This window comes from Ranitomeya imitator, chromosome 8 (genome assembly GCF_032444005.1).
Source record: "Ranitomeya imitator isolate aRanImi1 chromosome 8, aRanImi1.pri, whole genome shotgun sequence".
Classification (NCBI taxonomy): Eukaryota; Metazoa; Chordata; class Amphibia; order Anura; family Dendrobatidae; genus Ranitomeya; species Ranitomeya imitator.
In genome coordinates this window covers 44,267,714-44,472,400 of record NC_091289.1, presented here as the reverse complement: position 1 = coordinate 44,472,400, position 204,687 = coordinate 44,267,714, and the positions used below count along the sequence as shown (strand labels likewise).

The 204,687-nt window shown below is 45.2% G+C and overlaps 1 protein-coding gene across 1 annotated transcript; it reads left to right on the top strand.

The window, feature by feature from the left end:
- The first annotated feature begins 56,901 nt into the window (after positions 1-56,901).
- Positions 56,902-189,906, top strand: LOC138647651 (inter-alpha-trypsin inhibitor heavy chain H3-like). The gene is made up of 19 exons (XM_069736817.1): positions 56,902-57,009; positions 86,705-86,722; positions 90,736-90,902; positions 101,086-101,190; positions 103,503-103,665; positions 105,765-105,875; positions 106,821-106,946; positions 107,949-108,065; positions 110,228-110,396; positions 111,153-111,278; positions 112,808-112,989; positions 121,752-121,937; positions 126,881-127,020; positions 127,886-128,046; positions 158,876-158,989; positions 161,111-161,315; positions 162,037-162,209; positions 162,382-162,493; positions 189,293-189,906. Exons 1-19 carry the CDS (start codon positions 56,917-56,919, stop codon positions 189,432-189,434), a joined length of 2,610 nt encoding a protein of 869 aa, XP_069592918.1. The 5' UTR covers positions 56,902-56,916; the 3' UTR covers positions 189,435-189,906.
- The last annotated feature ends 14,781 nt before the right edge of the window (positions 189,907-204,687 follow it).

Here is a 204,687-nt window from a genome sequence, read left to right as displayed (position 1 = left end):
CATATATTATGACACTGCAGTAAGGATTTGGAGCGCCCTCTAGGACCGTGGGGTACTTGGGCCGGGTCCAACGGTTCTTCAGGGGATTGTCACGGCAGCAGTGACCTGGTCCGTGGCCTTGGGCATCCGAAAAAAGTCAATTAAAGGGGAAATAAAGTTTATAGGGAGTTAGTTTGTGACGCCATCCGTGGTATTCGGCAATAAGAAGGTGGCTGACGCTGCTGTTCAGGTCCTCTAGGGCAGGTGGTGATGCAGCAGAGATGTTACAGCTCTCCACGGTAGAGCTAGGCCCCAGGGCAGTTAAGGTGTTAAAGTCAATGGTGAATGTTGTGATGAAGGGCAGGTGACGCAGTAATAATTCAGAGGACACAGCAGGGTGCAGTTTCCACACTTTTGTTCACAGTTCTTAAATGCAGTCCCAGCCGGGTGCTTTGTCCTCGGGTCTGTGGTCCAGCCAGCTCTCAGGTAATTTGGGGTCCACTTTGCCAGAACCCCCATCTTATGTTGCTTCCCTGGCCGTCTCTCTGCGCTGGCTACCACCTCTCCTGCCCTGCACCTTCACACACAGTGTCCCAAGCCAGCAGCCTCGGATCCTGCCGGGCGATGTCCTCCTGGTCCCCTGGATCCTATGTGGCTGCCTTTTCAGTGTGTGTGGTTGTGGCTGTGGCACGTACAGATACCACAGCCTCCGGCTGGCTAGCTAAGCCTTGTAGTTCTCCACTAGTCAGGGGGCCAGTTCCCCCACTCTGACCTGGTCCCTCCACCCAACTACAGCCGGCGTGGATATGGGCCCCACAGGTGGATTCCTCACTACCCATGCCCCTAGGACCCCTTCTCTCTCTTCTTTCTGTCAGGAGCTTCTCTCTATGTTCCTTGTTCTTTCTTTCTGTCCTCTCGTGCTGGGACAAGCTCCTCACTGCTCAAGTCCCCAGCTCCAACTCCCTCTCACTGTTCACTCCTCTAGTCACTTACTGCCTTTCCAGAATCTTCCTCACTGCTCCCTCCTGTTTCCATGACAACCCCTCTCTACTTCCTCCACCCACACCCTATACCTAGTTCCCTTCAGGCCTATAGAGGTCTAGCGTTGGATGCTAGTGTATGGGTCATGGATAGTGTCCCCTCCTTACCTGAGAGTAGAGTACACACCTCTGGCTGAGGTGCAGTACTTCTGTGGCGATTGGACCCTCAGGGGCACCACAGATTGGCTTTATGAAAGAGACCTCTCTTAGTTTTCTCGAGTATACCTCTTGCACGGATAAGAGTATATACTGTATACACTTGCTGGGTCATTTCACCTGTGTTTGGTATATCTGGCTATATTAACCCCTTCATGACCAGGGGAATTTTTGTTTTTCCGTGTTCGTTTTTCGCTCCCCTCCTTCCCAGAGCCATAACTTTTTTATTTTTCTGTCAATTTGGCCATGTGAGGGCTTATTTTTTGCGGGACGAGTTGTACTTTTGAACGACATCATTGGTTTTAGCATGTCGTGTACTAGAAAACGGGAAAAAAATTCCAAGTGCGGTGAAATTGCAAAAAAAGTGCAATCCCACACTTGTTTTTTGTTTGGCTTTTTTGCTAGCTTCACTAAATGCTAAAACTGACCTGCCATTATGATTCTCCAGGTCATTACGAGTTCATAGACACCAAACATGACTAGGTTACTTTTTATCTAAGTGGTGAAAAAAAATTCCAAACTTTGCTAAAAAAAAAAAAAAAAAATTGCGCCATATTCCGATACTCGTAGCGTCTCCATTTTTCGTGATCTGGGGTCGGTTGAGGGCTTATTTTTTGCGTGCCGAGATGACGTTTTTAATGATAGCATTTCGGTGCAGATACGTTCTTTTGATCGCCCGTTATTGCATTTTAATGCAATGTCGCGGCGACCAAAAAAACGTAATTCTGGCGTTTCGAATTTTTTTCCCGCTACGCTGTTTAGCGATCAGGTTAATACTTTTTTTTAATTGATAGATCGGGCGATTCTGAGCGCGGCGATACCAAATATGCGTAGATTTGATATTTTTTTTATTGATTTATTTTGATTGGGGCGAAAGGGGGGTGATTTAAACTTTTATGTTTTTTTTATTTTTTTCACATTTTTTTAAACTTTTTTTTTTTACTTTTGCCATGCTTCAATAGCCTCCATGAGAGGCTAGAAGCAGGCATAGCACGATCGGCTCTGCTACATAGCAGCGATCTGCTGATCGCTGCTATGTAGCAGAATTGCACGTGTGCTGTGAGCGCCGACCACAGGGTGGCGCTCACAGCGACGGGCAATCAGTAACCATAGAGGTCTCAAGGACCTCTATGGTTACCATTCACAAGCATCGCCGACCCCCGATCATGTGACGGGGGTCGGCGATGACGTCATTTCCGGCCGCCCGGCCGGAAGCGGTAGTTAAATGCCGCTGTCTGCGTTTGGCAGCGGCATTTAACTAGTTAATAGGTGCGGGCAGATCGCGATTCTGCCCGCGCCTATAACGGGCACATGTCAGCTGTTCAAAACAGCTGACATGTCCCGGCTTTGGTGCGGGCTCACCGCGGAGCCCTGCATCAAAGCAGGGGAGCCGGCATCGGAAGGTATAGTACGTCCGATGCCGGTAAGGGGTTAAGAACTACTTTGCCTGCACCATGCATTTTCCCATATTATAGCTTCATGAATTACCATAACAATTTTCTACTGACTAAGTCCATTTTCTACTTGAACCATTATTTATTTATATTATTATATTGTTATCTTATTGGTGGAAATAATTGGTGCAACATTGAGTCTGTTACACATTTTTGGAGATAGATATGCAGCGCCCCAGAGACTGTACCTCGCACCATAGCCACCTACACCACTGGGAAGCCCTGGGGACATACTTCACCTGTGGGAAGGTATACCATCCAGCTGCCATTCCATCACCCCAGCAGACCCCATAGCAGCGTCGGTCACCCTGCCCGAATACCACAGGTGGCGTCACGAACCCCTGACAGACTGTTTCACCACTTTCATTGGACGCCCCTTAGCAGGGTCGCGGACCGGGTCTAGCCACCGTGACAGCCTCAGAACCGAACCAGAGAGGCCCGGTACCGAAACGCGTGGCCCTGTGTCTGGGGGCGCTCCAACTATATTTATATATTTTGGTCTTGGTAGATTAATTGGTGGTATAATGATGTGCCTTTATCTCCTCTTTTTGGAGGTTTTATTTGCCCTGTCTTTTTAAACCTTTATTTATGATGGATTTTACTATGAATTAATAAAATGTACTTTTAAACGTATTTCTTCAGTTGGAATCGCTTCCTGTCTAGTGGGAACATCACAATAGACCTATAAGTGTCTAACAATTATTGTATCTTTGGACACATAGAATTTATTATAAAAAAACAGCCATTTGATCATTTTGACCCTTCGGAGAAAGCGAAATCAAGCGAAAGATTCATTGGCATTCCTTCTATCAATCTCATCCAGTCTCGCTTTTCTCGCATAACCTCTAAGACACAAGAGGAGATACAGTAGCTCTACTGTCTCCCTGATGACAATCCATTAGTGATGAGCGAATATACTCGGTACTCGAGATTTCCCGAGCACGCTCGAGTGTCCTCCGAGTATTTGTAAGTACTCGGAGATTTAGTTTACAGCGCCGCAGCTGAATGATTTACATCTGTTAGCCAGCATAAGTACATGTGGGGGTTACCTGGTTGCTAGGGAATCCCCACATGTTATCAAGCTGACTAACAGATGTAAATCATTCAGCTGCGGCGCTGAAAACTAAATCTCCGAGTACTTACAAACACTCGGAGGACACCCGAGCGTGCTCGGGAAATCACGAGTACCGATTATACTCGCTCATCACTACAATCCATCATATGTCTTGCAATTGGATTATTCCTGTCCTATGTCTCCTATATGTTCACGGATACGTCTTCAGAACTTGCGTTTAGTTTTTCTTTATAATTAAGAGTACAGGGACATGCAGCCATTGTAGCAAAACCAGGTAGGCTAGGGTTAAGTGATGAGCAAGTATACTCAGTACTCGAGATTTCCCGAGCACGCTCGGGTGTCCTCCGAGTATTTGTAAGTACTCGGAGATTTAGTTTTCTGCACCGCAACTGAATAATTTACATCTGTTAGCCAGCATAAGTACATGTGGGGGTTGCCTGGTTGCTAGGGAATCCCCACATGTACTTATGCTGGCTAACAGATGTAAATCATTCAGCTGTGGAGCAGAAAACTAAATCTCTGAGTACTTACAAATACTCGGAGGACACCGGAGCGCGTCCGGGAAATCTCGAGTACCGAGTATACTCACTCATGATTACTAGGGTTAAATCCTTGCTCTACATGTTCTGATTAGATCTAGCCCTCTTTATAACCAGGCTAGTTGTTCTCTTTGGTTCTGGGAAGCTGACCAAACTGGATTTGTGTTGAAGCTAAAGACAGACAAGCCAGAATCTCCCTGAGAAGAGTCTGCACAGGCCATGTGCGGTGAAATGCAAGTATAACTGGTTGCTATGGATAATAAATGTTTTGTTTGACTGGATTGAGGCTAGCTCAGTTGTATGTGATTGTCCAGGGCCTGTTCTGTTTAGTTTTCGCCTGGACAAGGCTAGGAATTTATGTTTATGATTTTGTTTTGGTTCTGTGCAACCTGTGGAAGGTAATAAAAACTACATGTGTTTGGAGCAAAACCACATTGCCTGTGTGAACACTACCTAAGGCCTAATGCCTACCCTAGACAGTGAATCCCTACACCATGCTCACAACGCCAACAGTTTTGCAGTTACCAAAATATCTGATGTAGAATTGTTTTCCTGAGGATGCACTTGCGATACACTTACATGGTCTGATCCAATTTCAAAACTCACAATCACCATGTCTAAATGTTCCACAGATCTTACGATCCAACCATGTTAATTATTAACTTTTTCTTCTCCTGTGATGCCACCTACAATATAATCACAGCAACCATCAATGTTAACTACAGGGTGGGCCATTTATATGGATACACCTAAATAAAATGGGAATGGTTAGTGATACCAACTTCCTGTTTGTGGCACATTAGTATATGGGAGGGGAAATATTTTCAAGATGGGTGGTGACCATGGCGGCCATTTTGAAGTTGGCCATTTTAGATCCAACTTTATTTTTTTCAATGGGAAGAGCGTCATGTGACACATTACACTTATTGAGAATTCACAACAAAAACAATAGTGTGATTGGTTTTATCATAACTTGATTCTTTCATGAGTTATGTACAAGTTTATGACCACTTATAAAATGTGTTCAAACTCCTGCCCATTGTGTTGGATTGTCAATGCAACCCTCTTCTCCCACTCTTGACACACTGATAGTAATACCGTAGAAGAAATGCTAGCACAGGCTTCCAGTATCCATTGTTTCAGATGCTTCACATCTCGTATTGTAAGACAATTATTTATGCTGTGGAGATACGAGATGTTTATGCTGTGGAGATACGAGATGTGCAGCACCTGAAACAACGGATACTGGAAGCCTGTCTCACCATTTGCCAAGTAGCGATACTGCTTCATGTTCCAAGGCTTGCTCATTCTTTGGCAGATGACCTTTTGTCCTCAACTGTTCAAAAGCCCGCGATCATGATTCCTGACCTCTGGTTCACCACCTTTACTTTATTTTTTTCTAAGGAAGTTATATTTATTTTATATCTACTGTATTCCTATTATTCATAAATATTAAGATTTATAAATTTCTCATATCTGCCTGAAATTCCAATAATTATCTTTAGGGATTTTAACAAGGTAAAGGTACCTTCACACTCAGCAACTTTACAACAAGAACGACAGCGATCCGTGACGTTGCAGCGTCCTGGATAGCGATCTCATTGTGTTTGACACGCAGCAGCGATCTGGATCCCGCTGTGACATCGCTGGTTGGATCTAGAAGTCCAGAACTTTATTTGGTCGTCAGGTCGGCGTGTATCGTCATGTTTGACAGCAAAAGCAACGATGCCAGCAACGTTTTACATGGAGCTAACAACCAGCGAGAACGATAAGTGAGTCGCCGTTACGTCACTGGATCGCTCCTGCATCGTTCTGGAGTTGCTGTGTTTGACGTCTCTACAGCGACCTAAACAGCGACGCTGCAGCGATCGGCTCGTTGTCTATATCGCTGCAGCGTCGCTGAGTGTGACTGTACCTTAAGGTGCAAAAAGTAAGTGGGAAGGGTAAACCACAAGGTCGGTAATAAGAAACTTGATGCAGGCACTTCAATGGAATGATATGTGTCATATAATGTATCCTGACAAACATAAGTATTGTTTTTTAACAAGATGCAACTCCATCATTGGACTGTTCTGGTCGATCTATTTGTTCCTTGAGTTCCTTTAAGGATTCACTTTTCACACTACATGCTATTAGTTTGCAACCAATCCACCGCGTACAGAACACTGGGACTGTCAACATTAATTGAAAAGACCTTTACATGGCATCTCAATCGGTGTCCATTTCACTGCTACAACTGGTTATCAACCCAGTGCCCACTAATACCCTGAAAGTCCCAGAATCACCGACATCTCACAGTTTTTTTAGTTACAGAACCTGAAAGCCAAAAAAAGAAAAATGCAGATCCATGCTGTTTTAGATGCATAAAAAAGCATTTGACAACATGGAGTGATGATACCTTTGGGAAATGATGGAAAGATTTGGATTTGGGTAAAATTAATGGACTTTGATCCTGGGCCCACTGACAGAGCCATGCAATTATGTGCCAATGAAAGCAGAGAAGAAGAGAGGAAAATCTTCTACAGTGTGCGCTCGATACTGGGCTGTGACCTGCGCTAAAGCACTGCCAACAGCCTAGTCACTCCGTGTGTGGCCACAATCTGCCTGAGACTTGGTGACGCCTTGGTAATGCAACCTCAACTTCCAGAGTACGGAAGTTGATGTGACATACCTGGATATCAGCGGCGGCCTCAGCCGAGTGTCACGTGATCCCTACTGAGCCGAGCAGAGGAGCAGAGATAGCGCCACTCACAGGCAAATATAAAAATAGAATGAGTTTGAAAAAACACTTTTCAATGGTTTAAATTGATGTGCACAACAAAGATTGTAGTGGACCAGTCTTTAACTCTTTGGTGGAGATGGTATAGAGACCTATAATATTGATCCTTGGCTTGCATCCAAAGGTATTTGATACCTTTCCCCAGCTAATAGGCAAGGATGGGTATTTAAAATACATCAGGATAAAGATCTCAGCTGGTCACACACAGTACTTCAATACAATTGTAAGTTCCCTATTGGTGGAGATAAAAAAAATATTTTGGAGCAAACTATGGTAGATCAATTAGATTTAACAAAAATGATCATATTGCCACATTTAAAAAGATTGTCCCATGCACAAAATATATTTTAATCAATAGATCTTTGAATAAACTTAAGTTACCAAATTGGATGGGTTAAACAAAATGTTCCTGCTTTGAGCTCATCTTATAAATGTGCCCTTGCTGTGTACTGTGTAAATGGCTGTTTCTAACCATGTAGAGTTGCTCAAGTTCATGGTCAGCACATACCACAGCTCCCGGCCAGGGGAGAAAGGTTCGTCACTTATGATAAAAGAGCATTCAAACAAAACTGCAGGGGCTCTGAGCTGCTACAACACATTTTCCTGCCTGATGTAACATATTAGTAAAACTAAAAGTTAGTCCACCGCGCTACCTATCTCCTAGATAATAAATATAATGAACTAAAAAGTACCCACAAAAGGGTTAACATAAAGCACTTACTGAGTGGTTAAAGTGCCAGGACTTGGACTGCGGAAGCTTGATGGAGCGCTGAAGTGATGAAGACAGACGCTCCTCCGTGAGTCCGAGGTACGGAGGTCCGGACGGCAGCGTGAAGCGACAGGCCCGAGGGGAGCGTCCTCCCTATTGGCGCCTGGCTGCCACGCGCACGCCGAGAAAGTAGACAAGCGGCGTCCTGGCCAGGGGCGCCGCTACACTGCGACAGGGAATAGGGGGGCGGGGTCTGGGTGACGTCACCCGGAGCTACAAGAAAATGGAGCAGGAGACAAGTGCCGACACTTGTCTCCTGCTCCATTTTCTTGTAGCTCCGGGTGACGTCACCCAGACCACGCCCCCCTATTCCCTGTCGCAGTGTAGCGGCGCCCCTGGCCAGGACGCCGCTTGTCTACTTTCTCGGCGTGCGCGTGGCAGCCAGGCGCCAATAGGGAGGACGCTCCCCTCGGGCCTGTCGCTTCACGCTGCCGTCCGGACCTCCGTACCTCGGACTCACCTCGGACTCACGGAGGAGTGTCTGTCTTCATCACTTCAGCGCTCCATCAAGCTTCCGCAGTCCAAGTCCTGGCACTTTAACCACTCAGTAAGTGCTTTATGTTAACCCTTTTGTGGGTACTTTTTAGTTCATTATATTTATTATCTAGGAGATAGGTAGCGCGGTGGCCTAACTTTTAGTTTTACTCCTCTGCATATACATGACAGGCTTGGCGCAGTAGCCGTCTAGGCACCTGCAGCTTCCCTTTACTCCTACACCCACTATCATTCGGAGCGCCGGTGTATTTATTATATTATTGATGTAACATATTGTTTTAGGACAGGAGCAAGGGTTTTTGTTGCATCTCCAGCCCACTGAGCTCATTATAAATCATGTTAGTGGCATATGAGCGACTTATGCTTACCCCCCCCTGGCCAGAAGCTGTGGTATGTGCTGACCATGAACTGGAGCAACTCTGCATGGTCGGACACAACCATTACACAGCATAAAACAGAAGCAGCTTTATAAGATGATCTCAGCATAGGAACATTTTATTTTTTAATATATCCAATTGTAGAACGTATTATTATTCCAAGATCTGTTAATTAAAATGCACTTTGTTCATGCAACAACCCCTTTAATATATTGAATACGCTTCCAGAATGACGAAGCAAAATATTTTTAATGCTTTCACACCACTTGATGTAATAGTCAGAGTGCGTGTATATGGAGTGAACTCAGGATCTGATCCCACTCCATACCAAGCTGGTGTCTTCTGTGTTATTCAGCTGGCATCTGCCTGTAAAAGCAGTGTCCAAGGCTTGCACCAATTGCAGCTGATAATTTTTTTTGTAATTCTTCATTAACTTTTCAAAACAAACACACATACTTTTGCAAATCTCGAGGTACAGACTGATGAAGGTTATTTCATAGAGTAAAGTGTACTGTTAAGATATTTGCAAGGAGAAGAACAAACAAGTTCACATCAACAACAATTAACAGATTCAGGCAAAAAGTTAACTATTAGTCCAGCGCAGTTGTTCCACGAAAAACCGGCTGGGAGACTGAGGTGATGAGACGGTAGGACTTCTTAAAATAGAGAATTGGCTGGTAAAGAATCACATATGGAAGTTCAGAGTCAGTGAAATGGACTGATTGGGGACTTCCAGTCAGGGCGGCCGGCCCGACCACTGTGGCGTAAGGAAAGGGGGGGAAACTTGGTTATGACTGCAGGATGGACCAGGTTGGGAGCTCTCTGAGGTGAGGACGAGGAGATGGAGTTCACCATAAATTTCTATGAGGGAGTGTGAGAGTTTCTAGTCCAAGGGAGCCAAATATTTAGACATTTCTCATGTGTGCGGGTTTCCCAGCTGGTTACTTCCTCTAGACAGTGTATGTCATGGACCTTAGCGATCCAGTCGCTCGGCATAGGAGGGGATGGCTGTCTCCAGTGTGTTGATATCAGGTGTTTTGCTGCAGTCAGCAGAAGAGGGATTAACCCCTTCATGACCTTGGGATTTTTCGTTTTTCCGTGTTCATTTTTCACTCCCCTCCATCCCAGAGCCATAACTTTTTTATTTTTCCGTCAATTTGGCCATGTAAGGGCTTATTTTTTACGGGACGAGTTGTACTTTTGAACGACATCATTGGTTTTAGCATGTCGTGTACTAGAAAACGGGAAAAAATTTCCAAGTGCGGTGAAATTGCAAAAAAAGTGCAGTCCCACACTTGTTTTTTGTTTGGCTTTTTTGCTAGGTTCATTAAATGCTAAAACTGACCTGCCATTATGATTCTCCAGGTCATTACGAGTTCATAGACACCTAACATGATAAGGTTATTTTTTACCTAAGTGGTGAAAAAAAATTCCAAACTTTGCTAAAAAAAAAAAAAAATTTGCGCCATTTTCCGATACTCGTAGCGTCTCCATTTTTCATGATCTTGGGTCGGTTGAGGGCTTATTTTTTGCGTGCCGAGATGACGTTTTTAGTGATAGCATTTTGGTGCAGATACGTTCTTTTGATCACCCGTTATTGCATTTTAATGCAATGTCGCTGCGACCAAAAAAACGTAATTCTGGCGTTTAGAATTTTTTTCTCGCTATGCCGTTTAGCGATCAGGTTAATGCTTTTTTTTAATTGATAGATCAGGCGATTCTGAACGCGGCGATACCAAATATGTGTAGATTTGATTTTTTTTTAAATTGATTTATTTTTATTGGGGCGAAAGGGGGGTGATTTAAACTTTTATTTATTTTTTTTCTTTTTCACTTTTTTTTCCACTTTTGCCATGCTTCAATAGCCTCCATAGGAGGCTAGAAGCAGGCACAGCACGATCGCCTCTGCTACATAGCAGCGATCTGCTGTTCGCTGCTATGTAGCAGAAAATCAGGTGTGCGCTCACAGCTACCGGCGATCAGTAACCATAGAGGTGTCAAGGACCTCTATGGTTACAAGGTACAAGCATCGCCGACCTCCGATCATGTGACGGGGGTCGGCGATGCCGTCATTTCCGTCTGCCCGGCCGGATGCGGTAGTTAAATGCCGCTGTCTGCGTTTGACAACGGCATTTAACTAGTTAATAGGTGTGGGCAGATCTCGATTCTGCTCGCGCCTATTACAGGCACATGTCAGCTGTTCAAAACAGCTGACATGTCCCGGCTTTGATGCGGGCTCACCGCCGGAGCCCGCATCAAAGCAGGGGATCTGACCTCAGACGTACTATCCCGTCCGAGGTCAGAAAGGAGTTAAGTCATGTTTCTTTGGGGTATAGTTTTTTGAAGGAAGTGAGAGTAAAATTTCTTGTGGAGTTAAATCCCGCTTAGTTAATCCCAAGCATATTTCCCATCAGGGATGGGGGCAGTGTTCTGGATCACCGCGTTGAGAAACACGTGATGGTGTCTCCGCAGTGTTGGATGTTTTGATCTCCCCGAGGTCATTCACCCTCATGTTTATAGTTAATCCCAAGTGACGGAGGTAGTTATTTATGTCTGTCCAGAATTTGGATATCTCTGGGCACTCAATACCTACAAATATGATACACAAACCAAATAATTTTTCTAAAAAGTATATAGTTTATTGTTTACATAATAATCACAACATTAAAATTAGGGAACAGACCACCAGGTAACAATAGAGTGCAAGGTTCCATCAGAGGGTATGGATAATATATGTATCAAATTGATGATACATTTTTAATAAATACAAAGATGATCACTATTATTATTTAATTCCATGCAAAGAACCAAATATTGGCTAAATATATATAAAAAGGTTAAAGTGCACTCACTACTCACATTTCTAACTTAAAGTGCATATATCAGGTAAGTACCCAGAATAAAGTGAACGCTGTGCATAAGTATTATATTACCCCAGACAATTATAAATAAATAAAGTAATAATAATTATAGAAATGGGGAATATCAAATGGAGTATAGCCTAATTACTAAGGAATGCACCAAATTGGTGCATCAAACATGATCGTAATATAATATTATGTTGCCATGATCTTACATACCCTGGTAATAGACCCGCACGGCCCAACGCGCGTTTCGCTTCAGCTTTGAGTCTCCCTCATCATATTCCCCATTTCTATAATTATTATTACTTTATTTATTTATAATTGTCTGGGGTAATATAATGTGATTATTATGTAAACAAACTACATACTTTTTAGAAAAATTCTTTGGTTTGTGTATCATATTTGTAGGTATTGAGCGTTTTGATAGATACACGACTGTTGTGAATTCTGTGGCTGAATTCACTCCTGTGGTCACAAGTGGTACTGCAGCTTCTGAGTTTCCTCCCTCAGGTGTTCTGGTGAGCTCGTTAACTGCTTCATTACTTAACTCCGCCTGATGCTGCTATCCTTGCTCCTTGTCAATGTTTCAGTGTTGGATCTGAGCTTCTCCTGATTGTTCCTGTGACCTGCTGCTCTGTATAGCTAAGTGCTTTTTGCTATTTTGTTGCTTTTTTTCTGTCCAGCTTGTCTTTTGTTTTGCTGGAAGCTCTGAGACGCAAAGGGTGTACCGCCGTGCCGTTAGTTCGGCACGGTGGGTCTTTTTTTGGCCCCCTTTGCGTGGTTTTTGCTTTAGGGTTTTTTGTAGACTGCAAAGTTCGCTTTACTGTCCTCGCTCTGTCCTAGAATATCGGGCCCCACTTTGCTGAATCTATTTCATCCCTACGTTTTGTCTTTTCATCTTACTCACAGTCATTATATGTGGGGGGCTGCCTTTTCCTTTGGGGAATTTCTCTGGGGCAAGTCAGGCCTATTTTTCTATCTTCAGGCTAGCTAGTTTCTTAGGCTGTGCCGAGTTGCCTAGGTAGTTGTTAGGCGCAATCCACAGCCGCTTTTAGTTGTGTTTAGGATAGGATCAGGTGTGCAGTCTACAGAGTTTCCACGTCTCAGAGCTCGTTCTTTTGTTTTTGGGTATTTGTCAGATCACTGTGTGCGCTCTGATCGCTAGGCACACTGTGTCTCTGGATTGCCTTCATAACACCTTTCATTAGCAAACATAACACACGACCCTATACATATATCTGTTTGGGTTTATTAACTATCTCTGGGCACTGCCAAAAAATGTGAGCTAGGGAGCCTATGGAGTTAGAGCATCTCCAACATAATGGTGAATCGATTAAACCTAGATGAAACAGTTGATCCGGGGTTCTATGCCACTGGGAGAGGATTTTAAAAGCATTTTCCTGTAATAGGATGCATTTGAAAACCCGTGTGAATTATGAAGGATTTGTTGTGTTTCTTGAGAAGATAAGGAAAATTTTAGTTATACTTCCCAAGAGAGGAGGTAAAGCGGTTTGAATCGGGTTGGAGGCTTAACGAGATTTGATTATCATGTAGAGACAATTTTAGGAATTGGAGAGCTTAGCTTGACCAAGAACTCCAGCCAAAGCCAGTCAGTATTGTATTTCAGCTTAGTCTTAAATTTATACCATATAGAAGAAAGAATGCGGCAGCACTCACCGAAGATGCGTGGTCCAAATCCTTTATTGAGAACACTTACAGTGCAAATAGCATGCTGACGGCACGGGGGAGCAGGAAAGACGAGGAGGTGAGCAGGGAAAGACGACGGCCGTTTCGCGCCAACTGTAGCGCTTCAACGGGTCACAATATTGCGTACATGATGGCTTTGGAGGAAATCAGAAAGATGTTTTTTTGGCTGTAATCAGCAGATTATCTATGCAAGGGATCTGATTAGAGAAGATGTGAAATTGGGGGGTTCAGCAGGGCATCCCAAAGCCCATAGGCTGTTGTGAATTCTGTGGCAGAGCTCCCTCCTGTGGTCACAAGTGGTACTTCGGCTGATTCTCTCTGTGAGCTTCTGTTGGTGGAGGGAAGTGGTACTGCGGCTTCTGAGTTTCCTCCCTCAGGTGATCTGGTGAGGTCGTTAGGTGCTTCTCTACTTAACTCCACCTAATGCTTTGATCCTGGCTTCCTGTCAATGTTCCAGTGTTGGACTTGCTTTTCCCTGGATCATTCCTGTGGCCTGCTGCTCTGCATAGCTAAGTTCTTCTTTGCTATTTGTTTGCTATTTTTTCTGTCCAGCTTGTCTATTTTGTTGCTGGAAGCTCTGGGACGCAAAGGGTGTACCTCCGTGCCGTTAGTTCGGTACGGAGGGTCTTTTTGCCCCCTTTGCGTGGTTTTCTTTAGGGTTTTGTGTAGACCGCAAAGTTACCTTTTCTATCCTCGCTCTGTTAAGAAAGTCGGGCCTCACTTTGCTGAATCTATTTCATCTCTACGTTTGTCTTTTCATCTTAACTCACAGTCATTATATGTGGGGGGCTGCCTTTTCCTTTGGGGTATTTCTCTGAGGCAAGGTAGGCTTATTTTCTATCTTCAGGCTAGTTAGTTTCTCAGGCTGTGCCGAGTTGCTTAGGCAGAGTTAGGCAAAATCCACGGCTGCCTCTACTGTTGTTTGGAGAGGATTAGGGATTGCGGTCTGCAGAGTTCCCACGTCTCAGAGCTCGTTCTATGATTTTGGGTTATTGTCAGATCACTGTATGTGCTCTGACCGCTATGTCCATTGTGGTACTGAATTGCCTTTCATAACAGTACAGGAAGCCAAAAGTACTAATGATTCTCAATAGAGGGAAAAAAGAAGTTCTGAGACCATTTTTTTTTCTTTGCACTGTGTTTTGCCTTTTTTTTCCCCTAGACATTTGGGTGGTTCAGTACACAGGTGTGGTGATGGACATTAGAAGTCTGTCTTCATTTGTGGATCAGCTCTCAGCAAGTGTACAAAAGATTCAAGACACTATTGATCAGAAATCTATGTTAGAACCAAGAATTCCTATTCCTGATTTGTTTTTTGGAGATAGAACTAAGTTTCTGAGTTTCAAAAATAATTGTAAATTATTTCTGGCCTTGAAACCTCGCTCCTCTGGTGATCCAGTTCAACAGGTTTTGATTGTTATTTCTTTTTTGCGCGGCGACCCTCAGGACTGGGCGTTTTCTCTTGCGCCATGAGATCCTGCATTGAGTAATATCGATGCGTTTTTCCTGGCGCTCGGATTGCTGTACGATGAACCTAATTCAGTGGATCAGGCAGAGAAAAATTTGCTGGCTCTTTGTCAGGGTCAGGATGAGATAGAGGTATATTGTCAGAAATTTAGAAAGTGGTTCGTGCTCACTCAATGGAATGAATCTGCGCTGGCAGCTATGTTCAGAAAGGGTCTCTCTGAAGCCCTTAAGGATGTCATGGTGGGATTTCCTATGCCTGCTGGTTTGAATGAGTCTATGTCTTTGGCCATTCAGATCGGTCGACGCTTGCGTGAGCGTAAATCTGTGCACCATTTGGCGGTATTACCTGAGCTTAAACCTGAGCCTATGCAGTGCGATAGGACTATGACCAGAGTTGAACGGCAAGAACACAGACGTCTGAATGGGCTGTGTTTCTACTGTGGTGATTCCACTCATGCTATCTCTGATTGTCCTAAGCGCACTAAGCGGTTCGCTAGGTCTGCCACCATTGGTACAGTACAGTCAAAATTTCTTCTGTCCGTTACCTTGATCTGTTCTTTGTCATCGTATTCTGTCATGGCATTTGTGGATTCAGGCGCTGCCCTGAATTTGATGGACATGGAGTATGCTAAGCGTTGTGGGTTTCTCTTAGAGCCCTTGCAGTGTCCTATTCCATTGAGAGGAATTGATGCCACGCCTTTGGCCAAGAATAAGCTTCAATACTGGACCCAGCTGACCATGTGCATGGCTCCTGCACATCAGGAGGTTATTCGCTTTCTGGTGTTGCATAATCTGCATGATGTGGTCGTGTTGGGGTTGCCATGGCTACAAGCCCATAATCCAGTATTAGATTGGAAATCCATGTCGGTGTCCAGCTGGGGTTGTCAGGGGGTACATGGTGATGTTCCATTTCTGTCAATTTTGTCATCCACCCCTTCTGAGGTTCCAGAGTTCTTGTCTGATTACCGGGATGTATTTGATGAGCCCAAGTCCGATGCCCTACCTCCGCATAGGGATTGTGATTGTGCTATCAATTTGATTCCTGGTAGTAAATTCCCAAAAGGTCGACTGTTTAATTTATCCGTGCCTGAGCACGCCGCTATGCGCAGTTATGTGAAGGAATCCCTGGAGAAGGGGCATATTCGCCCGTCATCGTCACCATTAGGAGCAGGGTTCTTTTTTGTAGCCAAGAAGGATGGTTCGCTGAGACCTTGTATAGATTTCCGCCTTCTAAATAAGATCACGGTTAAATTTCAGTACCCCTTGCCATTGTTATCTGATTTGTTTGCTCGGATTAAGGGGGCTAGTTGGTTCACCAAGATAGATCTTCGTGGTGCGTATAATCTGGTGCGAATCAGGCGAGGAGATGAATGGAAAACTGCATTTAATACGCCCGAGGGTCATTTTGAGTATCTAGTGATGCCATTCGGACTTGCCAATGCTCCATCAGTGTTTCAGTCCTTTATGCATGACATCTTCCGAGAGTACCTGGATAAATTCCTGATTGTGTACTTGGATGACATTTTGATCTTCTCGGATGATTGGGAGTCTCATGTGAAGCAGGTCAGAACAGTTTTTCAGGTCCTGCGTGCTAATTCTTTGTTTGTGAAGGGATCAAAGTGTCTCTTTAGTGTGCAGAAGGTTTCATTTTTGGGGTTCATCTTTTCCCCTTCTACTATCGAGATGGATCCTGTTAAGGTCCAAGCCATCCATGATTGGACTCAGCCGACATCTCTGAAAAGTCTGCAAAAGTTCCTGGGCTTTGCTAATTTTTATCGTCGCTTCATCTGCAATTTTTCTAGTATTGCCAAACCATTGACCGATTTGACCAAGAAGGGTGCTGATTTGGTCAATTGGTGTTCTGCTGCTGTGGAAGCTTTTCAAGAGTTGAAGCGTTGTTTTTCTTCTGCCCCTGTGTTGTGTCAACCAGATGTTTCTCTTCCGTTCCAGGTCGAGGTTGATGCTTCTGAGATTGGAGCTGGGGCTGTTTTGTCGCAGAGAGCTTCTGATTGCTCAGTGATGAAACCATGCGCTTTTTTTTCCAGGAAGTTTTCGCCTGCTGAGCGAAATTATGATGTGGGCAACCGAGAGTTGCTGGCCATGAAGTGGGCATTCGAGGAGTGGCGTCATTGGCTTGAAGGAGCTAAGCATCGCGTGGTGGTATTGACTGATCATAAGAACTTGTCTTATCTTGAGTCTGCTAAGCGGTTGAATCCTAGACAGGCTCGTTGGTCGCTGTTTTTTGCCCGTTTTGACTTTGTGATTTCGTACCTTCCGGGCTCTAAAAATGTGAAGGCGGTTGCTCTGTCTAGGAGTTTTGTGCCCGACTCTCCGGGTTTGTCTGAGCCGGCGGGTATCCTCAAGGAAGGAGTAATTGTGTCTGCCATCTCCCCTGATTTGCGGCGGGTGCTGCAAAAATTTCAGGCTAATAAACCTGATCGTTGTCCAGCGGAGAGACTGTTTGTCCCTGATAGGTGGACCAATAAAGTTATCTCTGAGGTTCATTGTTCGGTGTTGGCTGGTAATCCTGGAATCTTTGGTACCAGAAAGTTAGTGGCTAGATCCTTTTGGTGGCCGTCTCTGTCGCGGGATGTGCGTGCTTTTGTGCAGTCCTGTGGGATTTGTGCTCGGGCTAAGCCCTGCTGTTCTCGTGCCAGTGGGTTGCTTTTGCCCTTGCCGGTCCCAAAGAGGCCTTGGACACATATCTCTATGGATTTTATTTCTGATCTTCCCGTTTCTCAAAAGATGTCAGTCATTTGGGTGGTCTGTGATCGCTTTTCTAAGATGGTCCATCTGGTACCCTTGTCTAAATTGCCTTCCTCCTCTGATTTGGTGCCATTGTTCTTCCAGCATGTGGTTCGTTTACATGGCATTCCAGAGAATATCGTTTCTGACAGAGGTTCCCAGTTTGTTTCAAGGTTTTGGCGAGCCTTTTGTGGTAGGATGGGCATTGACTTGTCTTTTTCCTCGGCTTTCCATCCTCAGACTAATGGCCAGACCGAACGAACCAATCAGACCTTGGAAACATATCTGAGATGCTTTGTTTCTGCCGATCAGGATGACTGGGTGTCCTTTTTGCCTTTGGCTGAGTTCGCCCTTAATAATCGGGCCAGCTCGGCTACCTTGGTTTCGCCATTTTTCTGCAATTCTGGGTTCCATCCTCGTTTCTCTTCAGGACAGGTTGAGTCTTCGGACTGTCCTGGTGTGGATACTGTGGTGGACAGGTTGCAGCAGATTTGGACTCATGTAGTGGACAATTTGACCTTGTCCCAGGAGAAGGCTCAACGTTTCGCTAATCGCAGACGCCGTGTGGGTCCCCGACTTCGTGTTGGGGATCTGGTTTGGTTATCTTCTCGTCATATTCCTATGAAGGTTTCCTCTCCTAAGTTTAAACCTCGTTTCATTGGTCCGTATAGGATTTCTGAGGTTCTTAATCCTGTGTCTTTTCGTCTGACCCTTCCAGATTCTTTTTCCATACATAACGTATTCCATAGGTCATTGTTGCGGAGATACGTGGCACCTATGGTTCCATCTGTTGATCCTCCTGCCCCGGTTTTGGTGGAGGGGGAATTGGAGTATATTGTGGAGAAGATTTTGGATTCTCGTGTTTCTAGACGGAAACTCCAGTATCTGGTTAAATGGAAGGGTTATGCTCAGGAAGATAATTCCTGGGTTTTTGCCTCTGATGTCCATGCTCCCTATCTTGTTCGTGCCTTTCATGTGGCTCATCCTGGTCGGCCTGGGGGCTCTGGTGAGGGTTCGGTGACCCCTCCTCAAGGGGGGGGTACTGTTGTGAATTCTGTGGCAGAGCTCCCTCCTGTGGTCACAAGTGGTACTTCGGCTGATTCTCTCTGTGAGCTTCTGTTGGTGGAGGGAAGTGGTACTGCGGCTTCTGAGTTACCGTTAGTTCGGTACGGAGGGTCTTTTTGCCCCCTTTGCGTGGTTTTCTTTAGGGTTTTGTGTAGACCGCAAAGTTACCTTTTCTATCCTCGCTCTGTTAAGAAAGTCGGGCCTCACTTTGCTGAATCTATTTCATCTCTACGTTTGTCTTTTCATCTTAACTCACAGTCATTATATGTGGGGGGCTGCCTTTTCCTTTGGGGTATTTCTCTGAGGCAAGGTAGGCTTATTTTCTATCTTCAGGCTAGTTAGTTTCTCAGGCTGTGCCGAGTTGCTTAGGCAGAGTTAGGCGCAATCCACGGCTGCCTCTAGTGTTGTTTGGAGAGGATTAGGGATTGCGGTCTGCAGAGTTCCCACGTCTCAGAGCTCGTTCTATGATTTTGGGTTATTGTCAGATCACTGTATGTGCTCTGACCGCTATGTCCATTGTGGTACTGAATTGCCTTTCATAACAATAGGCGTCCTTGTAGCCTGGATCCATTAGCCACGGGATAATTTTGAGTGGGAAATTGTCCAGAAATAAGCAATGGGGAAGATGATTTGGGATGAGGGAGCGCCTTAATAGCTAGGGTATTTAAGGTTATATCATCAAACTTTTGGGGTGGGAGAATAATAGGTGACCAAAGATATAGTTTGGCGTTTTTCCCCATCAAGGTAAGTTCCAAATCTGCACACAAATTTTCTGCGCTAAGTTTGGTCAGTTTTATCCAGCGAGCAAGGTGTATAGCATTGTAATACGCTTTGAAGTCAGGAAGGCCACGTCCGCCAGCCCCTTTTTGGAGGGATAGGATTTTTAGCGGGAGTCTAGCCATTTTGTGTTTCCAGAGGAAATTACCAACAAGCTGATTTACAGAAAGGAAAAATTAGTTGGGGAGAGATATGGAAACCATGTTCATGGTGTAAAAGATTTTTGGGAGGATATAGGATTTTATGACATTAATCCTTCCTATCCAGGATAAGTATGGAAGGTTGTACAGTTTAAGTAAAGTGTATAACCTGTACAACAGAGGTAAAAAGTTATATTTGTACATGGAGGAGGGGTCTGCAGTTAAGAAATTCCAGAGGTATTTTAGTTTTTCTGGAGGCCATTTGAAGGGGGTGTCTTGTTTGAGTGCCGAAATTTCTGCGAGACATTCAGAACCTTCGACTTGCTCATATTTACGTTGAAGTTGGAAACAACTCCAAACTCAGCAAACAAGTCCAAGAGTCTAGGGAATGTTATTTTGGGGTTTGAAGTCAGGAGTAGAAGGTCGTCGGCAAAGACCGCTGCTTTGATTTCTAGTTGACCTACGGCCAGGCCTTTAATGGCTTCATCCTGTCTAACGTTCTGTATTAGGGTTTCCATTACAAAGACGAAGAGGGTTGGGGAAAGGACAGCCCTGCCTGGTCCCGTTCCTTAGCTCAAAAGGGTCCAAGAATATCCCATTCACCCCGACCTTGGCAGTTGGATTTACATAGTCATGATGGAGTCTATAAAGGGGGGGCACATTTCTGCAGAGTACATACCATATAATTGCAGCTAATTCCATCGAACACCTTCTCGGTGTCAGTCGACAGAATAGTAAGAGGTAGCCCAAAGCGTCTTGCATGATAAATAGCATGAAGAATCTTGGTGGAGTTATCTTTGCCCTCCTTCCCTTTAACAAATCCAACTTGGTCGGGGTGAACTAACCCCTCCAAGACTCCATTTATTCTGCAGGCCAGAGTCTTTGCCCACAATTTTATATCGGTATTGAGTAGTGAGATAGGTCGATAGCTACTGCAAAGGCTGTCATCTCTCCCTTCCTTCGAGATAATGGCAATGAAGACCTGTAAAGCCTCTTGGGGTGGAGTTTTCCCCTCAAGGAAAGAATTAAAGAGGTTAATTAAGTGGGTGAGAAGAATTTGATTTTTTTTTTTTATAGTATCCCATCAATAACCCGTCCGGGCCCGGCATTTTGCCGCTAGGAATAGTGTGCAGAATGTCCTTGATTTCTTTGAGTATAACTTTGGAAAGAAGAGCTTCGCAAACATTGGGAGGGACCATCGGGATGGAGAGAGGAGCTAGGAAGTTTTATATTCTTGTTGATGCAACTGAGCAGTCTTTCATGGGTTTGGGAAGGTCTATATTCGTAATATTGTTGGAAGGTCTCGGGAATCTTACTGGACCCAACAACCCTATCATTTGTTTTAGTGTAGATGCTTAAAGAACAGAAGGAAAAAAAAGTATATAAAATGCATTTGTGAGGTGAGCTTACTGCTCTTATTCCCGTGCATGTAGAATTGATATCTGCAAAGCATAATGTAATAATTATAGGGGATAACTCAGGAGACTCTTTGCGTGGAACAAGACAACTACAGGACACAGTTTTATAAGTGGTAAAGTCTATATTATCACACGGTGATTCAAACAGGTGCAGAGAGAAACTCAAGTCCACAACACTTGGTGCAAATATTAAACGCAGCTTAGCAGTCTATAGGAAACTTCAGAGGAAAATGCAATCACGCAGAAAGTCTATGAAGCACAATTATTCTTGAGGATACTTGACACGAAAAAGTCCTTGTTTAGTCCAAAACACAGATAGATATGCTTATAAGGCAGTTCAAATAATATCTTAGCTCAACCAGGGAGGTCTGGTTAATAGTCTCAGGTTCTTGCAGAGCAGCAACAGCTTACATGTCCAGCAAATGCAGATGGAAGTAAACACGAGCAGCAGATGAAGGAGGATTACTGGAACTGGTGTATGCAGCAGGAACTCAGAGCAGAGTAGCAGGATAACCCCACAGGAGCAGGTACAGTGGGGCAAAAAAGTATTTAGTCAGTCAGCAATAGTGCAAGTTCCACCACTTAAAAAGATGAGAGGCGTCTGTAATTTACATCATAGGTAGACCTCAACTATGGGAGACAAACTGAGAAAAAAAAATCCAGAAAATCACATTGTCTGTTTTTTTAACATTTTATTTGCATATTATGGTTGAAAATAAGTATTTGGTCAGAAACAAAATTTCATCTCAATACTTTGTAATATATCCTTTGTTGGCAATGACAGAGGTCAAACGTTTTCTGTAAGTCTTCACAAGGTTGCCACACACTGTTGTTGGTATGTTGGCCCATTCCTCCATGCAGATCTCCTCTAGAGCAGTGATGTTTTTGGCTTTTCGCTTGGCAACACGGACTTTCAACTCCCTCCAAAGGTTTTCTATAGGGTTGAGATCTGGAGACTGGCTAGGCCACTCCAGGACCTTGAAATGCTTCTTACGAAGCCACTCCTTCGTTGCCCTGGCGGTGTGCTTTGGATCATTGTCATGTTGAAAGACCCAGCCACGTTTCATCTTCAATGCCCTTGCTGATGGAAGGAGGTTTGCACTCAAAATCTCACGATACATGGCCCCATTCATTCTTTCATGTACCCAGATCAGTCGTCCTGGCCCCTTTGCAGAGAAACAGCCCCAAAGCATGATGTTTCCACCACCATGCTTTACAGTAGGTATGGTGTTTGATGGATGCAACTCAGTATTCTTTTTCCTCCAAACACGACAAGTTGTGTTTCTATCAAACAGTTCCAGTTTGGTTTCATCAGACCATAGGACATTCTCCCAAAACTCCTCTGGATCATCCAAATGCTCTCTAGCAAACTTCAGACGGGCCCGGACATGTACTGGCTTAAGCAGTGGGACACGTCTGGCACTGCAGGATCTGAGTCCATGGTGGCGTAGTGTGTTACTTATGGTAGGCCTTGTTACATTGGTCCCAGCTCTCTGCAGTTCATTCACTAGGTCCCCCCGCGTGGTTCTGGGATTTTTGCTCACCGTTCTTGTGATCATTCTGACCCCACGGGGTGGGATTTTGCGTGGAGCCCCAGATCGAGGGAGATTATCAGTGGTCTTGTATGTCTTCCATTTTCTAATTATTGCTCCCACTGTTGATTTCTTCACTCCAAGCTGGTTGGCTATTGCAGATTCAGTCTTCCCAGCCTGGTGCAGGGCTACAATTTTGTTTCTGGTGTCCTTTGACAGCTCTTTGGTCTTCACCATAGTGGAGTTTGGAGTCAGACTGTTTGAGGGTGTGCACAGGTGTCTTTTTATACTGATAACAAGTTTAAACAGGTGCCATTACTACAGGTAATGAGTGGAGGAAAGAGGAGATTCTTAAAGAAGAAGTTACAGGTCTGTGAGAGCCAGAAATCTTGATTGTTTGTTTCTGACCAAATACTTATTTTCCACCATAATATGCAAAAAAATAATAAAAAAACAGACAATGTGATTTTCTGTATTTTTTTTTCTCAGTTTGTCTCCCATAGTTGAGGTCTACCTATGATGTAAATTACAGACGCCTCTCATCTTTTTAAGTGGTGGAACTTGCACTATTGCTGACTGACTAAATACTTTTTTGCCCCACTGTATATAGCCAGGGAGTCACCAGAGGTCAGGAGCTGGGTGCAAGGCAGAATACTCTAGCACAGACTGAAGGCTGGGGTGGAGTTTTATAGCAGGAAGACACAGTGCACATGAGACCAAAGACGCCATCTTGGAAAAGGGCAGTAATGCACAAAAAGGTAATAAAAAATGCTCAGAGTCCTAAAATTACTCCCTCCTTAGAAGAGGCCTCAGGACGATCCTGGACCTGGTTTCTCAGGGAATCTGATGAAAACGAGAAATCTTCTGTTGGGCATTGATGTTTTCCACAGGTTCCCAAGAGTCTTGCTCAGGGGGATATCCCTGCCATCTTATCAGATATTTGAGCCGATTCCTGGAATCAATTTCCTCCACCACAAATTGTTCTTGCCCATCAATCACCACAGGCTGCGGAGGTGGCACAACACGTCCCTGAAAGATTCTTAGTCGCTAACCACATGGAATCTCCTACCTTGAACATGGGTGCAGGTTTACGGAATCTATCAGCCGATCTCTTATAACGTTCTTGAGCTGTGGTCAGGGATTCCTTCAGAACCTCCAGATTTTGCCTCATCGCAGTCAGCCTTTCCTCCACTGCCGGAACCAGAGAATTAATTGGAGACCTAGGTAAGATACAAGGATGATAACCCAGATTAGCAAAGACAGGTGTAAATTTAGAGGAGGCGCTCTGAGAATTGTTATATGAAAATTCGGCTAACGGCAGCAACTCCAACCAATCATCCTGGAGATGGCTGACATAGCATCTTAGATATTGTTTCAGAGTGTGGTTGGTACGCTCAGTCTGACCATTTGTCTGGGGATGGTAAGCGGAAGAGAGACAAACATTAATATTGAGTGCAGAGCAAAACCCCTTCCAGAATCTTGAAGTGAACTGCACTCCACGGTCAAAGGTGATCTCATCCGGAACCCCCATGCAACCGAAAGACATTCTGTATAACCAAGTTCACTGTATCTTTAGCTGAGGGGAGGCTGGTGCACGGAACAAGATGAGCAGCTTTAGTTAGGCGATCAACTACCACCATGATTGTATTAATGCCCCCCGATGTAGGCAGCTTCACAATAAAGTCCATTGATATAGACCCCCAAGGGCGGGACAGAACAGGTAATGGTTGTAGAAGACCCATAGGTGCCACATGAGGAGTCTTGTAACGAGCACATACCTCGCAAGCGAGAACATAGTCCTTGGTATCCTTCAGGCAAGTTGGTCACCAGAAGAATCGGCTCAGGAACTCTTGTGTCTTCTGTACCCCCCTGTGACCAGCCAACTTGGAGTCATGTACCAACTTGAGGATCTGCAGACGGACAACCTCAGGGACATAGATATGTCGATCTCTGAACCACATGCCACCCTTAAAGACAAGATTAATATCCACAGGTGGGTTGGCCAGAAATACATTACCGTCATAGGCCTCCCTGCACTCCTTCCACAAGTCCTGATCGTGGATAACTCCGATGAAATTGGCATCAGATAGAATGGTCTTGGACGGGGCTCCAGGTACGGAATCCGCAGCATGGATTCGGGATAAAGCATCAGCCTTCCTATTAAGAGAACCTGGACGGTACGAGATAAAGGTAAATTGATTTAAAAATAAGTTCCAATGAGCCTGACGAGGAGAAAGACATCTAGCGGATCTAAGGAACTCTAAATTGCGATGGTCAGTTAGCACGATGATCTGTTGTGCAGCTCCTTGCAGATGATGCCTCCATTCTTTGAAGGCCGCAATAATAGCCAGCAATTCCTTGTCTCCCACGTCGTAATTCTTCTCTGCTGAGGTTAGTCTACGGGAAAAGAAAGCACAAGGATGTAGCAGACCCTTCTCTCCAGTTCTTTGGGAGAGAATAGCCCCCAAAGCATTATCAGAAGCGTCCACCTCCACAATGAAAGAAAGTGTTGGATCTGGGTGTATCAAAAGCGGTGCTGATGTGAAACAGATTTAAGCCGATCAAAAGCTTCTTGAGCCTGTGATGACCACTTAAAGGGCTTTTCCTTCTTTGTCAAGGAAGTAATGGGACGGACAATATCAGAAAAATTTCGAATGAAGCGTCTGTAGAAATTTGCAAAACCAATAAAACGTTGGACCTCCTTAACGTTCTTGGGTACCGGCCAGTCAAGGATAGCCTGAATCTTACCAGATTCCATGTTCAGCCCCTGGGGAGAGATGATATAACCTAAGAACTATGGAACTCACATTTCTCCAGCTTAATATACAGATGGTTCTCTTTCAGATGTCTTAAAACAGTTTTGACATGTTCTTCATGTTCCTGTAGAGAGTCAGAAAAGATTAGTATATCGTCCAAATAGATCACTACAAACTGGTCCAACAAATCTCTGAAAATGTCATTAGCAAGGTGTTGAAACGTTGCAGGGGCATTACAAAGCCCGAAGGGCATCACAAGAGATTCAAAGTGTCCATATCGGCATCTGAATGCCGTCTTCCACTCATCCCCTAGACGAATACGCACCAAATTATAAGCCAGACGAAGATACAGTTTAGAGAACACCTTAGCATGGCCGACTCTTTCCAGTAATTCGGGAATCAGAGGCAAAGGGTAACGGTTTCGTACAGTTACCTTATTGAGTTCCCGATAGTCAACACAGGGTCTCACAGCAGAACTCACAAAAGTGCCACTTACAACCACCGGAGGGAGCCCAAGAGCGGAATTCACAACAGTACCCCCCCCTTGAGGAGGGGTCACCGAACCCTCACCAGAGCCCCCAGGCCGATCAGGACGAGCCAAGTGAAAAGCACGAACCAAATCGGCAGCATGGACATCGGCAGCAAGAACCCAAGAATTATCCTCCTGGCCATAACCCTTCCACTTGACAAGATACTGAAGCCTCCGCCTCAAAAAACGAGAATCCAAAATTTTCTCAACCTTATATTCCAACTCTCCCTCAACCAACACCGGGGCAGGAGGATCAACCGAGGGAACAACGGGCACCACATATCTCCGTAACAAAGATCTATGGAAAACATTATGAATGGCAAAAGAGGCTGGAAGAGCCAAACGAAAAGACACCGGATTGATAATTTCAGAAATCTTATAAGGACCAATAAACCGAGGCTTAAACTTAGGGGAAGAAACCTTCATAGGAACATGACGAGAAGACAACTGTTGTGAATTCTGTGGCAGAGTTCACTCCTGTGGTCACAAGTGGTACTTCGGCTGATTCTCTCTGGGAGCTTCCGTTTGTGGAGGAAAGTGGTACTGCAGCTTCTGAGTTTCCTCCCTCAGGTGATCTGGTGAGGTTGTTAGCTGCTTCTCTACTTAACTCCACCTGATGCTTTGATCCATGCTTCCTGTCAATGTTCCAGTGTTGGACTTGTGTTTCTCTGGATCATTCCTGTGGCCTGCTGCTCTGCATAGCTAAGTGCTTCTTTGCTATTTGTTGCTATTTTTTCTGTCCAGCTTGTCTATTTGTTTTGCTGGAAGCTCTGGGACGCAAAGGGTGTACCTCCGTGCCGTTAGTTCGGTACGGAGGGTCTTTTTGCCCCCTTTGCGTGGTTTTGTTTAGGGTTTTGTGTAGACCGCAAAGTTATCTTTCCTATCCTCGTTCTGTCTAGAATATCGGGCCTCACTTTGCTGAATCTATTTCATCCCTACGTTTGTCTTTTCATCTTACTCACAGTCATTATATGTGGGGGGCTGCCTTTTCCTTTGGGGTATTTCTCTGAGGCTAGGTAGGCTTATTTTTCTATCTTCAGGCTAGTTAGTTTCTCAGGCTGTGCCGAGTTGCATAGGGAGCGTTAGGCGCAATCCACAGCTGCCTCTAGTTGTGTTTGGAGAGGATCAGGAATTGCGGTCTACAGAGTTTCCACGTCTCAGAGCTCGTTCTATTATTTTGGGTTATTGTCAGATCACTGTATGTGCTCTGATCGCTATGTACATTGCGTTACTGAATTGCCTATCATAACAGTACAGGAAGCCCAAAGTACTAATGATTCTCAATAGAGGGAAAAAAGAAGTTCTGAGACCATTTTTTTTCCTTTGCACTGTGATTTGTCTTTTTTTTCCCCTAGACATTTGGGTGGTTCAGGACACAGGTGTTACAATGGACATTAAAGGTCTGTCTTCATGTGTAGATCAGCTCACGGCAAGAGTTCAAGATATTCAAAATTTTGTGGTTCAGAATTCTTTGTTAGAACCGAGAATTCCTATTCCAGATTTGTTTTTTGGAGATAGAACTAAATTTCTGAGTTTCAAGAATAATTGTAAACTGTTTCTGGCTTTGAAACCTCGCTCCTCTGGTGACCCAGCGCAACAGGTTAGGATCGTCATTTCTTTTTTGCGTGGCGACCCTCAGGACTGGGCATTTTCTCTTGCGTCAGGAGATCCTGCATTGAGTGATATCGATGCGTTTTTCCTGGCGCTTGGATTGCTGTACGATGAGCCTAATTCAGTAGATCAGGCAGAAAAAAATTTGCTGGCTCTTTGTCAGGGTCAGGATGAGATAGAGCTTTATTGCCAGAAATTTAGAAAATGGTCCGTGCTCACTCAATGGAATGAATCTGCGCTTGCAGCCATTTTCAGAAAGGGTCTCTCTGAAGCCATTAAGGATGTCATGGTGGGATTTCCTATGCCCGCTGGTTTGAATGAGTCTATGTCTTTGGCCATTCAGATCGGTCGACGCTTGCGTGAGCGTAAATCTGTGTACCATTTGGCGGTATTACCTGAGATTAAACCTGAGCCTATGCAGTGCGATAGGACTATGACCAGAGTTGAACGGCAAGAACACAGACGTCTGAATGGGCTGTGTTTCTACTGTGGTGATTCCACTCATGCTATCTCTGATTGTCCTAAGCGCACTAAGCGGTTCGCTAGGTCTGCCGCCATTGGTACTGTACAGTCAAAATTTCTTCTGTCCGTTACCTTGATATGCTCCTTGTCGTCGTATCCTGTCATGGCGTTTGTGGATTCAGGCGCTGCCCTGAATTTGATGGACTTGGATTATGCTAAACGTTGTGGGTTTTTATTGGAGCCCTTGCAGTGTCCTATTCCATTGAGAGGAATTGATGCTACACCTTTGGCCAAGAATAAGCCTCAATACTGGACCCAGCTGACCATGTGCATGACTCCTGCACATCAGGAGGTTATTCGCTTTCTGGTGTTGCATAATCTGCATGATGTGGTCGTGTTAGGGTTGCCATGGCTACAAGCCCATAATCCAGTATTGGATTGGAATTCCATGTTGGTGTCCAGCTGGGGTTGTCAGGGGGTACATGGTGATGTTCCATTTCTGTCAATTTCGTCATCCACCCCTTCTGAGGTTCCAGAGTTCTTGTCTGATTACCGGGATGTATTTGATGAGCCCAAGTCCGATGCCATGCCTCCGCATAGGGATTGTGATTGTGCTATCAATTTGATTCCTGGTAGTAAATTCCCAAAAAGTCGACTGTTTAATTTATCCGTGCCTGAGCACACCGCTATGCGCAGTTATGTGAAGGAATCCCTGGAGAAGGGGCATATTTGCCCGTCGTCGTCGCCATTGGGAGCAGGGTTCTTTTTTGTGGCCAAGAAGGATGGTTCGCTGAGACCGTGTATAGATTACCGCCTTCTTAATAAGATCACTGTTAAATTTCAGTACCCCTTGCCATTGTTATCTGATTTGTTTGCTCGGATTAAGGGGGCTAGTTGGTTCACTAAGATAGATCTTCGTGGTGCGTATAATCTGGTGAGAATCAGGCAAGGCGATGAATGGAAAACTGCATTTAATACGCCCGAGGGTCATTTTGAGTATCTAGTGATGCCGTTCGGACTTGCCAATGCTCCATCAGTGTTTCAATCCTTTATGCATGACATCTTCCGTGAGTACCTGGATAAATTCCTGATTGTGTACTTGGATGACATTTTGATCTTCTCGGATGATTGGGAGTCTCATGTGAAGCAGGTCAGAACAGTTTTTCAGGTCCTGCGTGCTAATTCTTTGTTTGTGAAGGGATCAAAGTGTCTCTTTGGTGTTCAGAAGGTTTCATTTTTGGGGTTCATCTTTTCCCCTTCTACTATCGAGATGGATCCGGTTAAGGTCCAAGCCATCCATGATTGGACTCAGCCGACATCTCTGAAAAGTCTGCAAAAGTTCCTGGGCTTTGCTAATTTTTATCGTCGCTTCATCTGCAATTTTTCTAGTGTTGCCAAACCATTGACCGATTTGACCAAGAAGGGTGCTGATTTGGTCAATTGGTCTTCTGCTGCTGTGGAAGCTTTTCAAGAGTTGAAGCGTCGTTTTTCTTTTGCCCCTGTGTTGTGTCAACCAGATGTTTCTCTTCCGTTCCAGGTCGAGGTTGATGCTTCTGAGATTGGAGCAGGGGCTGTTTTGTCACAGAGAGGTTCTGATTGCTCAGTGATGAAACCATGCGCTTTCTTTTCCAGGAAGTTTTCGCCTGCTGAGCGAAATTATGATGTGGGCAACCGAGAGTTGCTGGCCATGAAGTGGGCATTCGAGGAGTGGCGTCATTGGCTTGAAGGAGCTAAGCATCGCGTGGTGGTATTGACTGATCATAAGAACTTGACTTATCTCGAGTCTGCCAAGCGCTTGAATCCTAGACAAGCTCGTTGGTCGTTGTTTTTTTGCCCGTTTTGACTTTGTGATTTCGTACCTTCCGGGCTCTAAAAATGTGAAGGCGGATGCTCTGTCTAGGAGTTTTGTGCCCGACTCTCCTGGTTTATCTGAGCCGGCGGGTATCCTCAAGGAAGGAGTAATTGTGTCTGCCATCTCCCCTGATTTGCGGCGGGTGCTGCAAAAATTTCAGGCTAATAAACCTGATCGTTGCCCAGCGGAGAAACTGTTTGTCCCTGATAGGTGGACGAATAGAGTTATCTCTGAACTTCATTGTTCGGTGTTGGCTGGTCATCCTGGAATCTTTGGTACCAGAGAGTTAGTGGCTAGATCCTTTTGGTGGCCCTCTCTGTCGCGGGATGTGCGTACTTTTGTGCAGTCCTGTGGGATTTGTGCTCGGGCTAAGCCCTGCTGTTCTCGTGCCAGTGGGTTGCTGTTGCCCTTGCCGGCCCCGAAGAGGCCTTGGACACATATCTCTATGGATTTTATTTCTGATCTTCCCGTTTCTCAAAAGATGTCAGTCATTTGGGTGGTCTGTAATCGCTTTTCTAAGATGGTCCATCTGGTACCCTTGACTAAATTGCCTTCCTCTTCTGATTTGGTGCCTTTGTTCTTCCTGCATGTGGTTCGTTTGCATGGCATTCCAGAGAATATTGTTTCTGACAGAGGTTCCCAGTTTGTTTCGAGGTTTTGGCGAGCCTTTTGTGGTAGGATGGGCATTGACTTGTCTTTTTCCTCGGCTTTCCATCCTCAGACTAATGGCCAGACCGAACGAACCAATCAGACCTTGGAAACATATCTGAGATGCTTTGTTTCTGCTGATCAGGATGACTGGGTGTCCTTTTTGCCTTTGGCTGAGTTCGCCCTTAATAATCGGGCCAGCTCGGCTACCTTGGTTTCGCCGTTTTTCTGCAATTCTGGGTTCCATCCTCGTTTCTCTTCAGGACAGGTTGAGTCTTCGGACTGTCCTGGTGTGGATACTGTGGTGGACAGGTTGCAGCAGATTTGGACTCAGGTAGTGGACAATTTGACCTTGTCCCAGGAGAAGGCTCAACTTTTCGCTAATCGCAGACGCCGTGTAGGTCCCCGACTTCGTGTTGGGGATCTGGTTCGGTTATCTTCTCGTCATATTCCTATGAAGGTTTCCTCTCCTAAGTTTAAACCTTGTTTTATTGGTCCGCATAGGATTTCTGAGGTTCTTAATCCTGTGTCTTTTCGTCTGACCCTTCCAGATTCTTTTTCCATACATAACGTATTCCATAAGTCATTGTTGCGGAGATACGTGGCACCTATGGTCCCATCTGTTGAGCCTCCTGCCCCGGTTTTGGTGGAGGGGGAATTGGAGTATGTTGTGGAGAAGATTTTGGATTCTAGTGTTTCAAGACGGAAACTCCAGTTTCTGGTTAAATGGAAGGGTTATGCTCAGGAAGATAATTCCTGGGTTTTTGCCTCTGATGTCCATGCTCCCGATCTTGTTCGTGCCTTTCATGTGGCTCATCCTGGTCGGCCTGGGGGCTCTGGTGAGGGTTCGGTGACCCCTCCTCAAGGGAGGTTACTGTTGTGAATTCTGTGGCAGAGTTCACTCTTGTGGTCACAATTGGTACTTCGGCTGATTCTCTCTGGGAGCTTCCGTTTGTGGAGGAAAGTGGTACTGCAGCTTCTGAGTTTCCTCCCTCAGGTGATCTGGTGAGGTCGTTAGCTGCTTCTCTACTTAACTCCACCTGATGCTTTGATCCATGCTTCCTGTCAATGTTCCAGTGTTGGACTTGTGTTTCTCTGGATCATTCCTGTGGCCTGCTGCTCTGCATAGCTAAGTGCTTCTTTGCTATTTGTTGCTATTTTTTCTGTCCAGCTTGTCTATTTGTTTTGCTGGAAGCTCTGGGACGCAAAGGGTGTACCTCCGTGCCGTTAGTTCGGTACGGAGGGTCTTTTTGCCCCCTTTGCGTGGTTTTGTTTAGGGTTTTGTGTAGACCGCAAAGTTATCTTTCCTATCCTCGTTCGGTCTAGAATATCGGGCCTCACTTTGCTGAATCTATTTCATCCCTACGTTTGTCTTTTCATCTTACTCACAGTCATTATATGTGGGGGGCTGCTTTTTCCTTTGGGGTATTTCTCTGAGGCTAGGTAGGCTTATTTTTCTATCTTCAGGCTAGTCAGCTCCTCAGGCTGTGCCAAGTTGCATAGGGAGCGTTAGGCGCAATCCACAGCTGCCTCTAGTTGTGTTTGGAGAGGATCAGGAATTGCGGTCTACAGAGTTTCCACGTCTCAGAGCTCGTTCTATTATTTTGGGTTATTGTCAGATCACTGTATGTGCTCTGATCGCTATGTACATTGTGTTACTGAATTGCCTATCATAACAGACAACCAAACCAAATCCCCCACACGAAGCCGGGGACCAACACACCAACGGCGGTTAGCAAAACGTTGAGCCTTTTCCTGAGACAACGTCAAATTGTCCACCACATGAGTCCAAATCTGCTGCAGCCTGTCAACCACAGAATCCACACCAGGACAATCAGAAGGCTCAACCTGCCCCTAAGAAAAACGAGGATGAAAACCAAAATTACAAAAGAAAGGTGAGACCAAAGTAGCCGAACTAGCCCTATTATTAAGGGCAAACTCGGCCAACGGCAAGAAAGCCACCCAATCATCCTGATCAGCAGACACAAAGCATCTCAAATAGGTTTCCAAGGTCTGATTAGTTCGCTCAGTTTGGCCATTAGTCTGAGGATGAAACGCCGAAGAAAAAGACAAATCAATGCCCATCCTAGCACAAAAGGCCCGCCAAAACCTAGAAACAAACTGAGAACCTCTGTCAGACACAATATTCTCCGGAATGCCATGCAAACGAACCACATGCTGAAAAAACAATGGAACCAAATCTGAGTAGGAAGGCAACTTGGGCAAAGGCACCAGATGGACCATTTTAGAGAACCGGTCACAAACCACCCAGATAACAGACATCTTCTGGGAAACGGGAAGATCCGAAATAAAATCCATGGAAATATGCGTCCAGGGCCTCTCAGGGACCGGCAAAGGCAAAAGCAACCCACTAGCGCGGGAACAGCAAGGCTTGGCCCGGGCGCAAGTCCCACAGGACTGCACAAAAGTACGCACATCCCGCGACAAGGAAGGCCACCAAAAGGACCTAGCAACCAAATCTCTGGTACCAAAAATCCCAGGATGACCGGCCAACACTGAACAATGAACCTCAGAAATTACCTTACTTGTCCATCTATCAGGAACAAACAGCTTCCCCACAGGACAGCGGTCAGGTTAATCAGCCTGAAATTCCTGAAGCACCCGCCGCAAATCAGGGGAGATGGCAGAAAGAATCACCCCTTCCTTAAGAATGCCAACCGGCTCAAGGACTCCAGGAGAGTTAGGCAAAAAACTCCTAGAGAGGGCATCAGCCTTAACATTCTTAGATCCCGGAAGATACGAGACCACAAAATCAAAACGGGAGAAAAACAGGGACCATCGAGCCTGTTTAGAGTTCAGCCGCTTGGCCGACTCGAGGTAAATCAGATTCTTATGATCAGTCAAGACCACAACGCGGTGCTTGGCTCCCTCAAGCCAATGTCGCCACTCCTCAAATGCCCACTTCATAGCCAACAACTCACGATTGCCGACGTCATAATTGCGCTCCGCAGGCGAAAACTTTCTGGAAAAAAAACACACGGTTTCATCAAAGAACCATCAGAATTCCTCTGAGACAAAACGGCCCCTGCCCCAATCTCAGAAGCGTCAACCTCAACCTGAAAAGGAAGAGAAACATCCGGCTGACGCAACACAGGGACAGAAGTAAATCGGCGTTTAAGCTCCTGAAAGGCCTCAACAGCCGCAGAGGACCAATTCGTCACATCACCGCCTTTCTTCGTCAAATCAGTAAGGGGCTTAACCACACTGGAAAAGTTGGAAATGAAACGTCGATAGAAATTAGCAAAGCCCAAAAATTTCTGAAGGCTCTTCACAGATGTGGGTTGAATCCAGTCATGAATGGCTTGGACCTTAACAGGATCCATTTCCATAGACGAGGGGGAAAAAATAAAACCCAATAAAGAGACCTTCTGAACTCCGAATAGGCACTTAGACCCCTTCACAAACAAAGCATTATCACGAAGGATCTGGAATACCATCCTGACCTGCTTCACATGAGACTCCCAATCATCGGAAAAAATCAAAATATCATCCAAATATACAACCATGAATTTATCAAGATAATTGCGGAAAATATCATGCATGAAGGATTGGAACACAGATGGAGCATTAGAGAGCCCGAATGGCATCACAAGGTATTCAAAATGGCCTTCGGGCGTATTAAATGCAGTTTTCCATTCGTCACCCTGTTTAATACGAACAAGATTATATGCCCCTCGAAGGTCAATCTTAGTAAACCAACTAGCCCCCTTAATCCGAGCAAACAAATCAGAAAGCAAAGGCAAGGGGTATTGGAATTTGACCGTGATCTTATTAAGAAGACGATAATCTATACAGGGTCTCAAGGAGCCATCCTTCTTAGCAACAAAAAAGAAACCCGCTCCCACTGGTGACGAAGACGGCCGAATATGCCCCTTCTCCAAAGACTCCTTAACATAACTCCGCATGGCGGCATGCTCTGGCACAGACAGATTGAAAAGTCGGCCCTTAGGGAACTTGCAGCCAGGAATCAAGTCAATAGCACAATCACAGTCCCTGTGTGGTGGAAGGGAACTGGACTTGGGCTCATCAAATACATCCTGGAAATCCGACAAAAACCCAGGGACCTCAGAAGAGGGGGAAGAGGAAATTGACATCAAAGGAACGTCACTATGCACCCCTTGACAACCCCAACTAGTCACAGACATAGTTTTCCAATCCTGCACCGGATAATGTTCCTGTAACCACGGAAAACCCAGTACAACAACATAATGCAGGTTATGCAACACCAGAAAACGGCAATCTTCCTGATGTGCTGGAGTCATGTACATGGTCATCTGCGTCCAGTACTGAGGTTTATCCTTAGCCAAGGGTGTAGCATCAATGCCCCTCAAAGGAATAGGGCTCTGCAAAGGCTGCAAGGAAAAGCCACAGAGCCTGGCGAATTCTAAGTCCATTAAGTTCAGGGCAGCGCCTGAATCCACAAATGCCATGACAGAAAAGGACGATAATGAGCAAATCAGGGTCACAGATAAGAGAAATTTAGGCTGTACAGTACTGATGGTAACAGACCTAGCGACCCTCTTAGTACGCTTAGGGCAATCAGAAATAACATGAGCAGAATCACCACAGTAAAAACACAGCCTATTCTGACGTCTAAATTCCTGCCGTTCTGTTCTAGTCAAAATCCTATCACATTGCATAGGCTCAGGACTCTGCTCAGAGGACACTGCCATATGGTGCACAGCTTTGCGCTCGCGCAGACGCCGATCAATCTGAATGACTAGAGACATAGATTCGCTCAAACCAGCAGGCGTAGGGAAGCCCACCATAACATCTTTAAAGGCTTCAGAAAGACCTTTTCTGAAAATTGCAGCCAGAGCATCCTCATTCCATTTAGTGAGCACAGACCATTTTCTACATTTCTGGCAGTATAATTCTGCCGCTTCCTGACCTTGACACAGGGCCAACAGGGTTTTTTCTGCATGATCCACAGAATTAGGTTCGTCATACAATAATCCGAGCGCTTGAAAAAATGCGTCTACATTCAGCAATGCCGGATCCCCTGATTCAAGGGAAAATGCCCAGTCCTGAGGGTCACCACGCAGCAAGGATATGATGATTTTAACTTGCTGAATGGGATCACCAGAAGAATGGGGTTTCAAAGCAAAAAACAATTTGCAGTTATTTTTAAAGTTCAAAAACTTGGATCTGTCCCCAAAAAAACAAATCAGGAGTAGGAATTCTAGGCTCCAAAGCCGGAGTCTGGACAACATAATCTTGGATACTCTGTACTTGCAGCAAGTTGATCCACACGAGAAAACAAACCCTGAACATCCATGCCAGCGCCAAAATCCTGAACCACCCAGAAGTCAAGAGGAAAAAAAAGACAAAACAGAGTGCAAAAAAAAAATGGCTCAGAATTTCTTTTTCCTTCTTTTGAGATGCATTTAATTCATTTTTGGCCACTTGTACTGTTATGAACTGGAGGTTTAGGAGCAACATGGGACAAGCTCTGAAGGAGATGGTACCTGTACTGACCGCAGTTCCTAAGCTCAACACCACACTAGAAGCAGCCGTGGGATGTTCCTGTCACTCCCTAGACACCCCGTCACAGACTGGGAATTAACTACCCCTAAAGATAGAAACAGGAAAGCTATCTTGCCTCAGATCCCCAAAGAATAGATAGCCCCCTACAAATAATGACTGTGAGTGGAGAGGGAAAAGACATATGTAGAATGAAACCAGGATGTAGCAAAGGAGGCCAGTCTAGCTAGATAGATAGGACAGGACGGAATACTGTGTGGTCAGTATTAAAAACTAGAAAAATCCACCACAGAGTTTACAAAAATCTCCACACCTGACTAAAGGTGTGGAGGGTAAATCTGCTTCCCAGAGCTTCCAGCTTAACTGAATTAATCCATACTGACAAGCTGGACAAAAACATAGAATGTACCGAACAATGAAGTCCACAATATGTGGACAGAAAAGAGCAAAGCAAGGACTTATCTTTGCTGAACTGGTCAGGATATCAGGGAAATCCAAGCAGAGATGTGAATCCAACCAGGAACCATTGACAAGTGGCACAAGCTGAAGGGAAGAGCCAGGCTAAATAGCCGAGCAGAAAGACAATTAGTGGAAGCAGCTGCTGACTGCTAAATCCAAGGAGCAGCCATTCCACTTAAAACCACCGGAGGGAGCCCAAGAGCAGAACTCACAAAAGTGCCACTTACAACCACCGGAGGGAGCCCAAGAGCGGAATTCACAACAGACCGCGGTTCGCAGAGATGGACATGCGGCGTGTCTCTTCAGACCACAGCATGTCAATTTATATTGCCAATTTCCTCTGCTAACTCTTTCAGTACCCTAGGATATCATTCATCAGGACCAGGAGATTTAAATTGATTTAATTTAGCTAAGAGTTCCTCACCATCTCTCTGTTTATAGATAGTGTAGATTATTTTATTCTTTGAATAGCACCGTGAAGATCAGTTGATGTTACAATTGCTTTGTTACAGAACACAGAAGCAAAATAGGAATTTAAAAGTTGAACCTTCTCAACATCATTTCTAATCACTTCACCCTTTTCATACTGTAAAAATCTTATAGCATCTTTGACTTTTCTTTTGCTTTTGCCATACCTCCCAAATCATTTTTTATTGCTCTTGGTCTCCCTTTCAAGCCTCGCTTCATTACTTACTTTAGCTCTTCTAAGGCTTGCCCTGCATTCCCTGCAGACAGTATGGTATTCTTCTTTAGATACTGTATGTCCCCATCTTTCCAGTTAACATACATAATGAGATGATATTATGTAGTAAGGGACGGCACTATACTTAACAAGAGAAGAGACTATGTAATAAAGGACAGCACTATACAAAACAAGAAATTTTGCCATGTAATAAAGGGCAATGCTACATATAACAAGAGAGGACACTGTAATGAAAGATGGCGCTATAAATAACAAAAGATGATACAATGTAATAGGGAAAGTGTGATACATAACATGAAAGGTTGCTAGCCATGTAATAAGAAACTATGCTGTCATGCAGCTGCAGTGCAGTACAGCGCAACCTCCACCAGGGGGAGCTTGAGGGGAAAGTAAAGGCCCCGTCACACTTAGCGATGCTAAAGTGATCCCGACAACGATACGACCTGTCAGGGATCGTTGCTGCGTCGCTATGTGGTCGCTGGTGAGATGTCAAACAGTGAGATCTTCCCAACGACGCAGCAGCGATGCGGCGACCTGTACCGACCTGTACAACGATGTCGTTGGTCGTTGTGACCCTGTCACATGGCAGCTATTATGACGATTCAGACCTCGATGAGGGACGTCTTGTGTGACGTTGTAGTCATACAGGCGTACATTTGCGTTGCCTTTTCCACGCACATTCAGTTCCGATTGGTGGTCGCTACTGCGTTCTAATTGGTGGCGGCCTTGCCTTATGAGGCGACACAATAGCCCTTCGGTGGGAACGCATTTGAGACCCCAAACGATACCTACCGTGCACAAAAGGTGTCAGAAGAACCGTTGAAGACTAGATAAATCGAAGAGGAGTCGCAGGCCGGAGAACTCTACAACGATCTGCAAACCACCACGCGGTCAGGAACAATGCCTGTTGGCGGTCATGCCTTCTGTTGAAGGCATGACCGCCAATCAGAACGCAGTAGTAACCACCAATCGGAGCGGAGGGGTGCGGAAAAGGCAACGCAAATGCACGCCTATGTGTCGGTGTCTGAGTCGTCAACTAGGTCGTTGGTAAGGTGTCAAACACAGCGATGTGTGCTACCCAGCGGGACCTCAACGATCAAAAAAAGGTCCAGGCCATTCCGACACGACCAGCGATCTCACAGCAGGGGCCTGGTCGCTGCTACGTGTCAAACATAGCGAGATCACTACTGAGGTCGCTGTTGTGTCACAAAACTTGTGACTCAGCAGCGATCTCGCTAGCGACCTCGCTTAGTGTGAAGGTACCTTAAGACTGCACACACAGGACAGCAGAACAGATGCCACCAAGTGGCGAGAGAGTGGTCAGGCAAGCCAAGTCAAAAAACACGAGATAGCATGACAGTATTATAGGATAAGACAGATGGATAGTCAGAACATAGCCAGAGATCAATAAACCAGAACGGGCAATATACGGTACAAAAGGGACAAACAGCAACAACGTGAAAAGCCAAGCCAGGGAATCAGGACCGGAGAATCAAGCAGATAAACAGACAGAGAAACACTGGGAAAAAAGGGCAGACAGAGGGAGTTAACAGACACAGGACAAGTCAGGGTACACAGCAGGGCAAATCAAGAGCTACCAGCAGGGTAAGGTTAACACACCGAAGGCAGAACTATAACTGACACCACCCTCAGGATACCTGGGAGCTAAATAGCAAACCCGAGCCCAGAAGGAGGCAGATCAAAGTTAACCCTTGACATGATCCACCCAGAGAAAAAGCAGACAGGACTAAACTCCGGAACGGATCATGACAGATGCTATACGAAACAAAAGAGGGTACTATGTCATATGGGAAAACACTATACATAACAGGAAAGTACATTTTATATATATATATATATATATATATATATAGTGGTTGAAATAAGTATTTAACACGTCACCAATTTTCTAAGTATTGTCCAGAAAAAAATAAAAGTGATTTATTGGCCCATGTGCGACGTTTCAGGGACTGAAATGTTGCACATGGGCCAATAAATCACTTTTATTTTTTCTATTGGAGTGCTGCCTTCATTTTTCTGGACAATAGCATGAGGTTTGGTATATACCTGGAAGGATTTTTTGCACCCTTTGTTTTCTTTTGGTGCTGCTTTTTGTTTTCTTTTTCTACAATTTTCTAAGTAAATATATTTCTAAATGTGATATTGACATGAAATCTTCACCAGATGTCGATAACCCATCCAATGCACACAGTCAAAAAAATCAAACCAAAGATGCCCATAAATTAAGTTATGTGTAATTATGAAAAGTTACACTGGGGAAAAGTGTTGAACACGCTTACTGAAATTTATTTAGTGCTTCGCACAAAAGACGTCTTTAAGATGTCTCTTATATCTCTTATATGGAGAAACTAGTCACATGCATTGCTCAGGTGTGATTTTGGCCCTTTCTTTAGCTGGGCCATTCTAGCAGAATTATTTTGTTTATCTAAAAATAGACTTATGTGGTGGCTGTATAACATAACCAGTGGGTCATGGGTTTACCGCAACAAAGAGGTGCCAGATGACTGCAGTGTCTGATTTCACATTCTCCTGCACCGATTAGAAGCATTTCCCCATCGTATTAAATGGTGCAGGTTTCTTTTAGCAGTGCAGAGTTTAAACTGTCCAGCTCAGAGTCCCTGAACCTCCCTGTTCAGATTATCTCAGCTGTTCAGTATTAACCACTCCACTCTCCTATGTATAATTGCCTGTTGTTGGTAGAGGTGTTTGGGGAATTTGATCTGAGCTGTTGCTGTTACGGATCTGCAACTCAGGACTAAGGTAGAAGGGGGAAAACTGACCCTGCACTATGACTAGGCTGAAACCCTACGATGGGGTGGGCGACCCATTCCTTGCGAATAGACCCACCAACGATCTTAGGTTAATCTCAAGCGTAGACCTATAGATAAGGGGAAGGGGTTCCCTAAAAGAACTATGGACTGGGTACAAAAATAGAAAACAATAGAAAAAGAAAACAAAGAGAAGGCTGCAGAAACCAACAACAGAAACTAAGGCTAGCAGAACCAGAGGTCCCAGCACTGCACAAATAACACACACAGAAGACAAAGCAAAGCACCAAGCTAGAGCTCAAGCAGATTATTATTATTATTATTATCATTATTTATTATTATAGCGCCATGTATTCCATGGCACTTTACATGTGAGGAGAGGTATGCATAATAAAAACAAGTACAATAATCTTGAACATTACAAGTCACAGCTGGTACAGGAGGAGAGAGGACCCTGCCCGTGAGGGCTCACAATCTACAAGGGATGGGTGAGGATACAGTAGGTGATGATAGAACTGGTCGTGCAGTGGTTTGGTCAATCGGTGGTTACAGCAGGTTGTAGGCTTGCCGGAAGAGGTAGGTCTTCAGGTTATTTTTGAAGGTTTCGATGGTAGGTGAAAGTCTAATATGTTGCGGTAGAGCGTTCCAGAATAGGTGTGATGCGCAAGAGAAATCTTGTATGTGATTGTGGGAAGAGGATATAAGAGGGGAGTGTTGTGAATTCTGTGGCAGAGCTCCCTCCTGTGGTCACAAGTGGTACTTCGGCTGATTCTCTCTGTGAGCTCCTGTTGGTGGAGGGAAGTGGTATTGCGGCTTCTGAGTTTCCTCCCTCAGGTGATCTGGTGAGGTCGTTAGGTGCTTCTCTACTTAACTCCACCTAATGCTTTGATCCTGGCTTCCTGTCAATGTTCCAGTGTTGGACTTGCTTTTCCCTGGATCATTCCTGTGGCCTGCTGCTCTGCATAGCTAAGTTCTTCTTTGCTTTTTGTTTGCTATTTTTTCTGTCCAGCTTGTCTAATTTGTTGCTGGAAGCTCTGGGACGCAAAGGGTGTACCTCCGTGCCGTTAGTTCGGTACGGAGGGTCTTTTTGCCCCCTTTGCGTGGTTTTCTTTAGGGTTTTGTGTAGACCGCAAAGTTACCTTTTCTATCCTCTATCTGTTAAGAAAGTCGGGCCTCACTTTGCTGAATCTATTTCATCTCTACGTTTGTCTTTTCATCTTAACTCACAGTCATTATATGTGGGGGGCTGCCTTTTCCTTTGGGGTATTTCTCTGAGGCAAGCTAGGCTTATTTTCTATCTTCAGGCTAGTTAGTTTCTCAGGCTGTGCCGAGTTGCATAGGCAGAGTTAGGCGCAATCCACGGCTGCCTCTAGTGTTGTTTGGAGAGGATTAGGGATTGCGGTCTGCAGAGTTCCCACGTCTCAGAGCTCGTTCTATGATTTTGAGTTATTGTCAGATCACTGTATGTGCTCTGACCGCTATGTCCATTGTAGTACTGAATTGCCTTTCATAACAGTACAGGAAGCCAAAAGTACTAATGATTCTCAATAGAGGGAAAAAAAAAGTTCTGAGACCATTTTTTTTTCTTTGCACTGTGTTTTGCCTTTTTTTTCCCCTAGACATTTGGGTGGTTCAGTACACAGGTGTAGCGATGGACATTAGAAGTCTGTCTTTATTTGTGGATCAGCTCTCGGCAAGAGTACAAAAGATTCAAGACACTATTGATCAGAAAGCTATGTTGGAACCAAGAATTCCTATTCCTGATTTGTTTTTTGGAGATAGAACTAAGTTTCTGAGTTTCAAAAATAATTGTAAATTATTTCTGGCCTTGAAACTTCACTCCTCTGGTGATCCAGTTCAACAGGTTTTGATTGTTATTTCTTTTTTGCGCGGCGACCCTCAGGACTGGGCATTTTCTCTTGCGCCAGGAGATCCTGCATTGAGTAATATCGATGCGTTTTTCCTGGCGCTCGGATTGCTGTACGATGAACCTAATTCAGTGGATCAGGCAGAGAAAAATTTGCTGGCTCTTTGTCAGGGTCAGGATGAGATAGAGGTATATTGTCAGAAATTTAGAAAGTGGTCCGTGCTCACTCAATGGAATGAATCTGCGCTGGCAGCTATGTTCAGAAAGGGTCTCTCTGAAGCCCTTAAGGATGTCATGGTGGGATTTCCTATGCCTGCTGGTTTGAATGAGTCTATGTCTTTGGCCATTCAGATCGGTCGACGCTTGCGTGAGCGTAAATCTGTGCACCATTTGGCGGTATTACCTGAGCTTAAACCTGAGCCTATGCAGTGCGATAGGACTTTGACCAGAGTTAAACGGCAAGAACACAGACGTCTGAATGGGCTGTGTTTCTACTGTGGTGATTCCACTCATGCTATCTCTGATTGTCCTAAGCGCACTAAGCGGTTCGCTAGGTCTGCCACCATTGGTACGGTACAGTCAAAATTTCTTCTGTCCATTACCTTGATCTGCTCTTTGTCATCGTATTCTGTCATGGCATTTGTGGATTCAGGCGCTGCCCTGAATTTGATGGACTTGGAGTATGCTAAGCGTTGTGGGTTTCTCTTAGAGCCCTTGCAGTGTCCTATTCCATTGAGAGGAATTGATGCTACGCCTTTGGCCAAGAATAAGCCTCAATACTGGACCCAGCTGACCATGTGCATGGCTCCTGCACATCAGGAGGTTATTCGCTTTCTGGTGTTGCATAATCTGCATGATGTGGTCGTGTTGGGGTTGCCATGGCTACAAGCCCATAATCCAGTATTAGATTGGAAATCCATGTCGGTGTCCAGCTGGGGTTGTCAGGGGGTACATGGTGATGTTCCATTTCTGTCAATTTCGTCATCCACCCCTTCTGAGGTTCCAGAGTTCTTGTCTGATTACCGGGATGTATTTGATGAGCCCAAGTCCGATGCCCTACCTCCGCATAGGGATTGTGATTGTGCTATCAATTTGATTCCTGGTAGTAAATTCCCAAAAGGTCGACTGTTTAATTTATCCGTGCCTGAGCACGCCGCTATGCGCAGTTATGTAAAGGAATCCCTGGAGAAGGGGCATATTCGCCCATCATCGTCACCATTAGGAGCAGGGTTCTTTTTTGTAGCCAAGAAGGATGGTTCGCTGAGACCTTGTATAGATTACCGCCTTCTTAATAAGATCACGGTTAAATTTCAGTACCCCTTGCCATTGTTATCTGATTTGTTTGCTCGGATTAAGGGGGCTAGTTGGTTCACCAAGATAGATCTTCGTGGTGCGTATAATCTGGTGCGAATCAGGCGAGGAGATGAATGGAAAACTGCATTTAATACGCCCGAGGGTCATTTTGAGTATCTAGTGATGCCATTCGGACTTGCCAATGCTCCATCAGTGTTTCAGTCCTTTATGTATGACATCTTCCGAGAGTACCTGGATAAATTCCTGATTGTGTACTTGGATGACATTTTGATCTTCTCGGATGATTGGGAGTCTCATGTGAAGCAGGTCAGAGCAGTTTTTCAGGTCCTGCGTGCTAATTCTTTGTTTGTGAAGGGATCAAAGTGTCTCTTTGGTGTGCAGAAGGTTTCATTTTTGGGGTTCATCTTTTCCCCTTCTACTATCGAGATGGATCCTGTTAAGGTCCAAGCCATCCATGATTGGACTCAGCCGACATCTCTGAAAAGTCTGCAAAAGTTCCTGGGCTTTGCTAATTTTTTTTTTTATTCAAATAAATTTTTATTAAGAATAACAAGGCAATTAACATGTTACATTTACATTTTCAATATAGAGTATTTCCCCCCCCTCCCCCTTCAAACAGCCCCCTTCGATCCCAAAGCCCCCCACCCCCACAAAGCAGCTCATCTTGTTAATTACTACCATCATTAAAACAATAGAGTATCTAATCCCTCAACCACTCGTATAAGCCACACTTCACATTACTATCCCATAGCAATCCATGGAGACCACATTTTATTGAACGTTTCAGTTTTCCCTTTCTTCTTATAAATCCCTTTTTCTAGTGTCAGGCCCTGTTTCACTTACTGGAGGAACTCTCCTCTTGACGGCGGCTCTTCCTTAATCCAGGTTCTAGCTATCACCTTCCTAGCCATAGCTATAGCTATCTTTAGGTGTTTATCCACTCCAATCTCATCCACGCATCCCAACAAACAGACAACTGGATCCCTTGGCACCGTGCATCCATACGCACCTTCCATACGACTCAAAACTACCACCCAGAAGGCAGCCAACCTCGGACATGTCCACATCATATGGAAAATGTCTGCATCCGTAGACTTACACCTCGGACATTCAGAGTCATTACGCAATCCTGCCTTATATAGCACCATTGGAGACTTATAAACTCTGTGTATCACATAGAGCTGTGACAGTCTATACGGTTCACTCAGCGACAGTCTTGGGATCCATTCCAACACCGACTCCCAAGTCTCGTTATCTATTAGGTCCAAATCCCTTTCCCATTTAGCTCTTGCCATTATTGGAAACCCCAATAGAAAAGTGTGCAACAGATCCCTGTACAGAGTGGATATGACTCCTCCAGTCGTCCCATCATTACACACATACTCCAGTACTATATCCCTTTGAATCCTAATACCTCCGTTCCTACTCTGAGCTCCAAAGGCATGCCTCATCCGCAAATATTGATACTCCCCTGCAGACCCAAGACCAAATTCCGCCTGCAATTGGGAAAATGATTTCAGTTCACCTTGTTCAATTATTTGATACACATACTGAATCCCTTTGCCCAACCACTCTATCAGTACCCCCAATGCCTCAAATTCTTTCAGCGGCGAGTATCTAGTCAAGTCCGTGATCCCACGTATGTGCCTCAATCTACTCCACAGCTTGCGTATCAACAGCAAAGTCGGATATAGCTTCCCCAAACTCTCCAAGGATCCATCCTCCAAACATTGCACCACTGGCCTTCTTTTTGTCACCCCCTCCATCAACCGCTGTACTGCCCCAGATGACCCTTCATGCGCTCAGCCCCTTAAATGGTGACTCTGGGCTGCAAGAAAGTACAACTCAGGGTTAGGCAATGCCAGACCCCCATCATCCTTGGGTCGCTGAAGTGTCTCCAGTTTGATACGCGGATGCTGCCTCCGCCAAATCAAATTCCTAAACAGAGAGTTGATCTGTCTAAATTTCCCACGTGGTATCCAAACCGGCGCATTGTGAAGAATATACAATATTTTCGGCATCAGAATCATTTTGATAAGATTCACCCTGCCTACCACAGACAAATGTAGCTTAAGCCATGCATCCGCTTTTGCCTTGAGGGCACCCAAGATTGGAGTCAGATTCTCATGTATATAGTCAGTGACCGGCATAGATACCCATATTCCCAGGTACTTAAATTTACTCGTCACCTCCAGTCGCCCGTCCTCCAATGGCTCCCCATCCACATCGTCCACCTTAAACAAGATAGACTTACTCCAATTTATCCTAAGTCCCGACACTGATCCGAATCGTTCAATAATCCCAATGGCTCCCTCCAAGGATGCAACCGGGTCAGCCAGAAACAACAAAATATCATCCGCATACAACGCCACCCTTTCTTCAATCACCCCATATTTAAACCCCATCATCTCATCAGACTGTCGAAGCGTAGCGGCCAGTGGTTCCACCGCCAGAGCAAACAAAAGGGGGGAAAGCGGACACCCCTGTCTCGTCCCTCTAGCCAATTGTATGGTCCGTGACAACTCCCCGTTTACCCTAACCCTGGCCATCGGCATCGAGTACATTAATTGAATCCATGATATGAACTGCGGTCCAAACCCCATTCTTCGCAACACCTGCCAGAGATACCCCCACTCCACACTATCGAATGCCTTGTGAGCGTCTAAAGATGCAATAACTCTCTGGCCACAGTTATCGGCTTTGAGTTGCAAGTTCATATACAGCCTTCGTAGATTAATCGCAGTTGACCTATCAGGCATAAAGCCAGACTGGTCTGAGTGTATCAGGCCAGAAATAACACTTGTCAACCTCATCGCCAACACCTTAGCCAGGAGTTTAACGTCGATAGTAAGCACAGAAATTGGCCGATATGAATCCGGCTGTGTCGGGTCTTTCCCCTCCTTTGGAATCACCACTATTGTGGCCTCCCGCATAGATGCCGGTAGCCTTCCACCATTCGTAGCCTCTTCCAAGACCGCCTTCAATTTAGGGATCAACACTTCCCCCAAGCTTTTATAAATTTCGGCAGGAAATCCGTCTACGCCAGGCGCCTTCCCATTAGCCATCGACTGCAATGCCCGTCCCAGTTCCTCCTCCGTAATGGGAGCCTCCAAATCCTCCCTAGCTGTGTCACTCAGCCTCGGGAGCTCCAACTCCTCAAGGAACACCACCGTGTCCTCCATTGACCCATCTACCCGAGAGGAGATTAAGTCTGCGTAAAAATCTGCAAAAGTCTCCAAAATCTCTGAAGTCTCAGAAACAGCAACACCACTCCCAGTCACCAAAGAGTGAACAAAGGAAGTATTTCTCTGGGCAGATGCCACCAGCGACAGCAAATGACCCACTGATTCACCCTCCTGGTAATAGGCCAAATTCATGAATTCCCTCTTCCTTTCAGCCTTACTCAGCAAGACCGCCTCTAGCTGGCTTTGAGCTGCCTTTAACCTCCTCCCAGCCTCCAAAGTACCCATTATTACCATCTCATCTTCAGCCACCCTCAGCCCATCTATCGCCAGCCTCTCTGCTTCTCTCGATTTCCGCTTACACCTGCTAATATCCCTAAACAACAGCCCTCTCAAGTACGCTTTCATGGTTTCCCACACAGTAAGCACATCTACGCTACCCTCATTTATCTCAAAAAATTCCACCAATTCCTTCTTAATCTTCTCCAAGTCTATACTGTGTAGCCAATTAGGGTGAATTTTCCACTCCCTTCTGCTCCCGTTCCGTGTCCCCACTGATCGAAATTCCACTTCAACTGGACTATGGTCTGAGAGAGCCCTAGGTAAATATCTCACGTCCCTTACCATCATATCTAGTAATCGGTTACCCAGTGCCAGATCAATCCTAGACAGCGTACCATGAGCTGGTGAGTAGCATGAATACGCCCTTTCCCCGATATGCCTAACTCTCCATAAATCAACCATGCCCACTTCCCCGACATAAGTCCCAAACGTAGTGATATGTCCCGCCGTCCTATTCTGGGGGTTTTTGTTCTTATCCCAAAAGTCATCACATATATTATTAAGGTCGCCGATAATTAGTAATGGTAACGGTCCCCAGCGCTCTACCCTCTCCAGCACCTCTCTTATCTTCTTGCTTGAGTATGGGGGCGGAATATACATTGCCACTATACATACCAATACTCCATTCATTTTACATTTCACCACCACATACTGACCATCGACATCCTCTTTTACCATTACCTCCTCATACTGCACCCCCGCAGGTATTAACACAGACACACCCCTAGAATACGTCGAGAAAGTAGAATGATACGCCCTCTGTATCCAGCGCCTATTCAATATGTTCACCCTCTCCCGCACTAAATGTGTCTCCAGCAGGCATATCATTGAGACTTTCTGTTCTCGGACATACTGCAGACTTGCCGCCCGCCGTGTTTTATCCGCCAGACCTCTCACATTCCAACTCAATATTTTAATACAATCTCCCATCATGTGGCTCATCATTTCTCATAGTATCCAATTTCCCAAGTATGAGCTGCCCCAGTCCTCCCACCCCCCCTGCCCCCTCCCAACTTGCCCCCCTAACCCCCCCAATATAACGCATTCTTCCTCTCAGCAAGAGTGGGGCTCCACTGCCCACTGCGAACACTCTCTCTTACTTAACCCTCTCCATTCGTGTCCCGCTGCCATAGCAATCACAATTTCCCCCCCAACTTTCACTTTATTGTATCTTAACATTTCAACTTATATTAACATATAGAAAAAGTACCAAACCAGTTCACAGTACCCAGCATAACCCTCCTCCCCCGTACTTAGTAGTTGGTACTGTCCCCTCCGACCATTCCTTCAATATGGCCCAGCAAAACCCCCAACAGTTGCTCAACTCTTTAACCATTGCTAACGAGCGCAGAACTCTCCTCTATCGACAGAGAAAACAAATCCCAACTGGATCTCGCCGAAATGTCAGTCGCCCATTCCCTTAAGTTTTTTCTCATGAGTATCAAGCCACTGGGTAGCGTCCTCCGGTGTCAAGAAAAAGTGGGTCTTATTAAAAGCCACCAGTCTCAGCTTGGCGGGAAACATCACTGAGTACTGCACTCCCAGCTCCCTCAGTCACCGCTTGACTCCAGTAAACTTCATCCGCTGTTTCTGAACCGCAGCGGAATAATCCGGATAAATGGCGATTTTCTGACCTCCAGCCGTCAGATCCTCCATCTCTCTAGCCTTTCTAAGGATAATGTCTCTGTCTCTGTAATTGAGTATTTTAGCAAGCATGGTACGGGGATTCGCTCCTGGGGGAGGGGGCTGCGGCGGGACCCTATGAGCCCGTTCAACAGCAAAGACTTTTGTCAACACTGTGTTCCCAATCTTCTCCAGCAGCCAGTTTTCAACAAACTCAGTGGGATTTCTCCCCTCAGGCTTTGCTAATTTTTATCGTCGCTTCATCTGCAATTTTTCTAGTATTGCCAAACCATTGACCGATTTGACCAAGAAGGGTGCTGATTTGGTCAATTGGTCTTCTGCTGCTGTGGAAGCTTTTCAAGACTTGAAGCGTCGTTTTTCTTCTGCCCCTGTGTTGTGTCAACCAGATGTTTCTCTTCCATTCCAGGTCGAGGTTGATGCTTCTGAGATTGGAGCAGGGGCTGTTTTGTCGCAGAGAGGTTCTGATTGCTCAGTGATGAAACCATGCGCTTTTTTTTCCAGGAAGTTTTCGCCTGCTGAGCGAAATTATGATGTGGGCAACCGAGAGTTGCTGGCCATGAAGTGGGCATTTGAGGAGTGGCGTCATTGGCTTGAAGGAGCTAAGCATCGCGTGGTGGTATTGACTGATCATAAGAACTTGACTTATCTTGAGTCTGCTAAGCGGTTGAATCCTAGACAGGCTCGTTGGTCGCTGTTTTTTGCCCGTTTTGACTTTGTGATTTCGTACCTTCCGGGCTCTAAAAATGTGAAGGCGGATGCTCTGTCTAGGAGTTTTGTGCCCGACTCTCCGGGTTTGTCTGAGCCGGCGGGTATCCTCAAGGAAGGAGTAATTGTGTCTGCCATCTCCCCTGATTTGCGGCGGGTGCTGCAAAAATTTCAGGCTAATAAACCTGATCGTTGTCCAGCGGAGAGACTGTTTGTCCCTGATAGGTGGACCAATAAAGTTATCTCTGAGGTTCATTGTTCGGTGTTGGCTGGTCATCCTGGAATCTTTGGTACCAGAGAGTTGGTGGCTAGATCCTTTTGGTGGCCGTCTCTGTCGCGGGATGTGCGTGTTTTTGTGCAGTCCTGTGGGATTTGTGCTCGGGCTAAGCCCTGCTGTTCTCGTGCCAGTGGGTTGCTTTTGCCCTTGCCGGTCCCAAAGAGGCCTTGGACACATATCTCTATGGATTCTATTTCTGATCTTCCCGTTTCTCAAAAGATGTCAGTCATTTGGGTGGTCTGTGATCGCTTTTCTAAGATGGTCCATCTGGTACCTTTGTCTAAATTGCCTTCCTCCTCTGATTTGGTGCCATTGTTCTTCCAGCATGTGGTTCGTTTACATGGCATTCCAGAGAATATCGTTTCTGACAGAGGTTCCCAGTTTGTTTCAAGGTTTTGGCGAGCCTTTTGTGGTAGGATGGGCATTGACTTGTCTTTTTCCTCGGCTTTCCATCCTCAGACTAATGGCCAGACCGAACGAACCAATCAGACCTTGGAAACATATCTGAGATGCTTTGTTTCTGCCGATCAGGATGACTGGGTGTCCTTTTTGCCTTTGGCTGAGTTCGCCCTTAATAATCGGGCTAGCTCGGCTACCTTGGTTTCGCCATTTTTCTGCAATTCTGGGTTCCATCCTCGTTTCTCTTCAGGACAGGTTGAGTCTTCAGACTGTCCTGGTGTGGATACTGTGGTGGACAGGTTGCAGCAGATTTGGACTCATGTAGTGGACAATTTGACCTTGTCCCAGGAGAAGGCTCAACGTTTCGCTAATCGCAGACGCCGTGTGGGTCCCCGACTTCGTGTTGGGGATCTGGTTTGGTTATCTTCTCGTCATATTCCTATGAAGGTTTCCTCTCCTAGGTTTAAACCTCTTTTCATTGGTCCGTATAGGATTTCTGAGGTTCTTAATCCTGTGTCTTTTCGTCTGACCCTTCCAGATTCTTTTTCCATACATAACGTATTCCATAGGTCATTGTTGCGGAGATACGTGGCACCTATGGTTCCATCTGTTGATCCTCCTGCCCAGGTTTTGGTGGAGGGGGAATTGGAGTATATTGTGGAGAAGATTTTGGATTCTCGTGTTTCTAGACGGAAACTCCAGTATCTGGTTAAATGGAAGGGTTATGCTCAGGAAGATAATTCCTGGGTTTTTGCCTCTGATGTCCATGCTCCCGATCTTGTTCGTGCCTTTCATGTGGCTCATCCTGGTCGGCCTGGGGGCTCTGGTGAGGGTTCGGTGACCCCTCCTCAAGGGGGGGGGTACTGTTGTGAATTCTGTGGCAGAGCTCCCTCCTGTGGTCACAAGTGGTACTTCGGCTGATTCTCTCTGTGAGCTTCTGTTGGTGGAGGGAAGTGGTACTGCGGCTTCTGAGTTTCCTCCCTCAGGTGATCTGGTGAGGTCGTTAGGTGCTTCTCTACTTAACTCCACCTAATGCTTTGATCCTGGCTTCCTGTCAATGTTCCAGTGTTGGACTTGCTTTTCCCTGGATCATTCCTGTGGCCTGCTGCTCTGCATAGCTAAGTTCTTCTTTGCTTTTTGTTTGCTATTTTTTCTGTCCAGCTTGTCTAATTTGTTGCTGGAAGCTCTGGGACGCAAAGGGTGTACCTCCGTGCCGTTAGTTCGGTACGGAGGGTCTTTTTGCCCCCTTTGCGTGGTTTTCTTTAGGGTTTTGTGTAGACCGCAAAGTTACCTTTTCTATCCTCTATCTGTTAAGAAAGTCGGGCCTCACTTTGCTGAATCTATTTCATCTCTACGTTTGTCTTTTCATCTTAACTCACAGTCATTATATGTGGGGGGCTGCCTTTTCCTTTGGGGTATTTCTCTGAGGCAAGGTAGGCTTATTTTCTATCTTCAGGCTAGTTAGTTTCTCAGGCTGTGCCGAGTTGCATAGGCAGAGTTAGGCGCAATCCACGGCTGCCTCTAGTGTTGTTTGAAGAGGATTAGGGATTGCGGTCTGCAGAGTTCCCACGTCTCAGAGCTCGTTCTATGATTTTGGGTTATTGTCAGATCACTGTATGTGCTCTGACCGCTATGTCCATTGTAGTACTGAATTGCCTTTCATAACAGGGGAGTAGAGAAGAAGATCTTGTGAGGATCGGAGGTTGCGTGCAGGTAAGTACCGGGAGACGAGGTCACAGATGTATGGAGGAGACAGGTTGTGGATGGCTTTGTATGTCATGGTTAGGCTTTTGTACTAGAATCTCTGGGTAATGGGGAGCCAGTGAAGGGATTGACAGAGGGGAGAGGTCAGGGAATAGCGAGGGGACAGGTGGATTAGTCAGGCAGCTGAGTTTAGAATAGATTGGAGGGGTGCGAGAGTGTTAGAGGGGAGGCTACAGAGCAGGAGGTTACAGTAGTCGAGACGGGAGATGATGAGGGCATGGACTAGGATTTTTGCAGATTCTTGGTTGAGGAATGTATGGATCCGTGAAATATTTTTGAGTTGAAGGCCGCAGGAAATGTAAAGGGCTTGGATATGCGGTTTGAAGGGGAGATCATTGTCGAGGATTACCCCGAGGCATTGAGCTTGTGGGACTGGGGAGAGTGGGCAGCCGTTTACTGTAATGGATAGGTTCGTTGGGGGGGTCGCGTGAGATGGGGAAAGACAATGAATTCTGTTTTGTCCATGTTAAGTTTTAGAAATCTAGCGGAGAAGAAGTATGAAATAGCAGATAGACATTGGGGGATTCTGGTTAGTAGCGTGGTGATATCTGGTCCAGAGATGTAGATCTGTGTGTTATCAGCATAGAGATGATACTGAAAACCGTGAGATTCTATGAGCTGTCCCAGACCAAAAGTGTAAATGGGGAAGAGCAGGGACCCTAGAACTGAACCTTGCGGGACTCCGACAGATAGGGGGCGAGGTGAGGAGGTGGTGTGTGAATGGGAGACACTGAATGTTCAGTCAGTTAGGTATGACGAGATCCAGGATAGGGCCAAGTCTGTGATGCCAAGAGATGAGAGGGTGTGTAGTAATAGGGAATGGTCCACTGTGTCAAAGGCAGAGGACAGGTCCAGGAGGAGGAGGATAGAGTAGTGTCGCTTGCTCTTGGTGGATAATATGTCATTGGGGAACTTAGTTAGGGCAGTTTCAATGGAGTGGTGCGACCGGAAGCCTGATTGTAAGCAGTCAAAGAGGGAGCAGGAAGATAGATGGGAGGACATTTCAAGATGGATGTGTTGTTCCAGTAGTTTTGAGGCATGGGGAGAAGTGATATAGGGCGATAGCTAGATTCAGAGGATGGGTCAAGAGAGGGCTTTTTGGGGATAGGTGTGATTGAGGCATGTTTAAATCTTGAGGGGAAAACACCAGTTGTTAGTGATAGGTTGAAGAGATGGGTTAGAGTTGGGATGAAGACGGTGGCGAGGTTTGGGATCATATGGGAAGAGTCGGGTCAAGTGCACAGGTGGTGAGATGCGATCTTGAGAGTAGAGTGGAGAGTCGATCTTGTGTAATGGTGGAGAAGTTGGTTTTGGAGGTGGAGGGCTGGGTAGTTGGGAGGAAGGGCTCTGGGGTTGTCGACTAAAACTGTCTCTGATGTTCTCAATCTTCTGCTTGAAAAATGAGGTAAAGTCTTCAGCTGAGATGAGTGGGGAGGGAGGAGGTGCTGGGGGACAGAGGAGAGAGTTGAAGGTGTTGAATAACTGTTTAGGGTTGTGAGACAGGGAGGATATGAGAGATGAGAAGTAGGTTTGTTTTGCTGTGGCGAATGTGGTCTTGAAAGCAGTGAGGGACTGTTTGAATGCGATGAAGTGCTCGTTGGAGTGGGATCTTTTCCATCTCCGCTCAGCAGTCCTGGAAGCTCGCCTCAGTTCTTGGGTCAGGCTGGTGTGCCAGGGCTGTCTGTTGATTTTGCGAGCTTTGGTATGTGTGAGAGGGACAAGAGATTCCAAAGCTGCAGCTATTGTGGTGTTATATAGAGCGGCAGCGTCATCTGCATTGTGTAGGGAACTTATGTCTGTGAGAGGGAGGAGGGATTCACTGAGTTAGTGTAGATCAAGGTGTTTAAGATTTCTGCAAGGGTGTGCAAGTTTGTGGGGTGGGGATTGTAGACAAGGAGTGGAGAGGGAAGAGAATGTGAGTAGATTGTGGTCAGAAAGAGGAAGAGGTGAGTTAGAGAGGATAGGGAGCACAGGCGGGTGAAGATGAGGTCCAGTGTGTGACCATCTTTGTGAGTGGATGTGAGAGATAGAAGTTTAGTAGCAGCTGAGAGGGAAGTGTCAATGGGGATGTTGAAGTCACCCATGATGATAGTGGGGATGTCCGCAGAAAGGAAATGAAGTAGCCAGGTGGTGAAGTGGTCAAAGAAGGTGGTGGCTGGCCCTGGGGGGCGGTAAATGACAGCCAGTTGGAGGTTGGAGGGGGAATAGATGTGCACAGAGTGCAGCTCAAAGGAAGGGAGGGTAACAGATGGTGGCAGTGGGATTGGGGTGAAGGAGCAGTTATCTGACAGGAGAAAACCAACTCCTCCGATAAACACTGTTGTCCAGCAAGGACTGGGAGACAGGTGCTGGTTAATAAAGAGTGAAACAAACACCTGACCCAAGACAAACCAGCACCAGAGGAAAAAGACCAGCAGCCAGAACTCCGCAAGAAAATGGCGGATAGTCACAAACTAAACAGATTCTAACAGTTGCTTGGAGTTTCTACTATGTGCAATCCCTTATCCTCTCCCATTTAGTTTACCTACCTTTTCCCCCGATGTTCCTCGCTGTTTTCTGTGAATGCACATTTGTATGATTGGTATTCTCATTTATCCCTGTACATCTTCCCTTGTTTCTCTGGCTTGTGTATATAAGTTTACTGTTACTCTCCACTTCCCTTGGTAGAGGAGGTGGTTGGATATATGCCGGATTCAGTAGTTCCGCAAGGTACGTGGCTCCAGCATCTTAACTGCCTGAGGTTATCCGGGGAGCAAGGATAGCTGGGGCGCCCCTAGAGGTAGAGTAGGAGCCCCTTGCCCCAGGTATCCAACAAACAGAGTGGTGACATTGAGTACACATTGTATGGAGAAGGTTCAGATTCAGAGCTCAGTCCAGACAGCATACTTATCTGCTGTACATGCATGACAGATGCTGCAAATTTATACCTTGAAAAAGTGGACAAATTAATAAGGGAACTGAGACACAAAAAGCGTATCAGTGAATTTTCAGATCATGCCAAGCGGATTTTAAACTTTATTTCTATTATTTATTGATATCAATAATGTAGTGATTTTTTAAATACATTTTAAACTTAATTAGATTTAAAATGACAATTATGTTTTGACGCGGGTGGCAAAAATTTTGTTGGTGCACACATGGTAGTTTCAAAACGTGCCCACCCCATCTGTAAACTCCTGCATGATAATTGTTAGCTATAAGCAGAAATATTTCACATAAAATTCCTTTATCACCGCCTTAAAATACTGATAAATCTGAAAACTTCAGGAATGTGGAGGATGTTGAAAGCATGTTATCAATCAAGATAAGTAAAGTATCACATATTAACAATTCCTGCAATACCGGACATAAGTAGGACCTTTTGAGTCAGGGAAATGTTGTAGGTGGGACACAAAACAGAAGACACTGGATTACTGGAGGGGCAGAGGTCCTAATATCTATGTTTATTACATGTACCATCGCAGCAAAACGGTGAGTGTTGTTACAGTTATGCTTGTGTTATGTTAATATGTTTTATGCTTCAGATATTGTTTTTCTGTTGACACACAACTGCTTTTTTTAGTCATAGCCAAGGGAAGGGTTATCTTTATCTGTGGCAGTGCGGCATGCACATAATTATTATCTGTTAAATAAGACGAGCGTACATTCCTTCCTGAATCCCTACTGAAAAGCTGAAAAAAATGTAATGCTGGCTGCTTCCTGTTGGCTTTGTAGAAAGGAATTATTTTTCCTTCTGGTTGTTGCAAAAGTTTCTTTAACTTTCACAAAGGAAAACAGGATAAAGTCACCAATCCAATCAGTCCACCAATACAATCTCATTATTAACAATTCTAACAATTCCATCAGCTACTGACGAGAGTACATTTCTGGTGGTGGCACACGGCAGATGAAAGATGCGCCAAATTCATTCAGAAACATTGGTTGTAATGCACTTAAGAAAAAAATGCGTTGTAAAGATAAACAAATTTGCATGTGAATATTTTTGCAGTCAATAAATTAAAATGTGTAGTATTAAATATCCACAAATTTGAAAAGTAAATTTCCCGCTATTGAAGAAGCCGGAAAAATGTTGGATATATCGTACCAGGGGCAGATACAGACATCTGAGAGCCTCTTTGCAAGAACAGTAGATGTGCAGAGTATATCCTGGTATAATGTCCCCCAACCTGTGCTCATTTTAGTAATATATGTCCCCATCCTGGTATAATGTGCATCGTCCTGGCTTCTTCCAGTAATAATATCCTTGGGCTGCTGCTCTTCTCCAATAAATGGAAATAAATAGAAAAAACCTATTCTACTGTCCTTCCACAACTCCTATGACATGTTGTATCCTCTTCTATGGCCGGCGCAGAAGCCGGCAGCTGACTTCAGCATGCAATCGGTGAGCAGCACATGACTTAATTGTAATGCGCCACCAGTGACTTGCATGATGATGTCAGATGCGGACCTCTGATTGGCCGGTAGCATGTATTGTAGTGCAGAGACCCAGCGAGAATAGGGATTGAAATAGTTGCTGGTATCAGTTGACTTCCACCGGGGTCCGGATCACGGTTACACTCTTTGTGACCACAATCATTACACTCTTGCCCCTCTATAAGTGAAAGTACCCCCTTATCTACTAGGTCCTGTGAAACTACACCGGTTGCACACATGGGTTCACCTAGGAAAGTGAATTCTCTAAGCCATAGGTAAGATAGAACACAGAGCGCATGATTTGCCAGATGGCACATAGATCAGCAAGGACCATGACAATAAGGTATACAAGACTGCAGGCAAATAAGAAGACCAGGAACAATAGAATACATAAAGCCAGGAGTGTGGATATACACAAGAACTGTAGATGTATAGTCAGCACAGGATTTGGATCAAACAAATAGTTAATGGAAAAGTTGTACGCTATCAGCAGACAAATGGCCAATGGCAGGGACGTAGGCAATCCACAAACAAATAGTTAACTGCAGGCAGAAGTGATGATTCTGGATTCTTGCTTGCTGAAAATAATGCACACTGCTGCAGCAACATTGTATTGTGAACAGCACCAGTATAGCATGAACAGGCAACAGAATAGCTTACCGAATACTCAGACATCATAGAGCTGTCTGATTCTGCCTTAAAATCTTGGGTGATTATTTCAAAGGTAGTTGCCAGGTCACAGCAGTAACTCAGGGTGGAATTGCACAAAGTTAATTATGACTTGGGGAAGGAACTAAGAGCTAGCACCAAAGCCAGGACAGGTGAGTAATTCATGGTATGTTCACCCCTTCAATAATCCAAAGATTAGGTTATACGAAGCATATATAATACTTTTTGCTTTCAATATATTTGAAAGTCTTGGCACATCTCTAACATATTAACAACCAAAGGCTATTTCTCCACTAAAGCAAAATAGGAGCGGAAAAAATCCTCCTGAGGCGAAAATACTGAGAATGCTATCTGGCTACAAGAAACATGTGTGCAGAATTTAGGTACCCTTTGTCAAAATGTTAAAGTGGATATTCAAGTGATAAAGTGAGTCTAGCAGTTAGAAAACATTAATCTGTTTTAATTAATACATTTACAACAAGGAAATAACATTTCAAATTTAGAAATATCTCGATGTGGGGAATTAAGATTAAGACAGATTCAGTCCTCACAGGCAGAGATCCTGTTGATATTGAATCTTTAACTTCCTATTGCTTATTTACACCCTTTTTTATGCCTAAATGCCCAGGTAATAGCCAGGTTTCCAGGATGGATCAACTCCTGCTGCTTTTTACAGTATTCATGCATGTTCTGTCTCCAATAAATGGTGATCTACTGATTGAAGGATTAAGAACCATTCAGGTCAGTAAAATATTTAGTGGGCATAACTGTTATATGCAAACGTACTGAATATACAAATATCTATAAATATATGTATCAGCCATCTAAATCAGCTATAACATTAATGATCTTAATAATAATAAAGAACATTAATTATTTTGTTACAATGTCATATGTCAAGGTGCACTAAATTAAGCAGTAAGAATCCAGTCAGTCCTTGAAATTAATGTTAAGCAGGAGAAAATGAAGGATTAGGGATACTTTGAAAGGGTCAAATTGTGTTGATTAGATGAATGGGTCAAAGCAATTCCTTAGCAGTAGAGTATTCTTGATACTCCGTGAAGAAAAAATGGTTCATGGAAGGGCAACAGAAGAAGTATTGGTGGGATCATGGGTTTCAGGGCTCATTGATACACTTGGGAAGCAAAAGCTAGTCTGCGTAATCCGATCCCACAGTAGAACTACTGTAGCACAAATTTCTAAAAAAGATCAATTAATTTTTCTGATGCTTAAAAAAAAATAACAAATTATATCAAGTAACAAAAAATCTACTCACCTTTTTGATCCCATACTAACAGATGATGTAGCAGTCCCACCAATGGTTGCTGCCAGTAATAATGTGATCACTTACCAATACAGTTAGTCCTCGGGTTACAACGGTCTCGAGTTACATCGTTTCGTGGTTACAACGCTTTATACAACGCCTCATTCCGACTTACACGGTTTTGCATCTTAAGGCGAACTACGTGCAACTACGTGCAGCAGCGGAAGAATAGAGTCCAGTACTGCACACTGCACCCGGTTACACAAGGAAAACGAGTCTCCTGCACGCCATAACATCCTTATAATGTGTTAGGATAGGTGTTTGGATAGGCTAAGTGTTTGCAGTACTGTACTGTTATTATGGTACAGTACTGTATGAATGTATGGTCTGACTTACATCGAAATCGGTTTACAACGCCGCGTAAGAACGGATCAACGTCGTAAATCGAGGACTACCTGTACTGCTAATGAGTGGCCTCCACAGATGTGTTGTACTGACTTGCATGAACTATTGAGGAGTCACAAGTGCATCTGACCTAAATTAATGAAAAAATTAAGTGTTAGCGAGTGTTTTTTTCTTAAACATATTTGTCTTTTTTGATTTTTAAGCAAGACAATCTATTTGATTCTAGATATTGTAATGTCTGCTGGCGCCTCATCATGGTTCCCCTCCTTCCCTCATGCAGTGATGGCAGCTTACTCTACGCTCCGGCTGCAGCAACTTCCTTACTTTCCCACTCCTCCTTCCCTGTGCAAACCTCACTGTGCTCCGGCGGCGTGCCTCGTGCGTGCAGCGCCCCAGGGTCCTGATCGTTGCAGTAATGTCATTTTTCTCTAGGGGAGAGTGATATTACGTTTGGAGGCAAAGAAGGATAACTGCATCCAGGTATCACAAACATGCAACACATTTCACACTCCAGACCACCAGGGGGAGCTCCTGACCCTATTTATTAGGTCACTCCCCACATATATAGGTAACTGGTAGTCTGTAGGGAAAGTTAGTTCCTGGCAGAGCTCCAGACAGGAGTTCTGTTAGTTAGTTCCAGACCAGAGTCTGAGGAGGATGGAAGGTTAAATGAGCTGTGCATGCCCCCAGAGCTGCAGCTCCCAGAAAGAGACATTCAGAAGACTGAACTGTATTGCAGCGAGCATGAAGGAAAGCTTAGCGAAGGAGTGGATACCAAAAGGGGACCAGCCCCGAACAGGCTGGTCCCCTTCTGAGGCGCAGAATCCCGGTAGTCGGAATACCGAGGGAGTACGGACCTCTATGCTTTACTCCAGAGACCGGCAGGACAGCTAATTCCATATTACCTGCCCGCACTTATACCCAGGAGGCACGGAGGCAACTCTCAGAGGCTGGGGCATGCTAGAGTCCCTGTAAAACGCCTCGAGCCACCAGTCATACGGGTTTTGTCCTATCCGACCACTGGGAACAGAGAGAGAAAGACATTACATCTGTGAGACCCTTATGTGAAGCCTTAGGCAGTAAGGGACTACACCAATACAACGCAAAGGAAGGCTACTGATTTCCACCTGGACAAGGGGACTCTGGACTTGCCTCCAAACCGGCCGGACTCTGTCTGCCCTGTGATCTGGTGCTCCGGACTGTGGATGCTAAAGTCTTCAGTAAAGGTAAAGAGACTGCAACCTTGTGTCCTCGTTCTTCACCGCGCCTCTCACCATCCACATCTACATACTGGGAAGCCCTGGGTACATACTTCACCTGTGGGAAGGTATAGCATCTAGCTGCCATAACATCACCCCAGCAGACCCCTTAAAGCAGCATTGGTCACCCCGACCGAATACCACAGGTGGCGCCATAAACATTCCCCTTAAAGACCTTTCCCTTTTACACAGACTTCCCAGGGCCACGGACTGGGTGAGCCACCATGACATCCCCCTGTGAACTCAGGACCCGGTACTGAGTACCCCACGGCCCCATAGGGGCGATCCAACTTTGTCACCACGAACAGGATCTACTAAAGCCTGAAAATCGGGTCCTGTGTGCCTAAAGACCGTGCTAGAACTGTGTCTGAACCGTGATTTATTGAGAGACTGTGTATTGCAAAAGACCGCCGAAATTGCTGCAAAAACCGCCGCCATTACAGCTCCACGAGGAACGCTGAAGAAGAAGGGCGTGCCATCATGGGCGGGAACTGAGAAGCGCGAAAAATAATGGCAGCCCAGTCCAAATATCTTTATACCTTGAGGACGTGTCCGTCAGCAGCAGAAATCCGCCTCCTGATCCTAAATGGCGATAGGAGACCAAGAAAAAGGAACCGCCCCCAGTGGAGAAAGCGGGAAAGAGACCAGGACGGAGCAAGCAACATGGAGAATGCCATGGCCAGCAGCCCGGAACCAGAGCGTGGGGTGGAAGCGGAGGACTCCCCCAGCCACCTGGAAAGATACCACGGCCAGACATCACCAGTCAGCCCTGAATTCCTGCAGGCCGGAGTGGAGGAGCTCATCGACCAGCTCCTGCAAATGCAGCTGGGTGACAAGGCCACGTGTCGGGCGGCGTCTGCGGAAGACCCACCAGCTCCGCTTCCAGCACTGCTTCCTGCTAAACAGTCTCCGCCATCAGCAGGAGCAACCGGCACCGGGGACACCGCTGTGGCAGGTAAGGACGCTGACCCTGTCCCGGTGACCGAAGAACTGTTAGTAGGCCCCGTAGCAGCGCCACCTCCCCGAGGGTCCAGCTGGCTCCAAAATCTTGGACCATGGGACCAGGCCACGGGGATGGAGCATTTCTTAAAGGCCCCAATTCAACCTTCCAGGCCTGCCTGGAGAGGTGTATGCAGAAAAGACTATTTACCGCTGGGTGAACCCTGGGTCGAACCATATGTGGTTCCCCGAGACCGCTGAACAGAAAGGAGAAACTTTGGAGGTCCTGAGCTGGGACGAGTACCAGTGCCAACTCGCCCGTAAATGGGAGGCGCAGGAGGAAGAACACCAGGCCCAGCGCAGAGCCTTTGACGAGCGAGACCTGCGAATCAAGGCCCAGACCCAAAAGGACTACCAAGAAAACCAGGCCCCACTGAAGCAGGGAACTGTGGTGGCTTTTAGACTACAAAGAGGCTGGGGGTTTATTAAACAGTCAGGTCTCTATGTGGAGATCTTTGTCAAGAGGAGGGACGTGGAGTCCCACCTGTGGGAAGGACACCCGGATAGGGATCTGTTGTGAATTCTGTGGCTGAGTTCACTTCTGTGGTCACAAGTGGTATTGCAGTCTCTGGGCTTCCTCCCTCAGGTGTTTTGGTGAGCTCGTTGGCTGCCTTGCTATTTAGCTCCACCTGAGTCTGTCTTCCTTGCTCCTTGTCAATGTTCCAGTGTTGGATCTGAGCTACTGCATCTTTCCTTGGGCCTGCTGCTCTGCTAGATAAGTGCTTCTAGTTTGTTTTCTGTTTTTTCTGTCCAGCTTGCTATTAACTTTTGCTGGAAGCTCTGAGAAGCAAAGGGGTGCACCGCCGTGCTGTTAGTTCGGCACGGTGGGTCTTTTTGCCCCTTTGCGTGGTTTTCGTTTTAGGGTTTTTTGTAGACTGCATAGTTCTCTTTGCTATCCTCGCTCTGTCTAGAATATCGGGCCTCACTTTGCTGAATCTATTTCATTCCTACGTTTGTCTTTTCATCTTGCTAACAGTCATTATATGTGGGGGGCTGCCTATTCCTTTGGGGTATTTCTCTGAGGTAAGTCAGGCTTGTATTTCTATCTTCAGGCTAGTCAGCTCCTCAGGCAGTGCCGAGTTGCATAGGTAGTTGATAGGCGCAATCCACTGCTGCTTATAGTTGTGTGAGGATAGATCAGGTACTGCAGTCTACAGAGATTCCACGTCTCAGAGCTCGTCCTATTGTTTTTGGTTATTGCCAGATCTCTGTATGTGCGCTGATTACTGCACGCTGTGTTGCCTGATTGCCAGCCATAACAGTACAAGGAGCCCTTCAATGATTTCCAATAGAGGGAAAAAAGAAATCCTGACATCATTTTTTTTTCTTAGCTCTGTCTTCAGTCTTTTTTTTCCCCTAGACATTAGAGTGCTTCAGGACACAGCTGTGGACATGGATATTCAGGCTCTGTGCTCCTCAATGGATAATCTCGTTGTAAATGTACAAAAGATTCAAGATACTATTGATCAGAAATCGATGCTAGAACCAAGAATTCCGATTCCTGATTTGTTTTTTGGTGACAGAACTAAGTTCCTGAGCTTCAGAAATAATTGTAAGCTATTTTTGGCCTTGAAACCTCATTCTTCTGGTAATCCTATTCAACAGGTTTTGATTATTATTTCTTTTTTGCGCGGCGACCCACAGGACTGGGCGTTTTCTCTTGCACCAGGAGATTCTGCATTGAGTAATGTTGATGCATTTTTCCAGGCGCTGGGATTGCTTTACGATGAGCCTAATTCAGTGGATCAAGCTGAGAAAAATCTGCTGGCTTTATGCCAGGGTCAGGATGATGTAGAAGTATATTGTCAGAAATTTAGGAAATGGTCAGTACTCACTCTGTGGAATGAATCTGCACTAGCGGCTTTGTTCAGAAAGGGTCTCTCTGAAGCTCTTAAGGATGTAATGGTGGGATTTCCTATGCCTGCTGGTTTGAATGAGTCTATGTCCTTGGTCATTCAGATCGGTCGTCGCTTGCGCGAGCGTAAATCTGTGCACCATCTGGCGGTATTGTCTGAGAGTAAGCCTGAGCCTATGCAGTGCGACAGGACTATGACTAAAGTAGAACGGCACGAACACAGACGTCTGAACAGACTGTGTTTCTATTGTGGTGATTCTACTCATGCTATTTCTAATTGTCCTAAACGCACTAGGCGGTTCGATAGCTCTGCCGTTATTGGTACTGTACAGTCCAAATTCCTTTTGTCCATTACCTTAATGTGCTCTTTGTCATCATATTCTGTCATGGCGTTTGTGGATTCAGGCGCTGCCCTGAATCTGATGGATTTGGATTATGCTAAACGTTGTGGATTTTTCTTGGAGCCTTTGCGGTGTCCTATTCCGTTGAGAGGAATTGATGCTACACCTTTGGCCAAGAATAAGCCTCAGTACTGGGCCCAGCTGACCATGTGCATGGCTCCTGCACATCAGGAAGTTATTCGCTTTTTGGTACTGCATAATTTGCATGATGTGGTCGTGTTGGGGTTGCCATGACTACAAACCCATAATCCAGTATTGGATTGGAACTCTATGTCGGTAACCAGCTGGGGTTGTCAGGGAGTACATGGTGATGTTCCATTTTTGTCTATTTCGTCATCCATTCCTTCTGACATCCCAGAGTTCTTGTCGGACTTTCAGGATGTATTTGAAGAGTCCAAGTCTGATGCCCTACCTCCGCATAGGAATTGTGATTGTGCTATCGATTTGATTCCTGGTAGTAAATTCCCTAAGGGTCGTTTATTTAATTTGTCCGTACCTGAACACACCGCTATGCGCAGTTATGTGAAGGAGTCCCTGGAGAAGGGACATATTCGCCCATCGTCGTCACCATTGGGAGCAGGGTTCTTTTTTGTAGCCAAGAAGGATGGTTCGCTAAGACCGTGTATTGATTACCGCCTTCTTAATAAGATCACTGTTAAGTTTCAGTATCCCTTGCCATTGATTTCTGACTTGTTTGCTCGGATTAAGGGGGCTAGTTGGTTTACTAAGATTGATCTTCGTGGTGCGTATAATCTGGTGAGAATCAGGCAGGGAGATGAATGGAAAACGGCATTTAATACGCCCGAGGGTCATTTTGAGTATCTGGTGATGCCGTTCGGACTTGCCAATGCTCCATCTGTTTTTCAGTCTTTTATGCATGACATTTTCCGTGAGTATCTGGATAAATTCTTGATTGTTTACTTGGATGACATTTTGATCTTCTCAGATGATTGGGAGTCTCATGTGAAGCAAGTCAGAATGGTTTTCCAGGTACTGCGTGCTAATTCCTTGTTCGTGAAGGGATCAAAGTGTCTCTTCGGTGTGCAGAAAGTTTCATTTTTGGGGTTCATCTTTTCCCCTTCTACTATCGAGATGGATCCGGTTAAGGTTCAGGCCATCCAGGATTGGACTCAGCCGACATCTCTAAAAAGTCTGCAGAAATTCCTGGGCTTTGCTAATTTTTATCGTCGCTTCATCTGTAATTTTTCTAGCATTGCCAGACCATTGACCGATTTGACCAAGAAGGGTGCTGATTTGGTTAATTGGTCTTCTGCTGCCGTGGAAGCTTTTCAGGAGTTGAAGCGTCGTTTTTGCTGTGCCCCTGTGTTGTGTCAACCTGATGTTTCTCTTCCGTTCCAGGTCGAGGTTGATGCTTCTGAGATTGGTGCAGGGGCGGTTTTGTCACAGAGAGGTTCTGGTTGCTCAGTGTTCAAACCATGTGCTTTCTTTTCCAGGAAATTTTCTGCTGCTGAGCGTAATTATGATGTGGGCAACCGAGAGTTGCTGGCCATGAAGTGGGCATTCGAGGAGTGGCGTCATTGGCTTGAGGGTGCTAAGCATCGCGTGGTGGTTTTGACTGATCATAAGAACCTTACTTATCTTGAGTCTGCCAAGCGCTTGAATCCTAGACAGGCCCGTTGGTCGTTATTTTTTGCTCGTTTTGATTTTGTGATTTCATACCTTCCGGGCTCTAAAAATGTGAAGGCGGATGCTCTGTCTAGGAGTTTTGTGCCCGACTCTCCGGGGTTATCTGAGCCGGCGAGTATCCTCAAGGAAGGAGTCATTGTGTCTGCCATCTCCCCTGATTTGCGGAGAGTGTTGCAGAAATTTCAGGCTAATAAACCTGATCGTTGTCCGGCCGAGAAACTGTTCGTCCCTGATAGGTGGACTAGTAAAGTTATCTCTGAACTTCATTGTTCGGTGCTGGCCGGTCATCCAGGAATCTTTGGTACCAGGGAGTTGGTTGCTAGATCCTTCTGGTGGCCATCTCTGTCACGGGATGTGCGTGCTTTTGTGCAGTCCTGTGGAATTTGTGCTAGGGCTAAGCCCTGCTGTTCACGTGCCAGTGGGTTGCTTTTGCCCTTGCCGGTCCCGAAGAGGCCTTGGACACATATTTCGATGGATTTCATTTCTGACCTTCCCGTTTCTCAAAAAATGTCGGTCATTTGGGTGGTCTGTGATCGCTTTTCTAAAATGGTCCATCTGGTGCCCTTGGTTAAATTGCCTTCCTCCTCTGATTTGGTGCCTTTGTTCTTCCAGCATGTGGTTCGTTTACATGGCATTCCTGAGAATATTGTTTCTGACAGAGGTTCCCAGTTTGTCTCGAGGTTCTGGCGAGCCTTTTGTGGTAGGATGGGCATTGACCTATCTTTTTCCTCGGCCTTCCATCCTCAGACTAATGGCCAGACCGAACGAACCAATCAGACCTTGGAAACATATCTGAGATGTTTTGTTTCCGCTGACCAGGATGATTGGGTGTCATTTTTGCCGTTGGCTGAGTTCGCCCTTAATAATCGGGCCAGCTTGGCTACCTTGGTCTCTCCATTTTTCTGCAATTCTGGGTTCCATCCTCGTTTCTCTTCAGGACAGGTTGAGTCTTCGGACTGTCCTGGTGTGGATTATGTGGTGGACAGGTTGCAGCAGATCTGGACTCAGGTAGTGGACAATTTGACCTTGTCCCAGGAGAAGGCTCAGCTTTTCGCTAATCGCAGACGCCGTGTGGGACCCCGACTTCGTGTTGGGGATCTGGTTTGGTTATCTTCTCGTCATATACCTATGAAGGTTTCCTCTCCTAAATTTAAACCTCGTTTTATTGGTCCGTATAGGATTTCTGAGATTCTCAATCCGGTGTCTTTTCGTCTGACCCTCCCAGACTCCTTTTCCATACATAATGTATTCCATAGGTCGTTGTTGAGGAGATACGTGGCACCTATGGTTCCATCTGTGGAGCCTCCTGCCCCTGTTTTGGTGGAGGGGGAATTGGAGTATATTGTGGAGAAGATTTTGGATTCTCGTGTCTCTAGACGGAAACTCCAGTATCTGGTCAAATGGAAGGGTTATGCTCAGGAAGATAATTCCTGGGTTTTTGCCTCTGATGTCCATGCCCCAGATCTTGTTCGTGCCTTTCATGTGGCTCATCCTGGTCGGCCTGGGGGTTCTGGTGAGGGTTCGGTGACCCCTCCTCAAGGGGGGGGGTACTGTTGTGAATTCTGTGGCTGAGTTCACTTCTGTGGTCACAAGTGGTATTGCAGTCTCTGGGCTTCCTCCCTCAGGTGTTTTGGTGAGCTCGTTGGCTGCCTTGCTATTTAGCTCCACCTGAGTCTGTCTTCCTTGCTCCTTGTCAATGTTCCAGTGTTGGATCTGAGCTACTGCATCTTTCCTTGGGCCTGCTGCTCTGCTAGATAAGTGCTTCTAGTTTGTTTTCTGTTTTTTCTGTCCAGCTTGCTATTAACTTTTGCTGGAAGCTCTGAGAAGCAAAGGGGTGCACCGCCGTGCTGTTAGTTCGGCACGGTGGGTCTTTTTGCCCCTTTGCGTGGTTTTCGTTTTAGGGTTTTTTGTAGACTGCATAGTTCTCTTTGCTATCCTCGCTCTGTCTAGAATATCGGGCCTCACTTTGCTGAATCTATTTCATTCCTACGTTTGTCTTTTCATCTTGCTAACAGTCATTATATGTGGGGGGCTGCCTATTCCTTTGGGGTATTTCTCTGAGGTAAGTCATGCTTGTATTTCTATCTTCAGGCTAGTCAGCTCCTCAGGCAGTGCCGAGTTGCATAGGTAGTTGATAGGCGCAATCCACTGCTGCTTATAGTTGTGTGAGGATAGATCAGGTACTGCAGTCTACAGAGATTCCACGTCTCAGAGCTCGTCCTATTGTTTTTGGTTATTGCCAGATCTCTGTATGTGCGCTGATTACTGCACGCTGTGTTGCCTGATTGCCAGCCATAACAGGGATCTATACCCAGGGGATGGTGTCACGTACACCAGACACTTTGGCGAAAGGGGTTGGTATGCCTTAAATGTCCATAAGCACAGGGACTCCATGCCTAAGTCATCTAGCTCCAAAAAACTAGCTGTGCCTCCTCATGCAGTGACAGCGCCCCCTTGTGATAAAACCGCTGCAACTACCACTACTCCTACTGTCACCCCTGCCTGCACCACTACAAAGACTATGGTGTGCACCATTACTACTACAGTGACTGCAGTAGCCACAGGACCAGCCATCACCTACACCAAAACTGTTGTGGAACAGAGGTCAGTGGGCACTCAGACCCCTAACAGAAGTGAAGGGGCCCCATACGTAGCGCCCGTACCCTGAGGGACTGCCATTACCTGTGCTACCTCCAGAACTACTCAAATAGGTGAAATCTGACATGACTGTAAATAGTTCATCTTTTGCTGCAAGTTTACAATGACTGTTGCTGTTTGCAAGTTCACCGTTTAAAAGTTCACGAACCCAGCCAAGGTTATTCCTTAAAGGGGTCCTCAGTTTTAAGAGGATCCTAAGTTTCGCACATGTTTTTGCACAAGTTACCTTACTTAAAGAACATTGGAATCATGGACGGTGAATGATTCACAAACTGTCTTGTAAATAGTTTGCACCTTCTTAAAGGTGCTTCCTACTGGTTTTACAAAAAGAAGCTTTACAGAGACTGCTTCTATGGAGACTGTTCTAATGTTGCTAGAAAGTGTTTTGTCTTACAGAGACCTGAAGAAAAACCTGTTGGTGTGGCAGAATTCCGGGTCAGGATACATGCCATGTAGCCCGCCTAAGGCCAACAATGGGGGTTCGTAACGGGTCCCTCGCATCACGTCACTTTTGTTGCTAAACTGACTTGAATATTGATGTGATTGACACTACCTCAGACTTGAAAGATTTGAATATTAGTCAAACCCTTAAAGGGAATGTTGAATCGTTGCACTTTGGTAGAGTATATTAAGAGTTAATATAGCAAATCATCATGGAAGCCGAAATTTGAATTTAGTTAGCATGGTGTCTGATAATGTTCTAGAAGTTAGATAAAATTGTATCTCGCATAGCCATTAGGAAGCTAATATGATGAACATGACGCACTTTTGAATAAAACGGAGACTTTGATAACTGATGTACTTTAGATAAACTTAAAGAGGTACAGTAAACCCGTGGGGGTTAGAGAAAAGTTTTTGCACTTGAAGAGGAATAAAGAAAATGTTTAACTTTGCCCTTGAGAGATAGTATACCCACAGAGGGTACTTGCACCTGATAGTTAGTTAGTAGATATACTGTTTCTATTTTGATAGATGTATGCGTACAATGCAAATATGTTTTGTTATGCAACGTTCAAGAGTCCTCACCTCCCATAAAGGGAAGCACCAGTTTGCATTAACTTGTTTTATAGCATTTTAAAAATTGTATGCCTTTTTGCAAAATTTCTTTTCCCAGTCCGGGAGTACTGAATTTAACGTTGGAGGAGTGCAGCGCCTCAGGCTCCTGGTCATTGCAGTAATGTCATTTTCCTCTAGGGGAGAGTGATATTACGTTTGGAGGCAAAGAAGGATACTGTAACTGCATCCAGGTATCACAAACATGCAACACATTTCACACTCCAGACCACCAATGGGAGCACCTGACCCTATTTATTAGGTAACTCCCCACATACATAGGTAACTGGTAGTCTGTAGGGAAAGTTAGTTAGTTCCTGGCAGAGCTCCGGACAGGAGTTCTGTTAGTCAGTTCCAGACCAGAGTCTGAGGAGGATGGAAGGTTAAAGGAGCTGTGCATGCCCCCAGAGCTGCAGCTCCCAGAAAGAGACATTCAGAAGGCAGAACTGTATTGCAGCAAGCATGAAGGCAAGCTTAGCAAAGGAGTGGATACCAGAAGGGGACCAGCCCCGAACAGGCTGCCTCCTTCTGAGGCGCAGAATCCCAGTAGCCAGAATACCGAGGGAGTACGGACCTCTATGCTTTACTCCAGAGACTGGCAGGACAGCTAATTCCATATTACGTGCCTGCACTTATACCCAGGAGGCACGGAGGCAAAGCTCAGAGGCTGGGGCATGCTAGAGTCCCTGTAAAACGCCTTGAGCCACCAGTCATACGGGTTTTGTCCTATCCGACCACTGGGGACAGAGAGAGAAAGACATTACATCTGTGAGACCCTTATGTGAAGCCTTAGGCAGTAAGGGACTACACCAATACAGCGCAAAGGAAGGCTACTGATTTCCACCTGGACAAGGGGACTCTGGAATTTCCTCCAAACCGGCTGGACTTTGTCTGCCCTGTGATCTGGTGCTCTGGACTGTGGATGCTAAAGTCTTCAGTAAAGGTAAAGAGACTGCAACCTTGTGTCCTCGTTCTTCACCGCGCCTCTCACCATCCACATCTACATACTGGGAAGCCCTGGGTACATACTTCACCTGTGGGAAGGTATAGCATCTAGCTGCCATAACATCACCCCAGCAGACCCCTTAAAGCAGCATTGGTCACCCCGACCGAATACCACAGGTGGCGCCATAAACATTCCCCTTAAAGACCTTTCCCTTTTACACAGACTTCCCAGGGCCACGGACTGGGTGAGCCACCATGACATCCCCCTGTGAACTCAGGACCCGTTACTGAGTACCCCACGGCCCCATAGGGGCGATCCAACTTTGTCACCACGAACAGGATCTACTAAAGCCTGAAAATCGGGTCCTGTGTGCCTAAAGACCGTGCTAGAACTGTGTCTGAACCGTGATTTATTGAGAGACTGTGTATTGCAAAAGACCGCCGAAATTGCTGCAAAAACCGCCGCCATTACAGCTCCACGAGGAACGCTGAAGAAGAAGGGCGTGCCATCATGGTCGGGAACTGAGAAGCGCGAAAAATAATGGCAGCCCAGTCCAAATATCTTTATACCTTGAGGACGTGTCCGTCAGCAGCAGAAATCCGCCTCCTGATCCTAAATGGCGATAGGAGACCAAGAAAAAGGAACCGCCCCCAGTGGAGAAAGCGGGAAAGAGACCAGGACGGAGCAAGCAACATGGAGAATGCCATGGCCAGCAGCCCGGAACCAGAGCGTGGGGTGGAAGTGGAGGACTCCCCCAGCCACCTGGAAAGATACCACGGCCAGACATCACCAGTCAGCCCTGAATTCCTGCAGGCCGGAGTGGAGGAGCTCATCGACCAGCTCCTGCAAATGCAGCTGGGTGACAAGGCCACGTGTCGGGCGGCGTCTGCGGAAGACCCACCAGCTCCGCTTCCAGCACTGCTTCCTGCTAAACAGTCTCCGCCATCAGCAGGAGCAACCGGCACCGGGGACACCGCTGTGGCAGGTAAGGACGCTGACCCTGTCCCGGTGACCGAAGAACTGTTAGTAGGCCCCGTAGCAGCGCCACCTCCCCGAGGGTCCAGCTGGCTCCAAAATCTTGGACCATGGGACCAGGCCACGGGGATGGAGCATTTCTTAAAGGCCCCAATTCAACCTTCCAGGCCTGCCTGGAGAGGTGTATGCAGAAAAGACTATTTACCGCTGGGTGAACCCTGGGTCGAACCATATGTGGTTCCCCGAGACCGCTGAACAGAAAGGAGAAACTTTGGAGGTCCTGAGCTGGGACGAGTACCAGTGCCAACTCGCCCGTAAATGGGAGGCGCAGGAGGAAGAACACCAGGCCCAGCGCAGAGCCTTTGACGAGCGAGACCTGCGAATCAAGGCCCAGACCCAAAAGGACTACCAAGAAAACCAGGCCCCACTGAAGCAGGGAACTGTGGTGGCTTTTAGACTACAAAGAGGCTGGGGGTTTATTAAACAGTCAGGTCTCTATGTGGAGATCTTTGTCAAGAGGAGGGACGTGGAGTCCCACCTGTGGGAAGGACACCCGGATAGGGATCTATACCCAGGGGATGGTGTCACGTACACCAGACACTTTGGCGAAAGGGGTTGGTATGCCTTAAATGTCCATAAGCACAGGGACTCCATGCCTATGTCATCTAGCTCCAAAAAACTAGCTGTGCCTCCTCATGCAGTGACAGCGCCCCCTTGTGATAAAACCGCTGCAACTACCACTACTCCTACTGTCACCCCTGCCTGCACCACTACAAAGACTATGGTGTGCACCATTACTACTACAGTGACTGCAGTAGCCACAGGACCAGCCATCACCTACACCAAAACTGTTGTGGAACAGAGGTCAGTGGGCACTCAGACCCCCAACAGAAGTGAAGGGGCCCCATACGTAGCGCCCGTACCCTGAGGGACTGCCATTACCTGTGCCACCTCCAGAACTACTCAAATAGGTGAAATCTGACATGACTGTAAATAGTTCATCTTTTGCTGCAAGTTTACAATGACTGTTGCTGTTTGCAAGTTCACCGTTTAAAAGTTCACGAACCCAGCCAAGGTTATTCCTTAAAGGGGTCCTCAGTTTTAAGAGGATCCTAAGTTTCGCACATGTTTTTGCACAAGTTACCTTACTTAAAGAACATTGGAATCATGGACGGTGAATGATTCACAAACTGTCTTGTAAATAGTTTGCACCTTCTTAAAGGTGCTTCCTACTGGTTTTACAAAAAGAAGCTTTTACAGAGACTGCTTCTATGGAGACTGTTCTAATGTTGCTAGAAAGTGTTTTGTCTTACAGAGACCTGAAGAAAAACCTGTTGGTGTGGCAGAATTCCGGGTCAGGATACATGCCATGTAGCCCGCCTAAGGCCAACAATGGGGGTTCGTAACGGGTCCCTCGCATCACGTCACTTTTGTTGCTAAACTGACTTGAATATTGATGTGATTGACACTACCTCAGACTTGAAAGATTTGAATATTAGTCAAACCCTTAAAGGGAATGTTGAATCGTTGCACTTTGGCAGAGTATATTAAGAGTTAATATAGCAAATCATCATGGAAGCCGAAATTTGAATTTAGTTAGCATGGTGTCTGATAATGTTCTAGAAGTTAGATAAAATTGTATCTCGCATAGCCATTAGGAAGCTAATATGATGAACATGACGCACTTTTGAATAAAACGGAGACTTTGATAACTGATGTACTTTAGATAAACTTAAAGAGGTACAGTAAACCCGTGGGGGTTAGAGAAAAGTTTTTGCACTTGAAGAGGAATAAAGAAAATGTTTAACTTTGCCCTTGAGAGATAGTATACCCACAGAGGGTACTTGCACCTGATAGTTAGTTAGTAGATATACTGTTTCTATTTTGATAGATGTATGCGTACAATGCAAATATGTTTTGTTATGCAACGTTCAAGAGTCCTCACCTCCCATAAAGGGAAGCACCAGTTTGCATTAACTTGTTTTATAGCATTTTAAAAATTGTATGCCTTTTTGCAAAATTTCTTTTCCCAGTCCGGGAGTACTGAATTTAACGTTGGAGGAGTGCAGCGCCTCAGGCTCCTGGTCATTGCAGTAATGTCATTTTCCTCTAAGGGAGAGTGATATTACGTTTGGAGGCAAAGAAGGATACTGTAACTGCATCCAGGTATCACAAACATGCAACACATTTCACACTCCAGACCACCAATGGGAGCACCTGACCCTATTTATTAGGTAACTCCCCACATACATAGGTAACTGGTAGTCTGTAGGGAAAGTTAGTTAGTTCCTGGCAGAGCTCCGGACAGGAGTTCTGTTAGTCAGTTCCAGACCAGAGTCTGAGGAGGATGGAAGGTTAAAGGAGCTGTGCATGCCCCCAGAGCTGCAGCTCCCAGAAAGAGACATTCAGAAGGCAGAACTGTATTGCAGCAAGCATGAAGGCAAGCTTAGCAAAGGAGTGGATACCAGAAGGGGACCAGCCCCGAACAGGCTGCCTCCTTCTGAGGCGCAGAATCCCAGTAGCCAGAATACCGAGGGAGTACGGACCTCTATGCTTTACTCCAGAGACTGGCAGGACAGCTAATTCCATATTACTGGGCAGCACGGTGGCGCAGTGGTTAGCACTGCAGCCTTGCAGCGCTGGGGTCCTGGGTTCTAATCCCACTCAGGACAACATCTGCAAAGAGTTTGTATGTTCTCTCCGTGTTTGCGTGGGTTTCCTCCGGGCACTCCGGTTTCCTCCCACATTCCAAAGACATACTGATAGGAATTCTAGATTGTGAGCCCCATCGGGGACAGTGATGATAATGTGTGCAAACTGTAAAGCGCTGCGGAATATGTTAGCGCTATATAAAAATAAAGATTATTATTATTATTATTATATTACGTGCCTGCACTTATACCCAGGAGGCACGGAGGCAAAGCTCAGAGGCTGGGGCATGCTAGAGTCCCTGTAAAACGCCTTGAGCCACCAGTCATACGGGTTTTGTCCTATCCGACCACTGGGGACAGAGAGAGAAAGACATTACATCTGTGAGACCCTTATGTGAAGCCTTAGGCAGTAAGGGACTACACCAATACAGCGCAAAGGAAGGCTACTGATTTCCACCTGGACAAGGGGACTCTGGAATTTCCTCCAAACCGGCTGGACTTTGTCTGCCCTGTGATCTGGTGCTCTGGACTGTGGATGCTAAAGTCTTCAGTAAAGGTAAAGAGACTGCAACCTTGTGTCCTCGTTCTTCACCGCGCCTCTCACCATCCACATCTACATACTGGGAAGCCCTGGGGACATATTTCACCTGTGGGAAGGTATACCATCTAGCTGCCATAACATCACCCCAGCGGACCCCTTAAAGCAGCATTGGTCACCCTGACCAAATACCACAGGTGGCATCACGAACATTCCCCTTAAAGACCTTACCCTTTTACAGGGACGTCCCAGGGCCACGGACCAGGTCAGCCACCGTGACATCCCCCTGTGAACTCAGGACCCAGTACTGAGTACCCCACGGTCCCATAGGGGCGATCCATGCGCATATGCACACACTCACCTGCTCTTAAAGGGGCAGCATGCACATATGGTAAATGCCCCCTGCTAACAGCTGTGAGGCATTTAGTTAATGTGTTCACACCCAAGATGTCTCCCAGCCAATAGCTTGGAAGCGTCTTGTATAAAAGTCATCCTCCCCAGTAGGGAGGTGCTTGAGCAACCCCTAAAGTTACTGTTAGGTGGGTTGGTGTGTGCAACTGTATGTTGCCAGGCTCCCCATCCCAAGTCTGTTAAATCTGTCCTTGTTTCTTGTGACTGCTTCAGTGGTATCCATATCCTGAAACCGCATCCACAGTCTCTGTACCCCGTGGCCGCATCGGCGGTACCAGAACTGTTAACCGAGACCTGTGTGTCTGTACTTGTCCCAAATGGCTGTCCTGTCTGCACTCATCCCAAGTGGCCGTCCTGCCTACACAGTCTGAACCTGTCCCAAGTGGCCGTCCTGTCTGCACACTCTGCTGCATACATCATAATTAAGCACTAATTGAAAACTTTTTCAGACTTTTTCTGTGGCTGAATCACGTGGAGACCGTTGCTATTATAGGGATTGACAATGGAATATATCTAAGGATATTACAAACACTGTTATGGGGCTTGTTATATTTTGACTACTTCTTTATGTGTGATATATAAAAAATTTTGGAAGCTTCATTGCTCCATAAATTTATAAATATGTAATCTTCACTTTAATTCTAATAACAGCTCCAGCCTTAAAGGTGATTATTCACCTGTAATTTGTGTACCATTTTTTGGATGTTTTTTTGCACATTGCTGTCCCCATACTAACTGGTTTTATGTTGAATCTTTTAATATTGTATCAATAAAAATGTTTAAGTAATTTTATGGCATACAGCTTCCCATCTATTTTTTTTATTTATGTAATGTTTGGAAGTGTCATGGATCTAGGCATGGTATATACTCTTTGAGGTCTGAATTAATCCCAGTGGCCGTCCTGCCTTGTCTAGGAATTTGGATTAACTGCTTAGTCCTTTGGGGTCGGCTGCTGCCGGATGCCGCCTTGGAGTGGCACCTGGCAGCTGCCTGTTGCACAAGCCTGACCTCACCACTAGCGGCTCCAGTGAACATCAAGGTAGCTGCATAGTTATGCCCCTCCAAGGTAGGTCTTGTCCGTGGCACAGTGAGTCCATGAACCATGTGCGTCACCTGCAAGCGTAACAGATATCATAGAAAAGCATGAAATGCAGATATGCATTGAGAACAGCTCAGCAAGGAGGCAACAATCTTGGTGGTTACAAATGTTATTACAAAAGGCAACCACTTGAACAGAAATAGATGAATGGTACAAACATGAAAAGTGGGTTTGCACTGGTGTCAAATTTTCCAGCATCTTTTCTGGCACAGTCTCTGTGTCACTTCTATTATAGCATAGTTCTCTCACTCTCTGAGCTTAGAATGAGTGCTGCCACATGAGTTCCTCACAGTCAGGCATAAGTTTGTACAAGATTTGGGCTTTCCTGCTTTGCACCTCTGTTACCCTCACTGTAGCAATAATGTTGGGCAGCAAATATGCAAACCCCAGATATGACAAAAAAAGCTGAACAATCAAGGTTTGTAAAAATTCCACGAGTCAAATCATTTTATCAATTTTGGAACAAATCAAGCCAGACATGTTACTTCAAGCAAGGATCACTAAGCTATGTTTTGCCTACTTTGGACAGATCATATGAGAGAAATCACTGGAGAAAGACATCATGGTCGGAAGAATAGAAGGAACAATGCAAAGAGGAAGACCAGCAACTTGATGGCTTGATAGAATCAAGATAACGGGAGAGGAAACCCTGGTGGTCCTATCTAGGTTTGCACAAGATCAATCTTCCTACAGAGCATTTATAAAAATAGCTAGACACTAGGGTGTAACCAGATATGGAACCCCTATACGGTCCTCTAATAGAAAATATGTATAAAGCCAGGAGGAACCTAAATAAACCTAAAATATAACCTTTATTTATCTCGTTAAAAAAAACACTTTCTAATGGGTAAAACAAAACGAAGTGCATATAGTGCTCAAAAACAACCAGTGCTCAATTAAAAAATGGTTTGATCTCACCACATCAGCCGCTTCTTAAGGAGCATCTTCATGTACATTAGCAGGGAAGGGAAAAGTAGAAAATAACTATGCTACCCGGTCGTGCCCCTGTACTGCTCCCGTCCTGACAAGGACAGTACCCAAGTCATACTAAATTTTGTACCCACCATAAACAGATAGTTTTCCCTACGCGTTTCCTCTCCCATAGGGGAGATTCCTCAGGGGAACAGAAAAAATCGGGGGTATGTCTCTAATACGATGTGCTATTAAGAGATATAAAGCCCCTGCATTGGCAGGTGGCTCCTATGTGTCCAGTGCACCTGACTTTTAGTGTGGACTATGGTATGGTGAGATGCAGTCAGGGACCGCACCCCCTAATATAGTCTCACCCCCTCTCATTCCCAATTACATGGCGTCCTACCTCACTTCCGGCCCTAGATTATAGTCACTTCATTCACCGGGTGCTATCGGCGTTATGTTACCATAGAAACGCATCACCAGATCGTGCGCCGGTTTCTCCATTATCGCGCATGCGGACCGTACGCCACCAGATAGATCAATCTCCACTTCCGGTTTATGGTAAAAGTCATTTCCGCTATTGCGCAGAACCACCCCGGGATCAGTTTCATCCTCTGTCAGCGTCTCCGCTTCCATGACTACGACCTGTCATGGCTGTGCGCATGCGTCCTCTTACCCCGCGACTGCACACTTCTCCGGCAGGTACATTACATGCACACTGTTTGTTCTCTCAGTATCCGCTTCCATGACTACGATTTGTCATGCCTGTGCGCATGCGTCCTCTTACCCCGCAACTGCACATTTCTCCGGCCGGTACATTACGCGCACACTGTTTTTTCTCTCAGTATCCGCTTCCATGACTACGATCTGTCATGTCCGTGCGCATGCGTTCTCTTACCCCGCTATTGCGCAGTACCACCCCGGGATCAGTTTCATCCTCTGTTTGCGTCTCTGTTTCCATAACTACAGCCTGTCATTGCTGTGCGCATGCGTCCTCTTACCCTGCAACTGCACGCTTCTACGGCAGACTGTTTTTTCTCTCTTCCTACTGTTACCCCCTCCATCGATAGATTTTATGTCACTAATAATAAAAAATATATGTGTCAGTATCCTAATTAGGTAACTTCGGTCCCCATATCACCATATTGGTACCTTGATATTTGTCAACCACTATTTTTTGAGGGAGAGGAAAAGGAAAGAGCGCCGCTATACCGGAATCTACTAAGATATAATATAACCATGAGAGAGGGTCGCTAGTGAAAGGGAGAGCGGTCCCACTAAATATATCCATAGAAAATTAATATTATTAATAGTCATTACCTTTTATCCCCCCCTAAAGTTGGGTGGGAGAATAACCTTTATTTCTAGGATATGGCAGTGGCTCATAACCTAAATATCCCAGTGGATGACACACATCCTGTTTTAGTGACTTCAAACTCCCCAACGATCAAAGAATCAGACTCCAACCCATTGGCCCATTAACCACCAAAGAAGGGGATCAAATTCTACAAACTCCTAATACTTTCACAGAAAACAACTACAACTATAGTTCAATTGCTCATTTAGACCCTCCGGGTAACAGGTCTGGAGGCGAAAGATCCACCTAGACTCCTTTTGGAGCAAGAGCCTGTCAAAGTCACCCCCTCTTCTAGGTGGTCTTACTTTCTCGATACCCATAAATTGTATGGCCTTCATATCCCCATTATGCACAACATTGACATGTCTGGCCACTGACGTCTCTCTTTTATTCCGAATGTCCCCTAGGTGCTCACCTATCCTTCTCCTAAATTCTCTAAGGGTTTTACCCACATAGGCCTTACCGCATTTACATATAATACGATAGATGATCCCTTTTGTTCTGCAATTGATAAAATCCCTGATTTCAAACAATTCATCAATACCTTCAAACCTTTTTCCCACTGTTATGTGTTCACAGGCCACACAGTCACCACACCGATAACAGCCGCAGATCTTCCCCGGTAACCAGGTTTCTCTGGTAGTGGGTGTAACAAAGTGGCTACGTATCAATCGATTACCAATGGTCTTACTCTTTCTGTATGTGATGAGAGGTCTTTCACCTACAAACTCTCTGATGTCCTCATCCATCCGAAGGATGCCCCAGTGTTTTTGAACCACTTGTCTGACCATTTGGGCCCCATTATCATAGGTACAAATGAGTCTGGCCTTCTCATTCGAATGTTCAGTTCTTTTTTTGGGGATCATCAGTTCCCTCCTATCTTGTTCTTTTGCGTATTTGAATGCTTCCCTCAGTATTCGGTCAGGGTACCCTTTGGTCAAAAACCTTTGACGCAGGTCATCCGCCTTGATCTTAAAGTCCCTAGTGTTTGAACAATTTCTTTTTAGGCGTAGATATTGGCCCTTGGGTATGCCTTTTCTGAGGGAATACGGATGGTGACTTTCCCACCTCAAAAAGGAATTAGTGGAGGTAGGTTTCCGAAAGATGGTAGTCTCTAATGTGTCCCCATTTATGGGTTTAGTGATCAAAACATCAAGAAAAGCCAATCTAGTAGGGTCCACTTCATAGGTAAATCTAAGGCCTATCTCATTCTGGTTGAGTAGATCTATAAACTCCCTGAAATCAATAATATTAATTTTCTATGGATATATTTAGTGGGACCGCTCTCCCTTTCACTAGCGACCCTCTCTCATGGTTATATTATATCTTAGTAGATTCCGGTATAGCGGCGCTCTTTCCTTTTCCTCTCCCTCAAAAAATAGTGGTTGACAAATATCAAGGTACCAATATGGTGATATGGGGACCGAAGTTACCTAATTAGGATACTGACACATATATTTTTTATTATTAGTGACATAAAATCTATCGATGGAGGGGGTAACAGTAGGAAGAGAGAAAAAACAGTCTGCCGTAGAAGCGTGCAGTTGCGGGGTAAGAGGACGCATGCGCACAGCAATGACAGGCTGTAGTTATGGAAACAGAGACGCAAACAGAGGATGAAACTGATCCCGGGGTGGTACTGCGCAATAGCGGGGTAAGAGAACCCATGCGCACGGACATGACAGATCGCAGTCATGGAAGCGGATACTGAGAGAAAAAACAGTGTGCGCGTAATGTACCGGCCGGAGAAATGTGCAGTTGCGGGGTAAGAGGACGCATGCGCACAGGCATGACAAATCGTAGTCATGGAAGCGGATACTGAGAGAACAAACAGTGTGCATGTAATGTACCTGCCGGAGAAGTGTGCAGTCGCGGGGTAAGAGGACGCATGCGCACAGCCATGACAGGTCGTAGTCATGGAAGCGGAGACGCTGACAGAGGATGAAACTGATCCCGGGGTGGTTCTGCGCAATAGCGGAAATGACTTTTACCATAAACCGGAAGTGGAGATTGATCTATCTGGTGGCGTACGGTCCGCATGCGCGATAATGGAGAAACCGGCGCACGATCTGGTGATGCGTTTCTATGGTAACATAACGCCGATAGCACCCGGTGAATGAAGTGACTATAATCTAGGGCCGGAAGTGAGGTAGGATGCCATGTAATTGGGAATGAGAGGGGGTGAGACTATATTAGGGGGTGCGGTCCCTGAATGCATCTCACCATACCATAGTCCACACTAAAAGTCAGGTGCACTGGACACATAGGAGCCACCTGCCAATGCAGGGGCTTTATATCTCTTAATAGCACATCGTATTAGAGACATACCCCCGATTTTTTCTGTTCCCCTGAGGAATCTCCCCTATGGGAGAGGAAACGCGTAGGGAAAACTATCTGTTTATGGTGGGTACAAAATTTAGTCTGACTTGGGTACTGTCCTTGTCAGGACGGGAGCAGTACAGGGGCACGACTGGGTAGCATAGTTATTTTCTACTTTTCCCTTCCCTGCTAATGTACATGAAGATGCTCCTTAAGAAGCGGCTGATGTGGTGAGATCAAACCATTTTTTAATTGAGCACTGGTTGTTTTTGAGCACTATATGCACTTCGTTTTGTTTTATCCATTAGAAAGTGTTTTTTTTAAAGAGATAAATAAAGGTTATATTTTAGGTTTATTTAGGCTTTATACATATTTTCTATTAGAGGACCGTATAGGGGTTCCATATCTGGTTACACCCTAGTATCTAGCTATTTTTGTGCTATCGGTAGTTCTTCCCTGTTGTGGCTGGCTTCCTGGCGACGGGACCAGATACTGACCTATGGCTTAGTGAAGCCAAAATATTTTTTCTGAGAAAACTTTTGCCCAGAAAAAGTATACTCCAACATACACAGCAGCATTCAAAGATTTGAATAAAATATACAAAGAACATACTAGCTCATGGTGGGAAATTCAGAGCCTTGAGACATACATTAAGAATAATATAGTACCGAGGGGACTACGCATTACCCTACTGCCGGCCCCTCGTTGTCGGAACCCTCAATTATTAAATCTTTGGGAAAAGGAAGCAACTAATAGTTCCTTAAGATTTATGAACTTACTGGTCGCGGAGGAAAAAAACAACTTTGAGAAATTAAATACAAAAATTAAAAGAACAGATTGAGATAGTTACAAAATTTAAAAGTGAAAGTGATTTTGGTGTTAAGGAAACACAATTACAGAATTCAATTGAAAAATTCCAATACAAATTAAAGGAGAGGAAACATAAGCAATTTCTGAGGGATCTCCAGGATTTCTGGGAGAACAAAATCTATCAGTTTTTGGGAGACCGTGTAGAGAGAGGAGAAAGGGAAACGGATCTATCCTCAACAGAAACTGATATCTCAGATACAGAAACGAGACAAAGACCAACCCGTGGCCGGCAGAGGGGTAAAAATAGAGGTTACTCGAGAGGGGGCAACTTTCACCCAGTGTCTAGACCTGGTTTTTTAGACAATACATACTCCCTGAGAAGCAGGAACCCTTTCAACAGGGATTAGAGCTTCAGGTGGTTAACCTCTCGGATAAGAACATCAGTGAAGTAGAAATGACGGTACTAAGTAAGGGGCTATCATTTATTCCCACCACAGATTTCTCTACCTTCGAATGTGTTAAGGATATAAACCTATTTGTAAGGAAACTAAGATGGCACAAATTTTTTAAACAACAAAATAGGCGGATTTGCGCAGGGCTGGACATCCCAGTGGATATACTCCAGGATGTGCAGCTCTTGGCTAATCTTGACCATACATTGCCATCAACAAGTGGCCAAAGTCCTTTTTCGTCTCTGAAAAAAACGAGTACCAGGATGCCACCGGTCGGGGGGGATGTTTCCGCTATAGATGTGTTTCTCCAACAAACCACGGAGGAAATTAAACAAAATGAGAGTTTCCACATTAGGCATAATTTAACCAAAGATCAGATGGAGGCACTCCAGAGTTTGGAAAGAGACACATCTATAGTGGTTAAACCCTCCGATAAAGGGGGAAACATAGTTGTAATGAACATAGGGGGATATAGAGACATGTGTCTCTCCCTATTAAATGATACAGCTACGTATACTCAGACTAGGGGTTATCAGATGGATACCACAAAGGACAAATGAAAAAACATCCTGGATGGGGCTATAAACAAAAAACTAATTAGCCAGGAGGAATATGATTATCTCTTTCCTAAACACCCTGTGATTGCTACGTTCTATGCACTTCCAAAACTGCATAAGGGGCTTCACCCTTTAAAGGGAAGACCCATTGTATCAGGGATTGGGAGCATTAGCCAAAACGTGGGTATTTACCTGGATGAAATCCTTAGACCATTTGTGAGTGCATTGCCATCATATCTGAGAGATACGGCTGACCTCCTGAGTAAATTGGACAATATCGTTGTGGAACCAGAAGTACTTCTGGCAAGCATCGATATTGAAGCATTGTACTCGTCGATTCCACACAATTTTGGGATCTTGGGTGTGAAACACTTCTTGGGCACAAGGGGCTGTCAATGTGCCCCCCATAATGAATTGGTCACTTCTCTTCTTGAATTTGTTTTGCTGAACAACTACTTTACCTTTGATGGTAAAGTCCTCCACCAGCTCAGGGGCACCGCCATGGGTAATCCATGTGCGCCAAGTTACGCAAACCTGTTCCTGGGCTGGTGGGAGGACACCATCGTGTTCTCAGACAGACTTATGCACTTCACTAGCAAAGTGGATCTATGGGTCAGGTTTATAGACGATGTCTTTATCTTATGGCGGGGTACTATCTCTGACTTCAGGGAGTTTATAGATCTACTCAACCAGAATGAGATAGGCCTTAGATTTACCTATGAAGTGGACCCTACTAGATTGGCTTTTCTTGATGTTTTGATCACTAAACCCATAAATGGGGACACATTAGAGACTACCATCTTTCGGAAACCTACCTCCACTAATTCCTTTTTGAGGTGGGAAAGTCACCATCTGTATTCCCTCAGAAAAGGCATACCCAAGGGCCAATATCTACACCTAAAAAGAAATTGTTCAAACACTAGGGACTTTAAGATCAAGGCGGATGACCTGCGTCAAAGGTTTTTGACCAAAGGGTACCCTGACCGAATACTGAGGGAAGCATTCAAATACGCAAAAGAACAAGATAGGAGGGAACTGATGATCCCCAAAAAAAGAACTGAACATTCGAATGAGAAGGCCAGACTCATTTGTACCTATGATAATGGGGCCCAAATGGTCAGACAAGTGGTTCAAAAACACTGGGGCATCCTTCGGATGGATGAGGACATCAGAGAGTTTGTAGGTGAAAGACCTCTCATCACATACAGAAAGAGTAAGACCATTGGTAATCGATTGATACGTAGCCACTTTGTTACACCCACTACCAGAGAAACCTGGTTACCGGGGAAGATCTGCGGCTGTTATCGGTGTGGTGACTGTGTGGCCTGTGAACACATAACAGTGGGAAAAAGGTTTGAAGGTATTGATGAATCGTTTGAAATCAGGGATTTTATCAATTGCAGAACAAAAGGGATCATCTATCGTATTATATGTAAATGCGGTAAGGCCTATGTGGGTAAAACCCTTAGAGAATTTAGGAGAAGGATAGGTGAGCACCTAGGGGACATTCGGAATAAAAGAGAGACGTCAGTGGCCAGACATGTCAATGTTGTGCATAATGGGGATATGAAGGCCATACAATTTATGGGTATCAAGAAAGTAAGACCACCTAGAAGAGGGGGTGACTTTGACAGGCTCTTGCTCCAAAAGGAGTCTAGGTGGATCTTTCGCCTCCAGACCTGTTACCCGGAGGGTCTAAATGAGCAATTGAACTATAGTTGTTTTCTGTGAAAGTATTAGGAGTTTGTAGAATTTGATCCCCTTCTTTGGTGGTTAATGGGCCAATGGGTTGGAGTCTGATTCTTTGATCGTTGGGGAGTTTGAAGTCACTAAAACAGGATGTGTGTCATCCACTGGGATATTTAGGTTATGAGCCACTGCCATATCCTAGAAATAAAGGTTATTCTCCCACCCAACTTTAGGGGGGGATAAAAGGTAATGACTATTAATAATATTAATTTTCTATGGATATATTTAGTGGGACCGCTCTCCCTTTCACTAGCGACCCTCTCTCATGGTTATATTATATCTTAGTAGATTCCGGTATAGCGGCGCTCTTTCCTTTTCCTCTCCCTCAAAAAATAGTGGTTGACAAATATCAAGGTACCAATATGGTGATATGGGGACCGAAGTTACCTAATTAGGATACTGACACATATATTTTTTATTATTAGTGACATAAAATCTATCGATGGAGGGGGTAACAGTAGGAAGAGAGAAAAAACAGTCTGCCGTAGAAGCGTGCAGTTGCGGGGTAAGAGGACGCATGCGCACAGCAATGACAGGCTGTAGTTATGGAAACAGAGACGCAAACAGAGGATGAAACTGATCCCGGGGTGGTACTGCGCAATAGCGGGGTAAGAGAACGCATGCGCACGGACATGACAGATCGTAGTCATGGAAGCGGATACTGAGAGAAAAAACAGTGTGCGCGTAATGTACCGGCCGGAGAAATGTGCAGTTGCGGGGTAAGAGGACGCATGCGCACAGGCATGACAAATCGTAGTCATGGAAGCGGATACTGAGAGAACAAACAGTGTGCATGTAATGTACCTGCTGGAGAAGTGTGCAGTCACGGGGTAAGAGGACGCATGCGCACAGCCATGACAGGTCGTAGTCATGGAAGCGGAGACGCTGACAGAGGATGAAACTGATCCCGGGGTGGTTCTGCGCAATAGCGGAAATGACTTTTACCATAAACCGGAAGTGGAGATTGATCTATCTGGTGGCGTACGGTCCGCATGCGCGATAATGGAGAAACCGGCGCACGATCTGGTGATGCGTTTCTATGGTAACATAACGCCGATAGCACCCGGTGAATGAAGTGACTATAATCTAGGGCCGGAAGTGAGGTAGGACGCCATGTAATTGGGAATGAGAGGGGGTGAGACTATATTAGGGGGTGCGGTCCCTGAATGCATCTCACCATACCATAGTCCACACTATAAGTCAGGTGCACTGGACACATAGGAGCCACCTGCCAATGCAGGGGCTTTATATCTCTTAATAGCACATCGTATTAGAGACATACCCCCGATTTTTTCTGTTCCCCTGAGGAATCTCCCCTATGGGAGAGGAAACGCGTAGGGAAAACTATCTGTATATGGTGGGTACAAAATTTAGTCTGACTTGGGTACTGTCCTTGTCAGGACGGGAGCAGTACAGGGGCACGACTGGGTAGCATAGTTATTTTCTACTTTTCCCTTCCCTGCTAATGTACATGAAGATGCTCCTTAAGAAGCGGCTGATGTGGTGAGATCAAACCATTTTTTAATTGATCACTGGTTGTTTTTGAGCACTATATGCACTTTGTTTTGTTTTATCCATTAGAAAGTGTTTTTTTTAAAGAGATAAATAAAGGTTATATTTTAGGTTTATTTAGGTTCCTCCTGGCTTTATACATACAGAGCATTTATCCATCAAGTCTCCATGGCTCGAGATCGAGCAGAAGGCTGATAATAAATAATGAATAAATGGCATATTGGTTTCTAGAACAACTAGAGAAAAAGAACTATAAATTTAAGGAAATTAAATATGGAATTATCAACAAAAATCCCAACTAGTTCTCTGTAGCCTGAATTTGAGATTTGCATAAAAAAATAACACTGTGCTCCTTTTTGCAGTGAAAAAGATTACACTTATTATTGTGCAAATTGCCTCTTCTGGGAAAAAGAGGACTTAAACTCTATAGCGCCACCTGTTGGAAGTAGCGATCCTACAAGTCACAATCAACTCTTTAACGAGTCGTGCAATATGACTTAGGATTAAAGCCAAATCAGTATCTCAATTCGCAGACACGGTGTTTCGGGCTGTTGGCCCTCGTCAGTGCGAAGCATGAGAACTGATTTGGCTAGGTGAGAGGCTCTGGACTGGGATCTAAGGGGTATCGTTTCTCCTTATGGAGAGTGACATAACAGCTGGCTTGTCAAGGTAAGGAGGCTTATTCGCCGTGCAATGCTCCTCTGGGAAATTAAATATGCAAATTGCCTCTTAATTTCCTAGAGGAGCATTGCACGGCGAATAAGCCTCCATACCTTGACAAGCCAGAGATGGTATGTCACTCTCCATAAGGAGAAACGATACCCCTTAGACCCCAGTCCAGAGCCTCTCACCTAGCCAAATCAGTTCTCATGCTTCGCACTGACGAGGGCCAACAGCCCGAAACACCGTGTCTGCGAATTGAGATACTGATTTGACTTTAATCCTAAGTCATATCGCACGACTCGTTAAAGAGTTGATTATGACTTGTAGGATCGCTACTTCCAACAGGTGGCGCTATAGAGTTTACGTCCTCTTTTTCTCAGAAGAGGCAATCTGCATATTTAATTTCCCAGAGGAGCATTGCACGGGAAATAAGCCTCCTTACCTTGACAAGCCAGAGATGGTATGTCACTCTCCATAAGGAGAAATGATACCCCTTAGACTTATTATTGTGTCAGCATATCATGATCAAGGTAGATCACAAGTCAAATAATGGCAGTTTTCAACTTCTCCATTGACCAAAACGTTGGTCACCCTGTGATGTCTAATTTTCCTTGATCATCACATGCTGAGACGTCAATAAATCTAACCTTCACTGCAAAAAAGGAGTGTTGTGGTTTTTCCTATACCAGAATTAAGCAAAATGTCTTGCTGCTAAGCACCATCATCTATCTGGAATGTCGACCATAATCGTTCTGTATTCTGGACTGGCATCACTAACAATTTTTCTATATCGAGGTAATGTCAACTTTCTCCAAGACTATTTGACAGATTAACTTTAGGGTTCATTCACATGACCATAATAATCGAATGAGTGCTATGCATCGTTTTCACAGATAGCACTCGGCCCCCATGTTATTCTATGGGACTGTGCACATGTTCGACTTTTTCCTCTGACTGAGTCAGTCTGAGGAAAAAAATCGCAGCATGAACGATTTGCCTTTGAATCAGATGGCACTTGCCCATTCATGTCTATGAGTCCATGGGAAGGATCAGAAAGTACTTGGATGACATTCAAGTGCGGTCTGAATTTCACGGACACACTAAATGGACAAGATGGAAAAGATTTTTTTTAATTCTCCACATCTGAGAAAATTGGATCACAATCTGATCAGAGTGTAATTAGCATAATTGGATCAATTAAAGAAAATCGGTCGTATGACCCCAGCCTAAGATGATACAGCCTAGTCAATTTTTTCACTTCCACCATAAATATTCTATCATAGTGATCTAAACTGTTTTCTGGCCATGCCATTGAGTTCATATGTCTTTCCTGTACAAAAACTTCAGCACTCTTTGCTGTATGGCAAGTTGCATTATCCTCCTAAAAAATTACTTTAAAAAAATACTCATCATTTGCTGGAGAGCAAGGAACCATGTGCAGGCATTTTGCTCTGTTTTTCTTAATTTTTTGGATCTACAATTTTCCACAGATTGGACACAAGTGCTAAATATCTGAAGTGAAAAACATCTAAATTGAGAAGACACTATATAAAACAAAATAGCATTATTGTTTGACATAATTCAGTCATCATTTTTATAAATTTACTATGGCACTTTGATTTGGTATGTTTACTATATTGTGCTGGCCCAATTGTGCAGGCGGGACTTACCGGCACTCACTTATTTGGAATTTTTGTCATGTACCTCATATTGTTATAAATATTACTGATTGTTCCAAGAACTGTATGCACTGGCACACTAACAGTTCTAGTTTTATGTATATGGATATTTAATAAAAGTTTTGTGTACGTTTGTATATTATGAGCTTCTGACTCGTTTTTTTTCTCCTGTATTATTATAATTCAGTCATCGTTGTTAGGATGTGTTCCATTTTTTTTATATTTTTAATATGTAATTTTTTTTTTTTCATTTCTTCTACAGAAAATAAGCAATGATAAGGTAAGTACTGGGAAAGATACAACACAGCACATATACAGGTATAGAACAGAGACTGGTGCATTACATGGAGGTACAAAAGTTATCAATGCCAGACAGACTTTAAACATTTTAGTCTGTGTCTTTGTAGCATGGGTGAAAAAGCGAATGACACTTTATAAGTCCCCACTACACTATAGATGAGACAAGATGAGTTTACATAGACGGAACTTGATGCATTGTATCAAACTGTTTGTCTTAAGACCTCCATAAGTACTTGTCGATATTGATGGGTTCAGCCTTCAGTCTAATGTCTATCAAGGCTTCTGATTCTTCCCCAACAGATGATGTCGGTGGGGCTCAGGATCTATCATGTCCAAATTCAGTCTGTAGTTCCTTTTGTTCTTGAAAAGCTAACCCACTGCCAGAGAAGTTTGGCAGTGTCTCTCTAATAGAGAACACAGGAGCACTTGTCAGAGCACGTGCTCATGGGTATGGGTGAAAATCAAAAAAGGTCCAAAGCACCGGACGTTCTCCTGCAAGTAACCTCTTTATCGGTTACCACATACAAAAGGTAAAAAGTACATGCAATGTTTCACCCATACTGGGCATTTTTCAAGCCAAATGCCCACTTTTTACTACATTTGGCTCGAAAAAGACCCACTGTGGCCGATACATTGCATGTACTTTTTACATTTTGTATGCAGTAACCAATAAAGAGATTCCTTGGAGAAGAAGATCCAACGTCTTGGACTTTTCATGATAATTAATGATCTGGTAATACGCTGGGGAGTTGCACTTAGACAGCATAGATCATGGAGTGATGCAAGGGAATAGACATTCTTAAAACATGGGTAATTGGTGAGTCAGAGGAGATAATTGCTATCTAATGACATATGTGTACTTCATGGATCCTCGAGGCAAAGCACTCCATAACATTTACATCATGGAGCACCAAGGAGTTGCATGGGTTGGCCACTTAATATTTCGAAACGTGCTGGAATCAACATATAAAGATACTTAGACACAAAATCACTAATTTATTGTTATTAGGCTTGACTCACATTGCCGTGTGGAGTACCATTTTGCATTATATGAGACTTTGAATTAAAATGAAAATGTACCAAAGATCAACTGATCGCTAGTGTGTTGAGGACTCTCACAATCATGTGCTTGGATCTGCTTACTTCTCAATCCCAAACATAGAAAAAGTCCTGCAACCTAACAGTAACCAAACAGACACTATAGTAGTATATAGCAGCTTTTATGCACAACATGTCACAGGTGAAGATGTTACCTTTAGTAGCCATTCAAATCCATTTGTGTAAACTTCTGTTCATGTTATCAAGCCGCAATCACCAGGGTATGTAAACTTTTGATCAGGGTCATTTGGATGTTTTGAGTTGTCAATATGATTTAAAAAAAAAAAAACACAGTAGTTTGACAATAAATGGCTTCACCCAACCACTAACAATGAGTGGAGAAAAAGTTTTGGTGTTATCATTCATATTCTCTGAACAAAGGCCAAGATAGCAAAAATTCTGCCGGGGTATGTAAACTTTTGAGCACAACTGTATATAAAATGACATGTGATCAGACCTGTCCATTTCATCAGTGGTCTCCAATAAATAACTGTCACAACACAGCTGTTGGGTGACCTGGGAGCAGGGGCTCCTTCCCTGTCCCTAACAGTAGGGGGCACCCTAGATCGCCCTACTGCCCAAATAAGATACTTCTGAAGGTGGAGAAGCCAGGGCTTCCACCTTTGCCTTATCTGCTGAGTTGGCCCTCTGTCTGTTCTCTTCCCCCACCTAGGGAAGAGGGGTGGTACTGTGCACCGTAGTACACCAACCTGACAAACAAGGCAAGACAAACAAGGGTTAACAGAAAACTCCAGGCATACAAAATATTCACAGGAAAAAATACGATATATCCAGCAGGAAATTCAAGTAAAAATTCTTGTTTATTTCTTCGTATTAAAATACAGATAATGGTAAACCACTCAAAAAGCATTACACAGCAACACGCATAAAAAGTTAATGGAGTGGCAGCGTTATTCCGACGCGTTTCGACTTGATGTCTTAATCATGGCTTGATAATCATTACCTCATTAGTTGTGAAGTCTGACAAGGAGATGTCGGAGATAGTTGGACTTGGCAAATACTGAGATTTCGACAATGGGGACTTTTTGCTATGCTCGGTGAACCTGCACCATCTTATACTTTGCGGCTTTCTTCCTCCTATCTAGATACGAAGGTAAAAAAAAGTTCTGAATTATTATACGCACTATTACCCATGTATTTATTGAATAATTTGCAATATTGGTACTATGGTATTGGTAGAGGCTCATATAACAATTATTCTCTCTTATTTTCTTTTTAGCCACTAATTACTCTTCAATATAGGTTTCATTATTTATCCGTTACTGATTTCACCACTAGCCTCTTTATTAGTAGAGCCCGAATATCCTACACAACATTCAAAATATTAGTATTCCTTACACTAAAAATGCATATACTTTATATTTTATATCTTTTCCCAACACATTCTTTTTACACCACTGTCACTTTTGATGTTAATTCCAGAACATTTGATACCCTTACACTTGTATTCTGTCACCCTTCTTCCCTGTTGAGTGCATACGCCATATAGTATACATTAAGCATATAGTTTGCTGCTTACGGTTGTGAAGCGCATGATGAGTTGAGTGCCACCCCCCGACCTCACAGTTCATGCCACTCACATCCTGCTGGCCGGCACTCCCATAATTTCCTCGACTGCGCTGTTGGCCTGTGGGTCACTGCCCGGAAACCGGAGGTCACGCGGTAGGGGCGGGCATATGATGTCATGCTCCGTATCTATTCAACCAAAATGAAGCAGCATAGCGCTACATGCCCCACATCACATGCTGTGATTTATGGCATTACATTGGACACACACCAGCATTTAATGGTTCAGTGTCCCCCTCCCTGACATGCCCTCTGAGGAAGTGTTACAAAACGCGCGTCAGGGCAGAGGGACGCGTGACCTGACCAACAAGTGCCTGTTATCATCACTGCGATACATAAAGTAAATAAGAAATATTTATGCACATTGAGTCACTTTACTTATACTATATGGCCACAAAATTACCCTGTTGACTAGTTACTATTATCATCAGTTACTAACACTACTACAATATATGCAAAACTTACCTGGATGCATACTTTATCTACTCTATTACCAGTATACGGCCATTAGGCCGATCGGGAACTGATTATTTGCAATATATGCTTTTCATATTGTTGACATATATAATTACACTACTGTAGTATATATATTTTCCTTTTACCACGTAACTAGAGTTATTTGGGAATTGCAATCCTGTAGTTAAGTGATATAGGAAAGATATATAGCTTGGTACCATGTTTAGCCAGTAGATAGAAAAATATTTAGAATTGAGAGTCCTCAGTGGTTGATACCTTTTAATGGCTAACTGAGAAGATGGTAGCAAATTGCAAGCTTTCGAGACTACACAGGTCTCTTCATCAGGCATAGACTAATACACATTCTGAAGAATCACAAATATAACTGTTCCAATATTTATGGACACAACTGTTTATCACTCTCACATAATGGTAGCTCTGCTTCACGTCACCTGTCTTATCTATGACATTATTTCTGGGCTGTATTGTGCATACATATGTGATTCTTCAGAATTTGTATCAGTCTTTGCCTGATGGAGAGACCTGAGTAGTCTCGAAAGCTTGTAATTTGTTACCATCTTTTCAGTTAGCCATTAAAAGGTATCAACCACTGAGGACTCTCAATTCTAAATATTTTTGTAGTTAAGTGAGGCACCCTTGTTAGCCTGTTGTATACTTGTATTATGTGTTGATTAACTGATAAAATATTTTTGTATTTTTATACATTTTGGAGTATTCTCTCATGCTTGCTGGACCCTTGGTTGTTGCTAACCTCTCGGCATTATTTGTTTTCATGTATTCATTTTTCATACTATAATAACCTAGTTTGTTATTCTGTGTTACATCATTCAGCCACTGAATGATATCGAAGTCTACAGTATAGACATCAGCAGCCTGGTGACATCTCGCTTTGCCCATAATGTCATCACAAGCAGAGCTGTTAACAGGGCCAACATATCAAAAGAAGCCATCTTTGATGTGGATTTACCAAAAACGGCTTTCATAACTAATTTTACCATGTAAGTAAAACAAATGTATATGTGAAGACGTGGTAGAATTACACTTATGGCTAGTAAAACGCTCACTGGTACCTGGAGTCTAGGACATAACTACAGGGAGGGTAGAGGCTGCAGATGCATCTGGGCCATAGGAACCATTTAAGGGTTTATCCAGGACTATTTTTTTTTCTCTATGAGCCTAAAAACGAACAAGCAGGTAGTTGCTAACTACCTGCCTGTTTTATCCGGCGGTCATTGGTCACTCCTACCGGCGAGCAGCTCTTCTTGCTTAGGGCTGCTTTTTTGACATGGAATGACTGCAGATATCATGCTGACTGACAGCCAATTCCTCGCAGTTATGCAGCAGGGAGCGTCTGCCAATTAGCATGACAACGGCAGTCACGGCCCTATCAACAGAGCGGAAGAGAAGCTCCTGGCCTGTCAACTGGGTGTGACTGCAGGCGTCTTGGTGATTGACAGCCAACTCCCTGCAGTTATGCAGCAGAGAGTGGCTGTCAATCAGCATGACATCGGCAGTCACACCCTATCCACAGAGTGGAAGAGAAAACACTGCCCTGTCAATGTGACGTCAGCGAAAGCCACGGAATGTCTGGTAGAGATCGACGCCGGACACAACACGCAGCTAGTTAGGAACTACCTAAATGTTAGTTTTTAGGTCCTTAATAAAAAAAATAGTCCTGTATAACCCCTTTAAATCCTCATAAGGAAATACCAATGTTTGTTTTCCCTGATCTCTGAGATCACCGTGATACTTACCTTTTATTTCTCTAATGACTCAGTGGTTAGTTAGCAGTAATATAAATTTCATGAAAGTTTACAGATCTTGTTATAGAGTTGGATTCAAGGCCCAGAAACTTTAAGATGCACCTCTGCCCTAAGTCCCTATTGCGGAGAATGAAACAAGACCAACTTACGTCTACTCAGTCCACGGAGCTTTCTGCTTCCTTACAGAAAGTAGAAATAGTCTCAGATAATCCTCACAATTTTCATAGTAACAAGTTTGGAGTTGTCTTTATTATTATTAGAGAGACGGTCCTATCCAAAGACTGGAAGTCGTACTGGACCCCCCAGGGCTACACTAACCCTTTCCTGTAAAATCGACATACATGTACATCATTGTTATTATGTGGGTACAACTGCTGTGGGAGTATAGGACTAAGCTGATAGATGATGATTTAATAGAAAAAATAATGAGTGTCTCAAATATGCAATGTCCCATCATTTTATAGAATATAAGACAATCTGACATTGAGCTGGCAGCGCCTATCAGTCTGATAATTAATAGCCACGGTCACATAATAGCTGCAGGCAATCAGCGGCTGCAGATCAGATGCAACCTTCACTATTGTGTCCAATGGAAAGAACAATGTTTCCTCCACTCCACAAATTTGACAAAGTTGTACTGGGCTCTAATGATGAAATGGTTCTTAAGACTTGGACGATCACTGACAATCCTGTTCCGGTGCCTTGGTTAGAATTAATAAATATATCCCCCATGTATAAGATATTATTTTTTTTATTTTAAAGCACAATAAATTCCAGTGCAATTTATACATGACAAACAATTGCTGGCTGAGAATGAGTTAACTAAGATCTTGTCAGTGAGCTTGTTCCGAATAGAATTTTATCAAGTTTCTCAGCTGATTTATAATCCTGTGAATGTTTATCTCTCGTTTCATGTGATTTGTGGTCACATCGCCTGAGCTCTGTAAAATACAGATAAAAGAGTTACAAACTCCCCGTTAGAACAAGCTCACTGACAGATTCTTAATTAATTGAAATCTGCAGCCAGCATTGAACAGGAAAACAAAGCCAAACGGTGCAAAGTGGCTCATGAAACACAACTGCAAAAAAATGTTTTAACTGAAAAAGTTATTTATGCTAAAAAAAATTCCCCCATATCCTTTGTTTCATCTTCTATCAATATACTTTGGCACTCTGTATTTTCCTGTTGTTATTGTCGGGGCACGACAATACCCTTCATCCACCAGTCATTCCAAATCAGATTAAGAGCATGTTGGTACCGGATAAGAATGAGTCAGACACAATGCTGGTTCAAACTCATTGCATGCTCGTGTGTCCACACGTAGTGGGAACGTCACAGCAACTGAACTTTATTTCCTGATACATAACATTATATGACCTATTGGGGGAAGGTGTGCAGAGGGCGGGGATAGGCAGGGTTTAAGCAATGTATCTAGTATTCAGTCCTTCTGGTTGGTCTGACGTCATATGATGGATCCTCCTTCCTCCACGTCACTTTAAGTTTCCATTTCTCCAGAAACGATACTTTAGCTTCAGAAACGAAAGTAGATTCTTGGCAAGAACAAAAACTAAGGCAAAGGTGAATACTGGCAGCCATCTTAAATACAATTACATATGCATTAGCAAGCATGAAGGAAAAACTTATTGTTTCACAGCATAAGAATATATAAAAGTACAAAAGTGTATAAAGACATATATTTTCACCTTGACAATCCCCCCTAAACACTAAGTTTTTCCCTAAAAAGAAAGATCCTTCGAGACTGTCCATGTGATGGGGAAAGGGGAGGTGGATTTCTTCATCCAGACACCTCAGAAGCTCTCCCCTTGTGAGAAGCCTCCAGGCAGCTGAACCCTTCACTAGCTTCACATGGAGTTCTCCCGCTGTCCCTAAACTAAATCTCTTTGCATCATCTGAGAGTAAGGGGTTTTGTCTATCTTCTTGAGGGGGACATGCTTAGGGATCTCCCCTGGATCAGTGCCATCGCACTCTGGTGGGTCTACTTCTTGGTTAAGGAAGGTGCCAGTCGGAGTTGCCTCAGTGATAACCTTTTTATACAGGGGAATAACACAACAGAGAATTATTGATCCAACTACAAGGAGAGCAATCAGTACCAGACAAGCTTGTTGAAGGAATCCTTTGAGCCCACCCAACCAACCGGAAAAGAAAGATGTGTCTACTCCAACATTAGATTTTAATTCTGCTGCTAACTAGGGTTGAGCGAAACGGATCGTTCATTTTCAAAAGTCGCCGACTTTTGGCAAAGTCGGGTTTCATGAAACCCGACCCGATCCCTGTGTGGGGTCGGCCATGCGGTACGCGACTTTCGCGCCAAAGTCGCGTTTCGTATGACGCGCTTGGCGCCATTTTTTTCAGCCAATGAAGGGGCGTGGGCAGAGTGATGACATAGGTCTTAGGGGCGTGGACGCCTATCGCCATGTTGTCGCTTGTGCGCTGTAGCGATTTGCACTGTGTAACACCAGCTTTTCAGTTCAGGGACAGACGGAGGAGAGAGAGAGAGAGAGAGAGAGAGAGAGAGCGAGAGAGAGAGAAGAAGAAAAAAAAAAAAAAAAATCCCCATTGGATTTGCATTGGGTTTCGTGTTTCAGTCGATCCTCGACTTTTCGCCATAATCGGCCGATTTCACTCGACTCGACTTTTGAGATAGTCGGGTTTCGCGAAACCCGGCTCGACCCTAAAAAAGTCAAGGTCGCTCAACCCTACTGCTAACCCATTTAACTTTTTAAGGGCTATCATGGTCTTTCCATTTACCCCAGAGTTCTGAGGGATATAGGTACAACATTCCTCTCCCACCATCCCACAGACTCCTCCTTTCTCAGCTAAGATCATATCAAGGGCTAGTCAGTTTTGGAGGGTCATTCTAGTGTTAGGGCCCAATTCCTCAACTATACCCTGGAAGGCATCACAGATAAAATTGACAAACCTTTGTTCACTGTAATATATGTAATTGATCCAATCAACATTTTTATTAATCTGCACCTGTGGGATTATGGAAGCAAAGCTAGCATAGATCTGGTTCTGGGCTTTAAATTGGTCAGGCACCCCCCTTGGCACTCCAATGCCATCGACATATACCAATGGATTTTCTTCATAACTCATGTGGAGCTGATCGAGACTTCTCCTCTTTCTGGTATATTCATCAGGTGTCTCCGGATCCCAAGGTAAAATCTTGAACTGCATAGCTAGTTTAACAAGGGTGCATTGACCTATCCAGGCATTAGGCAACCTAGGACGGAGCTTACCATCTCCACATAACCAATAAATATCGTACATATACTGTGTATGATTAGCTAGCAAGTCAGTATCTAGGGAACTGTTCTCTTTGCAGAAACCTGTCTCGAAGACCCCTACTGGTGTACCTGTAGTGTCGTGGGAATTATAGCAGGTATAATTATCAGCTAATACGGTTATCCCTCCTGGGACCTTTAGTGTGGGTTCTTCATGAATTAGTGGGACATAATCTGAGCAATCAGTGGACTTTAGACCCTTCAACAGATTCATAACACAGGCAGTAGTATTAAGTATATCCAATATATCCCAAATTTGATCATCTGGATAATCTGTGGCCCTAACCAATTTATCCCACATTTGTATAACTGACAATTTTATTGGCTATACCCATCTGTACTACTAATCTTTTATGATATTGTACAAACTTATTATTCAAGAATATTGGGGAATTTAGACTGTCCCATGCGGTTACCAATATTATTATATGGAAATACGAAAAACTAAAACATCATGTCCCCTTATTTGCTACTAGTCTGTTTGACCAGCTTGCAGTGCGATACGTGGATCCACGTCGGCCTTCCTTCCAGCTTTACTGACATAGGAGTAATGAGGAGGACTTGGTAGGGACCATCATACAAGGGTTCTAGTCCGTGTTTTCTGACATAGCTTTTCACGACCATAAAACCACCAGGCTTCAAATTGTGACAAGTGTCGGTTTCTGCTGAATCTGGAAGGGAAGAAGAAACTAAAACATGGGTGTTAGCAACATTTTTACTAAGCTGAATAACATATTGAACAGCACGGTCAGTTTCTTCTGACAACTACTGAGACTGAAAATTTGCAACTGAGAACCTAGCACCAAACAATATCTCATATGGGGACAGGCCATATTTTGCAATAGGGGTAGTACGAATGTGTAAGAGCCCTGGCCATGGAGCCATAGTCTCCTGCATCATTTTGGTCAATTGTCCCTTCAGTGTGCCGTTCAGCCTCTTAACTTTCCCACTGGATTGTGGATAGTACAGAGTATGGAGGGCTACAGTGGATCCAAGCATTGTCAGAACCTCCTGTTACACATGAGAAGAGAAGTCCGGGCCTTGGTCACTTTCAGCAACTTCTGGAACACCATATCTGCATATAACTTCCATCACCAGTTTCTTTGCTGTGATCTTTGCAGTCACGTTGGTAACGGGGAATACTTCTGGCCAACTGGAGAACATATCGACAACCACCAGACAATATTCATACCTTCAGACTTAGGCAACGTGATGAGGTCCACCTGGAGCCTTTGGAAAGGATAGTCGGGCTTAGCAAGGTGCTTCGGGGTTACACGTTGAAGTTGACCGGGATTGCAGGTCTGACAGATACCTCGATGTGTGGGCCCATGCGCCCACGTGGCAATAGCAGGGTACATCCGCTTAGGGAGACACACAAGTTGGTCCTTTTTCCAGCGACCATTGTCCATACGTGCTCCATCAGCTTTCCACTGCTTCACTTCTTCCTTTGGAGACATTCTCTGCATCGTCATTAAGCGGTCTCGCGGGTTCCGGCAGAAAACCTCAGTCTGGCATAGATCATCAGGTTCCTGTAGAGTCAGCGTTTCTTGTAACTGTTTACGCTGAGAGCGCGTGGTCACCATAGCTGGTATGGTCTGTTCAACGGGCAGAAGAGCAGCGGCTTTTGCTTGCATAGGCGTTACCACCAGTCTGTGGACTGTTCCATAGTACCGTGCTCCTTAACTTTGATAATGGCCACCTGAGTAGGTAATTTGATTGAGTCCATGAGGGCTTTAACAGCTTCAACATTCTTCACTGAGTCCCTGCGGTAGTAACAAACCCTCGATTGGTCCATAGGGCTCCGAAATCATGAGCAATACCAAATGCATACTGTGAGTCCGTGTATATATTAGCCCGCCTGTCTTTGGCCAGAACACATGCAGTAGACTTATCCTGAAGTTCTGCTTCTTGTCCTGACAGGGAGGGAGGGAGTGCAGCTCCGTGCAATACAGTATCTTCCGTAGTAACAGTGTATCCGGTGTGGAATCTGCCAAAATCATCAGCATATCTTGAACAGTCTTTCAGGGCATTGTAGAGAGGCTGCATTATGCGGGATGCGTCCGGTATCCACTGACAACAATAAGTACATAGTCCAAGAAAACGCTGGAGCTCAGTCTCATCTTTTGTAGCTGACGGCTATTTTCCTTTCTTCTGTGAGGTGTCTGGCACCCTGAAGGAGACAGTGACCCAAAAATATCACTTGACCAAGGCAGAATCGAAGTTTCGAGGCCGAAACCCGACAGTTCAGATCTGCCAGATACTTGCGAAAACTAACAGTGGCAACCATGGCTTCCTGCTCTGTCTGTGCACACAACAAAAAAACAAAAAATTACCCACATACTGAAGCAGCGTGACATAGGGATATTCTAACTGCCAGGGTTAGAGACACTATCCCCCCCCCTTTTTTTTTTTTTTTTACAAACTGATTGGGAAAGGGCATGTAAGATACACATCTCATTATACTCATCTACATAGGGGTTATATAACGTAAGGACCATCCGACCATCATCTTGGCTCACCAACTCTCTAGGTCTGCTCAGGTGCACTTATACATCCATCATATTGTCTTTGTCTGTATAATGGGAAAGGTTTGTTCTCAGGGTCAGCCAATTATTTTAGCATAGCTAGCTAGTCAGAGGGCTTCCAGGGATAATACTCCTGTATCTGTCTTACACTACCTGATATGGTTGGTTCTCTGGTGGTGGGGGTGACTAGATGACCGGTTGGGGGTGACATGACATGCTGGTCTACAGCTCCTTCCTAAAAGGATTACTGTCAGCCTACTCCCAAAAGTTAATGTCCCCACTAACCACAATCCTGTGTCAGCTTCTTATATCACTACATGTGATCTTATCTGGACAGGATTCAGCGTAATTCACTTAGATTGGGTTGCAGCACAGATTATACAAGCATTTCTCCAGTCTGGGTTTGTCTGACCGCAATGTTTACAAATCCATCTGTCTTGTCTTGGTCTGAGAATTAACATGGCGAGAGAGATTTCCAGACACAGGGTTAAAATGGATATTGGAGTATGAGACTGGATTTGTCTAGGGGAGGGGGGCTGGAGCTGGAGTCTAGTGGGCCACTGATAAGGAACTAGCTGTGTCCTTGAAGCTGCTGTTCCTGCTCCTTGAAGCTGCGTGGGGGGCTACAGAGCGCAGCTGCTGATTTAGAATGGGTTAAGTTCTTCTGGAAACTTTGTACTAATAAACTGTAATCTTTATTTTTATATAGCGCTAACATATTCCGCAGCGCTTTACACACATTATCATTGCTGTCCCCATTGGGGCTCACAATCTAAATTCCCTGTCAGTATGTCTTTGGAAAGTGGGAGGAAACCGGAGTGCCCGGAGGAAACCCACGCAAACACGGAGAGAACATACAAACTCTTTGCAGATGTTGTCCTTAGTGGGGCTTGAACCCAGGACTCCAGCGCTGCAAGGCTGCTGTGCTAACCACTGCGCCACCGTGCTGCTGTACTACTTTTAATACATCGTCCGGACACCATATTTCACTTTAAACTTACAATAATTCTTTCTAATTCAATACAACATTGTACTATTGCTTTAAACACAAATCTCTCAGCGCGTACTGAACCAAGGACAGAATATACACAGCTCCACCATATTCTTCAGTGCAGCTGCATGGCCCCCCTTTCTCTGGCCCGCAGCACAAAGAGAAGAAATCAGAAACAATTCGCGCAGGGGTTCACCCCTCCCATCAGCTATAAACACAGAGATAAGAAGTTACAACAACACTTCCTCAACACAAAGAAGAAAGGCACAGCGCAGCTGTTTGACCCCTCCCATCGGGTGTCTCGGAAAACCACACAGAGTAACAAAATACAGCAGTTCTCAGACTCAATTAATTTCTACAAAACCTTCACACAATTCCTATGCCAGAACACCTCAGAAAAACCAATGATTGAGATATTTTATAACCAAACACGGGCTCTGCATCCTTTCATCTTTCCTCTCCATCAACCTTTTTCCATTCCTCGTTCTTTAAACCTCGCGCAACTCGCAGATGAGCTTGCGCTTGTTCTAACAGTCCTTCATCTTTCAACATTCTTGACTGCCTTCTTGCCCTCCCGTGACTCTACTATTGTCTTGACTTCCACAGCATCCTCACTTAACTCGTGGGGCACGGACTTCTTCTGTTATAAGAGACGCAACATGACTCACAGAATACTACGCCCTTCTGCAGTAGGCCGCTGACAGCGATAACAACACTGTATTCCCATCAAAAAACAACACGAAGCCTCGCGTTCGACGTGTTATGAATAAAGAGCCTCGCGCTCGATATCCTGTCCCTAACCCCTGAACACCAGTGATTAACAGTCTACCCTGTCACGATATTCTAAACGTTGGGAGGCGGTCTCCTAGTGAGAGCCCTCCCCGGAAATGTAGGTGGTCCCCTCTCGGGACGTCTTAATTACCTATCTGGACAATATCACAGAGGCTGCGTCTCCTATCCCTTTCTCAAAGCCGCCCCCAATCCACAAACTTCCTCAATCTTTCACTCTATCACTACTAGGCAACAGTCACGGGTAGGGTGGTTGAATGGAGTACAATGACCGGTGGAGGAGGTGTGGTGTACACGAGGACGCGCAGAGTGCGACGCCTCTCAGTTGCTGGTTCGAAGCGTGGCACGGGATCGCGCTCGGTCTCACCACTCGACCGGTCACTCCCCAGACCCAAGGAGACCGCAGACTAACCAATAATGGCTGAAACACTAGCAAGTGTGACACATACATAGTATGTGATCTCCACTTACCGTGTTTGGAGGGTGATCAGTCCTCGAGGTCAGCCACTACGGGTGTCGTCCACGGACGTCCAGGCATGGGTCCAGGGGGTCTCGGATCGCGGGCCACGCTCCACGTTGGTTGCGCCAAATTGTCGGGGTCGTCACGACAATACCCTTCATCCACCAGTCATTCCAAATCAGATTAAGAGCATGTTGGTACCGGATAAGAATGAGTCAGACACAATGCTGGTTCAAACTCATTGCATGCTCGTGTGTCCACACGTAGTGGGAACGTCACAGCAACTGAACTTTATTTCCTGATACACAACATTATATGACCTATTGGGGGAAGGTGTGCAGAGGGCGGGGATAGGCAGGGTTTAAGCAATGTATCTAGTATTCAGTCCTTCTGGTTGGTCTGATGTCATATGATGGATCCTCCTTCCTCCACGTCACTTTAAGTTTCCATTTCTCCAGAAACGATACTTTAGCTTCAGAAACGAAAGTAGATTCTTGGCAAGAACAAAAACTAAGGCAAAGGTGAATACTGGCAGCCATCTTAAATACAATTACATATGCATTAGCAAGCATGAAGGAAAAACTTATTGTTTCACAGCATAAGAATATATAAAAGTACAAAAGTGTATAAAGACATATATTTTCACCTTGACATTATCACCCAGACCAATGGTACACCATTCCTTTATGTGTGATATTTGTATTAAAGGAAATCTGTCACCAGATTTTTGCTACCTCGTCTGAGAGCAGCATAATGTAGGAAATAAACCCTGATTCCAGCAATGTATCACTTACTTTACTGGGAGCAGCAGATCTGACACAATCAGAGTTTTTAGATGTAACATGTAGCAGAGCTCAGAAACCTATCCCCACCCAGACCAGGCTCTGTATATACAGCCTCTATATACAATGAGCTGCTAATCAGGGGAGAGGGTGTGGTGTGACCAGGTCTCACGTGAGCTGTAGTCCAGGCAGTGATAATCTCCTGGTGATAAATCACTCATTGTATGGAAACAACAGTGCACAGCCTAATAAGTGACACATTCCTGAAATCTGTTTCTCAGCCTTATGATGTCCTCAAATTATACAGCGAAAATCTGCTGACAGATTCCCTTTAACGGATAGCTCATTTTATGTCATGTTCTAGTTTATTGTTTGCAATATTATAAATAAAGCCTTGAAACAAGGTTAAAAATCAATAGTATTTGGCCAAAAAGTATTTCTGAAGAACTCGGCTCCTTGGTGTGACTTATGTTTATTGTTGCTATAAGTTGATTTAAAAGTTGCATGTATTGTAGGTGTTGTATTGTTTTACTTGTAATGGCCATTACTTATATTAAACACATAGGATAATAGATGGAGTATCATATCCAGGAGTGATTAAGGAAAAAGAACATGCGAAGAAACAGTATGAAAAAGCTGTATCCAGGGGCCAAACAGCCGGACTAGTCAGGTAATTCTTACTATTATACAGCATTAATTCATTTCTAATGCGTTGCATACCAATATTGATTAGATAAAAGTTACTTCTTTCTGAGCAGTTTAGGGAAAAAACATCTAATTACAGGGCATTTGTGAGTAGGATCCTCTCTCCTAAGCCATCTTTTATGGGCATGTAAGTCATGTAGAAGGTTGAACAAAATGAAACCTTGATATCTGGGAACCGATATCTTATTCCTTAGTATCAAATAAAAAAAAGTACAAAACGAGGGGGCTCTTTGACTACACCTGACTTTGGTGTAGTAAAATAGCCCCTACATCAGGGGTGTCAAACTGCATTCCTCGAGGGCTGCAAACAGGTCATGTTTTCAGGATTTCCTTGTACTGCACAGGTGATAATTTAATCACCTACACAAATAATGAGTTGGTGATTAAATTATCACCTGTGCAGTACAAGGAAATCCTGAAAACATGACCTGTTTGCAGCCCTCGAGGAATGCAGTTTGACACCCCTGCCCTACATGGTAGCAAAATAACCCCCCAAACAGGATTATAACTAAACAGTATACACTAAACCAAACAGTCCATATATAATCAGAAAATAATGCCGTATCATCACAAAGGTGAATGGAAGTGCTTAAGATAATATACCACGGAAGGGTAGTTCCAGTGAGCCCATGTCGGTTCCGGGTCTTGGAGACTCTCTGGGTCACTTCTTTGTAAATCACAACCAGAAAAAAAACGCAGTAGCAACAAACCACAGAATAGATAAAAATTACAAAAACTTTATTGTTAAAAACAGATCAAGCAAAATCACCAAATCCATACAGACATAATATGTATAACTATAAATGGAGGAAACATGAAGGTAGGTGGAGTATGAATGGAAAGGTCAAGGCATAAATGGATCAGGGGAAGCTGGATGAAAGAAATATCCCAAATGTGCCAGGGCAATATTACATTTGAAAAGTAAATAGATTATTGTGGCACCCCAGAAGTCCGGTTGCCACAGTGGCATTGCCTTCCTCAGAGGGGGTGATGCCATGCCTAGAAGCAAGGGGGGTCTCCTTTCCAAAATGTGCCAGGGCAATATTACATTTGAAAAGTAAATAGGTTATGCCTATATAAAATGGCCATAAAAAGAGTGTATCATCCATAAAGAAGCTTACCCATAAAAAGTCCAGACCATGGTAGCCCACCCCCACCCCAGGGGCTGCTACCTCATCTATGTAAAGCATCTGAAATGTTGATGGCTTCCATATGTTTAGAAGTCGGTTTCCAAATGAGATGGCATGTAAAAGGGTCTTGGCCCTGCACTTATAGCTATCCGGTTTCTTTCTCCTTCCACCGCCGGCAGTGTCAGTGACTGACAGTTCGCTCTTCTCTGTGACCTACTCTGTTGCCCGATGTCTCACCTTAGTGCCATTATTCCTGGGTGCTGAACATACATAGTAATGTCCTGATGAAATTAGGAGAGCCGGACTTTCAACGGGTGCATGCCACTGGGAATGATATCATCTCCGTGAGATCTCGGGTGGGGAGCAGGTCACAGAGAGGAGAGACCTATCAGTAACTGACGGGAGGATGGCGGTGGGATGAGAGGCCGGAGAGCTGTAGTTACAGGCCAAGCCACCTGCACTTGAGCTCATTTGCATAAACATTCGAGAAACAGACTTATAATACAAAAGTATGGACATAATCAACATTTCTGGTGATTTACAAGATGACGTTAGTTTAGGGTCTAGAAAACTGCTGATAGGTCCCCTTTAATGCTGGTAGAGGACCATGGGCAAAAAATGTAGTGGGCCCCCATCACACCTCTATTTGACCACAAATAGGAGCAGCGGATATATATTCTTTAAAGTCTATGGAAGTTATCAGCGACCCCCCCCCAGACTTTAAAAGAAAGAGCCACATTTAAGCATAGGCACTTCTGCACCTCTTTTTTGCAGGACAAAAGTACCGAATGCCCACCAGGGAAGGTGCATGGTGGAGGCAAAGGGGGATGTTTAATCTAGTATTTCATCTACGTAACATGGATCAGTGCTACCCTAGATTAGTCTACCAGATTTACTAAAAATATATGTTGAAAGTAGCAGGGTAATGTTCACCTTCCCTTTGGTTACGCAGCACTATTGTCATCAGCTATTTTATCAATGGTGGGACATTTGGGCATCAGATTATCCAAATGAAAATCCTGATGCTATCATAATGGCTTGGCCTTCTGTTCTATCTATTATCTCCACAACTTAATATTAGGTTGGTTGTGTAATATTATAGGTATGTGTGATAGTACATTTGAATCATGTGTGATGCTTCACGCAGATCCTCTGGAAGAAAGATGGAGAAATTTACTGTGTCCGTTAATGTGGCTGCAGAAAGTCACGTCACTTTTGAGTTGGTCTATGAAGAAATGCTGAAACGTCGTCTTGGAAAGTATAAGATGTTCATCAGAGTTCAGCCTAAAACTCTTATTAAAAGCTTCCAGGTAAAGTTTATGTAATATTACACAGACTGATAATAAAATATTACGTTAATTGTATTTTAAGCTTTTCTTACTTGTACACATAAGTAGTAAAGCTGTGTCAATGCACTAGATAGAACAAAATTTGGCGCGTTATTGTCTTATCGTGATTTTCTCATGTGTTGCCTTTAGTTTAGCATAAACACCTAAATATATCCTCCGCATCAGACCATGAAGGAAATAATAGCAAAAGCACCAAAAGACTACCTTCAAACAAGGCCAGTAAAATACATATAAACTTTATTAATTATAATAAAAACAGTAATCAGTAATGGGTATATAACTACAGCACAGGCAAAATGGTGGGACACCCAGGCAGAGGCTCCAATAATAGTGGTTATAGTAATCATTCCATAATATAATAAACCATGTGCAAATGTGCCATGTCACCATGTACAAACATGCCAGTAAGAATGAGCAAATAAATGATACAAGTGTATAAATCAACAAGTAATAATATAATAATTACCTATGGAGCGCTCCTGGGGACCCACCACACCCGACGCGCGTTTCGCACTGAAATGCTTCGTCTGTTTTTTTTTAGTTTAGGTACATTTTTGACATTAACAACAGACAATTTTTGCCCATATGCTATTATTAAGGCCAACTATGAGCAGCCAGAGGGAAAAGCCTCTCTGTATGAGCAACTTGTAATACAACACAACAGAACCATGTGCATAACAGAATCATGTCCTCTTATGTCAGTTTACTGAGGCCGTGTAGCTCTTTAGCATGGAGCGCAGAGGTAAACATATATTTGGTGCAAAATGTGCAGCTGCACAGTGGCCCAAGTGGTAAGGGGCAATGAGCTTCTATCATAGACCAACTTTTGGACTTCAAAGGGCCCATATATTGTGCTTGCACAGGGATACTTGTATATCTGTGTCTGCCATTGACGGAGCGGCACAACCTCCATGCACTGTTGTGCAAGCTGGTGTTGGGTGCTGTATGAACAGGGATGTTCTCCCTTTATTGTTAAATTCCTAAAGAATATGGAGCCATATGGAGGAACATTGGAGGTCCTATGTATCTGTATGGTATCCATCCTAATAAGTGACACATCGCTGAATTCAGTGTCTTATCCCTTACCCGATGGTGTCCTCAGATTATATAGCAAAAACCGGCTGACAGATTCTATTTTAAAGGGGTTGTCCAGTTCTTGAAAAAAAAAAACAGCTGTAAATAATGTAAAATAACAAACAAAATACTTTTCACTTCTTCAATCGCCTGCCAATTTACATCATGGTTTATTTATAAAATGCCAGCTGTGACGCTAGTCACTACTCACAGACAAGCCGCGTTTTTAATTTTTTTCTTGTTAAGATGTTTATCGATTGAGTTAATTATTTTTTTTATATTGATAGATTGGGCGATTCTGAATTCGGCGATACCAAATATGTGTATGTTTGATTTTTTTATTGTTTCATTTTGAATGAGGCGTAGGGGGGTGATTTGAATTTTTTATTTTTTTTTATTTTTTCATATTTTTAAAAACTTTTTTTTACTTTTTGCATGCTTCAATAGTCTTCATGGAACACTAGAAGCTGCAGTTGTCTGATCGTCTGTGCTACACACAGGCGATGATCAGATCGCCTGTGTGTAGCAGAAATGCTCACTTGCTATGAGCACAGATCATCGGGCGACGCTCATAGCAATCCGGCTATGACAATAATAGAGGTCTGCTGGAGACCTCTGCTTGTCACACCAACCCATTGGTGACCTGCGATCATGTGACGGAGTCATCGATGGGCGAGATTTCTGGCGCTCTTCCGGTTAGCGCGAGTTAAATGCTGCTGTCAGAGATTGACAGCAGCATTTAACAGGTTAACAGCTGCGGGTGGATCGCAATTCCACCTGCGGCTGTTAGAGGCACATGTCAGCTGTTCAAAACAGCTGACATGTGCCAGGAAAGACGTAGGCTCAGCGCCGGAGCCAACATCAAAGGGAGGGATTCCAACGTAGGCCTACTATTACACCCAACGTCAAAAAGGAGTTAATTTACAGGTTGAATCACACAGTTTATACATTTTCTGAATAAGATGAATTTTGTTTCCTAACTTTAGATTGACATAAACATACATGAACAGCAAGGCATCAGCTTTCTAGATGCTCATGCTTCCTTCATTAACAATGATCTGCTTCCTGCTATCAAAATAACTCTTCTTGGAGAAAAGGTAATTTTTTTGTGAGCTGTGACATAACGAATATAAGTAATAGATAAACATCAGAAGACTCAGAATGAATGTATATGAATTAGTAATGAGTGAACGTGCTGACAGAGTGACTTCGGCGCACTCGAATAATATGTTTGAGCCCCCGCAGCTGCATGTCTCGCGGCTGTTTGTTGGGCAATCCCTGCTTGTGTTGCGGCTGCCGAGTAGCCGCGAGAGTCGCAGACGCGAGTCCCAAACATACTATTCGAGTACGCCGAAGTCACTCTGTTAATATCTGCCTGTTGTAACGTTATATTTCATAATACATGGATTTGTTTGCTCTGCTGACATATCTGTTTTTTTGTAAGTACTTCTAATCCCTATGAAATACCAATGATGGAGAAACTTGAAGCTTTGTGCCAAGGGCTGCAGAGCCGTAAGCCAAACTTCAACCTCCACTATTCACCTTCACTCCGACCTCTTCATAAACAGCTCATGTATTTAATTTAGTAATAACAAATTTACTGTAGTAAATGGTAACATCATACTTGTGATACATATATATATATATAGGTAGATATATATATATATATAAAGGTATATATATACCTTTCTCTGAATCTGAGCCATGTTCCATGAAAATCCTCACCCAATCAAATCTCAGAAGGTCCCTCATTCATTAACATGATAGCTGCAAATTATAATATATTCACTTTTTAACTGGAGACATTATTAATGCAGGTGAAGGCGAATGCACCACTCAGTAGAAAACATTTCTAGGTCTCCTTTATAAGGCATATTACATGTTGAAGCATCAGTAAGCTACAGAATTATATTCTACAATACGGTTGGATGTTAGTGATGGTTTCTGTTCACTACAGTCCCTCTTTAGTTTTTTGAAAACTTGCAAAGTGTTCTCAGCATGAAATCCTTCAAGATGCTATGTCTGTTTGCTTTTTTCTTCAGGGTCATGTCTCTTTTAAGCCCACCATAGATCAGCAGCGCTCATGTGCCAACTGTACAACCACCTTACTAGATGGTGATTTTACTGTGACCTATGATGTTCATCGAAAATTCCCTGGAAACATACAGGTGAGGGTGGGATCATTTAGCTTTTATTAAATTGTAATTAGTGATGAGCGAGTATGCTCGTTACTCAAGTTTCTCTGAGCATGCTCGTGTGGTCTCCAAGTATTTTGGTGTGCTCGGAGATTTAGTTTGTCGACGCAGCTGCATGATTTGCGGCTGCTAGACAGCTTGAATACATGTGGGGATTCCCTAACAAACAGGCAACCCCCACATGTATTCAAGCTGTGTAGCAGCCGCAAATCATGCAGCTGCATCGACAAACTAAATCTCTGAGTAAGCTGAAATACTCGGAGACAACCCGAGCATGCTCGGAGAAGCTCGAGTAACGAGCAGCCTCGCTCATCACTAATTGTAATACATAATATATTTTGAGCTGAAATTCAGCCCTGGCATGCAAACCTTGCAAAAAGCAGTCTACATACAAATCTTTATTTTTGAAATGGGATTGCATCAGATTGATTATTTGTATTATATACTACAATACTTTAGTATTGCAGTATATAAAAGAAGTCACAATTTTCCCTGCTTTTTATAGTTATATCAACTATATCATCGTTGACTAGCGATGACCGAGTATACTCGTTACTTGGCTTTCCCCAAGCATGCTCGGGTGGTCTCCGAGTATTTTGGCGTGCTCGGAGATTTAGTTTTCGTCGCCACAGCTGTATGATTTGCGACTGCTAGACAGCCTGAATACATGAGGGGGTTGCCTGTTTGTTAGGGAATTCCCGCATGTATTCAGCCTGTCTAGCAGCTGCAAATCATGCACCTGCGGTGACAAAAACTAAATCTCCAGAACAGGTGGAATAGTGCCTTATGATGATCTATTAGACTGCAAAGGATCGAAATTTTGTTCTTGCACAGGAGCCTCCCTTGTCTGTGTCTGCCAGTGACCTATCGTTAAATATAGGTCATCAATATGTTTTAACCAGATAAGCCCTTTAGTATGTGACAATAAATATTCTATCTAACATTAATCAAATATATTTGTTCCGTATTTTTTAGGTTGTGAATGGATATTTTGTTCACTTTTTTGCTCCCCCCAAGTTGTCCGGTGTTCCAAAAAATGTAGTTTACGTCATAGACAAAAGTCAATCAATGTGGGGTACAAAAATAGAGCAGGTAAGATAGGCTAATTTCGCGTTATCTCACATTAACATTCACATTCTTTGTTGTAATAATGGAGTTATTCCCTATTTTATGTTTTTAAAGTCATTAGAAATATGCAAGCCATATCAACTTACTGTATATATCAATATATAGTTAAATACAGTAGATTGTAAAAAGTCTCAGGTCCGTAAAGTTAAAAAAAACTTATGCATACTATCACATTAAGGCTCCATAAATGCTCCAAGAACCACTAAACCATTATATGGTGCCCATTAATATCTGTGTAACTTTACTGTATTTCCGTAAGTCTCCTATTAAAGTTTTTTCCAGGCCATGTTCCATCAGACCTTGTATTTTGAACCGATGACTTTTGGAGAGAAGAAGTCTAGCATCTGGCACTGTACTGAAAAATCATAGGTGTCTGCAATATGCTAAGACCAAATGCTAAAACCCTGCACAGATTTAAAGGGGTTGTCCCACAAACAAAGTACATTTTAACCAATAGATGCTGGAATATGAAGTTCCATAGTTGGATGTCTTTCAAAAAACTGTTGTGCTGACATAATCTTATGAAGGTGCTTCTGCTGTGTACTGTGTATCCAGCTGTGCCCGTCCATATAGAGATGCTGCAGTTTAATGTCGTGCACACACAGCTTGTTGCCTCTGGGGGAAGCATATGTATGAGGTAGCTCATTTTCCTGCCAAAGGACTTAATCAGATATCAGTTTTTCCTTGTACAATTGCTATCTGTGTTTTTCGCTATTACTCACTCCTATGATAGTCTTAAGAGGTAGTTCACATGTCTGATTTTTTTCATCTGATCAAGTGGTCAGCACAAAAGCACAGAGGCTTGTACGATATTGATCCGAGTGTCAGAACATACTCATCAATGCAACTCTATAAGCTAGTGAAAAACTCAGACTCTGATGCCATTTGTGTGCTGTCCATTTTTTCAAGCACTGATAGGAGAAGCTTGAGAAACCTCCATCAGTTTTTTTTTTCATCCGAGGGAGGATAGGTAAGTCAAAAGACGTGAGCACAGCTACTAGGGTGCACGGGTAGGTTCCCAAACCATATGCATATAGATATAAAGAACCCGGCACTCAACTTGAATTAAACTTGAGGTTTTTTATTCCGTAGTACGAAAAAACGTTTCGGCCTAGTGTGGCCTTCGTCAGTTACGTACTGAAGGATGAGTGAGAATAACCTCAGTATGTGTGATAGATCCGTGGGTTATCACTTAATGGTGGTCCGCTTAAATAGATATAGCGCAGCTGTGAGCTGAGAGTGGCTGGGTCCTGACGTGGTGTCCACCGCTGTCGGCGTGAAAGCCGTAACTGACGAAGGCCACACTAGGCCGAAACGTTTTTTCGTACTACGGAATAAAAAACCTCAAGTTTAATTCAAGTTGAGTGCCGGGTTCTTTATATCTATAGGGAGGATAGGTAGACACGAACATATAAAAAAATCTCTCATCGTGGGACGATTTTTTTCTCACTTGTCATCCTTATACAATGTTTTTTTACAGCAGCTATTAATCCTTTACAAGACAATATATAGTTTCCTGTGTAACAGGATTGCACTGTATCCGTAAAATCGGATGTTATAATGTGGCGCCGTATGGCATCTGACTTTGTTTACGCACACGTAGATTTAAACAGGCGAGTCTCATCCGATTTACGGAAGAAACTAGTGCATGTTGCAATTTTTTATCTCACGCAGATTCGGTCCGTCAAAAAAATTGCTTATCTGCACTGCCCCATTGGTAGAAAGGGTGTCCGTTGTTTTCGTGGACAACACTTGGACCGAAAATATAGCCGTGTGTATGAGCACTAAAACTGGCAAAACTCTGATGGCAAAAACTGACATTGACAGCAAAAGCACAAAAAGAGGATTCAGAGATACTCCAAAAATTAGAAAAAAACAGCAAAACACGGCAGAGGTTCTTACCTTCCTATGCCTCCAAACAAATGCACTAACAGGATGCAGTGGACCCATGTGGTTTAGGAACAACACTGACCAAACTTTGATAAAAAAAAAAACTTATGAAACTTCGACCTTTTTTGCAAAGGACAAAAAAAATCACTGAAGCTCGAAGGAGCCCTTATTTCAGAGTAACGTGAGATTCCAGCATATATAAATGCATGCTTACTTAACAATTTATCTGTACTTAGACGAAAGAAGCCCTTCTGCGAATTCTGGATGACACTTCGGAGCATGATCACTTTAATTTCATTCTGTTTTCCTACAATGGTAACATTTGGAAAGATTCTTTGGTAAAAGCTACTCCAGAAAACCTAGCTGAGGCAAGAACATTTGTCAAGGAGATTACAACAGGTGGCAGTAAGTAAAATTGTCTCCTGAGCAGCAGTGTAAAATCTGTTATGAACCTTTTTTTCCTTATGTACAAGGCGCCATTTAGCCCTGGCATCTTATTATGGAAACCTTGAGCCCCCTGAGGCCCTGGGTCTGAGTGCTGTCTATACCCGTTATAGCTACATCCCTGATCAACGGCGTGTATGCAAATTTTACTCGAATGACAGTCGATAATCCAGAACAATACTCTATAAGGACTCATTCAGATGACCGTAAAAAATCAGGCTGATATCGAAATGTAGTGCATGGACTGGCCGGCAGCTCTCTTCTGACCCGAGCGTGACTGCTTCATGCATTTCCACAGAGCTATTATTTCCTGTTCTAAAGCATTCTCTATTATGGAAGTTTTATCATCTCAAAGGATTCATCCCACAAACAACATTTGTCACCGTTCCATAGGATAGTTGGTAAGTGTATGATTGGTGGGGAGATGATCTTGAGAAGGAGAGTCCTTTGTCACTCTTGTGAACGGAAATGGTGGAGTATATACATTACCACCACTAAATTGAAGGGTGAGGCTCATGATTATCAAGGACTATATAGCAACAGCTCATCATTGAGAGGACTAGCAGATCTGCAAGAGATAAAACAGAGTATAACAGCATTTTATCACCAATACATCAAGAAGTTCAGTTTCTGTAAACATTAATTCTATGTAGGAACTCTAAAACTTCTATAAATTGTGAGTTTACACCTTAATCATTTTAATGTGTCTGCTTGTAGGTACAAACATTAATGACCCGGTATTAATGGCTGTTGAACTGCTGAATAAAGCCCACAATTCTAAAATTTTACCTAAGAGAAGTGTTTCGTTAATTATACTCCTCACTGATGGGGAAGCCAATGCAGGTAGGTAAAATAAAGGAGATTTTGTAAAATTTGTATAGGTTTTATACTGACATAATAGTGAAATTTGATGCATCTGTCATGAGAACCCTTAAAGGGAACCTGTCACCTGAATTTGGCGGGACTGGTTTTGGGTCATATGGGCGGAGTTTTCGGGTGTTTGATTCACCCTTTCCTTACCTGCTGGCTGCATGCTGGCTGCAATATTGGATTGAAGCTCATTCTCTGTCCTCCATAGTACACACCTGCACAAGGCAAGATTGCCCATATGACCCAAAACCAGTCCCGCCAAATTCGGGTGACAGAGTCCCTTTAAAAAGCCCAGACGACAGAAAAAAGTGATATGTACCATGTCATCATACAGGTAGACAAGGTCTCCTGACATTTAGATATATTTTAAACACAAATTAGGTTTGAAGCTACGCTGCAGATAAGGAGTGATGTTAGTGATTAAGAAACGCGTGCAGCTTACCCATTTGGACATACTTCTTCTGTAGCTGTTAGCTGAATGCTCATTTGACCAACAGATTTTGCTCAAAATCCACCCACCCACATGCACAATTGGTAAAAACCTCTGGCAGGGGCCTATCTACCTGTTAACAATAGGATAATGAGCAGAAGTTAAACTGCCTTATCCTTGGAGACCATCTCCTATTGAATGTTGGGAAACGTCATTCACATAGGATGGTTGGCCAGTCCAGCCAATATTGGCAGGATCGACTGTCTTTGCTCTAATTTGTTTGGGCACCTTGTCTTGTTGGGTGACTTCTTGGACTAGAGCTATGAATTTGTGTCCAATATTGTTTTTTTTTGTCTCAGATTCTGTGAATTTCCAGAAAACAAATAATAGTATGATCTACCACAGGCTACATTTTAGAGATATTCCTTTCGAAAAGTCTAAAGAATACAATGCTTGAGTGGAGGATCCTATCGCTTGATTCATGCTTCCCAAACCATGGGCAACATGAATCAAAATGACTGGCTGCCCATTTGCAACTGGCTAGATATTTCTCTGAAATGCTCCAGTCATGCGCCTATCCAGGTGATTGACACGTGTCTTCCATGTGTGTACTGTACTTAGCGAGAGACTTGTCAATCTACTGGAGGGCTGCTAGGAAAAGCTAGAAGTGCTGGGCTAGTCTTGTATTTGTCTATGGTCCCCAGTTATTCAAACTACACGTTCTTTGAAATGCTGGAGCTTTTCAAAGAAAAATATACCTAGGTGTACTTGAGCATCGGGGCTCTGATTCATGCTGCCAGTGGTTTTGGCAACATGGACATATTGACAGGTTCCCTTTAATGCAAACACCATATTGCAATCACCATCCAACAACCTACAGACTGTAGAGAGTCCCTGTGCTGCCATAAAGGGTCTGCACACATAGCATTACTACATTCTTCAGCCCTTAGCAAATTAAAACCCGGCAGTACTTTAGTGCGATGGTCAACTCATAGGTCATCTCTTCTGCATTATTGAGGAAAAGACAATGTGCAAGACAAAAATAAAGTAAAATTCACCATTTTCATTTAAGGTGAATCTAACCCTGCAAAAATCCAGGAGAATGTAAAGAAAGCCATTCAAGGAAAATACACCTTGTACGGTCTTGGCTTTGGTCATGGGGTTGATTATCCCTTTCTGGAGAAGTTAGCACTGGAAAATTCAGGAATTGCCCGTCGAATATATGAAGACTCAGACGCTGCTTTACAGTTGCAGGTAATTTTCTAAAGAGAAGGAATATTATTATTTTATATTATTAGTATATAATTCCCAGGATAACCAAAGATATTAATTAGCAAATGGACCACTAGATAACCAAGGGTATCTAAAAAACCAATGAAACATCCATATCAGTCTGTATCAACCTGTTGCAGTGGGTGACTGCACCATCGTATAACTCGTGGGTGCAGCAATGGCTGTGCTTTAGTCTCTGGTTCTGGTCTGTGTTCAGTCTCACACAGACAGGCATACACAGAACCTCCTGCTCTGATGCTTGCAAACCAATACTGACACACCCAACCCTTAACTCAAAGTTTAAATGGGAATTGTGGACATGAGCCACTTCTAAAACCTGGACTGGAGAGAGAGATCCGTCCCACTACCTTCCTACAAATCTCTCCAAAAATAAAAGTCCATCTGAGGTTTTCCTAAATCTAACTTGGTCAAATAGCTTGACCCAGTCCACACTCAATGTTATTTTGCATTATAACCACAGCTGTGGATGAAATTACAACACTCTCCAGATGGTTCAGGATGTTTGTATATCCTGGGGGACATATAATGACTCTCGTATATGATTCTCTTCATTGCCTCCGACATTATATGAGTTATCCTAGGGAGAGTCAAGAACCACCCATGTACACACGATTGATGACCAGTAGCGTAGGTACCGGGGGGGGCAGAAGGTGCGGTCACCGTGGGTCGCGAGCTCTATGTGCCCCACTCGGAGCTACGCTACTTTTAACTGTATCAGCATGCGCAATTCACCAATACAATTAAACTCTCCCTCTGAACAGACAGACGCGATCTCCCTGCACTGCCACTATGGGGCCTGTGAACTGGGGGGATGGAAAGCAGTTGATGCTGCCTGTCTCATCATTCCACCTCTGCGTCTGACATCTCGGCACAGCGGGCGCGATGACATCACTACATGGCGCCCGCTGTGCTGAGATGTGCAGGCGCTCAGAGCTCTCACTGCAGAGACCATAGAAGTGGGGGAATGAGGAGGAGAGGTGACTACTGTTTTTTTTTATCATTTGGCGTTCTATATACTGTACTATAGAGAGGCCTATGGGGGTACATTATACTGTATGACGACTATGGTGAGTTTATTTCACCATATAGAGGCCAATGGGGAGTGCATTATACTGTATGGGTTCCTGTGGGAAGTGAGTTATACTATATGAAGGCTTATGTGGACTGCATTATACTATATTGAGGACTATGGGATGCATTATACTATATGGAGGACTATGGTGAGTGCATTATACTATACATTGGTCTATGGGGAGTGCATTATACAATATAGAGGCCTATGGGGAGTGTATTATACTATGTAGAGGCCTATGAGGAGTGCATTATACTATATAAATGCCTATGGGGAGTGTATTATACTATGTAGAGGCCTATGAGGAGTGCATTATGCTATATGGAGGCCTATGGTGAATGCATTATACTGTATGGGTTCCTATGGGGAGTGCATTATACTATAAGGAGGCTTATGTGGAATGCATTATGCTATATAGAGGACTATGGGAGGCATTATACTATATGGAGAACTATTATGAGTGAATTATACTATATAGAGGCTTATGGGGAGTTTATTTTACTATATTGAGGACTATGGGGAGTGCATTATACTGTATGAAGGCATATAGGGAGTGCATTATACTGTATGGAGGCCTATGGGGTTGTGTCTACTATATGGAGACCTATGATGAGTGCATTATTCTATATGGAGGCCTATTGTAACGAATGGAAATGGAGGCACAGGAGTTGAAGTTCGCATTCGTTTTTATTTAGTATTAATGTGGAACCTCGGGACCACAGTCTGGGGGGCTCCGAAGGGGGCGTGACTACGTGAGCCCCAGACACCCGTGGTAAGTCCCCTCGAACAGGGACAGAGTGGGAAGCCTGGAGGACACGGGTGCTACCTCCAGTTAGACCCCGGACTCGTGGCAGCTGTCCCAGCGGGACAATCGGACAAACAGGGTTAGCGGGAGACGTGGAGCTAACCGGGTGATAACGGATGTACGAGTAGAAGCTGGTTCCAAAGGTACTGGCGTTGTCCGGAGATAATAATGGCGGATTGGCGGGACGAGACGGGATTGCGTAGATAGAACAGTCGTCGTCCAGGATCGCCGGGTAACTGGTAGTTGAAGATCTGTGGAAACAGACAGTATAAGCGGAGTACAAGCGAAAGCACTTCAGAAACAGGAGGACATGCAGACAGGAACCGGAAGTAAGCAACAATGGATACTTGTTGCTCCGGCGCCCTCCCTATGGTGGAGAAGCTAGAAATAGCAAAGGATAACACACCATTGGCTAGAAGCATATTTAAAAAATGCACGCTGTCTCTTTAAGAGACTGGGAACGAGTGCGCGTGCCCTTAACACTCTGCCTGAGAAGCTGCTGGAAGCACGCCAGGAAGCAGGAGAGGGAGGAGGAGGGGAAGCTGCAGCCTGACATCTCGGAGCCAGCACAGAGCAGGATTCCTGACAGGGACCCTGCAAAGGTACAGAGACCGGACCAGATGTAACAGTATCCCCCTCTTTACGCCCCCTCTTTTTCAAGCCTGCGTAGAATCTTTTCAGAAGAAGAGGAGCACGGATATTCTCTTTAGGTTCCCATGACCTCTCCTCAGGACCAAAACCCCTCTCATCCACCAGATAATAGATCTTACCCCTTACTCTCTTAGTGGCCAAGATATTCTCTACCTCAAAAACATCCTCCTCACTGACAGGATTCGGAGTGGAACCCCAGTCTTTAAAGAAGGAGCTTAAAACTACTGGTTTGAGAAGGGAAACATGAAAAGAGTTAGGCACACGTAAAGGAGGCAATTTCAATTTATATGAAACTGCGTTAATTTGTTTCAAAACTTCAAATGGACCGATGAATCAGGGACCCAGTTTGTATGAAGGCATCTTCAGACGGATATACCTGGAAGAAAGCCACACCTTATCTCCAGGCCGAAAGATTGGAGCGTCCAGACGTCTTTTGTCCGCATGCTTCTTCATACGCTGAGAGGCTTTCTCCAAGGCGACTTTTGTGTCACTCCATATCTTCGAGAACTCCTCAGTAAAGATGTCAGCTGCAGGAACCCCAGAAGACCCAGAGATGGGAAGAGGAATCCCGGATTGGAGTCCAAACACAATCTGAAAAGGAGATTTTCCGGAAGATTCACTTACTTGATTATTATACAAAAATTCTGCCCAAGGCAGCAACTTAGTCCAGTCATCATGATGTACATTGATGAAGTGACGCAGGAATCCCGTCAGGATTTGATTGGTCCTCTCTACTTGCCCATTGGATTGATGATGGTATGCTGAAGAGAAGTCCAATTTCACTTGCACAGATTTACAAACTGCTCTCCAAAACTTGGAGGTGAACTGGACACCCCTGTCGGACACAATGCGGAGAGGGAATCCATGAAGACGGAAGATGTGCTGTATAAAATGGTCAGCAAGCTCGGAAGCAGACGGAAGACCAGGTAGCGGAACGAAATGAGCCATCTTCGAGAACCGATCCACCACTACCCAGATGACAGAACAGCCAGAAGAAACAGGAAGATCAGTAATGAAATCCATCGCAATGTGCTGCCAGGGAACAGACGGAACAGAAAGAGGTAATAATTGCCCAGAGGGTAGATGCTTGGCAGTTTTGTAGTGGGCACACGAAGGACAGGCAGCAATGTATTCCTGGATATCGTTGCCCATGGTGGGCCACCAGTAGTAACGAGAAATGAGTTGCAAAGTCTTCCTCTGACCGGCATGACCGGCCAACTTAGAAGAATGACCCCAGCGAAGAACCCGAATCTTATCGGAACCAGATACAAGAGTCTTACCCGGGGGAAGACGTGGAAAATTAACAGCAGCCACGGACACAAATTTAGACGGCTCAATGATGTGTTGCGGTTCTTCCTCGGAGTCGGGAGGCAGGAACGCTCTAGAGAGTGCATCAGCTTTTACGTTCTTATTAGCTGGACGAAAATGAAGAACAAAGTTAAATCGAGCAAAAAATAAGGCCCAGCGAGCCTGACGGGGATTCAGTCTTTGAGCGGATTGAAGATAAGCAAGGTTTTTATGATCAGTAAAAATGACAACCTGGTGAACAGCTCCCTCAAGGAGATGCCGCCACTGCTGCAGGGCCAACTTGATTGCCAATAATTCACAATCTCCTACAGAATAATTTCTTTCTGAAGTGGAAAAAACCTTGGAGAAAAAACCACAAGTAACCATCCGACCAGTAGACGACTTCTGGGTGAGAACAGCACCAGCACCTATAGAAGAAGCGTCTACCTCAAGAAAAAATTGTTGATCAGAATGCGGACGATGAAGAACAGGAGCGGAATAAAAAGCCTATTTTAGAGAAACAAAAGCCTCCTCTGCCTCAGGAGGCCATTCCTTGGTGTTCATACCTTTCTGGGTCAAGGCCGAGATGGGAGCCACTCGGGTGGAAAAATGTGGAATAAACAAACGGTAATAGTTGGCGAATCCCAGGAAGCGTTGTATGGCTTTCAGGCCGGATGGACGAGGCCATTTTAGGATAGCGGATACCTTCTCCGGATCCATCTTTAGACCTGTGGACGAAACTATGTATCCAAGGAAAGGTAGAGAGGCCTGTTCAAAGAGACACTTTTCAAATTTAGCATACAGTCTGTTCTCCCTGAGTCTCTGTAACACCAGGCGTACTTGCCTCCGGTGAGAAGCTAAATCTGGAGAGAAGATCAGGATATCATCCAGATAAACAACAACACACGAATAAAGCAGATCTCTAAAAATATCATTAACAAATTCCTGAAAAACTGCCGGTGCATTGCTTAGGCCGAACGGCATTACCAGGTGTTCGTAGTGTCCATCCCGGGTGTTAAAGGCGGTTTTCCACTCATCTCCCTCACGAATGCGAATCAGGTTGTAGGCTCCTCTAAGGTCCAATTTAGTGAAAATTTTAGAACCCCTAAGACGGTCAAACAACTCAGAAATTAGTGGCAACGGATACCTATTCTTTACCGTAATCTGATTCAGCCCTCGGTAATCTATACAGGGCCGTAGAGAACCATCTTTTTTCTTCACGAAGAAAAATCCTGCTCCAGCTGGTGAGGATGACTTCCGGATAAATCCCCTGGCCAGATTCTCCTGGATGTACTCAGACATGGAGTGAGTCTCTGCTTGAGAGACAGGATAAATTCGCCCTCGAGGAGGAGATGTTCCGGGGAGCAGATCAATGGGGCAATCATACGACCTGTGTGGAGGTAATTTCTCTGCCTCCTTTTTCCCGAAGACATCAGCGAAGGACCAATAAGAAGGCGGTAGACCCGGCAGGGCAGTAAGCTGGACTAGAGGGAGAATAGGACGAACGGGGACGATACACTGGTCCAAGCAGGAGTCTTCCCAGCACAGAACCTCTCCCATCTTCCAATTTAAGACTGGTTCATGTATCTGGAACCATGGTAGACCTAAAAGCAAGGGGTGAGACGAACCTGGGAAACACATAAAAGCGGATTCTTTCTGAATGCATGGAACCTACCCAAAGTTCCAAAGGGTCAGTCTGGAACCGAACTGGCTCGGACAAGGGTTTACCATCCACGGATGTCACCTGCAACGGATCCCGAAGATGCTGAACAGGAATCTGATATCGATCCACCAACGCCGGCTGAATGAGATTTCCGGCAGCTCCGGAATCCAGGTGACAGAGTTCCGAAAATTTTACCTTGCCAAAGACCACGGAGACAGTTATTTGCAGAGAAGGAGAGAGATGATACTTACCTAGGGTAGCCTCTCCTACAGACCCTAGGCACTGGAGTTTCCCGACTTCTTTGGACAAGAGTGGATAAAATGCCTGGGACTGCCATAGTAGAAACAACTACCCTCCAAGCGGCGTGCCTCCTGGCAGCGGTTGCCCAAGCTTACACGATCCACCTCCATAGCCACAGGGGAGGAAGATTAAATCAAAGACGTCGTGGATTTAGGAGTATAAGAACCTTGATGATAAAACCCCCTCTCACGTTTGGTCTACTTGGATCGTTCTTGAAACCGTAAATCAATCCGAGTTGCCAGGGAAATCAGGTCATCCAGAATTGTAGGTATGTCCCGTCCCGCCAGCTCATCCTTTATTCTTCCTGAAAGGCCCTGCCAGAAGGTAGCTACCAAGGCTTTGTTGTTCCAGGAAAGTTCAGACGATAGGGTACGAAACTGCACTGCATACTGAGCCACTGTAAGATCCTCCTGTCATAGTCGAAGAAGAGCCGAAGCTGTCGACGTAGCACGACCGGGTTCATCGAAGGTCCTGCGAAATGCCTCTAGAAAGGACTGAAGATTAGTAACCACAGGATCCATTCTCTCCCAAAGCGGATTCAACCAGGCTAGAGCCTCTCCACCTAGGTGAGACATGATAAAGCCCACCTTGGGCCGATCAGAAGCAAACATATGCCCCAGGAGTTCAAAGTGTAACGTACACTGATTAATGAACCCCCGACACAGAACAGGATCGCCAAGGAAGCGGGTGGGGGCTGCCAGGCGAGGGCCTTTACTTGCAGTACAGCTAGATACCTGAATACCAGTAGCAGAGACAGGTGCAGTCGAAGAAGCCAGGGTACCTATGCGAGCAGACACGTTATGCAGAAAAAACATCATCTTGTCCTGTTGGTCTTTCAGACGGGTAACTTCTTGACATAGCTCCACGGCCGGTAACGTCTGGGATCCAGCGGGTTCCATGGCCGGAGCAATCTGTAACGAATGGAAACGGAGGCACAGGAGTTGAAGTTCGCATTCGTTTTTATTTAGTATTAATGTGGAACCTCGGGACCACAGTCTGGGGGGCTCCGAAGGGGGCGTGACTACGTGAGCCCCAGACACCCGTGGTAAGTCCCCTCGAACAGGGACAGAGTGGGAAGCCTGGAGGACACGGGTGCTACCTCCAGTTAGACCCCGGACTCGTGGCAGCTGTCCCAGCGGGACAATCGGACAAACAGGGTTAGCGGGAGACGTGGAGCTAACCGGGTGATAACGGATGTACGGGTAGAAGCTGGTTCCAAAGGTACTGGCGTTGTCCGGAGATAATAATGGCGGATTGGCGGGACGAGACGGGATTGCGTAGATAGAACAGTCGTCGTCCAGGATCGCCGGGTAACTGGTAGCTGAAGATCTGTGGAAACAGACAGTATAAGCGGAGTACAAGCGAAAGCACTTCAGAAACAGGAGCACATGCAGACAGGAACCGGAAGTAAGCAACAATGGATACTTGTTGCTCCGGTGCCCTCCCTATGGTGGAGAAGCTAGAAATAGCAAAGGATAACACACCATTGGCTAGAAGCATATTTAAAAAATGCACGCTGTCTCTTTAAGAGACTGGGAACGAGCGCGCGCGTACCCTTAACACTGCCTGAGAAGCTGCTGGAAGCATGCCAGGAAGCAGGAGAGGGAGGAGGAGGGGAAGCTGCAGCCTGACATCTCGGAGCCAGCACAGAGCAGGATTCCTGACGGGGACCCTGCAAAGGTACAGAGACTGGACCGGGTGTAACACCTATGGGGAGTGCATTATACTATATTGAGAATAACGGGTGTATTATAGTATATAGAGGTCTATGGGTGGTGTATTATACTGTATGGAGGACTATGGTGTGCATTACACTGTATGGAGGACTATAGCGAGTGCATTATACTGTATGGGTTTGTATGGGGAGTGCATTATACTATATGGAGGCCTATGGAGAGTGCATTATACTGTATAAAGGCCTATGGGGAGTGAATTATACTATATGGATGCTATTTAGGGGCCATCATACAATATGGAGATTTCAATGAGGGGCAATCATACAATGAGGGGGCTATCATACTGGGAGCTAATCTGGGGTCTTTGTGCAGTATGGAGGCCAATATACAGTGTTGGGGCCATGAAACAGTTTGAGGGTTACTAAGGGGTCAGTACCCTGTGTGGGGGGACTATATAGTGCAGGGGTAATTATACTGTACATGCATTATTAAATGTAATGTGGGCCCTTATTGTTATAGGCGCACTCAAGTTATTGTGACTGTCAATGGGCCACACAGAGGAAATTATTACTTTTTAGAGGACAAAATGTGGGCACTTTTATTTTTAGCGTGCTCGCACATGGCAATAATATATTTTAGAGGATTGTTTTACTATCTAGAAGCCACATAGAACCACACAGCAGGTGCACTAATAGGGAAAGTACCGTAATAGGGGCACATGCAGCAGCGGCTCAGCATTAGGATATCAGCAGGATAATTAGTTTGCAGGTTGGGAAGAGATGGGTATGGTGCAGGAAATGTGAGAAGTCACATGTCTTTGTTGTAATCTCTGTAGACGAGTCCTGGCTGGAAGAAGTTGTCATGTCGGTCTGGGCCAGATGGAAAAGACGGGAAAAGTGAACGATTCCATCAGAAAGAACGTCAGCGGTAAGTCACTATCTGTAACTGTACTGGAATTTCTTACATGTTCTGCAGGACTGGTATCTACCACTATATGGTCACCATATGGCAGGAATATCAGTGTTGATCATTGTATAGACATTTTCAGTAACAGCATAGTCATCTGTTGTGGTTCTCCTACACCCACTATTAGGATCTGCCATCGTAGTTGTAATCAAGGTTACTTGGTTAGGGGCCCACTGAGAAGTTACGCCTCCCCTGAACCAAAACCCTATAATCGGGTTTTGGCCAATTTATGGTCTGCCTAAACTGACGCATTAAAATTATTCTGAAGATTTCCATAAGTGACATTTTGCTCTCACATGGCAGGGTTTCTACACGGAAATTGCAAACCCAACGCTGATTAACATAGAAATGCAGTATCCTGAGAACGCAATCGCTGACCTCACTGAGAACAACTTCAGACATTACTTTGAAGGGAGTGAAATTGTCGTTGCCGGACGTGTAACAGATAACGACATAAACTCATTTACTGTGGATGTAAAGGCTGAAGGGGTAAGTACAGATGGTGTTCTGTGAAGTGCTATAAGATATGTTACTTTCTCTGTCAGTAGTCATTTAGTAGAACTCTGTCGTACATATAAATGGTCATCTCTTGTAGATTGTGAGCCCTCGCGGGCAGGGTCCTCTCTCCTCCTGTACCAGTTGTGACTTGTATTGTTTAAGATTATTGTACTTGTTTTTATTATGTATACCCCTCCGCACCATGGAATAAATGGCGCTATAATAATAAATAATAATAAAAATAATAATCTAAGCTGAGTGTTTTTTGTGTTTCCAATGGTGAAAGTGGAGAACAAGAAGGTTTGGCATTTAAATTAAAACTACCCAACTCTTATCCTCCCCGACATTATGTATCGAGGGAGACTTGGGAGATTAGATTGCCAGATGATCCAGCTGAAATGTAACATGTATGGGAGCCTTTAGGCTTTGTTTTCGAAAGGCAGAACATTGGTTAGTGACTGGAGCTTCCATTGCGCATTCTGCTTTGTCCTTAATCCATGCTTTCAACATTGTGGACAACTTACTTAGAAGACGGTCTAATGACTTCCTCAAGGAAGAGCAATCAGCGTCATGATGAGCGTAGTTTGCATTTAAATGTGCTCATCTATATAAGTAAAAATATGAGCGAGGCACATTGGCGTAGCATGGATCGCCAGCATGTCCTCTGCGACCCTGCCTCGAGTCCCTTCCACCTATCTAGTTTTGAACCCCTCTCAGGCCTCAAACACGTGTATTGTCTTTTAAGAATATATTAATATAATTATATTATTTGACCTTTGACCCTCTAGTTTTTTGTGATATTTGCTTCAATCCCATAAAAAATGTAAAAATAAAGTTATAAATTTTTATGTAACTATTTAATTGCACTAACCCATAACTCTATTTCTTTGCATAACCCTATCCCCACATTCTAAACCTAACCCTATCCCTAAACCCATGCCTAACAATAGTCCTATCCCTAGCCCAAACCTTAAACCTAATCCTAGCCACAGTTAGGGTTACAAATAGTGTACAAATGTATAAGTAGCTCTTGATAAAAAAGAATGCAGTATTGAATCATGTAAAACTTGACATCTTGGTTGCTGCCTATGCAGAGTGCAGAAACCAATGACAAACTCATCTCTCGTGGGCAGCACGGTGGCGCGTGGGCAGCACGGTGGCTCAGTGGTTAGCACTGCAGCCTTGCAGCGCTGGAGTCCTGAGTTCAAACCCCACCAAGGACAACATCTGCAAAGAGTTTGTATGTTCTCTCCGTGTTTGTGTGGGTTTCCTGCCACATTCCAAAGACATACTGATAGGGAATTTAGATTGTGAGCCCCAATGGGGACAGCGATGATAATGTGTGCAAACTGTAAAGTGCTCAGGAATATGATAGCGCTATATAAAAATAAAAGATTATTTATCTCTTTATCGCTCTGGACAGGTGCTGATGCCACTTCCTTGACGGTAGATGTAGATGGGAGAATAGAAAAATGCTGTACCCCTATAGACTTTCCCATCATACTATTGCCAGGGAAAGTGCTTTCTAAGCATAAAAATATGTATTGTTGTATATAGATGAAGCAAACTTTAAACGAATATTGATTCAAGGTACCAAGCAATTGCAGATAGCATCAATACAAAGTTATTCAATGGAATTTGACAACAAGTTTTGATATGCAATCTGAAGATAGCAGGAGATAGGGGCTGAAATACTGAATTGAGATATATGTCACTTATCAGGCTGTGTGCTGTTGTTTACTTACAATTAAGGTTTTATCACCATAAGAGCACCACTTCCAGGACTGGTACAGGCATGTTCAGTGGTCCAACCACGCCCCCTCCTTTGATAAGCAGCTTACTATCAATATACAGGTCCTTCTCAAAAAATTAGCATATAGTGTTAAATTTCATTATTTACCATAATGTAATGATTACAATTAAACTTTCATATATTATAGATTCATTATCCACCAACTGAAATTTGTCAGGTCTTTTATTGTTTTAATACTGATGATTTTGGCATACAACTCCTGATAACCCAAAAAACCTGTCTCAATAAATTAGCATATTTCACCCATCCAATCAAATAAAAGTGTTTTTTAATAACAAACAAAAAAACCAACAAATAATAATGTTCAGTTATGCACTCAATACTTGGTCGGGAATCCTTTGGCAGAAATGACTGCTTCAATGCGGCGTGGCATGGAGGCAATCAGCCTGTGACACTGCTGAGATGTTATGGAGGCCCAGGATGCTTCAATAGCGGCCTTAAGCTCATCCAGAGTGTTGGGTCTTGCGTCTCTCAACTTTCTCTTCACAATATCCCACAGATTCTCTATGGGGTTCAGGTCAGGAGAGTTGGCAGGCCAATTGAGCACAGTAATACCATGGTCAGTAAACCATTTACCAGTGGTTTTGGCACTGTGAGCAGGTGCCAGGTCGTGCTGAAAAATGAAATCTTCATCTCCATAAAGCATTTCAGCCGATGGAAGCATGAAGTGCTCCAAAATCTCCTGATAGCTAGCTGCATTGACCCTGCCCTTGATGAAACACAGTGGACCAACACCAGCAGCTGACATGGCACCCCACACCATCACTGACTGTGGGTACTTGACACTGGACTTCAGGCATTTTGGCATTTCCTTCTCCCCAGTCTTCCTCCAGACTCTGGCACCTTGATTTCCGAATGACATGCAAAATTTGCTTTCATCAGAAAAAAGTACTTGGGACCACTTAGCACCAGTCCAGTGCTGCTTCTCTGTAGCCCAGGTCAGGCGCCTCTGCCGCTGTTTATGGTTCAAAAGTGGCTTTACCTGGGGAATGCGGCACCTGTAGCCCATTTCCTGCACACGCCTGTGCACGGTGGCTCTGGATGTTTCCACACCAGACTCAGTCCACTGCTTCCTCAGGTTCCCCAAGGTCTGGAATCGGTCCTTCTCCACAATCTTCCTCAGGGTCCGGTCTCCTCTTCTCGTTGTACAGCGTTTTCTGCCACATTGTTTCCTTCCAACAGACTTACCACTGAGGTGCCTTGATACAGCATCAGTATTAAAACAATAAAAGACCTGACAAATTTCAGTTTGTGGATAATGAATCTATAATATATGAAAGTTTAATTGTAATCATTACATTATGGTAAATAATGAAACTTAACACTATATGCTAATTTTTTGAGAAGGACCTGTACAATGTAGACATAGAGCCTGGTGTGGGCAGGATTAGCTTTCTGAGCTCTTCTACATGCTACATCTAAAGGTACCTTCACACTCAGCAACTTTACAACGAGAATGACAGCGATCCATGACGTTGCAGCGTCCTGGCTAGGTTTGAGTTTGACACACAGCAGCGATCTGGATCCAGCTGTGCCATCGCTGGTCGGAGCTAGAAGTCCAGAACTTTATTTCGTCGTCAGGTCGGCGTGTATCGTCATGTTTGACATCAAAAGCAACGATGCCAGCAACGTTTTACATGGAGCTAACAACCAGCGAGAACGATAAGTGAGTCGCCGTTACGTCACTGGATCGCTCCTGCATCGTTCTGGAGTTGCTGTGTTTGACATCTCCTAGCGACCTAAACAGCGACGCTGCAGCGATCGGCTCGTTGTCTATATCGCTGTAGCGTCGCTGAGTGTGACGGTACCTTAAGACCTCTGATTGTGTCACAACTGATGCACCCAGTAAATTAAGTGATATATCACTGGAATCAGAATCTTTCTTTCTACATTATGCTGCTATCAAATGAGGTAGCAAAAACCTGGTGACAAATTCCCTTTAAGTGGCTGTTTGCGCTGGTGCACTACAATCCCACTGTAGCATATACAGCTCTGGCAAAAATTAAGAGACGACTGCAAAATGTTCCGTTTGTCTGATTTTTCTCTTTATAGGTATATTTTTTTAGTAAAATGTAAATTGTTCTTTTATTCTATAAACTTCTGACAACATGTCTCCGAATTTCCAAGCAATAAATTTTGTGGGTTTTTTTTCTGAAAAGGAAAAATGGTCAAAATAGTAAAGAAAAAACACCAGTGCTTTCAGACCTCAAATAATGCAAAGAAAACAAGCTCATAATCATTTAAAAAGAACAATACTAATGTTTTAACTCAGGAAGAGATCATAAATCAATATTTTATGGAATAACCATGATTTTTAATCACAGCTTTCATGCGTCTTGGCATGCTCAGTCTTTCACACTGCTTCTGGGGCAAAAATGTAAGCAGTTCTTCTTTGTTTGAAGTCTTGTGACTATCCATCATCCTCTCGATTACATGCCAGAGGTTTTCAATGGGGTTCAGGTCTGGAGAATGGGCTGCCCATGACAGGGTTTTGATGTGGTGGTCTCTTAATTTTTGCCAGAGCTGTATATGAACAGATTGTCACCATAATATTTTTTCATATAGAGAAATGCCCCATGCAAAAAAAAAAAGTCCAGCAACAAAATAATTATAAATAACGTGCCCAATGGAGTGCGTGTATGCATGTGATAATGAATTGTGCTGGATAGTTGCACACAATAGATTAGACAAGGTTCAATACAAAAAGAGCGTGCAAACTAGAGTCGAAGAATGCATTGCTCATCAATAAATCAATAAAATACAAAGACGTTTACCAGTAGGGAGGATCACACATGGCCGCCAAGCCCAACGCGTGTCACAGCTTCGTCAGAGGAAGACTTTTTTAACATGTATTGGTCCTCTGGCAATTGTTGTCTAATAAGGCCGTATTATTCATAGTTATACTGTGTTTGCACTATCATTTGCACTACTTTTCTTTTCTCCTTTTTCTCATGCACAATTTTTAGCGCCTAAGTTGCACCCAGTGTTATTATGTCCTAGATACACATTTTTTGCGGTGCCCACCTTATTGGTTTTATGCCTAGACTTTCTATATCTGTAACGCGAACTGTTCTACAGAATTTTAGATTTTGTTCAGGCGTAACGTAAAGTTGTTGTGTAGGCAGATGCATCTTTAAAATACGCTGAAAACGCGCTTCTACGAGAGAAAGATGATGTGAGCGAACAGCAAAAATACATCTTTGGAGACTTTACAGAGAGGCTCTGGGCATATCTCACCATACAGCAGCTACTGGAGAAACGGTATGTACAGGGATGAATGGTAGTGATCATGGCGTTATCGACTAGGACAACATGCTGGGATATGCCTAAAGCTGAAATTCTTAAAGGGAACCTGTCACCCCGAAAATCCCGGGTGAGGTAAGCCCACCGGCATTAGGGGCTTATCTGCAGCATTCTGTAATGCTGTAGATAAGCCCCCGATGTTACCTGAAAAAGGAGAAAAAGACGTTAGATTATACTCACCCAGGGGCGGTCCCGCTGCTGGTCAGGTCGGATGGGTGTCTCCGGTCCGCTGCGGTGCCTCCCATCTTCATTACAAGATGTCCTCTTCTGATCTTCAGCCACGGAAAGGTCAGAGGCCCGGCGCCTGCGCACTGCAGTACTTTGTCTGCCCTCAACAGGGCAGAGCAAAGTACGCCTGCGCCGGAGCCGCGGCTGAAGATCAGAAGAGGACGTCTTGTAATGAAGATGGGAGGCGCCGCAGCGGACCAGAGACACCCATCCGACCTGACCAGCAGCGGGACCGCCCCTGGGTGAGTATATTATAACGTCTTTTTCTCCTTTTTCAGGTAACATCAGGGGCTTATCTACAGCATTATAGAATGCTGCAGATAAGCCCCTGATGCCGGTGGGCTTACCTCACCCGGGATTTTCGGGGTGACAGGTTCCCTTTAACCTATTCTTACAAGTATTGGTATGCCCCTGATTCACTTTATGCATAGGGTATATATGGAATAAGTACAGAATTACTGAGCACAGTTTTATTTTCCATAATGCATTAAAATGTGTGAAAAAGATCTTTGCTAAGAAGTTTCTTTCGTATTAGTTATAGACGATGTAAAGCTTGTTACATGTCAGTCTCTAAACTCAGTTTCCTTCCTCTAAGACTTCTGGCTGACCCATCAGAAAAAGTGAACCTGACAGCGCAGGCGCTTGAGCTTTCCCTGAAGTTCAAATTTGTGACTCCGTTAACTTCAATGGTAGTTACTAAACCAGAGGAAACACATGGGGAAGAAGAAACATTAATTGCTGACAAATTTGTGGAAGGTAACAAAAATTTACGTAAAGCAACACACAAATTTGTAAACAAATTTTTGTTTGTTGCAGTTTGGGGTTTAGTCTTCATTCTGATGTCTGTTTCATGTATGGCATCTATTCATGTTTTTCACGGCCAGAACATGGGCCCATTATAGTCTGCAGGGTTAATCAAATGTCAGTGTCTGCAAAGAAATAAAATGGAAACGTCCAATTTTGATCTGAGTCACAAACGGAAATTGCACATTTCAAGTCTATTAGGGTCCATGAAAAAACTTGGATCGCACACTCATGGCATCCTCTTTGCATCCTATTGCTGTCAAGAGTTCCCTGAGAATTTGCTAGGAGAAGCTTGAAAAAATATCAGCTTTTTTTTTTTATTTTTTGCATGAGTGAAATATCGATGAAAATCTGATCCAACACACTGATGGAAAACTGTTGGATTTTTTTCACATATGAGAAATAATGGACATCTGAAAGAGGCTTTAGAGTTTTTCTGCTTTAATTCCTTCCCAGTGTAAGACATCCTATGTCGGTGTCTGTGTGTATGGAGCGGGGTCGAGAGTTGAGCCTGCACTATACCAGGCAGATCTGGGTTGTGCTATACAATGGCATCTACCTGTAACATCAGTGACCGGAGCTAGCTCTGATTGTAAATCAACATGCCCCCCTCCAATGCAATTCAAGGGTAATTTGTAAAGTTTTCGCAAATGGATCCAGCAGTGAACTGAGGTTATTGGAAGAAAGTCCCGAGAATCACCTCCTGACTGCTCTTGTTTTCTTTTTTTTTTATTATGTGGCCTAGCACAATGTCATTGTTGCAGTGTGACACATATGTAAAATCGTGCAATGGCCGAATAATCACAATTATTATTAATACCAATGCGTTTCTGTGCTGAACAAATTTTTATACCTTGAGAAAGATGTCGATCCAGAACAGAAACACGTTAGTATTAATAAACAGCTATTTGGGATCCCACGGCTCTTCTTTCCCTAAACGTGCTAGTTTCCATTTTTGCCATAAAACATCGACTGTAGCATTATTGTGGTTGTACTAGAACTTAGTTTCAATAGTAAAATTGTCCAGACCCCTTAGGCCTCATTCACATGTCTGTTATTTTACTTATGAGTGCTATAGCACTCCTACCTATAATGGCGAATGGTGTCATACACATGTCCATGATTTACTGCATAAAATCACAGAAACATGTCTGATTTTGATTCAATTATCAGATCAAAAATAGATAATGCTAATCTATGGGTCCCTGGGAAAAAAATCAGACTGCACTCGGATGGCATCTGCATGCAGTCTGATTTTTATGGGCAGTTAGACAAGAAAAGAATAGAGAAACTTTTTATATTTTTGTTTTCACATGTGCAAAAAACTGATGATACTCAGATAAAACTCTGACCAAAATCACTTTTTCTTGTACGTGAAAAAAACTGCCATGTGAATGGGGCCTTATTGTCTGCAAATATGGAAAAACTATGACATAACTTTATAATAAAATATCAATTTTAAGGTGTGATTATTGTCTACAAGAGGCACTAACAATTTTTTGTAACATAATATTACCCTACCAACTTTTATTCTGTTGTTTGCAGAACAAGTTTTATCTGAAGATAAAAGGATTTTTCGTTAAGGGCTCATGCCCACTTGCAATGAAATCGGACGAATTCAATCCGAAAAAAAAAATCAGATTGAATTTGGACCACTGTTAATCTATGATGATTGTGTGCTCATCTGCGTTATTTTTTCCAGCTCGGATCGGATCACGATCGGGCTGGAAAAAAGTCGCAGCATGCTGCGATTGTAATCAAAATTCAGATTGCATCCTGCAATAGAAGTTAATGGGTGCGAGAAAAAAAATCGCACAGCACTCGGACCATGAGAGTGCTGTCCGATTTTTACACACCGATCACATTTGAAAAGCCAGTAATTCATATGTGGGTACAGTAAAATCACACTGACAGGTTAGAATAGAATAGATATATGGAGCGCCCCCACGTCGCACAGAGCAGCGGGGTACTCGGTACCGGGTCTCTCTCGGTCTCGGTTCTGGGGATGTCACGGTGGCCCAACCCGGCCCGTGGCCCTGCTCAGGGGCGTCCACTTAAAACGGGGTGATTAGTAAAGTTTGTCAAGTGTTCGTGACGCCACCTGTGGTATTCGGTCAGGATGACCGACGCTGCTAGGGGTCCGCAGGGGTGATGGAATGGCAGCTAGATGGTATACCTTCCCACAGGTGAAGTATGTCCCCAGGGCTTCCCAGATGTATAGATGGTGATAGTGGACGTTGTAAGGCGCGGTGAATAACGAGGACACAAAGGTTGCAGTCTCTTTACCTTTTACTGAAGACTTCAGCGTCCACAGTCCAGAGTACCGTTCACAGGGCTTTCTGAGTCCGGCCGGTCCGAAGGCACATCCAGAGTCCCCTTAGCCAGGAAGAAATCAGTAGTCTTCCTACTAGCGCCTGTGTGTTGTAGAACCTCCCTGCTGAGCACCACGGGAAGGTCTTCACAACCTTTATAGATGTTTCTCTCTCTGTCCCCCAGATGGTATGGATAGGACAAACCCGTATGACGGGGTAGGCCTGGAGTTAATTTATAGGGACCCTAGTGACGCCCCTTTCCCACAATTGCCTCCGTTGTCTTCATTAGGTTTTTAGGTTGGACAGCCAACTTGGAATTAACTGCCCTGCCGTTGTTTGGAGTAATGTGTAGAGTCAGTATTCCCTCGGTGTTCCGGCCACCAGCTACGCGCCTCAGAAGGATGTTGCCGCGATCTTAAGGCAGGACTCCTTCTGGTGTTGTCTCCTTGTGCTGTGACTTCGGTTCTCACTCTCCGCAATATACTTCGCTTCTTGTCCTTTCTTAGGATGCTGCCGCAATGAGGTGCAGGCGCAGCTCCGTAATGTTCTAACTCGTGCTAGGCCGCTGTCAGGATCCCACCCCTGATAGGTCCTCCCTGGGTCTCCCCAGTCAGCTTTCTCTTCTGACTCGATGTTACTTGGGCAGAGCCCAGTCTGCAAACTCTCTCTTTCTGTTCTAACTTCCTATCCGACTCCCGGTTTTACCCGTGTGTGAGGAGTGGCCTAATAGATAGAACCCTTTGCTCCCCCTGGTGGCTGGAGTGTGAAGTGTAGTGTGTGACTGTGATACCTGGCAAGGTGAACTCCTTTAGTACAATCAGACATACCATCACTCCCCCTGGTGGAGAAGCGACGTTACTGCAACGACCAGGACTCTGGGGCGCTGCACTCCCCCCCCCCCCCCCCCCGTTAAATCCAGTACTCCCGGACTGGAAAAAGAAGAACAACAATCAACAATACATGTTAGCAAAAGACATACAAAATTTTTGAAATGCTATAAACAATTAAATTTAACAGTGCCTCCCCTTATGGGAGGTGAGGACACTTGAACGTTACAAACAAAAACATATTTACATTGTGCAAAAGGCAAATTTGCAAACAGTTACTATCTATCTATGAAATACAATTACCCATAAAGGTTTTCTACTAAGTGCTATCTGTCAACAATAATTGAACTTTTCCTTTAAGGGCGTGTACCCACTAAAGGTATACTATATAACTAAAAGTGTAGATCAACATTTTTCTTCATTTTTCTAAAGTGCAAAGTCTTTCTCTCTAGAGGACTCACTAACCCCTACGGGTTCACTTTATTGAAATTCAACTTTCAACTTTCTCCTGTCCTCAATCTCTAAAGTACGTCATTAACATTTACTAACTACATGCTACTATTTAAAACATCATTATTCAACTTTCCTAAAGCAACATTATCATATTTAAGCTAAGTGAAACAACTAACATTCCCCTTAAGAGGAAACCAAGTCTCTTCTGAGGTAGTGCAAACCATCAATTTGCAAGTCAGTTCAAAGCAAGAACTTTCGCGCTGTAATCCGGACCAGTCCCTTCAAAAAGCTATTCTTTTGTAAAACCAGTAGAGGGCACCTTTAACAAGGTGCAAACTATATACAGCAGCAGTTTGTGAATCATTCACCGTCCATGATTCGGTAGTCTCTTGATAACAAAACTAGAAAACTTGAAACAATAGGGATCCCGGGTCAACAAAGGGATCCCTTTAAGAATTAACCCTGGTCAGGTTTTAAGCAGCAAAAGACAAGGAACAGTTTTAAAAGAACTATTTACATACTCATGGCTCCGAGGTTTATTCTCACAGTAGGTTGCAAGGCATCAGTTGGTAGCGAACACTTCCTGACCGGGGAAGCTTCGGTCCCGTGTTCTCGTCTGATGCGGTGTCAATGTCATTGGTTCGTCTCTCCGGTGCGGTCAAGTCGCTAGGAGTCTGGATTCGAATGTCAGTTTTGGTGGCAAAGTCAGTAGCGGCAATAATGCACACTGTGGTAGTAGTATTAGGATTTGTCAAGTCCGAGTTAGTCGTGGTCAGGACAGCAGGTGGCACTACTGCAGGCTCGCATCGCTTAACAATCCGAGTGCACCAGCCTTGTGCACTCCGTTGGCGAGTGTAGGTCACCTGGTCCCCTCTGCGTAAGATTCGGTACCGGTAACCGTTGCGGAATTGGACCTCCATGTCATAGCTGGCAACGAAGACGTCAGACAGTAGTCCCGGTTCTTGTATCAAGCCCCAACCCCTTTTCGGGTGAAAGGCTAATACAGTCCCTTGTCTCACCTGGCTCCTACTACTGCATCCGGCCTTCGGCTTCAGTGCTTTCAGTGGGTCACTTTGTTCTGTTTCGGTTTTTCCAGTGTGAAATTAGGCATTGTTTGTACTGCTCCCAGGTGACCGCAACAATATAGGTTCCTTCTTCTCGGGACCCGTCTAGTCTAGTCTTTGGTGCGTCCCTTCGGAAGATCACCCCCTCGGAGCTCATGTCTAGTGGTTCTCCCATGGTTGTTGACAACGGAGGCACTATCCTCTCCAGGGCATCAGGGGGTACCATGACGAGCTCAGCGGCGGGGGATCGATTACTGTCGGGCCGGGGAGCGGTCACGGGAGCAGGATCGGTCGGTAGAGCAGGGGCGCTTTCCATACTTGCGTCTGATGTGGTTCCACCGATGCCGATCTGTTCCATTGATGAGGACACTGGAATCAGCTGTGGCTCGGACCGCTGGTCCTCCAATGCGACCTTCCTGCACAGCTCCGATTTCCATTTCTGCGTTGTGGTCAGTTCCGTGTTCGGGAAAGGTTGACTCGGCTCCTCCGCCTGCGGTTCCAGAGGTTTGGATCCTCCAGCTGCAGGGGGTCCGGATCCATCTCCAGTCGGCGGGGACAGTCCGGGATCACTCTGTCGTCGTTCAGGTACTCGCTGGTCGCCCTCACCACCTCGAGGTCGGCGACCGCACATGCACATGGTTCCACCATTTTCTGATGGTGGAGCTCCTTCTTGTCTTGGTTCCCGCCATTGCAAATCAGGGGGCAGTTCTACTGTGCTTCGGGGCATGTCATCTTCTTGCAGCAGTAGTCGGAGGGGGCGGTCATCACTTTTGGCGCCGCTTTGATAGTCTCCTCCCATGGCATGCCCTTCTTCTTCTCTTGCGCTCCTCGTGGCGCTGTAATGGCTGCGGTTTTGGCGGGAATTTTTGGCAGCAAATGGCAATACACAGTCTTGGCAATAAATCACAGTTCAAGCACAATTCAGACACAGTTCCAAGGCACACATGACCTGATTCTCAGGCTAAAGTAGATCCTGTACGTGATGCCAAAAAAGTTGGAGCGCCCCCACGTCGCGCAGGGCAACGGGGTACTCGGTACCGGGTCTCTCTCAGTCTCGGTTCTGGGGATCTCACGGTGGCTTGACCCAGCCCATGGCCTTGCTCAGGGGCGTCCACTTAACCCCTTAGCGACCGCCGATACGCCTTTTAACGGCGGCCGCTAAGGGTACTTAAACCACAGCGCCGTTAATTAACGGCGCTGTGGAAAAAGTCCATAGCGCCCCCCAGAGGCCGATTTTCTCCGGGGTCTTCGGGGGTGATTCGGGGGTTTTTTAACCCACCCCGCATTTGCGATCGCCGGTAATTAACCGTTTACCGGCGATCGCAAAAAAAAAAAAAAAAAAAAAGCGATCTCTTTTTAATTTCTCTGTCCTCCGATGTGATCGCACATCAGAGGACAGAGAAAAGGGGTCCCAGGTGGCCCCCCAATACTCACCTAGCTCCCCCGATGCTCCTCGTGTCTCCCGGTGGGCGCCGCCATCTTCAAAATGGCGGGCGCATGCGCAGTGCGCCCGCCGGCCGGCACCGGGAGAATCTTTGGGGTCTCGGCTGCCGGGGGTAGCCGAGACCCCAAAGAGCATGATCGGGGTCGGTATTACCGACCCCTGTTTTGCGATCGCCGGTAATTAACTGTTTACCGGCGACCGCAAAAAAAAAAAAAAAAAAAAGTGTAATTCTCTGTCCTCTGATGTGATCGCACATCAGAGGACAGAGAAATAGGGGGATTCGGGGACCCTAGCATACTCACCTAGGTCCCTGGATCCTCTTGCTGCTCCTCCTGGCCGCCGGCAGAAGAACATGGCGGACGCATGCCCAGTGCGCCCGCTGTTATGGCTGGCAATCAGGCAACACAGCGTGCAGTAATCAGCGCACATACAGAGATCTGGCAATAACCCAAAACAATAGGACGAGCTCTGAGACGTGGAATCTCTGTAGACTGCAGTACCTGATCTATCCTCACACAACTGGAAGCAGCAGTGGATTGCGCCTATCCACTACCTATGCAACTCGGCACTGCCTGAGGAGCTGACTAGCCTGAAGATAGAAATACAAGCCTGACTTACCTCAGAGAAATACCCCAAAGGAATAGGCAGCCCCCACATATAATGACTGTTAGCAAGATGAAAAGACAAACGTAGGAATGAAATAGATTCAGCAAAGTGAGGCCCGATATTCTAGACAGAGCGAGGATAGCAAAGAGAACTATGCAGTCTACAAAAAACCCTAAAACGAAAACCACGCAAAGGGGCAAAAAGACCCACCGTGCCGAACTAACAGCACGGCGGTGCACCCCTTTGCTTCTCAGAGCTTCCAGCAAAAGATAATAACAAGCTGGACAGAAAAAACAGAAAACAAACTAGAAGCACTTATCTAGCAGAGCAGCAGGCCCAAGGAAAGATGCAGTAGCTCAGATCCAACACTGGAACATTGACAAGGAGCAAGGAAGACAGACTCAGGTGGAGCTAAATAGCAAGGCAGCCAACGAGCTCACCAAAACACCTGAGGGAGGAAGCCCAGAGACTGCAATACCACTTGTGACCACAGAAGTGAACTCAGCCACAGAATTCACAACAGCCCGCCATCTGTCTCCATCTGTCAGCCGGCAGGAGAACAGCAGTTGGGGCTAAAATTAGGGGTATGGGTAGGGTTAGGGGTAGGGTTAGGGGTAGGGTTAGGGGTAGGGTTAGGGGTAGGGCTAGGGTTAGGGGTAGGGCTAGGGTTAGGGGTAGTGTTGTGAATTCTGTGGCTGAATTCACTCCTGTGGTCACAAGTGGTACTGCAGCTTCTGAGCTTCCTCCCTCAGGTGTTCTGATGAGCTCGTTGGCTGCTTTGTTATTTAACTCCACCTGATTCTGTCTTCCTTGCTCCTTGTCAATGTTCCAGTGTTGGACCTGAGCTTCTGGATCTTTCCTGTGGCCTGCTGCTCTGCTTAGATAAGTGCTTTTTGCTTTTGTTGCTACTTTTTCTGTCCAGCTTGTCTATTCGTTTTTGCTGGAAGCTCTGAGACGCAAAGGGTGCACCGCCGTGCCGTTAGTTCGGCACAGTGGGTCTTTTTGCCCCCTTTGCGTGGTTTTTTGCTTTAGGGTTTTTTGTAGACTGCAAAGTTCTCTTTGCTATCCTCGCTCTATCTAGAATATCGGGCCTCACTTTGCTGAATCTATTTCATCCCTACGTTTGCCTTTTCATCTTGCTAACAGTCATTATATGTGGGGGGCTGCCTTTTCCTTTGGGGTATTTCTCTGAGGCAAGTCAGGCTTGTTTTTCTATCTTCAGGCTAGTCAGCTCCTCAGGCTGTGCCGAGTTGCATAGGTAGTGACAGGCGCAATCCACAGCTGCCTTTAGTTGTGTTTAGGATAGGTTCAGGTATTGCGGTCTACAGAGATTCCACGTCTCAGAGCTCGTTCTATTGTTTTTGGGTTATTGTCAGATCACTGTATGTGCTCTGATTGCTGGCACACTGTGTCACTGGATTGCCTACATAACAGTACAAGGAGCCAAAACCTAATGATTCTCAATAGAGGGAAAAAAGAAGTTCTGACATCATTTTTTTTTCTCAGCTCTGTGTTCAGTCTTTTTTTTCCCCTAGACATTTGGGTGTTTCAGGACACAGGTGTGGACATGGATATTCAGGGTCTGTGCTCTTCAATGGATAATCTCGTTACAAATGTACAACGGATTCAAGATACTATTGATCAGAAATCTATGTTAGAACCAAGAATTCCTATTCCTGATTTGTTTTTTGGTGATAGAACTAAGTTTCTTAATTTCAAAAATAATTGTAAGCTATTTCTGGCCTTGAAACCTCATTCTTCTGGTAATCCTATTCAACAGGTTTTGATTATTATTTCTTTTTTGCGCAGCGACCCTCAGGACTGGGCATTTTCTCTTGCGCCAGGAGACCCTGCATTGAGTAATGTCAATGCGTTTTTCCTGGCGCTCGGATTGCTTTACGATGAGCCTAATTCAGTGGATCAGGCTGAGAAAAATTTGCTGGCTTTGTGCCAGGGTCAGGATGATATAGAAGTATATTGTCAGAAATTTAGGAAGTGGTCAGTACTCACTCTGTGGAATGAATCTACGCTGGCAGCTTTGTTCAGAAAGGGTCTCTCTGAGGCTCTTAAGGATGTCATGGTGGGTTTTCCTATGCCTGCTGGTTTGAATGAGTCTATGTCTTTGGCCATTCAGATCGGTCGACGCTTGCGCGAGCGTAAATCTGTGCACCATTTGGCGGTATTGTCTAAGATTAAACCTGAGCCTATGCAGTGCGATAGGACTATGACCAGAGTTGAACGGCAAGAACACAGACGTCTGAATGGTCTGTGTTTCTACTGTGGTGATTCCACTCATGCTATTTCTGATTGTCCTAAGCGCACTAAGCGATTCGATAGGTCTGCCGTCATTGGTACTGTACAATCCAAATTCCTTCAGTCCATTACCTTGATATGCTCTTTGTCATCGTATTCTGTCATGGCGTTTGTGGATTCAGGCGCTGCCCTGAATCTGATGGATTTGGATTATGCTAAACGTTGTGGGTTTTTCTTGGAGCCTTTGCGGTGTCCTATTCCGTTGAGAGGAATTGATGCTACACCTTTGGCCAAGAATAAACCTCAGTACTGGACCCAGCTGACCATGTGCATGGCTCCTGCACATCAGGAAGTTATTCGCTTTCTGGTGCTACATAATCTGCATGATGTGGTCGTGTTGGGGTTGCCATGGCTGCAAACCCATAATCCAGTATTGGATTGGAACTCTATGTCGGTATCCAGCTGGGGTTGTCAGGGGGTACATGGTGATGTTCCATTTTTGTCTATTTCGTCATCCACTCCTTCTGAGGTCCCAGAGTTCTTGTCTGATTATCAGGATGTATTTGAAGAGCCCAAGTCCGATGCCCTACCTCCGCATAGGAATTGTGATTGTGCTATCAATTTGATTCCTGGTAGTAAATTCCCTAAAGGTCGATTATTTAATTTATCCGTGCCTGAACACGCCGCTATGCGCAGTTATGTGAAGGAATCCCTGGAGAAGGGACATATTCGCCCATCGTCATCACCACTGGGAGCAGGGTTCTTTTTTGTAGCCAAGAAGGATGGTTCACTGAGACCATGTATTGATTACCGCCTTCTTAATAAGATCACTGTTAAAATTCAGTATCCCTTGCCATTGTTATCTGACTTGTTTGCTCGGATTAAGGGGGCTAGTTGGTTCACTAAGATAGATCTTCGTGGTGCGTATAATCTGGTGAGAATCAGGCAAGGAGATGAATGGAAAACTGCATTTAATACGCCCGAGGGTCATTTTGAGTATCTAGTGATGCCGTTCGGACTTGCCAATGCTCCATCTGTGTTTCAGTCTTTTATGCATGACATCTTCCGTGAGTATCTGGATAAATTCCTGATTGTTTACTTGGATGACATTTTGATCTTCTCAGATGATTGGGACTCTCATGTGAAGCAGGTCAGAATGGTTTTCCAGGTCCTGCGTGCTAATTCTTTGTTTGTGAAGGGATCAAAGTGTCTCTTCGGTGTGCAGAAAGTTTCATTTTTGGGGTTCACCTTTTCCCCTTCTACTATCGAGATGGATCCGGTTAAGGTCCAAGCCATCCAGGATTGGACTCAGCCGACATCTCTGAAAAGTCTGCAAAAATTCCTGGGCTTTGCTAATTTTTATCGTCGCTTCATCTGTAATTTTTCTAGCATTGCCAAACCATTGACCGATTTGACCAAGAAGGGTGCTGATTTGGTTAATTGGTCTTCTGCTGCTGTGGAAGCTTTTCAGGAGTTGAAGCATCGTTTTTGTTCTGCCCCTGTGTTGTGTCAACCAGATGTTTCTCTTCCGTTCCAGGTCGAGGTTGATGCTTCTGAGATTGGAGCAGGGGCGGTTTTGTCACAGAGAGGTTCTGGTTGCTCAGTGTTGAAACCATGTGCTTTCTTTTCCAGGAAGTTTTCGGCTGCTAAGCGTAATTATGATGTGGGCAACCGAGAGTTGCTGGCCATGAAGTGGACATTCGAGGAATGGCGTCATTGGCTTGAAGGAGCTAAGCATCGCGTGGTGGTATTGACTGATCATAAGAACCTTACTTATCTCGAGTCTGCCAAGCGCTTGAATCCTAGACAGGCCCGTTGGTCGTTATTTTTTGCACGCTTCGATTTTGTGATTTCGTACCTTCCGGGCTCTAAAAATGTTAAGGCGGATGCTCTGTCTAGGAGTTTTGTGCCCGACTCTCCGGGTTCATCTGAGCCGGCGAGTATCCTCAAGGAAGGAGTCATTGTGTCTGCCATCTCCCCTGATTTGCGGCGAGTGTTGCAAAAATTTCAGGCGAATAAACCTGATCGTTGTCCGGCGGAGAAACTGTTCGTCCCTGATAGGTGGACTACTAAAGTTATCTCTGAACTTCATTGTTCGGTGTTGGCTGGTCATCCTGGAATATTTGGTACCAGAGAGTTGGTGGCTAGATCCTTCTGGTGGCCATCTCTGTCACGGGATGTACGTACTTTTGTGCAGTCCTGTGGGATTTGTGCTAGGGCTAAGCCCTGCTGTTCACGTGCCAGTGGGTTGCTTTTGCCCTTGCCGGTCCCAAAGAGGCCTTGGACACATATTTCGATGGATTTCATTTCTGACCTTCCCGTTTCTCAAAAGATGTCAGTCATTTGGGTGGTCTGTGATCGCTTTTCTAAAATGGTCCATCTGGTGCCCTTGGTTAAATTGCCTTCCTCCTCTGATTTGGTGCCTTTGTTCTTCCAGCATGTGGTTCGTTTGCATGGCATTCCTGAGAATATTGTTTCTGACAGAGGTTCCCAGTTTGTTTCGAGGTTTTGGCGAGCCTTTTGTGGTAGGATGGGCATTGACCTGTCTTTTTCCTCGGCTTTCCATCCTCAGACTAATGGCCAGACCAAACGAACCAATCAGACCTTGGAGACATATCTGAGATGTTTTGTTTCTGCAGACCAGGATGATTGGGTGTCCTTTTTGCCGTTGGCTGAGTTCGCCCTTAATAATCGGGCCAGCTCGGCTACCTTGGTCTCTCCATTTTTCTGCAATTCTGGGTTCCATCCTCGTTTCTCTTCAGGACAGGTTGAGTCTTCGGACTGTCCTGGTGTGGATTCTGTGGTGGACAGGTTTCAGCAGATCTGGACTCAGGTAGTGGACAATTTGACCTTGTCCCAGGAGAAGGCTCAACTTTTCGCTAATCGCAGACGCCGTGTGGGTCCCCGACTTCGTGTTGGGGATCTGGTTTGGTTATCTTCTCGTCATATTCCTATGAAGGTTTCCTCTCCTAAATTTAAACCTCGTTTTATTGGTCCGTATAGGATTTCTGAGATTCTCAATCCTGTGTCTTTTCGTCTGACCCTCCCAGACTCCTTTTCCATACATAATGTATTCCATAGGTCGTTGTTGCGGAGATACGTGGCACCTATGGTTCCATCTGTTGAGCCTCCTGCCCCGGTTTTGGTGGAGGGGGAATTGGAGTATATTGTGGAGAAAATTTTGGATTCTCGTGTTTCTAGACGGAAACTCCAGTATCTGGTTAAATGGAAGGGTTATGCTCAGGAAGATAATTCCTGGGTTTTTGCCTCTGATGTCCATGCTCCAGATCTTGTTCGTGCCTTTCATGTGGCTCATCCTGGTCGGCCTAGGGGGCTCTGGTGAGGGTTCGGTGACCCCTCCTCAAGGGGGGGGTACTGTTGTGAATTCTGTGGCTGAATTCACTCCTGTGGTCACAAGTGGTACTGCAGCTTCTGAGCTTCCTCCCTCAGGTGTTCTGGTGAGTTCGTTGGCTGCTTTGTTATTTAACTCCACCTGATTCTGTCTTCCTTGCTCCTTGTCAATGTTCCAGTGTTGGACCTGAGCTTCTGGATCTTTCCTGTGGCCTGCTGCTCTGCTTAGATAAGTGCTTTTTGCTTTTGTTGCTACTTTTTCTGTCCAGCTTGTCTATTCGTTTTTGCTGGAAGCTCTGAGACGCAAAGGGTGCACCGCCGTGCCGTTAGTTCGGCACGGTGGGTCTTTTTGCCCCCTTTGTGTGGTTTTTTGCTTTAGGGTTTTTTGTAGACTGCAAAGTTCTCTTTGCTATCCTCGCTCTATCTAGAATATCGGGCCTCACTTTGCTGAATCTATTTCATCCCTACGTTTGTCTTTTCATCTTGCTAACAGTCATTATATGTGGGGGGCTGCCTTTTCCTTTGGGGTATTTCTCTGAGGCAAGTCAGGCTTGTTTTTCTATCTTCAGGCTAGTCAGCTCCTCAGGCTGTGCCGAGTTGCGTAGGTAGTGACAGGCGCAATCCACAGCTGCCTTTAGTTGTGTTTAGGATAGGTTCAGGTATTGCGGTCTACAGAGATTCCACGTCTCAGAGCTCGTTCTATTGTTTTTGGGTTATTGTCAGATCACTGTATGTGCTCTGATTGCTGGCACATTGTGTCACTGGATTGCCTACATAACAGGGTAGGGTTAGGGTTAGGGTTAGGGGTAGGGTTAGGGTTAGGGATAGGGTTAGGGGTAGGGTTAGGGTTAGGGGTAGGAGTAGGGTTAGGGGTAGGGTTAGGGGTAGGGTTAGGGGTAGGGCTAGGGTTAGGGGTAGGGTTAGGGGTAGGGTTAGGGGTAGGGTTAGGGGTAGGGTTAGGGTTAGGGGTAGGGTTAGGGGTAGGGTTAGGGGTAGGGTTAGGGTTAGGGGTAGGGTTAGGGTTAGGGGTAGGGTTAGGGGTAGGGTTAGGGGTAAGGTTAGGGCTAGGGCTGGGGCTAAATTTAGGGTTAGGGTTGGGGCTAAATTTAGGGTTAGGGTTGGGGCTAAATTTAGGGTTAGGCTTCTTTCACACTTACGTCGGTACGGGGCCGTCGCAATGCATCGGTCCGACATACCGACGCACGTTGTGAAAATTGTGCACAACGTGGGCAGCAGCTGTAGTTTTTCAACGCATCCGCTGCCCAATCTATGTCCTGGGGAGGAGGGGGCGGAGTTACGGCCACGCATGCGCGGTCAGAAATGGCGGATGCGACGTACAAAAAAACGTTTCATTGAACGTTTTTTTGTGCCGACGCTCCGCCAAAACACAACTGATCCAGTGCACGACGGACGCGACGTGTGGCCATCCGTCACGATCCGTCGGCAATACAAGTCTATGGGCAAAAAACGCATCCTGCGGGCACATTTGCAGGATCCGTTTCTTGTCCAAAACGATGGATTGCGACGGAATGCCAAACGACGCAAGTGTGAAAGTAGCCTTAGGGCTAGGGTTAGGGTTGGGGCTAAAGTTAGGGCTAGGGTTGGGGCTAAAGTTAGGGTTAGAGCTGGGATTAGGGTTAGGGTGTGGATTAGGGTTGGTATTAGGGTTAGGGTTGGCATTAGGGTTATGCTTGGGATTAGGGTTAGGTTTGGGATTAGAGTTAAGGTTAGGGTTGTGATTAGGGGTGTATTGGGATTAGGATTAGGTTTGAGGTTAGGGTTGAGATTAGGATTAGGGGTGTGTTGGATTTAGGGTTTTGATTAGGGTTATGGTTAGGGTTGACATTAGGGTTGTTTTGGGGTAAGGGTTGTGATTATGGTTAGGGTTAGTGATTAGGATTATGGATCAGGTTGGGATTAGGGTTAGGGGTGTGTTGGGGTACATCAGGGGGTCTCCAAACATGACAGCCAATTTTGCGCTCAAAAAGTCAAATGGTGCTCCCTCCCTTCTGAGCTCTGCCGTGCGCCCAAACAGTGGGTTTCCCCCACATATGGGGCATCAGCGTACTCGGGATAAATTGTACAACAACTTCTGGGGTCCAATTTCTCTTGTTACCCTTGTGAAAATAAAAACTTGGGGGCTACAAAATCTTTTTTGTGAAAAAAAAAATATTTTTTATTTTCACGACTCTGCATTCTAAACTTCTGTGAAGCACTTGGGCATTCAAAGTTCTCACCACACATCTAGATAAGTTCCTTGGGGGGTCTAGTTTCCAAAATGGGGTCACTTGTGGGGGGTTACTACAGTTTAGGTACATCAGGGGCTCTGCAATCGCAACATAATGCCCACAGACCATTCTATCAAAGTCTGCATTCCAAAAAGGCGCTCCTTCCCTTCCGAGCTCTGCCGTGCACCCAAACAGTGGTTTACCCCCACATATGGCGCATCAGCGTACTCGGGATAAATTGGACAACAAATATTGCAGTCCAATTTCTCCTGTTACCCTTGTGAAAATAAAAACTTGGGGGCTACAATATATTTTTTGTGGAAAAAAAAAATATTTTTTATTTTCACGACTCTGCATTCTAAACTTCTGTGAAGCACTTGGGCATTCAAGGTTCTCACCACACATCTAGATAAGTTCCATGGGGGGTCTAGTTTCCAAAATGGGGTCACATGTGGGGGATTTCTACTGTTTAGGCACATCAGGGGCTCTCCAAACGCGATATGGCGTCCGATCTCAATTCCAGCCAATTCTACATTGAAAAAGTAAAACGGCACTCTTTCTCTTCCAAGCTCTGCGGTGCGCCCAAACAGTGGTTTATCCCCACATATTGGGTATCGATGTACTCAGGAGAAATTGCACAACAACTTTAGTGGTCTAATTTCTCCTGTTACCCTTGTGAAAATAAAAATTTGTGGGCAAAAAATCATTTTTGTGTAAACAAAAGCGATTTTTTTTTTCACGGCTCTACGTTATAAACTTCTGTGAAGCACATGGGGGTTCAAAGTGCTTGCCACACATCTAGATAAGTTCCTTAAGGGGTCTAGTTTCCAAAATGGTGTCACTTGTGGGGGGTTTCCACTGTTTAGGCACATCAGGGGCTCTCCAAACGCGACATGGAGTCCAATCTCAATTCCAGCCAATTCAACATTGAAAAAGTAAAACGGCGCTCCTTCACTTCCAAGCTCTGCGGTGCGCCCAAACAGTGGTTTACCCTCACATATGGGGTATCGACGTATTCAGGAGAAATTGCTCAACAACTTTTGTGGTCTAATTTCTCCTGTTACCCTTGTGAAAATAAGAATTTGTGGGCGAAAAGATCATTTTTGTGTAAACAAAAGCGATTTTTTATTTTCACGGCTCTACGTTATAAACTTCTGTGAAGCACTTGGGGGTTCAAAGTGCTCACCACACATCTAGATAAGTTCCTTAAGGGGTCTAGTTTACAAAATGGTGTCAATTGTGGGGGGTTTCCACTGTTTAGGCACATCAGGGGCTCTCTAAACGTGACATGGCGTCCGATCTCAATTCCAGCCAATTCTGCATTGAAAAAGTCAAACGGCGCTCCTTCACTTCTAAGTTCTGCGGTGCGCCCTAACAGTGGTTTACCCTCACATATGGGGTATTGGCGTATTCAGGAGAAATTGCATAACAAAATTTATGGTTACATTTCTGTTTTTACATTTGTGAAAATAAAAAAAATGGTTCTGAATTAAGATGTTTGCAAAAAAAAGTTAAATGTTCATTTTTTCCTTCCACATTGTTTCAGTTCCTGTGAAGCACGTAAAGGGTTAATAAACTTCTTGAATGTGGTTTTGAGAACCTTGAGGGGTGTAGTTTTTAGAATGGTGTCACACTTCATTATTTTCTATCATATAGATCCCTCAAAATGACTTCAAATGTGATGTGGTCCCTAAAAAAAAATGGTGTTGTAAAAATGAGAAATTGCTGGTCAACTTTTAACCCTTATAACTCCCTAACAAAAAAAAATTTTGTTTCCAAAATTGTGCTGATGTAAAGTAGACATGTGGGAAATGTTATTTATTAACTATTTTTTGTGACATATCTCTCTGATTTAAGGGTATAAAAATACAAAGTTTGAAAATTGCAAAATTTTAAAAATTTTCGCCATATTTCCGTTTTTTTCATAAATAATCGCAAGTAATATCGAAGAAATGTTACCACTAACATGAAGTACAATATGTCACGAAAAAACAATCTCAGAATCAGCGGGATCCGTTGAAGCGTTCCAGAGTTATAACCTCATAAAGTGACAGTGGTCAGAATTGCAAAAATTGGCCTGGTCATTAAGTACCAAATTGGCTCTGTCACTAAGGGGTTAAAAGGGGGTGATTAGTAAAGTTTGTCAAGTGTTCGTGACGCCACCTGTGGTATTCGGTCAGGATGACCGACGCTGCTAGGGGTCCGCTGGGGTGATGGAATGGCAGCTAGATGGTATACCTTCCCACAGGTGAAGTATGTCCCCAGGGCTTCCCAGATGTATAGATGGTGATAGTGGACGTTGTGCTGCTCAGTTTATTATGATAGACTTTCAGCCATACATGGACATTTATGTAGTGCTAATAAGCCTGGTTCTATCATTTGTTATACTTTGCTGCCATCTACTGGCCGTTTGCTATATCACTGTAATATTTGTTATGGAATTTTCCCACAACACCTTTCTGTCTTTAGCTCCTCCTATCTTTTTCCTTCTCTTCCTGTTTTGTACTCCGTGCCATCTTGGATCCCACATGTGCTGCAGAGCTGGAGAAAGGATATCGGTGGCAGAATAGTAACAAGAGACCTAAGTCTACAGTGCCTGTGTGCATATGCATTGTCTGCTAGCAAGTCTTAACCGTCCGCCATCTTAGCTAAAACATGTCCACAAGGGGCACCGTGGACCCATCTGCAAGTGAAGCACATCAGGTTCCCGACACCATAGATGCTGCAGGAGCAGAGTCCACACTTACTGCAGTGCAGGACGTACGACTCAAACGTGTAACCAAGCCGACACAAAGGGCCAGAGGGAACTTTGAGACTACTAGAGACGAGTTCCATGATAACCTAGAACATTTATGGGGCAGAGTTGATCACTATTTAGCAGCTCTTCCACGCTATCACAGTGACGCTGCAGGTTTAACCGCCACATTGAAGAGTTTATCTGCCGCCTATGATCGCTACCAGAGACTGTCTGCAAAGTACATCACATTCCTGAGTAACTGTGACATGGAAGATGCCCCAGCAGAAGTAGCTGAAAGGGAAACTCTTCTCCAAAAAAAGACCTCATTAGTACGAGATGCCCAGGATAAAGCAGAACTCCGCATCGCTCACCTCCAAGAGGTTAGGTCACATCGCACAACATCGACCAAAATCACAGCTCGGTCTTCCAGATCATCTCACTCCAGGAAGTCAACATTGTCCGACAAGCTACTGGAGATCCGTGCAGCTGCAGAAGAAGCTAGAGTAAAAAGCTCCTTTGCTAAAAGGGAGGCTGAAGTGGAAGTGGAAGCTCAAAGAAATGAGATGGAAGCTCAAAGGAAATTAAAAAATACTCCAAGCAGAAAGGGAAGAAGCAACAGCCCTTGCTAAACTGAAGGTCCTTGAACAAGCACTGGGACAAGATGATAATCCGGACTGTCTTATTCCAGAAGAAATGGAAGATGCAGCTGATCGCACTTCAGACTACGTGCTAAGACATTTAACTGCACCAGCACCACCTCCAGTTTCTAACACGGATGCGCCCGCAAGTCAAGAAATGTCGCCACCTACTGCCGACAAGGTAACTTCCAGCACTAACTCACAATTTAGGCCACAGCCAGCGGACCCTATAGAGACTAAACCGCAGTTTAACCCTTATGCCGCATCATTTCGTCCTGATTTGTCGCAGTCATATAAGCCAGAGAACTTACATTCCCTACGGATACCACAAGTTCATCCTGCAACAATGACCGGGAGATCGGACATGTCTGACTTCGCCAGATACATAATTCGCCGGGAGTTAATAAACATTAGTCTCTCAAAGTTTGATGATCGTGCTGAGAATTATAGAGCCTGGAAATCCACCTTTCAAGCAGTGATCCAAGACCTTAATCTCACCGGCAAGGAACAACTGGATTTGCTTGTTAACTGGTTAGGCCCTGAATCAGCAGAGCGCATAAAGACAATAAGGGCAGTTCATGTGGACTATTCAGATGCAGGTCTTATTGCAGCCTGGGAGAGACTGGAACAAACCTACGGCAGCTCAGAAGCCATAGAATGTGCCTTATTTAAAAGACTGCAAACCTTCCCAAAGATAACTAACAAGGACAATAGAAAACTTCAAGATCTGAGCGACCTGCTAAAGGAAATAGAATTAGCAAAATTAGACCCACGTCTCTCAGGACTGAGCTACCTAGATACTGCTTATGGCGTTAATCCAATAGTGTTCAAGTTGCCACACGGCATGCAAGATAAATGGGCAGACCACGGCTCACGGTATAAAAGGCAGTATGATGTGTCCTTTCCCCCCTTTTCATATTTTTCCAGGTTCATCAGTGACCAAGCTCAGAAGAAGAATGATCCCAGCTTCGACTTCACTGAGCCTACTCCACCAACATCATCATCATCTACAAGGTATGGTAACATTGCCAAACGATGAGATTCAAGGAACACAGTATCTGTGAGAAAGACTGACGTTCCACTTACTACACCTGCCTTCACTAAGACAAATAATGTTGCTCCTAAAGTCATGGACAGTAACCGTATGTGCCCTATCCACAAAAGGCCTCACCCACTTAAAGAATGCCGTGGATTCAGAGCAAGAAATTTGCAGGAGCGTAAAGATACCCTCAAGGAGCTTGGGATATGTTATAAGTGTTGCACCTCCTCAGACCACCTCGCTAAGGACTGTAAGGCCGCCATTAAGTGCACTGAATGCAGCAGTGATAAACACGTCACAGCCATGCATCCCACGCCAGCTCCATACAACTCACAACCTTCTGCAGCATCTAACCCTGCTCAAAAGCATGGCGGGTAGCCACAGGTCCCTGACCCACCTGCAACCGCTGTTTCCTCCTCATGTACTGAGGTATGTGGAGAAGGGACTGATCCTAAATGCTGTGCCAAGGTATGTCTGATTGAGGTCTATCCAGAAGGACAACCCAACAAGGCCTCCAAAATGTATGCCATAATAGATGAGCAAAGTAACCGATCTCTAGCAAGGCCCAAATTCTTTGAGATATTCAACATAAAGGGACAAACGACTCCATACACCCTCAACACCTGCTCTGGTCGTATTGAGACTTCTGGCAGGAGAGCCTCTGGGTACATAGTCTCTTCAATCAAGGGAAACGTGCATATACCCTTGCCAACCCTAATTGAATGTGACCAGATACCTGATAACAGGGAGGAGATTCCCACTCCGGAAGCCGCACTTCATCATCGCCACTTGAGGCACCTGACTAATGAAATTCCTCCTCTGGACATGAATGCTGATATTCTAATCCTACTCGGAAGGGACATTCTGAAGGTCCACAAGGTACGCCAACAATGCAACGGCCCAGATGATGCTCCATACGCCCAAAGACTCTCCACAATATACTTCGCTTCTTGTCCTTTCTTAGGATGCTGCCGCAATGAGGTGCAGGCGCAGCTACGTAACGTTCTAACTCCTGCTAGACCGCTGTCAGGATCCCACCCCTGACAGGTCCTCCCTGGGTCTCCCCAGTCAGCTTTCTCTTCTGACTCGATGTTACTTGGGCAGAGCCCAGTCTGCAAACTCTCTCTTTCTGTTCTAACTTCCTATCCGACTCCCGGTTTTACCCGTGTGTGAGGAGTGGCCTAATAGATAGAACCCTTTGCTCCCCCTGGTGGCGGGAGTGTGAAGTGTAGTGTGTGACTGTGATACCTGGCAAGGTGAACTCCTTTAGTACAATCAGACGTACCATCACTCCCCCTGGTGGAGAAGCGACGTTACTGCAACGACCAGGACTCTGGGGCGCCGCATATATATATATATATGTATATATATATATATACACATGTCAGTGACACACACATATATACTGTATATGTATTTATATTAGATAGATAGATAGAAGAAAAGCCGGTAATTCAGCACCCGTGGTAGTATAAAATCACAGCCGGAGCCAACAGGATAGACGAGATGGATTACATACAGTAAATACATATAGAATAGATAGATATATAGCTGTCTGTGACAAATACAATTAGTACAGTGTGTGTGAATTACTGGACATATATTTAATTAATAAAAGATTATTTTTTGGAAAAAAAATGGTGTGGGCTCCTGCGCAATTTTCGTAACCAGCAGAGACAAAGCCGATGACTGGGGGCAGATGTTTATAGCCTGGGAAGGGGGTAATACCCATGGAGCTTCCCAGGCTATTAATATCAGCTCACAACTGTATACTTAGCCTTTACTGGCTACTAAATTGGGAGACCCCCCAAAATAATGACGTGGTGTCCTGTTGTGATAGGCAATTCAGTAACACAATGTACATAGCGATCAGAGCACATACAGTGATCTGACAATAACCCAAAATAATAGAACGAGCTCTGAGACGTGGGAACTCTGCAGACCGCAATTCCTGATCCTCTCCAAACACAACTAGAGGCAGCTGTGGATTGCGCCTAACTCTGCCTATGCAACTCGGCACAGCCTGAGAAACTAACTAGCCTGAAGATAGAAAAATAAGCCTACCTTGCCTCAGAGAAATACCCCAAAGGAAAAGGCAGCCCCCCACATATAATGACTGTGAGTAAGATGAAAAGACAAACGTAGGGATGAAATAGATTCAGCAAAGTGAGGCCCGATATTCTAGACAGAACGAGGATAGGAAAGATAACTTTGCGGTCTACACAAAACCCTAAAGAAAACCACGCAAAGGGGGCAAAAAGACCCTCCGTACCGAACTAACGGCATGGAGGTACACCCCTTGCATCCCAGAGCTTCCAGCAAAACAAATAGACAAGCTGGACAGAAAAAATAGCAACAAATAGCAAAGAAGCACTTAGCTATGCAGAGCAGCAGGCCACAGGAATGATCCAGAGATTCACAAGTCCAACACTGGAACATTGACAGGAAGCATGGATCAAAGCATTAGGTGGAGTTAAGTAGAGAAGCAGCTAACGAGCTCACCAGATCACCTGAGGGAGGAAACTCAGAAGCTGCAGTACCACTTTCCTCCACAAACGGAAGCTCCCAGAGAGAATCAGCCGAAGTACCACTTGTGACCACAGGAGTGAACTCTGCCACAGAATTCACAACAGTAGCCCCCCCTTGAGGAGGGGTCACCGAACCCTCACCAGAGCCCCCAGGCCGACCAGGATGAGCCACATGAAAGGCACGAACAAGATCGGGAGCATGGACATCAGAAGCAAAAACCCAGGAATTATCTTCCTGAGCATAACCCTTCCATTTAACCAGATACTGGAGTTTCCGTCTTGAAACACGAGAATCCAAAATCTTCTCCACAATATACTCCAATTCCCCCTCCACCAAAACCGGGGCAGGAGGCTCAACAGATGGAACCATAGGTGCCACGTATCTCCGCAACAATGACCTATGGAATACGTTATGTATGGAAAAAGAATCTGGGAGGGTCAGACGAAAAGACACAGGATTAAGAACCTCAGAAATCCTATACGGACCAATAAAACGAGGTTTAAACTTAGGAGAGGAAACCTTCATAGGAATATGACGAGAAGATAACCAAACCAGATCCCCAACACGAAGTCGGGGACCCACACGGCGTCTGCGATTAGCGAAAAGTTGAGCCTTCTCCTGGGACAAGGTCAAATTGTCCATTACCTGAGTCCAAATCTGCTGCAACCTGTCCACCACAGTATCCACACCAGGACAGTCCGAAGACTCAACCTGTCCCGAAGAGAAGCGAGGATGGAACCCAGAATTGCAGAAAAACGGCGAAACCAAGGTAGCCGAGCTAGCCCGATTATTAAGGGCGAACTCAGCCAAAGGCAAAAAGGACACCCAGTCATCCTGATCAGCAGAAACAAAGCATCTCAGATATGTTTCTGATTGGTTCGTTCGGTCTGGCCATTAGTCTGAGGATGGAAAGCCGAGGAAAAAGACAAGTCAATGCCCATCCTACCACAAAAGGCTCGCCAAAACCTCGAAACAAACTGGGAACCTCTGTCAGAAACAATATTCTCTGGAATGCCATGCAAACGAACCACATGCTGGAAGAACAAAGGCACCAAATCAGAGGAGGAAGACAATTTAGACAAGGGTACCAGATGGACCATCTTAGAAAAGCGATCACAGACCACCCAAATGACTGACATCTTTTGAGAAACGGGAAGGTCAGAAATAAAATCCATAGAGATATGTGTCCAAGGACTCTTCGGGACCGGCAAGGGCAAAAGCAACCCACTGGCACGAGAACAGCAGGGCTTAGCCCGAGCACAAATCCCACAGGACTGCACAAAAGTACGCACATCCCGCGACAGAGACGGCCACCAAAAGGATCTAGCCACTAACTCTCTGGTACCAAAGATTCCAGGATGACCAGCCAACACCGAACAATGAAGTTCAGAGATAACTCTATTCGTCCACCTATCAGGGACAAACAGTTTCTCCGCTGGGCAACGATCAGGTTTATTAGCCTGAAATTTTTGCAGCACCCGCCGCAAATCAGGGGAGATGGCAGACACAATTACTCCTTCCTTGAGGATACCCGCCGGCTCAGATAAACCCGGAGAGTCGGGCACAAAACTCCTAGACAGAGCATCCGCCTTCACATTTTTAGAGCCCGGAAGGTACGAAATCACAAAGTCAAAACGGGCAAAAAACAACGACCAACGAGCTTGTCTAGGATTCAAGCGCTTGGCAGACTCGAGATAAGTCAAGTTCTTATGATCAGTCAATACCACCACGCGATGCTTAGCTCCTTCAAGCCAATGACGCCATTCCTCGAATGCCCACTTCATGGCCAGCAACTCTCGGTTGCCCACATCATAATTTCGCTCAGCAGGCGAAAACTTCCTGGAAAAGAAAGCGCATGGTTTCATCACTGAGCAACCAGGACCTCTCTGTGACAAAACAGCCCCTGCACCAATCTCAGAAGCATCAACCTCGACCTGGAACGGAAGAGAAACATCTGGTTGACACAACACAGGGGCAGAAGAAAAACGACGCTTCAACTCCTGAAAAGCCTCCACAGCAGCAGAAGACCAATTGACCAAATCAGCACCCTTCTTGGTCAAATCGGTCAATGGTTTGGCAACACTAGAAAAATTGCAGATGAAGCGACGATAAAAATTAGCAAAGCCCAGGAACTTTTGCAGACTTTTCAGAGATGTCGGCTGAGTCCAATCATGGATGGCTTGGACCTTAACCGGATCCATCTCGATAGTAGAAGGGGAAAAGATGAACCCCAAAAATGAAACCTTCTGCACACCAAAGAGACACTTTGATCCCTTCACAAACAAAGAATTAGCACGCAGGACCTGAAAAACCGTTCTGACCTGCTTCACATGAGACTCCCAATCATCCGAGAAGATCAAAATGTCATCCAAGTACACAATCAGGAATTTATCCAGGTACTCACGGAAGATGTCATGCATAAAGGATTGAAACACTGATGGAGCATTGGCAAGTCCGAACGGCATCACTAGATACTCAAAATGACCCTCGGGCGTATTAAATGCAGTTTTCCATTCATCGCCTTGCCTGATTCTCACCAGATTATACGCACCACGAAGATCTATCTTAGTGAACCAACTAGCCCCCTTAATCCGAGCAAACAAATCAGATAACAATGGCAAGGGGTACTGAAATTTAACAGTGATCTTATTAAGAAGGCGATAATCTATACACGGTCTCAGCGAACCATCCTTCTTGGCTACAAAAAAAAACCCTGCTCCTAATGGCGACGATGACGGGCGAATATGCCCCTTCTCCAGGGATTCCTTCACATAACTGCGCATAGCGGTGTGCTCAGGCACGGATAAATTAAACAGTCGACCTTTTGGGAATTTACTACCAGGAATCAAATTGATAGCACAATCACAATCCCTATGCGGAGGAAGGGCATCGGACTTGGGCTCATCAAATACATCCCGGTAATCAGACAAGAACTCTGGAACCTCAGAAGGGGTGGATGACGAAATTGACAGAAATGGAACATCACCATGTACCCCCTGACAACCCCAGCTGGACACCAACATGGAATTCCAATCCAATACTGGATTATGGGCTTGTAGCCATGGCAACCCCAACACGACCACATCATGCAGATTATGCAACACCAGAAAGCGAATAACCTCCTGATGTGCAGGAGCCATGCACATGGTCAGCTGGGTCCAGTATTGAGGCTTATTCTTGGCCAAAGGTGTAGCATCAATTCCTCTCAATGGAATAGGACACTGCAAGGGCTCCAAGAAAAACCCACAACGTTTAGCATAATCCAAGTCCATCAAATTCAGGGCAGCACCTGAATCCACAAATGCCATGACAGAATACGACGACAAGGAGCATATCAAGGTAACGGACAGAAGAAATTTTGACTGTACAGTACCAATGGCGGCAGACCTAGCGAACCGCTTAGTGCGCTTAGGACAATCAGAGATAGCATGAGTGGAATCACCACAGTAGAAACACAGCCCATTCAGACGTCTGTGTTCTTGCCGTTCAACTCTGGTCATAGTCCTATCGCACTGCATAGGCTCAGGTTTAATCTCAGGTAATACCGCCAAATGGTGCACAGATTTACGCTCATGCAAGCGTCGACCGATCTGAATGGCCAAAGACATAGACTCATTCAAACCAGCGGGCATAGGAAATCCCACCATGACATCCTTAATGGCTTCAGAGAGACCCTTTCTGAAAATGGCTGCAAGCGCAGATTCATTCCATTGAGTGAGCACGGACCATTTTCTAAGTTTCTGGCAATATAGCTCTATCTCATCCTGAGCCTGACAAAGAGCCAGCAAATTCTTTTCTGCCTGATCTACTGAATTAGGCTCATCGTACAGCAATCCAAGCGCCAGGAAAAACGCATCGATATTACTTAATGCAGGATCTCCTGACGCAAGAGAAAATGCCCAGTCCTGAGGGTCGCCACGCAAAAAAGATATGACGATCCTAACCTGTTGCGCTGGGTCACCAGAAGAGCGAGGTTTCAAAGCCAGAAACAGTTTACAATTATTCTTGAAACTCAGAAATTTAGTTCTATCTCCAAAAAACAAATCTGGAATAGGAATTCTCGGTTCTAACAAAGAATTCTGAACCACAAAATTTTGAATATCTTGAACTCTTGCCGTGAGCTGATCTACACATGAAGACAGACCTTTAATGTCCATTGTAACACCTGTGTCCTGAAGCACCCAAATGTCTAGGGAAAAAAAAAGACAAATCACAGTGCAAAGGAAAAAAAATGGTCTCAGAACTTCTTTTTTCCCTCTATTGAGAATCATTAGTACTTTTGGCTTCCTGTACTGTTGTGATAGGCAATTCAGTAACACAATGTACATAGCGATCAGAGCACATACAGTGATCTGACAATAACCCAAAATAATAGAACGAGCTCTGAGACGTGGGAACTCTGCAGACCGCAATTCCTGATCCTCTCCAAACACAACTAGAGGCAGCTGTGGATTGCGCCTAACTCTGCCTATGCAACTCGGCACAGCCTGAGAAACTAACTAGCCTGAAGATAGAAAAATAAGCCTACCTTGCCTCAGAGAAATACCCCAAAGGAAAAGGCAGCCCCCCACATATAATGACTGTGAGTAAGATGAAAAGACAAACGATTCAGCAAAGTGAGGCCCGATATTCTAGACAGAACGAGGATAGGAAAGATAACTTTGCGGTCTACACAAAACCCTAAAGAAAACCACGCAAAGGGGGCAAAAAGACCCTCCGTACCGAACTAACGGCACGGAGGTACACCCCTTGCGTCCCAGAGCTTCCAGCAAAACAAATAGACAAGCTGGACAGAAAAAATAGCAACAAATAGCAAAGAAGCACTTAGCTATGCAGAGCAGCAGGCCACAGGAATGATCCAGAGATTCACAAGTCCAACACTGGAACATTGACAGGAAGCATGGATCAAAGCATTAGGTGGAGTTAAGTAGAGAAGCAGCTAACGAGCTCACCAGATCACCTGAGGGAGGAAACTCAGAAGCTGCAGTACCACTTTCCTCCACAAACGGAAGCTCCCAGAGAGAATCAGCCGAAGTACCACTTGTGACCACAGGAGTGAACTCTGCCACAGAATTCACAACAGTGTCCCCACATAATTAATAACCAGCAAAGGCTATGCAGACAGCTGCGGGCAGATATTGGTAGCATAGGAAGGAGCCATGGATACTGCCCCCCCGGCTAAAAACATCAGCTTTCAGACACCCCAGAAAATGCGTATCTCTAGGATGCGCCAATTCTGGCACTTAGCCTAGCTCTCCCCACTTGCCCTGTAGTGGTGGCAAGTGGGGTAATAGTTGGGGGGTTGATGTCACAGTCAATAAGACTCCCCCATTACTAACCCCATTCCTGTAATTGAAAGAAAGACACAGACTCCTTTAATATTCTTAATTAAAACATACTTATGACCTTGCCTACTTCCAGCGAATCCCTCGATATCCTGTAATAAAAGTAAAATAAAAAAGCAACAATATACCATACCTGTCCGTCGTTGTGTCCCACGCTGTAACCATGTCTGGGGGATAATTAGTTTTCAACCAGGACGCTGCCAAGAAGCGACCATCCCAGTTGAAAACCACTGGTGAATGAGCTGCTGGGAGCGCAGCTTCAGTGATGTCACCAAGGCTGCGCTCCCAGCCATGCTGAACTGGGATGGCCTCTGAACTGTGGGAAAATGCCAGTGATGAGGTCACCGCAGTTCAAGCACAATGTCTTCACAGCAGATCACCATGAGAATATTTTAGTTGCATGGAATATAACTTGTCATGAGGTTTACAAGATTGATAGACAAGCTGAAATGCAACAATAGAATATATGTAAGTCATATGCCATCAAACCATCATAATAAACCAACGGTTCTATCACTCTTTTAACAGGACACAATATTTTTGCCATAAGGTCACGAATTTGGGGTAAGATATTTTTTATATCTAAAGGCTATGTGGCTATCTTTCACAGAATGTATTTTCCATATGTAACTGATTAAAGGGATTGTCATGGACTGAACTACTGATGATCTATCTGTAGGATTGGTCATCAACAAGAGATCAGTAAGGGTCCGACTCCTTGTACCTACATCGATCAACTGTTACTTGCCCCAAAGGCCAGAAATGAGATGTATGGGGCAGAACAGAGAAGCTCCCTACATTGCTTAGTGACTGCTGCCGAGTACTGCTGTATTTCTACCATTCAATTGGGAGAAAAGGATCATTAATTATCAGTGGCAGCTGCTGTGTAAGGCTACCGTCACACAGTGGCATTTTGATCGCTACGACGTTACGATTCGTGACGTTCCAGCGATATCCTTACGATCTCGCTGTGTCTGACACGCTCCTGCGATCAGGGACCCCGCTGAGAATCGTACGTCGTAGCAGATCGTTTGAAACTTTCTTTCGTCGCTGGATCTCCTGCTGACATCGCTGAATCGGCGTGTGTGACGCCGATTCAGCGATGTCTTCACTGGTAACCCGATGTTTACCCTGGTTACCAGCGTAAACGTAAAAAAAACAAACACTACATACTTACCTTCTGCTGTCTGTCCCAGGCGCTCTGCTTCCCTGCACTCCTCCTGCATCCTGTGTCAGCGCCAGCCAGCCGGAAAGCAGAGCGGTGACGTCACCGCTCTGCTTTCCGGCCGCTGTGCTCACAGTCAGTGCAGGAAAGCAGAGCGCCGGGGACAGACAGCGGTAGGTAAGTATGTAGTGTTTGTTTTTTTTAACTTTTACGATGGTAACCAGGGTAAACATCGGGTTACTAAGCGCGGCACTGCGCTTAGTAACCCGATGTTTACCCTGGTTACCAGGGGACTTCGGGATCGTTGGTCGCTGGAGAGCTGTCTGTGTGACAGCTCTCCAGCGACCACACAGCAACGCTGCAGCGATCGACATCGTTGTCGTATCGCTGCAGCGTCGTTTCAGTGTGACGGTACCCTTACACCCAATACATTACTTATTTCAGGCTTCTAAGGGAGCAAATTTCAGCAGATCAGTCAGGGTGCCAGGTGTCCATCCTCACCGATTTCATACTGATGACCTTTCCCTAAGACTATGTGCACACATTCAGGATTTCTTGCAAAAATTTCCTGAGCAAAATCGGACATTTTCTGCAAGAAATCTGCATGCATTTTTTTCGCGTTTTTGACGCATTTTTGCGCATTTTTGACTTTTTTGCCGGAGCTTCCCAATACATTAAATAGCGGGAAAAACGTGAAAAATCCGCAAAATTAATTAATATGCTGCGTTTTTTACCGCGATGCGTTTTTTTGCGGAAAAAAATGCATCATGTGCACAAAAATTGCGGAATGCATTCTAAATGATGGGATGCATAATGTATGCATTTTTTATGCATTTTTATAGCGAAAAAAAAACGCAAAAAATCTGCAACGTGTGCACACAGCCTTAGACATGCCAACAGTAGGTTAGTCCTAGACAAGACAATCCCTTTACAGGGAATCGGTCATGTCCCCAAACATTAATCTGAAGGTTAATAGTGTTCCAATGCTGTCCAACTGCCTGAAAGTGTACAGTAGCTCCTGTAAGGAAGTAAACAATATTTCTCCTGGGAGCCGCTAGCTTTCAGTCATAGAGGCGTGCCTTCAGCGGTTACAGTCACCACTTTATACACAGTGGGTTGCAGCTGTAAGCTCTCCCCAGCACTTTGATTGACAGCTCACACAGATGCACCGCAGAGCCACCTGTAAATCAAAGTTTCTGGGCTCACTGTGTACTGAGCTGTGAATGTAGCCTTTCTGGGCACGCTTTTACATCTGAAAGCCTGAGGCTCCATAGGGGAAAAAAGTTTTTTTTTCTCCTGGTAGCCTCTCTTTCAGTATGGTGGCCGGACAGCATAATTGCAGATTATACCTTTACCAGCAGGTTAATAGTGATTGGGGACGCAGCAGGTTCCCTTTAAGTGGCATGAAGCTTCAGACTGCAATATTTATTTGTTCTCAGCCACCTTGATATATAATTTACAATATGCTCCTACTATGATTTCACATTTTTCTCATTAGGTCATGCCCCTCTCTTTAACATATGATTGATGTGGGTTTACCCTGCTGCTACGTTTACTAGCTCTCATGTACTAATGCAGCTTCATTCTAGCATTGCTTTCCCCACCTGTAGATATTGTGCTGTTGACAAATCCTACGAATGGGTCATATGTTAATTTTGATGAATGTTTCACCATTTCCTTTACAATTGTGTATGTCTAATATGGGATAATATTGGATGCTAAGGCAGTGACCACTCTGGAATCTACTTTTACTTCTCATATGAACAGGATCTAATAAAGTGATACAGTTTAATATACAGAGGTAATCTAAAGCTGACATTAAAGTCCATCTTTACTACTTGTGTGAACAAGATCTGAGAGATTGTTTTAATTAACCTCTTCACTCTCCATAATGTATAAATCCATCTTGAAGAGGGTATGATTGTATGGAGCGGGCACAGGAACTGAGCCCACTCTCTCAGGGCAGGTGCCAACTGTCTGCAGTAGTTTCGGTCACGGGGACACCAGTAAGACTGTTCAATCCAAGTAAAATGTCACGCACAGTGTAGGAAAGGTTAAGTGCATAGCGAAAGGGATAAGGGAAAGGGAACCAAACACTAGGAAGCGGGGGAGTGGCGACCCCTAGGCAGATCTAATATCATCCTGTCTGCCCTATCGTCCCTATATTGGTTCTGCACCTATCGCTGAGCAGGATACCTAATTACTACCTCACCCTGGCGATAAGCCCTGCACCGCGAAGGACAGGATGAGCGCTAGTCAATCTCCACTACACTAAAAACAGATGGGATACACAAACAAGGGGGAACACTTAGCTTGAGTAGAATCAGAGAGAAGCACAGACATCTTCCAGCAACACCAAGGAGGAAGATAGCTGACAGCAATAGCTCCAAGCCACAACTGGCAACTGGAAGTAGAAATATCAACTGCAACTTCCAGCAGCAAGCTGGGAGTTAAATACAACCCAGTCCAGGTGTGTCAACTAGAGGCGGGGGAGGTTGCCACTGCATCTTAAAGTCAGAAGGACTAGGAAGGAGTCTGCAAAGCCAACCGCTGAGACCTTCTGCAGCTAGATGCAGTGTGACTGTCTGCAGCCTCTGACACATCCGTGACATACAGGCAGGCACTCAGTGCATCTTTAGTGTGGCCAAACATTTATGAGAACCTTCCCAATTAGTTGTTTTCCAAACTTGCAAATTTGCCATAATTTACAATCAGCAGTTCTCATGCTGGCAGAAAGTATTTTTTATGCTTACTTGTTTGTGTGTTTTTTTCTTCATTTGTGTATTACAGTTGATTCAGACCCTCATTTTGTGATAAATGTTCCTCAGAAGAATGATGCTTTGTGCTTTAATATCCAAGAAGAGCCTGGTGTGATCCTGAGTCTTATTAAGGATCAAGAGCTTGGTAATGCATATATAAATTCAATTATCATTAAAGATATTTTATTCAAGGTTTATTAACTCATCACAGTTGTACTGCACTTTTTTGGCCACAATTTTGCAAAATTGTGTCAAATGTGCAGGGTCCTGCTACCAAGGACACCACATCCAATGTGGGAGCCGAACATCTAGAATCTTATATCGTTGTCTTCTGGACTATAGATGATAGACTTACAGCCACAACATGACACCGTTTAGACTTCAGCCAATCCATGCTGCAGGCTAAGAGCAAAATTCCCTAGTCCACTGAATTAGTAGAGGAGTGGGCAATTATTTTTCTCAAGGGGCCATATCCGAGACTCTGACTGTTGTGGAACCAGCGGTTGAACTGAATTTTGCCTATTATTTAATATTAATATTTATCACTTAATACTGAGCAGCATTTAGTAAATTAAACAGAAGCTCCTGCTAATACAGTACATGTTACCACACTGCTTACTGTAACATGTATTCTTACTAGTGATGAGCGAATATACTTGTTACTCGAGATTTCCCGAGCACGCTCGGGTGTCCTGAGTATTTTTTAGTGCTCGGAGATTTAGTTTTCATCGCCGCAGCTGCATGATTTACATCTGTTAGCCAGGCTGAGTACATATCGGGATTGCCTGGTTGTTAGGGAATCCCCACATGTAATCAAGCAGGCTAGTAGCTGTAAATCATCCAGCTGCGGCGAAGAAAACTAAATCTCCGAGCACTAAAAAATACTCGGAGGACACACGAGCATGCTCTTGAAATCTCAAGTAATGAGTATACTCGCTCATCTCTAATTCTTACCTGTAGTAGCTCATCAAAACCAAATCATTGACTGCTTTTCATAAAGTTTATAAATCATACTGCTCCTGTTATTCACCCTTAAATATATTTAATAAGTATAGATGTACATTGATCAACAGCTCCACCACACACAGTATGACGTCCCCACAGCCCCCACAACAGTTTGATGCCCTCAAAAACAGTATGATGCCACCAAAGCTCCGCCACACATAGTATTATGTCCCTACAGCCTCCAAGTATACTTTGATGTTCCAACAGCCCACACACACAATATTGATTCCCCCCAAACACAGTATGATGCCTCCACAGCTCCCACACAGACAGTATGGTACCACCACACACAGTATAATGTCCTCACAGGGAGATGTTGATATGGCATGTCTGTTTCTGACTGCCAATCATATTGTTCTCAGACATGTTAGCTAATGATTTTCTGATAGAGAACACAGGTGCACTCAGCCAAACAAGCACTCCTGTGTATGGTAGAGTCAGTTGAGAAGGTTTCCAGCAGGTTGATCTGCCAAAATGATGCTTTGGCTGGCGGCAATCTAATGTGTATGGTGGACTTAAGTCTCTCAGGTTGAATTATTGTATTCACTCATATCTTCAGGGGATGCAGATACCAGTGAAATTGAGAGGCAGGGCAAGGGAGGCAGGGCAAGGGTCGCCCGTGTGATATGGGTCACCATCGGGGCCCACCAGGCAATTACCCGGTATCCCACCAGGCCAGTCCAACCCTGGTCACCACTGCATCCAGTCTTTGGCTGGTCCGCAGGCCACACTTTGGCCAGGTCTGATTTAGGAAAACAATTGAATGGGAATTGTACAAAAAGTCTGTATTCTGAACAGTGAACTGTGCGCAATTTAATACAGTGCACCCAATGTCTACATCGTATTATCATGCGTCTATGAATTTGTCTGAAACCCAGCACACTATTTCATAAAGCTAAAATTCCTACCGTATCTATCAAGTGTGAACATATTTTCTTAAATTGTAAAATGAAATTGGACGTAGAGATTTGATCATTTTTGTTTTTTTAGACATTTTACTTTGAGTTGCAGCGACCATTTTTTTTCAAAAAGGAAAAATGTGCAACCGTGTCAGTTATCACTTTTAAATAAACTGTGAAAATACTCAATTACCCAGAAAGTGACAGTTTTACCTGTGGATTCTAAGAAGTTAATTCAAAAATGAAAATTAAAGTGTCTGTACTTCCTATTTAACTGCAAAACTGTCGCCCTAACCAATGCAAAAATGCAGCATCTTTTTAAAGAATTATCTTGACATTTGATTTGCTGTGTTCTGCTAAAGGTGTATCAGTAAATGGAGAACTTATTGGTAAAGAGATGAGAGGCAACAATGTCTTATCAAATGGAACGTTTTTTGGAAGATTTGGAATTATAAACAGTGATATGAAAATAAAAATCGAGGTGACCACTGCCAAAATCACAGTTATGCACCATAAAAACAAGAAAATGTTCACATGGCACAAAGCAAGGTCTATAAGCAAGGAAGGGTAAGGAACTTTTTAAAATATATTATAGATAACAGTGGTTTTATAGGGGCTTAATCATCAGCACCACAAACCTGGCTCCTGGATCTTCCAGTGATATTCCGTTCATTGTCAGATGTATAGTTCATCCAAACAGTTAACCTGCAGTGACTGCTGCTTGGTATAGTGTAGTATTACATGTTGTAATGTACAGAGATGGATACAGATTGGGATAATTGTGGTAAATTCTGAATCACTAGAATTCCAGAATTATTAGTACATGTGGCTTTATTATTCTACGCGTTTCAGAGTTCAAGACTCCTTCATCAGGAGCACCACAGTTAGCTAGCTATTGCTAGTGGTCATAACCATGGATATGTAAGGTCCTGTAATGCCTGCACATGCAGAAAGAGACATAAAGCATCAGAAAAACTATACTACATTTCTAATTATTTGGTAATATAATAATTATACCTACTACATATTAGGGTAGGATCTTGGACATGGGAATACTTCTTTAACTCCACTATGTACTGTGATAGATAGAGAATGGATGTGGGAGCCTAACAACCAAAATGGACAAAAATACCCATTGCAAAATATGCTTTTCAGCTAAAACACATGCATTTAACAAAAAAAAATTGCTCCGAAGGCAGTCATAACATGGAGAACGCACTATAATCATGGACTGTATAAATGTTTAGTTTTAAGGTACAGAAAGGATGTCACGTATTATTCTCTTCAGGTTTAATCTAGTAATCAATATGGAAACAAATCTGACATTTTCATTTGGAGATGGAGCAACATTTATCATTATTTTGCATGAAGTTCGGAAATATCATCCACTCCCTATGAAGTTTCTTGGCTTTTACACTTTAGATGATCATACATTTTCTAAAGATGTCCATGGACTGTTAGGTAAATACCATAATTCAATCATATTGTCCTCTGCCATTTCAATACTTTATAGTCTATTGATATTTCATCATTGAGTAATATTTATAATCTGTTTTATATTACAGATTTTATCATTTTATCTACGGTATTCTATTTTTTTATTTTTTTGCCTATTTTATCGTTTGTCTTTTAGGACAATTTTTTCATGGTATTGATTATGAAATATACAACGTTCACAAAAATGAAAAATCAGGCAAACAAACTGGAACAATGAAAGTGAAGAATAAGCTCCTGACTGTAACAAGGTAGCAAATGATTTGTAGTAGATATTTCCCTGTAAGGGCCGAAGTGTATAAAATAGTTCCTAAGTGTAAATGACTCTTCAGTTGAAATTGAAAGTATGACTATATATACAGTTGTGCTCAAAAGTTTACAAACCCCGGCAGAATTTTTGCTTTCTTGGCCTTTTTTCAGAGAATATGGATGATAACACCAAAACATTTTCTACACTCATGGTTAGTGGTTGGGTGAAGCCACTTATTGTCAATCTACTATGTTTTCTATTTTCCCATTTTCTAGCTCCCCTCACCCTCAGAACCTCCAAACACAGAGTGACACAGCCCTGGCTCACATCGCATACCCGATTCCTTCAGCGATGCTCTAGGAGTGCTGAACGCTTATGGAGGAAAGTACGCACACCAGAAGACTTCATACACTTTATTTAAGGACCTATAACTCTGCCCTTCACCTCGCCAAACAGACCTATTCACCACCCTGATCTCCTCACTATCCAACAACCCCAAGAAACTTTTTAACACCTTTCACTCCCTCCTCAGGCCAAAAGCACAAGACCCTATTACAGACATTTGTGCTGATGATCTGGCTTCCCACTTTATAGAGAAAATAGACAATATCCGTCAGGAAATCCGCTCCCAGACACCAAGTGCAATGACTCCCATCCCTCCCTGCATCTCCCCTGGCTCACTCTCCACATTCGATCCCATCACAGAAGAAGAAGTCTCCAAGCTCCTCTCTTCTTCTTGTCTGACTACATGCACTACCGACCCCATTCCCTCTCATCTCCTCCAATCTCTCTCTCCAGTCGTCACAATTCACCTAACTACAATCTTTAATCTCTCCCTCTCCTCTGGCATTTTCCCCTCCTCCTTCAAACACTCTATCATTACTCCATTACTAAAAAAAAACCCACCCTCGACCCATCATGCACAAACAAATACAGACCAGTCTCCAATCTCCCCTTCATCTCAAAACTCTTGGAGCGCCTGGTCTACTCCCGCCTTACCCGTTACCTCCCCACTCATTTCCTCCTAGACCCTTCACAGTCCGGCTTCCGCCCCCTACATTCGACAGAAACTGCACTCATCAAGGTGACCAATGACCTTCTGACAACAAAATGTAACGGTGACCACTCTCTACTCATTCTCCTTGACCTTTCAGCAGCTTTCGACACTGTTGACCACCCTCTCCTACTCTCTAGGCTCCAGTCTCTAGGCATTAAGGACACTGCTCTCTCCTGGTTCTCCTCCTACCTTTCTGACCGCTCCTTCAGTGTTCTGTTCTCTGGCTCCACTTCATCTCCTCTTCCTCTCACTGTCGGGGTACCTCAGGGCTCAGTCCTTGGCCCCCTTCTCTTCTCCCTCTACACAGCACCAATTGGACAGACAATCAGCAGATTTGTCTTTCAGTACCATCTTTATGCTGATGACACACAACTATACACGTCATTCCCTGACCTTACCTCCGCTGTACTACAGAACACCACTAACTGTCTGTCTGCAGTCTCCAACATCATGTCCGCTCTATATCTGAAACTCAACCTGTCCAAAACTGAACTTCTTCTGCTCCCGCCTTCTACCATATTCTCAGCCCATGTAGTACATTGCACAGCCCACGTAGTACATTGCACAGCCCACGTAGTACATTGCACAGCACACGTAGTCTATTGCACAGCCCACGTAGTATATAGCAGCCCATGTAGTATATTGCACAGCCCACGTATTATATTGCACAGCCCACGTAGTATATTGCACAGCCCACGTAGTATATAGCAATGTGGGCATCATATTCCTGTTAAAAAAAAGAATTAAAATAAAAAATAGTTATATACTCACCTTCCGTTGGCCCCGGATCCAGGCGAAGCGGTTACCGACGCTCCTCGCGCGCTCCGGTCCCAAGAGTGCATTGCGGTCTCACGAGATGATGACATAGTGGTCTCGCGAGACCGCTACGTCATCATCTCGTGAGACCACAATGCATGGAGCGGTCACCGGAGAGTCGCGAGGAGCAGGAAAAGCCGGTTCTGGATCCGAGGGGCCAACGGACGGTGAGTATATAACGATTTTTTATTTTTTAAATTATTTTTAACATTAGATCTTTTAACTATTGATGCCGCATAGGCAGCATCAATAGTAAAAAGTTGGTCACACAGAGTTAATAGCAGCGATAACGGAGTGCGTTACCCGCGGCATAATGCGGTCCGTTACCGCTGCCATTAACCCTGTGTGATCGCTGACTGGAGGAGATTATGGAGCGGGCACTGACTGCGGGGAGTAAGGAGCGGCCATTTTGCCGCCGGACTGTGCCCGTCGCTGATTGGTCCTGGCCGTTTTGCCGCGACCAATCAGCGACTTGGATTTCCATGACAGACAGAGGCCGCGACCAATGAATATCCGTGACAGACAGAAGGACAGACAGAAAGACGGAAGTGACCCTTAGACAATTATATAGTAGATAAGTAAAAAAAAACAAAACTATTTTTGAACTCACTCACATCAAGTAATGCATAGCTTTGCACCATGTTTGGGACCACTGCTGACTGGCAGAAATATAGAAAAAGCAGTCGAAAAAGTGCAGGTGCAACCAGATCTGTCAGTTCACAGACATCTCTCTGACGCGTTTGCGGCATTATATGCCCTTAATCAGAGATATGGTGCTTTGTCAGAAACTATTTAAAATAGCAATCAGCAAATCAGAACACAAAATACATAATATTTCCGTAACATACATTATACTATATTGTAACCTATATACATACCATTAATACAATAACATTGTGTCATTTCAGAAATTCATTCTGTTCAGTTGTTTTGTATTCATTCTAAGGATCCATTACATTTCTCTTAATAACACCTTCTTTTGCCAGTCTCCACCTTTATCCGGACAATTAACTTTTTCGATCCCATAACAATTTAAACTATTCAAATTGCCTTTATTTCTATAAAATGTTTAGTACCTCCTGAATATGTGCTATTGTTTTCGTTAATATTGTATACATGTTCTGATATTCGTTTTTTTAATTTCCTAGTTATGCATCCAATATAGCACATATTGCACACAGTACATTCTACACATTATACAACGTGGTCTGAGTCAGAATTAATAAAACAAAATGTTAAGTCATATTTCTTACCATCTGGCAGGACTATACATCTCTTCTTTTTACCATAGATTACACTTTTTACTGCAATTATAAAAACCTTTTTGTTATAACCAAGTGCTTCCTAAAGTATTACCCTTTTTCATCAACTATTCTATAACCATCAGTAAAAATTTTATTTAATAGGGTATCCTGATATAAAATAGGCATATATTTATGACAGTATTTTTCGTACTATAAGACGCACCAGACCATAAGACGCACCACAAATTTTGAGGAGGAAAATAGGAAAAAATTTTTTTTTATAGCTGTACATCCATCTTATATAGCCTAAATTTAAGGTATCATACCTGGGGGGGGGGCAGCCGTGGTGGTGCGTCATAGGAATCATGGTCCATTCCTCAGGAAGCCGGCTGTGGCAGAAGTGGGGAAATTCTTTGGGCCCTTGGTGGGAGAAGTACATGCCCCAGCAGTGCGATGCTGCGGGCCCGTGTCAGCGGTGAGGCAGAGTGGAGTGCATACAATATATGGAATGAACTGGTAGTTCCAGCTCCTTAAAATTCAAAGTCTTTATTTTCCAAGTTAAAACTTCATAGTCATCAAAGAATCCTTGTACATCATGGATGCATAGGCAGCGAAAAAGAAAGGTATAAGCAATGCGTTTCGATCAACTTAGATCATACCATTATTAGCAAAACGCATGTAAAACCTATCAGTGGGAATACTGTCCTGCATGCTACAAGTAGCCACCCCAAACACACCATTAAGTGGATACCAGTGGGGGAGTACACTAGACTAAAAAGAAATTGTAGCAGAGCAGATGATATGAATAAAGAATTTAAAGAACTGGAAATTAAATTAGGTGCAAGAAAATAAGCCAGATGGTCACCAGATGAGTATGCGGCTCCACCCCTATGGGAGGTGGAGCCGCATATTCATTAACCCCTTTCTGACATCGGACGTAATATCCCGTCGAGGTGGGGTGGTGTTATGATCCGGTGACTTTGGAGCTGCATGTGTTAGGTCTCGAGTTCCCGCTTCTGCACAGGGGGAATCTCGAGCCATCTCCACTGCGGTCTCCCATTCTTATCCAGCCGCAGTGGAGTCTGCTCAGCAGGGACGTCGGTCCCAGCGTCTTGCTCAGTCTCACTCTGTACAGAGAGTTACTGCTACTTCTTCAGCTTCTGCCATTAAAGCCAGTGCTGGTCAGCAGCGAGCGGACTTCTCTGGGACTAAGTCCTTGTCTGCACACACTGAGCATGCCCAGGGCAAGATCTCCCGTTGGAGATCGAGGGTCATGTGCTCAGGCTCTGCAGCACATTCCATTGGTCCTCTTGGCAGGTCTTGGAAGGGCAAAGTTTCTGTGGCCACTTCCTGTGCTGCAACTATATAAACTGCGCATGACCGCACGGCCATGCGCTAGTGTACATTTGCTTACGTGTGTTTGTTGTGAGTGCAAGTCGTCCTTGGATACCCCTTCCCTATTGAATGTCTGTTCGCGGAAAGTGTATGGTTGCTATCTAGCGCCCGACTTATCCTACAGCACTTATCACACATTACAGCGTCCAGTTGCTGTGACCGCCAGTACGGCGCCGTGCACTTCCTCTGTGCTTTTCTTACCCAAGCCTGGGTGGTTAGTGGCGTTCGTCAGTGCGGCACCGCATGCACTCTTGTGCCCTTATATTGTTATTCAGCTTCCTTACACACCCAGTTGCGGTGTTTTGCCAGCAAGGGTCTAATCGGACTTCAATCCTAGTTGGGGTTGAGTTCGCTGACTACTTGCTCGCCTTCTATGTGCGGTACCGCGATCCTGTGACGCAACAGGATCGCTTCCTTCACGCTGGGTGAAGTTTAACCCATGTGTGTATACTTATGAGTACCGCCATATAGTCCGTCATTACTTAGCAGCAGGTTCCATCTCTGCACGGTGGACCCCGGGCTGCGAACGCACCATACACTATCTGTCTTATTATTTGGTGCGTTCCGCTAGCCCTAACATTACACTAGCGCCAGGGTCTGGCTAGTAATGACGGACAAACAGCAATCCTTGCGGTATATCCAGCAGCTGGAGGGTAGGTTGGCGGCTCTTGAGAGCGCAACCTCAGCTGTGGATGTTACCGCAGTTGCTGTACAGGCTGCTAGCGTGGCTGCAGCAACCCTGTCCATTGCCACCCCTGCTCCGACATTTTCTCGCCTCCCGCTGCCAGAAAAATTTTCTGGTGATAGCAAGTTTTGTAGGGGATTTGTGAGTCAGTGCTCTATTCACCTCGAGCTCCTGGCTGCACGTGTTCCCACAGAGCGGGCTAAGGTGGGATTTATAGTGTCTCTCTTGTCGGACAGGGCGTTGGAATGGGCTACGCCGCTGTGGGAACGTGGTGATCATGTGGTGCAGAGTGCTCCGCTGTTTCTGAGCACTCTGAAACAGGTCTTTTTAGGACCTCAAGTCACCCATGATACTGCGCTCCAACTGCTGGCATTAACTCAGGGTGAGTCCTTGGTCAGTCATTTTGCCGTCCAATTCCGCACTTTAGCTTCTGACCTGGATTGGTCGGATAAAGCTCTTATCCCCATATCTTGGAGGGGCCTGGCTGACCACGTTAAGGACGCTCTGGCCACTAGGGAGATTCCTGCCACACTGGAGGAGTTAATAACTGTCTCCACTCGAATTGACCTCCGTTTTAACGAGCGGAGGTTAGAGCGAGCCCAGTGTAGGCAGAGGTTTCGGCTGGCTCCTACCTTCGCCAAACCTCTGGAATCTCCGGTCCTGGTTCCTGAGTCACATGAGGCCAGGGAAGTGTCACAAGCGGGATCTAAGTCTCGGACCGCTTGTGCACTCAAGGTCTGTCATGTTTGCCAGCAGTCAGGACATCTAGCCACCAGATGTTCTCAGCGGTCGAGGAAACGTCAGCGTCTAGTGGTAGTAGGTGGAGGTACACTAGACACGGCGACGTTTGCCTCTAAATTGTCCTTTAAGGGGACAATTACTATAGGCTCATTCTCCCACTCGGTAGAGCTCTGCATGGATTCTGGGGCGGAGGGCAATTTTATGTCTTCTGCCTTCGCCCAACGTCACACAATACCCCTGGTTATGCTAGCTCAGCCAGTAACGGTACGAGTGGTGAATGGGTCGACACTGCCCTCACAGATAACACACCAGACCATCCCTTTTACTCTGTCCATGTCGCCATCTCATCAGGAGATTATATCTCTGCTCGTCATTCCAGAGGGAATTGATGAGGTCCTGTTCATATCGAGTGGTCCTCTGGCAGAATCCTGGGATGGGGTGAATCTTGTGGGGGTAGGTGTCAAAGGGAGTGTGTTCAGGTTGCTACTACAGAGGTACCCGCAGATCTTTCCTCTCTCCCCAAGCAGTATTGGTCTTATGCAGACGTGTTCTCCAAAAAGGCGGCGGAGATCCTTCCGCCCCATTGCCCCTATGACTGTCCTATTGATCTCTTGCCTGGTGCTGAGCCTCCCCGGGGTCGAGTCTATCCGCTATCTCTCCCGGAGACGGAGGCAATGTCACAGTACATCCAGGAAAATCTGGCAAGAGGATTCATTAGGAAGTCAGTGTCACCTGCTGGGGCAGGGTTCTTCTTCGTGCAGAAGAAGAATGGGGAATTGCGTCCATGCATAGACTACAGGGTTCTTAACGCTATCACCGTTAAAAATAAGTATCCTTTGCCCTTGATATCTGAGCTCTTCGATAGGCTTCGGGGAGCAAGGGTATTTACTAAACTAGATCTGCGGGGTGCTTACAACCTGATTCGCATCCATGAGGGGGACGAATGGAAGACGGCTTTTAACACCAGGGATGGGCACTATGAATATCTGGTGATGCCCTTCGGGCTCTGTAATGCCCCAGCCGTTTTCCAAGACTTTGTGAACGATATCTTCCGGGATATGCTTTCCACCTCGGTCGTAGTCTATCTGGATGATATTCTCATCTACTCTCCAGATATTGACTCCCACCGGAGAGATGTTTGCAAAGTCTTCGACCTCCTACGGGCAAACTCCCTCTATGCCAAGTTGGAGAAGTGTATGTTTGAGCAGGAGTCCCTACCTTTCCTAGGCTACATCATCTCTGCCCAGGGATTGGCTATGGATCCTGCCAAACTACAGGCTGTGATGGACTTGTAGGAACCCCATTCTCTTAAAGCGGTGCAGCGCTTTATGGGGTTCATTAATTATTATCGCCAGTTCATTCCGCACTTCTCAACTTTGGTAGCTCCCTTGGTTGCCCTCACCAAGAAGGGGGCTAATCCCAAATTGTGGTCGGAGGAGGTCTCCAAGGCCTTTAACTCTATAAAGTCACACTTCGCTAGCGCTCCCATCCTACATCGCCCCGATGTTGATAAGCCATTTATCATGGAGGTGGATGCCTCTTCTGTTGGTGCTGGAGCAGTCCTCTTCCAAAAGGATGCTCAAGGTCGGAAGCATCCTTGCTTCTTTTTCTCCAAGACCTTCTCACCAGCAGAGAGGAATTATTCCATCGGGGATAGGGAGTTGCTAGCCATGAAGTTGGCTTTCTCGGAGTGGAGACATCTCTTGGAGGGAGCACGTTTTCGCTTCCAAGTCTTCACAGACCATAAAAATTTGGTGTACCTGCAGACAGCCCAGCGGTTGAATTCTCGCCAGGCCAGATGGTCCTTATTCTTCTCCCGGTTTCATTTCACCCTCCATTTTCTTTCTGGGGAGAAGAACATTTGGGCCGACGCTCTCTCTCGCTCCGTTGTGCCATCTGTGGAGGAGTAGGAGCCTCGGCTTATTGTCCCCACCGAGAGCTTGAGAACTGAGGCCCCGGTTTCGCTAGAGTCTGTGCCCCCGGGCAAGACTTTTGCTCCATCCAATTTGTGACCGGAGGTTCTCTCTTGGGCACACTCGTCCAGGGTGGGTGGATATTTTGGTACCAAAAGGACATCTGAGTTACTGGCGAGGACGTACTGGTGGCCGCATATGGCTCGTGATGTCGCAGAGTATGTTCGGGCGTGTGTCTCTTGCGCCAAGAACAAGACTCCTCGGCAACGGCCAGCTGGTTTGCTTTTTCCTCTGCCGGTGGCGGACAGGCCCTGGGAGATGGTCGGGATGGACTTTGTGGTGGGCTTACCCAAGTCTCGTAACTGCACCATTATCTGGGTGATCACCGACCATTTTTCCAAAATGGTGCACTTGGTGCCTCTTCCACGGCTACCTTCTGCACGGGCGTTGGCTGTCTTGTTCGTCAAGCATATCTTTCGCCTACACGGTATGCCAGACAAAATTGTTAGTGACCGGGGTCCCCAGTTTGCGTCTCGATTCTGGAGAGAGCTTTGTCGTCTACTCAGTATTGAGTTGAATCTCTCTTCGGCATATCATCCCGAGACGAATGGGTTGGTAGAGAGGGCCAACCAGACCTTGGTCACATATTTACGACATTTTGTTTCTGCCAGGCAGGATGACTGGGCATCCTTGCTACCGTGGGCAGAGTTTGCACTTAACAATGCCGTAGCTGACTCCACCGGTCAGACTCCATTCCTCCTAAATTACGGCCAGCATCCGCGTGTTCCTGTGCCCATGCCTGTGTCTTCTGCTGACTCTAGGGTGGCAGACTGGGCTGTGGAGGCAAGGGACATTTGGGACCGCACGCAGGATGCCATTTGGGCCTCCAAGGAGAGAATGAGGTCCTCCGCCGATGTTCATCGGCGCCCTGCTCCGACCTTTGCTCCTGGCGACTTGGTGTGGCTCTCCGCCCGTAACATCAGGCTGCGAGTTGAGTCCACTAAGTTTGCTCCTCGTTACTTGGGTCCCTTCAAGGTTCTCGAACAGGTTAATCCTGTGGTCTACCGTTTGGCTCTTCCTCCACGCTTGGGTATCACCGACACCTTTCATGTGTCCCTCTTGAAACCCGTATACATGTCCCGGTTTTCCGAGTCATCTGCCGGGACATCGGGTTCGTCTACGGACGATTACGAGGTGAACGCTATTTTGGGAAGCAAGGTGGTACACGGCAAAAAGTTCTATCTAGTGGATTGGAAGGGTTATGGCCCAGAGGACAGGTCATGGGAGCCTGCTGAAAACATTCGGGCCCCACAGCTCATTGCTGCCTTCGAGCGTAGCGAGGCCCAAGGAGGGGGGGCATGTTAGGTCTCGAGTTCCCGCTTCTGCACAGGGGGAATCTCGAGCCATCTCCGCTGCGGTCTCCCATTCTTATCCAGCCGCAGTGGAGTCTGCTCAGCAGGGACGTCGGTCCCAGCGTCTTGCTCAGTCTCACTCTGTACAGAGAGTTACTGCTGCTTCTTCAGCTTCTGCCATTAAAGCCAGAGCTGGTCAGCAGCGAGCTGACTTCTCTGGGACTAAGTCCTTGTCTGCACACACTGAGCATGCCCAGGGCAAGATCTCCCATTGGAGATCGAGGGTCATGTGCTCAGGCTCTGCAGCACATTCCATTGGTCCTCTTGGCAGGTCTTGGAAGGGCAAAGTTTCTGTGGCCACTTCCTGTGCTGCAACTATATAAACTGCGCATGACCGCACGGCCATGCGCTAGTGTACATTTGCTTACGTGTGTTTGTTGTGAGTGCAAGTCGTCCTTGGATACCCCTTCCCTATTGAATGTCTGTTCGCGGAAGGTGTATGGTTGCTATCTAGCGCCCGACTTATCCTACAGCACTTATCACACATTACAGCGTCCAGTTGCTGTGACCGCCAGTACGGCGCCGTGCACTTCTTCTGTGCTTTCCTTACCCAAGCCTGGGTGGTTAGTGGCGTTCGTCAGTGCGGCACCGCATGCACTCTTGTGCCCTTATATTGTTATTCAGCTTCCTTACACACCCAGTTGCGGTGTTGTGCCAGCAAGGGTCTAATCGGACTTCAATCCTAGTTGGGGTTGAGTTCGCTGACTACTTGCTCGCCTTCTATGTGCGGTACCGCGATCCTGTGACGCAACAGGATCGCTTCCTTCACGCTGGGTGAAGTTTAACCCACGTGTGTATACTTATGAGTACCGCCATATAGTCCGTCATTACTTAGCAGCAGGTTCCATCTCTGCACGGTGGACCCCGGGCTGCGAACGCACCATACACTATCTGTCTTATTATATGGTGCGTTCTGCTAGCCCTAACAGCATGAGAACTTTCACTGGAGATGGTGGCCACTATACTGACTGCAATCCTGAACTTAACACCGCAACTAGAAGTAGCCGTGGAGTGTACCTAACACACCTAGACACCTCGTCACAGCCGGAGGACTAATTACCCCTAAAGATCGAAAGAGGAATACTATCTTGCCTCAGAGAAAATCCCCAAAGGATAGACAGCCCCCCACAAATATTGGCGGTGAGTCGGAGAGGAAAAAACATACACAGGCAGAAAACAGAATTTAGCACAGGAGGCCACACTAGCTAGATAGGACAGAATAGAACAGAGTTCTGTGCGGTCAGTAAAAAACCCTTCAAAAGCAACCACAACAGAAATTACAAAAACTTCCTACATCTAACTAATAGATGTAGGAGCGGAAATCTGCTACTCCAGTGAATCCTACAATCAGAGCAGGAATAAAACAGAAACAAGCACACAGCAGTGTGCAACAGAAACAAAGAACCAAACACTTATCTTTGCTGAATTTGGCAGCAGGCAGGAGAAGCCAGAAAGTGATCTATCACTTCACAAGAAACAATGACAACTGGCAAGAGCTAAAGGTTCCAGCACATCTAAATAACCCAGTCCGAATTGTAATCATCAGATACACCTGGCCAGGACTGTGACTCAGAGACAACTGCATTCCCACTTACAACCATCGGAGGGAACCCAAGAGCAGAATTCACAACAGGGTGGGCCCTTATGACCACCGACAGGAGCGCGGGGGGAGCACGGCCGATCGCGGCCGGGTGTCAGCTGATTACCACAGCTGCATTCCGGCACTATGTGCCAGGAGCGGTCACGGACCGCCCCCGACACATTAACCCCTGGCACACTGCGATCAAACATGATCGCAGTGTTCCGGCGGTATAGGGAAGCATCGCGCAGGGAGGGGGCTCCCTGCGTGCTTCCCTGAGACCTCCGGAGCAACGCGATGTGATTGCGTTGCTCCGAGTGTCTCTTACCTCCTATTTCTGCAGGTCCCAGATCCAAAATGGCCACGAGGCTGCATCCGGGTCCTGCAGGGACTACTTCCGGGTCCAGAGCAGGCGCTGGTAAGCCTGCAGCGCTGTAAGTCAGATTGCTGATCTGACAGAGTGCTGTGCAAACTGTCAGATCAGCGATCTGTGATGTGCCCCCCTGGGACAAAGTAAAAAAGTAAAAAAAAAAAATTCCACATGTGTAAAAAAAAAAAAAAATTCCTAAATAAAGAAAAAAAAAATTATTTCTTTATCTAAATAAAAAAAAACAATAAAAGTACACATATATAGTATCGCTGCGTCCGTAACGACCCAACCTATAAAACTGTCCCACTAGTTAACCCCTTCAGTGAACACCGTAAGAAAAAAAAAAAACGAGGCAAAAAACAACGCTTTATTATCATATCGCCGAACAAAAAGTGGAATAACACGCAATCAAAAAGACAGATATAAATAACCATGGTACCACTGAAAATGTCATCTTATCCCGCAAAAAACGAGCCACCATACAGCATCATAAGCAAAACACTAAAAAAGTTATAGTCCTCAGAATAAAGCGATGCCAAAATAATTATTTTTTCTATAAAATAGCTTTTATCGTATAAAAGCGCCAAAACATAAAAAAAATAATATAAATGAGATATCGCGGTAATCGTACTGACCCAAACAATAAAACTGCTTTATCAATTTTACCAAACGTGGAACGGTATAAACGCCTCCCCCAAAAGAAATTCATGAATAGCTGGTTTTTGGTCATTCTGCCTCACAAAAATCGGAATAAAAAGCGATCAAAAACTGTCATGCATCCGAAAATGTAACCAATAAAAACGTCAACTCGTCCCGCAAAAAACAAGACCTCACATGACTCTGTGGACCAAAATATGGAAAAATTATAGGTCTCAAAATGTGGAGACGCAAAAACTTTTTTGTTATAAAAAGCGTCTTTTAGTGTGTGACAGCTGCCAATCATAAAAATCCGATATAAAAAACGCTATAAAAGTAAATCAAACCCCCCTTCATCACCCCCTTAGTTAGGGAAAAATAATAAAATTACAAAAATGTATTTATTTCCATTTTCCCATTAGGGTTAGGGCTAGGGTTAGAGTTAGGGCTAGGGTTAGGGCTAGGGTTAGGGCTAGGGTTAGGGTTAGGGCTAGGGTTAGGGCTAGGGTTAGGGTTGGGGCTAGGGTTGGAGCTAAAGTTAGGGTTAGGGTTGGGGTTAAAGTTAGGGTTAGGGTTGGGGCTAAAGTTAGGATTAGTGTTGGGGCTAAAGTTAGGGTTTGGATTACATTTACGGTTGGGATTAGGGTTGGGATTAGAGTTAGGGGTGTGTCAGGGTTAGGGGTGTGGTTAGGGTTACCGTTGGGATTAGGGTTAGGGGTGTGTTTGGATTAGGGTTTCAGTTATAATTGGGGGGTTTCCACTGTTTAGGCACATCAGTGGCCCTCCAAACGCGACATGGCGTCCGATCTCAATTCCAGCCAATTCTGCGTTGAAAAAGTAAAACAGTGCTCCTTCCCTTCCGAGCTCTCCTGTGCACCCAAACAGGGGTTTACCCCAACATATGGGGTATCAGTGTACTCGGGACAAATTGGACAACTTTTGGGGTCCAAGTTCTCTTGTTATCCTTGAGAAAATAAAAATTTGGGGGGCTAAAAATCATTTTTGTGGGAAAAAAAGATTTTTTATTTTCATGGCTCTGCGTTGTAAACTGTAGTGAAACACTTGGGGGTTCAAAGCTCTCACAACACATCTAGATAAGTTCCTTGGGAGGTCTAGTTTCCAATATGGGGTCGCCTGCAGACCGATCCATCTAAGTCTGCATTCCAAATGGCGCTCCTTCCCTTCTGAGCTGTGCCATGCGCCCAAACAGTGGTTCCCCCCACATATGGGCTATCAGTGTACTCAGGACCAATTGGACAACAACTATTGGGGTCCAATTTATCCTGTTACCCTTGTGAAAATACAAAACTGGGGGCTAAAAAATCATTTTTGTGAAAAAAATTTTATTTTTATTTTCACGGCTTTGCATTATAAACTGTAGTGAAACACTTGGGGGTTCAAATCTCTAAAAACACATCTAGATAAGTTCCTTAGGGGGTCTACTTTCCAAAATGGTGTCACTTGTTGGGGGTTTTAATGTTTAAGCACATCAGGGGCTCTCCAAACGCAACATGGTGTCCCATCTCAATTCCAGTCAATTTTGCATTGAAAAGTCAAACAGCGATCCTTCCCTTTCGAGCTCTGCCATGCGCCCAAACAGTCGTCTACCCCCACATATGGGGTATCAGCGTACTCAGGACAAATTGCACAACAACTTTTCGGGTCCAATTTCTTCTTTTACCCTTGGGAAAATAAAAAATTGGGGGCAAAAAGATCATTTTTGTGAAAAAATATGATTTTTTATTTTTACGGCTCTGCATTATAAACTTCTGTGAAGCACTTGTTGGGTCAAAGTGCTCACCACACATCTAGATAAGTTCCTTAAGGGGTCTGCTTTCCAAAATGGTGTCACTTGTGGGGGGTTTCACTGTTTAGGCACATCAGGGGCTCTCCAAACGCAACATGGCGTCCCATCTCAATTCCAGTCAATTTTGCATTGAAAAGTAAAATGGCGCTCCTTTCCTTCCGAGCTCTGCCATGCGCCCAAACAGTGGTTTACCCCCACATATGAGGTATCAGCGTACTCAGGACAAATTGTACAACAACTTTTGGGGTCCATTTTTTCCTGTTACCCTTGGTAAAATAAAACAAATTGGAGCTGAAATAAATTTTGTGTGAAAAAAAGTTAATTGTTCATTTTTATTAAAACATTCCAAAAAATCCTGTGAAACACCTGAAGGGTTAATAAACTTCTTGAATGTGGTTTTGAGCACCTTGAGGGGTGCAGTTTTTAGAATGGTGTCACACTTGGGTATTTTCTATCATATAGACCCCTCAAAATGACTTCAAATGAGATGTGGTCCCCAAAATTGTGCTGATGTAAAGTAGACATGTGGGAAATGTTACTTATTAAGTATTTTGCGTGACATATCTCTGTGATTTAAGGGCATAAAAATTCAAAGTTGGAAAATTGCGAAATTTTCGCCAAATTTCCATTTTTTTCACAAATAAACGCAGGTAATATCAAAGAAATGTTACCACTATCATGAAGTACAATATGTCACGAGAAAACAATGTCAGAATCACCGGGATCCGTTGAAGCGTTCCAGAGTTATAACCTCATAAAGGGACAGTGGTCAGAATTGTAAAAATTGGCCTGGTCATTAACGTGCAAACCACCCTTGGGGATAAAGGGGTTAATGTAATGAGCGGTATCATGTGAACGCTCAGTACAGGAAGAAGCTGCCGGCCCCGGGGAAAAGACGTGCAGGGACCGTGCCAGGAGCAGGTGAGTATAATTAGACAGCCCCCGCTCCCCCTCCCCTGCTGACCCCTGGGTATGACTCGAGTATAAGTCGAGAGGGGGACTTTCAGCCCAAAAAAATGGGCTGAAAATCTCGGCTTATACTCGAGTATATATGCTAATACCAGGTGATCAAATCAGCTGTGTAAGAGTAGATGGAACACCTTATAAGAACTAGAAGGTAGATGTAGGATTAAGCTGTGATAAAGATCTAAGTTGATCGAAACGCGTTGCTTATACCTTTCTTTTTCGCTGCCTATGCATCCATGATGCACAAGGATTATTTGATGACTATGAAGTTTTAACTTGGAAAATAAAGACTTTGAATTTTAATGAGCTGGAACTACCACTTCATTCCATATGTTGTGGTCAGGACGAGTTCCGCGCACTTGTGGTATCTGGCATCTGTGGTGAGCTGGCAGAGGCTTAGCCTCTTTTTCTTTTGCTTTATTATACAGAGTGGAGTGCAATGCTTTCCCAGCTACCATTTTCCTGAAATGAATTTCCGTGTGCAGCCGGAGGCAGTGAATGCGCAGACTGGGATGTCGGCCTGGCTGAGATCTTAATCTGCGCAAGCAACGCCTCCGGCGACCATCTTCCTGAAGTCGTTGGTTCAGGGAAACAGCCGCCGGAGGAGGTGCTTGCATAAATTGAGATGTAGGGCGAGAACCCTGGCTGCACCTTGCGATGCCTCTTGTGACCCAAAGATCCAGGAAAATGGGACCCTGCCTCCTGTGATCCCGCTTCACCATCGCCGCAACGCCCCGTAAGCTACATTCGGATTATAACCCCCCCATTACTCCAACCCCCAAATTTGGGGGGAAAAAAGTTTGTTTTATAGTCTGAAAAATGCGGTAATAATTTTTTAAAATATCTTTATATTGATAATTATATGGGGTACTAAAGGTAGGTATTGAATTATTCTGTGTATTGCTTCTTTTAGCTTCATTACAGCTTTTTAGTACATCTTCTCCTCGTTTACCCATTGTTTTTTCAATTAATTATTTATTAAAATTATTAATATCATTATTTTTTGTAACCTCTATTCTTTAATCTTATCTTGATGGTTAAACTTTCTTCTTTAAAATTACTATTCTCTGAGCAGATACATTTTGACCTTAAAAATTCACCATATAGTATGGCCCTGATTGTGTGGCTGGGGTGACAACTGTTTGCACATAACGGTATATTCTCACTAACCGTTTTATGAAATGTAGTACGAGTAATACCTAAAGCAAAAATGCCCCTATGTTCAATATCCAAAAACTGAATAAATGTTCTAGAATAATTGGCTGTACCACAAAAGTGAGTATATACCTCACATTTTTGTAAAAATTTTATTTTATCTTTTCATGGAACAACACTGAAGATATGATACTTTGATACAATGTAAAGTAGTTAGTGTACCGCTTGTGTGACCGTGTAAATTTTGTGTGCCCTCTAAATAACTCAACATACAACCATTAGTATCTAAACCGCTGGCAACAAAAGGGAGTACACCGCTAAATTGGTGCGCATGGCTGTCATCACAGAAGGAAGCCTCTTCTAAAGATCATGCACAAGAAAGTCCACAAACACTTTGCTGGAGACAAGCAGACTCAGGGTATGTTTCCATGATCAGGATGGCCGGCGGTTTCGTCGGAGCGGCAGACCCACTCTGCGGTAAGCTCCGCCCCCTTTCTGGGACGCGATAATGCCGGATGTGTTCATAGCACACATCCGGGATCATCGCACCCCAACATAGGGCCCTGTGCTATACCTTGCGGCGACGCAGCATCGCCGCAAGGTATACGGACATGCTGCGATCTTAAAAGACGCGCTGCATGTCCAGAGTTGCAGGGCTGCCGCGTGCGTGTTACCACGCAGAGTGGAGACGGGATTTCATGAAATCCCCTCCACTATGCTGTAACATCTGGACGCTGCGTGTCTGACACTGCAGCTCTATGCAGCGTCAAACACGCAGCGTTTCCTGCATGTGGAAACATACCCTCAGGATATAGATTACTGGAACCTGTGGTCTTATGAGACCAAGATAAATTTATTTGGTCCAGATGGTGTCAAGCAATTGTGGTGGCAACCAGGTGAGGAGTACAAAGAAAAGTGTGTCTTGCCTACAGTCAAGGGGAGTTACAGTTCATTGAGGGAACTGTTATGATCTGGTAGCCTAGGAGCAGCATGAGACGTACTCTGGAGAAGGTGGTACCTGTACTGACCGCAGACCCTGAACCTAACACCGCAACTAGAAGTAGCCGTGGGATGTACCTAACACTCCCTAGACACCTCGACACAGCCGGAGGACTAAATACCCCTAGAGATAGAAACTGGAAAACTATTTTGCCTCAGAGAAAATTCCCAAAGGATAGACAGCCCCCCACAAATATTGACTGTGAGAGGAGAGGGAAATGACATACGCAGACTGAAATCAGGATTTAGCAAAGGAGGCCATTCTAGCTAAATAGAAAGGATAGAACAGAGTACTATGCGGTCAGTATTAAAACACTAGAAAATATCCACCACAGAAAATACAAAATCTCCACATCTGACTAAAGACATGGAGGGTATATCTGCATCTCCAGAGATACCAGCTTGGCTGAAAAAATCCTAACACAGACTAAGCTGGACAAGACAAAACATGGAAATGCATTGAACAATAAGGCCCACAGCATGTGGACAGCAAAAACAAAACCAGAACTTATCTTTGATGAAAAGAACAGCAAAACAGGAGAGACCAGGCAGGGATGTGAATCCTCCAAAAACAATGGACAACTGGCACTGAATAAAGAATCAAGCAAGACTAAATAGCCCAGTCCTAATTGCAAAAAGTGGACACACCTGATGAATGCTGCGATCCAAAGACAGCAGCACTACCATGAGTGGGAGGGAGCCCAAGAGCAGAATTCACAACAGGGAACCATGAATGCCAACATGTACTGTGATATACTGAAGCAGAGCATCATGACTCCCTCCCTCTGGAAACTGGACCGCAGGGCAGTATTCTGACATGATAACGACCCCAAACACACCTCCAAGACGACCAGTGTTATGATGCGGTGGTTTAGGAGCAACATGGAACGAGCTCTGAAGGAAGTGGTATCTGTACTGACCGCAGTCCCTAAGCTCAACACAACACTAGAAGTAGCCGTGGGATGCTCCTAACTCTCCCTAGGCACCTCGTCACAGCCTAAGAGCTAACTACCCCTAAAGATAGAAGCAGGAAAACTATCTTGCCTCAGAGAAAATCCCCAAAGGATAGATTAGCCCCCCACAAATAATGACTGTGAGTGGAGAGGGAAAAGACATACACAGAATGAAACCAGAATGAGCACAGGAGGCCAGTCTAGCTAGATAGATAGGACAGGATGGAATACTGTGCGGTCAGTATAAAACACTACAAAAATCCACGCAGAGTTTACAAAAACCTCCACACCTGACTAAAGGTGTGGAGGGTAATCTGCTTCCCAGAGCTTCCAGCAAGACAGAATTAATTCATACTGATAAGCTGGACAAACATAGAAAACACAGAACGAATAAGTCCACAATCTGTGGACAGAAAAGAGCAAGCAAGAACTTAGCTTTGCTGAACTGGTCAGGATAACAGGGAAATCCAAAGAGATGTGAATCCAACCAGAAACCATTTACAAGTGGCACTGGCTGAAGGAAAAGCCAGGCAAAAATAGCCGAGCAGAAAAGACGATCAGTGGAAGCAGCTGATGACAGCTAAATCCAAGGAGCAGCCATACCACTTGAAACCACCAGAGGGAGCCCAAGAGCAGAACTCACAAAAGTGCCACTTACAACCACCGGAGGGAGCCTGTTATGGTCTGGTGATTAAGGAGTGATATGCGACTAGCTCTGAGCAGGTGGTAACTATACTGACCGCAGTCCCTAAGCTCAACACAACACTAGAAGTAGCCGTGGGATGCTCCTAACTCTCCCTAGGCACCTCGTCACAGCCTAAGAGCTAACTAACCCTAAAGATAGAAGCAGGAAAACTATCTTGCCTCAGAGAAAATTCCCAAAGGATAGATTAGCCCCCCACAAATAATGACTGTGAGAGGAGAAGGAAATGACATACGTAGTATGAAACAAGATTTAGCACAGGAGGCCACTTCTAGCTAGATAGAAATAGTACAGGACCGAACGCTGTGCGGTCAGTAATAAAAACTAGAAAAAGTCCACCGCAGAGAAATGCAAAAATCTCCACACCTGACTAAAGGTGTGGAGGGCAAACTCTGCTGCCCAGAGCTTCCAGCTTAGCTGAATAGATCCATACTGATAAGCTGGACAAATGAGCAAAACATAGAAAGTGCTGAACAACAAAGTCCACAACAAGTGAACTGAAAAAGGACAAGCAAGGACTTAGCTTTGCAGAACTGGTCAGAGTGTCAGGAAAGTCCTAAGAGCACTGACTCCAGGCTGGAACAATTGACAACTGGCATTGAATGAGGGATAAGGCCAGACTAATATAGCCGAGCCAGAAAGACGATCAGTGAAAACAGCTGCTGAAGCTAAATCCAAGAAGCAGCCATACCACTCAAAACCACAGAAGGGAGCCCAAGAGCAGAACTCACAAAAATGCTACTTACAACCACCGGAGGGAGTCCAAGAGCGGAATTCACAACAGGAGCCCAAGAGCGGAATTCACAACAGACCACTGCCTTGGAGTGAAACTAAGGGTATAGGTGCTAGACTGGCCAAGCATGTCTCCAGACCTAAACTTTATTGAGCATCTGTGGGGCATCCTAAAATGGAAGGTGCAGGAGCACAAGGTGTCTGACATCTACCAGCTCCGTGATGTCGTGGAGTAGTGGCAGAGGATTCCAGTGGCAACCTGTGCAGCTCTTGTGGCCTCCATGCCCAAGAGAGCTAAGGCAGTGCATGAAAATAATGGTGGCCACACAAAATATTGACACTTTGCATACAATTTCGCCATTTTTGGTTGCAGTTACACCTGCATTTTTGCTATGAACGATCCTAATGCAGCCCCTCTGTTCTTGTTAGGGGTCGAGTTCCCGCCTCTGCACGGGGGGAATCTCGAGCCACCTCCGCTGCGGTCTCCCATTCTTCTCCTGCTTCAGTGGAGACTGCTCAGCGGAGACGTCGGTCCCAGCATCTCGCTCAATCTGACTCTGTGAGGAGGATTACTGCTGCTTTTCCAGCTTCTGTCATTGAAGTCAGTGCTGGGCAGCGGCGAGCAGACGCTTTTGGGACTAAGTCCTGCTTTTCTCCTTCTGAGCATGCCCAGGGTAAGATCTCTCATTGGAGATCGAGGGTCACATGCTTGGATACTGCAGCAGAGCCCATTGGTCCTCCAGGAAGGTCCTGAAGGTGCTCAGGCTTTGTGGCAGCTTCTCATTGGTCCTTCTAGGAAGGTCCTGTTCTGGCTGCAGCTATAAAAGGCTCGCATGGCCGCACGGCCATGCGCTAGTATCTTTCTAAGTTATGTGCTTTGCGCCAGTGTGGTCATGTAAGATTGTGTTCATGGACCCGGCTGAAATAAGCCCCTAGAATGCTGGCACCTCCGGCGAGGAGTTTGTGTGTATGTGTATTCAGGGACCTGGCTGAAATAAGCCCCTAGAATGCTGGCACCTCTGGCGAGGAGTTTTGTGTGCATGCATTACCACTGACTGCTCTCAGTTGGGCAGTTTACCTGTGCTTCTGTGAAGTCTAACAGGACGCAGTGCTTTGCTTTCACGGCTACTCTGTGAGTTAACAGAGCTAGCCAATACCGCCATATAGTGCTGCCATTTGCTAGCAGCGGTGGACCCCGGGCTGCGAACGCACCAATAACAATGAAAATCTATATTTTCTCGGTGCGTTCCGCTAGCCCTAACAGTATACTAGCGCCAGGGTCTGGCTAGTAAATGGCGGACGATCAGCGTCTACAGCGGTACATCCAGCAGCTGGAGGGCAGGTTGGCGGCTCTAGAGCGTACAACCTCAGCTGTGGACGTTACTGCTGTCGCTGTTCAAGCTGCAAGTGTAGCTGCAGCCAGTTTGTCCGCAGCCACCCCTGCTCCGACTATATCCCATCTCCCGCTTCCACACAAGTTTGCTGGTGAGAGTAAGCTATGTCAGGGATTCGTGAGCCAGTGCTCCATACATCTCGAGCTCCTGGCTGCACGTTTTCCTACGGAACGGGCGAAAGTGGGATTCATTTTGTCTCTTTTGTCGGGCAGGGCGTTGGAGTGGGCAACAACGCTTTGGGAGTGCAATGATCGTGTAGTGCAGAGTGGTCCTCTCTTCCTGGACGTTCTGAGGCAGGTTTTTTTGGGACCTCGTGTCACTCACAATACCGCGCTCCAATTGTTGACAATTACTCAGGGTTCGTCTATGGTCAGCTAGTTTGCCGTCCAATTCCGGACTCTAGCCTCTGAGCTAGAATGGCCAGATAAAGTCCTTATTCCGGTGTTCTGGAAAGGACTGGCAGATCATGTAAAGGATGACTTGGCCACCAGGGAGATTCCCGCCACACTGGAGGAGCTCATATCAATATCTGCCCGCATCGACCTCCGTTTTAACGAGCGGAGGTTGGAGCGGACCCAGTGTAGGCAGAGGTTTCAGCTGGCTCCCACCTTCGCCAAACCTCTAAAATCTCCTGTTCGGGCGTCCGACTCCCCTGAGGCCATGGAGGTTTCTCGAGCGGGATCTAAGTCTCAGACCGCTCAAGTACCTGTGGTGTGTAAAAATTGTCAACAACAGGGACATTACGCTAATAAGTGTCCACGGCGGTCGGGAAAACGATCGCGTCTAGTGACCATAGGAGGAGGTTCACTAGACACAGCGGCCTTTTCCTCCAAGCTGTCCTTTAAAGGGACAATCCTCTTGGGCTCATCCACTCTTACTGTTGAGCTTTGTGTGGATTCAGGAGCAGAGTTAAATTTCATGTCCTCTGCTTTTGCTCTGCGCCACGCAGTACCTCTGGTGATGCTCACCAAACCAGTAACTGTTAGAGTGGTGAATGGCTCGACACTTCCGTTACAAATCACACACCAGACTGTCCCTTTCAAATTAGCCATGTCCCCATTCCACCAGGAGATTATTTCCCTTCTTGTCCTTCCCGAGGGAATGGATGAGATTCTGCTGGGAATACCCTGGCTCCGTTTCCACTCCCCACATATTGAGTGGACCTCTGGGAGGATATTGGGTTGGAGTGAATCTTGTAAGGGCAGATGTGTGAAAGAGTGCGTTCAGGTTTCCACCACTGAGATACCCGCAGATCTCTCTTTTCTTCCCAAATGCTATTGGACCTATGCAGACGTATTCTCCAAAAAGGCTGCGGAGACTCTTCAGCCTCACCGTCCCTATGACTGTCCTATAGATCTCTTGGCTGGAGCAGAACCTCCTCGGGGACGTGTCTATCACCTCTCTCTCCCGGAAATGGAGGCTAAGTCCCAATACATCCAGGAGAATTTGGCAAGAGGGTTCATTAGGAAGTCAGTGTCACCTGCAGGGGCGGGGTTCTTTTTCATCCAGAAGAAGAACGGAGAGTTATGTCCTTGCATAGATTACAGGGGTCTTAACGCCATCACCATTAAGAATAAGTACCCGCTGCCCCTGATTTCTGAGCTTTTTGATAGGCTACGGGGAGCAAGGGTATTTACCAAATTAGATCTGCAGGGTGCTTATAACCTGATTCGCATCCGTGAGGGGGACGAATGGAAGACGGCGTTTAACACCAGAGATGGGCACTATGAGTATCTGGTGATGCCCTTCGGGCTCTGTAATGCTCCTGCCGTTTTCCAAGACTTTGTCAACGACATCTTCCGGGATATGCTCTCCACCTCGGTTGTAGTCTATCTGGATGATATTCTCATCTTCTCTCCAGATATTGACTCCCACCGGAGAGATGTTGGCAGAGTCTTCGACCTCTTACGGGCAAATTCTCTTTATGCAAAGTTGGAGAAGTGTATGTTTGAGCAGGAGTCTTTACCTTTACTGGGCTATATAATCTCAGCCCAGGGTTTGGCTATGGATCCTATCAAGCTACAGGCTGTGATGGACTGGCAAGAACCCCATTCTCTTAAAGCGGTGCAGCGCTTTATGGGGTTCATTAATTATTACCGCCAGTTCATTCCCCACTTCTCAACTTTGGTAGCTCCCTTGGTAGCCCTCACCAAGAAGGGAGCAAATCCCAAATTGTGGTCTGAGGAGGTCTCCAGGGCCTTCTCTTCTATTAAGTCTCATTTTGCTAGCGCTCCCATTGTACATCGTCCCGATGTAGATAAGCCGTTTATAATGGAGGTGGATGCCTCATTCGTTGGTGCAGGAGCAGTCCTCTTCCAAAAGGATGCTCAAGGTCGGAAGCATCCTTGCTTCTTCTTCTCCAAGATCTTCACACCAGCGGAGAGGAATTATTCCATCGGGGACAGGGAGTTGCTAGCGATGAAGTTTTCCCTTTCAAGTCTTCACGGACCACAAAAAATTATTATATTTGCAAACATCTCAGCGGCTAAATTCTCGCCAGGCCAGATGGTCCTTGTTCTTCTCCCGGTTCCATTTCACCCTCCATTATCTCGCTGGGGAGAAGAAAATTCATGCTGACGCCCTCTCTCGCTCTGTTGTGTCATCTGAGGAGGAGGAAGGAGAGCCTCGGCTTATTTTCCCATCTGAGAACCTGAGAACCATAGCTCCGGTTTCGCTAGAGTCTGTGCCTCCGGGCAAGACTTTTGTACTCATTAATTTGCGACCGGAGGTTCTCTCTTGGGCTCATTCGTCCAGGGTGGGTGGACATTTTGGGACAAAAAGGACATCTGAGCTGTTGGCGAGGATGTACTGGTGGCCACATGTGGTCCGTGATGTCAGAGATTATATTCTGGCGTGTGTCTCCTGCGCCAAAAATAAGTCTCCTTGACAACGGCCAGCTTTGTTACTCTATCCCTTGCCGGTGGCAGACAGGCCCTGGGAGATGGTCGGGATGGACTTTGTAGTCGGTTTGCCCAAGTCTCGTGGCTGTACCATCATTTGGGTTATCACTGATCATTGTTCCAAAATAGTGCATTTGGTGCTGCTCCCACGGTTACCTTCTGCACGGGCCTTGGCAGCTTTGTTCATAAGACACATCTTCCGCCTACACGGTATGCCAGACAAAATTTTCAGTGACCGGGGTCCCCAGTTTGCGTCTCGGTTCTGGAGAGAGCTTTGTCTTCTTCTCAGCATTGAGTTAAATCTCTCTTCCGCATATCATCCTGAGACGAATGGGTTGGTAGAGAGAGCCAACCACACCTTGGTCACATATCTACGACATTTTGTCTCAGCTAGGCAGGATGACTGGGCATCCTTGCTACCATGGCTGGAGTTTGCGCTGAACAATGCTGTAGCCGATTCCACTGGACAAACCCCATTCCTCCTCAACTATGGTCAGCATCCGCGGGTACCTGTGCCTATGCCCGTGTCTTCCGCCGACTCCAGGGTGGCAGACTGGGCTGTAGAAGCACGGGATATTTGGGACCGCACTCAGGATGCTATTCGAGCCTCCAAGGAGAGAATGAGGTCCTCTGCCAATGCACATCGGCGCCCCGCTCCGACCTTTGCTCCTGGTGACTTGGTGCGGCTCTCCGCCCATAACATCAAGCTGCGAGTTGAGTCCACTAAGTTTGCACCTCTCTACTTGGGTCCTTTCAAGGTCCTTGAACAGGTTAACCCTGTGGACTATCGTTTAGCCCTTCCGCCACGCCTGGGTATCACCGACACCTTTCATGTGTCCCTCTTGAAATCCGTATACATGTCCCGGTTTTCCGAGTCTTCTGCTGGGACATCGGGTTCGTCTACGGATGATTACGAGGTGAACGCTATTTTGGGGTGCAAGGTGGTACATGGCAAAAAAATTTATTTGGTGGATTGGAAGGGTTATGGTCCTGAGGACAGGTCTTGGGAGCCTGCTGAGCACATTCTGGCTCTGCAGCTCATTGCTGCCTTTGAGCGTAGCGAGGTCCAAGGAGGGGGGGTAATGTTAGGGGTCGAGTTCCCACCTCTGCACAGGGACAATCTTGAGCCACCTCCGCTGCAGTCTCCCATTCTTCTCCTGCCGCAGTGGAGACTGCTCAGCGGAGGCGTCGGTCCCAGCATCTCGCTCAATCTGACTCTGTGAGGAGGATTACTGCTGCTTTTCCAGCTTCTGCCATTGAAGTCAGTGCTGGGCAGCGGCGAGCAGACGCTTTTGGGACTAAGTCCTGCTTTTCTCCTTCTGAGCATGCCCAGGGTATGATCTCTCATTGGAGATCGAGGGTCACATGCTTGGATACTGCAGCAGAGCCCATTGGTCCTCCAGGAAGGTCCTGAAGGTGCTCAGGCTTTGTGGCAGCTTCTCATTGGTCCTTCTAGGAAGGTCCTGTTCTGGCTGCAGCTATGAAAGGCACGCATGGCCGCACGGCCATGTGCTAGTATCTTTCTAAGTTATGTGTTTTGCGCCAGTGTGGTCATGTAAGATTGTGTTCAGGGACCCGGCTGAAATAAGCCCCTAGAATGCTGGCACCTCCAGCGAGGAGTTTGTGTGTATGTGTATTCAGGGATCTGGCTGAAATAAGCCCCTAGAATGCTGGCACCTCCGGCGAGGAGTTTTGTGTGCATGCATGACCACTGACTGCTCTCAGTTGGGCAGTTTGCCTGTGCTTCTGTGAAGTCTAACAGGGCGCAGTGCTTTGCTTTCACGGCTACTCTGTGAGTTAACAGAGCTAGCCAATACCGCCATATAGTGCTACCATTTGCTAGCAGCAGGTTTACCTGCACGGTGGACCCCGGGCTGCGAACGCACCAATAACAATAAAAATCTATATTTTTTCGGTGCGTTCCGCTAGCCATAACAGTTCTGGTCCTACTTTTTCATCTTATTGTTCTGGTCCTACTTTTTCCATTTTCATAAAATGACCAACGTTCTCTCCACCTGTTGCCCTTTGATAGACAAACACTGATGTCATTACAGATGTATCCATCCTTCTTGTATTTTCTCTGGTGAGGGGAGGATGTCACCAGGCAGATTTATTATACATATGCTTTGAGTAGTCAAATTTTCTATTTGGATTAGAGGATCACTTTATAGGACCTATATTCAACCTATACCACCAATGAGGGAAACCCGGGACAAAACACACAAAAGTACACAAAGTTTATGATGCAGCTCTGTGACAGATCAACCATCTTTGCTTATGATTTGCCAATATGTTGCTACTGCATGTTCCTTTTGCACAATACTTCCTTGTTGTGAGCGGTCACTTAACGTTGTGTTTAATACGTGCATTAATAAAAAAAAATCCACTTAAATGGTCACAAATATACAACTTATTCAACCAGGTAGTCAGTGAAATACTGCGATGGATTGTGATATTGCCGGCAGTGGTGTATCTAGGCTTTCCGGCATCCGGGGCAAGAATTCAGTTTGTCGCATCATCTTTTCACTACTGCTGAATCCCCTAGCTTATTCACACTAGGCCGGGACTTGAGGCACTGATGAGGCCTTGGGCGATTCTGCACAGTCACATACAGACTAGCTGCTCTTCCTTTTTCTATGTTCAGTGAGAAACTGAGAGAAGCAGGAAGAGAAGATAGTTGTCACGTGACCGTTAGTATGCAATTCGCATATGAGTGAAGTGCCATGCGACACGCTGTTAGGATTGGCATGCTATAGTGCTTCATTTTATAATGAAAGGGTTTGTCCAGGTTTGAGATGAAAGTCTGCAGTCAAGTCTGCAATCTCTCCCACTATGAGGGACAGCAAAATGCAGCTTCTGGTGCGACACCTCGAACCACCACATCAGGTGGCCCGACAGCACCCCATGCCGGCTGTGCCTAGGGCAAATGCCTCACCTCCCCCCCCCCCCCCAGATAAGCCCCTGATTGCTGGAATATTTGGACAAATATATGACCTCTCTGTAGTGGAAGTAGGACTGAAGAGAAGCTTCTTACAACCTATACTCCCTCTTGCTATTACAGCAGGTGGACTTTGCAGCTCACTGTGGGACATGGAGACTCTTGGTAATTAGTATCGCAATGGTGGGATCTAGACATGGGATTTGCTAGAATGCCCATTTCAGTGCTATTAGTTCATGATTCTTTTGCAGGACAAAATATACAGTGTGAATATGTAAAGAATCATTCCTCTCCCTCTGTATTAGGCCAGAGTGTTTCTTTATACAATATATATATATATATATATATATATATATATATATATATACATAATGCCTGTTAATATTATTCCTTATTATATTTTAGGAGTTCAGAAAAAGACTACAGATCAGACCCACGGAATGGCGCTAAAACTCCTTGCTGGTTTGTGAATTCCAATGGAAAAGGACTACTTGATGGAACCCATACAGATTATATTGTGCCTGATATCTTTAGCAGTGCCTACTAGCACACTTTATTGTGTTTCATTGAAAAAATTCTGAAAATCCAACTTTATTTTATTCAATGGGTTGTCCCACGAGTATAGATAAAACGGTGATTGTAGCTGCATATGTCCCTATGACATCTCTGCAGTATCTATAAAGAGGTTGTACCATCAGGACGACCTCTTTCCATATTTTCCATTACGGCATATATTCATTATAGTGAGTCTCCCACTTAAGACTCTGCTCCTTTTAACAAGAGCAGATTGTCACTACATTGATGGAGGGGGCAGGGGATTGGGATTTTGTTTAGGAGGAATATGAAAGCTCCTATTTTTGTACTAATATCCATTTTTACTGAGTACCCGTATTTTCCGGCGTATAAGACGACTGGGCGTATAAGACGACCCCCCAACTTTTCCAGTTAAAATATAAAATCTTCTTAAAAGTCGGGGGTCTTCTTAGATGCCATGTGTCATCTTATAGGGCCGGTGAATAATGTGCCTTTTGGGGGGGAGTGGTCCCGATGACGAAGAGAGGGGGTGACTCACAGGAAAGTGTGAGTGGAGTATCCCCCTATTACCTCATTGTAGCAGCGTGGGGTCTCTGTGCTAGGGAGCGGCGGCGGCTGCTCCTCTTTGTGCCACGTGGGTGCTGTGCTGTGGGGCGGCGTATCTTCGTGCAGCATCGGGCCTCTGTGCTGTGGGGCGGCGGCAGTGGCGTATCTTAGTGCAGAGTCGGTGCTCCTCCGGCATCTTTTCAAAGCCCGGAGGCACCAGCAGCTCCATTGCTGCGATGCGGTGGCCTCCGGGAAAATGGCCGCTGGGGACGGCGCATGCTCAGATTCAGATCTCGTCTCCCGGTGCCTCCGAGCTTTGAGGAGATGCCGGAGGAGCCCCGACTCTGCACTAAGATACGCCGCCGCCCCACAGCACAGAGCCCTGACAGTGCACAAAGAGGAGCTGCCGCCGCTCACCAGCACAGAAACTCCACGCTGCCACAATGAGGTAATAGGGGGATACTCCACTCACACTTTCCTGTGAGACGCCCCCTCTCTTCGTCATCGGGACCACTCCCCCCCCCACCCACCATATACACATTGGTCTGCACCCGGTGTACAAGACGACACCCGGCGTATAAGACGACCCCCGACTTTTAAGAAGATTTTCAGGGGTTAAAAAGTCGTCTTATACGCCGGAAAATACGGTAGTTTCCATCCACACTGCAAAAATATATTCCATAGTTAGTGGGGTTGTGCCCTTTAAACTACTGAATTAGTAACATAATTGTTAACAGTATATAGACTCTAATGTATCCAGTATGTTGTGCCTGAAAATAAATATTATGTGTATGCTTATATTAAAAAGTTTATGTTAATCAACTTTTGTTATACGTCTCATGTTTGAAAAATAGAGATGAGAGACCTGTTTTCACCATGGTCATATTTTGCCAATTCCTAAATTAGATCACAATTCACGGGTTAAGAAGCTTTGAGAGCATTGATCAACCGGTTTGGGATTCACTTTTGATGAGTTTAAGAGATCGGCTGGGGTCACACTTGCGAGTGCAATGTGAGAAACTCGCTCGAGTCTCTTGCCTCAATACCCAGCACAGCTGCCGGCACTCGGGACCGGAGCGTGCAGTTGCATGTATTTCTATGTAGCCGCACACTCCGATCCCGAGTACCGGCGGCTGTGCTGGGTATTGAGGCAAGAGACTCGAGCGAGTTTCTTGCATTGCACTCGCAACTGTGACCCCGACCATTTTCCGATGATAGTCTTGCCTGGGGACTACAAATTTTGCAAAACAATTATCTTAACTTTGTAATTCAATAGTTTCAAAGTGAAAGACATGTCATACATGATTGTTTTTTCACTCTGGTCCTTTGAATGAAAGTATAACTAATATTATAGGTAGGTAGAGTACATGCATGGAGGCAGCAGAGCAGGAGGTCTGTGTGCGGTGCCACTTATTATTATGCTTTGCTTATATCGTGCCATCATATTCCGCAGCGCTTTACAGACATTATCACTGTCTCCATTAGGGCTCACAATCTAAATTCCCTATCAGTATGATATTTGGGAGTGTGGGAGGAAACCGGAGAACCCAGAGGAAACCCACACAAACATGTGGAGAACACACAAACTCCTTACAGATATTGTCCTTGGTGGGATATGAACCCAGGAACCCAGCGCTGCAAGGCAACAATGCTAACCACTGAGCCACCGTGCTGCCCACTTCAACCAATTACAGCAGAGCAGGAAGTCTGTAAACTGCCACTTCAGCCAAATGCTGCAGAGTAGGAAGTGTTATGATAGGCAATTCAGTACCACAATGGACATAGCGGTCAGAGCGCATACAGTGATCTGACAATAACCCAAAATCATAGAACGAGCTCTGAGACGTGGGAACTCTGCAGACCGCAATCCCTAATCCTCTCCAAACAACACTAGAGGCAGCCGTGGATTGCGCCTAACTCTGCCTATGCAACTCGGCACAGCCTGAGAAACTAACTAGCATGAAGATAGAAAATAAGCCTACCTTGCCTCAGAGAAATACCCCAAAGGAAAAGGCAGCCCCCCACATATAATGACTGTGAGTTAAGATGAAAAGACAAACGTAGAGATGAAATAGATTCAGCAAAGTGAGGCCCGACTTTCTTAACAGATCGAGGATAGAAAAGGTAACTTTGCGGTCTACACAAAACCCTAAAGAAAACCACGCAAAGGGGGCAAAAAGACCCTCCGTACCGAACTAACGGCACGGAGGTACACCCTTTGCGTCCCAGAGCTTCCAGCAACAAATTAGACAAGCTGGACAGAAAAAATAGCAAACAAATAGCAAAGAAGAACTTAGCTATGCAGAGCAGCAGGCCACAGGAATGATCCAGGGAAAAGGAAGTCCAACACTGGAACATTGACAGGAAGCCAGGATCAAAGCATTAGGTGGAGTTAAGTAGAGAAGCACCTAACGACCTCACCAGATCACCTGAGGGAGGAAACTCAGAAGCCGCAGTACCACTTCCCTCCACCAACAGAAGTTCACAGAGAGAATCAGCCGAAGTACCACTTGTGACCACAGGAGGGAGCTCTGCCACAGAATTCACAACACTGTGCCATGTCCAGCACGTAGGCTCTCCAGCTTAAAGATGGTCTCTGTGTGTTGTTCAGGACGCCTGTCCCCACGTGGAACCGTCCAACACACAGGCCACTCTGCAGTGTCCAGCCAGGACACATGGAAGTGTGTCCACCCTGACAGACTTCCAAACACTCTCACTCCATGTGCTACACACCTCCATTATGTAGCCTGAAACCACACCCATTGGTGAGGTAACGTCACATGATTAGACATGTGGTTATGACATCACCACAGGTCCTGAAACAAACATAGATAGGCATGGTTATGCCCCTTACCCAGGGGTGAGGTATATGGGTAGCCAGACCCTCCCATCTCTCATAGCTACCCGTAACCCGGACCCAAATATACCAAACAATTCCTTATTGCTTTATGTGTATTAAAGAAACACTCCGGGTTACATCACAGCGACAAGCCTTCTCTGTGATACATACCTCCCGTCGACTATACCACCTTTAGCCACACTACAGCCCACATTGCTAGACTAATCTCGTTAGAGATGATGCATTGTCCATGCACTCAGGCAATCTGTCAGTAGAAAGGTGCACCTCACAACAGATGCATGGACCAGTAGGTCCAGTTACGTGTCCATCATGGCACACTGGGTTAATGTGGTGGATGCAGGGTCCACAGGGGACAGCCATATTGGGACAGTTCTTCCTGGCCCACGGTCTAGGAAACAGTTGGCTGTAGGCGTTCGCCACCCCTCCTCCTCCTCCTCATCCTCCAGCAGAAGCCAGAGCTCGTCCACAGACCGCAGTCGCATGACCACTCCATCCGCAGCTGCCAGTGTTGCACACGAGCTGTCCCATTATGGAACAGCTAGTGGTAAGCGTCAGCAGGCTGTGTTGGAAATGAAGTGTTTGGGCGACAACAGACATACCGCGGAAGTTCTGTCCGAGTTCTTGCAGCAAGAAACTCAGTCATGGCTGGGCAGTGTACATTTTGAGGCAGGCAAGGTAGTCAGTGATAACAGAAGGAATTTTATGGCTGCCATAGCCCTTTCACAACTGAAACATATTCCTTGCCTGGCTCACACCTTGAACCTGGTGGTGCAGTGCTTCCTGAAAAGTTATCTGGGGTTACCAGCCCTGCTCCTGAAGGTGCGAAGACTTTGCTCGCACATCCGCCGTTCGCCCGTACACTCCAGCCGTATGCAGAACCATCAGCGATCTTTGAAGCTTCCCCAGCACTGCCTAATAAGCAACATTGCAACAAGGTGGAACTCCACACTGCACATGCTTCAGAGGCTGTGCAAACAGAGGCGTGCTGTTATGTATTTGTGGGAGGATACACATACACGGGCAGGCAGTTGGATGGCAGACATGGAGTTGTCAGGTGTGCAGTGGTCGAAGCTACAAGACCTGTGTCAAGTCCTTCAGTGTTTTGAGGAATGCACACGCCTGGTTAGTGCATACGACGCCATCATAAGCATGAGCATCCCCCTAATGCGTCTGCAGCCGAGGACGAGGGAAGCCTTGATGACAGTCAGCCATTGTCTGCTCAGGGACGTCTCCTGGACGAGGTGGCGGACGAAGAGGAGGAGGACGAAGAGGATGATGGGGATGAATATTTATGGGAGGAGGAAGCTTCTCAGGGGGCAATAGAAACTGGTGGCGTTGCAAGGTCAGGTACAGGGTTTTTGAGGGAGGCAAGTGATGTTGATTTGCCAGAAAGTGCTCCTCAACCCAGCACAAGCAGTGAATTGACACCTGGAACATTGGCCCACATGGCGGATTATGCCTTGCGTATCCTAAAAAGGGACCCCCGCATTGTCAAAATCATGACCGATGACGATTACTGGTTGGCCTGCCTCCTGGATCCACGCTATAAAGGGAAATTGCAAAATATCATGCCACATGAGAACCTTGAGCAAATATTGGCTACCAAACAAGCAACTCTTGTAGACCGTTTGGTTCAGGCATTCCCAGCACACAGCGGTGGTGATGGTTCTCACACGAGCTGCAGGGGGCAACATGGCAGAGGTGTTAGAGGTGCACAAAGCCGAAGTGGCGTTGGACAGAGGGGTTTTATGACCAGGTTGTGGAGTGATTTCGCAATGACCGCAGACAGGACAGGTACTGCAGCATCAATTCAAAGTGACAGGAGACAACATTTGTCCAGTATGGTTACTAACTATTTTTCCTCCCCTATCGATGCTCTCCCTCACACTTCATTCCCATTTGATTACTGGGCATCCAAAATAGACACCTGGCCTGAATTGGCAGAATATGCATTACAGGAGCTTGCTTGCCCAGCTGATAGTGTGCTATCAGAAAGAGTATTCAGTGCTGCTGGTTCAATACTGACCGAAAAAAGGACTCGTCTGGCTACCCAAAATGTTGATGATCTAATCTTCATTAAAATGAACCAATTATGGATTTCTAATTATTTTGCCCCACCTTTCCCTGCTGACACCTAGCTTTCCTGTAAAAAGGTCTTGCTTTTCGACTCGTCTTACTGACTGCTCCAATTTCTGCATTTGCAGCTGCTGTATGTCGACCATAGGCCATTTTTACACCTCCCTAAATGGGCTGACTCCCCCCATGGGGCCGTGGTCACCACTTGGCGCAAGCACCCGTGCGAGTGCCGTTTGTCTGAACAGGTGGGTGTGCCCACTTTTGGTCGACGGCGCTGGCACAGGGTCCTTCATAGTACAATGAAGTGTCTCTGGCGGTGGTGGTGCACACCCAACGTCAGACACACCGTCGTAACATGAGGGGCCCTGGGCCAGTACCGCCGCCCACGAGAGAGTGTCCCCCCCCAGCTCAAACAGTGCTCTACCACTTGCAAAATTACCTCTCACTGCTCCACCACTGTTTAGTCTGTGCTGTTAAATCCTTCAATGGCACTGCCAATACCAATTTGTTGACATGATTGATGCTAGTAAAAATATTCAGGGGCCCTGTCCTACATTTACACCAGTTAATAATTTGCACCAACTACCACTGTCTGCAAGTCAGCAGAGGAGCCCACCCCTGTACCTAGGTATGCCACCTTTATTTGTGAATTTTTTTTTTGCCAGACATTAACCTCACTTTATTATTTTGGCCTACTGTGTCAGACACTCCTTACAGTTGTCCTCCACTAAACAAAGCTAGACCGCATGCGTACTCCTGTAACCTATTTTTAACTGCATTTTGCCTATTACTTTTTTGGCCCTACTAACTGTGTCTGCCCCTCGTTGCAATCGTCCTCCGCTGAACACACCAATGCTGCCTGTGTACCCCTGTAACCTATTTAAAACTGCTTAGAGCCTACTTTTTTTAATTTAGGCCTAGTAAGTCTGCGCCACTCCTTCCAATTGTCCTCCGCTGACCACACCAATGCTGCCTGTGTACCCCTGTAACCTATTTAAACCTGCATAGAGCCTACTTTTTTATTTTAGACCTAGTAAGTCTGTCTGCGCCACTCCTTGCAATTGTCCTCCGCTGACCACACCAATGCTGCCTGTGTACCCCTATAACCTTTTTTAAACTGCATTGAGCCAACTTTTTTGTTTTTTTATTTTGTCTGCGCCATTCAATACAGCTGTCCTCCTCTGAAAAAAAGCTGAGCTTCAATTGTCAGGTTTTCAGCCTATAGGAATTTGAAAACTGCATTGGGGCTACTAGTTTGGTTGGGCCTACTAACGGTGTCTGCAGCTCCTTGCTTTTCTCCTCAACTGAACAAAGCTGACCTTCAATCTTCAGGCTTTCGGCCTATATTTACAAATTTTAAACTGCATTTGGCCTACTAGTTTGGTTGAGGCCTACCAACGGTGTCTGCCGCTCCTTGGTGTTGTCCTCCAAGGAAAAAAGCTAAGCTTCAATCTTCAGGCTTTCGGCCTATATCAGATATTAAACTGCATTTGGCCTACTAGTTTGGTTGGGGCTTACTAACGGTGTCTTTCGCTCCTTGGTGTTGTCCTCCAAGGAAAAAAGCTGAGCTTCAATCTTCAGGCTTTCGGCCTATATCAGATATTAAACTGCATTTGGCCTACTAGTTTGGTTGGGGCCTACTAACGGTGTCTGCCGCTCGTTGGTGTTCTCCTGGGTTTTTTTCCGAAGCTTCAATCTTCAGGCTTTTGGCCTATATTTTTAATATGAAACTGCATTTGGGATACTGGTTTGGTTGGGCCTACTAACTGTGTCTGCCGCTCCTTGCTTTTCTGCTCCACTGAACAAAGCTGACCTTCAATCTTCAGGCTTTCGGCCTATATTTACAAATTTTAAACTGCATTTGGCCTACTAATTTGGTTGGGCCTACTAACGGTGTCTGCCGCTCCTTGCTGTTCTCCTCCACTGAACAAAGCAGTGCCGCCTGTTTACTACTGTGTTATGACCTGGTGGTCAGGACTATAATGAACCTGGTGTTTAAGAGCACACGGAATGACCTGATAGTTACTGATAATAAGGACGAGCTCTGGGACGTGGGAACTCTGCTGACCGCAATCCCTAATCCTATCAAACACACTAGAAATAGCCGTGGATTGCGCCTAACGCTCCCTATGCAACTCGGCACAGCCTAAGGAACTAGCTATCCCTGAAGATAGAAAAACAAAGCCTACCTTGCCTCAGAGAAATTCCCCAAAGAAAAAGGCAGCCCCCCACATATAATGACTGTGAATAAAGATGAAAATACAAACACAGAGATGAAATAGATTTAGCAAAGTGAGGCCCGACTTACTGAACAGACCGAGGATAGAAAAGGTTACCGTACTTTGCGGTCAGCACAAAAACCTGCAAAAAGACCACGCAGAGGGCGCAAAAGACCCTCCGCACCGACTCACGGTGCGGAGGCGCTCCCTCTGCGTCCCAGAGCTTCCAGCAAGCAAGACACAATAAAAATAGCAAGCTGGACAGAAAAAATAGCAAACCAAAGAAATACAAGCTGTAACTTAGCTTCTGCTGGGAAGACAGGTCACAAGAACGATCCAGGAGTGAACTAGACCAATACTGGAACATTGACAGGTGGCGTGGAGCAAAGATCTAAGTGGAGTTAAATAGAGCGGCAGCTAACGAATTAACCTCGTCACCTGTGAAAGGAAACTCAGAAACACCCACCAGAGAAAGTCCATGGACAGAACTAGCCGAAGTACCATTCATGACCATAGGAGGGAGCCCGACAACAGAATTCACAACAGTACCCCCCCCCCCTTGAGGAGGGGTCACCGAACCCTCACCAGAGCCCCCAGGCCGACCAGGATGAGCCAAATGAAAGGCACGAACCAGATCGGCAGCATGAACTTCAGAGGCAAAAACCCAGGAATTATCTTCCTGACCATAACCCTTCCACTTGACCAGGTACTGGAGTTTCCGTCTCGAAACACGAGAATCCAAAATCTTCTCCAAATCTCCACATATTCCAACTCCCCCTCAACCAACACTGGGGCAGGAGGATCAACGGATTGAACCACAGGCGCCACATATCTCTGCAATAACGACCTATGGAACACATTATGGATGGCAAAAGAAGCAGGAAGGGCCAAAAGAAATGACACAGGATTGATAACCTCAGAATTCTTATACGGGCCAATGAAACGAGGCTTAAACTTAGGAGAGGAAACCTTCATAGGAACATAACGAGACGACAACCAAACCAAATCCCCAACACGAAGTCGGGGACCCACACAGCGCCGGCGGTTAGCGAAACGTTGAGCCTTCTCCTGGGACAATGTCAAATTGTCCACCACATGAGTCCAAATCTGCTGCAACCTATCCACCACAGTATCTACACCAGGACAGTCCGAAGACTCAACCTGCCCTGAAGAGAAACGAGGATGGAAACCAGAATTGCAGAAAAACGGCGAAACCAAGGTAGCCGAGCTGGCCCGATTATTAAGGGCGAACTCAGCCAACGGCAAAAAGGACACCCAATCATCCTGATCAGCAGAAACAAAGCATCTCAGATATGTTTCCAAAGTTTGATTAGTTCGTTCGGTTTGGCCATTTGTCTGAGGATGGAAAGCCGAGGAAAAAGACAAATCAATGCCCATCCTAGCACAAAAGGATCGCCAAAACCTCGAAACAAACTGGGAACCTCTGTCAGAAACGATGTTCTCCGGGATACCATGTAAACGAACCACATGCTGGAAAAATAATGGCACCAAATCAGAGGAGGAAGGCAATTTAGACAAAGGTGCCAAATGGACCATCTTAGAAAAGCGATCACAAACCACCCAAATGACCGACATCTTTTGAGAGACGGGGAGATCTGAAATAAAATCCATAGAAATATGCGTCCAGGGTCTCTTCGGGACCGGCAAGGGCAAAAGCAACCCACTGGCACGAGAACAGCAGGGCTTAGCCCGAGCACAAGTCCCACAGGACTGCACAAAAGAACGCACATCCCGTGACAAAGACAGCTACCAGAAGGATCTAGCCACCAAATCTCTGGTACCAAAGATTCCAGGATGCCCAGCCAACACTGAACAATGAATCTCAGATATAACTCTACTAGTCCATCTATCAGGGACAAACAGTTTCTCCGCTGGGCAACGGTCAGGTCTATCAGCCTGAAATTTTTGCAGCACCCGCCGCAAATCAGGGGAGATGGCAGACAAAATTACCCCCTCTTTGAGAATACCAGCCGGCTCAGGAACACCCGGAGAGTCAGGCACAAAACTCCTTGACAGGGCATCAGCCTTCACATTCTTAGAGCCCGGAAGGTACGAAACCACAAAATCAAAACGGGAGAAAAATAATGACCATCGAGCCTGTCTCGGATTCAACCGTTTGGCAGACTCAAGATAAGTCAAATTCTTGTGATCTGTCAAGACCACCACGCGATGCTTGGCTCCTTCCAGCCAATGACGCCACTCCTCAAATGCCCACTTCATGGCCAACAAATCACGATTACCAACATCATAGTTACGCTCAGCAGGCGAAAACTTTCTAGAAAAGAAAGCACATGGCTTCATCACCGAGCCATCAGAACTTCTTTGCGACAAAACAGCCCCTGCTCCAATCTCAGAAGCATCAACCTCAACCTGAAACGGGAGCGAAACATCTGGCTGGCACAACACAGGGGCAGAAGAAAAGCGACGCTTCAACTCCTGAAAAGCCTCTACAGCTGCAGAAGACCAATTGACCACATCAGCACCCTTCTTGGTCAAATCAGTCAACGGTTTAGCAACAGTAGAAAAATTAGCGATGAAGCGCCGATAAAAATTAGCAAAGCCCAGGAACTTTTGCAGGCTCTTCACAGATGTCGGCTGAGTCCAATCGTAAATGGCCTGGACTTTAACAGGGTCCATCTCGATAGTAGAAGGGGAAAAAATGAACCCCAAAAATGAAACCTTCTGAACTCCAAAGAGACACTTTGACCCCTTCACAAACAAGGAATTCGCACGAAGGACCTGGAACACCATTCTGACCTGCTTCACATGAGACTCCCAATCATCCGAAAAGACCAAAATATCATCCAAATACACAATCAAGAATTTATCCAGGTACTCTCGGAAGATGTCATGCATAAAGGACTGAAATACTGATGGAGCATTGGAAAGCCCGAATGGCATAACCAGGTACTCAAAATGGCCCTCGGGCGTATTAAATGCTGTTTTCCATTCATCGCCTTGTTTAATACGCACAAGATTATACGCCCCTCGAAGATCTATCTTGGTGAACCAACTAGCCCCTTTAATACGAGCAAACAAATCAGACAGCAACGGCAAAGGATACTGAAATTTGACTGTAATTTTATTAAGAAGGCGGTAATCAATACAAGGTCTCAAAGAACCATCCTTCTTGGCCACAAAAAAGAACCCTGCTCCTAACGGTGATGACGGGCGAATATGGCCTTTCTCCAAGGACTCCTTTATATAACTGCGCATAGCGGCGTGCTCTGGCACAGATAAATTGAACAATCGGCCCTTAGGAAACTTACTACCGGGAATCAAATCAATTGCACAATCGCAATCCCTATGAGGAGGTAGGGCACTGGCTTTGGGCTCATCAAATACATCCCGATAATCCGACAAAAACTCTGGAACTTCAGAAGGAGTGGAAGACGAAATAGACAAAAATGGAACATCACCATGTACCCCCTGGCAACCCCAGCTGGACACAGACATAGATTTCCAGTCCAATACTGGATTATGAACCTGTAGCCATGGCAACCCCAAAATGACCACATCATGCAGATTATGCAACACCAGAAAGCGGATATCCTCCTGATGTGCAGGAGCCATGCACATGGTCAATTGGGTCCAGTACTGAGGCTTATTCTTGGCCAAAGGCGTAGCATCAATTCCTCTCAATGGAATAGGATACTGCAAGGGCTCCAAGAAAAAACCACAGCGCCTAGCATACTCCAAGTCCATCAAATTCAGGGCAGCGCCTGAATCCACAAATGCCATAACAGAATAGGATGACAAAGAGCAAATCAGAGTAACAGACAATAGAAATTTAGACTGTACCGTACCAATGGTGGCTGACCTAGCGAACCGCTTAGTGCGCTTAGGACAATCGGAGATAGCATGAGTGGAATCACCACAGTAAAAACATAGCCCATTCCGACGTCTGTGTTCTTGCCGTTCAGCTCTGGTCAAAGTCCTATCACATTGCATAGGCTCAGGCCCATGCTCAGATCGTACCGCCAAATGGTGCACAGCTTTACGCTCACGCAAGCGTCGATCGATCTGAATGGCCAAGGACATAGACTCATTCAGACCAGCAGGCATGGGAAACCCCACCATGACATCCCTAAGGGCTTCAGAGAGACCCTTTCTGAAGATAGCTGCCAGGGCACATTCATTCCACTGAGTGAGCACAGACCACTTTCTAAACTTCTGACAATATATCTCCGCTTCATCCTGACCCTGACACAGAGCCAACAAGATTTTCTCTGCCTGATCCACTGAATTAGGTTCGTCATAAAGCAATCCAAGCGCCAGGAAAAACGCATCAACATCACGCAATGCCGGATCTCCTGGCGCAAGGGAAAATGCCCAGTCTTGAGGGTCACCACGTAACAAAGAAATAATGATCTTTACTTGTTGAACAGGGTCACCTGAGGAGCGAGGTTTCAAGGCAAGAAACAATTTACAATTATTCTTGAAATTCAAGAACTTAGATCTATCACCAAAAAACAAATCAGGAATTGGAATCTTAGGCTCTGACATCGGATTCTGAACCATAAAATCTTGAATGTTTTGTACCCTTGTAGTGAGATTATCCATCCAAGAGGACAGACCTTGAATGTCCATGTTTACACCAGTGTCCTGAACCACCCAGAGGTAAAGGGGAAAAGAGAGACAAAACACACTGCAAAGAAGAAAAAAAAAATGGTCTCAGAACTTCTCTTATCCCTCTATTGAGATGCATTAGTTCTTTGGGCCACCTGTACTGTTATGACCTGGTGGTCAGGACTATAATGAACCTGGTGTTTAAGAGCACACGGAATGACCTGATAGTTACTGATAATAAGGACGAGCTCTGGGACGTGGGAACTCTGCTGACCGCAATCCCTAATCCTATCAAACACACTAGAAATAGCCGTGGATTGCGCCTAACGCTCCCTATGCAACTCGGCACAGCCTAAGAAACTAGCTAGCCCTGAAGATAGAAAAACAAAGCCTACCTTGCCTCAGAGAAATTCCCCAAAGGAAAAGGCAGCCCCCCACATATAATGACTGTGAGTAAAGATGAAAATACAAACACAGAGATGAAATAGATTTAGCAAAGTGAGGCCCGACTTACTGAACAGACCGAGGATAGAAAAGGTTACCGTACTTTGCGGTCAGTACAAAAACCTGCAAAAAGACCACGCAGAGGGCGCAAAAGACCCTCCGCACCGACTCACGGTGCGGAGGCGCTCCCTCTGCGTCCCAGAGCTTCCAGCAAGCAAGACACAATAAAAATAGCAAGCTGGACAGAAGAAATAGCAAACCAAAGAAATAAAAGCTGTAACTTAGCTTCTGCTGGGAAGACAAGTCACAAGAACGATCCAGGAGTGAACTAGACCAATACTGGAACATTGACAGGTGGCGTGGAGCAAAGATCTAAGTGGAGTTAAATAGAGTGGCAGCTAACGAATTAACCTCGTCACCTGTGGAAGGAAACTCAGAAACACCCACCAGAGAAAGTCCATGGACAGAACCAGCCGAAGTACCATTCATGACCACAGGAGGGAGCCCGACAACAGAATTCACAACACTACTGTTACCAATTTTGAACTGCATTTAGCCTACTTACTTATTTGGGCCTACTCACTGTGTCAGCCTCTCATTACAGTTGTCCTTCACTGAACAAAGCAATGCCGCCTGGTTCGTCCTGTTACCAATTTTGAACTGCATTTAGCCTACTTACTTATTTGGACCTACTCACTGTGTCAGCCTCTCATTACAGTTGTCCTCCACTGAACAAAGCAATGCCCCCTGGTTAGTCCTGTTACCAATTTTGAACTGCATTTAGCCCACTTTATTATTTGGGCCTATATCTGTGTTTCCTCCTCATCCTGCCCATTGCCCAGCCAGTGCTAGAGGAGTCTGCTGGTACATTGACCCAGACCACTACATTCCCCTTGCACGCTACACAGCCAGAATCTGACCCTGCTGAAAGTCAGGTTCCCCTTCCCGCATTCTATACCACCTTACACGGGGACAAAGAGGAAGGTGCAGATGAAAGTGCAGGTTCCTTCATCAGGTGGGGGGGGGGGCATACTCGTTGGCGACGTCACTGGCACAGAGCCCCTCATAGTACGCAAAAGTGTCGCTGCTGGTGGGAGGCGCCCCCACCGTGCAAACACACCGCCGTACTTTGAGGGGCCCTGTGCCAGTGCCAATGCGAACGAGTGGCCCCCCCCTGCTTGCTCAGGATCACAGCACTTGCAAAGTTGAAATACTTACCTCTCCCTGCTCCACCGCTGTGACGTAGTCCACGTTTCCTGGGCCCACTAAAAACTTGATCCAGCCCTACCCCCCACAACTTTAGCAAAATGACCCCCAATTTCCAATGCCTATTATTATAAGGTAAATTAAGATTGACAAGCTTCAGTAACAAGAATGGATGTTTTTGCCATTAAAATGGGCACTGTAGGTGTTTTCCTGGCCTCCACTCACTGCCGACTATGCTTCCCTATTGACTTGCATTGGGTTTCGTGTTTCGGTCGATCCCCGACTTTTCGCGATAATCGGCTGATTTCACTCGACTCGACTTTTGAGAAAATTGGGTTTCGCGAAACCCGACTTGATCCTAAAAAAGTAAAAGTCGCTCAACCCTAGTAGTATATAATAATGTGTATTTTGTAAAACATCTGATGTGTGTATCACAGAATATACTAGACCTGGGGTTTGGCAATTCATTTTCACGAGGGGCCACCATGACTGTTGTGGAGGCCGAACCAATAGACTGAAATTAATTCTGCTCAATATTAATATTAACATATTACGCACGGCCGAATTAAGAGTTTTTGCTGCCCTAGGCACTATTAGTGCTGCCTCCCCCTTTGGTGAGTATGACACTATCGGCAGTGACTTTGGCAAGAATCACTGATGTGAAAGCCGCCTTTTGCAGCAGATCCGGCAGTTTTTCTGCATGTGCCGCGTAACGGATCACTTACAGCAACACTGCGTTCGGCCTCATTCATTCCTTATGGGATTTGCGGCACTTGCTATGACCTTGCAAATGCGGTACCATACCCCCCAACTTTTGAAGAAGGGAAGGAGGTATAAAGTTTGCAGAGCGCGTAGTGCGCCGCGGCAAATTTTAGGCCACGCCTCTGACCACATCCATTTCACAAATAGTCACACCCATATCCACGTCCCAACCACAGCCATTTAGCACTGCTGATCACACTGTTTTATATACAATAATTATAAACAAAAAAATATGGCCACACAGTGCTCCATACTGTACAATGGCCACACATGATGCTCAATACTGTATAATGGCCCCACACATGATGCTCCATACTGTATAATGGCCACACACAGTTCTCCATACTGTATAATGGCCACACATGATGCTCAATACTGTATAATGGCCACACATGATGTTCCATAGTGTATAATGGCCACACATGATGCTCCATAATGTATAATGGCCACACAGTGCTCCATACTGTATAATGGCCACACAGTGCTCCATACTGTATAATGGCCACACATAGTGCTCCATACTGTATAATGGCCACACACAGTTCTCCATACTGTATAATGAT

Coding starts and splice junctions, on each gene's coding strand:
- LOC138647651 (XM_069736817.1), top strand. CDS start 56,917: ATGGATCAACTCCTGCTGCTTTTTACAGTATTCATGCATGTTCTGTCT. Junction 105,876..106,820: donor TAACTCTTCTTGGAGAAAAG/GTAATTTTTTTG, acceptor TTTTTTCTTCAG/GGTCATGTCTCTTTTAAGCC. Junction 110,397..111,152: donor GGAGATTACAACAGGTGGCA/GTAAGTAAAATT, acceptor GTCTGCTTGTAG/GTACAAACATTAATGACCCG.